General features: G+C 38.9%; 5 protein-coding genes and 3 long non-coding RNA genes across 18 annotated transcripts; 3 read left to right on the forward strand and 5 right to left on the reverse strand.

The window, feature by feature from the left end:
• Window positions 1-9,323: 9,323 nt before the first annotated feature.
• Window positions 9,324-18,130, forward strand: LOC102221449 (actin-related protein 2/3 complex subunit 5-like). Its single transcript, XM_023336059.1, has 4 exons — window positions 9,324-9,601; window positions 10,177-10,249; window positions 10,989-11,165; window positions 17,535-18,130. The coding sequence occupies exons 1-4, from the start codon at window positions 9,462-9,464 to the stop codon at window positions 17,595-17,597; spliced, it is 453 nt and encodes a 150-aa protein (XP_023191827.1). The 5' UTR covers window positions 9,324-9,461; the 3' UTR covers window positions 17,598-18,130.
• A 2,140-nt stretch (window positions 18,131-20,270) lies between these two features.
• On the reverse strand, window positions 20,271-21,185 carry LOC111608970. Its single transcript, XR_002752939.1, has 2 exons — window positions 20,883-21,185; window positions 20,271-20,801 (listed from the first exon to the last, which is right to left on the reverse strand). It is a non-coding gene; the product is annotated as an uncharacterized LOC111608970 (long non-coding RNA).
• A 4,254-nt stretch (window positions 21,186-25,439) lies between these two features.
• On the reverse strand, window positions 25,440-51,085 carry rnf2 (ring finger protein 2). 2 transcript variants are annotated; one of them, XM_005809207.2, is made up of 9 exons: window positions 51,016-51,085; window positions 45,106-45,202; window positions 36,863-37,023; window positions 30,326-30,408; window positions 29,560-29,692; window positions 29,385-29,484; window positions 29,079-29,251; window positions 28,786-28,975; window positions 25,440-28,152 (listed from the first exon to the last, which is right to left on the reverse strand). In XM_005809207.2, the coding sequence occupies exons 2-9, from the start codon at window positions 45,190-45,192 to the stop codon at window positions 28,051-28,053; spliced, it is 1,029 nt and encodes a 342-aa protein (XP_005809264.1). In that variant the 5' UTR covers window positions 45,193-45,202; window positions 51,016-51,085; the 3' UTR covers window positions 25,440-28,050. The 2 variants fall into 2 exon arrangements, with proteins under 2 accessions (XP_005809264.1, XP_023191638.1); XM_023335870.1 differs by lacking the exon at window positions 51,016-51,085 and adding an exon at window positions 50,779-50,938.
• Window positions 51,086-57,342: 6,257 nt separating this feature from the next.
• Window positions 57,343-176,229, reverse strand: agl (amylo-alpha-1, 6-glucosidase, 4-alpha-glucanotransferase). Of its 5 annotated transcripts, none has more exons than XM_023334841.1 (36): window positions 171,397-171,500; window positions 163,476-163,531; window positions 159,907-160,033; window positions 156,547-156,757; window positions 146,369-146,538; window positions 132,357-132,560; window positions 126,406-126,587; window positions 124,689-124,800; window positions 124,294-124,420; window positions 109,790-109,892; window positions 107,385-107,482; window positions 106,072-106,211; window positions 105,787-105,974; window positions 85,613-85,736; window positions 85,136-85,299; window positions 84,878-84,979; window positions 84,010-84,165; window positions 83,792-83,942; window positions 83,547-83,671; window positions 82,978-83,090; window positions 82,732-82,866; window positions 78,621-78,751; window positions 78,382-78,518; window positions 74,523-74,656; window positions 73,998-74,173; window positions 69,937-70,039; window positions 69,724-69,847; window positions 69,189-69,290; window positions 68,922-69,033; window positions 65,040-65,175; window positions 60,746-60,858; window positions 60,452-60,663; window positions 60,269-60,366; window positions 60,014-60,101; window positions 58,811-58,944; window positions 57,343-58,697 (listed from the first exon to the last, which is right to left on the reverse strand). In XM_023334841.1, the coding sequence occupies exons 2-36, from the start codon at window positions 163,488-163,490 to the stop codon at window positions 58,580-58,582; spliced, it is 4,665 nt and encodes a 1,554-aa protein (XP_023190609.1). In that variant the 5' UTR covers window positions 163,491-163,531; window positions 171,397-171,500; the 3' UTR covers window positions 57,343-58,579. The 5 variants fall into 5 exon arrangements, with proteins under 5 accessions (XP_023190609.1, XP_023190606.1, XP_023190608.1 ...); XM_023334838.1 differs by having other exon boundaries at window positions 69,192-69,290; window positions 171,397-171,450; XM_023334840.1 differs by lacking the exons at window positions 163,476-163,531; window positions 171,397-171,500 and adding an exon at window positions 176,085-176,229.
• LOC111608782 lies at window positions 149,376-150,667 on the forward strand. Its single transcript, XR_002752848.1, has 2 exons — window positions 149,376-150,498; window positions 150,570-150,667. It is a non-coding gene; the product is annotated as an uncharacterized LOC111608782 (long non-coding RNA).
• A 2,506-nt stretch (window positions 176,230-178,735) lies between the features above and the next one.
• On the forward strand, window positions 178,736-233,796 carry LOC102226196. Of its 4 annotated transcripts, none has more exons than XM_023334846.1 (7): window positions 178,736-179,151; window positions 189,595-190,689; window positions 192,046-192,260; window positions 224,508-224,717; window positions 224,809-225,371; window positions 225,508-225,599; window positions 230,248-233,796. In XM_023334846.1, exons 2-7 carry the CDS (start codon window positions 189,724-189,726, stop codon window positions 230,338-230,340), a joined length of 2,139 nt encoding a protein of 712 aa, XP_023190614.1. In that variant the 5' UTR covers window positions 178,736-179,151; window positions 189,595-189,723; the 3' UTR covers window positions 230,341-233,796. The 4 variants fall into 4 exon arrangements, with proteins under 4 accessions (XP_023190614.1, XP_023190612.1, XP_023190611.1 ...); XM_023334844.1 differs by lacking the exon at window positions 178,736-179,151 and adding an exon at window positions 185,387-186,345 and having other exon boundaries at window positions 230,218-230,296; XM_023334843.1 differs by lacking the exon at window positions 178,736-179,151 and adding an exon at window positions 185,388-186,345.
• A 10,316-nt stretch (window positions 233,797-244,112) lies between these two features.
• LOC111608847 lies at window positions 244,113-247,558 on the reverse strand. The gene is made up of 3 exons (XR_002752881.1): window positions 245,679-247,558; window positions 244,920-245,368; window positions 244,113-244,734 (listed from the first exon to the last, which is right to left on the reverse strand). It is a non-coding gene; the product is annotated as an uncharacterized LOC111608847 (long non-coding RNA).
• Window positions 247,559-254,368: 6,810 nt separating this feature from the next.
• On the reverse strand, window positions 254,369-265,286 carry tyw3 (tRNA-yW synthesizing protein 3 homolog). 3 transcript variants are annotated; one of them, XM_023335232.1, is made up of 6 exons: window positions 265,002-265,286; window positions 261,858-261,938; window positions 261,315-261,413; window positions 259,857-259,928; window positions 255,003-255,128; window positions 254,369-254,913 (listed from the first exon to the last, which is right to left on the reverse strand). In XM_023335232.1, the coding sequence occupies exons 1-6, from the start codon at window positions 265,167-265,169 to the stop codon at window positions 254,782-254,784; spliced, it is 678 nt and encodes a 225-aa protein (XP_023191000.1). In that variant the 5' UTR covers window positions 265,170-265,286; the 3' UTR covers window positions 254,369-254,781. The 3 variants fall into 3 exon arrangements, with proteins under 3 accessions (XP_023191000.1, XP_005815838.1, XP_023190999.1); XM_005815781.3 differs by having other exon boundaries at window positions 254,995-255,128; XM_023335231.1 differs by lacking the exon at window positions 261,858-261,938 and having other exon boundaries at window positions 254,995-255,128.
• Window positions 265,287-266,146: the final 860 nt, after the last annotated feature.

A 266,146-nucleotide genomic window follows, 5' to 3' on the forward strand; every position in this document is an offset into this window, starting at 1 on the left:
TTCCACGCATGCGGACAACGCTGGAGGGCAAAAAGACCATTCTTTAACATGTCATCCATGGCAGCGCTGCCGCGGTAGAATAATTCTGTTAACTTAATCAAACTTGGAGATGTAGCTATTATTAATTCCGTGCTGTGCTCCACAGCAAAGGGAAAAACCATTAAAGTACAACTAGAAACGAAGGACCCTAACTGACAACAACGCCACAAAAGAAAAAAAACACTAAAATATTTCCCACACAAAGAGCAGAACATTCAGTCTGTTGCAGTAGTGTGGTTTTAGGCGTAATGTTTATTTTGCGACTATATTTATATAGTCGTAAAATATACTGTAAGTGGTTGGACTTGGTGTTCCTTCACCGGGACGCGGGTCACCGGGACCCCACTCTGGAGCCAGGCCTGGAGGTGGGGCACAATGGCGAGCGCCTGGTGGCTGGGCTTTTACCCATGGAGCCCAGCCGAGCTCAGCCCAAAGAGGAGACATGGGTCCCCCCTCCCATGGGACAACCACCTGTGGGCCAAAGGGATCAGGTGCAGAGTGGGATGGGTGGTGGCTGAGGGAGGGTGCCCTGGCGGTCCGATCCTTGGTTGCAGAAGCTGGCTCTTGGGACGTGGAATGTCACCTCTCTGGTGGGGAACATACATGTAATGAAATATTATATTTTTAAATAAACATTTTATGTGATTAAAGTAAACAATTATATAATCAGACATTTTGCAGTAAACATTTAATGTAACAATCAAACCAGATGAAAGAGCCCATCTTTAAATGTTTAATGTGTAATTAAACAGTTCAGAGTAAACAATAAAGGTGACACTTTAAGTAAATATTTGTTGTATTTAACATATTTTTGGTAAGAAGTGAACATGTAATGAAATAGATCCTGTCCTAGAATTTTATGTAATTGAACATTGCAGGTAACAAATGTGATGATCATCTGAGGTAATACATTTGATGAAAAATCAATTTTAAACTTTTTTTAAAATATGAAATTAGTTAAAAAATAAAAAAGGGGTCAAAATGTAATAAAGATGAGCGTACTTCATCTACAGTCCAGTAGTACAATTTCACACTGATTTTGGGTTAATGAAGCACACGATTTGGAAACTATTGAAGAAAACATTTAATATTAAAATTATTTAAAGTATTGAATATGACTTCAAATTTTAATAGAGGATAGTGTTCTTGTGTAATAGCATGAATTATCACTTTTTTGTATCAGTTGTATCACCAGGCAAGGCATTTATTTACAGGAGTGTTTGGTTCGGAAATTGACTGTCCCCGAATCTCCGAGAGCTTGAGGAGGGAGCGCTAGAGAACAGCTGGCCGGAATTAGCGTTCATAAATCGGATCAACCTTGAGCTAAACGCCCCTTACTCCGCGGAGCACGAAAATCCAATATCCAACTTGAAATCAACTTTGATGTGGTTGGTAGCACAATGAAAACGCCGGAATAAAGTTTGTTTTGATCCGTGGTCTCAAAAAAGGCGTCGAGCGACTGCGCGAGACTTAAACGTAACACGAAGTGACGTCAGTTCCAAAGTTCTATAGCAGGGGTGTCAAACTCAATTTCACCAAGGGCCACTTCAGCATATTGGCCACCCTTAACGGGCCACATTGACGGTATAAATCAGGAATGCCCAAGTGCAGTCCTCCAGACTGCAACTTTTAGATGCGTCCCTGCTAAAACATACCCCAGACAAAAAGTTGACTTCCCTCATTAGCAGCAACTCAGTTCTGTAGAGGCCTATGAATGAGTCAATGATGCAGGTGTGTTAGAGAAAGAACGCATCTAAAGTTGCAGAGTGATTGGTCTGGAAAACTAGACTTGGGCAACCCTAGCATAAATGTATGAAAATACAATGTTAAAAATAAATTAAACAACACCTTATATTGTTAAATAACTGATTTTATGTGTTCATGTTTTAAATATTACATTTGAGTTTGCATGGATGTAAAATTACAATATTTTTAAACTAAGCAGTTAAAAATATGCTCAGTATTTGTAAACTGCTCAGCTAAACTTTGCTCTTTAGCTTGTTGATGTTTCAGTTTTATTTGCTGGGAAAATTAATCTTTGTCTGCTTTAAAGATAAGCAGACAAAGAATAAAAACACGTTTTGATATTAACTCTCAACTTCATTCACAAAACTTTTTCGTTATTTATTACACAACGAACATGTATTTCACATAAGAACAAAACAATTAGGTGATGTTGCCTGTCCTTGAACACAAAGCTGATCCCTCTTCAGCCTGTCACCAACTCACACACATCCTCATTGTGATGTGTTCTGTAAATAAACACAAAACAAAACACAAGCAAAATCAATAAACTATATACATATTCCAGTATACTGAGTTTTGGTTTTACATTCATTTTATTTAAATTTAGTTTGTTCGTACTTACCAATGTTTTCTGGCCGGATGTCTGGCACCGTTTTCCCCTGGTCAGTTCGTCGATGTTAGTTCTTGCGCTGAGGAAATCCGCAAAACGGCGTGTAGGTTTTCGTCAGTAATGCGCGATCTGTGCTTGGTCTTGTTTAAATTCATTTTTGAAAACATCTGTTCGCACAGATAGGTGCTTACAAACATGGACAAAACACGAGCTGCATGGAGTCGAAGCTGTGGCATCAACTCAGGGGGCAGGAGACGGTAAAAGTCCTCGATTGAAACATCACGGGACTTCGCTCTTTAGCTTGTCGATGTTTCAGTTTTATTCGCTGGGAAAATTAATAATCAGCTTGAGGTGACTCTGCTGCACTCTAGTGGCGAGAAGCCATAATGTTGGCTGGTAACAATCGGAAGGCCTTATGGGAGATGTAGTTTGTAGTCAATTCGTGCTCAAACCCTATTTTAAGTCAATCAATGGGGCTGTAAAACGGTGGTGGGGGAGAGGGCCACATAAAATGACATAGCGGGCCACATGTGGCCCGCGGGCCTTGAGTTTGACACATGTGCTCTATAGGTTTAGTTGAGAGCAGCTCAAACAAACACCGAGACAGTGTCCAGAGCGCTTGCAGCTCCAAAATAATACAATCATGTACCTGAAACAGAAAACCTATTAACTATGAATTCAGTGAAAATGAATTAAAATCTAAATAGCAGGTAGCTTACCCAGGAGTGGAAACACAGCCTACCCAGGCGGGGTGCGGATCAGCAGGTGAGGACTAAGATGGTAGCCGAAACAACCACCAGCAGCAGCCAGTAACGCCAGCAGAGCAATGCTGCAGAAACACACGGCAGGTGTAGCACCCAAGAACCAACGACAAGCCCAGCCACACAACACAAGCCAACATGACACGTAATGGGAAAAACAAAGACACATGCACCTTGCAGTGGCCTGCTCAACTTTAAAGCAATATGCCCTGCCCATCAATCAACGGTGCGCTTATGGCCGCACCTGGTGCGCAGAGTGGTGAGGGTGGAACACCATCCCACCACATATGCATTAATCCTTTTATTAGATTGTCCTAAGTTTTTAAAAAATATTTTAAATAGAGAGGTGTTTGTAAGAATAAAACAGTATCAGACAGGGCAAAAAGGGTTTTATTTCATTAAATTAAACAGACATCTACAAATACGGATCACCGCAACTCTTTTTTGCGTATTAATATGTTGTATGACAGACTTTATCAAATGCAACGCAGCCACAATGTGTCCACCGAACTGCGCAGCTCACTGTCCACCTGAAATGGTAGGATATGCTTAATATACACTAATATTACACTGCTAATACACAACTTCAATCCCACATAGTATCGCTACCAACATCTATTTAGCAAAGTTAACTAAACAAAACAAACAGTATAATTAAACTAAAATATTTTAAAATATAGGGGCGAAATAGCCCACAAAACTGTGCATTTTGTCCTGATTAACAAAATGCAACCACCAACCGCCAAACATTGACTTGTTTAGAGTAGTAACTGTCGTGATTTCAGTTTCTCTGTGTGTTTATTTTGAGTTCCTGTGTCTCTGAGTCTCCGTGTTGTCCTGTCTCCTCTTGATTAGTTCCCAGGTGTGTCTCGTTCCCTGATTACCTCCTGTGTATTTAGTGTCACCTGTGTCTTTGTCGGGTCCTCGTCTCATTTGGCGTCTAGTCTCTGTCATCTGTGTGCCAGTCCGTCGTCTCATCCTTTGTGTTGTCGGTTGCTACCGGCGTCCCCTGGCTTCCGCTCGGGCGTGCTGCCCGGTATTCTGGACATCATTGGACTGTGAAATTCTGGATATTCATTATTAAAACCATCTTACTCGTCTCATCCCGGGCCTGCTGCGTTTCCCTCACCATCTTCCACCACCACATTGTAACGCTTGGGTTGTGTTTAAGGAAGGAGAGGAGGCGGCAGCCTCGCCAGGGCGATCAAAAATGCACAACCACACTGGTACTGGGAATTCCACAGTGTTGTCTTTTAATAAACACACTCTTCACCAACCTTACAAGCCCGGTTGAACGGCTGCTATATTATCAGACATGAAAATTAGCAGTCCAAACAACCCGTAACATTACTAAAGAAAGCGAACACGTCCGTCTAGCACGTTTCCAAGTACGCAGTGGCGCATACATGTGACGTCATTAGCAATACTAGAGTATCTTAAAGAGACACTACACAATTACGGCGGTTACATCATGACAGTAACAACATTTCAGATGACAAACTAAAGCCATTTATAAATATATTTACAAGTAACCTTTCATGTAGTGATGTTACGTGATGTACCGAGGCTTCGAGGCGTGTGTCGAGTAATGGAGGGAGCGTTTCCGTAAAGCTCGTATCGAAGCTTGCTTCATTTAGGGGAGGAGCCGAAAACGATGACGTCGGAAGCCTCGCTGCCCTGCTGTACCACGTGACTGCTTCGGGAAGTGGCTCAGAGTTTGGCGCGGGGTTTGACAGCTTTAGAAACCCCACAGGCTCCATTCAAAATGTGGGTTGTTGTAGGCGAGTTGCGGTCAGTTGAGAGAGTGGATAGAGTTTTGATAGTTTGGATAGCAGAGTTTGGATAGTGGTTATTTACGTACGTACGGACGGACGGACGGACGGACGGACGGACGGACGGATGGACGGATGGATAGATGGATAGATAGATAGATAGATAGATAGATAGATAGATAGATAGATAGATAGGAGATTTAGGAGCGCGAGGACAGGATAGGAGTAGGATGGAGCCGACGAGAAAGAGGAGGATTTCCCTTATGTGGGAACATTTTGATTTGATAAGCCCTAACAAGGTAGATGCAGATGCATTAGGTTTGCTTATGAGGAACTGTATTTTTCACTGTTTCTTAATTTCTGTAAAGGTGAGGTGTTTATTGTGCTCCAAGGAGTTGGGGTACAATAATAACACCTCATCCATGTAGTGTCAAAAAAGAGAAATCGTTTGAAACCAAAAACTGTGGAGAAATTGTTGTTTCTTAATAAAAATGCATGAAATCATCCAAGTTACACAAGCATTAGCCTATTCACTACCCCCTCCCTAGTTCCACAAGCACTTTCACTGTCCTCTGCCTTATTAAGCCCATGTCATTTTTCTAGAGTCACAGAAAAACATTATTACACAACATGTCATATCACATGACACTACTATTTTGGGAATAATTACACACAGAGAATACATTCAAACAATATTTTATTATACACATATGTGTATACATAATTTATGTAGACAAATGATTTCATCCTACACCTTTTGTGAAGTCATTCCCAAGAGCCATAATAGACAAAAATTCAATGCATCACACGTGTTAAGATACAGCTGGCTGTGATTATACACCTGGCCAGTAGGTGGTTTCGTGTACACATGGAGCTTCAAGAAATGAACCCTTTCTCGAACCAGTTGGCTCAAGTGGTTCAATGCCCATGAGGCTTCATCTCACCATCACTACTTTCATGTAAACTGAAAACATTAAGTAATACAGCAGCTTAATGAAAGCCAGGTATGAAATAAATTAAATACATACTTACCAAAAGGGAGCAATCTCATGCCGTGATATGAACTGTAAAGACCCTCAACATGGTATTGAGTTATGTACTCTGTATGAGAATGTTGTGAAATCCCTTCTTATCTCAAGTAAGCCACTGCATAAAACCATCTTGCATAGCACCAAGCCGGGTTGGAACGACTATGTAAAAGAACATCATGCAGAGGCCAGAAGGGCTTTTAAAGCATGGGCCGATGCAGGTAAACAGAGACATGGCCCCTTGTTTGAATACAAAAAACAAGCAAATGCTAATTTTAAACATTTTTTAAGATTCATAAGGAGACGTGAAAATACTATGAGGTCTGACTCTCTTGCTAGAAAGTTAGGAAATAATAATGTTAAGGACTTTTGGAAAGAAATAAAGAAAGTAAATAACTGTAAAACGTCACTTCCATCTACTATTGATGGTGTTACTGGTGTAAAAGAAATCACTCAGTTATGGAAAGAGCACTACAGTGCGCTGTTTAATTGTGTCAAAAGTGACATTTCTGACATAGGAAGCATTCACAGTAATGAGAATGTGATTGTATCCCCACAAGAAATATATCATATAATTATGACACTGAAAGACAATAAGGCCTGTGGGATGGATAACATATCCACTGAGCATTTGAAAAATGCAAGTAAAAAACTCTGTGCATTACTTTCTATGTGTTTCACTGGCTGTCTAGTACATGGTCTGCTACCTAAATCAATGTTATCTGTCATTCTGGTACCCATTATTAAAGACAAAGCGGGTAAGATTAGCTCCTTGGAGAATTACCGACCCATAGCTTTAGCTAGTAGTTTGTCGAAAGTTTTTGAAAGAGTCCTTCTAAATAGGCTGGAAGAGTTTCTTTTGACCTCTGATAATCAATTCGGTTTTAAACCCAAACATGGTACAGACATGTGTATTTTTGTGCTACAGGAGATTTTAGATTTGTATAATTTGCGCAACACCACAGTATTTATGTGTTTTATTGATGCTTCTAAAGCATTTGATCGCGTGAATCATCAAAAATTGTTCTGCAAGTTAGAAAGCAGAGGTGTACCCAAATATCTAATTAGAATAATGGTCTATTGGTATGGTCATCAACTAATGTATGTCAAATGGGGTAACTCATTGTCTGACTCGTTTAATGTTGGTAACGGAGTAAGGCAGGGAAGTATATTGTCCCCTTACCTTTTTAACATCTATATGGATGAACTATCAAAGCGCCTGAATTGTTGTAAAACAGGCTGTGTAGTTGGTGACCGCACAATCAATCACATAATGTATGCGGATGATTTGGTAATCTTATGCCCATATAGTGCTGGCCTTCAACAATTACTAAGGGTCTGCTCCCAATATGGATGTGATTTTGATGTCAAATATAACGCTAAGAAAAGCAATGTCATGAAGTAGAGCAGATAAGCATCTGATAACCCCTGACTTCTCTTTATCTGGCATTGTCCTCAATATATGCAATGAAATTAAATATCTGGGACATTACATAACTGATGATCTATCTGATGATCGTGACATTTGTAGGCAGTATTGCATGATGTATGCACAGGCTAATATTTTGATCAGAAAGTTTGGTATGTGTTCATCCTCTGTGAAGGTAGCTCTTTTTAAAGTTTTTTGTACTTCATTTTACACAGCCCATCTATGGCGAAGATATAAAAAAAAGTAGCCTGCACAAACTTTATGTGGCATACAATGATGGCCTGAGGCTCCTACTCAAAGTGCCTAGATGGAGCAGTGCCAGCCACATGTTTGCACATAACGCTGTTCCCACATGTGCAGCTGCGCTCAGGAATCTCATGTATAAATGTATGTGTAGATTACCCGTGTCAATAATATAATATAATATATAATATATAATAGCAATTTTAGTAAACCCTGTTTTTAGTACAGCGAGATTTTTCTCAAGATTGTGGAAACATTGGCGTCATCATTTATTTGTGGCTCAGTGACTGTCATGTTTCTTTTTTGTTTTTTCTTTTCTTTTTGTTTTACTATGGACCTCTTTTGTGTCTGAAATAAAGATTGATTGATTGATTGATTAAATAAAGCTTACCGTAATCTTCGATTAAATAAAACACATGAAACAAAACTTCCACAGGTAGGTCAGAAGGAAGAGGTCAGAAGGTAGGTCCATAGGAAATCTGCTGAGTAAGCAGTATGTGACGTAGCATCGAGGTGCGCATGCCCATTACCACAAGGTAGGATGGATTCATGGGTAGCACAGATAAACAGAACACCTGTTCTCAAGACGTACTTGCACGCCATCGCCCCCTGCATCACAGAAAACGATGGGTCTCCCGCTCTAGCGGTAGTCCTTCTCTCTCTGTCCTCACTAAAAAACTACTTTCGCCTCTGGTAATAAGCAGGGTTGGTCCAAGCCTCCATGGGGCCCTAAGCCAAATTTGCTTTTGGGGCCCTCTATTTCTGCTAACACTGTGGATTGCTGGAATCAACAGTTAGACGATTAAATCATTCCCACATGCAATAAGTTTATTCCATCAGAGATGCAATAAACTTATTGCATCTCTGATGGTGCTGTTTGCATTATACCCTATGCAACCCCAAAGAAGGGTATAATGATTTCTGGGTTAATTTGGGGGCTGATTATGTGAAGCCCATTTTATCCACTGATCTTATTTTCATCAGCAAAGGTTTAAAAATCAGCCTCTTTCCCCTTCTACTCTGCAGTGAGAGGTTTGACTGACAGACAGGCCCACCTGGTCAGGTCTGCACATTTACAGCTAACAACATTCACCCCACTGTTGCCAACTCAGTGACTTTGTTGCTACATTTAGCAACATTTCAGACCAAAAAATTGTTATCAGCCAAAATCAAGAGCAATTTATTTTTTTTCTTTTTGTCCATAAAATAATGATTTCTACATACATTATCAAATATATTACTGTAAAAACAAATAACTTCATGATGAAATTGTGTGTTTTTGTTATTATAATGACAGAAATCATTTCTAAAAAAAAAATTCAGCTCTACTTAGGGGGCCCCTTGGTGGCCCTGGGGCCCTAAGAGACTGCTTAGTTTGCATATGCCTTGGGCCGGCCCTGGTAATAAGTATGTTCATGAAAGAACATACTAATTTAATTAGAAATTTAAATAAGAATACGAGTAAATTTTTTATTTACTTGTACAAGAATCCCCATTTTTGGGGATCTTTGGGGATTCCAAGATGATCCCCAAAGATCATCTGGGGATATCATTTTTAGGTTTTAGCAGTATTTTTTTATATATATATAAGAACGGGTATTTTATAGTAAATGAAGCATCTGATCCATACTCCAATCTGGAAGGTGGCGGTAATGCACCTTAAGATGTTTGCCAACCGCCATAAAAATAGAAGAAGACAAACAAGGCGGAAGTGTTCTGATGAGGAAGTAGTGTTTTGTACATCAGAAACTGTTTGGGTCCTCTTTGGCCAGAAAGGGTATTTTTTTCCTTCCCTAACATTATATTTGCGCTGCTGCCTCCGTTTCATCCAGAATGTCTAAGAACACCGTTTCTGACCGCTTCAGGAAAGTAGATGTAGATGAATACGACGAAAACAAGTTTGTGGACGAGGAGGACGGCGGCGAGAACCAAGGAGGTCCAGACGAAGCAGAAGTGGAATCCCTTCTTAGACAATATCCTTTGAGGTGATTTAACGACTTTGGTGGGGTTAACTGGGAGTGGTTAAAGCAATGAGGTGTCCCGCAGGAAGAAGCTCGGGTGTCCGTCAGCATGTAACAGTGTTCAGTTTGTTAGACTTTTGTGAGGCGGTGTTTCCGGCTGAAAGGGACAAGAGGGTGTGGTTCCCGCACACTTCTACCACATTCTTTTACTATTTTCTCAGCATGTTGTCCGTTGTTTCCGTTTGATTTAACATTCTCTGTGAAGTTGATAGATAAACTTTAGTTACAGAAAATAATTAAACAAGTTAACCTGTTCCTGCTCGGAATTCAATATACATATATATATATATATAAACAAACCCTTCAGACATTTTAGTCACTTTAAACAGGACGTGACAAAATTATTCAGGTGAGTAAACGGTTCTCATTCTGAGCTGATTGAATTTTGTTTACTGCAGCTTCATGACGTTCAAGAATAAGCTATGATGATCTTTACCATATAAGGTGATCATCCTGTTCTACTTTGTTCCTCTCATGCTCCGGCTGGTGTATTTCTTGTCTCTGTGATTCTTGACTAATCCTTGCAAAGGGAACATGACTGGAGCTCTCCATGCTGTACTGAAGAACCCTCCAATCAATACCAAGAACCAGAATGCTAAGGTATGAACATCTGACATGCCTCTGCTCCCCTTCTGTGATCACTTGTGTTTTGCCCTACAGCTGCCTGAACACGGAGCATGGTAGCACTGGTTAGGTCTTTGCTCTGCAGGATGAAGACACATCAGAGAAGATTTTAACAAACTGAACTCATTTAGCACCTGCTCATAAATCAGAGGTGGCATCTGTGATACTGTGCACTCTGCTGTCTACCAGAGCAGTGATGTATTACAGGTCATCCACCTGACAAATGTGAAGCTCATAAATTTCAAAAAACTCTGAGCTTGATTCTTGTTCAAACAGAACATCTATGCATAACCTTAATGCTAGGTGGAACGCTGAGGAAAATCAGTGCTCTGTGCCATCTGTATCTAGACATCTATGAACAACTGGTATTGACAACTTGAGAAAAACATTATTCTTATGTCCTGGCATGGAATGAAGTCTCATTCATTCCATGTAAGTTATAATCAAAACATGACATTTTTTATTTATTTATTTACATTTTTAATTTAACCCCACCCCCATTTGTAGTTAAATTTGGAATTTCAACTCCAAATGACCTTTAGTGTAAATATTTCAACTTAAGTAGTTTTCACCACATGTGAGCTCAAAATCCAACATGGCTGCTGTGCATATCAAACTTGATAGATGCCGTAAAAACACAGCTTTTAACTGTTATGTAATCTTTTTCTAACTGGCTGGTAATGCCTGCCTACCCCCCTCTCTGTCTGTGTGGCAGGAACGAGCGGAGTTGCTGGTGGTCAAAGTTCTTAGCAGTTTTAAGAGTAGTGACATAGAAAAAGCTGTGGGCTCACTGGACAAAGCAGGAGTAGACCTGCTGATGAAATACATCTACAGAGGCTTTGAGAAACCATCTGACAACAGTAGCGCTGTCCTGCTGCAGTGGCATGAAAAGGTAAGGTGTGTGTATGTGTGTATATATCTCAACACAGATTAGTATGGGAACTCGTAGATTCATTACATTAGAAGTCTATGGTATTCTGGAAGCCCAGGCATACAGTGCCTTGCGAAAGTATTCAGCCCCCTTGAACTTTTGCCGCTTTTCAAACATAAAGATCTAAAAGTTTTATTGTGAAAAATCAACAATAAGTGGGACACAATTGTGAGGTGGAAAGAAATTTATTGGATATTTAAGTGTTTTTTAGCAAGCTGTAATCGCAGCAAAAGGTGGCGCTACAAAGTATTAACACAAGGGGCTGAATAATATTGCACGCCCCCCCTTCGGCAAGGGGCCAAATATTATTCAGCCCCCTTGCGTTAGTACTCTGTAGCGCCACCTTTTGCTGTGATTACCGCTGCATGTCGCTTGGGGTATGTCTCTATTAGTTTTGCACATTGAAAGACTGAAATTTTTGCCCATTCTTCCTTGCAAAACAGCTGGAGCTCTGTGAGGTTGGAAGGAGAGCCCTTGTGAACAGCAGTTTTCAGCTCTTTCCACAGATTTTCGATTGCATTCAGGTCTGGACTTTGACTTGGCCATTCTAACACCAGGATTTGTTTATTGGTGAACCATTCCATTGTAGATTTTGCTTTATGTTTGGGATCATTGTCTTGTTGGAAGGTAAATCTCCATCCTAGTCAACAAGTTAATACTCACATTTCTTACATAAAAATTACAAGTTGGAATGTGAGAGGTCTTCGGAATCAAACTAAACTGAAACCGGTTATAAACAGGATTAAGCAACTTAAATCGAAGATAATTTTTCTTCAAGAAACACATTTAACAAATTGTGAGATAAAGTCTGTTAAAAATAGATGGCCGGTCCAGGTGATATATGCATCATATGATAATTATGCAAGAGGCGTAATTATTTTGATCCATAAAAGCATACCATTCCAAATTGTAAGAACAATAAAAGATTCAGCTGGTAGGTATGTAATTGTCCAGGGTAATATTTTCTCATTTACTTTAAATTTAGTGAGTTTATATGGTCCAAATGAAAATAAGCCAACATTTTTTGAAGACCTGTTTCTTACTATATCTACTCTTAAAGGACTGTATGTAATTGGAGGAGATTTTAACTGCACTTTATACCCAAATATTGATCGATCAATTGGCCCAGATGCTTATAAAAAGCAAACTAGAAAATTAATAAGTCAATATATATTGGATATCAACTTGGTGGAAGTGTGGAGAGAACAAAATTCTGATAAAATAGAATTCTCTTGTCACTCGAGTATACACAAGTCCTGCTCACGTATAGACTATTTCCTTGTTTCAAGAGAACTTTTATCAATGATCAAACAATGTCAGTATGACAGCATAGTGATCAGTGATCATGCACCTATCTCACTGAATATTCACATAGAAAACTTGGTGCATAATTCACCTTGTTGGCGGTTTCAAGCAAAATGGCTACAAGATCAAAATTTTGTCAGATTGATAGGGGAGAAGATAGATACTTATTTTGAATTAAATACGGGTCAGACTTCCGCCTCAGTGAGATGGGAAGGATTCAAAGCATATATTCAAGGTGAAATTCTTAGCTATACAAGTACAAAAAACAAACAAAAGAAGCGAATGGAAATTTTGAATAAACAAATAAAATTCTTGGAATTAGACTTAAATACCAATGATGACCAAACAAAGCAGAGTAAATTGTTACATTTGAGAACTGAATATAATAAATTATCTTATGAAGCAGCAGCAAAAAGTTTAATGTGGTTAAAAGAATCTTATTATGACCAAGGCGAGAAAGCTGGGAAATTATTGGCGTGGAGAATTAAGAAAATACAAAGTGAAAGAGCAATTAATAGTATAAAGACCCCTTCTGGTAGGGTAACAGTAGATCCAGCTGAAATTAACGATAGCTTTAGGCAATTTTATGTAAATCTATATAAATCGGAGTGCCACCACGCTTCGGAAGAACAAGATATGTTCTTAGATCAACTTCAGTTTCAGACACTTACAGAAGAGACAAAAAAGGAATTGGATACAAATTTAACGATTGAAGAAATATCACAGGCCATACAAAGTATCAGCAGTGGTAAAGCTCCTGGGCCAGACTGTTTCCCTATTGAATTCTACAAAACCTTTAAAGAAAAACTTATAACCCCGCTCTTTAATATGTATGAAGAAGCATTTAGAAGTGAAGTTTTCCCACCTACTTTGAGACATGCAATGATCACACTGATGTTAAAGGCTGGTAAACCCCCTGAGGAGTGCTCCTCATTTAGACCAATCAGTCTGATGGGGGTGGGCACTAAAATACTTTGCAAAGTTTTAGCAAACAGACTGGACCCCTTTATCTCGTATTTAGTTCATAATGATCAAAATGGCTTTATACCAAAATGTCAAGGGTTTCACAATATAAGAAGAGTCCTAAATATAATTCATGAGAAATTTGACGCTAAAGATACTGCTTTATTATCACTTGATGCCCATCAGCATAGAATAGAATTGATAGAATTGAATGGTCATATCTATTTAACGTTCTTCCGAGGTATGGATTTGGTTGCAATTTCCTCAAATGGGTATAGTTTTTTTTGACAAGCTTGTCCATTAGCATCCCAAATTTAATGCAACAAATAGAGTTGTTTGGTCAGTTTTCTGGCTACAAAATAAATGATTCAAAGTCCTCTATTCTATTTTTGAACAGGGATGAAAGACTGAACCCGGTTATACAAATCCCCTTTATCAATGCAAGAGAGGGATTTGTGTACCTTGGTGTTAAGATCACCTCAGACATTAAAACAATTGTATCAGCAAACTATGATCCTCTGGTCAGTGAAGTAAACGAGTCACTGAATAATAGGATGATGATGCCCATATCAATGATTGGGCGAATAAATGTGATTAAAATGAATATATTGCCAAAGTTTTTGTATCTTTTTCAGACAATTCCTTTGCCTCTTCCAAAACAATTTTTTGATGGTTTAAATGGTATTTTCAGTAGATTTATTTGGAATAATAAAAAACCTAGATTAAGACTTCGCCTGTTGTACCTGCCATATGAGAGAGGGGGGTTGCAACTTCCTAACCTTAAATTGTATTATTGGTCCGCCCAGCTACGTTCAGCTATGTTTTACTTCTCAACCGAATCACCCCCAGCATGGATAAAAATTGAACAATTAATAACAAACCTTAGATTAAATCTGTATTTGTATTCCGCAAGACCAAAGCAACTGATAAAAATGACAAAAAATCCCTTTCTGAAAAACACAATTGATGTTTGGTATAGGACCCATGAATATATTGGAGATACCCCTTCCATTTCCTCTTTCTCACCCATCTGGGGGAACAGATATTTTAAGACAGGGACAGCTGATGGAGGTTTCAAAATCTGGGCAAATAAAGGTGTACAGAAACTGGCAGATCTTTATAAGGATGACAGGCTTCTTACATTTGAGCAGTTATGCCAAATATATAGCATTCCAAAGAAACACTTTTATAAGTATTTACAAATTAAACATTTTATTATGTCAAAACATAAAACGATTGAATCCAAACCACCACTATCATACCTAGAGAATATTGTGCTAGGAAATTTAGAGAGGAGAGGTCATATTTCTTTATTTTACATAGGTTTACTAAGGCACAATGAGGAATCCACTGCAGATAAATTGGATGCATGGAGAGCTGACATCCGAGAGGAGATACAAGTAGCGGACTGGAATACTGCATGCGTAAAGGCCCAAAAGCAATCAATCAATACCAGCATGAAACTCCTTCAGTACAAGTGGTTGGTGAGAATTTACATAACTCCAGTCACATTGAACCACTGGGCACCTAACATCCCAGATATCTGCTGTAAATGTTTGGTTGGAAGGGGTACTCTCTTTCACTGTGTATGGGAGTGTCCAAAGTTACAACAATATTGGAACTTGGTTACGCAAACTTTGTCAGAGATCGTTGGAGTGAATGTACCTGCTGAGGCCAAAATGTGTGTTTTGGGTATTTATTCAGAGAACTGTGTTTTTAACTCCAGACAGTTAAAATTGGTCTTCATGATGCTCTCTGCGCTTTGAACACAACCCTGAGACTGTCACAGAGCAGGTGCATTTGTATAGGGACTTGATTACACACAGGTGCATTCTATTTATCATAATCAGTCATTTATGACAACATTGGATCATTCAGAGATCCTCACTGAACTTCTGGAGTGAGTTTGCTGCACTGAAAGTAAAGGTGCACTTTGCTGTTTTTTATTTGTTAAAAAAGTTTAAAATATCCAATAAATTTTGTTGCATCTCACAATTGTGTCCCACTTGTTGATTCTTCACAAAATAATAAAAATTTTAGATCTTTATGTTTGAAGCCTGAAAAGTGGTAAAAGATTGAAAAGTTCAAGGGGGCTGAATACTTTCGCAAGGCACCATAGGTGCCCTCAGCTTGTCTGCATTGTAAAAGTCTGGTGTTTTAATCACTTTACATTTAATCACTTCAAAATGATCCCACACGGGAAAAGACTTCCTCTAACTTGGACTAAGAGGACTATGATCCGGATCATGGATCCGGATCATAGTATTCATCCGGTATGATTCATGCCGGTATTCAAAGGACAAAAAGTATCTCCATCAACAAAACCCACATACAGTATGTGTCTACATTTTCTCCCTCATAAATACAATTTGGCACATTCACAACCAAACGAAACAAGAACTGTATCAGTCATGTGGTTTTCCTTAAAGTGATACGTGAACCTACACCAGGGGTCTCAAACTCGCGGCCCGCAGGCCAACTGCGGCCCTCGGGACGATAGTTTGTGGCCCCCGCCTTAATATGAAAGTTTAAAGTTAGTGCGAGTTTGATATAATTGGCACTTTTCAGAGTTGTGTGCGGAGCTGAACGAACTTACCAGTCACGGTGGAGTATATTGCTCTCGGGGGCGGGACATCAGCCGGGCCTATTTGCATTTTCTATTTGTCATTATTTGCATGCGGTACATGCGCAATTTCCGCGGCTGCTCCCGCTTCACGTGCTTCGGCATCCAGTCTAGACCCGGAAGTTGCTGATCAGTGTAACATAATTAATGTTAGGCGCTGTAACGCTTGGGTTGTGTTTAAGGGAGGAGAGGAGGCAGCAGATTCGTCAGGACGGTCAAAAACTCACAACCACACTGGTACTGGGAATTCCACAGTGTTGTCCTTTAATAAATACGCTCTTCACCAACCTTACAAAGCCCGGTTGAACGGCTGCTATATTATCAGACATGAAAATTGAGCAGCGTCCAAACAACCCGTAACATTACTAAAAAGTTAGGGAGCTAACATGTCCGTCTAGCACGTTTCTCCCACGCTCTCTACCGAGAAGCCGTGGCGCATACTTCTGACATCATTAGCAATACTAGAGTATTTTAAAGAGACACTACACAATTACGGCTGTTACAGCGCCTGACTATGGCCAAATATGGTAATAGGCAATCAGAAAGGTTCGGCTGAGGAGACCGTGTGTGTGAATGCGGCCCAGCCTCACCCAGACTCTACCTCCAGCGGCCCCTGGGTAAATTGACTTTGAGACCCCTGACCTACACAGTGTGTCATCTTGTTTGCTTGGTGCATGTGCCAAGGTTGCTGTCGTCTGGGTTAGGGTTAGGGTCCCCAGGAGAAGGGTGGGAATGGGCTTAAATGCCATCAAATCAATTTGTCTTAGAAGCTATGCATGGTAGTTTCAACATCACAAGCCCAAATTCATTGGTGAGTCAATTTCTTGGCCTCATTCAAGACACCAACATGATATCCTGACTGATCCCATGTTCACAAATTCTTTTATTTATTTTTTATTTCATTTTCTAAACCACCAAGAAATGTCAGTGCTAGACGTGTGCCGATAAATCAGCCCCGATTCCCAGATTTCACTGAACCATTTTGTAGAGAGGAATGTAAATGGAATTAAATTTTACCTCAACTGTTACAATATTTGAGGTAAAAATGGATCATACCACTCATTGGGTGGTAGGCTGATGTGATGAACGAAACCTTGATTTTATTGGTGCATTACCATCTTTTTAAGATGGTCAGCTTAATACGGCAGAACACTATGTATTGCTTTGCTTCAGGGTATTTACGGTACTGTAAATTAAACTAATTTAACTAGAGGCAATTGTGTGTTTACTGTTTATGAGTACAGAATAAAACCTGTACTCCAAACCAATACTCAATGTAGGTTTGGACTCTCAAATGCTATCAGCATTGGGAGGACCAGTTTTTAGAAAACTTGGAATTAAATTGTTGTTCCAGTGAAAACTGCTTAAAACATTTTGGTTATTTGTGCCTACGACAGAATGCTGACCCGTTTCTGTTCTCCTTTTGACTGTTTCCTCAGGCTCTGGCAGTGGGGGGGGTTGGCTCCATCGTCCGAGTCCTGACTGCAAGGAAGACTGTCTGATCCCCATAATCTGCAGCGTTTGTCCAAGTCATCAGGGCTGGTGTCCTTTTAAGAAACTGGAGCTGTGTGTCTTTCTGATGCATCACTTTGCTTTTTATCTGTTTTCACTCTTCGATTCAGAAGGTGCTGGCACCTCAAACTGTACTCTGCCAGCAGTACAGAATTTCACTTTTCTTAAACACAAAACGGCACCTTGCTCTGTCATCTGATCAGCTACATCACTGAGTCATTCTAACTCACCCCCAGCTATTCCTGTCCTCAACTCTACTCTTCTGTGGGTCTGACTCTTTAAGATGAGAGGAATGGAAAAGGTGGACGGATTCTCATTGACACCTTTCCCCTGCCTTTTGCCCAGTGCATGCTGGGACTGAACTTCATTTTACCTCAGATTAGAATGTTTGAGGTAAACTTTGAACAACTTTCAGTCCTTTATATTCTACTTCTCTCTTCACAAAAACCACTTCCATGTGGCACTATTGTGTAAATGCTTTTTTATATTTGTAATAAACAAAATAAAGAGCTACATTTGAATACTGATTGGTCATTTATTGGTCATTAATCCCAATGACTTATAGGGTGGAGCTTTGAGTTTTGACACAAATGAGAAAAGAAATAGAACCTTTCCTTCATTGAATCTGTCACAAGAAAACCAAATCAGTACATAGTTGTGCAGAGGATGTTTTAACGTTTTATGTTGGACAGATGGATAGTTTCTAATTAGCCCTGAGCAGCGAAAGCAATTCTAACAGCAATTGCCTAACAGCAATACAGCAAAGAATTTGTAGCTGTAGTGATGCTGGTACATTCACAAGGTCAATTGGTGACAGCACCTTAGTCCCACACCCTTTAAGCAGGAAGTCACATTTTGGTGCTGGGAATCATCATTCATACAGATGATTCTGTCTGATGACATACAACATGATGTTGAATTCTACTCTCAACACAGACTAGTGCCTGCAGCATGTGGGCATGGCAGAAGCCGAATTCTATGGAGTGAAAATAGTGTCAAAAAGATTTGTGTGTGCGTAAAATGATTTGTGCGTGCGTAACAGGATTTGTGCGTGTGTAAAAAGATTTGTGCGTGCGTAACAGCATTTGTGCGTGTGTAAAAAGATTTGTGCGTGTGTAAAAAGATTTGTGCGTGTGTAAAAAGATTTGTGCGTGCGTAACAGGATTTGTAAACCTTAAAAATAAAATACATGTTGAAAAAGTACACACTAATCACCTGGTACGCACACACAAAACTGCAGTTACACACAAATCCGGTTACGAGTGCACAACTATTTTTGAGACTCATTTCACGCCTCGGTGGAAGCTCCAAGATTTGTGTGTAGATGGTGCGTTTACATGCTAGTAAAAGCTGGGACATCTGAGTTTTCTTCGGAACTGTTTCTTTTTTCCATAGTTCAATACGTATTTCTCTCTTTACTTGTCTCGTGGCTTAGACATATTTTTGTGAGAGAAAAATACATACGTCATTACACCCACGTCTACTTTTTAATACTATAAGATTGTTTATATATGAATCCGCATTTGGGACCTATACAACTGTAATTACTTGGGTAAAAAATTCGACCACTAGGTGGTGGAAGTTTATTCCGCTCTGACTGGGAAAAGCCTTCATTCAAACTGAGAGAAGAAACAAGAGAATGGCGGGTCAGCCCAGTGATCGTGTTCGTGGTCTACCGTCCGAAGTGGATGTGGTTATTCCGTCAGTTTGTCGAAGAAGGTAATGTGTCTGCATGAGCATTTTGACAGTATTTATATGTTATTTTGAAAATGACAAAAGACATGTGCATTACATACCAGCATATTTCTGCTAATCATGTCTTACAACACAGCACAGATAAATTAGGTACATTAGCAGTATTCATATAAAGTAATTATTTGCATTTGGTGGAAAAAGGATGCAAAGCCCTTATTAGGTTTCCAAACAGTTTTGTATACCAGTTACAAAAAGACTATGTGGCTATAGAACAGACTTAAAGTAAAATGAGAAGTTGTCTGGTGTTTACGCTGCACCAAAAATACGATTCAGTTGTATTTGAGAAGGAATGCAATTCACAAAACACATCTTTGAGGACCTTCAACGAATAAATCACATTATTATATAGATGCCACAGGAAACATGGTGTTTCTCTTAGTCTATGCTTTGACAGGAGGTCAATCAGTTAACAAGGTAAAAGGTATTCAAATGATTTTGATTTTTTAATGATATCACATTTATATGGATCTGTTGCTTATATTTAAAATACTTTTGCCTAAATATCTCAAACGCGACTTTATGAATGATTCAGTTATACAGAAAATTCCACATGTATCTAAAACAAATTAATTTATACTTTTCATAGCGTCTTTAGACAAACTGCGTGAGCTCCTGAGGTTTTGGGTTGGCTGGGAGGTCCCTTGCCAAGAGCTGAAGCTTGAAGTTGTCCTGTCAACTGGACCTAACCATATGCCGACGTCTTCAACCTGTAGTGAGCGATTACGGCTACCAAGTCACTACACCACCTACCAGGCCCTGTCAGCCGACATGAATGTGTGTCTGAAATCAGTAGAGACAGGCTTTGGTCTTATTTGATAAATATGTATTGATGTTTCATTTGTTGAAAAATTGCAGTTCGACATGGCAAGTCAGTTAAAATAGAAAGTAATTTTATTATTAGCCTTGCATTTTTTTTTTTTTTTTTACAAATAATGTCCATCAACACAGTCTTGACATGAAGTTGTGTTCCTGAGGTGACTACTAAATGTTTGTCAGGCATCCCTGTTCATCATGTGGTTTTTTGCTGAAATATTCCACAAATGTTTGGCATTCAAACATAAAATAATTTTCATGTTTCTGGTGTACATTAAACTTTATAAAGTTAACATTTTTGCCAGCTGGTTCTTTCTCTAGCTTGTACTTGCTTGTATATTTGTACATGTTTGATGGATTTTTTAAATAAATGGTATTGAAAATGCTGTTCATTACAAACATTTAAATTTAAGTGACATCTAATTTGTCACAAGTAAAGTTTCCAAATATTGCAGAGTATCCATGTAAATGTCCATGCCACTAGACTCTGAAGGTTGTAGGGGGTCAATGTTTTCACGGAGAAGCTCCATCTGATCTTCTGTAAGTGGGCTGTCCAACTCTGGTACTCGCAATTCAGCATGTGGATCAGGAACAAGCCCACTTTCCTCCCAGTTTATATGGGGAATCTGCAAAACATACATAGCATTATAGCTGGTGGAAAACATTTGTTGTTTCATTTGAAATAACAAAAAAAGACATTCAAGTACCTCTGGGTCAACCACTGAATGGCCGATCTGTCCCAGTTCCCACAACTGATTTGGAGTGAGGTTTTGTTCAGTTCTCATTGGGTGATTGTCCCATCCTTGTTTAAATATGTCAAGATTCACTTTCAAGCGAGGCAAGAAAACATAATGACAGCAAAACAAGCGAAGAGGATTGCTAAGATCCAAGAGGTTTTCCTCCTCCAGTTGGTGTAGAACATTGTAGAAAACACATGTGACTCCCATCCACAGATCACGCCACAACCTCTCTATCCTGTGTGAAAGCATATAAAATGTTACTTCTACACACACAGTTGTGGAAAAAGTGTTTCACCCCATTCTTATTTTGTAGTTTTACATAAGGTTCTTACACTCCAGTGTTAAATAATATCAAAGTAATTTAAAGATTAAAAAGCAAAAACACCCCCCAAAAAATCAGTTCTTAACTGAAGTTGTTGGTTAAAGATGCAAGACAAAAATCCCATTTTATATGTAAAAAAATTGCATGATGTGGGTGCACTCTCCCCTGCACCCACATCATGCAGAGATCAGCGCCCCCAGTCACAACTGAGACGAGGTTGTTCACCTAGGAACACAGCCTCACACATAGGCTAGGATTGCATCTGTGTGACTGTCCCATTTCATCCGATGTCATAGTAACACTGAATTTCATAAGAAGAACCAACAAAGCCTCACAATTATTGCGACTTGAAAAATAAGACCATGGCACTATCAAGCGAAAAATATTTATTTTCAAATTGTTCATATTGTTTAATTACTGTTTAGCAACATACCCACTGATCTTGTTGATCTCTCTCCATTTTCTTAAATGGAGAGAGCAAGTCCTTCAAAACAGATAAAAATGAATTAAAGAACAGTTTGTTAAAGTTGACCATTACACTGTCAATACAGTAATTTATCATAAGTTTGACATTATTAGCACTTTTTGGGGACAATAGAAATATAATTTCACTAGATGGCTACAATTACAATTTAGTTAATGTGAAGCACAACTTAACATATTATCTGTCCAAAAATGTAAGTCATCACATGGAAGTAATGAGAAATGTGGTTTGCTCATAATGAAGTAACAGAAATATTAATATTTTAAAGATTCAGCCGAGTTACTACACTTATATTCAGCTGCTTACAAGTGGTTCAGTGTTGGATGAGGTTATATTTTCAAAATTTGAAATATTGATGATCTGCATGAAACTAATATAAAAAACGGTGCAGATGTATATGTATGGCATAGAATACATTTGTACATTTGTTAAGAGATGTTCTACGTATTTATTTCTGGTACGAAAGCAATGACCATCATATTCCAGGAAGAAATGTAGAGAAGAGTAAATCTTAAGTGATTACAGTAAGATATAAAATATATAGGTGATAGACGAAACATAAGTCTGTAGCAGAACAAAAAAAAAATTTAAATCAAAAACTACAATTAGTGAGGAGAACTGGGATGAATCCTTCAAATAATAAAAGACGTCACCTAAGCCTACATTATTGTCGGCATCATAAAAATAGCTGAGCATGGTGATAAACGTAGACATAGCTGTAATGGGCCAGGAAGATACTGTTTTAAACTGGACCGATGCTAATCGAGGACTAATAGTAGCTTAGCTAACGTAGACATGAGCTATTGCTAACATAGAAGGGCGAGAACTTTGGGTCGAACTACTTGAAACGTAAAACGTAATCTGAAACAATCTAAAAAATACGCATTACAACGGTCAGTAAAACGTGCAAATTTTAACATCCACTTACTTCGGACGGTAGACCACGAACACGATCACTGGGCTGACCCGCCATTCTCTTGTTTCTTCTCTCAGTTTGAATGAAGGCTTTTCCCAGTCAGAGCGGAATAAACTTCCACCACCTAGTGGTCGAATTTTTTACCCAAGTAATTACAGTTGTATAGGTCCCAAATGCGGATTCATATATAAACAATCTTATAGTATTAAAAAGTAGACGTGGGTGTAATGACGTTTGTATTTTTCTCTCACAAAAATATGTCTAAGCCACGAGACAAGTAAAGAGAGAAATACGTATTGAACTATGGAAAAAAGAAACAGTTCCGAAGAAAACTCAGATGTCCCAGCTTTTACTAGCATGTAAACGCACCATCTACACACAAATCTTGGAGCTTCCACCGAGGCGTGAAATGAGTCTCAAAAATAGTTGTGCACTCGTAACCGGATTTGTGTGTAACTGCAGTTTTGTGTGTGCGTACCAGGTGATTAGTGTGTACTTTTTCAACATGTATTTTATTTTTAAGGTTTACAAATCCTGTTACACACGCACAAATCCTGTTACGCATGCACAAATCTTTTTACACATGCACAAATCTTTTTACACACGCACAAATCCTGTTACGCACACACAAATCTTTTTGACACTATTTTCACTCCATAGAATTCTATGCCGTTTGCATACGGTTGGTTTAATTTGGAAGATGCTAGTGTTATTTAAAGCCAAACTGGATATACATAATTAACTTCTAAAAATTTCAATATTGGAATTTGACTTCAGAACGCTGGAGAAGAGCGAATATTATTTAATTCAATTCAGAAGATACTGTTTTCTCAAGACAGTCTCATGAAAAAGGTGGTCAGGATTGTCCATAACGTTCTTGATTTTATGAAAAATTAGACAATGGACCTTACCAGAGGGGCCGATTTTCATTGGCCCATTCTACATGGTCACGTGCGTGGCCGTCTCCCGTTAGCCAAGTACAGCATAATGGCAGTACTGATACAACTGATACACCTTGAAGCCTGTCTGCAATACAGTCTTATGTTAGCTAAACAGATCAATATGCAATGTGTACTGTATCTGATATACACTAAAGATTTTATTTTAGCAGAAAAGGCTTTGGACTAAACTGTTACTCATGTTAGCCACTCTAGCACCAAGCGATCAACCATCGCTGTGTTCAGAGAAGAGCTGATTAATAATCGAGAAATAAATATCAAGCCTGGAAACTTGACATCGTAACGGACTGAATGTTATGTCTTTAACGTAATCTTTGCTCGTCTTGCGGGGCGCAGGCTTAAACTACATAGAGAGAGTAAAAAGGTACGAGTGGCACCTTGCTCTGTCACCTGTTCGGTTGATCACCTGTTCGGGTTATTTTACCTTTGCTGTGGCGCATTACAGCCACTGTAGTTTCTAAATGTTGGACTAATTACCTCGATCGTTTGTGAGTATACGTCATTCACAACAAACATCAAATAGAACAAATATATTTCATAAAATTTTAACAAACAAATGGCTTCTACCGCGATAATTATGTGAAATTAAATTAATTATATCCCAACTTCAGAAGATTTGCCTTTACCTTTATAGAGCTCTTTGGTTCCTCCTATCAGTCTGTAGCTTCTCATATTGAGGTCATCAAACCAAATTTCAGATCTACCATAACTGACTGACACCTGCTGGCCTCAGGTTTGCAACCAGCTTGTGACTGAGAAACCAGTAACCTCCTCCCAGATGATGACATGAACTTGTTAGTTCCTCTGTCCATTGTAGTAGCTGATGTATTGTGAAAATCCGGTGGAAATGATGCACTAATCAAGTCATGTTTACATAGAAACAACGCACCGCGAGGCTTTGTTTGTGAGACTTGCGGTCACGTGGGTCGGTTGTGGGCGGAGCTTGGTAAGGTCCATGTAAGCCACGCCCACTCAAGATTATTACGTGACTCCTCCCTGCATATGATCTAAGCGTTACATTGTATCCACTAACCCCAAATAACCACACATGGCGTGAGACTAAAGGAAGTCCTCACCAATCATCTCACCAGAAAGTGAACGTTACTCCATTACATAACTCATCCCACTGTTGTGGAAGCTGCTTTAATGTCTTCAACCATCTAATTCTACACAAAACACACCTTCCCCCTTGATGTCAATGTATCAGACTACTGCTGTTTTCCATTAGCACATTATTTTTTTCTGTAGTTTAATTTATTCAAAACCTGATAATTTTCAAGCGATATCCCATTGTAATCCTCCTCAGACTAATCAGAAATATTTCAAATTTGAATAATTGCTTATTTCAAATAATTTTTAATCCACTTAGTCAGATCATTACTAGTTTTAAATTAGAGAGTATTTAAAACTAGATTGTTATTAACAACAATCTAAATATATTAAGATTTCCCAGTCGCTATAGATGCTTCCATAGAGAACCATGGAAGACAGTTCTCCATGGCAGAGGAATGGAAGGACCCACTTCCATTCTTCTGCCATTCATTCAGAAGAATGGATGGCAGAAATGATGCCACACTCTAAAAGATACACAGCAGCAACTTGGAACAACCTTTAATGAATGAAATGAGCAGAAATGTTGTGAGGCTGTTCAAACTTTAAACTGGTATTGAATCAAACATTTCTCTAACTAGTTAGGGAAAAGTTAAGATGACAAAGCCATCTTAACTTGGAATATAGTTAAGATGGCTTTAAGCCTTAATCAGAAAATGAGTCAACATGTGGAATATCTCAGATTTGTATCTATCTACCAGTCTCTGCCTTCTCTTAGACAGTAAGCATTAAGTTTTATGTTAAACATACAGATGAGATTTTATTGTTCAACCAGAAAAGAACCAGTACAGATGCACACACAGACACACTGGTACAAATCTAACAAGAATGAAGCACATTTTCTCTTTCATAAAGCACAACAGACAGTTTTCATGAGGGCGGTAACCCTCACGGGTTCACAGTTGGCACAATAATGGATGAAAATAAAATCTCCACAGTAAGGATCCACTTTCAAGTAGTTTTTCCAGCAGAGAAAAAAAAATCTTCCTTTTTAGTCTTCAGTCTGAAAGCTCAAAAACAGAATATTACATATTTTCTGTTCCGCAAATATATTTCTGATATCTGTTCTGATATCAGAAACTCACTGTCGCATCACACTTTGTGTCTTAACAGACCAGCACTCATAAATATCGGGAGATGTTCGTAAATATCTCCTGATATTTGTGAAAAGGAAAAGCCACCCAGATACATTTTTTGCAAGAAACAGGCTATGTTGATTTTAAAATTCTACAGTGAAGGGAACTGTTGGGTTACGTACAAAATTCAGGTGTCCTTTAATGTGAAAGGTATAGCAAAGAGGGCTTCATTTATCCAAGCCCAACTAACTCAAAAATAAAAAGTTCTATGCTCGTAAATGTTGCCTAAAAAAGTTTTCCTAGATTGACAAGTCAAAATTAGTATTAGTAATAAAAATACAATCTAGCAACATCTTGTTGCTTTATTTATGAAACTGCATTGTTTTAAGTGTATAACTTGAAATGTATGTGCCTTCATTGTGCTCAGATAATTTTAGCATCAGCGCTGAGATTCTTCAAAATTACCTTCCAATGTGCTGAAAAAGTGTTTCCCCAAAACTGCAGTGCTTCCCTGCTCATGGTTCTGGAAGGAACTGCCATTTCACAATTTGCCATTTCACTAATTTGTTCTTTCATTTAAGTTCCTTCACTTCCATTTTATGGACTTTTGTACCGTGCATTATTGTAACCTATTAATTCCATGAATTATGGTACAATCATTGAAATGATCAACTCTCAACTTGCCAGACATTTTGAAAGCATTGTGGCGCATCCTGTTGCAATTGATTGTGGTTCAGATTCCTATATGGACCAGCAGACTTGGACCCCCTGCTGGATCTTATTTATTGAAGTCATAACCAGATTTCCTTCTTTGAGCAAATAAAGAAAATAACTTTAGATCGTTCTTAGATAAGTGGAGAAGTCCCTGTGTCCCTTGCTTTCTGACAAACTAGAATTCTTCTAAATTCTCTTTTTCAAGAACTTCCTCGAAAAAGGAAATCCTTTATTTCACACAGAATGTTGCTCTGTGAGAACCTTCTGTGTAACTGCTGAACAAACAACAAAAGTTGTGGAAATTTCTGTGGACAATGAATACTGTAGTGGTCTAACAAAAATACTCCCCAAACCATCCCACCCCTTGAATAATACACACAGCTTCCTCTCTGTTACAAAACATTTATAAAAAGGATGAGCCGCCACAAAATTTAAAAGACAGTTTGTTTCTATGGCAACAGATCAGCAAAACAGAAAGGAGGACACTCAAACAAGTCAGCCTTTCCAGATGATAAATATCAAGTCAGACCTCACACATTTGGAATTTCTCAAACTTTACAGTAACATGTAACAAAAGAGGCAAACCAAAATCAATGGAGCTCCAAATCATTGCTTCAGCAGACCTTGTTTGAATTTTTTTTAGTGTCTTTTAAATTTCCCTCTAGAAAAGTCAAACTCAAGCAAAAATCAAATCCTAAATTTCACATCCCAATTATTAAAATTGAGGAACAACTTGTTTTCATGGGTTCTAACTAATCCCATTTCAGATTCTAAATTTTACTCTGAACATTTTAATCATAATATGGTTATGGAATAATCTCCTGAGACAGATTCTCCCTAAGAATCTTTTGTCAAGCAGGTCTTTAAGAGGGGACTTCAAGTAGCATATATTCAGAATTCTTTTTCCAAAGAAAAAAAAATACAGACACTGCAGAAGTAATGTCTGTACTTCTTTTCAAAGTATAGACATTAAATACAGCTAACATGCATCTTGCATGCACATATACAATTTGGAAACAGAGTATTTGGATAATTGAGCAGAATTTGTCTCTTCACCAGTTTTTTCTTCCTTTTCCAGGCATGGATCTTAACTGCAGTTTCATAATGAGATATGCTCTACCTTCTGGACAAATATGTTTATAGACATGAAAAAATTACCAACACTGCCATGTGTGTCACTGAAAACAAAGTTCACAATATAAGGGGGAAAGATTTGCAGTAATTTTTTCCCTTTAACATTTAAATCTCCCAATTCAACCAATGCATGAAGCCCATTTTTGGGAAAGCTCTACACTTGCTGTTTGAGGTGTGATATGCTGTACTGATCTGCTGCTGTCTAACAGGAGACAAAGATTCACAAAATATAAAACAACAATGTTTTTTTCTATTCATAGGAGAGTCCATTTGAAATTTTCCCCAAACCCCCTGGTCTCTGTCAGACACACATTCTTCTGCTTGTGTTTGTGTACAGCTGTTTCCATGTCCATCTGTTCACCTCCAACAAGTGTGTATGTTTATGCAAAAATGGATGGAGTTATGTATTCTTATGTATGTTTACTTGTGTTCTTTAGTGGGGGCAAAGTAGAGCTCCATGGGTTTGTTGACCTTCCAGTACTTTTCACTGACCAGCTCCAGGGAGAAGGAACCATTCAGAACCTATGAACAGAGTTGAACAGTTAGACATATGATGCACCAGCTCTACCACCCGAGACCCCGAACAATACCACATGTCCATTCATGCAGCAACAGTTTCTGAAGAAAGAGCAACCATAACTGGTCCTTGTTGCAGAGAACAAACAAAAATTTTTCTAGACTCAAAACAACCAATCCAAACACACTGAGCAAAATTTGAATGGTTTTCCTTTAGGCAGATCACTTTTCATGAAAAGTTTACTATCTTGTTACTTTTATTACAGGGGAGGATTTGGTAAGATCACAGGCTTCATGTTCACTGGATACAAAGGAATAAGACCAGGACTGACCTGATGCATGATCAGTTGAAAGATCCTAACATAGAATGGGAGGTTGAGGTTGACCATTTTTGTAGTTGATGAAAAATGTCTGTGCTGTGGTCACTAAAGATCACAACAGAGAAATGCATGTTCTTTTAAAGGGAACATGCATTTCTCTGTTGTGGTCTTTATGTTGTTGTGTGCCATGTATGCCCAACCTAAACCTATTCTGTGTTAGGATCAGGACAACGAAAGAATATAGCAATATTTAGAATTTGATCTTAAAGAGGTTTCAAACTGTTTTGTTAGAGATGATCCTGAGCATAAGAGTACTCACAGTAAACTGGTTTCCAGCAGTAGGTATGTAGATAGTGTACTGTTTCTCTGATGCTGCTTCAACGTTAACAGGACTGGCCTCAGCATTTCTTCTCAGTTCCTCCAGAGCCAGCCGGACTGCCAGGTATTTAGACAGGTGATCCACAGTGGCGTTACCCGAGGTCTTAATGTAGCGAGGAACAAACTCCACACTGTAAAGACACAGTCAGATCACAATTACCAATCAGATGTAAATGTGTTCAGAAGCTTCACCAACTTCAGAAGCTTCAAGCTTCTGTTTTGTGCTGAACACACCTGTTATGACCATCATCCTTCTCCATCAGGGTGGGGTGTGGCCTAAACACCAGCTCTATTTCACTGGCTCCTCCATCAATCACAGAGTCTCCTCCCCCATTCTCAGCAGCATTGTCCATGTCCAAACCGCTGTCATCACTAGTCTTGGTGCGCTTAATGCTCGGTCCTGCCTCCTGGGGAACCAATACGAGTTATACCAATACACAAAACACAGCATGTGACTGGAGAACATACTGCAACCATTATGCCACAACACATGCCATACATTTAATTCATACGCATTTATTGTTGTACGCCAGGACATACCTGATTACTGTGGACAGACGCATTGCTACAGTGAGAGGAGTCTCCGTTGTCCTCAGCTCCGCTACCGTTTTCCACTGTGTGCCTCTTGCCACGCTGTAGCCTGACAAGGAGACAAACACCTAGTACCCACCATGTAGCATCTCTGTGCTCTGTTTGTCTCAGGGATTGTGTTTACCTGGTCATTGCCTGTATCTTCAGCCCCTCTTCTATGCTGTGGGACAAAGCCTGCTGATTGTTGTGTTTGCTAATGCGAGCCAAAACTCTCTCCTGGTGGGCTTCATACTCATCTCGGCTGGGATAAATCTTACCTAAAATTAAACAAGAACCTGTTTAATGTGCTACACTTGGGTGTAGCACCTGTGGAGTTTTGTGCAGCTAATCAGCTGAACTAACACATTTCTCCAGTGTTCCTTATGTAAATATACACTATAATTCTAACAAGTGTTTGACAATGTGGCAGGTATATAAGGGTATTAGAAAGTTATTTTTTCTCATAAAGTCAGGATTTTAAATAGAAGTATTAATGGTCATTAATCAAGCTGCTGCACCTTGGGTATCCAGAAACAACTTGGGCTCTTTTGTGAGTTTATTTCCAACTTTTTAAAGTACATGAGCCTTTGAAGGGTTGATTTACTGAGATTTACTGGTACAATTCAAGTTTACATAACTTGCCTTGTGCATTCAACTTGCAGGATTTGAGAAAAACAAAGTTCTCTGTTTTAAATGAATAATAGATGTATATTGCAGGCATAATAAATCAATGCATTAAATACAAAATACATATAAAAGGACAAGCTGTTTAGAAAGAAAAAAAATCTAACAGGAATGTCAAAAAATAAATGGTTAAATCATTTTATAAACACCTTTAGTTCTACTCAATTAAGATGTGTTATTCAAATAAAATTAAAGATACAAAGTTGTTTTTCTGTGTGGTTACTTACTAATCAGAGCATCAAAATTGGGGTCAGGACGGAGTGACCTCTTAGAAACAAGCTTCTTACGGCAGGTAGGGCACTCTTTATTCCTGCAAGGAGATAAGGCCATGCTTCACATCAGAAGTTGGTTGGTCCCAGATGGAGTGGCAATTATCAATCATAGCAATTATTGATAATGGTTATGTAATTGTGTAATTTATGTGATCACACCCCACATAAATGATTGATTGATCATTGTGAAAAATCAATTAATCAAGTTTATTTGCAAAGCATATTTCAGCAACAAGACAGGTCAAAGTGCCTTACATCATAAAAACACAAGAATACAAAGTCATTTAAGTCAACAATTGAGAAAATGAGTAAGCATTACATTTTGCTAAGTGCCATCATTACACATCAAAATGGTAATTGTTTCATTTATTATGGATCAAAAGCAACTCTAAGCAGTCTAGATTTGAAGAAATTCTGTGTTTCAGCTGTTTTGTTAAAAAAACCCCAAAAAGCTCAACTCCTGACATATTTAAAGGAGGTGAGAAGCACCCAGGTGCATATCAGACCTTTGAAACCTATATGCACTTTCATATCAGCACAAACAGACCTGCTGTGTTTAATTGTTGCCTCAATTAAAATGAAGATTGTGTCTGGTAGGAAGAAATCTCCATGGAGAAATCCACAAACAGTTAGATCTGCAAGACAGCTCTGCCGTAGAGCAGAACGAAAATGGAGTAATACTCAACTTCACGTTCATTATGACATCTAGGCCTGTCACGATAGCAAATTTTGCTCAACGATTAATTGTCTCAAAAATTATTGCGATAAACGATAATATTGTTAGAAGACCTTTTTACACTGATTTAATGGAAATGACGTAATAATGCATGCGATTTCTTGCCAAAGATAGATACACTTTATTTTCAAAAGAACACTTAACACTTGAGCTGATAAACAAAATAAACAAAACAACCAAAAACAAAAATTAAATGAATTCTCAGTCTCCATTAACAAAAACTCACTTGAAAAAAAACTTTTGTCTGTACTCAATACAGACCTTCTCATTGAATTCAATGAGAAGGTGCGTCCAAACTTTTGGTCTGTACTGTATGTACCGCCAGAGAGCGACAGGACTTTCTTAAAAACGTTCTTTGACACCATTATCTCATTTAGTGAAGGAGTTCTTGTTTGCGCTGGAGATTGGAACACAATCCTTAATTATGCTCTAGATACAACAAGCTATAAGAAACAAAAAACTGGTAGGTCAAAAGATTTAAATATCCTGATCCGGGAGATGGGCTTGTTTGATGTCTGGAGGGATCTCCATAATAAAGAAAGAGAATTTACTCATTACTCTCCTGCACACAAAGTCCACTCCAGGATCGATCTGTTTCTGATGAACACCATTGATAGATCTAAAGTGAAGGAATGCTTAATTGGAACATCTGATATTTCAGACCACAACATTATCTATTCATCCATCAGTTTGTCTAATAGGCCTAAAACAACATTATGGCGCTTAATATATAGGTATCCTTAATAATGAAACCACAACAAAGGAGATTAGAAAAGAAATAACGGAATGTGTAAAAGACAATAATAATGGGCAGGTAAATCCCACCTTAGTCTGGGACACGGTCAAAGCAGTAATGAGAGGGAGACTAATTTCTAGAACTGCTTATATTAAAAAAATAAAAAGATTAAAATACAATGAATTGGAAAAAACATTGAGGGAATTAGAATTAAAACAGCAAATGACTAACAATGGAGAATTTTCAGAACTAATAACAGAAACTAAAAACAATATAAATGATATGATACTCGAGGAACTTGAGGAAAAATTACGATTCTCCAAACAAACATTTTATGAATCAGGCCAAAAAGCTACACGAATCTTAGCTAGGCAACTTCGTAAACACCAATTGAAGCATTCGATTACCAAAATTAGAGAATCCTCAACTGGTAACTTAACCTATGACATGGATAAAATACATAAGACCTTTGAAAATTATTTTTAAAACATTATACTCTACCCCAGAACCAGTTAAAATAACTGCTATTGACAATTATTTGGCAGCTTTGGACCTACCTTCGCTTGGATTAATCCAAAACGAAGCTTTATCTGCTCCCATTACCCATAAAGAATTAGATACAGTTATTGAACATTTGAAAAGTAATAAGTGCCCAGGTAGTGATGGGTTTCCAAATGAATGGTACAAGATGTTCAGGAAGGAGCTTTCCCCTGTCCTGCTTGAGTCTTTGAACTGGACATTGAGCAGAGCTGAGATCCCACCATCTTGGAGAGAGGCTATAATATCTGTCCTCACTAACTAAAGAAGGAACAAATGTTGAATACTGTGAATCATATCGCCCAATCTCAATTCTGAATGTCGATTATAAAATCTTTACATCAATAATTTCTCGGAGATTGGAGTATTACTTGTTAGATCTAATACACGAAGACCAGACGGGATTCATCAAAGGCCGACAAACTCAGGACAGCATAAGACGAACATTACATATATTAGATCAAGCCAAAAAGCAGGGCCTCAGCGTAGCATTAGTTAGCCTAGATGCAGAAAAAGCCTTTGATCGGGTCAACTGGACTTTTTTATATAGTGTACTAGAGCGTCTGGGCTTTAATAATCAGTTTATTAGTTGTTTGAGGTCACTTTATGATGAACCACGGGCCAGGGTAAAAATCAATGGGCACCTTACAAATAGCTTCCAATTACACAGAGGAACCCGCCATGGATGTTGTCCAAGTCCATCGCTTTTTGCAATATTCATTGAACCCTTGGCACAGGCCATTAGAGAGGATGATGGGATAAAAGGTGTCAGCTTTGCAAATATAGAACACAAAATTGGCCTTCTTGCAGATGATATAATCACATACCTCCAAAACCCAAATACAACTCTCCTCAAAGTTATGTCAGCGCTAACTGAGTTCGGTCAACTGTCAGGCTATAGTCTAAACATCACAAAAACACAAGTTCTGACAATTAACTATTCCCCTAGTAAATCTATAAGAAAAACCTATGGACTTAAGTGGGATGCCAAAAAGCTAAAATACCTAGGAGTACTTATTTCCCGAGATTTGGATGAGTTATTTAGTTTGAACTTTGGTAATCTTACTGAAACCATAAAAAAAAGACTTGACAGCTTGGGCAAGGTTACTGCTGGATTTCACGGCTAGGATGGAAATAGTGAGGATGAATCTGCCTCCTCGTTTTTTATATCTTTTCAAGTCATTGCCTATTAGAATATCTAGCGCACAGTTTCATGTCTGGGACAGGTTGATCTCAAGATTTATTTGGGCTGGGATAAGACCAAGGATAAAATTTTAAACACTCCAAATTAATAGGGACCAAGGGGATCTGGCCCTTCCAAATTTGAGGGAATACTACACTGCCTGACCAAAAAAAAAGTCGCCACCAAAAAATGGTCACACTCTCTAATATTTTGTTGGACCGCCTTTAGCTTTGATTACAGCCCGCATTCGCTGTGGCATTGTTTCAATAAGCTTCTGCAGTGTCACAAGATTTATTTCCATCCAGTGTTGCATTAATCTTTCACCAAGATCTTGTATTGATGATGGGAGAGTCTGACCACTGCGCAAAGCCTTCTCCAGCACATCCCAAAGATTCTCAATGGGGTTAAGGTCTGGACTCTGTGGTGACCAATCCATGTGTGAAAAAGATGTCTCATGCTCCCTGAACCACTCTTTCACAATGTGAGCCCGATGAATCCTGGCATTGTCATCTTGGAATATGCCCGTTCCATTTGGGAAGACAAAATCCATTGATGGAATAACCTGGTCATTCAGTATATTCAGGTAGTCAGCTGACCTCATTCTTTGGGCACACAATGTTGCTGAACCTAGACCTGACCAACTGCAGCAACCCCAGATCATAGCACTGCCCCCACAGGCTTGTACAGTAGGCACTAGGCATGATGGGTGCATCACTTCACCTGCCTCTCTTCTTACCCTGATGCACCCATCACTCTGGAACAGGGTAAATCTGGACTCATCAGACCACATGACCCTCTTCCATTCCTCCAGAGTCCAATCTTTATGCTCCCTAGGAAACTGAAGCCTTTTTTTCTGGTTAGCCTTACTGATTAGACGTTTTCTTACGGCTACACAGCTGTTCAATCCCAACCCCTTGAGTTCCCTTCGCATTGTGCGTGTGGAAATGCTTTTGAGTTCACAATTAAACATACTCCTGAGTTCTGCTGTTGTTTTTCTTCGATTTGATTTGACGAAACGTTTAAGTAATCGCCGATCACGATCATTCAGGATTTTTTTCCAACCACATTTCTTCCTGGAAGACGATGGTTTCCCACCATCCTTCCAGTTTTTAATGATGCGTTGGACAGTTCTTAACCCAATTCTAGTAGTTTCTGCAATCTCCTTAGATGTTTTCTCTGCTTGATGCATGCCAATGATTTGACCCTTCTTAAACAGACTAACGTCTTTTCCACGACCACAGGATGTGTCTTTTGCCATGGTTGTTTAAGAAATGAGGAGCTACTCATTGCATCAGCTGGGGTTAAATAACTTGTTGCCAGCTGAAAGATAATCGCCTATGCAGTACTTATCCAATAGGAGGCTTGTACCTATTTGCTTAGTTAAATCCAGGTGGCGACTTTTCTTTTTGGCCAGGCAGTGTATTACGCATCTCAGATGAGAATTATGGTCTGCTGGTGCTCCTCAGAAATGAAGACTGGATGGAGACAGATTGAACTTAGGCAAGGTGGGGTCCAACACCAAACACGACTGAGAGATAAAATAGTTACAGACAAAAATGGGAATGGTATAGTTGAAGACACGTTGTTAATCTGGAAAGAGGTACAAATTGGCAGATGTCAATGGACTCCTGATGTGGCCCTTCTGTAACTCAAACTTTCGGCCAGGAGAATGAGATTTCTCTTTTTTAGGCTGGAAAGATAGAGGACTTGTGGCTTTGTGCCAGTTTGTTGAAGGGAACACCTTTAAAACATTTGAGCAAATGAAAAGGGGTTATAATCTTGAGAACAGAGATTTATTTAAATATTTTCAGGTAAGACATTTTTACAATACTAAAATAAAAAAAAGTGTTCCTCCAGAAGGTAATACTATTTTAACATTTTTTACAAATGCTTATACTCACCCCCATGTAAAACTGTTTCTAAACTATATAAAGGGTTGCAGAAAGATAATGGAAATAACACCTTGAATATTAAGTCTAAATGGGAAAGTGAATTGGGAGTAAAAGTTACAGAGGGTGATTGGCTTTCAATCAACAGACATCTACAACAACAGACATCTACCAGTTCTAAAAGATGGAAGGAATTTGGATGGAAGTGCTTAATTAGATACTTTATTACACCTCAAATTACTAGTAGACATAGAGGAGAAGAACAGCAATGTTGGAGACAATGTGGCCATCAGAACGTCAATCACTCTCATGTATTTTGGTCCTGCCCAAAGTTGGCACCTTACTGGGATGGAATCTGTCAGACTACCGGGATAATTTTGGGGTATGTCATCCCCAAAGACCCCAAAATTTTTCTGCTGGGGCTGATATCTGGAGAAGTATTTCAAAAAGAAGATGAGTATCTTTTTAAAGTTCTATCAATTGCAAGCAAAAAAGCTATTACACGCTCTTGGCTAAAGAAACTCCCTCCCCAGCTAGACCATTGGCGGGAAGTCGTGGAGGAGATTCACTCAATGGAAAAACTGACATATCTTTTACATATAAAAGGACACTCTTACAACAAACGCTGGTCAAATGGCTGTCATACAAGAACAAGGAAGCATAAATAGATGTAACATCTTGTAATTTTTTTGTTTTTAAATTTATATATGTATCAGTGCCCCAAGTTCTGTGTGTGTTTTATGTTTCATTGTAATGAAAAATGTTAAATAAAGAGTATACTTTTTTTTTTTTTTTTTAAATCGGCTGATCACCAATTTCTCAAAATTAAGGAAATTGGCACCGATAAATCGGCTGGCCGATATATCGGTGTACCCCCAGTTCTGAGTGATGTTCTCTGATGAAAGTCAATTCACACTGAGCTGAAATGATGGCCGCCAATGATGTTGGAGACGTCAAGGAGAATGATGTGCATCAGCCACCCTTGGTGGGCAGGTGAGTCTAGTCAATACAGACCTGACTTGCACTCTGAATAGCACAATGCCTCAGTGTTCTAGTCCCTGACCCTCAGTTAGTATGGTAAATATTAAAAGTTAGTATGACAGTGACAGAAAAAGACTGAAAGTAGGTCTGACTTATTGGGAATGGTAGCCAGGGAACAGACATTTCTCTCTATAAATAACATGGAGGTGGTGTTTGTGAACATCAAAGACATCTTAAAAAGCACAATAAACACAAGACAAGCCATTAGAAGATAAAGAAGATGGGCCTACTTCAGTATTAAAGAACAAGCAGGAGGCTCAGATAAGAACTGCTGTATCTATATTTCAAAAGTAGAAATGTAGATACAGTAGTTTAAACCAGGACATGAACGTAGCCGCCCTAAAAAAAACAAAACAAAAAAAAAACTTACCCAGATCTCAAAGCTGTGATGATACAATCAGCGCAGAAGCGGTGCAGACATTCTTTGGTTGTCATCGTGTTTTTCAACATGTCCAGACAGATAGGACACATAAGTTCACTGTGTAAGGACCTGGGTGACACAGCTATCTCCAGTCCGTCTGTTATTGCCTCCTGAGACAGACAAAAATTCAGAGGTAGGTTAGAGCACACTAATGTTTTCTGAGTGAATGCATTCTCTCAGGATACAACATCCTCCTTCCACTTTTCAAAAACAGGATTGTTACTTTAACTGGTCCCTTTAAAGTGACCTATAGATTTGTGTGTGCTTTGTATTTGATACATTGTCAGAACCATTTTTCTAACATATACTACATTGTGTGGACCGCCTGCTCCTTATGTTGCCAAAAGGCTACAAAAAGAAGTATTTTTGCTTGTGGTAGGTTTAGGACATAGGAGTATGTGTGTGTGATTGCATAGTTGTTTATTTTGTATCTATGATGGCCTGGCAACCTGACCAGGTGTACCCTGCCTTTCACCCACTAACTACTGTTAGTGGGTGAAAGTTAGTGGGTGCCTTTCACCCACTAACAGGGGGATGCTGAGATTACTTTCTGGGCCGTTTGGTCGAAAGTAAACTTTACACGTTAAATGAACAACAATACCAGTTTAGACTTTGAGCTACTTGCTAAAACTGTATTGTGTAACATTAAAACATGCTGCAAGTGTATCGATGGCAGCTCTTCGTCTTCTCTTCAGTGTTTTTATTAGCTTCTTGGCGCAGCTCCCGCTCCTGCTAATGGTAGCTTCACCGCATCAGTTCAGCGTTAACACCGGCTGATGACGTTGCTGTGATTCACTTGTCTGATGTCTGTCAAATATTTTATGTTTTATTGAGGATTTTTGTACATATGTTTTGGCAGTGCTGTGAACATGTCAAAGCAAAAAGTGTTTTATTGGCTGTCTGGATGCTGTCCGCTTCAATGGAAGGACAATGGACATGTAATTACATGTATATAAACATGTAATTACTAAAATCACAATACTCTCACTGTGTATCCCTCAGAAAAATGAACCAATTTAAATAAAGAAATCCCTCTATGGGTGATACCACAATAGAGAGCGTTTACTTTATAGCGTTAACATCGGTGTTGTAAATGATCCGGTATGAAACGGTAGTAACACAGCAATTTTGAATTTTAATCATCAGAATACCGGGATTTTTTCAGTTGTTTTAAAAGGTTTACGTAAGTCTGCTTTTCTCCATCAATATGCTTCCCGACCACTCCGCACCAGAAGGGGGTAAAAAAAAAACCACGACACGCACGTTGAGCAAACCTCTGAAACAGGAGTATCGTGACATAGAATGGAGCAACAAACTAGATGTGAATCAGGATCAGAGAATTCGGCGCCGAACAGTGAAAAGTCAATCATATTGACACATGTGAAACACATGATGATTAAGCGGCGCAGCAGGTGACGAGTGAAGATTACTGGTGGTGAACGTCAATATCGATAAAATAAACCTAGCAACAAGAAAGAAACTAAAGAAGACATAATAAACCAAGAGAGGATAATACTAATCCTGCCGTGTTTCTAAAACTAAATGGAAATTAATGAAGAACAAAATGCAAGAATAAACTAAGAAACTAAAGTAAATACAGAGGAATAAACTGGTATGGCAAGACCTTTCAAGCAATAATTAATACAGGGGACTACATGGCAAGAACAGACTCTGTTTTAAGATAAAAGGTAAGATAATATTGTTGAAGTGCCATGGGTTTGTTGAGAGCACATCTAGTAATAAGAAGAAATATATTTTACAGACGATAACAGTAAAGACCATATCATTTATTTATGTTTTTAATTAGATTAGATTTTTTTTTCTTCAGTATTATTTTTCATGTCAGTGTTAATGCCATGAGGCTGATGACTCCATGATACTTTTAACTCATGCTTGACTAAGAACAAGCATTGTTCTTTGTAATTTCTGTCCAGTAAAAGTATTAATCTATAAATCAATAGACAGGTAAAGATATAATCAGTGTTTCTGTCTCATATTTGTGTGGCATTAAAAGGATCTGGAACTTTTGTTTTTCCACTGAAAGCACTGGTTTGCTCAGTAAATGCCATGTGGGTGAAATTTTATAGATTATACTCTGATGTCCCATTCTCCTGAAGGCAGCACAGAGCTGCTCCACCAGAAACTCACAGAAACATTAAAGAGAAGAAGAGTTCTGATTGATATAGTTGCAGTTCTATCCGTGTTTTAATTTTACAGAGCACTGTCTTTTGCAAATAGTTCAAAGTTAAAACTGGGATTGTTGTACATCTTTTATCTGGTCATTTTGTGCAATATTTAACAACTAACATAAGAAAATGGCTCAGAACAAGAATATTTTTTCCACTTTGGCTACTGACAGGCCTACCAATTTTAAGTTGAATGTTCATTGCATTTTTCGTAGATGCCTATAAAAATAATTTCTATTCACATGGCTTTTTTCTTCCCTGGATAATTATTTTTGATGATAAATATAGAAACAACCATAAAAATCTAAACATCAACAATAGAATAGAATAGAATTCAACCTTATTGTCATTGCACTGTCACAAGTACCAGCAACGAGATGTAGTTTGGATCTATCCAGAAGTGCTCTACGAGATATAAATATTTATTTACAGATGTACAAGACTATGTATGTATGGACTACAAGGGGTTATAGCAAAGAGATATAGATATTGTGTATAAATATAAATATGGGATCTATATGCACAGATTATACAGAATAAACAAGAATGTTAGGGAATGGATTATATATGTATATAATATAATACAAGATAAATAATGGCTAGGCCTGTCACGATAGCAAATTTTGCTGAGCGATTAATTGTCTCAAAAAATTATTGCGATAAACGATAATATTGTCTGAAGACCTTTTTACACTGATTTAATAGAAATGACGTAATAATGCATGTGATTTCCTGCCAAAGATAGATACACTTTATTTTCAAAAGAATATTTAACACTGGAGCTGATAAACTAAATAAACAAAACAACCAAAAACAAAATGGATTCTCAGTCTCCATTAACAAAAAATGTACTTGATAAAAACTAAACAACATAAAGCCAAAGTGGAAATAAATACTGCATTCAACCAAAAGAGTGCAGATTATGAAGTCTGTATATTATGTTGCCCTTCAGTAATAATTAGATTTAAATAGAGAAGATGGGCACATCGACTACCTGATGCAATAATTCACACTACATGACTTTTGCTCCTATTTTTCCCCATACAACAATCTTAGACCTTTGGTCTTTCTAAGATTGTGTGGTGTGTTATGGTAGATCCTCGTTGCCGCTCTGATCTAAATCAGGGGTTTTTCCCCACTGGGAGCTTTAACTCAGCCTGTTGAATGTGACAGGTAGCCAATCAGAAAGCGCGGATTCTCCTCTGTGTTTTCTGAGGGGAAATTATGTCGGGGAATCCCAAACAGGTGACACGGCGCAACCTGAAGTCCAGCTGACGTGGAAACAACATTAATGTTTATTCAACATGCAAAGAATATAGAAATGACAAGAGGAGGAGTTGGAGCGAAATTGCTACCGCAGTTGATAAACCCGGTAACTTTTCAGCTGTTCTTCGTTAACGTGACGTAAATAGGTTCTAATGATTTTCATTCAGTCAGGACTTTACGCTGACACTAGCCACATGCATTGCAGGTAGATTGTAGTAATGCATTGATTAATACCTGGTTTTAAAATTAGTTCACTGGACTTGTAGCCATTATTTTGTGCCCATTGTTGGACACCACACGGCAGGAACAAACCCGATCAAACCCTTATATCTAGGATTTCTGTCGGCTAATGTGTGGTCTGTCAGGTTTTGAAAATGGGCCGACAATCGGCTGACAGCTCTAAGATCGTGTTGTCTGCGCTGGGCTTTACACTAAGGAAATGAGGAAGGAGGGTCAGTGGAGAGCACCGGAGTTGAGCCTTTTTTCATTCGGTGTCATCAACAGAAAGAGAAAAAGGTCGGAAGAGACGATAATGCCGATAATTGAAATGACGTCGATAGTTTTAATTTATCGTACGATTAATCGATTTATCGTTTATCGCGACAGGCCTAATAATGGCAGATAAAATTTACAGATTGTATGTGTGTATAAAGAAAATAGTGATAGTAATATTAATAATAAAATAATATTCAGTGCAAAGTAGGGGTTGAACCAATTAGTCGACTAGTCGACTAGTCGACTCTAGGACGTCTCGCGAGTTTTTACATTTCATGTCGACTAGTCGCAGTCATGTGATTGCCGGTGGTGACAGCCTGTGCTGATCTGACAGCACAGTATACGTCACAAGACAGAAGAAAAATAAGTTAATACATTAGTTTAAATGATATGTAGATGGATGCATATTTGTGGTTTTACAGTGTTTTTAAAAGGAGATGGAGTTGCAGCTGCAGTCCACTACAAAACACGAGGCGTCTAAAACTCGCCCCCTTCCCGCTAAGGATGTCACTTAGCCGGCTCGCGAGTGTCTTTGTCACGACGATCTAACTAATACATTATGATGTTATGTTGCTGATTAAATAAAGATCTGTGGTAATGACAGCTGCTGATTAAATAAAAGCCTGTAGTTGGTAATGACAGTGTATACTTGTCTGACATATATATAGCCGTGAGTTCGTGCTAAGAATGACACTTCGTGCTTAGAAGTGTCATCAGATCAGCTGTCAGAAGTGTATGACACTCTGACAGCTGATCTGACAGAACACTGGCTAAAAAATGGCGTCTTCAAAACAGATCGAGGACAAAACCCGCATCTTGTCAAACAGGTAGAAATTACTGGGTCCTTGTATGACAATGTGCTCTTAGCGAACTCTTAGCGAAGAGAATATTGACAGCGAGTGAACTTTATTTACCCCCCCCCCCCCCCCCCCCCCCCCCCCCCCCCCCCGGCCCCCGTGCCACCTCTTTTTATTGTTTTTACATGCCATCTAAAAGATGTGCGTTTCCTTTTGAATGTTGGTTTCCCAGCAACTTATTATTTATCATAAACTATCCCGATGTTTTGTTGTTTCACTTGTTGCTGTTCTGTGTAAATGCCGTATTTTTCCGTGAAAACGGGTAATAAAGCCTGTACGTTACTCCAAAGCTTTGCGTCTTGCGTTGCCATGACGTCACAACGACTAGTCAACTCGACATCGACTCGACTTTTATCATGTTGACGTTGACTAGAAAATATTTTAAATCGTTCAATCTGCTGAGTCAGCAGAGCTTCCTGCCGCGCATCGGGCGGAGGAGAAGCAGGTGGTTTCGTTGAATTCAGCTGTAACCAAACGGGATCCGTTCATAACAAGTTCGGCTTGTGATGTTCCAAAAGCACCATGTAGTCAGTGTGATAATTTGACTCCTATAGTAACTATCCAGAGATCATCAGCATCAGCCGGTGTTTAGAAAAAAAAAGTCAGACCCGACTTTGTGCAACAAACTTTTCCCCGCTGCTCACGAAGAATCTCCATAATAGACTTAGTAAAAGCAGGAGAAGGGGAGAGTGTGTGTGTATGTGTGTGTGTGTGGGGGGGGGGCAATATTTGCCGTGAAAATAGCTAATAAAGCCTCCAAGTAGTTGTGAAGGGTTTTTGCGCTTACGTCACTATGACGTCACCGCGACTAGTCGACATCGACTCGACTATTATCATGATGTAGTCGACCTTAAAAAATATGTAGTCGTTCAACCCCTAGTGCAAAGTAGCCTACATCTTCTTTGATAGGAGTGGTGAGGGACCTGGATAATGAATAGGGGGGCACTGGCCCAAAAGAGGTTGAGAAACACTGCATTAACTGCTGGAGATGGGCACCAATGTCCATAACTGCCTGGATTAACAATAACAAAATGAAACATTAAATGGTGCATAAACCAAAATCCTTATACAAGCAATAAAAGTCATGTCAAATATTGCAGATATGCAACATATAATTCTCTCCTTTTAAAATGGCAGATAGTTTCTCAAGTCTTCAGAGGATCACCACCATCAGGGTGTTTTTATTCAAACCTGGTTGTGCAGACATTAGACCCACCAATTACCAGGGGCCTGAAAACTGCATACGACACTTTCCATGTAAAGGTTCTGATTTATAAAACACAAACTTGACGTGAAAATGTGTGGTCCCTTAAGCCAACCTAATATATGCAGAACATACAAGCTTGTTTCGGAAATAGGACAAAAATGGCGACACAGATTGTGAGGTCGGGAATTGAAGCCTCACTGCATCATGATTCCTTCAGATCTTTAACTACATATTAAACGTTAACCATAGATAAACTTTATCATAAGCATTTAAAAATACAGTGTGGTATATGCTTGCACTGGTGAGTCACAGCTATAAATGAGGACTGTCAAATAAACAAAAAAGGTCTGTAAGGCAGCCTCAGCCTAAATCCTAAACCAATGTCTGCACAACATTTAAATGTTTCATTTAACGTCTTACTATCACAATCCTCTCCCTGATGATCACCACTATGAGAGGTACCATAGTTTTATTTTATTTTTTATCACTGATTAAGCAAAATTATGACAAGATGTGACGCATTCAAAGTGATTCTTCAAAACATCTAAATACAGTGAACCCTCGCTATAACGCGATTCACCTTTCACGGTCTTGCTTCTTCACGAATTTGCATCGTGCATTGTGTTCTGCATTCTGATTGGCTAAACAGTCTCTCCGCTTCTTCTCTACCTGTGTGTCGATAACGTTGCGGTTAAATATGTACACGTATGTAAAACAGCGTGCCAAATTTAAGTTTGCAAATTCTCTTGCAATTTCAAGTTTCTCTAAAACCCATAATGTCAACAAAACGTTCTGCACCGACACAGGCACTTGCGGTCGGGCCCAAAAGGCAGAGAAAGATGCTAAAAAGAGCGACAACAACTACCGATAACTATGTTCTTCTCTCGAAAAAACACACCTGCACCGCAATCTTTAGAAGAAAAAAAACGCTATAGAACGGAGTCAGGATGCAGCGGCTCAGTCAGAAGAGCAGTGAAATACACGCGAGTCACAATTTGTCCTACTGTACTTTGCATTTTTTTTCATAATCATTTTTCATTTTCTCCCGTTCTAATCCAATGACTCGGGTCGCGGTGTTGATCTCCGCAATTTAAAGCCTTCAGTTCGTATTGATGATTAAAATTATTATTTTACGGGCGTGCCGTGGTGGCGTAGTGGTTAGCGCGACCCATATTTGGAGGTCTTCAGTCCTCAACGCGGCCGTCGCGGGTTCGACTCCCGGACCCGACGATATTTGCCGCATGTCTTCCTCCCTCTCTTTCCCATTTTCCTGTCAGCCTACTGTCATATAAGGGACACTAGAGCCCACAAAAGACCCCCTGGAGGGGTAAAAAAAATTTTTAAATATTATTTTACAGTACAGTAGTCATTTGTAAAAAAACATCAACAAAAAACCGTTTATACAGTTCTTTTATTTGTTAAACAAATGCTTGGCCCTGTAAAAAGGTTTTGTTCTTTGGTATTTCATTGTATAATAATTGTAAAAAAACAAAACAAAGGTTACTACTTCACGGATATCGCAGGTTCTTTTTGGAACGTAACCCCCGCGAAAAACGAGGGTTCACTGTACCGCTGTGACATCCGCATGTAAAGCATCAGTGCTGATGGAAGAACCAGGAGGGAACTTGTTCAGGGTTCATCGAGCTCTTCTGCCTCATAATGACTGGCTAATAAGACTATTTAGATTCCCTAAAGTTTTACTCTTGGATATCTGTGCTGGACTGGGCCCAGTATTGAAGAGATCGACCCACCAGAACCACGCCATTCCTGTACAATTACAGGTGGTGTGGGGTTCCTAGCAATCGGCTCCTACCTGCACAAATTAGCAGGAAGGTATGTGTTTGACTTAGGCATGGGCAGTATAAATTTATGACAGTATAATAACCTTAGACAAAAATATCACGGTTTTGTGGTGTCACAGTATTGTCATTACAGCTCTAAAATGTGTCATTTTGTATTTTTTTTAGCGTGTCTTCATATGAAGGCATAGTCACGTTGCTCCTTAATTGATAGTCCTTTATAAGCAAAGTCTAGAATATGCCACACCCCTTAACTGGGGTGGCATAAGATTGCAGTGCTGTTTGGGGAGATGATCACCTTTTTGCATTTATGATACGTTTCAATAAAAAAAAACAAAAAAAACTGACAGATATATGCAAAGTGATCTTGGTGAGAGTTTACCTGTGGTGTTCTCTGTAGTTCATAGAGACTTAGTTCCCAAGTCTTGCTGAGGGACTGGACCCCATTCGTCTGCAGTGTCTGAGTCATGGCTGCAACACTGAAACACAAAAACAAATGCACACTAAACGGACTAAAATAGAGGAGGCTTCTGTTTTATCTTACAGGAGCATTACTCATGCCTCATCCCAGGAAAATTAGACCTTCCAATGAGAGAACTGCTCTCCAGGTTCTCCCTCAGCTAACTTTTTCAGCCACCTAATTTTTGAGCAAATAAATGACAGAGTGGCTAACCTTGTAATGCAACGTTGTACAATCATGATGGCAGTGGCATGATCATCTGAAGCTGATGTGGACAAGATAAGCCAGGTTTGGTCTTTCTCAAAGAATGGATCCTAGTTTACTTACAAATGGAAAAATAAAATGGCCCAGACTGAATTCAAAACACAAGCATGTCAGATCTTCCTCATCAATATTATGTGGTTTTTGAGGTTTATAGAAATAAAGAAAGGCCGATGACCCAATTGAATGTCTCTAAACATCAGAGTAGAAATCAACAATACATTGAGGAGGAACTGTAGGTTCTACCTGAAAACAGTCTTCAGCACTGAGAGACATCATACATGAGTTAATGACTGGGTCACATACAGGGGCGCTGTCAGGAAACTTGGGCCCCATGACAAAAAATTAAATTGGGCCCCCTGCTGTTACAATTTCTTGAGTCTATTTGACCCATAAAAAGCGACACAATTTTAAAGGCATGTAACTGCCTTGCTTTCTTGTCATGACAGTTTGTTATGAGACAGATAATCTGTGAAAAAATTAATCTCCTCCAGCTTCCTCTCTGACCTACAATTGACAGCTAAGGATTGTGATTTAGAGCACTACCTCCTGCCTCTGATTGGTTGTTTCTAGAGAGCACTGGTAGAAGGCAGAGGAATTAAATTATTCTCAGATAATATTTCAACATATTGAGAGTCTTAACAAATATGTGTTTTTTGTTAATAAAAGTTACATACTGCAGCTTTAATTTCACTTATGAGGGGACAGGTCAGAAGGGACGTGGCAACAGATATCTGTAATTTAAATGCAAGCTAAGACAGGATTATCTGGACTGACAAGAGGCTGTTTTTTATTATAATCTTATAAAGATTGTTTGAATTTCTGTCACAAATATATTGTTTTATTGTGTAATTGTAAAAAGAGCAGTGAGAGGAAAAATCTACAGACTCCCTGGAATGATGCTAACCAGCTCGTCACTGAACACAGTGTTCCTCACCTTTTTCACTGGGACAGAGGGAGGGATTATTCTGATACGGGGTTAGAGCTGCTGCTGACTGACTCATCTGTTAAGTGTGGTAAAAGGTACAGGTGCAACTTAAATATATGAATATGTTGGTAGATTTTTTTCCCTTCGTTCTTTAAATGCTAGTGAAATGGCGGGCAAACAGTCTGTAGCTAAGCTAACTATCCTAAAATGGTTGATATTCTCAGTCTACTCACCTCTTGAAGAAAGACTGGGTTACAAATTGACACTCTTGTTTTTTCTCTTTCTCTTTTTGAAAACCTGACTATTATTTTTCTTAGCAGCATAGTAACTGCCACAGTCATTCTTGTCTTCTACTGACTGCTGTTGAACATCATCACCGTCAAGTGCGCCAAGCAGGAACGAACCATTCCATGCAGATCCAGGGGATGTTCAGTGTAAATATGCATGTGTGCGCTTTAGTTTTTGAGTGGTAACATTTATTTTTTACTGATAAAAACAATTTTAAAAACAATATAATTAATTTTGTAATTGACAGGCCCCAATGTGTTTTCTATTTCTTTGAAGAAAAAAAAATATATAAATATATATATATATATTTATATATTCTTCCAGTAACATATACCCCTATATATATATAGGGGTAGGGAACCCTGTCGGTCAGGGGCCCTTGGAATTGTCCTAACTTTTCCCCCCTTTACAGCGCGCCTGGTCATATATTCCTAGAAGAGCGCTTCCTTCTCATACTGCAGGTTTGTAGCATTTCTAAAAGTACAATGGGAGGCAGATCCTTCAGGGTCCTCTCCTGTGGATCCAGTTTCCAGTTCTAGTCCATGAGAAAGAGACACTCTGAATAAGATTTTAAGACTTAAGACATACGATTTTTTTATCCGTCATTATGTTTCTAGAACATAACAAAATTGGAGTGGTACCCTCAGTGATAAATAGATAGATAAATAAATAAAGTCTTAATCTTTAAAAGTTTGTATCTCTTAAGACAAGAATTAAAACTTTCCTTTTTGATAAAGTTAATAGTTAGACTAGCTTAGGATATCTTGAACTATTTCTGTAGTTATGCTGCTATAGACTAATCAGGGTTTCCCCCGGAAAACTTGCTAAGCCCAGTGGTTGGGGCACCAAGGTGGTCAACCGTGTTTTTGTGTTAAAAGATGTTAAGTTGACAGAAAATGTAAAATATTATTGGGTAATTATGTTACTGGAAGACATTGCCAATAATACTTAAACTCACAACTATAGAATCTTACCAATAACAAATAAAAAATACAATTAAAATACATAATTATTTGCACTTAAATCTAAATTAAATCATTAGTTAGTGGATCTAAAAACACGATGTAAAGCTGATCACATTTAGAACCGGCCCAAGGCATAAATGAACTAAGAGAATACATCAATGCTGTTAAATTTGATTTCATGGTTTCAGCATGTATAAATTAAAAGATTTTAAATTGTTCTAACATTTAAATTTAAGATTTTAAGGAGCTGGCAATTTTACTTTGTAAAAGAGACACTCTGATTAAGAGTGTCTCTTTTTCAGAACAACCTATGAAGAACCTTCATAGATTGTTTTGTTTACCCTTTAGCTATTTGTTCACAAATTCATGGTGAAATGCTGTTAGTGCTGCAGATATTCTCAACAGGAAGAGGGGCCCCTAAATCAAATTCTGCTCAATGCCTCATTCAACATTGGACCGGCCCTGCAGGATGAGCTAGGACTGCTGCACTGCGCATCTCTGCTGCGCCGATGAAGAGGTACAAACCGAAGATTTAATTTATGTGGTTTTAGTAGCTCTTCTATTTCGTGTCTATTGAGTTTTTAATAAGCGTCACAGGCACTGCTTTGGTTGCCTGAGCTTTATGGAACGAATTTTTCTGATCTTCGCGCAGCAACTGTGCCTTCAAGTATACAAAGCATTTGATATGAATTGTGTTGCTGCAAAAAAATAAAATATAATAAAAACAAACCAGCATGCTGCGCTAGTCATGAGGTGAGAGTGAAAGATCCTCCACGGGTTGAACTACTGGTCCATAACGCACCGGCTAACTGGGAACTCGTACGTTATAAAACGCAGACAGAGTCAGCTTGTGGAAACATAAACGCACATGCCGCATATAATGTTTTGTTCACAAAGAAGTATCCTTCTCACAGCATGCTCAACGCACAGATCAGTGGATAAGATTGGCTTTACATGTAAGTATCAGCCAATCACAGATCTCCCAAAATTAAGGAAATTGGCGCAAATTGGCCAATAAATGTATCCTATATTATACAAGCATATAGAATATTATGTAAACATCACTGTCAGAGATGCAAAAAGTTTATACTAGGTGTGTGAATGATCTAATGATCAGACTGTTGATTGCATCCAGTCCACATCATTAGCAGAAATAAAGGGCCCCAAAACCAAATTTTGCTTATGGTCCCAGGAGGCGTGGGCGGGCCCTGATAAGTATTTTAAGCCTGGCGGGCCACCAGGCTTTATTTGGGCCCCCACCAGTCTAAGGATTGCTTATTTATTTGAGTTTTTAAAAAAATGTTTGCATTTTGTCAGACATTATAGTCGGTATTCAAGCATTAATCTTCCAATAACACATAATTATCACGTAATATTTTCAAATTTCCTGTCAACTTTAAAGCACTGGGAAAAGGAAGAGGAGGCTAAAGTTTTTCACAGATTGTCTGTCTCATGACTGTTATGACAGAGACAGTTTTAACAAATATGTAAAAAATATATAGATATTTTCATAAAAGTCACAATGCAGCTTTAATAACCTCACAATGTTTGGGAAAGTATTTTTAGCCTGCTGTAATTACTCTATTGCATTCTGCTTAGACAGGTTGATACCCATTTAATAATAGTGATATGGCAGATAACTAACATTTACAGATGTCATTCATTCTGAATACATCTGTATACACATGCACTTTTATTCCTACACTTTAGATGCAATGTAAATGTGACCGCAATATCTTCATTGCTTCTCTGCTTCAGTTACACCACATAATCCTGTGCTGCATCACTATCACTATAATATGAGTGAACACTGGCCAATGCTGATATATTGTGCATCCTTAATAATTGTTATGGATAAAATGATTCTGTCTTTCCTCTGTCTCTTTTCTCTGCTAACATGCACATTGCTGCATGCTTACATAACCATATCACTATTATATCAGTATTATATACTGGAGACAGTCACACTTAAAAAATTTAACTTATTAACAAAATGAAACTGATTAACACTAGCCTTTAGAGAGGGCAGAAAATGAGGAGAAGATAAAAGCAGAACTCGCTCTACAATTTTTGCTTTGCTTGCTGTCATCCTTAAGGTGTGCTGAATGGAGCCCAGCACTGGTCAGTGAATGTAACTCTGTATCTGGTCCATTTGTATGACTTGTAACATTGGATCATTTTCCGCATTAAAGCCTGTTTTACACTTAATCAAATCTCATTATTTCTCAAAGTAATGACACAGAGGTTTTGGTCGGTCCCGAGACTGGTAAACAAACCTGGGTGGTGCACAGAGGAAAAAATGGGTGCACTACAACATATTAAATACCCATTGTGATACATAGAATTAAATGTTTGATAATGATACAATAATGATACTGTTATTTATTGTAATTGAATTGGTGCAAATTAAGAGACATTTCTGAAATATTTACGAGTTTTCCAAAGTTGAAACTGTTGTCAGATGTGGGAGAGTGGATTGTTAGGGTTGTTGTTTGCACAGGGTGCCAAACCTGCTAGGACAAAATGCTTCCCATCATTTTATTCCCATCTAGTTATGAATTTATGAACTTTGAAAATAATTGACCTAAGATCCACTAAAAGTAGCTATTTCATATCGTTTATCGGACGCCGTACACCAACCTGAATGTGGGTGAATAAGATCTGTGCAGACTAGTGGAGATGTGTGACCATGCTGCCACACATGTGACAGACTGAAGAACAAAGTCTTGGTAGTAGTTTTCAACACCTCACGAATCTGACAGATTTGTAAGTTAGACAAAAGGAGAGATATAAATGATGCTTTCTCTCTCATTTTATCTGTCGATGTCAACAATTAAAATCCCAGGAGCTCTAATCGCTGGTTGAAATATAAGGATATGCAGACGTCGGCCTGTTGATATCTTAATCCAAAAAACAACATAAATCCAGTTTATATGGCGCATTCATTCTGATTTTTTTAAAAGAGATAGTCCAAGCGCACAAATTTCAGGAGAGGCTTTAGAGTTCGGCTAAAGCTAACTAGCATCCAGCTCCAGATGATGCTGTGGCTGTTCTTCGGAACGTTAAAACTGAATGGGAACAAAACAAGCCTGAGATGGGGAAAAGCGCAAATGTTCTGTTTTAACTCAGTCTAAAGAGCGCAAGAAGATGTACCTTGAATTGAGGTCCTTGGTGTAAGGAAGAAGTCGTGGGTGTAATGTGACAGAAAGAAAACAACAGAGAAAAGAGGCTCTCGATGATACCCCGCATGTCTGCACTGCGGGTTTCAAACGTCATTTTAGAGTTTTATACAGATAAGAACTCGTTCCAGAAGCGTGGTTCATCTGAGAATTCGGATACTAAATAAAGATTCCTCCAAACTGTATAAAATATTATTGTTCATGTACTTACATGTTCAGTTGTAAGAACGGCCTGATGTAGCCAAACGCGTTAAGGTGAAAGCAATATGGCTGAAAGGATACAAGCGATGCACTCTGGGAAATGAAGGCCATGAATATCCACCGATAGCACAGCTAAAGATATATATATATATATATATATATATATATATATATATATATATATATATATATATATATATATATATATATATATATATATATATATATATATATATATATATCTCCTGATTTCAGGATCAGAACCCATATTTTAAATTGCTTTATTCCTATCTTTTTCTGTTTTTAACCTTCCGAAGGATCTACTGATGTCTCAAAATGATATATATATATATATATATATATAGATATATATATATATATAAATATATATATACTGTATATATATATATATGTGTGTGTGTGTGTGTGTGTGTGTGTGTGTGTGTGTGTGTGTGTGTGTGTGTGTGTGTGTGTGTGTGTCATGCATAGCCGCGCTGCCGTAGAATAATTCCGTTAACTCAATCAAACGTGGACATGTAGATATTAATTTCGTGCTGTGCTCCACAAAAAATGGAGAAACCGTTAAAGTACAACTCAAAACCACTTCTTTCTAGCGCTCTGTATCAGCGCAGCTGCGCGCAGGCTCGTTGCCATAGCAACCAAAAACGCTACAAAAAAACCCCTCAAATATTTCTCACACAAAGAGCAGAACATTCAGTCTGTTGCTGTAGTATGGTTTTAGGCTTGATGCTTATTTTGCGATTATTAATAAGTGATTGCTGTGGTAAGAGGAGAAAACTATAAATATATCGCTGCACTTGACTATATGGCTAGCTCGATGTTACTGTCTCTTACTCTGCAGTTGTGGAGTCACAATGTCTGGGATCATGAGCGCCCCCTGCCATGAGGCAAGAAAACTGCCTTCCTCACCTCTAATCTGTTCTCTGCCGTTTATGATCGCTCCTCAGCACAGGAAACACGTTACACACAGTTTGTGACAAAAAACACTGTACATTATATACATAAGCTAAATTATGGAAAATCAGTTCATATATTAAATGTTTTTTAGTCATTTTATTGGCGACCTACAGACAGGAGGAACATGCTCCCATAGAGTGGCAGCCTTACAGTTAGCGAGAGGTTGCGCAATCCCAGGAGAGGATCAGCTCGCTGCTGCCTCACCAGCTGCGCTTCCGAGACTTTGAATGGGAAAATGGGAAAATTCAGCGATTTTGAAGAAAAAATAATCAGAATTGGTTAAGCTAAATGAAAAATAGGTACTTTATGGTACAAACCACAGGGTGAAAATAGCAAGATACATTTTTTTATCATTGTATGTAATTTTTCCATGATGACATGTATATACATGTATATATATATATATATATATATATATATATATATATATATATATATATATATATATATATATACTGTATGTATACATATACACATACATACACACACACACACACACACACACACACACACACACACACACACACACGCCTACACATGCATACATACATGGTCATCGTTGGTCATCCAAAGAAGATGAGTGCACGTGTTCAGCGTCACATTGAAATGCTGTCTTTGAAAGACAGGTGCAGGAGTGCTATCAGCATTGCTGCAGAGATTGAAGAGGTGGGAGGTCAGCATGTCAGTGCTCAGACCATACGCTGCACATTACATCAGACAGGTCTGCATGGCTGTCACCCCAGAAGGAAGCTTCTTCTGAAGTCTGCACACAAGAAATCCCGCAAACAGTTTGCTGAAGACATGTCAACAAAGGACATGGATTACTGGAATCATGTCCTGTGGTCTGATGAGACCAAGATTAATTAGTTTGGATCAGATGGTCTCGAGCATGTGTGGCTGCAATCAGGTGAGGAGTACAAAGATAAGTGTTTGATGCCTACAATCAAACATGGTGGTGGGAATGCCATGGTCTGGGACTGCAGGAGTGCAGCAAGTGTTGGGGAGTAACATTTCATGAATTCCAATATGTACCGTGAACTACTGAAGCAGAGCATAATCCCCTCCCTCTCAAAACTGAATCACAGGACAGTGTTCCAGCACGATAACGACCTCAAACACACTTCTAAGACGAGCACTGCTTTATTAAAGAGGCTGCAGGTAAAGGTGACGGACTGGCCAAGCATGTCAGCAGACCTAAACCCAATAGAACATCTTTGGAGCATCCTCAAGCGGAAGGTGGAGGAGCGCAAAGTCTTGAATAGCTGCCAGCTCCTTGATGTCGTCATCAAGAGTGGATAAGCATTTCAATGGCAACCTGTGAAGCTGTGGTGAACTCCTTGCCCAGGAGAGTTAAGGTAGTACTGATAAGTAATGATGGCCACACAAAATATTGACACTTAAGGAGCTTTCACTAACGGGTGTATTCACTTTTGTTGCTGGCGGTTTAGACTTATATTTTTTATTGATGTCCCAAGTGCGTTTTTGCGCTCTGCTTCACCTTAACCCACATGTGTCAAACTCAAGGCCCGCGGGCCACATGTGGCCCGCTATGTCATTTTATGCGGCCCTCTCCCCCACCACCGTTTTACAGCCCCGTTGATTGACTTAAAATAGGGTTTGAGCACGAATTGACTACAAACTACATCTCCCATAATGCCTTCCGATTGTTACCAGCCAACATTACGGCTTCTCGCCACTAGAGTGCAGCAGAGTCACCTCAAGCTGATTATTAATTTTCCCAGCGAATAAAACTGAAACATCGACAAGCTAAAGAGCGAAGTCCCGTGATGTTTCAATCGAGGACTTTTACCGTCTCCTGCCCCCTGAGTTGATGCCACAGCTTCGACTCCATGCAGCTCGTGTTTTGTCCATGTTTGTAAGCACCTATCTGTGCGAACAGATGTTTTCAAAAATGAATTTAAACAAGACCAAGCACAGATCGCGCATTACTGACGAAGACCTACACGCCGTTTTGCGGATTTCCTCAGCACAAGAACTAACATCAGCTGACGAACTGACCAGGGGAAAACGGTGCCAGACATCCGGCCAGAAAACATTGGTAAGTACGAACAAACTAAATTTAAATAAAATGAATGTAAAACCAAAACTCAGTATACTGGAATATGTATATAGTTTATTGATTTTGCTTGTGTTTTGTTTTGTGTTTATTTACAGAACACATCACAATGAGGATGTGTGTGAGTTGGTGACAGGCTGAAGAGGGATCAGCTTTGTGTTCAAGGACAGGCAACATCACCTAATTGTTTTGTTCTTATGTGAAATACATGTTCGTTGTGTAATAAATAACGAAAAAGTTTTGTGAATGAAGTTGAGAGTTAATATCAAAACGTGTTTTTATTCTTTGTCTGCTTATCTTTAAAGCAGACAAAGATTAATTTTCCCAGCAAATAAAACTGAAACATCAACAAACTAAAGAGCAAAGTTTAGCTGAGCAGTTTACAAATACTGAGCATATTTTTAACTGCTTAGTTTAAAAATATTGTAATTTTACATCCATGCAAACTCAAATGTAATATTTAAAACTTGAACACATAAAATCAGTTATTTAACAATATAAGGTGTTGTTTAATTTATTTTTAACATTGTATTTTCATACATTTATGCTAGGGTTGCCCAAGTCTAGTTTTCCAGACCAATCACTCTGCAACTTTAGATGCGTTCTTTCTCTAACACACCTGTATCATTGACTAATTCATAGGCCTCTACAGAACTGAGTTGCTGCTAATGAGGGAAGTCAACTTTTTGTCTGGGGTATGTTTTAGCAGGGACGCATCTAAAAGTTGCAGTCTGGAGGACTGCACTTGGGCATTCCTGATTTATACCGTCAATGTGGCCCGTTAAGGGTGGCCAATATGCTGAAGTGGCCCTTGGTGAAATTGAGTTTGACACCCCTGCCTTAACCTAACATTGCTACCAGGCGGGTTCGCACCGCAGCCTACAGGATACGATGGAGGTGAGCATCCAGCAGGAAGATGTGCAGCGGAGCAGCTCTAGCTCTTCATACAGGGCCGGTCTAAGGTAACATGGGGCAGAATCTGATTTTAGGCGCCCTTCCTACTAAGAACATCATCATCACTAATAGTGTTTAAATATAGATTTAGAGGGGACCAAGGTTAATTGGCTGAGCTTAAAATAAATCACTGATTATTGGCTAATTTTTGCTGTGATGTATTTGTGAACAAACCTAGCTCAAACACAAAGATTACAGATAACACCATATTGTAGCCATGGTAACAAAACAATCAAACTATCAAGATGATTCTTTGCACTTTTTTTTTCCTTTTTACCTTTGTGGGCTCTAGTGTCCCTTATACGACAGTAGGCTGACAGGAAACTGGGAAGGAGAGGGGGGAAGACATGCGGCAAATATCGTCGGGTCCGGGAGTCGAACCCGCGACGGCCGCGTCGAGGACTGAAGACCTCCAAATATGGGTCGCGCTAACCACTATGCCACCACGGCACGCCCGATTCTTTGCACTTTTACAAAGTAAACTTCCTAATTAAATCCTAAATGTACAATCAATTTTTTTTCTCTGCTAAACATGTACGATTTAATAGCATTGTCATTCTCAATAAATTAATGCTAAATTTTTAGATCTATGGTCTATGTTACAAAATGTCTGGAGGCGCCTGCCAGCAGCTACTGAGTGTTCTTTGCCTTGATATCGTTCAGTCTTCCCAATACTCGCACTTTACAGCCTTATATTTTGATTACTATGGGTTGTTGCCACGTTGTATGATGTTTTAACATCTTGTTCAATGTGCTCCTTTTTAACTTTGAGCCCCTGCCCCTCCAAAGACCTCTGCACAACCCTGGTCTTTAGCCCAACGTCACTTATTCTTCTTTAAATGTTTTGTCATTTTTTAAAGAAAGCGGTCAGAATTTCTCCTGTGGGCACCCCACAGTGATAGTGCAAACCATGCATGGAGAACTCAGTACTTCACATGGCTGTCAATTGATGAGACATTTGAAGCCAGCTTCGAGGCATGTACCAAGTAAAAAAAAAAAGGGTGGAGGGGGTGTAAAGTCCCGCTTCGACGATTGTGTCGTGGCAACAAACGCTGCCTCACATTGTATGGGTCACGTGATTGCTTAATTTTGCTTGTCGGTTTTCAAAATAAAAACGTAACAAGCTTCATGGGTTATAGCAGGGTTGGGCAACTCCAGGCCTCAAGGGCCACTGTCCTGCAACCTTTAGATGTTTCTCCACTTCAACACTTCTGAGTCAAATAATGAGGTTATTAGCAGGACTCTAAAGAACTTGACTGCACTTAGGAGGTGATTCGATTGAAGCCTGATGGCCCAGGGAGACATAAGAGTTGCAGCACACCGGCGAGGACCTGGATTGCCCACCTCTGGGTTATTGTATTTGTTCGCCCATCAGAGGAGAGTATTTGTTTTCGGCAGTGACTGAAATAAAAGGAATATTGACCAACATATTTGATGTGTATTAATGATTTTGATGATGGCACTCATCAAAACGTAATGTTTGATACTGGTTTTCTCAATTGTTGATTATGGTGTATTTGATGACTTTATATTTTTGTGTTTTTCTAATGTTTTTATAACTTTGTTGCTGAAATGTTGTGCACAAATAAGCTTGATTGAAATGGAGGCAGCAATAAAAAAATCTCTGAAATCTGGGAATACTTTGAGATGATCATTCACAAGATTCTTAAATAAAAATAATTAACCCCTTTCACCTAAAAAATTCTCACCTTCTGGAAATGTCCACTATTATTTTGAGCAGCAAAGATATATCAGTCTTGCACAGCAGAAACAGACTTAAAGCTGTTTGAAGAGTAAAATCCTGTCCTGGTGAGTAAAAATGTAAGGGATAAGATCAGAGAGAAAACTAGAAATAAAAAAAGAGGAGTTTTGAAGAATTCCAGTTTTTCAGGAGGCAAATCAAAACTCAAAGAATACTGACCGCCCCAACAAGCACCGCATTCCCAATACACTAAAACAAATGTCTTTATTGCCAAATCTGTTTGTGACATGAAAGAAAACAGCCACCGACAGTCAAGATATACAGTACCAGGATTAGTTTGGCTACAAATCATTTTAATAACTAAACAAGATTACAGTTAAATAGGATTTAATTCACAATATTGCGTTTACTAATTTTTTGAAGTATGTCTATTTGAGTGACAAGGCTGCCACAGTTTCAGCAGCATATGTCACTAGTGAGGAATGAATGAACCACCGAGTAATGAGCCTTTGATCAAAGCAATGGGCTGGAAGCTTCATTGCTTCACAAGACTTCATTTGACCTTTGCCTTTTCTTTCAACAGCTCAGATATTTAAAAACGCCAACTGTAATTATCAATACACACATTTTAGTCTTATAACAGTTTATTCAGCATGTTTCTATCTAGTTTACAGTTAACAACACTGAGCATCCAGATGTATGCAACAGCAGTATACATCTACAGCATCCAGCAGTTCTCCATAGAAACCCTTGAATATAGTCTATGATTACGTGTGGTTTAAATGTGTCACTGTTAGAGAAAAGTTACAGTACATGCACTGCACAACTTCATGAAATAGACACTGTATGTGGTCACACAACAGCAGAAGAGTGTATAAATTTTCTGAAATGTTAACACCATAACGGTTTAGCCTTTTAAAACGTCTCAGTGTGGAAGAACATAGAGAGAACATTAGCTAAGCTCTCCATAGGGACATTCAACAATAGAATCACAGTTTTCATAAAACATGAAGGCTGATAACAACAGATAATAATAATAACAACAGACATCGATTTTTTATACTACTCAGGCTATTTACGTTTTAATTTAACTCAATTTGTTAAAATTATTTTCCTAAAATACACAAGAAATTAGACAAAAAAGTACAGCTTCCATCACCAGGTTAGAAGACTTAAGATAACAATTCTAGATCCTTTATTAGCAGATGGTACCCAGTTCCACAGTGTTTAGTTAGCAGAGCTATCTTGCGCTTTAACATCGCAAACACCTGACCTGATCTGATGGAGGTCTCAGGTTAGTACCATCATGATTCAATTAAACATCCTGAACATATAGCAAAAGTAAGAATTCAGGAGTAAACAGCATTCACTGAAGCTAGGAGCACTAGGAACACTGTTCCTTTTGAGGAACATGTACAGTTCCTAAAAAGGAACCAAAATTGTTTTTAGCTGTTGGGTCCTGAGTTCTCATTAAATTAAGCCTTTACTATAGTAATAATCAGCTGGTCTAGTGTGTGTTGGTCTGAACGGTACGTGTTCAACACAGCCCAGGTGCTTTCCAGTGTTACCTCTGTCTAAATTTTTATTAACGTGGCAACCAGTGAAAACCTTTTTACATTTTGAGATCAACTGGATCAAAATGGCATTTTGTTGATTCCTTAAACAGGGCCAGAGAGAGGGAAAAAAAGGCGTTAACCTTAAAATGCTTTGATACAATAACCTGGTTACCTTACAATACTTGTTTTGGAAAACTTGGCTGACGATGTCATTGATCCTTGGATTCTTTGGGGATACTACAAGAAAGTTTTGTGATGACAGAAAATGAGTCAGAGGAGGGGAGTGGCTCACAGGTTCATGGGATCTCTACAGATCATGGAGCACCTCCAGCACAGTAGCCAGAGACCAGGCCTGGGTCTCACAGCTGAAGGGACAATGCTGGCCATTCTCATTGGTCAGCTCTGGTAAGCCTTTCCATAGAGACCTGAGGCAGCACAGGATGAAACAACTAATAATGTAAACCACATACAATATGATGAGGGGTGAATAATATTGGACTAGAATAAAAACCTGAAGATGGAAATTGAAAACTATTACCTCTCCAAGTGGGTATAATGTCGTGACAGAACATTTTTCACTAGAATGACGGTCTTGGAGTAGGCCTCCTCCCCTAACTTCTTGGCAAAGTAGAGCTTAGCACGGAGAAAATAGCCAACAGGCCACAGCCACTCCTGTCAACAAAGATCCAGTTCTAAGTGCTGCTGCTGTTGGACTGCTTTTGTCTGTCGTCTCTTTTAAATACTCTCCATCATCTGCCTTTAAATACTTCAAATTAAATAAATCAAAAAAGAAACACTCTATAGCGAGAAAATAAGCACATTTTCAATTAAAAAAAGCTTTCTGCTGCTAAACTATTGAATAAATTGACAAATGAGCACAACAACAAATACATTTGTTGTTTTAAATGTTATTTAGGTTATTCAACCATCAGATTGGCACAAAGTGTGTTTATACCCAGAATTCAGATAGCTATAAAAGTGTGTTTATAGCTATCTTTATAAAAACCACATGTAAGTATCGGCCAATCACAGATCTCCCAAAATTGATAAATCGGCTGGTTGATAAATTGGTGCACCCCTAAATACAAATGTTCTGCCTAGAACCTTTGTATTCTTTTGTGTAAATGCAACTAATTGCGTTAAAATTTTCAACACATTAAAATCAATATAATTTAATAAAAATTAACGTGTTAAAATCCCGGTGTTAGATATTATATTGATTTGCTTGGATAACAGTAGAATTTTTGTTGGTATCACAAAAAAACTAAACCATGATTTGATCCTTTTCTTTCTTATCTCTTACTTGCATCAGCCCAACAGATAAACATTTTAAAATTTCTTCAATTTGGCAACATGGATTGATATTTGTATTTTCAATTGATGTAACTGGATCATTAATCATTTAATGAACATAACAATGTAGATTGATATATTGTTACATTATTACAGTAATTCATGCAAGTACTACAGAGTGTATTTACACCATATAGGACATTGACATATTTTTCAGCAAGCTTCCGTTTCTAAATTCAAATCCTATTGCTCTCAAGTAATATTCTTCGTTTGTGAGAAAACTAATCATTGTTGATTATTTGTAAATTAGATTCTGCAAAATGAACTGAAAGAAACAAGGTAATTTTGTTTCTTTCTGTGAGTTTATTGAAACTTTTCAATTGAGTTCCTGTAATGAACTTTTCAATGTGTGGGTACAAACACTGCAGTAGAGGGTTCGCTTACTTACAGGTCCTTGGTGGTAGTTAAAGCCCTTGGCCAGGTTGTAGTTGTCGCTGTCCAGTGCATTATTGTAAACACCACAGTAGACCATGTCACTATGGAAACACAGACACTGTCAAACACCATACCCAACAGAATCAGACAAAAAAAAGAAGCAATTTTTATGCCGGCTTCCATAACTTAATCTAAAAATTAACATGAATCCAGTGGCTATACAATGAAATAAATGTTTGAGGTCTTTGAATAGAAAAAGAAGCCTTACTCTGGGTCAAGAGTTTTCATTCCCAGTGGTCCCAAGAGTTTCTTCTGAGCTATTTCCAAAGCCTTCCATGCTCTTTCTAACGTGAACAGCTCTGGAGCCTGTCACACAAACACAGTAGGTCTTCACTAACTGATGATACTTTTACAAACCAAAAAGTGGAAGATGAACACTGCTTTTGCATACCACCACCATTGCGATGGTGAAGTTGGGCCTCAGCTGGTAGTCACACCAGGGATTGGAAGCTCCATAACTATCTTTATAAATTCCCTTTTTATGCACCAAATCAGGGTGCTTCTCATTGGGGTCCTGTGAGTCCCCAGACACCCAGAATTCAACTTCAAAGGACTGCTGAAGCTGCTTGTTCCACTCAGTGTACAAGATGAACACATCTGTTCCTGTGACAGAACAAAGAATTTTACCTAGGTGATTAGTAGGAACAAGCAGAGCATTTGATATGTGGAGACATTATTTCCTTACCATCTCTAAGCACCTTAACTCCATCATAGGGGAACAGTTCTTTAGACTGCAGCTCCACAAGCCAACGTACTGCTGATTTACTCAGACCAACGATCTCCACCGCCGCGCCGTCTCTGCGAAAACAATAAAACACACCAAGTCAACAAGGGAGCAAGTATCCTGGTTTTTATTCTTGAGTACAATTACAATTAATTACAAAGCTGTTCGTTTTATGCTTCAGTTTATTCAATAAGCTGGCTGTTAAATTGATTATTAAAAAAAATCCACCAACATTTCCAAACAAACAAGGAAGATGCATTTACTGCATTCTAAAACAAATGTTTTACGGTCAAGAAGTGTCATATTTGATAATTGTATATTACATATTGTAAATTGTATTGCTTTATGAAAAATTAATTGCTAAATGGTCTTGGTTATGAATTAGTTGTTTATTAAATGAACCTCAGAATTTTTCTAAAACCAGATGAACTCCGTGGATGGATCAGTATAAAATAGGTTCCCTCACTGCTAGTTCAATGTAAGCAACAAGAAAGGGCAGGAGAACCTGGAAAAATAAATGCATAATTGTGAACAAGTTTTCATTGTGTTTTAACTTAAAAATTTTTAAAAACTACATCATGATAGGCTTATATTTCCACTATTTTGGAGTTTCTTCGGTCTCTCCTTGATAAGGGCAACTCTCCTTCGACGCTTAAGGTATATGTGGCGGCTATATCATCTAGTCATGCTGACATTGATGGATGTACACTGGGAAGCCACAATCTGGTTTCCTTTTTTGCATGGTGCTTGTAGACTGCACCTGCCAATGGTTACGCGAGCACCAGTTTGGGACCTGTCTTTGGTCGTCGGTACTCTGTGCCACCCTCCATTTGATCCTTTGGTTCAGCCAGACCTCAAATGGTTGTCATGCAAGACTGCTTTTTTGTTGGCTATTGTCTCAGCTAAGAGGGTCAGTGAGCTACATGCTCTTTCTGTCAGCCCATCATGTCTCAGATGGAGTTCAGATGGCTCTGGAGTTACCTTGTGGTCAAACCCGGCGTTTGTCCCTAGAGTGTTTTCTCATTCTCATTGAAACTGAGATTGGCGCGTTTTCAGCCTACGCCAGGGGAAGCTGGTGATAGTTCTGAGTCACTGTGCCCAGTGAGGGTACTGGAGGCACATATTGCAGCCACTGCTGCTATAAGACGCTCAGACCAGCTGTTGTGTTATGGGGGCCCTAGATTAGGTTGTCCTCTGTCCAAACAGCGTCTCTCCCATTGGATTGTGGATGTCATCTGCCACGCCTACCCTGCAGGGCGCTGCCCCCAGCCAGTCGGTGTGAAGGCACACTCTACCAGGAGCGTTTCCACTTCCAGGTCAGCCTTGAGAGGAGTTCCACTGGAAGCTCTATGTGCTGCTGCATCATGGGCTTCTCTGGGCACGTTCACTAGATTTTACAATGTGAATGTGGCCTCCTCCCATCCTCTGGACCAGGTCCTTTTACAAGGGTCCTCTGGGCCTTCTCAGTGAGGTATGTGCTCGGGATTCCTTGTGACATCACTGGTATTAGTCATTCAGTGCTTTCAGCACCGCTCTCTGGCGGTCAGTAGGGATGAAATAGAAGGAAAGTTACGTATGTAACTACGGTTCTATGAAAACATTGTGCTTGGTCCCAGTACCAAAAAAGATACTTCCAAAAACACTGAACAACTATATACCCATAGCTCTGACCTCTCACATTATGAAGGTTATGGAGAGGCTGGTTCTAGTACATCTGAGGTCACAGGTGGATGCAGCCCAAAACCCTCTCTAGTTTGCATACCAATAATGGTATGCAAACTGCAGCAATTACAGTATACACCTGTTGCAGAGGGCATATTTCCCCCTTGACAGACCTGACACCATTGTCCACATCCTTTTCTTTGCCTTTCCATCAGCCTTCAACACCATCCAGCAAGGATAATTGAGCAATAAGTTGGCTAAAATGGACATAGATGCATCACTCATCACCTGGATCATTGACTATCTGACAACCAGACTTCAGTATGCAAGATTACAGAGATGCAAGTCAGACCGCGGGTTTGCGCTGTTGATATGTAACATTGGAGCAGGGAACTGTGCTGTCTCCCTTTCTATTCACCACCTACACTGCGGACTTTAAGTACCCTTCCAAACTGTACCATCGGCCAAAGTACTGAGACGACAAGGCTATCATGGGTTGTGTGGAAGGGGGACAGGAGGTGCAGCACAGGACATTTCTGGACAATTTTGTGACGAGGTCCAGAGAGAACCAACTCCTGCTTAATGTAAACAAGACCAAGGAAATTGTTGGAAAAATTATTATCTAAGTTCATTTACTTATGAGTTTATTTTAAAGGTTATGTTTTCATATTATTATTCTGTGTGTTGTTTACTTGGCTAGTTTCTTTTGTGGTACATTATTAACTGTTTTGGATGTTTGCTTGGGGGTTAGAAACGTTTACACATTCCTGTGTTATCAGCTGCCTCTGAAGCTGATTTATAACTGTCAGCCTTGTGCCCTTGTAAGGGCATGCCCACAGAAGGTTCCAGAACATCCTGTGGTAGAGGTCTTTGATCAACTGTTACAATGTGAATGTGACACATTCACATTGTGCCACATTCACACATTGTGTGACTGTGTGAAAAAGCCCAACCTCTTTCCTTGTATTCATAATAAAAGGCTGTTGGGGACTGAGAGCCGGCGAAGTTGACCCCAGACAGTGTTTGACAGCGGTTCTCCGCGTCTGGCTCTGCTCCCCTCTTCTGCAGAAAAGCAATTTATGTCTCTGGTCGATTTCTTGCAGGTTGGGAACCAAAATAGACCCAACAGAAATGGTTGTCAGTTTCTGCAATAAGAAATCACATTTGCTCCCAATCTCCATCTCAGGGGCAGATGTGGAGCAGCCTCAATCTTACAAGTACCTTGGTGTTACCTTAGACTGGAAGATGCAGTGAACTACAAACACTCATGTGCTGTACAAAAAGGCCATGAGCAGAAGCTCAGGGTTTTTTAACATCTACAGTAGGATGCTCTTCATGTTCTATCAATCATCAGTGGCTAGTTCCATCTTCAATGCAGTGGTGTACTGAGCAATATGTGTGTGTCTTAGGACTATTACGGCTAATTGTTATTTATTATTGTTGTTTGTTTATTCTTATTACTTTCTTTATTTATTTTGATTTGTATTGTGTACGACATACTGACATACTCTGCCTCTCGTCCCAAATATTCGCTGGAGATAGGCACCAGAATCCCCCCCGACCCTACTAGGGACAAGGGTTTACAGAAAATGGATGAATGGATGGATGGATGTATTGTGTACTATGCTGGGACAAACAAAATTTCCCCCCTTAGGGGTTCAATAAAGCATTATTATTATTGTTATTATTATTATTATTCTTACATGGTGTCAGAATGACTCAGACAGCTACATCACCTTGTGAAAAGAAGCAACAGTATGGCAAAGTTTAAACTGCCGGAGAACTTTTCCTTTGAAGCTGACAAAATAAACTGATTGGAAACGGAGGTTTGAATGCTACAGAATAGCCACCAAACTGGATAAAGATGATGGACCAGTGCATTTGAGCTGCCTGATTTATGCTATGGGCAACAAAGCAGAGATTTATCACTCTTTCACTTCGCTCAAGAGGAGGACCGTGATGATTTTCTTATCGTTATGGGAAAGTTTAAGAAATATTTCTTCCCCTGGAGAAATATAATCCATGAAAGAGTCTGTTTTCAGGAGAAAAGGGAGGAGAACATCCAAGACCTCATTGTTGTCAGGACACAGGATAAAGAACTCTCCCGCCAGCAGCAGTTGATGGCGAGTCTGTCTTTGGCTCAAACGATATAGACCGTCAGACAATGTAAAGAGGTGGCTGTTCAGGTGAGCCAACGGGGCGACACGGTGAGATCAGTGGAGGAGGTAAACCATAGATACATGCATTGGAAACCACAACACAGTAAGCAGCAAGGAGATAAAAAAAAAAGAAATGAAAACAAATGTGCAAATCTGGAAAACTACAGCATTCTAGAAATATGTGCCCTGCAAAAGAAACTGTGTGTCACAGTGCCATAAAATGAGACGCTGGGCCAGGGTATGTCGGAACAGAAAATCAGTAAATGAGGTAACAGAGACTAAAGACAACACAGGTGAACACTGTTATTTGAATCACCAGCTTTTTGTTGATAATTGCAAAGGCTCTTAGGTTCAAAATCTGCCATCAATGGAAGTTATCAGACATCAGACAAATGACCTCTCTGTGACTCAATACATGCGTCTGGGTGAAGTACCTTGGAGTTGCAGGCATCCCCTTGTTCCTCGCTCTGTCACTCTCCCCCATTTTATCCATCCAAGTGCCACAGTTGAAGCGGTTTCCTCCGGTAACAAAACCTGTTGCTGGGTCCACTTTAGCAACCACATTGAACCCTTAAAAGGACAGAAAGCTGCAGTTCATTTCTGTCAAATTACAACAGATCTTCAACAGATTTCAAGGCACTCAACAGTCCAATTCATATGCAGGTTACTGCAATCTAACAAATACAATATTAAATCAATTAACTTCTAACCAATTCACTTATGTAGGCATACAAGTGAAAGTTGATAGTAAGTATAATACATAAAAATTATCACATACATAGTGCTAGTTAATAAGTTTGCAGTAGTGGGCACACTTCGCTAATGTGCTTGGGCGAGAATAGTGGAGCTAATTATTTCGTTTACCCAAACTTGTCATTTTATTGTATAACTTAATAATGGAGGTTACAGTGGCGCTCGATAGCAGCCGTCAACATTATGAATGGCAGTCCTCAGTGTAATGACGGATTTGCAGAAAGCACTTTTTACAAGGTAACAAGATTAATGTTCATATACTTTATAAGTAAATGTGATTAGAAAGATATCAAATATTGCATTATGGAGAAAGTACACGTCTAACCATTGCTAACCATGAACACAATTCTGCATCATCATGTAGCCAAACATGTATGGAAAAAAAATAGTTTGCATTTCATCTTTTGTAAGTTTAAGTGCTTCTCCTGTGAAAGGGAAAACACTGTTTATGCTATAGTTAAATAAATCATGTGGTGTGAATTTAGGTAAACTCAGCAATTTGATCAACACATCAGGAGGCAGAGGTATGGTTTGGTTTCTAAGCTAGGCATTTCAAATCTTTGTAAATCCCCCTATCTATGAGCCCCAACCAGGTGTGTCACATTCACAGACAAATTAGCTCAACTCGAACAAATAGACGCCAGTTTGCCATGGCTAAACTGGCAAAAACAACTTGTGAAAACAATTTCAGTCGCTCTGTTCAATACTCCTGTCCCTCACTTGTCCATCATGGTGCTTCGAATGATTAAGTGAAGTATAGTGATGGGTCCGGCAACACCATGAGTCGGCGCATGTGTCAATCTCATAGACCAAAACCCACGTCGGTGCGCGTATTGTTTTCAGCAAGTCACGTGACTGATACAGGAACTGTTTCGAAATGACACTGGTGCGCCAAACTGTGTACAGTATATATAGAAGCGAATCTGTCAACGGGATGCATTTGCCAAAATAATTCTTGATCTTTTACGGTACAGCGTCAACTATGGAGCCTCAAGGCAAACGAAAGGTTTCGTAGTGTGGGACCATTTTAATCTTACGTCAGAAAATAAAGTATTGGTTGTCACTTAGTAGTTGTTTCATCCGGTTCTTTTCAGTTTCTACTCGATCTATCTGAATCCAAATTCAGCTGAAATTGACTCTTAGTTTACTTTCATATTATGTTCTGCAGGTTAAGTTTTGCATATGTTTCTTATGGAAGCCCGTTACTATGGAAGCCCGTTTCCGCCATTCTGTTAAAAAAAAATTATCCTCATTATAATGAGATAATTTTTTTTTAACAGAGTGGCGGAAACAGGCTTCCGTAGTTTCTCCTTTGAAATTATACATTTCATAATTTTATTCTTAAATTACCCTCCATAAATAAAAATCTTTAGGCAGAAAAAAGGAAAATAAAGACAATCCCGCTATAAATAAATACAAAAAAGACATTTCCAGCAAAACACATCGATAAAGATCAGCGTACAAAATATAAAAGAAAAAATTTAAGTTATGTGAACAATATACAGTGTCACTAAAATCTGTTTTATTTAAATAAATTCACCTACTCAATGTTGAGGCATAGGGCATCAGAATGAAGTCGCAGATACACCTGGATAAACTCAGGTATACAGCCATTCTACAAATTACTCAGTTGCTTTTTATGAATTATTTCATATAAATGTATTGTTTACTTCTTTTCTGTTTTACAGCGGGAGAAGTTGTGGAAAAAAAAAAAAACAGTCCACAAGCATCCTCATTCCAAACACGTTCACTTTCATTTTCATCACTTGGTACATGTTCACATTATTTATTGACTGTATCGAAGAATATCAAATATATTTTGATTTTAACTGAAGATATGACATAATACAATATATAATATACAATAAAATAAAATGACAAATCTTATTGTGTAGACTTTGCCTGTATGGATTTTTAATGTCCAGCAGGTGTCAGTATTCAGTGACACAGCATTGACGCAGTATCAATACAGTTTTGCTATGGGTCGAATGACGCCTCATTTACCCATCACTAGAGAAGTAGTTGGAAAGGGTAGATTCTCTTTTTTTTAAAAAGAATCTTTATTGAGCAAAAGGCAAGTATACAGCAAACAAATGAACGAGGTACACATTACCATGCAGCCCTATTTATTCTGTAAATAGGTTGTGGCAGTGGTGGGCCGTCAGGGCCTGCAAAGCCTTCTCTGCTGGCGTAAAAATATCTGAATCACAGACTGATGTTAATTATATTTTGTCCATGAGTACATATTAAATAATTCCAAATGGTCTGTCCGCTTCCTTTCATTGCTAGCCCCCTGGTTGCGCTGCTTCCAGACGTGTATTTTCATATTTAAGCATTTAACCAATCACATTTCAGCCATTATTTGTTGCCAGGGTCAAAGAAATCTGCCTGGAGGCCTTCACAATCAGTTCTGCGGGCCCTGTAGCATAAAATAAATGTCGATCAAACTGTTGCTTCAACCAATCAGAGGCCAACCAAGGCCATCTAGCAGGCGTACGGAAACGTCAGCGTATTCACACGCTTTGATTGGATAGTCAAAGAGTGTACTAGCCAGAGCTAGCAAACTGCATCTGTAGTGAGCTGCACAAGCAAAGATATTGTTGTGTTGATTTAATAGCTGTTTTGTCAACCCACAATGGGTGAAGAAGGAGAAGAAATTGATTTGGTTGGAGATTTACTGTCAAAGGCATTTTCAAGATGGACTTTTCAAAAAAAAGCTGGACATTGTTAAGCAAGGTCGGGCAACTCCGAAGCTAGCAAGCCTGTCACAACCGGGAAAAGGATTTGTCCGCCACTTTCAGTCTACTAACTACGATCGGTACTCCTGGCTCACAGGCTCCAAGGAACGCTGCAAATTGTATTTCTGGGAGTGCTTGTTATTTGCTACTGATCTCCTTGACTTCCTTCAGCAGAAAAATCTGAATGAGAGCATGAGGCAGCTATACACATTTGTGTGTTTGGCGGTGACCATCCCCGTGTCTACTGCTTCTGTTGAATGGACATTCTCAGCACTTAAGCGAATTAAAACTTATGCCAGAAATACGACAGAGCAGGCTCGACTTATTAGCTTCGATGGCGATAGAAAAGGACTTGTTCATGGAACTGAAACGCACGGATAATCTGCACAACAGAGTAATTGAAATCTTCTTGAGGAAAAAAAGGAGGATGTATTTTGTGTACAAATAATCAGGATTTTTGATGAGTAAAATGTTGCTATATTCCTAAATAATATTGCAATTTTAGCAGGTTATTTTTGATGCTTTTTTTATGTGTGTCGCAGCTGTACCTGCAGTAGCAGTTTTATAGCCATAAAATAGTTATTGAGGGTTGGATTGATTCAGAGGGAGCACTACTGAAGGCTTAGGTGTGAAATGCACGGCCCGCCACTGGGTTGTGGTCACATTTAAAGTAAACAATGTTATGTGACAGTGATGTCAAATGAACAGTCCACAACAGTCATTTACTGATGAAGCAATATTTCATATAATCCATCACGCAAACAAACATACAAAACTGCTTTAATGTAGTAAATGATCTCTTTAGTCTTACTGCTCTTACGTTACCTTCATCTCTCATGTTCCTGTCTATCTTGGGTCCAGCATTCCTCTCTCTGAAGGAAATACCCTCCAGATGGCGCTGCAGTGCCTCCTGGATGACATCATACAATGGCTGTTCCTGCACAGAGGCAAACTCAAATACATGATTCTTCATACTTGAATCTAAACATCATGTGCGACTGTAATGTATAAAACCACTAGTGGAGGTACAACAATAGCAGCCACCAAGAAGACCAGAATTAAAACAAAGAATTTTTCACTGTGTGCACGTACAACCTCCCCTGGTTTGCAAGGCTCACAGTCGTCTGTGGGGTACATGCGGGTGACAGGGCAATGCAGAATTTCATGTCCCTCAGGAACGAGATTGGTATAGTCCTTCAGAGAAAAACAGAAACCCCCAACTATTATTGATCATTCACTTTATTAACACTCAAATCAAATTTATTTACCACATTTACTCAAAGGGTATAGAAACCCTATGAAAGTGTGTTTAAGAGTTTTTTGTTTCAATATTTACTGACAAAAACCTTCTGTTATAAATGACGTCTGAAGCAATTGTTTCACAGCATCATCACTTTTTTACTTCTTCCTACTCCTTTTTGAGCATTTTAAGATAATTGTGGTACAAAAATATGTCTTTTGCATTTCTTGTTCATGTCTGTTATTTTATACTGCTATCATGTTCGAAATAAATAAATTAATCACCTTTGTTTCTTGGTTTAAAAAGACAGAAGCACAGTCCTTTGAACATTTCGGATTAAAAATGTTTGAGAGGTTCAGTAAGTTTTTATCATCACATTTCGTGTACCTGAATGCACTGCAGCCACCACCACACAGCATCCCTGCAGTTGTATCTGGCATTGTGACCTTCTCCCAGCAAGTTGGGGATTAAACCGTGACGCAGGGTTCCAGCAAAAGCCAGGATGATGTTGCTATGGATACCAAGACAGAATAGTTTGCAATAAAGTTCAGTTGAATGACTCCTATTTAAATTAGGTGTTAGTCCAAATCACACACATACCGTGCCTCAGTGTGTCTCCCTGTTATAAGCATAAGTCCTCTGAGAGCGATGAAAGTATCTCTACCCCAACAACGGAAAATCCCAGCAGAAAAATGAGGAAGACCTAAAGACATACCAGGTATGTAAAACTGAAAAAACATTACATTATTTTATTGTTTTAATTATACACTACGACTATAAAATTGGAATACAGCCAAAACAAAGACATAAAATAATTCCTTCTGACCATAAATATGCTTTTTATCCAGCCCTGGTTCCAGAGGCGTTTAGCCGGGGGGCATTGGCTTATCTTTGGGCGGGGGGTGGTGGCAGGGGGCAGAGTAAACAAGGTTTTACTTTAATATAAATACATTCACTCACTGGCCACTTTATTAGGTACACCAGTCCAGCTGCTCATTAACACAAATGTTGAATCAGTCAATCACTTGACAGCAACTCAATTCATTCAGGTATGTAGACATGCCCAAGATGATCTGCTGCAGTTCAAACCGAGCATCAGAATGGGGAAGAAAGGTGATTTAAGTAACTTTGAACGTGGCATGGTTGTTTGTGCCAGACGGGCTGATCTGAGTATTTCAGAAACAGCTGATCTACTGGGATTTTCACGCACAAACATCTCTAGGGTTTACAGTGAAAGGTCACAAAAAGAGAAAATATCCAGTGAGCGGCAGTTCTGTGGGTGCAAATGCCTTGTTGTTGTCAGAGGTCAGAGGAGAATGGCCAGACTGGTTCAAGCTGATAGATCGGCAACGGTAACTCAAATTATTATTATTCAAATCTTTTTATTTGTTTTAGACATATAAGAATAACAATGAAACAGACAAAAGCAAATGACAACAGGTGTGGACATCGCACATTTAGTAAGAGGAAAAGGGGGAGGGAGGAAGGGCTGTATACTCAGGAGAACTCTGTCTCAAAGTACAAAAAATGGCTGCCAGGTGATATTGTATTGTTGAACGGAGTCGCTGACTGTATGTTTCAGATGTACAAAATTCAGATGGAACATGACATCTTCTACCCACTGCTTATGAGAAGAAGGAGCTTAGAAATAAGTCCACCATCCTCTTTCTGTCTCTCTAACTATTCCTTTCTAATCCTCGGGATATTTTTATTCCAGATGAACACAAATATATGTTTGCTTAATTCTTTGAAGAACTTCTTAGGAAAAGACTGGTACGGTTTGAAACAGATATAAGAACCTAGGAATGATTGTCATCTTGACTGAGTTTATTCTTCCTACAAGAGACAGAGGGAGTTTTGACTACTTCTCCATGTCTAATTTAGCCTTATTCAGTGCCTTAGTGAAATTTTTGTTAAACAAACAATTGTAGTCATATGTTACACAGACGCCCAAATAATCAAAACTATTTTTACTGACTGTAAAGAGGAAACGATGGAAGGTCATTTGACACGCTTTTTTCTTTATTGGGAATTTAACACTTTTTGATAGATTTAATCTATACCCAGATACCTGCCCAAATTTTTCAATTAGATTTAGAGCAATAGGTATTGTGGTACTGAATTTAGACAGAAAAAGAAGGATCTCATCAGCATAAAGGGACAATTTGTTTACATGCCCACCTCTCTGAACACCAGTTAAATTACCTGAGTTCCTTATCATAATTGCCAAAGGTTCAATGGCAATATCAAAGAAAAGGGGCCTCAGGGGACACCCTTGTCGAGAACATGAAAGATGAAAGAAGCTAGAAGTGACCTTATTTGTTCATACTGACAGATATGGTGCTGTGTACAAAATGGTGATCCAAGAACAGAAAACTGGGCCGAATCCAGAGGTCGAAATAGACTTTTTTGTTCTCCATCATTTTGACCGACAGTATTAAAAAAAAAAATCGGTCATGTTCTATTTTTACCTGTCAAATTATAGTCATATTAACGTAGACTATTTAGCCCAATTTTTATGCGGTTTAGATAATATTCACCTAGTTGAAACGTGAATCCAGATCCCATCACACAGAAAGAAGTTGAACGCATCTAACTTTTTCTCCATAGTGACAAATACCACTTACTGTGGCCCCAATAACTTATAATAACTGAAATTAAACAAGTGCATTTTATTTATGAGAACTTAACCTGCTGGGGTTTGAACGCACAGCACCTCACAAATTCCTCCTGGTCCGCATCTGCGGAGAAATCTGAGCTAGTACATCAGTCAGGTGGATCGGTCTGATCAAACTGATCAATTGAACTCCACGAGCTTTTTACCCTGTATGCGGTCTGGGCGTGCACTTTTACACACGCTCAGACTGCGAGCGTAAATTGTTTTTGTGTGGTTTCGCTTCTCCTAAACGGACAGATGTACGTCTGCCACGTCCGCATTAGCTGTGCAGCAACTGCGCATGTTACGGTGTAATTAACTTCTGCACCTTTATTTATTTTCTCAAGATAAACTGCCAGCTCCTCTGTTTAGACTATAAATGGATTAGCACAACATTGCATTCTCTTTAGTTTTCTCTGTTCTGTATGTATTGGAGACTGGAATTAAATGTGCCATTTCAACCAAAGATTTGGAAAGTGTGTCTGGTTACTCTAATTTATTTAAATAAGAAAAAAGAAAACTGCTTGGATGATGGATATTTGAATCTCCAAGGGGTCCACCATTCCGAATGTTTCAAGAAACATATTAATACAATGGGCTGAGTTACTAAGCGTGACAACTTTTGGGCTGGAACGATCCAATGTTGGGTTCAAAGTGCAATTCAGGTCCCCAGCTAGTATTAAATTGTGTGACTCAAGATCCTGTAAGAGGGAAAAAAAGATTGCTAAAAAAATCCACATTATCCCAGTTAGGGGCATAAATATTAGCGAGAACAACAGTCCTACTAAAAAAATTGCCTTGTGTGATGACATACCTGCCATTTTTGTCCCTAACCCTTTTAGACACTTCATCTTTATGTATTAAGATAGCTGCTCCTCTGCTCTTATTGTTGAAATCAGAGTGAAAATATTGTATAAAGCCTCCTCTGCTAAGTGTACCCTGACATTAATTTAGCAAATTGGTTTCTTGTAAATAAACAATGCGACTTTGCAACTTATTAAGACGAGAGACTAATTTGTTGAGCTTGACAGGATGGTTTAATCCCCTGACATTCCAGCACACCAAAGTGGTATTGGTTAGTGCCTTATCATTTGCAGAATACATAAACAGAACTCGGCAAATGTGGAATCCAACATGTAGCCTATAAAGGGAATAGGGAAGAGAAAAAAAGGGGGGAGTGTGATGAACACAAAATTAACAAAGCACCAATAATAGAACAGAAAGACAAAAAGAAAAGAAAAAAATGGCCTCAAAAGGAGACCGCTATCCTTCCATTTCTCACAGTGAATCTCCTCACTATCCATATCAATGCTAAAGTTGGTTTCCAATTGCAGCTTCCAAATTGGGAAATAGCTAAAGGGTGATTCCACCTAATTTTTCACTCCCCTTCAGAGTCTTTAATCTATTCTAATAAAAAAAAAACTAGACACCTAGACTCTTCAAACCTGGATTGGATTATTCTAATCTAATAGCAGAATATTTAAAACAAACTTGGTGATTTGTGATATCTCTATGTGATTTGTGAGACTTCAGCAAAGGGCGATTTCAGCCCTTTTTTGCATCTGGACCACACTAGAATTGCTCCAATTCAAAAACTACAACACCAAAACTTTTCAAACCTGAACTAGACTATCCTGCTCAAATACCATGTTTGTGATTTGTGAAACTGTTATGTGCTTTGGGCACATTATAATTACTTTTGTTTATTTTTTTCTTTCTAGATTGTTTTGTATTGACTTTAGTTAAATTACTTTTTGTTTAATATACTTTGGAGTTTGGATAATTCCTTTTTGTAATTAACTTTGTCTCGTTAATTTGTGGCGCTGTTGGACCGTCTATAAATAGGCTGGGTTTTGACATGTTTGGGATCGGCCCTACCGCCGATGAGGTAAAAATGAAAGAAATAGCTTCCAGTCGAGGGGGGCATGGCTGACTCTGGCAATGTCCAAAATGCCCACCCGTGTTGCCAGGCTTGTTTTTATCTATGAACAAAGTGCTATGATACCTGCTGCCAGTGAGACACAACACTGCTCCTTTTCCCCAGTGATAGGACTGATGCGGCATGGGACATCCTGCACTTTTGTTGAAATGGGAGGCAGAGCCGGAAAACGTCCAACTCCACACATCTGAACCGAGCCGAGAGCCAGGTGACGGACAAACGTGGAACCTCGCTCAATGAAGCTGTTTAAATATAACATGTTCACTTAAAGTATCACTTTGTAGCTTAAGATTCCATCATTTATCAACAGGCCTATCCATAGAAACTTTAAAACACTATAATAGGGGTCCTCAAAATGAGGCCTTGAGGGCTACTGTCCTGCAACTTTTAAATGTGTTCCTGGTTCAACACGCTTCAACCAAATGGCTGAATTACATCCTCAGTGCAGTCAAGTTCTTCAGAGTCTTGCTAATGACCTCATTATTTGGGTGTGTTGAAGTAGAGACTCATCTAAAACAATGTAGGACACTGGCCCTCAAAGACCGGATTTAAGGATTCCTGCAAAATAGATAGAACACAAATAGATTTTACCTCGACATGAGTTTGAACGTGGCATCCAGAGCTGTTGTGTAGGTTGACACCAAGATGGCGTCAAAGTAACAGGGGATGAGATATCGAGGAAAGTGCCTCAGGTAGTCAAAAATGGCACCCAACCACTGACCCACCTGCAGAAACAATGATGCAAAGGGTAATCTGCTACAGAGGCTCTTAGGTCCATATACTTTATTGATAACATTTAGTAAAGTTACATACTATTACATCTCAACAAATTTGAAAATTGCATAAAAGTGCAGTACCTATTGACAATCATTTCAGAAAGTGAAACGGTAATTTTATAAAAATACATTACACATAGAACCAAATATTTCAAGTTTTTGGTTTTTGTGATTTTAATTCAGCAGTGTTTGAGAAAAATTAGAGTATCACATTAGACCAATCAAAAGCAGATGTTTAAAACACAAACATCAGGAAAAGTTTGAACATTTCTTTGCACTCAATACTTGGTTGGGCCTCCCCTTACAAGAATTACTTCATCAATGCATCTATTATGCACAGGCTGATTGCCTCTATGCCACAGTGCATAATAGACTTAGAAATATAAGTAAAGACAACAACCAGAGGCTAAAAGGGGCTGCTGTTCCTCTGGGGTTAACCGGACTCGGCCTAACTGCATGGGTTCGAGTAGGTTCTGGACGGGAGGACTGGATGAGTCTGGGCTGGGACAACCCCTTCTAATGGAGAACTGAGACAACCGGGGATTTGCGGATTGGGATCTAGTTCTAAGTCTATTAGAACTATGATAGCTGCTTTCAGGTCATCTGCCTGGTTGAGTCTGGAGTCTCTAATTTACCTCTCGAAAACAATTTAATTCAGTTTATTTATATAGCGCCAATTCACAACAGATGTTGTTACAAGGCATTTAAAAAAATAAAATAAAATTCAATCACAAATACATTCCAATCAATTCTAGTTATTAAACAGTAAGCCCAATTAATTTTTCAGAGCAGTTAAAGTTTCTTTCTACACTGACAAAAATGAACTTAGGGGGTTATTACATTAACAAAAGATTATCATGTACTTTTAACTAAATAATTTAATGTTTCACGCAAGATCATGAGAAATCACGGGATATCACACGAGACCATGTGAGACAATTGATTTTTTGTCTCAACTTGAATAAAATGTATTCAAGTTGAGATAACGTGATTCAATTTAGTCAGATTGATCTCCCGCCGAAAAAAATGAACTTCAAGGGTTATTACATTAACAAAAGAATATCATGTACTTTTAACACAATAATTTGATGTTTGAAACGAAAACGTGATAAAATCATGTTGGATAAACAAGAAATTCAACAACTTGACGTTTATTAAATTTAATCATGTTGAGATAACATAATTCATTATAGTCAGACTGATCTTGTGCTGAAGACGACGAGTGAGATCAAGGAACATCACGCGAGTTCATGCAAGATCATGGGAAATCACGGAATATCACACAAGACCACGCGAGACAATCATTTTTTGATTACGTGATTCAATTTAGTGAGATTCTCCCTCCGAAGAGGGTCTAGCCAGGGGATCAGGCGAGATTATGGAAGTTCACGCAACATAACTGTTTTGCACCTGGGAAAACTTCAAAGCGGTTCTAGTTACACATTAAACTATAGATATTTGTTTTCTCTGCAGGGCACTATTGGCATTTAAGAACTGCAGTGTAACAAATGGCTGTAAAAACTACAGCATGAAAATACAGTAAGGTGGCTGGGTTTTGAAAATACAGTTCTGTTGTACCTTTTCTAATTGTTGAGTGTTCTTTCTACCCTTTCACCCTGTCCTGTCTTAAAACATTTAATGTGATCTAACTTAAAAAAATGTCTTTGAATTAACATAATTAAATCATAGAAAGGATTTCCACACAATTAAATAGCTTTCTTTCAGCATGAAGCATGTTTGTTGAGCTAACTTAATTTTCATAAGTTGGATCAACTTAATCAAGTAGTGTGAAGGTACCACTGTAACATAAATTGGCTTCTCAGGCGTGCTGTGGCGCAGGGGGTTAGCACGCCCCACGTTTGGAGGCCTTAGTCCTCGACGCGGAGGTCGCTGGTTCGACTCCCGGTCCCGGCGACCTTTGCCGCATATCCTCTTGCCCTCTTTCCTGTCTGCCTACTGTCGCAAAAAAATACGAGCCACTAGCGCCGCAAAAACTCTTCGGAGAAAAAAAAGTTGGTTTCAACTAATGCAATTTTCTAAATTTGCATTAATCTTAATTGGTCCAATTAATTTGCAATATATTTGGTCCAAGATATTGCAAATTAGTTGGGCTGGCTCTTTTAAATTACATTGGGTCCAACTATAGTAAATGAATTAAATCAACCTTAATAAATCACATTGAACCAACACATTTGCTTTAAATTGGAATAACCATAATAAATTAAGTTGAGCCAACTCATTTTATTTAAATTAGAATAACCATAATATATTAAGTTGAGCCAACACGTTTCATTTAGAATCACCCATAGAATAACCATAATAACATGAGTTGAGCCAACACAATTGCTTTACATCGGAATAACCTTAATATATTAAGTTGACCTAACACATTTGCTTTAAATAGGAGTAACAGAATCACATGGTGCTGAAATAAAGCAAAGTAATCCGGTGGAAATCCTTTCCATAATTTTTTTATGTTCATCCAAAGAGTTATTTTTTTCAGTGTAAGGAAAGTAACTTTCCTTAGGAGTGAGTTACTTTCAGCATTCACTCCTACTGCACGAACACAGTGACATGTGACAATCACTTGCATTGTGTCACTGACTTTACAACAATCTTAAGAGCAGAAAGGGTGTCTCCCTCATAGACTAAAACTGGGAACGGGTTCCACAGGAGAGGAGGCTGATAACTAAAGGGTCTTTCTTCCATTCTACTTTTAGAAATTCTAGGAACCATGAGCAGATCTGCAATCTGAGAGCGAAGTGCTCTGTTGGGAGCGTAAGGTGCGGTGAGATGCAAAGCTGGTGAGGCATTGACTTAATCATGATCAGATATACAAATGTAGATCACCTGCATGTTATTGTTTACATAAGAAATTTTCGTGCATGTGGACAACGCTGGACGGCAAAAAGACAATTCTTTTACATACCATCCATAGCCGCGCTGCCGCGGTAGAATAATTCCGTTAACTCAATCAAACTTGGAAATGTAGGTATTACTAATTTCGTGCTATGCTCTACAGCAAAGGGAAAAAACGTTGAAGTACAACTCAAAACCACATCTTTCTTGGTCTCAGTATTGACCAGGCTACACATACGCACAGTTAGTAAGATAATCCTTCTGCTGCAGTTAGGTTTCTGTGAGACAGAACAAATCAGTATTATTTGATTTGACTGCAGACTCAGTATTAGGGCAGTACTGAGACTGCCCTCTGCTTAGGGCACACTTACAGAGGCAAGGCTCTGATTCCTCTCCCCCCGCAGCTTTTTTAAGAATTCCCAAGGGTTAAATACTTTGAATAATTATTTGAGAGAAATGTAATATTTGATAAATAGGATCAATAGAAATGTATGTGCGATTGAATTTTAATTATTTTTGTAAAGTGCCTTGAGATAACATTTGTTGTTAATAGGTGCTATATAAATAGGATTGAACTGAAATACATCTGGAAGAGCTGCAGAGACAGTGATTCCCCTATGCACTGTTCAGATGAGGAAATCTGCTAACAGGACAGTTATTAGTTTTCAATTAGTCACACACTCTGCAGATCAGACATCTAGGGAAGTGTGGAAAGAATAAACCCATTGCAAACATATAGTACAAATCGAACTTTTGTGTATAGAGAGGTCTACTGTAGTGCTTATAGCATGATGAACTCCTCATTCAAAGCTCACCTGTGCCAGAGGTCCATCTCTGTGCTTCAGCCTATTGGAGACAAAGTCTATGAGCCAGTCTCCTTCTCTGAGGTTAGCACACAGGGGATGGCCAAGGTCATTAGTGGGACGGATATCCGCCAATACAGACATCAGACCTGCAAGGGACGTAACACTCATGGTACAACGTTTTTGGAACATTGTGTACACCTGTTGAACTTGACTCAGTAAGAAAAGAATGGTGTCTGTTTAACATGAACCTTGTAGTCCTGCATACTTCAGGCACTCCCAGCCTGGGATACTGTAACAGCCTCCACCGTCCTCTTGTTCTTCTGCTTCGCAGCGAAACAGCAAGATGTTCATGTCGGCTAGCGTCAGTTTAGACATTAACCTGTGAAACACAACTTTTGCATCAAATAGTCGATGTCTGCAGCTTTAAATAATTATAATATAACACCATATCTGTCACAAGATGACAGGGAAGTCTCAGATCCTGTATTATTATGAAAATATGCCAAAGTGATGAAAAGACAGGAAGAAATCTATATTGCAACTCTATCGAAGTCAAAGAGATTATTTTTCTCCATATTAAGACTTACTGACATAAACCACTGTGATGTCATGAGAAGAAACTGTTATATGACAAGATGGTGCCAATGTGTGCAGCAAGCTGTAAGTCACAGTCCCACAGACTTGCTGTAGGCCACAAGAGTCAAACTTCAGTCCTCAAGGGCCAGTGTCCTGCAACCTTTAGATGTGCCTCTGCTGCACCACACCTGAACAGAATAATCATGTTATTAGCAAGGTTCTTGGGAACTTACCTACACAAGAAGGAGGTTATTAAGCTATTCCATTCCATTGTTTTGTACCTGTGGCATATCTAAAAACTGAAGGACAATGGCCCTTGAGGACTGGAGTTTGACACCCCTGCTGTAGGCTATTCCATTGTATTTTTGCTTTGCTTCAGTGGTCAAGATTTTGTATCTCCATTACGTTTATAAGTTTTCAGCCAATGAGTTGTTAAGCTAAACACCAGGTCACTCCATCATACGTATACAATCAAGTAACACAAACTCTTTATTATTCCCTACAAAAATTGGAAAAGTACGGTTATGTTTTTTTTTAGATTCAGGAGTTATTGGACTACCAAGTACCTGATTGATCCATGTCTCTCACTTTAAATGAACACAGTTATATATACGTATATATAGTGGAAAGTCACAACATATGTGTGTGTTGTGTGCAGTAGTCTATTAATCACATCAGTTTATTTGGGTTTTACTTTGAAGGACTTCACTGTCACTCAAACATTGGACAGCTTTTAAAAAAAAAGTCCTAAATACCAAGACAGGCAACAAGATTCTATTAAAGAGTGTCATTGCTTTTAAATTGTTTTCTATTGTTTTACACTTGTGCATATGTATTCATTAGTTTTATTTTGTAACCAGGTTGCTGTGTATTGTAGACTTCTGCCCAGGTCCCTCTTGAAAATGAGATCCAGATCTCAATGGGGTTTACCTGGTTAAATAAAGGAAATAAAAAAAAGACAAACACTGCAGCTTGGAACCTAAACTTTAACCACTTCAGAAAATTCTAAAAATAATAAGTATTAGTAATTATCGCTGGAGATAGTAATGCAAAGAAGGAATTTACATAAAATCAAAAAAATTATGGACAACCATGACCATTCTCTTTACATATCGTCGTGGGAACCAATGCTGAAGGAAGGATCAAAGCAGTAAAAACAAAGTTGGTGTGTTTGCCACAAAATTCTGCCCTGAGTTAACGCCTGGCTTACTGGCAGATTATCTGAAAGAAAAACTGCATCGAGTTAATGCAACTCATTCAAAATATCTGCTGAGTGCAATGAGGTGACAGACTTGTGTGACCCGCAGCTCTGGCCTGAAGGGATTTTCGTAAGGTGCTTTTATGAGAACCTCGGAGCAAGGTTCTCAGCAGGGTTGGAAGAAATTTCAGGCAACATTTAGCTCAGTTTTGTCTAAACAATAACAGGGTTTTATCTACTAAATAGAAGCTGCTAGCTGACAGCCATACAGATATTAGTGAAGCAAGGCATACAACATCATGGCTTGATCACTTTATATGTACTGCTGACATACATGAATGCATAACTAAGGTGGAGATTTTGTATTCCTTGGCAACAACTGATCACATTCCTGTTTATCTGGAATTAAACTGTGAAAGTGCCAGAGTTGCTCAGTTATGAGAATAGCATATGTAGTAGGAAGCTGATTTGGAGTACAGTGTCTGACAAGGATATTTGTACTTGCTGCTATATAAAAGTCCGAGCAATATTACTATTATTATACATAGGGAAACTTTGTTGTGTGGCAATACTAACTGTGAACATATGGAGTATAAAAGTGTGTTATGTTTCAGATTATTGATTGCATTAATAATGACAGCAGGTGCCTTCCCCACAAAAGGTAAACAAATTATGCGTCAGTACCAGGCTGGACAGAGTAGGCCTCTGCATTTCATGCTGAGTCTGGAGCAGCCTATAACGATTGGGTTGCTACAAGGAAGCCAAGATCTGTAATGATTTTAGAGCTTAAGAAAATTGCAAATGCTAAATTTAAGAAAGCTGTCTGCATCCTAAAAAGGAATCGGAGGATCATTTGCAAATAAACTCCAGTATAATAATATGTCTGAGGTTTGGGAGGAGATAAAGTTCATTAATGGCAGTAAGCTTCTGCTGCCACCAAATATTTAAGAGGTTACTGGAAATAAGAAAATTGTGCAAATATGGAGGAAGCATTACTGTAGGTAAATAGTCAGAGGTTCAGTGTTAGAAATATCGACTACATACAATCTTACTGACAATGGTATGATGACGTATGACCAGATGAAGTATGTGTTGCTATTGAGAAAATGCCATTAAATAAAACATGCGGTCTTGACCAATTATCTGCAGAGCACCTGAGGTACTCTAATCAAAGAGTTCATGTGTTACTTTCACTGTGCTTTACAGGTTTCCTAAGACATGGCATTTTACCCGACTCCATGTTATCAGTATGTACTTTTAGTGCCAGTAGTAAAAGAAAAAAACTGGGAAATATCAAGTATTGACAATTACAGACAATCACCTTCAAGAATTCATAACAACAACTGATAATCAGTTTGGTTTTAAACGTAAGCTTAGTACTGATTTATGCACTTACTCATTGAAGGAATCTGAAAGGAAATTTAAGAGACAGAAGACTTCTGTTTTTATGTGTTTTTTTTAGATGTATCTAAAGCTTTTGACAGAATTAACAACCATAAGTTATTTATTAAGCTGCAAAGTAGAGGAATCCCTGCGTATTTAATCAGGATATTACATTATTGTTATTCATCAGTCTATGCAAGTTAAGTGGAGCTCGGAGGTTTCTGAACCCTTTTCTATAGCTATTGGAGTCCTGTTCTTTTTAACTTGTATCTTGATGCTTTGTCTGTTGAACTAAGTGATTATAAGACTGGCTGTATGGTGGGTAATCATATTGTAAATAATTTAATGTACATAGACATTAAATGAGTTAATGTCTGCGTACTGCTGCATGCAGTGCTGGATATATGACAGATATGGTCTCTAGTTTGATATAATGTTTAATTGTAAAAAGATTGTTATGATTGTTACAACTAAAGAGGATCAGAAGATGAATTTCCCTTCCTTTTATTTAGCAAATTAAGTGTTGAGTTTGGTTAATAATGTATAATATCTTGGTCATATTCTGAGGAGTGATCTCTGTGATGATGATGATATGAAGTGACAATCTTGTAAGTTGTACATACATGCAAGCCAATACGCTGACACGAAAATTTTGCATGTGTATAGATGAGGTTAAAGTGTCTCCTTGTTGAACTTATTGCACCTCGTTTTATACGGCACCTGTGGTGTAACTACAGTAAGGCTATGATGAAGAAACAGCAAGTAGCCTATCAGGACCCTTTTAGAATTCTCCTCAGAATTCCACGTTGGACATCTGCAAGTCAAATGTTTGTCATGAATAACGTACCAACTTCTCATGCCTTGTTGAGGAATTTCAAGTATAACTTTAAGTGCCGCTTGGATTTATCAATCAACTCAACTCTGCAGTTGTCAGACCTCCGACAACTGCAACACATAGTGATTCTAGTTTTCTGCAGTTGATCTCAACTGCAAAATCCTTGTCTTTTTAAAATATATATTTTTTAAAAACTAGCCCTCCCACTCTCTTACTATATTTATATATTAAATATTTTTACTTGATTCATTTTATTTTTATTCTTTTATATATAATATGGAATACTTTTTTCTCTGAAATAAAGATATACTATTTAATTCAGTTTATTTAGATACCATAATGAATATGAGAAAAAGGAGATCCTCACTGCGTAAGGGGTTTCTGCAGCACTTCTGGTGGGTTCTCATCAGGTACACTGCCCCTCCTGTACTTTGGACTGAACTGGGACAGATAAAACCTCAACACGCCCACCAGCTTCTGTGCCTTGGGATCCAAACTGACTCTGTACAGAGTATAAAAAGTCAATTTTTAGTAATTACCAATAAAGGTTGAATTAACAAGCAGTAATAATGCACAGGAAATTGAAGGAGTTCAGAAACTGTGGGAGATGTACCTGAAGGCAATGATGCTACCAGGGGTCAATTTCTGGAACTGAATTTCTTGAACAAACTCTGAGCGGCCTTTAGATGTCACTCCAGCATGTTTCACCACTGCACTCTCCTCCATCTGTACACATAGCAGAATTATTTTACTATGAAACATATGTCTGTTTCACAGGCCTATTATAATAATTATGGTTGCTTGCTGCATGCAATAAAGATAAGTCTACAGCAATAAAGATAATCAATATATTTTTTTAAACAACTGAATACTACAGATAAGAAAATAAAACATGTTGAAGATTGTTTTTCTTCCACATTTCTTCAGCCAAGGCATCAGGTTAGAGGTAGAAACGGAAAACATCAAGGAAATCATCAGCAGGGGGCGACGATGGCTTTAGTCCTCCATGCGACTGTCACAGGCCCTACTCCGGGTCCGTTGACCTTTGGCACATGCCCTCCCCCTCTCTTAATGCACTTTCCTATCTGACTAGTCTTGAATAAAGGCCACTACAGTTGGGTAAAAAACTTAAAAACAATAACAAAAAACGACAACATCTTCAGTGTACACAACAGTTTTTACCGGTATATGCTCTTTTATTTCCACTGTGTATTCTGGCATGCCGTTTATGTATTTCTCATCCTTCTTGTAACTCCTAGCCTCTCTCTCCACTGTCCTTGCCTCCAGTACAATTTCTTCAATCTTGCCTGAGGAAGGAAGAATAAATAAAACATGTTTCACAAACAAACATTTGTACATAAATTGAACTGGCACAAAAACACCTGCACATACATATTTGATATCTAACAAACATGACAGAATCCTACCAGGTATGAACATAGGTGGGACATTGTTGCTGTACTGATGAGTTTTGGGGTTCTTGAAGGCTGTCCTGCTCACTGTTACCACAGACTGGTGTGTGCTGGGGCAGTGACGAGTAACTGCAACAATATCTGCATCGACCTGGTCCACATACACCTGAAAAATTGAGAAAGTTAGACATGATGCTGGGAACAGGCAGCATGGTGTCACTACAAGCTCAGACCTGTGAAAAGCCCTGGGCAGCCAGCTCCTGGTGCAGCTTGTTGAGAGCCAGCTTCCCAGTGATGATGCCGCTCTTAAAGCCAACTTCACCAGTAGAGGTGGGAGCTGAAGAGGGATTCCACTTGGGATAAAAACGCTCCTCCTTCACCACAGATATCTGTTCTCACACAGACACAGATATGAAAGTAAATTCTGTTATTAATTCATGTATTTATATCTTAGGTTTAAAGCTACAGGAGGGTGTTTCACACCTTACAACTCCCTCCCCCCTTTCGGTTCCAGCCATGAACGTGAAAAACTGACAATTCTCCTGTAACTGTAGGTTGTTTCCCCATTAGCACAGCTGTAGCACACTAACAATACTGAGATTAAACATGCTACATGGAATGTGTAAGCACTGCATACACAATGAATGACACTGCTAAGACATTTTTCTTGGCTCTGATTGGTTGTTTTGACTGGGAGCGGTGCATTTCTGAAGATGGCAGTAGGAACAGTAGGAGCAGCCATTAGAGCTTGATTGAACTTATCTGTCTCATACTGTACTGTTAAGAGATAATGACAGTTTAAAAAACACATTTATTCTGTATGAACTGGTTCTGCTTACGGATGCTCTCTTCTGGGGGCAGCCAAACTACAACACAAAAAGGATGTCTAACCTGATGTTGTTAGTTATTTGAATGGAACCAATTTTAATCTAAATCTAAACCATTAAATTGACAATTAACAATAAGCTGATCAATTGTTTGCATCCCTAATTGAGACATTCTCACATTCAGCTTTCCAACTACTGACTATAGGCTAAAATAAAAATAATAAGTAAAGAGTAGTTAGTAAAAAGTGCATCTGAGCATGTGATCTAAAATAACCTGATGTGGGACCAGCTCATCATATCCTCTGGTGGAGCCAGTAGCACAGCAGGCCATGGAGACGATGGCAGAACTGGGCAACGAGTCGAGAGCTGACCGCAGCTGGAAACACAATCAGACCAACAAAATAAAGCTGACATGACATCTGCTTTATGGTCAAAAACAGTCAAATTAAAGCACAGGGGAATTTAAGCCAAGATTCGTGAGGCCCCACAGTAAGTAGAGACTTATATGAAGCAGACAAGAGCACAGACCCACCTCAATGGGACACTCGTTGTCATGGGTCACATCCAAGAACATGGCGTGAGCAATAGAAGGCATGAGAGGACGCAGGCTGGGCTGAACAAAGGCTCCGACCGGCTCTCCACCGTAACGGTAGACCAGCCGGCCCTCTTCATGGCTGTCTCTGGCGGACATGGCCTCTGGCAGCAGGACCAGAGAGGATCAGAAGGGTTAGCTAAAACAGGATGTGCTATCAGAACTCATGCACAAATAGTACTTCTTTATAGCTACATAGACAACTTTACGATTAGCAAATATATTTCAAAGTAAAAAGTCAGTATAAACACTAAAACACACATTTTCCTTCCGCAAACCAGTTTGATTTATTTTTATTATTAGGACTTATTAGTCTGATGGGGTGCATAAATATCTGCTAAACTGAAGTAATGAAGTACACATCAAAGGTTTGCCTATACATTAAGCTGCATATATTGAGCATGCATAGTAATGTACCTCGTATGAGGGATGTAATCCCTAGTCTGGTAACAAAGATGTTATCCAGCTCCTCGCTGCCAGTGAACAGTTCAGCCACCACGTACAGGTTAGGACACTGGCTTCTGGCTACATCCAACATGAACTAGAAACAGCAAGGCAAAGCAAAGCAGCAGGACGAATGCAGAGCCAGAGTGCAGGAAGTACAAGTAGGAAGAAATGGGAAAGAGAGAGGGAGGATGTTGTGCAGGTATTGTGGGGGACAAACAGCCAATTTGATATAACAGATGCCATAAGAGGTAATACATGCAGCAGAATAGTTAATGAAACAAAACAATGGAAAACACCAAGGGCATGGAGAGGTCACATGCAAAAGGATGCAGTGATGAGAAAAAGACAAACAAAAGGACAAGTTAATTTATATATGCATGTACCTCTTATGAGGCTGTTGATTCCCAGTCGGTTAACAAACAGATTGTCTATGAGTTCACTGCCTGTAAAGAGCTCAGCTATTACATACAGGTTGGGTCTGACCTCTCTGGCGGCATCTAACATGAACTAAATGAGACAACATGACAGCATCACAGAGAGAGAGAGAACAGGCTGCTGTTATCGCAGAATCATCTGGATGAAAATCAAGTTGGGTTAAATACGTCAGAAAATCCTCACAACACAATTGTCTCCAAACTAAACAAGATTTTCTTCTATTTTTCACCCTTGGCTGTATTAATTTGTCTAAAAAAAATCTTAAAACTGAAATGCCTAGAAAAAGTCATCTTATAACAAACAGATTTATCAAGTTATAAATAAACTCATCTATTTTACTGGGTTTGGGGTTACTTAGGCTTTAGTTAGACTCAATGTAGAGTTTCTGTGGACATCTTTTGTCATCATAATCCTTCCATGGAATCATGATTAAAGATAGATCAGACCATTCCAGCACATATGACTTGATCCAAGTCCTTCCTGTTCCAGGCCTGGTTGTACATTTTAGAGTAGTTGTCCCAGTAGAAAGTGAACCTCCACCACAGTCTTCTGCCTACTGGAACCTCTAATAGCTTTTCTTTTTCAGCTCTTCATTTAGCTCCACGTATCTTCCCATCAACTCTGATCAGCTTCCCTGGCTCTTGCTAAAAAATAATTCTCACAACACGATGCTACCACCACCATGTTTCAGTGTGAAGCTTGTCTCTTCATCAACATTGAGTTGAATGTAAACATCACAGAAAATGGAGAAAAATAAGGTAAAGTACAAATCCAGCTATCTGCAGCATTCAACCAGTCCAAAACGTTTCACAACATATGAGATGGTTTCCTACTGTGATGGAAAAATTACATTAAGGTCACATCTGCTAGTCATGTTATATGAATGATTGTGAACTCTCACCAAAAGAACTATTTGGGTTACATGTAGAAGGTTGGAAGTTGTTTTCTACAGCTGCATCAGAACCAGACTGTCTCGCCCCTTGTTGTTAATTCTTTATCTTTGGTATAAAACTCATGTGTTGTCTCTGCCTGACAGAGCTTTTCATCCAGACCTGCTTCATTACTGATTGTCCTACAAGCTCTCTGTATTGTGCACAAACCTGATTGAGTGATTTCACCTGAACAGTGCTTGGAAATAGTATTTTTTCCACGACACTACCTTCTTTGAAGATTACAAGTAATTCTCCTACAACACATTTTTAAATTTTGTAACAACTCCAAAGTAATAGAAACCTTTCATATTCTCAAATGACTCCACAGGATTATTTAAAAAGTTAATGAAAAACAACAACATTGACCACTTTAAAGTGGTTTTATTGCTGTATAATTCATCCATCATATCACATCCCCATTATTCTAATTTATGTTCCTCAACCATGTAAAAACCCACTAAAATACTTTAAAGTTTTCAGTTGCAGTGTGATAAAATTCCAATAAAGTTCAAATTTGTGAATGATTTGGAAGGTATTATAAATCTACAATGAAACTGAAAAATGTAAAATGCAAACAGGTTACAGTTGTGGTCAAAAGTTTACATACACTTGTGAAAAACATAATGTCATGGCTGTCTTGAGTTTCCAATAAGTTCTACAACTCTTATTTTTCTGTGATAGAGTGATCGGAACACATACCTGTTTGTCACAAAAAACAGTCATAAAGTTTGGTTCTTTCATAAATTTATTATGGGTCTGCTGAAAATCTCACCAAATCTGCTGGGTCAAAAATATACATACAGCAACATTAGTATTTGGTTGCATGTCCCTTGGCCATTTTCACGGCAACTAGGTGCTTTTGGTAGCCATCCACAAGCTCCTGGCAAGCTTCAGGTCAAATGTTTGACCACTCTTCTTGACAGAAATGGTGCAGTTCAGCTAAATGTGATGGTTTTCTTGCATGAACCTGTTTCTTTAGCACTGTCCACATGTTCTCAATGGGGTTTAAGTCAGGACTTTGGGAAGGCCATTCTAAAACCTTAATTCTAGCCTGGTTTAGCCATTCCTTTACCACTTTTGATGTGTGTTTTGGGTCATTGTCCTGTTGGAACACCCAACTGCGCCCAAGACCCAACCTTCGGGCTGATGGTTTTAAGTTTTCCTGCAGAATTTGGAGGTAATCCTCCTTCTTCATTATCCCATTTACTTTCTGCAAAGAACCAGTTCCACTGGCAGCAAAACAGCCCCAGAGCATAATACTACCACCACCATGCTTGACAGTAGGCATGGTGTTCCTGGGATTAAAGGCCTCACCTTTTCTCCTCCAAACATATTGCTGGGTGTTGTGGCCAAACAGCTCAATTTTTGTTTCGTCTGACCACAGAACTTTCCTCCAGAAGGTTTTATCTTTGTCCATGTGATCAGCAGCAAACTTCAGCCGAGTCTTAAGGTGCCTTTTCTGTAGCAAGGGCTTCTTTCTTGCATGGCAGCCTCTCAGTCCATGGCGATGTAAAACACGCTTGACTGTGGAGACTGACACCTGTGTTCCATCAGCTTCCAAATCCTTGCAGACCTGCTTTTTGGTGATTCTTGGTTGACTCTTGACCATCCTGACCAATCTCCTCTCGGCAGCATGTGATAGCTTGCGTTTTCTTCCTGATCGTGGCAGTGACACAACTGTTCCATGCACTTTATACTTGCGAATAATTGTCTGCACAGTTGCTCTTGGGACCTGTAGCTGCTTTGAAATGGCTCCAAGTGACTTCCCTGACTTGTTCAAGTCAATAATTCGCTTTTTCCGATCCAGACTGAGTTCCTTTGACTTTCCCATTGTAGCTTTTGTGGCTGAGTCTAATGAGCCCTATTTAAATGGGCTCATGAGAAGTCAACAGCTGTAGTCAATCAGAATCACTTACAAGAAGTGAAGAGGCCATGACATGAAGCTAATTTGATTGACACAACTCTCTACATCACCAAAATTGACAATTTATGTTGCTGTATGTATATTTTTGACCCAGCAGATTTGGTGACATTTTCAGCAGACCCATAATAAATTTATGAAAGAACCAAACTTTATGACTGTTTTTTGTGACAAACAGGTATGTGTTCCGATCACTCTATCACAGAAAAATAAGAGTTGTAGAACTTATTGGAAATTCAAGACAGCCATGACATTATGTTTTTTACAAGTGTATGTAGACCTTTGACCACAACTGTATATAATAGAATAATAAAGAAGGCACAATCCATTTTTGTTCTATTTATTCACCCAGCTAAGGCTAAATTAGAATTTCTACCGACATAAATGACCCATTTCTTTCAAGTTCTAAACAATAGCTTGATTTAATAACAGTGTCATCATCAAGAATTCAGAAGTTAAATCCTCACTAAGAAAACAAAATTATCACAATTAGGAATGATCACATGATTGGAAGTCACATGGTTTCAGACTCGATAGGAATCAGACGTTCCATTCTGATAAGGAATCAAATATATACATACAGGCCCATGTCCCTTTTTCCTTGATGCCCCAAGTGCCCTTTTTTGAGTTTTTTTCTTTTAATATTTTTATCTGTGCATTACGAGGCCTGCTTGTGCCCTCATCTGGCTGTCCTCAGTCTAATAATGACTGGATAGATTCTCAGTGCCTCTGCCTCCATGTTGTTAAGACACCAAGCCCACGGTAAGGAGGAGGGGGCAGAACTGCGCTCTTTATCAATCAGCTTATGTGCAAGATTTTTAAATATTTTTTCAACATACCCTTGTTTGTGAATAAATACGTAGGTTTGATGTTGACATTAGAAAAACTGTCTACTTATTTTTGTAATTGTCCTCACAATAGCAGCAAAACCCCTCCTCGCTCCTAAACACAGAAATGGTTTGGCCGCAGAGAAAACTTCTGACTTTAACTTTATCATGCTGCCCCAGTGCCAGACTAAATGCCCTGTTCTATACAGGCAGCCTGAGTTGGTCCCACCATTTTGCATCAGAATCAGATATCCTGATTTAAAAAAAAAAACAGTCCCGTGACTGTCACCGCAACGTACCTGTACATCTGGTACCACCGGTACCACCTGCTCACTGTTCGCTCTCTGCTTCACCTTAACCTAACGTTGCCACCAGACAGGTTCGTACAGCTGCTGACAGGACATGAGGTGAGCATCCAGCAGAAACATGCGCAGCAGAGTGGCTCTAGGTCGTTATAGAGGGCCAGTCTATGGTAAGATGGGGCCTTAGGCAGAATGTGATTTAGGGCACCCTTCCTACTAAGAACATCATCATCACTAATAGTGTTTAAATTAGATGCTCCGATCAGGTTTTTTGCTGCCTATTCCAATACCGATCATCCATGAGGCCAATCTCTGCCGATCGCTTGGAATGGCTGTTAATTTTTCGCTTTAGGTATAAATGATACTATGTTATGTGGCAAAATGGAAAAATTATCTGGCAATAAATTCACCCTATATAGATAGACATACTAGACATATTTTAATACATATCTAAAATCTTTTTTTTTAAGTTACATGCTGCAGCTTTAAGCATATGTTCAGTGTGAGAGTTCACTGTATAGTGGAGTTTGAACGGCGCTATGTCTGTGAAATATTACTACCAGTAGCGTGTAGTGGCAGTCCAAGAACGAGAGCAGATCCCAGTGTCTAACATCGCCAGATCGAAGACTTTTTTTTCTGCAGTGAGCCTCGACAAACTCCGTCAAGTGTTTGTTTTTTAAATGCCATATTAGATTTGTTGTGTTGATGCATTTTGACATGCTTCACCCCCGTGGTAATTTTCCGGTGCAACACGCAAACTTCCCCATTTACGCTGACCGATAAAGTTTCACAGGACGGGATTTGTTGCCGCGCGCTTGCGCGGTGTGAAGGAAAGAGGAGATCAGCTGCACAGGCAGTCTGCAAAGTGAGATAAATATGATTGGTTTTGGTGATCGGCAACAAGAGATCACTGATCATACACTGATGATCAGTTGATCGATCGGCACACCTCTAGTATAAAGGCATAAGCAAACTAAGCAGCCGCTTAGGGCACCAGGGCCACCAAGGAGCCCCCTCAGTGGAGCTGATTTTTTTATTTTTTTTTAGTAACGATTTCTATGTCATTAAAGTAACAAAAACACACAATTTCATCATCAAGTGATTTATTTTTACAATAACATATATTTGATAATCTATGTAGAAATCCTTATTTTATGGACAAAGGGAAAACAAATAAATTGCTCTTGGGGGCCCCATGGTGGCCCGGTAGGTACCGCACGTTTCACCGGTAACGTGCTGCCGTGCAACGTACAGAACGCATCCAAAGGTCCAAAGTTCCGGTCGAAGATAAGTTAGCAAAACAATGTCTCAAAAAAAGACTTATCCTTCAGGGAGGGAGAAAAGAGGAAGAATAGAAAAAAAAGCCAAGATAAAGGTTTGCTTTGATATTGTTAACGGGCCCGCGGATGGATTGTAAAGGTGCAGGATAATAACCACTCCAGGAGGGAATAATGTTAATCCTTCTTTAATGATGATAACCAAACAGGAGTACTGCTGGGTGGTTCAGGTGCTCTAACGCCGATGCAGACGAATTTTATACGTCCACACCAGAGTCAGCGAGCATCCAACAGCAAAACAGTCCCACCACCAAAACATTCCCCTGGAACACTATTAAGGAAGAAATATGGTTTAACATTAACTTTGGACAAAAAGTTTGGCTCCTTCTTCCTTAAAGTCCCGGAATCTTTAGCAGGCGGACAGCGGCTAGAGATAATGAAACCACAACACTGCGCGTTGACGTCACAGATCACAGAGTTTAATTCCACACAAAACAACGCATGAATCAATTAACAAAGCTGCAGAGGTACAGAGATATATATTCATTACCTGTAACAGGAAAAATAGAAAAAGAAACACAAAGAAAAACAAGGGGGTTGGGGGGCAAAGACGCGTCTTTGGAGAAAGCTTTATGCTCAAAAGCAAAACAGTGGTAGCATTCTGAATTTCTGAGGCTTGCATGAAATTTTATACTCAGTGGGTGTTTCTCCAATTTAATATATTCAATTAAGGCGTTCCGCTCTTTAACCAATTAGAAACTCCCGTAAGGACTAAGGAAACTTGAGAAGTCTCCTAATTTTACAACAAAGTTCCAAAGGCGTCTGGTTTCTGTCAAGAGACAAGGGCGGACCAGTTAATCTTAGAGGATACCAGGTACGAATGTCCCCGGCGCCGAGAGTCTTAAGATAAGATTTCGCAGACACCCTCGGAATCTGACGTCTCTTCCATTATCTCTCCTAACGTTCTCGAAGAGACTTCAAGAAATGTTATCTTTGCAAACCCCTTTTTTGCTTTTGCACAATCAGCCCCCCAAAAGATTGAGTTCTGCCAAAATAATACATAAAATCCACAGGACAAAATAAAGTATAATTCCTGAGCCATTTTCTAATAGTAAAGAAAACATTTTCATTCAAACAATTTCCATTTGCTTCTAAAATCGTCACAGATAATACAGTTTTCAGATACCTTCATCATTTGGTAGTTTTAAAATGAGATAATACAATCTTCAGTAAAAACATGGTATTAATACTTAGAAATTAAATGTTAAGGGGTTTCAATCTTCTATTTTGCATTAGTTTTACACCATCGCAGATGCTGGCCTCCTGCAGGTCTCCCCCCAACTGCCTGCAAGAATGCGAATTTATGGCTCTATGTTCTAGCTGGGCTGCAAAAGGCCCCATTTAGTGATCTGCATTCTAACCCCTGTCTGTCCGGTTCCAAACAAAAGTATCAAACCTAACCTTTTTACACATGCGTAAAATTAACTGCATTAAGCACCAAAATAATCATTTTCCTTAACAACACACACCCACTGCATGCAGAGTTCCATTAACGAGATAAATGCACAAACTCAGCACCTAAACTCACCTAACGCACCTAAACTCAGATCGACCTAGCAAGCATGGAAAATATTGCTGGCATAAGCAGAAACATACAAGTACTACACTACCCCCCTTTTCAAAGAACATCAAACTACTATGGCATGCTAAGTTTACAACCAGATGCACATATGCAACATTACTAGTGCAAACATTAGAACTTTAACATAACTCATCTCTTAATGCAGGATAATTATTCAGTCCAGTCATTTTGATAGCGGGCGGGGGCCCTATTTCTCGACCCCTAAGAGTCTTTTGAATACAGGGTTCTTGTTTATCTCCTTCAGATCCAGAGGTATGTGGTTCATCTTGCTGCCGATGTTGCACAGCCAACCTTCTTCTACGGGCTGCAACCTGACGCTTGCCCTTTTTCCTCAGCAGTTTCGGAGACCCAACCAGAGCTTTCTTTTCGCTGTCACTTCCAGGCTCATCTGCTGCTGGTGTAGGGGAAGTGGTCATGTGTTTGGGTAATGGGACTACATCTTGGCACTGAGGGAGGACCACATATCCAAGAAAGAGAACTTTGTCTCTTAGCAGTTGACATTTTTTTGTTTTCAACTTTAGACCGTAGCTATAAAGGTGTTCAAAAACATCAGCCAAATGTTGCAGGTTTTGTTCTACACCTCTGCCCAGTACAATAATGTCGTCCAAGTAGATAAACAGGATCTTCCACTGAAACCCTTGCAAAACAAGCCCCATAGCTCTCTGAAAGGTGCCAGGTGCGTTACATAGGCCAAAGGGCATCCTGGTATATTCATAGAGGCCATAGCGGGTGATAAATGCTGTTTTACAGCGATCATTTGGGTCTACAGAGATCTGTCAGTACCCACACTGAAGATTGAGGGTAGAGAAGATGGTAGCCACTCCCAGCACATCAAGACACTCTTCCATCTTCGGCAGTGGATAAGCATCCTTCAGAGTGAGGTCATTTAGGCATTGATAATCCACACACCAGCGCACCCCCCCATCTTTTTTACGAACGAGTATCACTGGTGAAGCCCACTCAGAAGATGATGGTACCGCTACTCCAGCTTCTAACATGTCCTTGAGATGCCTTTCATCTCCACCTTGAAATCCTAATGGTGTCCGTCTGACTGGCTGCCGTACAGGTCTTGCGTCTCCAGTGTTTATCTTGTGAGTAACAGCAGAGAGCTGGCCAAGATCTGTATCATTGGCCTCAAAGAGAGACTGGTACTTTAAGAGCAGCTCAATTAGTCTCACCTGCTGATCTTCATTGAGCGCCTCACTGGATGTTGTATAGAGGGCTTGAAGGTGTTCTGGTAGATCTAGAGCATTTTTCTCAACTCTTCCAACCTTTGGGCTATCTGTGTGGCTGTTCTCTTCCACTGCCATGGTTGGTAGTTGTTTATCATCCAAATCCAGCATTATAAGGGGGTCATCCGGGAAGGTTTCAACTAGAGTGCCCACACACACTCCACAGGGCAGTGATGCGTTGGTATTTGAGAAATTACAAAGTCGAACTGGAACTCTGGGGTCCATGTAAATGGCAACACTTCCTGATGAGACAGCTTCTGTTATGTTAAGTGGTTGCAGGACAGCTGGAAGCCCAGGTTTGGGTTTATCAACTTTTCCCCAGACAATGCATTCACTTTCTGGTGGTAGTGTGACATTGTCCTCCAGGAGCACACGGGCCACAGAGTAGTCACCCTCACTTCCTCCAATGACACAAGCTGGGAGTGGCTCTTTACCCACAAATACTTGGCGACCAGCAAAGACGGTCATCTTGGCTGCCTGCATTGCATCAAGGCCTAGGAGCAGGGCATCGTGAATCTGCCCAACAAAGACCATCCAGTTGAACTTGTGTTTCCCGATTCCTAATGTCACCTCCAACTCACCCAGGGCAGGCATATTGCTTCCCACTCCCGCATTACGGAGAGATGTTTTCTTGAGCGGCTTCTTCGCTTCCTGTGGCAGCATGTTATAAACTTCTTCTGAAATTACTGTGGCTTCTGCGCCAGTGTCAACAACCGCTTTAACAGGTAGGCCATTGACAGTCATTTCAACTTGTAAGCTAGGACCCCTTTTACTTGTACGTCCGAGTTGTGGTGCGAAGTGCTGAGCCTCCTTACTTTCGACGCCCCTGTGAGATTCAGAGGTAGACTCCCTGGGATTGTTTCTGCGCTGAATTGGAATCGGTGATCTTGAACACTCCCTCATCATATGCCCAGCTTCACCACAACGAAAACAGATGGGCTTGTTCATTTGGCTTGGGCTTGGTGACCGGGCTCGGGAATTTTGAGCAGGTAGCTGCCGTGATGCCATCTGGTCACTTTCTTGTTCTTGTTTTCTGTTGGTATAGACTGACGTAGCAGTTCCACAATCAGCTGACACGGTCTGAAGGCATTCTAACTTTAAATTTAGCTGCTTCACTTTGTCCATAAGCATTTTAAACTGATCCTCTGTTACATACTTTGGGCTCTGGAGGCGTCTGGAGGTGGGGCAAAAGTTATCAGGAACATTTTCGCCCTCATCAGCCCAGGAAATACACCGGGCCCTCCCCGCTCTCATCTCAGCCTCACGACCCAGAGTTGCTTTAAAATTGTGTTCGTGGGCCTCAGCGAGCTTTTGTGCCTCAGCCAATGACGGAGGGTCACGATTCATTACTTCATAAGCTACTTTTTAGTTCCTTAGGTCTTTCAGGAAGACATCAGTTGCCAGCTGATCCTGGAGTAATAAATCTGTTCCTGGATATGCCAAACTCACCAGGCGTCGCACTTCCTCTGCAAACTCTGCTGGTGATTCTTTGCACTGACGCAGCTCTCCCAACTTCCTGCGAACAGTGGTGGGGGGGTCTTTTACTCCAAATCTTTGAGTAAGCTGCTCTTTGAGGAGAGTGTAGTCTTCACGGATGTGTTCAGGTAAGGAGCAGACGTAACGTATTGCAATTCCACGGAGACATTCATGAAGCTTATCTACTCTCTCTGCCCCTCTCCATCCACATTTACGAGCCCGACGTTCAAAGGGAAGCAAAAATGAGTCCCAGTCTTCTCTGCCGTCATATGCTGCCAGCTTAACTTTGGCTGCTTCATGTAGGGGTTGCCTTGTCACCTCATGCCGACTCTCAGTCTGGCCAAATCCTCCATATGCATCCTGTGAAATAGGATGTGCCGCAGATGAGCGCTGATGTATGTCTCCTACTCTACGCCTAACAGTTGAATCATGGATGGCTGAAGTGTTGAATGGGCCTGCATTACGCAACCTTTGCCGAATTACTTCCAATTCTGCAGTAAACGGTGTGTGTGGTTCAACACTGGGTGCTTCTGGGGTTTCCTGTAACATTAAGGGAGGAAGGGCAGCCCCAGGGTTTGGGATTTGGCTGCTTGTTGTTGATTGCACTATTCTAGATGTCTCTCTTTGCTCTGCTGTAACATGCTGTAGAACTGGTGTTAGCAGCTGCTTTAAATACAAAGACCCAAATAGACAGAGGGTATTTTGTTTGAAATTGAGCATCAACAAAGTGTAAAATGCGTTTTGTTACATGCAGAAATAAAATTTTGTGTTCTCTGCAGCAGTTCGTTGATTTCATAAACGCGACATAGGATCGATTTTTGTACATAGCATATAGGTTTTATATATATGACGTCAAAATGGGTTGTGGCTCCGAGTGCTTTTTTTTTTATAGGGAGGCGGTCCCAAATGGCTCTTTGAGTAGAAAAGGTTGCCGACCCCTGGTATAGGCCAATCACAATCCCCCAAAATGAAGGAAATCGGCGCCCAGAAATTGACTGGCCGATAAATGTAAAATATATTATACATGCATAGGATATAATGTAAACAGCACTATCAGAGATACAATAAGTTTAAAGTAGGTGTCTGAATGACCTAATCATCTGACTGTTGACTCCAGCAAATTGTTAAATTGTTAGCAGAACTAGAGGGCCTCAAAACCAAATCTCACTTAGGGCCCTATGGAGGCTTGGGCAGGCCCTGATATATTTGATTATGTATGTAGAAATTATTATTTTATGGACAAAGAGAAAAAAATAAATTGCTCTTAGGGGCCCTCTGGTGGCCGCGGTAGGTCACGCAAGCTTCGCTGGTATTTTGAGCTGCCGTGCAATGTGCATCCAAACGTCCAAAGCTCTGGTAGAAGATAAGTTAGCAAAACAACGTCTCAAAAAAGGACTTATTCTTCAGCAAGAAAGAAAAGATGAAGAATAGAAAAATGCCAAGATAAAAGTTTGTCTTAACATGTCTTTGTTATATAATGTTTATAAAGAAGATTTGTGAGGCTGCTAATAGAAAATTAGCTTTATAGCGACATTGAACGGTTCAGTTCAACAGCCAAACATTTATGCTTGCGTCTATGGGTGAAACTCAGTTCTAACTTGAAATGAGTTGATTCTCCTGCTTGGCTCTGTATATTTCTGAGGTTTTTTTGGCTTTCAAAGCGACGTGTTTGACAACATTTGATAACAATAATTAAAACATCTCAATGTTTGATATTGTCTAGCAAAATGTTTTCCATCAAGCTACATGGCTGCTGCATTAACCCTCTGATGCGTGAGTGACTGAATATCCAGTCTTCCGTGATTGGGTCTTTTTTGACCCGGGTTACAATCATTGTGTTTTAATGCTACTTTTGTCATTTTGATTCAAAATAATGCTTTGTAATGTTTTGTATAAATCTACTGTGTTTTATTTCACACAAGAATTATTTCATGTTTGAAATATTTTCATTTTTCACTTTTTAAAACGTTTTTAAAACAATTTGTAGAACATTTTTAAAACAAAATGACAGCAATTTTACAACAGCAATGATGAAATGTCAATAACGGACAATGTCAACATCCATTATGTGTGTGTGAGTGTGAGCATAGGGAAGGGGGTGCGAAAGAGCACATTTCTTGAAACTAGCTAGCTAACCAAGCTAACATTACTGTCTGTATTCTATTATGCTATGTACAGTATACCATGCATGTGAGTGTATATTGTCAAGAAAATCCGAGCTCAACCCACTTCCCCATGCTGGAGATTTAAGTTTAACAGTAATAATAAATAAAGTTATCTTTAAAATGAATCACTCAAGTGACATCTAGGTCCAACAGTAGACTTAAATGTCAATAAAATCAATCTGGTTGTGTGTGTTGTTTTTGTCTCCTGCAAACTTTGCTTTAATTCTACTTCTTTTTCTTTTTAATCATAAGAAATAATAGTCAGACAGAGAGTCATGAAACACGAAGAGCAGATTTCATGAAAAAAGAGGAAGTAAGTTTCCAGCCTGCAGATTTATAAAAATAGCTGAGACTATTCCTTATTTTAAAGCATGAAAGTTTTAAAGAATGAAATCTAAACATTTTGAGTAATTGGATAAGATTCAAAGTAAAATACTTACATTAATATTGGTTTACTTATAATAATACTTACACTTACACTTGTGGGTACACTTACAAGAAAAACAAGTAACTGTAACTTTGGTATCAAATCATAAGAATCATGGATTATTCTTGGTTTCTTTTCAGAAAACATCTGTAATAACTCACATTAAGATTATAATAAGAGTAATTAATAAGTTATGGTTATAAAATTATAAATGAATGCTAAATCAGAGAAGCTAAAGAAATTATAAATTATTTTGACATTGAACTTGAAATGATGTAAAAGGTGTAACTGCAATTAAAGATCACTGATATGTTGGAGGTAGATGGTAGGTGAAAGGTTAGGGGAAAAGGGAAACTAACAGGAGAGCAGAAATGATCAACACCTTATTTGGAAGTAGATTAAATGTTTCAAAGAAAAGGTTGTGCAGGCCATGGTCATAGGAGGACCATTGGGCAATTCTGAGACATTAGCACAGACATCAACACTGTCTGTAAGACAGTGATGGATATGAGATCATCTAAGCAGACAGCCAATGAAACAAGCACAACATCGGGGCTAGCCAATGCAAACGCAACAAAAGGCTGGATAAACCCTATAAAAGGTGGGTGCAAAAGAGGAATTTTTGGTTGGATCCTCCAGGCAGCTTCGAGCCAAGATCGAGATGGACAAAGAACTCTGCAGCTGAAGAAGAGCTGGGGCCACATAGCCGAAGACTGTCCTGCGCATGGGGACCAACCGGTCAGCCCTGCAACATGTGGCTTCACATCGCACTTCTCTCATCAGCTGGGTTCAGACCCTAAAGATGAAGATAAAGGCAAAGGCAAAGAAGAAGAACTGGTGCTTTCCTTCCTGCCAGCACCCAAGTCCTGTGTGACCTCACCATCCATGCAGAGAAGAAGCTCATCAGACCTACAGAGATCCCGGCCTTCATCGATCAACTTCCTCCTACTGCTGCAACACCTTCTTCATCATCAGGCCAGGTCTGGGGTTCGAAACACCATACTCTGTCCGTCGCTCTCAAAGGTTCCCTTTTTAGTTCTCAGTGTCAGCATTAGGGAAAGATAGACTAGATGATTGATTTTACTTATTTGATTATTTCTGCTACTGAATTAAGCTGTACTGACCCTTGCAAAAATGCCTTACTAATAACATATTTAGCCTAAAGAAAATCTAAAAGATGTTGTGGACATTCAATTAATGAGTCACCTTAAAGTTCTATGATGGTTATAAAATAGCTATGATGTTTGATTCTGGAGAGGAAAAGGTGGAAAATGTTTTATAGGTTGCTGGTAGCCCATATGTAAAACAACATCCTTGGGACTTGCCCGAGTCACTAAAACCAACCTGGTTCAATAACAAGTGCACGTTGTAATATAGAGAAGGAGCGACCGTTAGTTGGCTGCACGCTGCTCAGTCTGGCTAATTCACAGGGGGAAGTAGGGTGGGACACCTGGATGTAGGTCGTCAGGAACCAGGCGAATCTTTTCTCGAAACCAGCTTAAACAGAGTTTACTTCAGTTCTGGACAGGGTAAATCCCAGCAGATTTAGGAAACTCAATTCACCGGTTAGATGGAGAGCTGGTAGCACATCTCCCCTCTCAGAAGAGGAAGTAGAGGGTGAGAGAATAGAGAGAGAGAAGGAGGGGGGAGTGTTGTGCAACAACAATATCCAACCATCCACCCACCATCCATCCACTGCTTATCTGGGCTAGGGTTGTGGGATAGCAGCCTAAGTAAGGAGGTCCAGACTTCGCTCTCCTCAACTCCTCCGGTGGAATCTCCAGGCCACCTGGGAAACATAGTCCCTCCAGCGTGTCCTGGGTCTTTCCTGGGGCCTCTGCCGGAACACCTCACCAGGGAGGCGTCCAGGAGGCATCCTAACCAGATGCCCGAGCCACCTCAACTGGCTCCTCTCAACGTGAAGGTGCAGCGGCTCTACTCTGAGTCCCTCTGAGATGACCGAGCTTCTCACCCTATCTCTTAGGGGAGCCCAGACACCCTATGGAGAAAACAAATTTTGGCTGCTTGTATCCGTGACCTCGTTCTTTCGGTCATGACCCAAAGCTCATGACCATAGATGAGGGTTGGAACGTAGATTGACCGGTAAATCAAGAGCTTAACTTTTTGGCTCAGCTCTTTCTTCACCATGACAAACCGGTACAGCCCCCTCTTCACTGCAGACGCTGCATCAATCCGCCTGTCGATCTCCTGCTCCATTTTTTCCTCATTCATGAACAAGATCCCGAGATACTTGGGATCCACTTGGGGATACTGCCCCACTTGGGGCAGGACATCCTCCCCGACCTGGAGAAGGCACTCTATTCTTTTCCAGATCATTTATATGTGCATTTAGTTATATAGCTATGAATTTTTATTTTATTAATTGAGATGATAAAAGAAAGAACCTTGAGCACAATGATCAACATGTTTTTTCATGCCATTCAACACATTCTCTCTCTTGGTTTTCTTATCCAGGATGTCAGACACGCACACAGACACACAAATAATACACATGCACAATAAAGTATAGGCAGTAATGTTAGCTAGTTGGTTAGACAACTAGTGTTAGCTAACTTTGAAGAAGGCTAATATGTTGATTCATGACAACTCTGTCACAGTACTCATGATTGACACGCGCACACACATTTGTGAGGTAAAAAATAAAGATAATACTTATATGTAAGAGTTCTTGCTGTGTAAAATATTATTACTCAGGGGTGACACTTAGGACTCAATGTGTATGGTTCACAAAAATATGTTTTCCTGACAGTCAGAGTTGGTAAGAAACAAAGATTCCCATTAAATTTCATAGGAAATGAATGCAGGTCATTTTTGACCCACTCACGGAAGAAAGGGGTAGTAATATAAGACATGCTATTTCTTAAAATGTATAAAAGGTAAATTAAAAATTTGAATTGCATGACATCAGTAACATATTTTCTGAGGAATACCTGGAATATGAAGTGATGAAAACTTGTCATTACAAAGATATTGCAAAAAGATGAACTCACTGGGTCAAAAAGGACCCACTTGCGCATCAGAGGGTTAATATATCAATGAGCTGCTCTAATCTGTAGTTGGTGTTTGCTGCTGATCATTTATGTGGCTAAAACAAACAATATTTTTACATCAACTTCTAAGTTATGTGAAACTTCTGTTAAAATCATTTCAAGGCTCAGAATCAACTCGGTACCGGTACCGGTCCACATTCTCAGGGGAGAAAAACTCACCTGGTGTAAATTAAATTTTTAGTTATGCTTAAGAGAAATTAATTTAATCATAGAATGTCATGAATATGTGTGTAGGACTGCACCGATTGCAGTTTTCTGTCCGGTTACCAATCTTTAAAGAGCCTGACCTGCCGATTTTGATTTAGGCCAATAATTTTTTTGTCTGAAATGTTGCTAAATGTAGCAAGAAAGTTACTGAGTTGGCAACAGTGGGGTGAATGTTGTTAGCTGTAAATGTGCAGACCTGACCTGGTGGGCCGGACTGTCAGTCAAACCTCTCACTGCAGAGCAGAAGGGGACAGAGGCTGATTTTTAAACCTTTGCTGACGAAAATAAGGTCAGTGGATGGGCTTCACATTAAGTATCAGCCGATCACGATCCCCCAAAATTAACCCAGAAACCCAAACAGCACCATCAGAGATGCAATAAGTTTATAGCAGGTGTACGAATGATCTAATCGTCTAACTGTTGATTCCAGCAATCCACATTTTTAGCAGAAATAGAGGGTCCCAAAACCAAATTTTGCTTAGGGCCCTATGGAGGTTTGGGCTGACCCTGCTTGATATTGCTCAGTCTTACAATTCCAGGGCCCGGTTCCATTACTCGCACTTCCACACTTGTTCCGCTCTTGTGTCCCTCAAATGCATGTTCATGTCGAAGGGTTTGGGTGCGCCCCTTTTGGGTCCTATTTCCGCTCTTACGATAAGGCCGCATTTATGTGGACTTTGGCAAAGTGTATTACCCACAATTCCTTGCTGCATATGATGTTTTCAGTTAAAAGCCAGAATTGTGGCAATGGTTTATTTTTTTTCTTCAAAGAAAATATTATGACAAGGCACACTTTAGTAACAAAAAAGCTTGATATGATAAACTGAACCGAAAAAAGAATAAAAAAAGAATAGTCACAAACTAATTGTGAGGAAAGTAAAACAAAATGTTACAATGCAAGAGGAATTTTCAATATTAAAATAAGCTACAGTATTAACATATAGGTATAAAAATTGGGCTTTTGTGATGTTGCAACATTTAAGGACTCTCAAATAAAATTATTTCACTTTAAAAATGGAGGTGATGTTTAGAAAGCAGTATTTGTGAGTAAATTGTTAATATATTTTAACTCTTCATCCCCTGTTAGAACACCAAATTTTGTTATATTACAACATAAAGATGGAATAGATTTCTTGTACTTCACTTTTGAAAATCTTTCTAAAAACATTAATGACGTTGCAGCTGAAAAAAGGTGTATTGTCTCAAAATCTCAGTCACAAAACCCACAGGAATTGATAGTTACTTCTTTTGCAGAAAGTCATTAGAGAGAAAGTTTCCAACATAATTATGAAATAAATAATGTTTTTTTTGTGGGGGGGGACTAGAAAGCTATTTGGTTATTATTTTCTTTACAGATATCTTGAGACAAAACATTTTTAAACAAATGTTTTCTTCTCAAGGCAGAGAGGACACAAACTGATGTCAGAGTGTTCCTTGTAACAATTTCTTCTGCAGAATTTCTTGTGACAATTTTGGTCTATGAAGTAACATTCATAGTTTCATTGTACTTCCATTAGTCTTTTTATTTTTCACAATAAAAAGACTAATTAAATCCTAAATTTAATTAGTCCCATCAGGTCTTATTTCCTATTCTTTCTATATATGCCATATGTTTGTCCTTAACTTGATTTTTCTTATAGCACATTAGCTCCACCTTACCAAACTAACTTTTAGCCAGATAAAAGAGATGGTTTCCTGAGTAACAGCTCAATATGTAATCGTGTCTATAGTTAGTCAAATTGCAAACTGTTAAATTAAATATTAGTACATTTTAATGTGTATTTTTTGTCACCTTGGAAATATGGCACTGTTCACAGTTTTTTTTTCTGTCGCAAAAAAAAAGGAAAAAGAAAATATGTTTTCAAAAGTAAAGTATTGAAATAATTTTTGTTTCATTCTGACCAGTCCTGCCATTTTGGATGTTGAAGTTACGACACAGGGGCGTACTGTCTCATTGGTATTGGGACGAGGCCTAGATCTCTCAGAGGTTCTAACATAAATTATGTAAAGTTAAACTTTGTGAGGTCTTTTTTAAAATCTTTAAAGCAGTTTGCAGCCAACTTGCTTTGACGGTTAAACAGTGAGATATTATTAGAGTTTATTCAGTAAAATCACAGCAAATTTGCTTATTTCATAATACTTCATAACCAGTGACCTTCTTTGCTATGGTCTGGTTAAAAACTACAGTCTCAGATCAATACAGCTTGCGGTGGGAGGACTGTTGCTAACTTAATGACATTGCTATATTTGTATTTAGTGACAAATATAGAAACTTTATCTGGTTTACTGAAGATTTTGGTGACAAAATCAGAAGGCACCAATAGTCCTACAGCTACAGCGAGCGGTGAGAGCTGCCGATTGTCCCTCCCACCTCGGAACCACTTGATCTGACTGACAGCAGGCTGGTTGTGAGGCATACTGCTGTAGAGAGAAGACCCACTTCATTGTGTTTGCACATTGCAACAAGATCATGCATGTGCAAAGCTGCCGGTGATTACGCTCTGCATGTAATATAACATAAATATAGTTTTTCATGTGGCCCATTGTTTTTTTTCACTGAAACTGTTGCACCTAAAAGAAAAACCTGCATTTTATTTATGTCATTTATATACTGCCTGGCCAAAAAAAAAAGTCACCACCAAAAAATGGTCACACTCTCTAATATTTTGTTGGACCGCCTTTAGCTTTGATTACAGCCCGCATTCGCTGTGGCATTGTTTCAATAAGCTTCTGCAGTGTCACAAGATTTATTTCCATCCAGTGTTGCGTTAATCTTTCACCAAGATCTTGTATTGATGATGGGAGAGTCTGACCACTGCGCAAAGCCTTCTCCAGCACATCCCAAAGATTCTCAATGGGGTTAAGGTCTGGACTCTGTGGTGGCCAATCCATGTGTGAAAAAGATGTCTCATGCTCCCTGAACCACACTTTCACAATGTGAGCCCGATGAATCCTGGCATTGTCATCTTGGAATATGCCCGTTCCATTTGGGAAGACAAAATCCATTGATGGAATAACCTGGTCATTCATTATATTCAGGTAGTCAGCTGACCTCATTCTTTGGGCACACAATGTTGCTGAACCTAGACCTGACCAACTGCAGCAACCCCAGATCATAGCACTGCCCCCACAGGCTTGTACAGTAGGCACTGGGCATGATGGGTGCATCACTTCACCTGCCTCTCTTCTTACCCTGATGCGCCCATCACTCTGGAACAGGGTAAATCTGGACTCATCAGACCACATGACCCTCTTCCATTCCTCCAGAGTCCAATCTTTATGCTCCCTAGCAAACTGAAGCCTTTTTTTCTGGTTAGCCTTACTGATTAGAGGTTTTCTTATGGCTACACAGCTGTTCAATCCCAACCCCTTGAGTTCCCTTTGCATTGTGCGTGTGGAAATGCTATTGCGTTCACAATTAAACATACTCCTGAGTTCTGCTGTTGTTTTTCTTCAATTTGATTTGACCAAACGTTTAAGTAATCGCAGATCACGATCATTCAGGAATTTTTTCCAACCACATTTCTTCTTGGAAGACGATGGTTCCCCACCATCCTTCCAGTTTTTAATGATGAGTTCTCAAACACCACAGGACAGTTCTTAACCCAATTCTAGTAGTTTCTGCAATCTCCTTAGATGTTTTCTCTGCTTGATGCATGCCAATGATTTGACCCTTCTTAAACAGACTAACGTCTTTTCCACAACCACAGGATGTGTCTTTTGCCATGGTTGTTTAAGAAATGAGGAGTTACTCATTGCATCAGCTGGGGTTAAATAACTTGTTGCCAGCTGAAAGATAATCGCCTATGCAGTACTTATCCAATAGGAGACTTGTACCTATTTGCTTAGTTAAATCCAGGTGGCGACTTTTTTTTGGCCAGGCAGTGTATGTCCAATTGAAATCTCAAAGGCACATTCACAAGCTGATGATGGTAAGCTACTGGATTGTAGCTGCAGCTGGCTTGGGGCAGAATGACAAAAGCGCCATCGGCTGATGGCACTCAATGAAAAATGAGGTGGATAAAATAAAAAAAATAAGGGATCTGTTTCTTTGCTCTTCACTTTTTAAATGTATTTTTGAAGTATCGAATCGGGACTCGGCTGATGTCCAAAATTAAAATACTCTGACTTGGGACATCCCCAATTACAATATTGTCTTACTGAACTGTAACACAGTATAAGTTTAGGATGAAGTATTTCTGTAATAATATGATCAACAGTTGACAGTACCTCAGCAACATGCAAGGGCGTAGAGTGGCAGTTGTCCAATCGGACTCCGTGGAAATATTTGGCAGTAATTTCAGTGTATTTCTGCATGTGCGCCCACAGGTAGGGGCAATCCTCAGGTCCTTTCCCATAGCGGAGTTTGACACTGTCCCCCCAGCAGATCAGCTCCCGACGCAGGTACACATTGGATCCTACACAGAAAATAGAAATATCAACAGCCCTAAAATACTGCTCACTATTTGACCAAAAACAACCTCTATTTTCTAGGTTGCTGTTTGTGACTTCTACCTGGTTCAGCAAAGTTGCGCAATGGATCATCACCCATCACCCAGCCGTTGTGAGCCAAGAAGTGGCACATCTTATCTGGTTGGTTTAAAAACTCCATCTCCTGCTCTAAAGTCATTTCCTCAAAGGGGAAGGTGAAATACCTGGAACAGAGGTATGACGATCCACATATCTTGGTTACATAAAGCTTTTACCAATCAGTGACATGTGGTCAGGTGAGGCAGATGAGGCAGTGCCTCACTTGTGATCCCGTTAAGTAAAAATAAGCACATGAGAAGTAAAATAGATGCCAACAACAATGAGAGAAAATCAATTTGTCCACTTGAATTTTCTATAAATTGCTTTTTTTGTTGGTAATTTCAAAATTTACATGGTCAAAATTGCAAAATTTATGCATTGCCTGTTGAAATACATGAATAAAAACTGGGGTGAGGCAATGCAGTGCCCCACCCCTGTGATACCGCTGTACTTGTTACTGGTACTTGTTTCATTACACATTTTCTATTTTTTTTATGTCAGAGTCTTTTTGATATATCTATGTGTGTGATCTATTTAGTCTCTCTCATCACTATGCAGTGAAAATGTGGCGTGTGCGGGAGAAAGTACCTGTGCCTCACTAATAAAGGGCACTGCTATGGCCCATAGGCACAACGAGCAACAGGTGCTCTTCTTCTACACATTGAAAAGACTCAAAACATTTAGGGGAAAAAGATACAGCAGAACTGTTCAAGGTTACTCTCTGACTGACCAATTTTTGAAAATGAAAGGAAAGTAGAAACAAAGACATTTTTTTTACAACAGAATGAGAGATATTTGTGGAAAAGGATAGCTACATGGACTTTGGACGTCATATAAAATAAAGGTAAGATCATACACGATTTTCAATTTAGAAAAGAGAGATCAGCCAAAGAAAACCTTCAAATAATTTAAAAAATATGACCTTATTAAATATTTTTTTAATCTTTCTTGCCATTGTATTGTTAGGCGCTTTAATTAGTTATGGTCAAAATTAAAATATAGCTTCTATATTGGATTTTGTATTTGTACATCTGACGCTGGTGGAATCTGTGCCTCACCAGCCATGAACCTCACCACACATCACTGTTACCAATACAGTAACACAGTAATGCATACAAGATGATTAGCTTTTAATCTTAAAAGTTTTAAAAGTAAAATAGCATTAGTTTCTAGCATAATGATGTACACATTAATGGTAATGCAAAACTGTCTCCAACAGACAAAAATGTCCATTCTACTTTTCCAATGCTTCCTGCTTTGCTTACCATGTACTCTGTTCCTTCCCCATCAGTCATTACCTGGTGACAAGAGGCTCTTTCCTGGTAACTGGACCCAGTTTAGGACCGTGGTCAGCTAGACGTTCATACACTATGTTCTCCACAATGCAGTTGACTGCCTAGCAAAAGGAATCACAAGACAGAAAGTCATGGGAATTCCCAATAAGACACAGCAGTGTGTCTAGCATTTTCATTTTGACCATTTAAAAAGCCATAAGTGTCCATTTCAAACTTTACAGCGGCCTAGGCCGGTGCATTGCAATCACACAGACATTCAAATCCAATAAAGGCCACAGTTTTTCTCATGTTTTTTTTCATCCAAATATAACCATAAAACCCATGTTCCTATGAACAGCTGGGGCCTCATGCATAAAGCGTGCGTGCACACAAAAAATGTTCGATACCATATTTTCCACACAAGTCGGCATGTATAAAAATTAACTTTGCGTAAATACACGCACACTTTTTTGTTGGCATGAAAATGTTCGGCAGCCACGCAAACTTTTTCTGTGGACAATATCAAACCACAAAGTGTCAAAACTCACCTAAATACTCTGAAATCTGACTACATTCGGTGTTATTTAGACCAAGAAGCATCAAACCCGATGTTTTTCATGATTTTAATATTTTATTGTTTAAATGTAAACGATGAAACTGAACCACATTTATCCTCAGACAATAAGCTAACACGCACACAATATAAAGAAAATAAAAGTATGTGAAAACCTCGTTCGAATGTAAATAGTACTTTTTCTCAGTTTTTGTCTCAAAGATGTAACACATTGGTCCGTGCGCCGAAGTACATCTATGGGGTAATTTAATTCTCTCGTAAAAAAGAAAACAGGGTTGGATCAGCAGATTAACTCCAACCTGCTGATTAAAAATAATCCACAGGTTTGATTATTTTTAAGGTGATCAAGGTGTGTATGCAATACACAGATACGCAGCTACACGTATATACTGTAAGTAGCTGCGTAAAGGTGAGCTGCGTAATTGTGGAGCACTTTGGCTCTGATGGAGAACATCGCCAATGGAAGGATTCAGAGGGAGCGTTTGTTCAGAGATCATATTGATCTGCTGGGAAATGTTGATGACGGTTTATGAGCATTTAGATTGCTCAGACTGATCATCCAGGAGCTCTGAGCGAAAGATCCGTGAGGTACAGCTGCAGTCAACCTTCAGTTGAGCCGCCCACTATGTGAATGCGCCTTACGTACATAAAGCATTCTAGTATTTAGAACAGGGGTCTCAAACGCAATTTACCCAGGGGCCGCTGGAGGTAGAGTCTGGGTGAGGCTGGGCCGCATTCACACACACGGTCTCCTCAGCCGAACCTTTCTGATTGCCTATTACCATATTTGGCCATAGTCAGGCGCTGTAACAGCCGTAATTGTGTAGTGTCTCTCTAAGATACTCTAGTATTGCTAATGATGTCAGAACTATGCGCCACGGCTTCTCTGTAGAGAGAACATTACTAATTTTTTAGTAATGTTACGGATTGTTTGGACGCTGCTCAATTTTCATGTCTGATAATATAGCAGCCGTTCAACCGGGCTTTGTAAGGTCGGTGAAGAGCGTATTTATTAAAGGACAACATTGTGGAATTCCCAGTACCAGTGTGGTTGTGAGTTTTTGACCGTCCTGACGAATCTGCCGCCTCCTCTCCTTCCTTAAACACAACCCAAGCGTTACAGCGCCTAACCTTAATTACGTTACACTGATCAGCAACTTCCGGGTCTAGACTGGATGCTGAAGCACGTGAAGCGGGAGCGGCCGCGGAAATTGCGCATGTACCGCATGCAAATAATGACAAATAGAAAATGCAAATAGGCCCGGCCGATGTCCCGCCCCCGAGAGCAATATACTCCACCGTGATTGGTAAGTTCGTTCAGGTCCGCACACAACACTGAAAAGTGCCAATTATATCAAACTCGCGGGCCGCACTAACATTAAACTTTCATATTAAGGCGGGGACCACAAACTATCGTCCCAAGGGCCACAGTTGGCGTGTGCCAGTTTGAGACCCCTGATTTAGAATAAACGTCCACATTCCCCACTCAAAGGACTCTCTGACACGCTGTCTGTCTTTAAATCCCAACTGAACACGCTACTATTCAAACAGGCATTTGCAGGATCTCTTTTGCACGGCCACGTGGGTGCGCACGACTTTATGCATCCGATTTTTTTTGTGCGCCGCACTTTTCTAAATTTTTCTGTACGCTAAGTTTTAGTGTGAAAACTGCGCACTCTTTTATGCATGAGGCCCCAGAACTTTTGGGGGTTTTCTTACAGAGAGAAGCAACCCAATGTACAAGTGTTATGATGTGCTTTTCATATTTAAATTAATCAAACAAATTAAGATATATAGAAATCCAATCAGTCAGATAAATTCTTCTGTGTGTAAGCTGTCCTGCCTTTAACCTTACCTGTTCCTGATGCTGGTGTATGATGTGGTACTGTTCTTCATTCATCTCAGTCAACTTCTGTTTCAGCCAACCACAGCACTCTTCAATGTGCTGTGGAGAGGAGCTGGAGAGAGATGGAACAAGAGGATAGGAATGAAGCAACAATATCAGACAAAAATGTGTACATGCCAATATGGATTGGATTACAAAGAATAATTCTCAAAGTTTCTTAAAACAACCACACTGCCACACTGCATAGCATTTGCTCTATACTTTTGTAATTATTAAGACATCTAAGATCTGTGTGACTGTTTGAGGGTGTGGACAGGTGTCTCCTATACCGATAAGTTCAAACAGGTGCCATTATGAGTGGAGGGCAGAGGAGCCTCTTAAAGAAGAAGAAGCTACAGGTCTGTGAGAGCCAGAGATCTTGCTTATTTCTTATTAACCAAATACTTATTTTCCATCATAATTTGAAAATAAATCCTTAAAAAAAATCAATGTGATTTTCTAGATATGTTTTCTCATTTTGTCTCTCATACTAGAGGTCTACCTATGATGACAATTACAGGCCTCTCATCTTTTTAAGTGGGAGAGCTTGCACAATTGGTGACTGACTAAATACTTTTCCCCAACTGTAGCAAGATTTTAGACCACAGTGTTTTTTGTATTAAAAAATGCTACTTTGACAGGAAGTGTAAAAATATTGCTGGGTAATTACATTATTGGAAGGCTTTGTTAACAATTCTTAAACACACAACCATAGTCTCAAAAACAGCAAACAAAATAAATATCAATTTTTGCATTTTGTTGAATGCCAATTAAGTAATCAGCCAGTGGATATCAAAACATTATGTAATGCTGGTCATATTTAGAAACAAAACCAAGGCATAGATTAAATCGGGGGCAGCTTTTGGCCTACCAGACCTTCAGGGGCTCCATAAATGCTAATATTTTAACGAAGAGCACATATGGAATTTTAACATTTGTTTATTGAGACTCTCAATGCTGTTAAATTTGATTGAACCCTACCTTAACCCTAACCCTAAATTAAAAGATTTTAAATTGTTTAACATATAAATTTAAGATTTTAAGGAGCTGGCAAGTTTACGTTGTAAAAATCATAGTTAGATTGTTTCATTACCATAGTTACAATCTGATGCTTACGAGTTCAATCTTTGTGTTTGAGCTTGGTTGGTGCAACAAATACCTCTCAGCAAATTACAATGATCACCGGTTGCTTTGAAGTGTGGTCAGTTAAATTAGAGCCCCTCTCCCAGATTTGACTAAATCTTTGTTGAAATGCTGTTTGTGGTGCTGATGTTCTTCATAGAAACCCTTGTGGAAAAATATATTTAAGTATATTTTAAATATGCTGTATTTTTCTGAAATACATTTTTAGTATGTTATCAAGTGGATATACTTAAGATTATATTAATGTAAAATAAATATATATATATTTTTAAATATGTTTATTAGATATTTCAAAAATGTATACAGAAAAGAAAAAAGAGCAACAACAGGACAAAACTTATACAGCACAGATACAGAAAACAAAAACAAAAAACAGGAGGCATGTACATAAGTTACAGCAATTATATGAGAAAAGTAACCAATTTATATATAAACTGAAAGATATACATCATTCGGGTTCACATTACTGGTCTTTTCATTTTTACATATTCAAGAATACATTTCCATCTCTTTTTAAACGCGTAGAATTTCCCATTAAGACAGTATCTCAATCTTTCTAATACAATAACTTAAGAAATTAAGTTTTTCCATAGCTGGATCAAAGGAGCATTGCAACCAACCCATTTAAGCATTATCAACTTTCTGGCCAACATCAGAAAATCGATGTTGGCACAGTCTCTTTGTGAGTATCCAGGTCACTGGTTATGAGCCCAACGAGACACAGGACTGGGCTAGGGAGAAGTGTTTGTCCTATAGCAGTGCTAATTTCTCGACATACTGCTCGCCAGAATGCCTCTATAATTTTACACTCCCATAAACAGTGAATTCTAGTCCCTGTGGTTACTTTACATTTGGGACAATTTGAAGAACTTCCTGGTGTCTACCTGCTATATATATGGAGATATGTATACATTGTGTAAAATATTATATTGCATTTCTTTATATCAGTTACATACTGAGATTCTGGAAGGCAGAGTCAAAATGTCTTCCCATGCTTCCGAATCAATTGTGCTTTTCAGAGTTATGTTCCAGGTTGATCTTAAATTCTCCATACTATCTTTCTTTAGGGCTTGTAATTCAGCATAGAATCTTGACACAAGTTTCCTATGTTTATGACAATCAAGAATAGTTTTTTCAAGTATATCATAGTCCCCTGGGAACTCTAGTGAGTCGATTTTTGCCTTAACTTAATGCCTTAGCTGAAGATAGTTATAAAAGTCCCTGGAGACAATGTCATATTGTATTCTTAAGTCCTCAAATGTCTTGAAGTTTCCATTATGCCATAGATCATGTATCCTAGTAATACCAGCATCTTGCCAAGACCTAAGATCAGGACCAGCGCCCTCTACTGTCAAATCCAGGTTGTCTACCAATACTGTCAAAGATGAAAATTTTTTATTCTGTCCAAACATTTTCCTCAGAATGCCCCATGCCTTAATAGTATTAGTAATTAGAAAATTATCTTTGACAATGACTGGGAGTTCCCAGTTTTGTTTAAAAGATTTATAGGGTGATAGCGTTTAAAAAACACTTTCCTCAATCTCAAGCCACGGATGAGCATGCCTTTGGGTAGCCCACAGTGAAATAATTGTTGCATGTGAAGACAGTACATAGTTCTAAACCTTGGGCAGGCCCCATTCACCCAAGGTTTTGGGAAGTTGTAAGACTTCAGTTTTAATTTTAGGTTTTCTGCCTGCCCAAATAAATTCTGATATTGCTTTATGAAGCTATTCTTTACTTGCACAATATTACCTTAAAAGTAGAGAGCACCTCGGAAATAGTGAATAGTTTTGGTAAATTCAAGCTGGTGAACTCATAGTCCAATTTTAGATAACACAGCAGGACAAGAACTGGATGGAAATAAAATGTCCAAAAGGACAAGGCTTGCTAAAGTGTTGCTGGCTGGTGGCAAGTTTGCTTAAAAATGCTTGTTGGAGCTATTTATGCTTTATTTCTTTATCAACTACGATTTTGTTAGTTTATTCTTAGTTTACTTGATTTATTTATTTATTTTTTTGCATTATTTACAGAGTTTATTTGTAGGTTAACCCTTTGGAGTCTTGGGTCTAAATGGCCGTTTTGGTCTAATTTTGAATTTACCCTTATATTTTCACCATAAAAACTATTTACCTTACCTTGTTTGGTATCATTATTTTCAGAACATCCTAAACTTTGTGATTTTACAGTGTTTGTTTCATTTTGACAAAATTTATTATCACATTGGAGCAAAAAACACACACAGAAACATGACGTCATGCCCGCCACAGGGCGGGCGTCGACCTTAAAAGGTTAATAATTGTTTTTATTTATTTTTTGTTTAATTATTTTTGTTATTTATTTTCTAAGTAAGACAGGAAGTACTGTAGGTCAATTTTTTTTCTGCAAGTATAGGGACTGGTATAGGACCAGCATGCACTGGGTTTGGGGCCTATCACCAGAAAAAAAGTGGGATTTTCGACAGTTATTGGCACCTAGTGCTGCAGTGTGCTTAGAGATTGAGGGCTATGAGCAAGACTTTTTTGTCAGAATGGGAAATTGTAGGGAACTGCGAAGAATCGTCAAAAACTGTATGTGTCCGTGTTGCCCTATCCACCCCCTCCCCTTGGGCCTAGGTGAGGCTTTCATATTTAAAAGAAGTTGCTGGGAGCCATGCAAATGCAAATATTGAACACCAGCCTTTCTGACTGTCGATCGTACAACAGGAGCAACACCCATTTTCCCTTCTGTGCACCACCCAGGTCTGTTTACTAGTTCCAGGACCCGACCAAAACCCCTCAGTGTTATTACCTTGAGAAATAATGAGATTCGGTTAAGTATAAAACAGGCATTAATACCGAAAATGTTCTAATGTTACAAGTCATAAAAATGGAACAAATACAGAGTGACATTAACCAGCGCTCGGCCACACTTAGCTCACCTTAGGGATGTAACCAAGTGTGCATCCCTAAGTTAGAACACATCAACCAACCAATCACATGTCAGTGATGAATTGTGATGTCATTGTTTTTCAACCAATGGCTGAGAATCCACGTTGGTCTGCTGACGTGCCATTGCATATGCTAGGCTATTCATAGCCTAGCATACCTCCCGCCAGCACTTCCACCCCCCCCCGGAGTTTGCCAAAAAACATAAAAGAGTCTCAGACAGAGAAATAAGATTCTTTGGTCTGATGAGATGAAGATTGAACATTTTGGTGTTAATTCTAAGTGGTATGTGTGGAAAAAACCAGACACTGCTCAAAACCTGCCCAATACAATCCCAACAGTGAAACATGGTGGTGGCAGCATCATGCTTTGGAAGTGTTTTTCAGCTGCCGGAATACTGGTTGCACCTAAATGAAAGATGAATGTGGCCAAGTGCAGAGAGATCCTGAAGAAAACCTCTTCCAGAGTGCTCAGGACCTCAGATTGGGCAGAAGATTCAACCTTCCGACAAGACAATGACACGAAGAACACAGCTGAAATAACAAATAAATGGCTTTGGAACAACTCTGTGACCCTTCCTGACCTGACCAGAGCCCTGACCTAAACCCAGTTGAGCATCTCTGAAAATGGCTCCCCCAAAGTTCAAGATCCAAACTGATGGAACTGGAGAGGATCTGCAGGAAGAGGCAGAGGATCCTAAAATCCAGGTGTGAAACCCTTGAGGGAACATTCCCAAGAAGACTCATGGCTGTGCTAGCTCAAAAGGGTGTGTCTACTTAATACTGAGCAAAGGCTCTGGGGCCTCATGCATAAAAGAGTGTGGAGTTTTCACACTAAAACTTGGCGTATGGAAAAATTTAGAAAAGTGTGGCGCACAAAAAAATCGGATGTATAAAGCCGTGTACACGCACATGGCTGCACACCTTTCCTTTATAAATCCTAATTTAAGGAAAATAGAGCCCAGCTGCTGGTCCGCCTTGTTGCCACCCTTAAATACTTATGTAAATTAGTATAAATACCCGGAAGTCGGGGTGCTGTGGTGGCGCAGGGGCAAAGCATGACCCACGTTGAGGCCTTAGTCCTTGTAGCGGTGGTCGTAGGTTCGATTCCCAGCCTGGCGGCATTTGCCGCATGTCTTCCCCTCTCTGATTGCCCTGTTTCTGGGCAATCAGAGAGGCCACTATAAAGGCCACTAGAGCCAACAAAACCTTTAAAAAAATAAAATAAATAAATAAATACCCGGAAGTCTGCCACCACGTGAAGTAGTAACCATGGCAACGTCCTTGTTTGTAGCAGTATGAATAGTTATAATAATAATAATTCTATATCTTATGTAAAATGTGCTTTCAGGGCACAAGGTCACCTCACAGAAACAAAAATAATACATTTTAAAGAAAAATAAATCCAAACTAGAAAAATTGGAGCACAACAGAGAAATACATTGAAGGAATAGGAGAAGGTGTGACATGTTTGTACTCCAGAAGAAAACTGTAAGACCAGTAGCAATGATAGCAATAGTTCCTTAAAGTAAACATTCGTGGTTACGTTTAATGCATAAATTATGCCTGTACAGTTAAATGTGTATGAACAGCATCGTTTTGTTTGTCAAAAACCATGAAAAGTTCAAAAATCGTCAGTTATTAGTGTACACTCTAACAACTGACAACAGTTAGAGAATTCCACCATGGGATTACATTGTAAACCTGAAAACAATCAAAAATTTGAATAAAACTTAAATCGCAAGTGTGGAAAAACTGTAAGAGACATTTGAATATAGTTTAAAGTCTTGTGACTTGTTTAAAAGTTGAATGGAATTTCTAGGTTGAAGTAGGCAGAAGTAGTAAGCTGTGAAAAAGCAAAAGATTTTAGCACAATTTTGTAGAATTTCAATGTATTTCAATGGGGCTGAAATTTGCACTAAGCACAAATATTTCAAAAAGTACAATAGTGAAGTTTAGCAAAAGACATAGCAATAATGTCCAGAAAAAGCAGAACGTTTTGATATATAAATTAGCACAATTAGTTGAAGTTAGTAGAAGTAGTTAAGGACCGAAAAATGTGAGGAAGATCTTAATAATAGATCTTTGCATCCACTCAGTAAGTTAGAATATGATCGCCAGCGTCTGCTGGAATTACGATCATATAAAAAACAAACAAAGAGCTTGTGCAAATGCCTTTTAGAACAGTAGCGCATCCAGCAGGGATTTAAAGAATGACAGCGTGTCAGAGAGTCCTTTGAGTGGGAATGTGGACATTTATTCTAAATAGTAGTCATGTGCAGAAGTTGTACATTTACAGAATAATGATGCTTTCTGTCCACAAAGGCGCATTCACAAAGCGGGCGGCTACAGTTGTAGTGGTACTGCACGGCTCCTTTTTTAAGTTTTGCTTGGAGCTCCAGAATGATCAGTCCAGGCCATCTAAAAGCTAATAAACCATCATCAACATTTCCCGGCAGATCAATATGATCTCTGATCAATCGCTCCCTCCATTGGCGATGTTCTCCACCAGAGCCAAAGCACTCCACAATTAGGTTGTGCAGTGTAATTGTGGCAAAGCGCAAAGGTGTGCCCCTTTGCGCAGCTACTTATGTACATGTGATTGTATACACACCTTCATCACCTTAAAATAATCAAACCCGTTTGGAGTTAATCTGCTGATCCAACATTGTTTTCATTTTTTTGTGAGAATTAAATTACCCCATAGATGCATTTCATGCGCTTCGGCGCACAGATCAATGTGTTACATCTTTATGAGACAAAAACTGAGGAAAAGTACTATTTACATTTGAGTGAAGTTTTCATGTCCTTTTATTTTTATTTTCTTTATTTTGTCTGCATGTTATGTTAGGATAAATGTGGTTCAGTTTAATCGTTTAAGTTTAAACAATTAAATATTAAAACCATGAAAAAAACATCGGGTTTGATGCTTCTTGGTCTAAATAACTGAATGTCGTCAGATTTCAGTGTATTTACAATGACATACGGTCAGGGGAGGCAGGTGAGTCAGAGCAATATAAAATAATTTATATTGCTAAAACTGAAAATGGCGGCGCCCTGTATGGCTGCGGCTGCATGGGCTCTCGACAACTTGCGAGTATTTGAGCAAAATACGCCGCCTAAAACGCTACAAACTTTGCATCCAGTCAGTAAGTTAGCATATGATCGCCAGCGTCTGCTGGAATTACGATCATCAAGTGATTTTGGACTCATAAATACGACTACTCTGGAGTGTTTACGTGACCTCGGAGTGCTACGGAGGCAAGACCCAGCGGCCCACAGCGCAGCGGACTCGCAAAGCAGCACTAGTTGGAGGAGGAGCAAGCGAAGGCGGTGCGACCGGCAGCGGAAGCGCGGCTGTCGAAGTGGACTAACAGCTAAGCTAAACACTAACCCCCACAGATCGCCGCTTCCGTCCATCTTCCTCTCCAACGTCCGCTCTCTGGACAACAAAATAGACCATCTGCAACTGGAACTGTCTTCAAAGAGAGAGCTGAGGAACTGCTGTGCTCTCATTCTGACGGAGACATGGCTCAACTCGTCCATACCGGACAACGTTGTTAGCCTGGAGGGGCTCGCTACATTCCGCGCAGACAGGAGCAGCGCTCTCAGCGGTAAAACCCGAGGAGGGGGGCTGTGTATTTACATCAACAACAACTGGTGTAAAAATGCCATGACTGTCGCCAGTTACTGCTCCCCGGACATCGAGCTTCTGACTGTTAACTGCAGACCATTCTACCTGCCCAGGGAGTTTACTGTTGTTAGCATCACTGCTGTGTATGTGCCCCCCAGTGCTAACACTAAAGAGGCTATGAGTGTTCTCTACCGGACCATCAGTGAGTTGCAATCCTCACACACAGAGGGCATTTTCATCATTGCTGGGGATTTTAACCAGGCCAACATGGAGACTGTTCTCCCTCACTTCAACCAGTATGTGGATTTTCCAACCAGGGGAATGAATACTCTAGACTTGGCCTACACCAACATCATAGAAGCATTCAGAGCAGCCCCCCACCCCCACCATGGCTCTTCAGACCACCTATCTGTCATGCTAATTCCTGCATACAAGCCCCTGCTGATCAGAACAAAATCTACAGTGAAGCAGGTGAGGGTGTGGACTGAGGGGGCCGTGGAGGCACTTCAGGACTGTTTTGAGTGCTCTGACTGGGAGATGTTCAAGGCAGCAGCCACTTACAATGACCAGATCAACATCAATGAGTACGCCATGACTGTGTCAGCCTACACCAACAAGTGCACAGAGGACGTCAGCATCACTAAGAACATTATCACCCGGGCCAACCAAAAACCCTGGATGACTAAGGAGGTACGGGAAATGCTAAAAGCATGGAACTCAGCCTTCAAGTCTGGCGACAAGGAGGCACTGAGGACAGCGAGAGCCAACTTGAACCGTGGTAGCAGGTTAGCAAAGCGAACCCACAGTCAGAAAATACAGGAGTTCTTCCATGACACCAGCAACACCAGGAGTATGTGGCAAGGCATAAAGGCAATCACAGATTACAATCCATCCTCCCCCCCAGTGGGTGAAGTTGATGCTGACCTTCTAAATGGACTCAATAACTTCTTTGGGAGGTTCGAGGCACTGAACAGTACTCCGGCAAAGAAAACTGTTCCCCACCAGGAAGAGGAGGCACTCTGCCTGGACACAGCCAATGTGTTGAAGACTCTGAAAAGAGTCAACCCACGGAAGGCCCCAGGCCCTGACAACATACCTGGGCGGGTGTTCAGGGAATGCGCAGGTCAGCTGGCTGGTGTCCTAACAGACATTTTTAACACCTCACTGGACCAAGCCACAGTGCCAGCCTGTCTAAAAACTGCCTCCATCATTCCGGTGCCAAAGAAACCTCAAGTCACCTCTTTCAACGATTACCGGCCTGTGGCACTGACTCCCATCATGATGAAGTGCTTTGAAAGGCTGGTAAAAGAACACATCGTCTCCAGACTCCCCTCCACATTTGACCCGTTCCACAGGATCATCATTTCGTTCTGTATACACCCTGTGCATGCAAAATGATAATAAAGTCAGTCTAAGTCTAAGTCTATTTTCACCCTGTGGTTTGTACTATAAAGTACCTATTTTTCATTTAGCTTAACCAATTCTGATTATTTTTTCTTCAAAATCGCTGAATTTTCGCATTTTCCCATTCAAATTCTTGGAAGCGCAGCTCATGAGGCATCAGCAAGCTGAACCTCACCTGGGATTGTGCAACCTCTGGCTAACTGAGCTGGCTGCCATTCTTTGAGAGCATGTTGCTCCTGTCTGTACGTCGCCAATTAAATGGCTAAAAAACATTTAATGTATGAACTGATTTTCCATAATTTAGCTTATGTATATAATGTGCAGTGTTTTTTGTCACCAACTGTGTGTAACGTGTTTCGTGTGCTGAGGAGCGATCATAAAAGGCAGAGAACAGATTAGAGGTGAGGCAGGCAGTTTTCTTGCCTCATGGCAGGGGGCGCTCATGATCCCAGACATTGTGACTCCACAACTGCAGAGTAAGAGACAGTAATAGGGAGCTAGCCATACAGTCAAGAACAGCGATATATTCATAGTTTTCTCCTCTTACCACAGCAATGGTTTATTAATAACTGCAAAATAAACATTAAGCCTAAAACCATACCACTGCAACAGACTGGATGTTCTGCTCTTTGTGTGGTAAATATTTGAGTGTGGGGTTTTTTGTGCCATTGTTGTCAGTTGCTATGGCGAATGTCTGCGCAATTGCGCTGATACAGAGAGCGAGAAAGCAGTTTATATAAAAAACATATATATAAAATCCAAATTTTCTGGCAAAAAGCCTCTATTTTATCTGTTTTTATCTGAATTACAACACTGTGCAGTAACTATACAGCCCTCTACCAATCCCAAAGCTGTAAAGACTCTTGAAGCCCTAAAATTCTTTAATTGTATTCCCTGAAACACTGTCTTATCACTGTTTGTGATCCTTGTATTATACTTTATATTGTTTTTATTTCTAGAAACCCCAGGCCTTTTTTCCCCCGTTTTCCCCCATTCTATACACTGTATTGACATTTTGATGCAATAAAAAAAAGAAAAAAGAAGTGGTTTTGAGTTGTACTTTAACGGTTTTTCCCTTTGATGTGGAGCATAGCACGAAATTAATAATATTTACATGTCCAGGTTTGATTGAGTTAATCGAGTTATTCTACGGCGGCAGCATGGCTATGCATGACATAAAAGAATTGTCCTTTTGCCCTCCAGCATTGTCCGCATGCGCTACATTTCCTTATGTAAACAATAAAATGCAGGGGATCTATATTTGTAAATTTGATTATGATTAAGTCAGTGCCTCACCAGCTATAAACCTCTCCGCATGTCACTGGTATTTAGGATAATTTTGACGCTTTGTAGTTTGATATTGTCCACAGAAAAAGTTTGCGTAGCTGCCAAACATTTTCACCCCAGGGAAAAAGTGTGCGTATATTTACTCAAACTTTGACGCAAAGTTAATTTTTATACATGCCGACTTGTGCGTAAAATATGTCGCCGCACAATTTTTGTGCGCACGCACGCTTTATGCATGAGGCCCCTGAATACTTATGACCATGTGATGTTTCTGTGGGAGGTGACCTTATAAATTTGTTAAATTTCTGGGGAGTTTTCTATCAAAATGGGTGCTGAGTGTACATTCCAGATAAATATTAACTTTTTTGCGTTTAGAAAATGGCTGCAATGAAACAGTGAAAATTTAAAGGGGTCTAATTACTTTACATACTCACTACATACATATGTACAATGTAGTTTTCTACATAAACGTAACCTGGTTCTAAGCTCTGTATGCCAAAGAGACTTTGATATTATGAGGATGCTTTTGTAAGAATTGTTTTCATCTTGAACATATTTTTTGCAGTCTAAGTAAATCAAAATAAAAGATGAAGCCAGGGACCAGGAATAACAAAACCTAAGGACTTCTCTGTGTCAGAAGAGGCCCTAAGACAGGGCCTGTTTTTTTCCTGGCTACATCTTTAACAGCAAAAACTGGTTTGTTTCCATCACTACAAAGTGCTTATTAAAGATGTTTTTATTTGAAGATAATTGGACAGAAATTATTCCCCTTTTTAATTTGTCATTTCTCTTTCATACATTTTGTTCATTGTTAGCTTTCAGGGCACTGTGATGGACTGGTGACCTGTACAGATGAAGCCCGCTTCTTATCTGATGACTGCTGGAGATGGGCACCAGCCCCCCTTACCACCCTGCAAGGATAAGTGTGTTAGATAATGGATGGATAGCTTTTAAGGTAGTTTATCACCCTTAAGTCCACACTTAAACCACTCTTCATAGTTAATGCCAGCATCAACTGATTTCATGATATTACTGTTTTTCTACTTCTAACATACAGGGCAAAGAAGGCACCCAGAAATGTTTTTTCACTCCAGGCATCCAGTCCCAATCATCATCACACTAGTTCTGATGACACCACATACATCCCTAGTCCACAACATCGTAAAATTGTCTATACTCTTTAAAATACAAGTACTTTCTCTGAAGGGGTGCTCAAGTCCAGTCCTTGAGAGCTACTGTCCTGCAACTTCTAGATGCATCTTTACTCCAACAGACTGGGATCAAATGGCTGAAGTCCCTCAACAGCATGAATTCAGCTCTGACCAGGCCTGGTAACGAGCCATTCATTTGATTCAGGTGTGTTGGAGCAGGATGCATCTGAAAGTTGCATGAGGGTAGCTTTTAAGGACTGGACTTGAGCACGCCTGCTCTATTGTTCTTTTTTGTAGGTTTCTGTAAAGTTCAGTGGTGCAGTGAATGGGAATGTTCTGTCGTTGATCCTCACTGTTCTTAGGAAGAAGAAATGTCAGTTTGTCTTGAGAAATACTGGAATGTTGTGACACTGAATTAACAATATTCTGTCATTGGTGAAATATTTTACACAATTCCTCTAAAGTGTAATTTTTTTTTAATTTTTTACAAGTACTGTCTTGTACAACTGAATACACATTGTAATTTGTTTCAATTGGAAAGTGTGTTGTAATTGATCCTTCTGTATGCTGGTAGCCTGTAGAGTGTATGAAGCATGTAATGTCCAAAGTGAACAAGCAGAATAACAAAAGGCATTGATAAGTAACGAGAAAGTGTACTTCATTAGCAGTTATAATTAACCAAAAGTTTAATGCTTTTATATTTGGAAGACTTTCTAAATATGTTTTAGATTTAATGCACAAAAATGGTACACACATACACATAAAAAATATATATATTCAAAGCATTCTTTGAAGGTTATTGTAAAATCTTTTGTGACCTCTTGGATCATTCATTGCTGAGAGCTTGGGCTAATTTTGGATAGCTAAAATTAGCTATCCAAAAGCTTCTTAGTATTCTAAGAAGCTTCACAACTGTTCTATGTTTTCTCCATGTGTGAATAATGGTTCTCACTGTGGTTCACTGAAGTCCCAAAGCTTTAGAAATGGCTTTATAAGCCTTCCCAGCCTTACAGACTTCAATTACTTTCCCATTTGTTCCTGAATTTCTTTGGGTCTCAGCATAATGTCTAGCTTTTGACGATCATTAGTTGTACTTCACTTTATCCAGCAGGTCCTGTTTAAATGATGTGTTGATTGAGCAGTAATCAGCTAACGCTGTGTGGTTAGAGAGGACATGGCAATCCCTTTTTCCACACAGATTCATATAGGTTTGGATTTTTAGTATAAAAACACAATGAGGTTTGTGGCCATAACTAGACAAAATATGAATAAGTTCAAAATGTTTGAATACTTTGGCAGAACATAGCAAGACTCTACACAAATATACACTGCTCAAAAAAATAAAGGGAACACTTAAACAACACAATATAACTCCAAGTAAATCAAACTTCTGTAAAATCAAACTGTCCACTTAGGAAGCAGCACTGATTGACAATCAATTTCACCTGCTGTTGTGCAAATGGAATAGACAACAGGTGGAAATGATTGGCAATTAGCAAGACACACTCAATAAAGGAGTAGTTCTGCAGTTGGGACAACAGACCACTTCTCAGTACCTATGCTGTCTGGCTGATGTTTTGAATGTTGGTGGTGCTTTCACACTCGTGGTAGCATGAGACGGACTCCACAACCCACACAAGTGGCTCAGGTAGTGCAGCTCATCCAGGATGGCACATCAATGCGAGCTGTGGCAAGAAGGTTTGCTGTGTCTGTCAGCGTAGTGTCCAGAGGCTGGAGGTGCTACCAGGAGACAGGCCAGTACACCAGGAGACGTGGAGGAAGCCGTAGGAGGGCAACAACCCAGCAGCAGGACCTCTACCTCCGCCTTTGTGCAAGAAGGAACAGCAGGAGCACTGCCAGAGCCCTGCAAAATGACCTCCAGCAGGCCACAAATGTGCATGTGTCTGCACAAACGGTTAGAAACCGACTCCATGAGGATGGTATGAGGGCCTGACGTCCACAGATGGGGGTTGTGCTCACAGCCCAACACCGTGCAGGACGCTTGGCATTTGCCAGAGAACACCAGGATTGGCAAATTCACCACTGGCGCCTTGTGCTCTTCACAGATGAAAGCAGGTTCACACTGAGCACATGTGACAGAGTCTGGAGACGCCGTGGAGAGCGGTCTGCTGCCTGCAACATCCTTCAGCATGACCGGTTTGGCAGTGGGTCAGTAATGGTGTGGGGTGGTATTTCTTTGGAGGGCCGCACAGCCCTCCATGTGCTCACCAGAGGTAGCCTGACTGCCATTAGGTACCGAGATGAGATCCTCAGACCCCTTGTGAGACCATATGCTGGTGCGGTTGGCCCTGGGTTCCTCCTAATGCAGGACAATGCTAGACCTCGTGGCTGGAGTGTGTCAGCAGTTCCTGCAAGATGAAGGCATTGAAGCTATGGACTGGCCAGCCCGTTCCCCAGACCTGAATCCGATTGAGCACATCTGGGACATCATGTCTCGCTCCATCCACCAATGTCACGTTGCACCACAGACTGTCCAGGAGTTAGCGGATGCTTTAGTCCAGGTCTGGGAGGAGATCCCTCAGGAGACCATCCGCCACCTCGTCAGGAGCATGCCCAGGCGTTGTAGGGAGGTCATACAGGCACGTGGAGGCCACACACAATACTGAGCCTCATTTTGACTTGTTTTAAGGACATTACATTAAAGTTGGATCAGCGTTTAGTGTTATTTCACTTTAATTTTGTGTGTGGCTCCAAATCCAGGCCTCCATTGGTTAATAAATTTGATTTCCATTGATGATTTTGTTGGCAGCACATTCAACTTTGTACAGAACAAAGTATTCAATGAGAATATTTCTTTCATTCAGATCTAGGATGTGTTAATTGAGTGTTCCCTTTATTTTTTTTGAGCAGTGTATTAGTGCTTTAAAGATACCAAATGAAACACTTGGAAGGTGTGATGTCAGGGTCTCACCTGTGAGGTACAAATGTCTCCAAAGCTGAGTCCATGTTTACTCTGTTGCCATAGCGACAGCACTGGAGGTCTTGAATGATCTCTAATCCTTTATTTCCTTCAGTCTTGCTGTGATCTGGCTTTGTGCCTAAAATTTACACCACATAATTATTGTCTTAATTTGCCCAAACTTAGGTCTTGGACAGTGAAATTAATGAATATTTCATTATGAATAATGGGAAAAATCCTAACAATGCTATACAGTTTATTTCTTTTGTAGACTAGAATATATAGTATCTTGTTGACAGTTGAAAATTTATGTAATTCTACAATATATGACTCTTTCACTTAAAAGAAAGGCTATTAGATTTTCATTATTGAAGAGCAATACTTTCAGTCTTCAAAGATATACACACCATTTTGCAACAGGATTCTGAACTGCTCCACAGCATTTTCCACGTTGACCTGGTAGAACTCCCAAAGTTTGATTTGAGGAAACATGTCCTCCCAAAACACCCTGCGGAGAGCCTAACAGAGGCAGCAAAACATAATCATCATTGTAACACCACTTAATCTTTTCATATTAATCAAAAACCTTTATCAAACATCTCAGAAAGTATTGATTAATTTCAGTCATAAATGAGAAGAGAACTGTGACTTTTGTGAAACTGTGAAGCTTGGACTTCAGTTCACATTACCTCCAGCAACAGGTGTAAATGACCTTACTAGTATTTTGTGTTTCCTCATGTGAATGAGGAGTATTTGTTGACATGACAGTCGAGGCTTTTATTTTGAAAGGGCTTGGAACGGAAAGGTGTCAAACTGTAGACTGCTTGGTCATCGCGGGGAGAGAGAGAGAGAGAGCGCCCACGGGTCGGAGCAAAAGGGAGATAATTAATGAATAGTTCAAATTAAGGTGTAGACAATCAGTTAATTGGTGCTTGGTTGATGAGGGAACAAGGTGAGTGTTTTGTTGTGTAAATGTATGTTTAGTTTTCCTGCGGAACGTGTAGTTCGCTATTGAGTGTGACGGTTATGTTTTGCCATTAGATGGTGCTAATATTCTTTGGTCAACAGTTGAAATACGTTGTCTTATTTCATGACACAGGGATGTTAGAGTTTAATAAATAAGTGTATTGTAAAACATAATTATAGCATAAGAAATTACATAAGGTATGTTATTCATATGTTAAGGTAAAAGATTCATATGTTAAGGTAAAAGGTTAGAACAACACTGTTTGAGTTACTAATGGTATTTTATTTGTATATTTTGTAGCTCTTACAGTGTGTTCACATACAAAGGCTGTACAATAAAGGACTGTGAACCATCAGTTTGAGAGACCATCCTTTCAACCGGGACGCTACAACAGGATCTAACAGTTCAGCTGTTAGATTAGTTCATGAGCTCTATCCAGTTATGAATGTGGGTTAATCTCTCCATCAAAAATTACTACAATCACATCATTGCTATGAAGGCAATGATGTGATGACAGAAAATCATTACAGTTTTACATCTCTGTGACCTGGGGAATTAAGTGTTTCAAAGATTTCTTTCTTTTCTATTAAGCTACCTAAGAGGTTCCTGTTGGGTTAAATTTTCTAAATATGACTAAGTTTAATAATGTGAGCAACATGTTTTTATTCAGTCAGTATTTAATACAACATATTTTTTCGTAAATATAATTATTCAATTCTTTTTAAAAATGTAATTCATTTCAAAAATAGTACTTCATGTTATACATTAAAAAGAAAACAAATTATTAAGAAAATGGCCACTTATTAATTGTTAGTTTTAGTTAGGATGGTACTTTCAAAAAGATGGGGAAATTTGTTTATAAGGGAGAATAATGAGAATCTCCACTAAAGAGGTAATATTCTAGGAGTACTGGGTTGCTATAGAAATCATGAGCCATGTGTATTTAACATAGACAAATCTTTAATTTAAATTGGAATTTTTTTCTCCACTGAATAAACTGACTTAAATAAAAGTTTGATTTAATTTCTAAATATACTAGTGTGAAATTATGCCACTTGAATGCAAAATTCTGTTTCATTTAAGGATTTTTACACAATTTTATCATGGTTTCCAATAAATTTGTCTGTCTAAATATACAAGGTGTATTCTGCACTCACATTTAGGTGGCACTCGTTGGTAATGTCAGAAGGAAGTCCCTTCTCTTTGTAGCGTCCATCTGCTACCCTAGTGGTTAAATGCCAGATAGCTCTGTCCAAGACCCAGGCAGGACGCAGATGAGGAGAGTTCATCAGGTTGTAGCCACACTCTGGATGTTCCTTTATCCACACACTGTTTGCAGCTAAACACAAGCAGATAGGCTGGATTATTGACAGGAATTGGTTGATCATAAAACAAATTTTCAGATATTAAGATTATGAATTATTAATATTTTTACTTTTCAAACTTTGTGCTTGGGAATGGCGATGAAACTATTCAACTAAAATTGCAAAAAGTAAAATAAAAAAGAATCAGTAGCAAAGAACAAGTAATTGTTGAGTGTCTCACTGAACTGTGATTATTACAGACTTTGTAAAGTCCCAGTGGAATTTTGAAAGACAGTAAATCAACCTCTATATTTAACCTTTCAGGCTGTCTCATTTCACGTTGATCTATTCTTGGAGTAAAAGGAAGTAGCAGTGAGAAGGTTAGAGAGCGATTCAGTAGGCACACGTACAGTGCTAATTTAGGACAGCACAATAAGTACATAGATGCAGAGGTTGCTACACACTTACTGCTGAAACATAAAGGACCCAAAAAGAAACTAAGGAGCCAGGGACATTAGAACAAGGGATAATTCTGCAACGGGCATCAGAAAAACAAGGGAAACTAACAATACTGACTTGAGCTACTTGGTCATTTGCAGTAGACAGTTTAACAAGAGGGAAATTTCTAACAAAACTTCCTTTTAGATTTAGGTTACTTTATGTAACCTAAACCTAAGGTATACATACAGCTTAGTCAGTCCCTCCAACCATCCATTTTCTTCTGCTTAATCCAGGGTCGGGTCTTGGGGTAGCAGCTCACAGAGAGGAGACTCAGACTACCCTCTCCCCAGCCATTTAGGCCTGCTCCTCCAGGGGAATGTCAAGGTATTTCCAGGCCAGCTGAGAAACCTAGTCCCTCCAGTGTGACCTGGGTCTTCCTCTGGGTCTCCCCCTTGTGGGACGAGCCTGGACCACCTCACTAGGGGGGCATCCTAACCAGATGCCTGAGGCACCTCAACTGATTCCTCTCGACATGGAGAAGCAGCGGCTCTACTCCGAGTCCTTCCTGGATGATTAAGCTTCTCACCCTATCTCTAAGAGAAATCCCAGACACCCAGAAGAGGAGTCTTGTTTTGGCAGACTGTATCTATTATCTTGTACTTTATTGTCTAATATGCAGTTTAATTCCCCTGCAATAATACACACACGGACAAAATAGTTGGTACCCCTCAGTTAATGAAAGAAAAACCCAAAATGATCACAGAAATAACCTGAATCTGACAAAGGTAATAACAAATAAATATTCTATGAAAGTGAACAAGTGAAAGTCAAACATTGCTTTTCAAATGTGCTTCAGCACAATTATTTAAAAACATAAACTCATGAAACAGGCCTGGACAAAAAGGATGGTACCCCTGAAAATAATGTGACCAAAGGGACATGTTAAATCAAAGAGTGCCGACTAATTAGCATCATAGGTGTCTACATTCTTGTAATCAGTTAGTGGGCCTATATAAAGGGCTACAAGTAACCACTGTGCTGTTTGATGACATGATCGCACTATCCAACATTAAGTCCACTTTGTTTGAACCAAAGTGGACTTAATGGGAGATGACAAAGGAGTACACCATTGTTGAAAACAAATCCATGGGACTGTGGGACATCACTAGCTGTAACTGACTTAATAGAAGAAATTACCAATACAACAACTGTAAGAAATTAGCTTTAGGGGTATTCACAGATCTAAAGACAGCTTTTGATACAGTAAATCATAATATTTTAATTAAAAAATTAGAACGTTATGGAATTCGGGGAGTAGTTTTGAACTGGATGAGGAGCTATTTAAAAAGCAGAAAACAATTTGTGAAGATGGGCGATATTGACCTTGACTGGAGATTGTGAACGGGGTACCTCAAGGGTCAGTACCGGGACCAGTTTTATTTAATTTGTATATAAACGACATAAGCAAAGTGTCTAATGTATTAAACTTTGTGTTATTTGCTAACAACATTCTAGTCTGGTGAAAACATACAGCAATTTATTTCCATAGTCGCATCAGAAATCAGTAAATTAAAGAAATGGTTTGACAATAATAAATGATCACTAAATTTGGACAAGATTAAAGTCATGTTTTGTGGAAACTGTTCCAAATTGCTCAAATTCAAGTTCAGATAGATGGTGTAACTCTAGAAAGGGTATACATTAATTTTCTCAATGTAATAATACATGACAAAATTAGTTGGTAACCTCATATTAAACATTTACAGAATAAAATAAATAGAAGCCTATCAGTCCAGGCTAAAGCTAGACATATTCTAAATAATAAATCACTTTATATTTTACATAACTCTCTGATTTTGCCATATTTAACATATTGTTCAGAAGTGTGGGGAATTAATTACAAAAGCTCTTTACAACCACTGAGTATTGTACAGAAACAAGCCATTACAATCATCCATAATGTCAGTTTTTGTGAGCACACAAACCCATTATTCTTAAAATTAGGGATGCTCTGATCAGGTTTATTGCAGCCGATTCCAATCACCCATGAGGGCCAATCACTGCCGATCACTGATGATAACCGATCACTACCGAGCACTTGGATTTCCTGCTAATTTTTTGCTTTAGGTATAAATGCTACAATGTGATCTGGCAAAATGGAAAAATGATCTGGCAATAAATTCACTTAATTTAGACATAAAACATGCCAAATATTTGCAGGCAAAATACAGCAGCTATTCATTCAAAAGGACAACTGAAAAACCTGCAATAAGTAAAACAATATTTAACAGTAAGGTTCCCAGTACCTTAAATTATACATGAGTCGAATAAATCTCACAACACTGCCTATATCAAATAATGTCAAGTAAAAAAGGAAACCTTCATTCAAAGTCAAATGCAGTTTGCATCAAAATAAACAATACTGTGTTACTGAATCAAAAACTTGCTGAGAACATGGTATTGTTTTGTGCTGGCTCTGATCTTTTGACTGAGCAGAGTAATTCTGCAGAACACATGGAGGAGGCAGAGGAGCTCCATTTTTTTCCCCAGAGATTATGTGTCTTATGTTAGGACATAGCGAAAGGTTTAATACATATGTAAAATACTTAGTCTGTTTAAGTTACATGCTGCAGCTTTTAGCAGACTTTCGGTGTGACAGTACACGGGTGGAGCAGAAAGCAGCGTCTGTGAAATATTACTACCAGTAGCGAGTAGCGGCAGTGTTCTGTCAGATCAATAATGCTCTGAAAGTGAATGGGGAAGTTTGCGTGTTCATCATATGCTGTCAGAATAGCATACATGCAGTAATACATGCTAATCGCTAAGTGGGGATGTCATACAGCTGTTAATAACAAAGTGTATGACCATCTAACTTCTACGTCATAATTAAATAAAACCATATGGTAATGACAGGGTATGGCATGACAGATAGGAATCAGTTCATACGCTGTGATTGTCAGCCAGAACCACAAACCACTGAGGCCGCTGGGCCGAGGCACAGGCACACACACAGCAGAGCCAGCTCCTGTGTGACTTTCAGGCTCGAGGGAGGGCATCCAGTCTCTCAAAATAAAATAATGGAGGGGCCCAAGTTTTATAAAATTTTTGGATCGAATCTCTAACACAAAATTTGATCTTCTCTAACCTAAGGAACAGGGTCAGATCTTTCAACCAAAGAGAAACCTTGGGTGCGTGTTCTGATTTCCACGCTAATAGTATTCTTCTTTGGGGAAGGAGAGTTGAAAAAGCCAGTACATTTTTATAATCATGTGTTAATGATATACCCTCCCCTGAAACTTCAAATATTGCCAATTCAGCACTGGGTTGGATACCTATTTCAAAAGCTTCAGATAGGATCTGAAAAATTATAGACCAGAAGTTGCACAGTTTGTTACAGGACCAGAACATGTGAGTTAGATTTACCTTAGCTATATGGCAACGAGCACAGGTTTCACTGACTTTAGAATAAATCATTGAGAGTCTGCCTCTACTGTAATGAACCCTATGAAGGACCTTGAACTGAATTAGTCCAAGTCGAGCGCATGATGTTGACCCCTTTACTCTATGTACTACGTGATTCCAAGTCTCATCAGAGATGTGTATTCCAAGTTCTTCTTACCTTTCTGCTCTGATCTCATTGAGCTTTACTGTACTGAGTGATGAGATGCCATTATAAATTTTGGAGATGAGACCTCTACATTGTGTAGGAGTGCGCAAAATGATGTCTATTCCTCCCCTTGGGGATAAATTGGGAAAGCAAGGACTACTGTTAAGAACAAAGTCACGAATCTGGAGATATCAAAATAGGGAGGAACCCTGTAAACTAAATTTAGAGGAAATAGCATCAAAGATAGCGAAAACAGCATCAATATAAAGGTCACTAAATTTACTCTCTCTGCCATTGGGCAAAGACAGGATCTAATATGGATGGCAGAAAACATGGTTATAACACATGGGACTGTAGAAAGTTTGGCATATTGAAGTGTTGTCTAAATTGTGACCTTTTTAGGGTGGAGATTACAACTGGGCATGAAGAATGTTGCGTAGGAGAGAGAGGAAGCTTTGAGATAACTAATGCAGGGAATGATAATGGCTTACATGCATTCAGTTCTAATTGGCACCAGTCAATATCTGGTTGTTGGAGCAAACAGACTACTTTTTGTAGGTTTGCTGCCCATACCCTTCTCTTCGTTGTCTCTGAAGAAAATGCCTATTGATTCTGGGATCAATAGATCTTGGCAAGATGTTCATTTTAATACATGCTACTTTGCCAGCTAGGGATAAATTTAGGACACTCCACTTCTGGAGGTCGCGTTTAAGATTATTAAGCAGAGGGGTGAAATTTTTTTTTCAAACAGAACAGAAAAAGAAAGTGTCACGTTGATTCCCAAATATTTGAATCCTGTTCTAGAGAGAGGGAAGGGCAAGTCAGTTTCAAGTCAGATTCAAAGTCAGTCCCTATATATCTCTGACAATGGCTTTGGGTGAAAAACAAAGAGGCACTTTATGGAGACTTAATGCCAGCCTTCTAAATGATACACAAATTAAAAAGAAAACATCGGAAGAAATATCAAGATACATTAATGAGAATGATAATGATGAAATCTCTCCACCTATCCTTTGGGATGCAGCTAAGGCTGTACTACGGGAAAAATTATAGCCATAGCATCAGCTAAAAAGAAACAAAGACTGCAAGAGTTGCAGGAAGGATTAAAAGACCTTGAAAATAGACATGCCCAAAATAAAAGCCAACAAACATTACAAGAGATTAGAAAGATAAGAAATGACATTAATGATTTGACTACCCAAGAAACAATAAAACAGATGCTTTTCACAAAACATAGGTATTATAGGACTTCCGGCCGGAACACTGTAAAGATGGCTGCTCAGTAGATATACTCCCCAGACAACCGGAGAAATTACTGAAATACTCCCATTCAGCTGAGTAATATTGCCTTGTGAAAGCCATTTAGAGGGGGCAAGACGACAACGAAGCCCCAACGACAATAAAATTAGAAGAGGGAGGACGAAAAACTTCATGAACAGCTAACGTATCGTAGCTTTAAGCTAATAGGACGGAATGGCTAGCCTAGAAATTTTATTAGAAGAACTGAGAGGGTTCCGCCAGGAAACCAACCAAAACTCTCGACTATTAAGCCTTGTTGCTCTTTTAGTTACTGTTTATGTAACTTGTTGTACATATTATTGCAAATTTAAAAAAAAAAGAATATGCTGTCTTATGAAGAACAATAAAAATTGTTTCTTCAGGACAGTTTATTAATTGTTTTATTGCTTGGCAGAGGTGCAAACCAAAAGTTTACTAACAGGAATAAAAAATGTCTACAGCAACTAGATCCACTCACCAGTGTGATTATACACCACATCAGTGATTGATACCATATTCCATTCCATCCTCAGTTTTTCCACCAGTCTTCCCACATCTTCCCAGGTGCAACTCTTGCCATCTGGGCTGAACTCCAGGCTAAAGGTCAGCTGGTCAGCTAAGGAGTAACAGGACCTAGACTCTCCCAAAGTCTGCAGAGGAGTGAAGTGGATCATGTTGTAACCTGAAGGAAAGACAAAGTACAAGATCTCATGTGGTTCATGCACATATGTCCAGAGTCTGAAACAATTACATAAAATAAGTTGCACCTAAAGTGATAGATTTCAAGTGTTTATCAACAGGGGTGACAGAAGAAAAATCTATTTAAGAGTTGATGGAGATTCACAAGGCATGGATTTCAGCTGAAATCAGAGTCCCATATACACTGTCGAATCTCTCAAGTTAAATAGGGCATATTATGTAAAAATTCCGTTTTTGAGCTTTACATCATATTCTAATGTTATTCCCTCATCAAAAACTTACATGCAGTTGTTTTGATTCTTTAATGGATATTTGAGAAATTCTTGAATCTCCCATAACAATCATTGACGGTGAATGAACGTTTGTTTCGCTAAGTTCCACCTTCCTACAAAAGGTTTCCCCCAGAAAACATGTCAAGCCACTTTAAAGAGAAAGGGGATTCACTGCACCCAGGACTCTACAGGAAAACATGGTTAGGGCTGGATATAACATGACAGAAGGATATGTGTTTTTGCTAAAAATGCTTATCATACATCAAATCACAATATTCTATTCTGTTAACCCCACTGACAATATATAGAATATATACGTACTGAGCCATGTATCAATCCAATTCAGAATGCTTAAAAAAAAGTGTCCTTACACATGTAGCTGATAGCTTTGTGAAGAAGATTTAGAAAGAAGATTATCAAAAAAGCATGAAAATAGGCTGAGTATTCAGCAAATTACTATAGATTAAATTCACTTATACTTCATTGGCAAACAAATAAAACTGAGATGTGATGTGGAAAATATCCTGCATCGTTCTGGTGCCAAAGATGCCAGAGTAGCAGCTTTAATTGTGCTTGAGCTGGGTGTTTTCACAAAGTCATTTCAGCAAAATAATAATAACCAATTATCACTCATTGCTTTTTTTTTTTTTAACTTTATGTTTATTGATTGTGTTTCATTTATCAATCACATACAGAACACAGAGCGGAACAACTGTCGACAAGAAGAAGTACTTACATTCTGACAAAGATGAACAGATACAGTACAGGATGAAAAACAGCATGCACATTTACATCCCAATCTTTGGGTTTTTGGAGCAGCATTTAAAGTGACAGTATAAGTGACCTGATTCAGCTATTGTTTTCTCTTTTTGTAAAGGTCCGTTTGCAGTCTCAGCATGAACGTTAACTTTTCCATTTTGTGGGTTTCGTCCACCAGTACCAGCCAGTTCTTTAGCGTTGGTGGGTCAGGTTGAAGCCAATTCCGAGTGATCAATTTTTTGGCTGTAGCACTGAAGATTTTTAATAAATATTTGTCACTCATGCTCAAACTATCAGGAACATCTCCGAACAGCAATAACATGGTAGGTTGTTGAAGTTTAAGATCCAAAATTGTTTCAAACTTCTCCAAAACGTCTTTCCAATAAGACTTGATCTTTATGCAGAACCAGAAAATATGGGAGTGATTTGCCTCCACATCCTCTCTAACATTTAGAAGCATTTGGGTTTCTATAAAACTGATGCTTTGGTGTTCTAAAAAGACGTAACAAGTTTTTCCAACTAAACTCACGCCAATAGTTTGAGGAGGAGGTTGAAGCAGCGGATTCACACATATTGTCCCATTGTTCTTGTGGTATTTCAGCATTCAACTCTTCCTCCCATCTTTTCCTAACATAATCTGTTGACACTCCTTTGGTTCTCAACAATCCCTGATAAAGTTTGGAGATGGTGATCTTACCAGGTGTGGAGTAAGCCTGTGAAACCAATTGAATTATCTCGTTAGACTCTGAGTTGTAGTCTTTTAATGTTTGAAAAAAGATATTGTCTAAATTGCAAATATCTAAAGAAGTCCCCTTTTTCTAAATCATATTTTTGTTGTAGTGTGTGGAAACCTGGTAGTGTATTTTTGTCCAGTATCCTGCAATAAGCAGTTATTCCTTTCTGTGACCAATTTTTAAAACTGGAATCTAATTTGTTAGGGGTGAAATCTAAGTCAAAGGCGGCCCATCTTAGAATTTGTATTTGGTTATCCAAGTTTAATTCCTTAACCACTTCAAACCAGGCCAAAAGGGTAAATGACACTAGGGGATCTAATTTTTTTTGGCATGCTGCTGCATGCCAAAACCCCCCCCCCCACTGCCCACCACTGATCGGTGGGCAGTGGTACTCTGCCCACCGATCGGCCCCCCCGATCTGAACTCGAATAGTGTTCTGTTGTTGGACTTCTGTGCTCATCAATCGTCCATATCGAACACCATGTTCAGGCATAAGGGTGTTCATATGTGCACTTGGCACCAGGACACCCTAGGCCGCAGTTCGATGATCGACTTTGTCGTCGTTTCATCGGATCTGCGGCCGTATGTCTTGGACACTCGGGTGAAGAGAGGTGCGGCGCTGTCCACTGACCACTACCTGGTGGTGAGTTGGCTCCGGTGGTGGGGGAGAAAGCCGGTCAGACCTGGCAGGCCCAAACGTGTTGTGAGGGTCTGCTGGGAACGTCTGGCGGAATCCCCTGTGAGACGGAGCTTTAACTCCCATCTCCGGCAAAACTTTGAACACGTCCCGGGGGAGGCGGGGGACATGGAGTCTGAGTGGGCTGTGTTCCGTGCCTCCATTGTCGAGGCGGCCGGTCGGAGCTGTGGCCGCAACGTTGTCGGTGCCTGTCGCGGCGGCAACCCTCGTACCCGTTGGTGGACACCTTCGGTGAGGGATGCCGTCAGGCTGAAGAAAGAGTCCTACCGGGCCTTTTTGGCCTGTGGGACTCCGGAAGCAGCTGATGGGTACCGGCAGGCGAAGCGGCATGCGGCTCGGGTGGTTGCTGAGGCAAAAACTCGGGCGTGGGAGGAGTTTGGAGAGGCCATGGAGAAAGACTTCCGTACGGCTTCGAAGCGATTCTGGTCCACCATCCGGCGTCTCAGGGGGGGGAAGCAGTATGGCACCAACACTGTTTATAGTGGGGATGGTGTGCTGCTGACCTCGACTCGGGACGTTGTGGGCCGGTGGGCAGAGTACTTCGAAGACCTCCTCAATCCCACCAACATGCCTTCTATGGAAGAAGCTGAGCCTGGGGACTCTGGGTTGGGCTCTCCAATCTCTGGGGACGAGGTCGCCGAGGTGGTTAAAAAGCTCCTCGGTGGCAAGGCTCCGGGGGTGGATGAGATCCGCCCGGAGTTTCTTAAGGCTCTGGATGTTGTAGGGTTGTGTTGGCTGACGCGACTCTGCAATATCGCATTGACATCGGGGGCAGTTCCCCTGGACTGGCAGACCGGGGTGGTGGTCCCCCTGTTCAAAAAGGGGGACCGGAGGGTGTGCTCCAATTATAGAGGGGCCACACTCTTAAGCCTCCCTGGCAAGGTCTACTCAGGGGTCCTGGAGAGGAGGGTCCGTCGGATAGTCGAACCTCGGATCCAGGAAGAGCAGTGTGGTTTTCGTCCTGGTCGTGGAACACTGGACCAGCTCTACACCCTCGGCAGGGTCCTGGAGGGTGCATGGGAGTTCGCCCAACCAGTCTACATGTGTTTTGTGGACTTGGAGAAGGCGTTCGACCGTGTCCCTCGGGGAGCCCTGTGGGGGGTTCTCCGGGAGTATGGGGTACCGGGCCCTTTGATACGGGCTGTCAGGTCCCTGTATGACCGGTGTCAGAGTCTGGTCCGCATTGCCGGCAGTAAGTCGGGCTCGTTTCCGGTGAGAGTTGGACTCCGCCAGGGCTGCCCTTTGTCACTGATTCTGTTCATTACTTTCATGGACAGAATTTCTAGGCGCAGCCAAGGTGTTGAGGGGATCCGATTTGGTGGCCTTAGGATCTCATCTCTGCTTTTTGCAGATGATGTGGTCCTTTTGGCTTCATCAGATCGTGATCTGCAGCTCTCGCTGGAGCGGTTCGCAGCCGAGTGTGAAGCGGCCAGGATGGGGATCAGTGCCTCCAAATCCGAGGCCATGGTCTTGAGCCGGAAAAGGGTAGAGTGCCTTCTCCGGGTCAAGGGGGGTGTCCTGCCCCAGGTGGAGGAGTTCAAGTATCTCGGGATCTTGTTCACGAATGAGGGAAGAAGGGAGCGGGAGATCGACAGGCGGATTGGCGCAGCATCTGCTGTCAAGCGGGCGCTGTACCGGTCCGTCGTGGTGAAGAGAGAGCTGAGCCAAAAAGCGAAGCTCTCGATTTACCGGTCGATCTACGTTCCCACCCTCATCTATGGTCATGAGCTTTGGGTCATGACCGAAAGAACGAGATCGTGGATACAAGCGGCCAAAATGGGTTTTCTCCGTAGGGTGGCTGGGCTCTCCCTTAGAGATAGGGTGAGAAGCTCAGTCATCCGGGAGGGACTCAGAGTAGAGCCGCTGCTCCTTCACATCGAGAGGAGCCAGTTGAGGTGGCTCGGGCATCTGGCCAGGATGCCTCCTGGAGGCCTCCCTGGTGAGGTGTTCCGGGCACGTCCCACCGGGAGGAGGCCCCGGGGAAGACCCAGGACACGCTGGAGGGACTATGTCTCTCGGCTGGCCTGGGAACGCCTTGGGATTCCCCCGGAAGAGCTAGAAGAAGTGGCTGGGGAGAGGGAAGTCTGGGCCTCCCTTCTGAAGTTGCTACCCCCGCGACCTGACCTCGGATAAGCGGAAGAAGATGGATGGATGGATGGATGGATGCTGCTGCAAGTTTCCGATCTCCAATCAGAGCTTGTATTGGAATGTTTCCACAGTTGGTTTCTAATTCTTTCCATCTAGCCTCATAAGTATGGTCACACCACTGTACTACTGTTTTGAGTTGAGCTGCAAGGTAATAATCATGATGATTTAGGAATGACAACCCCCTTTTTTCTTTCCTTATTGTAAGAGTACTGTATCTAATTCTGGGTTTCTGTCCCTTTCAAATAAAACGAGATATCAATTTGTCCCACTCACAAAACTGAGAATGAGGGATTTTAATAGGCAAAGAAATAAATAGGTATAATAACCTAGGTAATACTGACATCTTAATTACCTCAATTCTTGAATTAAAGTCAATTATAGATCCCAACCACTGTGTGAGGTCTTGTTTAATTCTCATATTTACAGTTTCAAAGGTTTTTTTGTACAAGTCGTTCAGAAGGTAAGTCAACCATATACCCAAGTATTTGATTGTTTTCTTAGACCAGTCAATAGGGATTTTATCTTTAAGCTCAACCGATGGGTAATAGTTAAAACACATAATCTGTGTTTTATCCAAATTAAGTCTGTATCCTGAGTAGGTGCCAAATATGTCTAGTAACTTTAAAACGGCCAGGATGGATTGCTCCGGGATCAAGAGATATAGAAGGATGTCATCAGCATATAGTGCTATTTTATGTTCTCTTGAATTCATTAATATACCATGAATATCACTGTTCTCCCTAATTGCCTGGGCGAGAGGCTCTATATAAAGTGCAAAAAGAGTTGGGGAGAGCGGGCAGCCTTGTCGAGTGGATCTCTCTGTCATGTTCCGAGTTTTTCCGTGTATTTATTTAGAGTTTTCTGTGTCTCTAAGTCTCCGTGCTGTGCTGTCCTGTCCTCCCCTTGATTGTTCCCTGGTGTGTCTCGTTTCCTTGATTACCCTCTGTGTATTTAACTCCACCTGTGTTCCTTGTTCGTCGTCGGGTCCTTGTCTAATGTGCGCTCAGTCCTTCGTGTTGTCCATTCGTTTAATCAGTTGCTACCGGCGTTGAGCCCTGGTTTCCGCTCAGTCATGCCGCCTGGTTTTGTGGATTATGTTGGACTATTTTCATCATTAAAATATCATTTTCGTGCTATACCTGGTTCCATCGCGTCTGCCTCACCACCTCACACCACCAACTTATGACACTCTCCAGCTTTATTGTGTCTGTCAAGTGGCCATTTATCTTGATCCTAGCTGTGGGTGATGCGTATAATGTTGATGTGGTATGTGAAAAACCAAATTGTTCCAAAACTAGAAATAAGTACTCCCAACTGACAGAGGATCAAAAGCCATTTCCACATCTAAGCTCACCATTACTGATGTATGATTGTTTGTCTGAATATTCTGAATTATGTGAAGTGAGCGTCTTATATTATTCTGAGTTTGTCAGCCAGAGACAAACCTGGTTTGGTCCCCGTCAATCAGATCTGAGACAAACGCGTTCAACCTTTTGGACAAGATAGACGCATATAGCTTATAATCTTGGTTAAGGACCGAGATCGGTCTATATGAACTGCATAATATTTTGTTTTTTCCTTCTTTTGGTATTACCATTATAATTGCTTTGGACCATGATGGCGGTGTTGTTATTTTCCCTAATGTCCAATTTAATGATTTTAATAATACAGGGGATAGTTCTTCTTCAAATATCTTATACCATTCGCCTGGAAGACCATCAGTACCTGGTGATTTATTATTTTAAATATTTTTTATCGCCATTATCAGTTCCTTTTCAGTGATGTGCTCAGTTAAACTTTTGTTCTGACATTCTCCAATCGTTGGCAAGTCCAATGAATTGAGAAATGTTTTAACATCTTCTATTTTGCTTTGTTCTTGTTGTGCGTATAATTCTTTATAATATGTTTGAAAAGCTTTGTCAATACCATCCAAACTGTTTTCTACTATTCCTGTCTGTGGGTCAATTATGGAACAAATTGAGTGCATTATTTGTTTTTTGTGAATTCTTCTTGCAAGTACTTTTGTTGGCTTTGGCCCAGCATCGTAAAATGATTGTTTTAGGAATTTATATTTCTTTTCTTCCTCTCTTTTACGTATATCCAAAATTTTACTCCTTGTCTCTTGGATTTGTGAATTGGTATAATCAAGTTGATTTTTGATTTGCAAGCTCTCCAATTCTTTTAATTTGGTCTCCCAATTTATTTAGTTCTTTTTCCTTCTCTTTCTTAATAGCAGTACTTAGTGATATAAACTTGCCTCTTATAATTGCCTTCAATGTGTCCCATAAAATATTAGGGTTGACCTCCCCGTTGTCATTCAATTCTAGGAAATTTTTTATTTCTGTTTTTATTTCTTTTATAACATTTTTATTATTTAGCAAGCTTGTATTTAGTCTCCATATGTTTTTTTTTGGTCTTGTATCCAGGTTAAGTGTTTAGTATACTGGCGAGTGATCTGACAAATTTCTAGTACCGATATCACAGCTTTTTAGTCTATGTCGATCATTCTTAAAAACAAAGAAAATATCTATTCTTGAAAATACTGGGAGAAAAATAGGTAAAATCCATTTCCGTTAGGCTATTCTATACTTGCTCTCGCTGAAATTCTCGGAGCGACTCTCGCACACGTTTGGAAAGCGAGGTGGCCGCTTTATTCCAGTGTGCGTCCTGGATAGTTGCTGGTTCTTCATTTGCAGTGGCAGATCGCGGCATGTCAACCCGGTATCCAATCTTCCTCATGTCGTCCACTGCTTCTGAAGCACTCGCGTACAGGTGTGGTCCGTCGTCCCAGTGAATCCTCATCTTAGCCGGGTAAGGTGTTTGGAACCGTATTTTCCCCTCTTTGAGACTCTTCTTGATGTTCTTGTATTCCTTAAGCTTATTATTTATCTCGGTCGGTAGATCGTGCGCAAATGAGGTCAGTTTGCCATCATAAAATATCTTCTTTCCCCACGCTGCTTTAAGGATTTTCTCTTTTATGTCGTATCTGTGAAAGTTGACGAGTATGGATCTTGAAATTGATGCGTCTCGAGGTCTTGGTCCCAGTGAACGATGTGCTCGTTGAATCTGCAAATCTTGGTTGATGGAGAGCTGCTCTTTCAGAAGGTTTTCAATGAACGTCTGCATGGCGTTGCCTTCAGCTTCTTCTTTAAAGCCGTAAATGCGGATATTATTGCGTAGGGATCTTCCTTCTAAATCAGTAACTTTGTCCAGGAGAGTTTTCTGCTGTTTGAGGCAGTAAGACAAAGAATCTCTCAAGTCCATATTCACCATCTCCAGCTCGTTCACCCATTGTTCCGCTTCAGTTAGCCTAGCAGCTTGATTTCGAATGTCCGAGCTGACCTCTTCCAATTTCTTGTTCATTTCACTCTTAAAGCTGTTCGGGTCTTGTTTGATGTCGTTTTTCATAGCGATGATGTCATTTTGCATTTCTTTGATATTGTTGCATAGATTCTGGATAGCCTTAGCAGTCGTTAGCTCGTTCTCCTTGCTAGGGTCCAAGGCCTGCATCATGTTAGCCTTGCTTTCAACGCTTGTTAGTTCAGTCCCTGCCCAGCCGTGATCTTCAGCACCCCCCGGTCTCTTTTTCGATCCAACTCCTCGCATTATATATCATTTTGAAGAAGAACTGAATCTTTTTAATCGAGTTTATGGAGTTTTCCTTGTCGCTGATCAGGACAGGTTACAGATTTAACCCGCCATCTTGGAAATGCTCCCCGGAAGTCATCACTCATTGCTTTTAAACTTGTGCCCCTCTCCCAGAATTTCCACCAAATTCTGTTCAAGGCCCCATAAAATCTTGGGCAAGACTTGGTCAGATTTAAAAATAAAATAAATAACAGAAAAAATGAATAAAATGGACAATGACAAGTATTTGTATGCTAACCTAAATATTCTTTAGGTACAAAATTCAAATATTTCTTGTATTACATTTTCTCTGTTGAGTAATGTCTAGTTTGGTACAATATTTTGATCTGCTGGTTGCAATTAGTTGTCATTTATCCAAGCTAATGCAGTATTTGAAAGAAATAGTCTTGAAAGACAAGACCTGTCTGTGATTCACTGGTGGCGTTTCATTTACATTACCTTTATCAAGTTGCAGAGCCAAGCACGTGCCAGAATACGTACTGGGCAAGTATATAAAATGTATGCCACACATAACTTTTTTTTTCACAATATTGCTTGTAGAGGTAAACTTGCTCTGTAAGAACATGTGCAGATCAGGTTTGCAGGTGCATAAAAAACCTATTTAAAATAAAACAAGCTTACTCTGAAGGAGGGACAAGTAGCACCTGGTGGCCAACCATGCTTATAATACAGGAAACCCTGTCCCCGGTGGAGCTGCAGTTCCCAAGCCGAGCTTCCGACTCTCAGAGTACCCCTCCCCCACATCTCCCAAACTCAGCTCTTTCAGACTAGCGGTAGCAGAAATGAGCTAAAACCTGAAACGCTTCTCGCTGTGCTACAGCTGATTCGCCACAATGGAGCCTGTGTTAAGAAAAATGATTATTTTTTGGTGCTTAATACAGTTAATCTACGACATGTGTAACAGTTATATACAATACTCTTATTTGGAACAGGTCTCGTCTGAGATGCGGGAAGCAGACAGAGCAGGGCTCTTTTTCCTCCCCCGCTGACACCACAGCAATAAAATTTAAATTCCAATGGGAGAGGGGACTTCGGAGGTGTCTGTGAAATCTCATCTTAGGACGTTTGGCGCCAGGGATCTTCCGTATCAGGCAGCGATGGGCACGAAGTGGTCCGCCCTCTTACTTAGATAAAAACCAGACACCTTTGCCATAATGAAGGGAGTTTCCGGGGTTCTTTGGGGGGCCGAACAGGTCTCTAATTGGTCAAAGAACGGAACGCCTTGACTGCATACATTAAATAGGGAAACACCTATTTGGTATAAAATTACGTACACGGAGCACGCCGGGAGAGAGATAGAGCGGCCGCTATTTTTTGCCTTTTTGTATTTGTTTTGTGTTTGTCTGTCTTCCCCTTGTGTGTGTCTTTATTTTTTATGAGAAAATGCATATCTCTGTTCCTCTGCAGCTTTGTTGTTCATTGCTTGGTATGGAATTAAACTCTGTGATCTGTGACGTCAACACGCTTTGTTGTTGTTTCGTTTTAGCAGCACGCGGTCGCTGCACGTCGTCCACGGAGAACGTCACTCGTCGATCCCGGGCAAAATTAAAAGAGGAAGAAGGAGCCAAACGTTTTGTCCAAAGCTAGCATTAAATGATCCTCTTTTTTAATACCTGCCAGGAATGTTCTGGCTAGTTGGCACGACCAATGATGGCCGGCGTTAAGTTGTTTCTCCACCATTAGCACACTGAGCAGCAGATACACAAGCATGACGACAATGCTAAGACCTTCCTCCTGACTCTGATTAGTTGTTCTTGGTCGGAAGTGGTGCATTTCTTCAGATGGCAATAGTAACTCAAAAAGGAAGTGGAGGAGCTCGATCTTCTTACAGATTATCTGTCTCATATTATCCTGTCACAATATAGTGACAATTTCAACAAATATGCAAAAAACACTTTTGTAAAAGTTACATACTGCAGCTTTAAATTGTGAATTCAAATTTCATTTAAGTCATGTTTGATATAAACAGCAATATCATAAAGACTGAAAGGATCATAGTTATTTGATTGTGCCATAAAATACATAATGATGGCCTTCTCTGTTTCAAGCCAGTTCTGAACCAGAGAAGGCTTCAGAAATCTTATTGGAGCTAGGAAGAAAAAAATTTGATTGTTGCTTAATGGACAAAAGTCCTCTTTTCAGATACAAGTAAAATTTACATTTACTTTGGAAATTAAATGGCCTACAGTCATCTGATATTCCTTATCAGAAGTTCTGATAACACACATACAATTTTATCCATCATTATTTTTGTTACTGCGACAGACTAGCGACCTGTCCAGGGTGTACCCCGCCTCTCGCCCGAAACGTTCGCTGGAGATAGGCACCAGCCAGCACCCCTCCAGACCCCACTAGGGACAAGGATGTAAATATTATTATTATTTTTGTTATCTGCCCTTGAATTGATGGAACAAACCCTGCAGCCATGGATTTTCACACCTCCACACGGGTCATTCCAGTAACGTTCCACTCTGCCAGTGCCAGTGTCAGAGACTCCGATCACTGGAGGTGTGCAAACAACTGGCTGGATCTCTGTGTAATCTATACTATAGGTAGATTTGTCTTGCAAGCAACATGAATAGCATACATTTAAACACGAAAAATGAAATCAATATTCATACAAAAACACCTGGAAAACATTAACATAAAATACTAACATAAAACTCAAAAACAAATGTGTAACCCCCATATATGTGTGTAATATTATTGTTAGTAGTATTTTACATGTTTTGTTTCTATTGGATTTTGTCTTGTAATTTTATGCACTAGTAAATCGGTTTCTATTTTAATTTGGGGTTTCTTTTGCTACCAGAAACCGCCAGTAGGTGGCTTGTGAGTTTACACTCTGGTTTAGACAGCAGGAAAAGTAGGGGAAGAAGAAGGAACCATAGCTGGCTGCAGCACGTTGTGCTGACGTATTACACTCTGAGATAAAAGAAAACGCGTTATATGATAAATTCTGATGAATATTAGTGACGGCTTACAGTAGAGAAGATAAGTGACCTGATCCTTGCAGTTAAATCCCTTTCTGCTGTGATTTTCTCCGGTGAGTGTTAGGGGTTGAACCAATTAGTCGACTAGTCGACTCTAGGACGTCTCGCGAGTTTTTACATTTCATGTCGACTAGTCGCAGTCATGTGATTGCCGGTGGTGACAGCCTGTGCTGATCTGACAGCACAGTATACGTCACAAGACAGAAGAAAAATAAGTTAATACATTAGTTTAAATGATATGTAGATGGATGCATATTTGTGGTTTTACAGTGTTTTTAAAAGGAGATGGAGTTGCAGCTGCAGTCCACTACAAAACACAAGCCGTCTAAAACTCGCCCCCTTCCCGCTAAGGATGTCACTTAGCCGGCTCGCGAGTGTCTTTGTCACGACGATCTAACTAATACATTATGATGTTATGTTGCTGATTAAATAAAAGCCTGTAGTTGGTAATGACAGTGTATACTTGTCTGACATATATATAGCCGTGAGTTCGTGCTAAGAATGACACTTCGTGCTTAGAAGTGTCATCAGATCAGCTGTCAGAAGTGTATGACACTCTGACAGCAGATCTGACAGAACACTGGCTACAAAATGGCGTCTTCAAAACAGATCGAGGACAAAACCCGCATCTTGTCAAACAGGTAGAAATTACTGGGTCCTTGTATGACAATGTGCTCTTAGCGAACTCTTAGCGAAGAGAATATTGACAGCGAGTGAACTTTATTTACCCCCCGCCCCCGCGCCACCTCTTTTTATTGTTTTTACATGCCATCTAAAAGATGTGCGTTTCCTTTTGAATGTTGGTTTCCCAGCAACTTATTATTTATCATAAACTATCCCGATGTTTTGTTGTTTCACTTGTTGCTGTTCTGTGTAAATGCCGTATTTTTCCGTGAAAACGGGTAATAAAGCCTGTACGTTACTCCAAAGCTTTGCGTCTTGCGTTGCCATGACGTCACAACGACTAGTCAACTCGACATCGACTCGACTTTTATCATGTTGACGTTGACTAGAAAATATCTTAAATCGTTCAATCTGCTGAGTCAGCAGAGCTTCCTGCCGCGCATCGGGCGGAGGAGAAGCAGGTGGTTTCGTTGAATTCAGCTGTAACCAAACGGGATCCGTTCATAACAAGTTCGGCTTGTGATGTTCCAAAAGCTCCATGTAGTCAGTGTGATAATTTGACTCCTATAGTAACTATCCAGAGATCATCAGCATCAGCCGGTGTTTAGAAAAAAAAAGTCAGACCCGACTTTGTGCAACAAACTTTTCCCCGCTGCTCACGAAGAATCTCCATAATAGACTTAGTAAAAGCAGGAGAAGGGGAGAGTGTGTGTGTGTGTGTGTGTGTGGGGGGGGGGGCAATATGTGCCGTGAAAATAGCTAATAAAGCCTCCAAGTAGTTGTGAAGGGTTTTTGCGCTTACGTCACTATGACGTCACCGCGACTAGTCGACATCGACTCGACTATTATCATGATGTAGTCGACCTTAAAAAATATGTAGTCGTTCAACCCCTAGTGAGTGTTGAGATGTATTTTTGCAACCTGAAATGAAGCTAATGCTAAATGGCGTCACAGGCATTACTGCTCATATGTTTCGACAAGAAAATAAAAGAAACATAAAACCAATCGGAGAAATGTGTAACATTGGAATATTAGAGTGATTTTCACTGTATAGCATTTTTGTTATATACAAACCTATAATGGTTTGCATACAGTGATATTTGAACATTGTCCAGCTGCACACCACCGCAGGCCTGGATTGGATGTGCTGAGCGCCAGGTTTCAACCCAAAACCTGGGACTGCTGGATCCGCTGCCTGCGTTGCACTGGATTAAGATAAGATTTTGGATCCAAAGAAATACATGGCCATTGAATTTGACAAAGACTTGACTGACTGACTTAAATTTCAAATACTGAACTAAAGAAAGGAACTAAACAATAAGAAATCTGGACTAAAAGAGAATACCTGATATAATAAGGATGGACACTTTCTGTTGGAAAAAAAATGTTACCACAATGTTCTGTTTAATTTTGTATTAAACAGTCTGTTCATTTTTCTTGACTATATGGTTGTTTGTGCTTATTATCCTCCTTTTTTGAACTTAGCAAGAAGACTAATTGTAACTACAACACTTGAAATCAAAATTTCTCGACTATCTGGTTGTAAGTTACACAAATTGGTTACAAATGCATCACATGCTCATAGTTAGGATTTCCATCCACAGTACTATGATTAGAAACAGAAATATAGACTAACTATTTATTTTTAAGAAGTAAACTGAAATAGCCAAATTGATATGGTTTTAATGGAGATACTTCTATTTTGACAGTCAGATATGTGTTTTATAATAGTTTTAGCTGCAGGGACTGCTGTTTTACTCCACAAAGAGATGTGGCTAAACTTGAATCATTGCAGCTATATTTTTACAACATGTTAGCCTTTATATTTTAAATATGTCAAGGCAAAAAACAAATGATCTATAAAACCTCTATGGGATGTTTACATGTTTGCATTTGGATCTGAAGACCACACCTACCTGACTCCTTGGCTACTCTCAGTCTGTCTGGCCAGTCATCAAGGCGTCCCAGACATTTGGACAAGTACGTCTGGATGGTGACACAGTCCAGCAGAAGGACATGGTTGTCTGCTCCAACATGAAGAATAGGATCAACGACGATGTAGCCTCCTCCTAACCTCTCCACACCTCTGTGAGAACAGCATTACATTCAGCACAAACACTGACATATGTCATTCTAAACATGTCGCTTCCATGTCTTATCTTAGAGCAAAGGTCTTAAGTCTGTCAGAGATCCTGAGACAATTTCATATGCAAGAATTCTAAGCTAGAAATCATGTTCACGCCTACAAAACCACTGCACCCTTCCAAAGGCTGAAATTAAAATATTTTTAAAATTTTTTGTTGAAGCTATAAACAGTAAATTCATGTTCACATCGGCTGAACATATTTTTCAGCTGATCTGAAAAACAGATCAGCCATTGAAGATATGATTTGAGGTCAACCATGCTGGGATTTAACCTAGTTTCAAATGTTACCCTAAATGTGTCAGGAAACCTAACTCTGCACTCTTCCTGCCAGGTCTGGCTCATCTTCAATCATCTAGATACTGAATCTGCACCAGACGAAGTAAAATGCTCCCATTAGTATTTCTTGACATTGATGAGAACTGCATCAAGAACTGCATTGACACTGTGGCTGTGGATAAACGCATCCGGGTCTTCCCAAACCAGAAGCCCTGGATGACTCAGGAGGTCCAGCGACTGCTAAAGACCAGGAATACCGCCTTCAGGTCTGGGGACAGGACCGTCTACAGTACAGCCCGAGCTAACTTGAAGAGCGGCATCAGAATGGCTAAGTCTGACTACAGGAGGAGCATAGAGGGCTACCTTGACAGCAACAACAGCAGGCAGGTGTGGCAGGGAATCCAGCATCTCACCAACTACAGGACCAACCTCGCAGCTGCGGAAGGCGACGCCACGCTGGCAGAGGAGCTGAACCTCTTCTTTGCCCGCTTTGAGGTGAAGCCAACAGAGGCAGCCACACTACACCAAGCGACCCACAACACCACACCCCTCGTTGTAGAGGAGCACGAGGTGAAGCGCACACTGCGGGCTGTCAACCCAAGGAAGGCTGCTGGACCTGATGGCGTCCCTGGACATGTCCTGAAAGACTGCGCCGATCAGCTGGCTACAGTCTTCACCAGGATCTTCAACCAGTCCCTAGCCCTGTCTACAGTCCCATCCTGCCTGAAATCTTCCACCATAGTCCCCATAACCAAGAAACCTCACATCTCCTGCCTCAACGACTACCGGCCAGTAGCACTAACCCCTGTGGTGACGAAGTGTTTTGAAAAACTGGTCCGGGGCCACATCACAGCACTTCTCTCTCCTGGCTTTGACCACCACCAGTTCGCCTACAGAGCCAACAGATCCACAGAGGACGCTGTAATCACGGCCCTCCATGCTGCTCTGTCACATCTGGAGCAGCAGGGGAGCTATGTGCGGATGGTCTTTGTAGACTACAGCTCTGCTTTTAATACCATCCTCCCTCACAGACTGGTGGACAAATTGGGGGACCTGGGCCTCCCTCACTCCACCTGCATGTGGATTCTGAGCTTCCTGACCAACCGACAGCAGAGAGTTAGGGTGGGAAAACATACATCCACTGCCCTCAGCCTTAGTACTGGCTCTCCACAGGACTGTGTGCTGAGCCCCCTGCTCTATTGTCTGTACACATACGACTGCACCTCTGCCCACCACAGCAACACCATCATTAAGTTTGTTGATGACACCACAGTGGTGGGGCTCATCTCAGGAGGCGACAAGTCCGCCTACAGGGGAGAGGTGGAGCGGCTGTTGCAGTGGTGCAGGGAGAACAATCTGCTCCTCAACAACTCAAAGACAAAAAAACTCATAATAGATTACAGGAGGAATAAAACGGACATTACACCACTAACCATTGGGGGGAAATGTGTGGAGAGGGTAGCTGATTTCCATTTCCTGGGGGTCCACATTGAGCAGGGCCTCACATGGAACATGAACACCTTCGAGCTGATAAAAAAGGCCCAGCAAAGACTGTACTTCCTGAGGGTTCTCAGGAGGAACAACATCAAGGAGAAGCTGCTGGTGTCCTTCTACAAGTGCTCCATAGAGAGCATACTGACCTACTGTATCTGCATATGGTATAACAGCAGCACTAGGGCTCAAAGGAAAGCTCTCCAAAGGGTTGTGAATACAGCCCAAAAAATCATTGGCTGCCCTCTCCCCTCACTGGAGGACCTGCACAGTGACCGCTGTCTAAGAAAAGCACAACACATCACAAAGGACACTTCTCACCCCGGACATTATCTGTTCACACTGCTGCCTTCAGGCAGAAGATACAGAGCAACCAGAACAAGAACCAACCGTCTCAGAGACAGTTTCTACCCGATAGCAATAACAAAACTAAATGCAATCAAAAACAACCATTAATCATCATAAATGATGTGTGAGAATGTGGCTGTTCTTTTTTTTTTTTGCCAGTTGTTTGTTGATTCTTGCGTTGTGTGTGAATTGTGAGAGTTATTTTTTGTTTTTGGGCATGTGTACCGACTGATGGCACCTTTTGAATTTCGTTGTCCTTGTGATAATGACAATAAAGATTTATCTTATCTTATGAATTTGAAATGTAGTAGATTTATCAAGAACTAAAACCTGAAGGGTTGTTTTTCTTACAAATCCAGGTCAACCAAAGTATAACAGACATGTTGCCTTTTCTAAAACTTGCATGGCCAAGAGAGACAACCTTCATTAGCTTTGAGCACTCTATAATGTTGACTGCACAAGTTGAAAAGCAAATCAGAAAAGATAAAAATGAGGCAAAATAATGATTAATTCTTCCATAGTCTGTTGGATTCCAAACAAACACGTCTTTTTTTCCTTAAATTAAAATCAATGATGGTCAAGAAGAAAATCACAAAAAAATCTTTAATATCAAAGTGTAACAAATTTCTACAAAATAATGACAAATAAACTACGTTGTCAAATAAGTGAAATATTCACCCCTTTAAAGGAATTGCTCTAATTAAACAAAAGTCCAGCCAACTGGTGACAGTCATCTCACAATGAGCGGAATGGAGATCAGCTACAATCTTTATCTTTATACTACAATCTCAAATGATTGTAGTATAAAGATACATGTGTCTGGAGGCTCCATTTATTTGTTATTCCTGGCTACCATTATGGCATAAACACTATAGGACACTCCAAGCAAATCAGCAAAAAGGTTGTTGAAAAGTATCAGAGGATGGATACAACAAGGCCCTAAACGTCCCCTGGCGTTCAGCTCCAACATCAAGAAATGGAATTAATGTGGTTGTGTATATCTGCCTAGATCATGCCATCCTACTGCACCGAGTGACCGTGCAGGAAAGAGAACAGAGAGGACACCAAGAGCCTCATATAAATGAGTGCACAGCTTTCACTCTAAAAGTTGGTGTAGTGACAAATTTTAAAAAGTGCAGCACACAAAAAATTCAGACATATAAAACCATGCGCACGCAGATGATTTCTGCAACTTTTCTTTAGAATAGAATAGAATAGAATTACTTTATTCATCCCAGCAGGGAAATTATTTCGCAGTTACAGCAGCATAGAGACAAGACACACAACAACCCAATTTGCGTGAAATGGAACACAACTGCTGGTGCCACATGAACCACCCTAAGCCTACCCTGTTGGGTTCTGCAGGGGAGTGGTTTCTCTACATTTACAGGGTGGCAGGCTGACAGGATCCAGCTGGTGCTCATCAAGACCAATCAGCGAAGGCCTTAAATAGGAGCGGCTTCCCTGAGGCAGACGCCAGATGATTTTGCTTCAGTAGTGGTACACTCTGGCTCTCTGTTACTGTGTTTAACTGTTCTGATTCCTCTCTCATCTATTCCCTCCTCAGAGAACCAGCTCTGATCACCCCCTGGTGCTCAGACTACCTAATTACCCGATCCTCGCTGCTCCGCTAAACCTAGCTCCAGGATACCTCCACGACCACCAGCCAGCTGCTGCCTGTCCACCCTCAGTCTCATGCTGGAACTCCTCCACCTGGAAATCCCACACTGCACCGACTGCTGGAAAACCCAGGTACCCACCTCTGCTCATCCTAACCCTCAGACAGTAAGCCATCACCAGGTTACACCATCATTCCCTTCAATTGCTTCCCTGTTTAACCACTCACCTTTCCTCAGTTCCTCCTCTGGCCCGGTTCCTCCCTGCTGCTGCAGATCAACGCCTCTCTATTCTCTCCCCATTTGCACTCATTATTCAATAAATCTGTTAAACTGCGCTTGGTGTCCATAGTTGTTGCTTGCCTTAGAGTCCTGGTAACCTCTCACCATGACACACCCACTCTCAGGACTTCTTCCTTCAGACTGTGCTTATTTTAACTCCCCACATAAGACTGGTAAAGGCAGAGGCCTAGTGACATATTTAGATCTAGCTTTCACTGTCAACAGATTTCTGCAAATCCGTACTTTGCATGTTTAATTTAATTTGAAATTAAACAAACTCCTTCATTGCTGTGTGGAGTGGTTTACCACCCTGCTAAGTTTGATAAGGACTTAATCTCTGAATTTTCGGATTTCTTGACTGGGATTACCATGATCAGATACTAATTATTGGAGATTTCAACATACATGTATGTTGTGATGGTAAAGCACTTCCTGGACTTGATTGATTCCTTTAATTTTATTCAATTAAAAGTTGGTTGGTTGGCCCAATTCACCAAAAAGGCCATACTTTGGACCTTGTATCATCTCATGGCTTTTGTTTAAATATCAATGAAGTCTGTCAAACTTGCATTTCCAATCAACTTTTCTGTTCACTATCGCCATTTCAACCACTGTGGTTAAAAAATGTACAAGATCTACTACTTCTCGTAGGATTACCTCGTCAACCACCTCTCAGTTCTCTGCAGCCATTGGTGATACGTTATCACCTGTGTCACACATCAACAGCAATTTTGATGTCAATGAACAAATAGATTTTCTGAGTCGTAGTTCAATGAAACTACCTGTGCTCTCAGGCGAAACAGAAGGCAAGCCGAGAGGCAGTGAAAAAAGATTAAGTTGCAGGTTTCTTTTGACATTCTGAAAATTGTTTACTTAATTACCAGAATAATTCAGTAAAATCTGAAAAATCAAAATACTTGGTTGCTCTGGTTTCCTAAAACAAAAATAGGCCTCAAGTTCTTAAAGTTTCAGATAAAGTTATTAACCCTCCGAATGCACCTGCTTATACAGCTTCTGTTGATCTTTGTAACAAATTCTTAAAATTTTTCACTGACAAAATGTCAGCCCTTAGGGCAGGGGTGCTCAAAGTGGTAGCAACAACCTTTTCAGCATATCAATGTTCTTCTTAGGCCATCTAATGAGCCATCATTTGATCCAGGTGCATTAAACCAGGAAGAGAACTGAAACATGCAGAATGCCGGACCTCGAGGACCAACTTTGGGCACCACTGTCTTAGGGGCTTTACTATTTTGCCTGTGTTGGAAACATCTCTAGGTGGTGCCAGCTATAAACAGTTTGAGCCAGTTTTTTGTCCCACTTGTCCACTGTAGTTAATCATCTGCGGCCAACAAATTGTCCCTTGGGCTGTCTCCCTTCTCGCTTATGTCCTTCCTGTCATTGGGTCATATATCCTTACCTTGATAAATATCTCTCTTTATCGGACATGTCCCGGCTGCTATCAAACATGCCATGGTATACTCATTATTAAAAAAAAACTGAACTTAGACCACGGTAATCTTGCTAATTTTAGACCTATTTCTATTACTATCTTTATCAAAAGTTTTAGAAAAGATTGGTTTTACTCGGCTCCAGTCTTTTCTAACAGACCATGATATATCTGAGAAATTCCAATCTGGTCTTAAATGTGGACACAGTATAGAAACCGCCTTTCTTAGCGTATTTAATGATCTCCTAACAGTTGATTCAGGGGACATTGCGGTTTTATGTTATTAGATTTAAGTGCAGCGTTTGATACCATTGACCACAACATCCTTTTATTTCGATTGAAGCACTGTGTTGGTCTTAAGGATACAGTTTTAGGCTGTGTTCACACTGCAGCCTGAAGTGACCCAATTCTGATTTTTTGTTAAATCGGATTTTTTTGCCGGGGCCGTTCACACTGCCACACATATGGGACCTGTATGTGTTCTGCAGTCTGAACAGGAAAACGACCTGTGCTGTTCAGACTATCATGAAAAGATCAAATACAGGTCGCATTACGTCAAAAAATTAGAATTGGGTCACTTCAGGCTGCAGTGTGAACGCAGCCCAAGATTGGTTCTCATCGTATTTGAAAGACAGAAGTCTTTCTGTTCATCTTGATCACTGTTCACAGTGGCAGCACCCCTAAATTACAGAGTACCTCAATGTTCAATTTTAGGCCCCATTTTATTTATTTTGTATTTGCTGCCTCTTGGAAATATTTTTAAGAAATTTAATATCTGTTTTCAATGCTTTGCTGATGATGAGCAGATATACATGCCCCTCAAGAAACTACATCAGGATGATTCCCTACAGTCTTTAACAGATTGCTTAACAGACCTTAGCCAGTGGATGAACCAAAACTTTCTTCACTTAAATCAAAATAAAACTCAAATTATTCTGTTTGGACAAAAGAGCCTTATTAGTATCAAAATTATTTGTTTCCTTGCTCCTTTTTATCAGTCTTCTGTTAGGAATCTTGGTGTTATTTTTGACAGTTGTCTTAAATTGGATAAGCAGGTGAGCTATGTCGTGAAATCGAGCTTTTTTTCCATCTGTGCCTTCTTGCAAAGGTTAAATCTAGGTTCTGTCTTAAAGACTTTGAGAAACATATCCATGCCTTCATCATTACATGTTTAGACTATTGCAACTCATTATACAAAAATATGGACCAATCTTCTCTACAGCGTTGTAACATAACCACTATGTAAATTGTTTTCTGAATATATTAAAAAGTAAATGTATCAAACTGTCTTGTAGAACAGTTGCAGTGATTTCATTGTTAAAAAGCATTCCAAATTCCCACTGTTTATAACTGATTTGGGTGAAACATCATGCGGTTTTCAGTTGTGTGTGAAATTGGTGATTGAAAAAGGGGCGGGTGCGTCGGCGCGCCACCGGAGAGGAAGATGCTCACTGTTAGATCTGTGCAGCGGGATTTTGTCTTTATCGATTGTTTAAAACTAGTAAAAATCAAAGAAAAGACATAACACAGCGATCAAAGTTCGCCCTAGTGCCGCAGATCATATAATAGGAACTGGATCGGAGTTTGCACCCAGGAAAGGCCGACCGGTGCAAGAGGACGCCGCCAGCGCGAGAAGACGCCACCGAGGGGAAAGAAAGACTCTCCTGGTGAGATCTGGACTTTACTTTTCTTTTTTCTTATCATTTTTGGGGGGTTTTGACGTTTGGGATTTTCATTTTGGATCAGGACTTTGGATTACAACGGGGAAATATTTCCAGGCCTTTGGTTTTTTCGAGGATATGGCACTCCTTTGTGGGCATAAATCTTTTTGAAAAAAGAACAGGCAAATTTTGGACATTTAATTATTTAGGTTTTTTGGCTGATACAAACTGAGTGATTTAAGTCTAACAATTATTTTTTGAGGGATTTCTGGGTTATTGATCTATTTATCAAGATAACTATCATCATTTCTTAGTATTGTAATTCTTTTTGAATAAATAATTGATGCTAAAAATCAACAAATTTCTTATTTAGTGGTTGGGTATTTATTTATTTATTTTTCTATCAAATTAATGGTGTAACATATTTTACCTGATTTCCTGGTACCGATCCCCCTTGAGTGTATTGTGAGTTCTGCCTTAAGTCAAGCTGAATTTTACAGCATCTCCAAATGATTCAAACTGCCGCAACTAGACTTTTAACTGGAACCTGGAAATGAGAGCACATAACACCAGTATTGGCTTCTCTGCACTGGCTGCCAGTTTCTTATCGGCTTGATATTAAAATTCTTTTATTGGTTTTTAAAGCTTTACATGGCCTAGCTCCAGCTTACCTTCAAGACCTTCTTCATAGCCATTCCGTCTCTAGTACATTTCGGTCAAATAATACATTTCTTTTACATATTCCTAGAACCAGACTGAAAAACAGTCTGGTTCTGCTTTTCAGTCTGCATTTGCTCTCACTGCTCCTGATCTGTGGAACAACGTACCTTTTAACATTAGATCTGCCCACAGTCTGGAACACTTTGAATCACTTCTTAAAACTAATTTTTATTCTTTAGCTTTTCTGACATTGTAATTTACTTGCCCTGTCTGTTTTAATTTATGTTTTATTCTTATGCATTTCATCTGTGTTTTATGAATATTGTACAGCACTTTGGTGCAGTTAATATCTGTTTTTAAAGTGCTTTATAAATAAAATTGACACTGACTCACAAATACATAAGATAGTATAAATACCTGGAAGGCTGCCACCACATGTCCAAATATCCATGGCAACAGTCCCTGCTTACAATAGCAAAAGTAGTTTTAATAATATTATATTGTCATAATACTATTAGTTTATATTGTGCTTGTGTGCATGAATGAAAATGAAAGATTTTATGTAAAGCGCTGTCTGATGTAATTTCATTACAGTAGTTTGAAATGTTTACAGATTGCATGGAGTCACTGCCTTGCAGCATTCACTCTTCGTGGAACTTTTCATACCACATTCATTTTTAAACATGTCATCTTGTGTGTACATACATGAGGCCCCACGACACGTCCGACTACACTGAAGCTTCAGCAGCTGAGATGGAGAGTCTCTGCATGGAACAACTGCTGTCTGGGTGCTCAATGTTGACAAAAACTCAGATCAAGGCTGGACTAAAGATTACAATACTTTTGTATGGCTTATGTCTCATATTTTTTTATTTAAATGAGTTATGATTTTTCATAAGCCTGGTTTTTTGGTATCCCTCTGGCAACTTGGTGCCATACATGTATTGTGGGCAGAACAATGGCACTGGAACTATGTCCTCAGAGAACATTTATTTTCCAGCAAGGCAACGACCCGAAGAATCCATCTAGAGCTACACAAAGATGACAACAAGGTGTAGGTTCTGGAGTGGCCCAGTCAAAGCCCAGACTTTTTAATCCCATAGAGAATTTGTGGAAGGACTTGAATGGGGCTGTTCACAGCTGATTTCCCCCAACTTGACAGGGCTGGAACAGTTTAACAGGAAGAATGGAGAAAAACTGCAGCTGCAAATGAGCAGCTGACTGAAAGGGATCCACTCTGACTTTCTGCTGGGACAGCAGTCAGAAAAAAACATCCACTAAATACTGAGTTGAAAGGGGTAAGTATTTATACAATCACTGATGTTAAATATTTTTTACTTAAATGTCATTATTTTGTAGAAATCAGTTTTCACTTTAACAGTAAAATAATTTTTGTCAAAAATCCAAATTTTGTTGATCATGATTAATTTCTAAAAGTAATAAAAGGGGGTGAGTACTTTTTACAGATACCATAGAGCTCAGACTACATGGCCCTAAAATCCTCTAAGACTTTTGAAATAGCACAGCATGTGTTATACTTTAGCCATGAGACTCCATGAGACATTAGCTGTGTTTCCATTGCAAATGTGCACAAAACTTTGTCAATATTCCACTAGTGTACAAAAAAACACAATTGTTGTGTTTCCATTAAATAAGAAATGTAATTAAAAATCACATGTGAATAAGTTTGTTCACACAATGTGTCAATAAAAACCATGGTGCAACATCATCCTGCTACTACTTCCTGCTTTCTTCATAGTTTGTGCCAGTGGAAACATCTGCTTGTTGATCATGTGATTCATATGATGCAAAAAAAGGTGTTTCCACTGCAGTTTTGTGAAATGGACCAATTTTGATATGGCCAAAACACACCTTGTCCTGGCCCCAAAACGTTTTAATCAAAAAACAAGAGTTTTTATTCAACATTACTGTACTTTCATTCAGTAAATTTAATTTTGAAATAGCTGCGCAATTATATGGTAAATGGAGACGTAGCTACAGTAACTGTGTTCAGGTTTTGTTACAACTCAAAATTGATTTAGTAATTTTTTCCCCCCAATTTTTTCTCTGTCGACAACTAAAAAAAGTCCATGTACCAAAGCAATGTTAATTGTACCACAATTTTACAATTATGGATTTTAACAATTGCAATATGAGTCACTCTTACGCATATCCAAAGTAGTACTGGTAGGATCCAGCAATCTTGAGCTCTAGGGAGCAGTACTTATCAGAGTCATCCTCCCTTCCTGTTGGGTAGTTCCAGGCTAAAACACGGAAGTTGTTTCGAATGAACTTCTGTCCATCAAGTGGGTAGTTGGTGTGAACTATGACTCTCCTTCCTTGAAGGCTTGGACCCAGGCGGAACTGGAGCTCAAAACCTGAGGAGACACATCAGCTTTCCATTTATTACGCAGCATTGTGGGAAGCTAAACCTAAGAAAGAACCAGCACAGAACTTTTGTAGATCTTGTCTTAGTCTTTATCTTTCTGTTTTAACCATGGCATGAAGTTTGGACAAAATGTATTATTTAAATCTGTGCAAAAAATTCCACAATCATACTTAGCACACACTTAGAACACACAACTTTTCCTGTCAAATTTTGCTTACCTTCTTGCATCAGAACTACAAGTGAAAAAACAAAAAACAATACACGAGTACTGCATTCCCTCCCTAAAATAGAAGCCTGTTTAATCTCACTCCTGGTATGAAGAGATACGAGAGAATCTCACAGCTCTGAAACAAGCACACACTGGATATCTGCAGCCATTTTGGCCCTTCATAGTTTAGTCTATATATAGTTGAGATTTACAGCCAGCTCACAAATCCCTGCCAGTTTCAGATAGCTGTAAATGTCAAGAGGCACACTTTTCTGGTCAGTTAACTGCAGCCAGCATGCAGCACATCTTTTTTCACTGAATAAAGACGTGCCTGAATATATTCCATAGATTCAGGGTACAACTGGGGTACAGCACACTGCCTCATGAAAGTGGTCTTTTTCTGTCTTATAAACTTGGTTATATTTTATTATTTAGTCTTCCGTGTTCTGGCAGGGTTATTACTTGCGTTGCGCAGCACTCTCACTTCCGCCTGAGTTGTTAATGAAAGCTAAGTGTCAGCAGCATAACGTCCAGTTTTCAAGTTCGGCCTGGGAGGATTTTATTGATTCATGATAATGTCCAGGTCTTTGTCGTTTTTCGGGGGACCAATAAGCATCCTTAAAATGACTGGTGCAATGCATGGAGTACGTCAGCTTTTCTCCTCCCGGAGCTGCTACTTGGTAGCAGGTTCAGAGCGAAAGGCGAAGAAGAGCGCTGCAGGTGTATTTATGCAGGTGAGCAGATAGACTGAACATGGCGGGTGAGCGTTATTTGATTAGCGTAAATGTAGCTTTACGGACGAACCGGAAAATTTATTTCTTATCATCCAGGTCTCAACAAATTGATGGCAGAGCTCATTGTGACGTTACATACCTGGTAGATGTTTCTGTATGTGACGAACAAAGGTGTCAAATCTCGTCGCTAAAATGAACACAAAAGCTATAAATGTCTGGGCAAGGTGAGAGTTCTATTAAATTGAATGAAGATGAATACATAAACGAAAAACTGGAGTATTGAATGTTTTTTTATACAAGTGTATTTGTGAGCCTGCCTCTTCATTATTAAATTGAATATAATTTCAGTTTTTTGCAAAACCTTTCTTAGAAAGTGAGCTATTATTGTTAAAGGTTAATTTTCTAAACTACAGAAAAGTTATTGTTAGGGAATCTCAAATGTGAAACATTGGACTGATGATGATGTGCGATAGTACTACTGCTTTTATGTTAGACTTACCAATGTTTTATTTTATCTTTTTTTTTTATCCGATTACTCGGTCAATCTATCAAAAATTGATAAGATTACTCGATTACTAAAATATTAGTTTACAACGGCCCTACACACAACACCTTTATGCTTCCATTGTCATGGTAAAACATAAAGGAATTACCAACGGAATGTATGTATGCCCCTGCTCCATCAGAAAGGGTTTTAATAGCAGGACTTGAGATGAATAGGAAAAATAGATAGATTCATTTTTCAACATATTTAAAATAGATAATAGTCCTGAACCGTAAAGCAGCTGCTATTATTTGCTTGTTAAAATGAACAATTTTCAGAAATAATTATGCATTAAATAAGTAAATTGGTTAAGTGACTGTGTAAAATTAATTTATTATTACATTTTAATACAATACAAATTCTATTAATGCCAATAACTGCTTTTAACACTTCTTGGAAACTACATGTAAGATACATACAAACTACCAAGAAATATTTTATTTATGACCAAGGGAAAGCATGTTCAGTTCAAATGCTCTACAGCTCACTCATCACAACATACCTGGATATTGAGCAGGTTTGGAGGGAGTTTGTACAAAACAGCACTATAGAGAAAAATTTAGATGCAATTATCTGCTTTATGTGTGATTGGTTCTGGATTCACAGTTCAACTAGGTGAATATTAACTAAACAGCATGAAAATGCAGCTAAGACGCCTATGCTAATATGATTATAAATTGACAGGTAAAAATGGTACATGACCGATTTTTTTTAATGATGTCGGTCAAGATGATGGATAATGAAAATGTCTAGCGCAACCTCTGGCACTGAAACAATTTCATAGAGTAAAAAAGAGATTAATAAGGACACTAAAAAATTATGCAGTTCTATGGTTCTGCAGATTACTTTATAACATAATTCAAACAATCTAAACTTAGTGAATCTGGTTGAATGCAAAACAGCACAACTAATACTAGATATTTACAATCACAGAATAAAAATAAAATTTTTTCTCACTGTCTGAAGTTAAACTAGAGCAATCTTTTCTTGTTTTATCTAGTTAGAATTAGTTATTAGCTAAATGTCAGAAAACTTGGCAATAACATTTTTTAGATTTTTTTTTTGCAACATTCTTTGAATTCAGAAGTTTACATAAATTTAGTCAGTATCAACGGTAGCTGTCTTTATGACTTTTTGGGTTTCCTTCTACAAACATGTAGTGACTGATATTTTTGCACTGATCTTCTTTGCAAAACTGCTCAGGTTCCGTCAGATTAGATGGAGAGAGTTTGTGAACAGTTTTCAGATCCACATATTCTCAATAGGGTTAAGGTCTGGACTTTGACTGGGCCATTCCAACACATAAATATGTTTTATGGGATTTCACTTAAGCTCATATGTGAGTCAAGGCAGTTGAGCGAATACCTTTGGCAATATAGTGTATGTGTCACTGAGTGTCGATGTGTGGAGTTTTGCGAGAGCTTCTCTTTCTGTGTAAACACAAAAAGCAGGTGCAGATCAGTTTTAATGGCAGAGAATGTGGGTACAGAATAGGATACATAGGTCAGTCATAACATCCCACATAAAATACTGTTCAACAACATGCAACATGTAAAATCTCAGTAACACTTTATTTGACGAAAGTGTCACCAAAATCTCTAAAAAAAGATGTCCATAATTTTAAGATAAATATGAAGCAGGAGAATAATTACCTTGTTCAAGTCTGAACAAAGTTCTCTCTAAATTCTCCTTTCCGTTAAGCATGAGGACTCTGATTTGCTTGAGGTGCTGAGGCAGCATCATGGGAGTTCTCCTGAACTTGGAGGGAACCCTGGTCTCCTGTGAGGGAAGAAAAACAACAAGTTACTTTATTAATGTACTCACTGGACTCCAACACAGCATATCTCTGAATAAACCATACACAGATGCTTCCTTTGACATCAGATATTTTCCACTGAAGTGGAGAAATTTACTGGCATTGGATTTAATGAAAGGGATTGCACCACACAAGTAGGCCTGTCACGATAACAAATTTTGCTGAGCGATTGTCTCAAAAATTATTGTAATAAATGATAATATTGTTTGAGGACATTTTTACACTGATTTAATGGAAATGACGTGATAATGCATGCGATTTCCTGCAAAAGATAGATACACTTTATTTTCAAAAGAACACTTAACACTGGAACTGATAAACAAAATAAACAAAACCAAAAGCAAAAATAAAATGGATTCTCAGTCTCCAATAACAAAAAATGTGCTTGAATACGGTAGATCATCGTTGCTGCTCCGATCTAAATCAGGGGTTTTTCCCAACTGCATTAAGGCAGACCTGTTGAATGTGACAGGTAGCCAATAAGAAAGCGTGAATTCCCCTCTGTATTTTTTGGGGGGAGGGGCACGGAGGGGAATCCCAAACAACTAACAGGCTCAACCCGAAGTCCAGCGGACATTGGAGATGATCAGGTTCGGCCCACGCCTCCATGGGGCCCTAAGCAAAATTTGGTTTTGGGGCCCTCTATTTCTGCTAACAATGTGGATTGCTGGAATCAACATTATTGCCCTTCAGTGTGCGAATGATTTAGTCATTCGCACACCTGCTATGCACTTATTGCATCTCTGATGGTGCTGTTTGCATTATACCTTATGCATGTATAATATAAGATACATTTATCAGCCAGTCGATTTCTGGGTTAATTTTGGGGGATCGTGATCGGCTGATACTTACATGTGAAGCCCATCTTATCCACTGATCTTATTTTCGTCAGCAAAGGTTTAAAAATCAGCCTCTATCCCCTTCTGCTCTGCAGTGAGAGGTTTGACTGATAGACCGGCCCACCAGGTCAGGTCTGCACATTTACAGCTAACAACATTCACCCCACTGTTGCCAACTCAGTGACTTTCTTTCTACATTTAGTGACATTTCAGACAAAAAAATCGTTATCAGCCAAAATCAAATTCGGTAGGTCAGGCTTTTTAAAGATCGGTAACCGGACAGAAAACTGCAATCGGTGCAGCCCTATACACCTATTCATGACATTCTATGAGTAAATTAATTTCTCTTAAGCGTTACTCCAATAGCTAAAAATTTCATTTGCACCAGGTGAGTTTTTCTCCCCTGAGAATGTGGACCGGTACCGGGTTGATTCCGAGCCTTGAAATGATTTTAACAGAAGTTTCCCATAACTTAGAAGTTGATGTAAAAATACTGTTTGTTTTAGCCACTTAAATGATCAGCAGCAAACAACATATCACCAACTACAGCTTAGAGCAGCTCATTGATATATTAATGCAGCAGCCATGTAGCCTGATGGAAAACATTTTGCTAGACAATATCAAACATTGAGAAGTTTTAATTATTGTTATCAAAGGTTATCAAATACACCGTTTTGAAGCCAAAAATACCTCAGAAATATACAGAGCCAAGCAGGAGAATCAACTCATTTCAAGTTAAAACTGAGCTTCACTCATAGACTCCAACATAAATGTTTGGCTGTTGAACTGAACCGTTTAAGGTCGCTATAAAGCGTCGCTATAAAGTTTTGCTAACTGTCTTCGACCGGAGTTTTGGAAGTTTGGATGCGCTCTGCTCATTGCACGGCAGCTAATAATAACAGCGAAGCTTGCGTGACTTACCGCGGCCACTAGGGGGCCCCCCAAGAGCAATTTCTTTTTGTCCATAAACTAATGATTTCTACGTACATTATCAAATATATTACTGTAAAAACAAATTACTTCATGATGAAATTTTGTGTTTTTGTTATTATAATGACACAGAAATCATTACAAAAAAAAGAAAAGAAAATCTGTTCTACTGAGGGGGTCCCTTGGTGGTCCTGGGGCCCTGAGCAGTTGCTTAGTTTACTTATGCCTTGGGCCGGCTCTGGAGATGATATATGGAAACAACATTAAGGTTTATTCAACATTTCGTGCAAAGAATATGGAAATGACAAGAGGAGGAGTTGGAGCAAAATTGCTACCGCAGTTGATAAACCCGGTAACTTTTCAGCTGTTCTTCGTTAACGTGATATAAATACAGTTAGCTTATAATGATATTCATTCAGTCAGAACTGACACTGGTCAAATGCATTGCAGATAGATTGTAATAAAGCATTGATTAATGCCTGGTTTTAAAATTAGTTAACTGGACTTGTAGAAATTATTTTGTGCCCATTGTTGGACACCACAAGGCACGATCGAACCATTATAACTAGGATTTCTGTCGGCATCCTAGGTATACCTAGGATACCTAGGTTTTGAAAATGGGCCGACAATCGGGTGACAGCTCTAGGATTGTATAGTATGCGCTGGGCATTACACTAAGGAAATGAGGAACGAAGAGGTAAGTGGAGAGCACCGGAGTTGAGCCTTTCTTCATTCAGTATCATCAACAGAAAGAGAAAAAGGCCAGAAGAAACGATAAAGTCGATAATTAAAATGAGGTTGATATTTTAATTTATCTTGCGATTAATTGATTTATTGTTTATCGCAAAAGGCATGTCTAACTGTGTGAGAGGTAGGTTAAACCCAGGACAGGTTACCAATCTATAACAGGACAAACAAATATGCACGACACACACACACACACATCTAAGCTCATTCTCCTGTGGGATACTAACCAAACATGCATATTGTTGATATACAATGCAGGGAATAAGCTGAATATATACCCACACAGACACCGCACATGCACAGGGAGAAAATGCAAACTCCATGCAGAAAGACTCCAAGCTGACATCCCAAACCCAGGACCTTCCTTCTGCAGCCATGGAAACTCTCATTAAATGAATCAATTTGGATTTATTCATTAGCTGTAAACCTGAATCCTTCAAATAAACAGAAATAAACATTCTGCATCACTCTACATGATAAAATGAAATGAGCTTGACTTTCAGAAGTTAATTACTGAAATAATTTAGCAATATGTCAACCTTCTGAAATTATTGTTATAACATTCTACCTGAAATGCACTTGTATATTTGTTTTAAAAAGTAATGTGAAAAGTTTTAATGTGACATCAGTATAACTTTTTGAAATTAACAATGTTGCCTGTTGATGTTACTGATCAACAGGCAACTAACATGTGATACAATGTATGAGACAAGATCTGCTCAGCTGCAACAACAAAGCTAGGGATATCACAGCAGGACAAATAGAGCAGCCTATACACTGAAGCAACATGTTACAAAACAATGAGGTTTGACTGAGCAACAGACAACTCTTGAAGAGAGGAAGCCTCAGCAAATCAACATAAAACATCCCAGTTGCAAAATTAACTTACCAAAGAGACAGGCATTAGACAGATTACAATGAGGAGTCTCAAACTGAAGAAGAAACCTAAAAGCACATAGTCTACTGGTAAGATATTGGGCCACAACGTTTGAGCTTCTACGTTCAGCCAAGTATCGGACTGATTATCAGTACCGGTTCGTTGCTAGTTTTACATTACTTGAATTGATATTGGGAATAAGCTAATGATAATAATAATGAGCAGTGTGCAAGAAAATGATTCAGGAAGTTATAAAAGAAATCAAATAAAAACCAAGATGTTTTATTTTTATTTTACTTATTTATTATTACTCATTTTTCATATTATTATTTTTTTCTCTTTTCATCAACTTATTCTATTGTGCTATTGTTTTTGTATACTTTGCTGCAGTATTAAACCAGTTTTTAAAAGTGCTATATAAATACATTTGGCCTTGACATTGACAATAATAATAATAATGAGCAATGTGCAAGTAAACGCTTCAGGAAGTAAAAAAAAAAAATACAATTAAAACTAAGGGAATTTAAACTCCTCAGAGGAAAATACCGGCCAGCTCCATCTTAGTATGTAAATGGGTTTCTGAAGGCAACTCAGCTTAACTATTAATACAGGTAAAATTTCAATTTAACATCTCTCTGTCTACAGCCAATGAGATGTTATATGCTATGATCCATAATCTATAAAGATATCTAATTTTTCAGTGGTTTTTAAGTATAAATTTGGATTGTATCTTTAGATGTATCTGTACAAAAATGTAGTAATCCAGCTCTGTTTCAGTAATGTCACATTAAGAGCTTTCCCACTAGATTGCCTCTAACCGGTTCGGTCTCGGTCCACCCCGGCCAGATTAATTTTCCATTGAGCCATCTGGTGTGACTCAGCCCGGTTGTTCTCAGATTTTTATACCTACTTCAGGGGTAGTACTAGCAGGACTCAGCCAGGTACAGCGCTGAAACCATTTGATTGACAGCTGGAAAAATGCCTATTGATAATGTGATGCACCATAAAGTTGGAGATTTTAATCATCACTTGTTTATATAGTCAAGAAAATCTGTTTAAGAGTATAGGCCACCACATAAATTATTGGTATTGCAATGCATTATACATGTTCTTTAAGACTGAAATTAACTAAAATACCAATCAAATCAAAAAGGAAAAAAAGAACCAAAATGTAGACAGCGTTTCACCAGGAGGCCTAGAGTGAGGAGCCCTGCCCCCTCGCTCCCCACCACATAAATTATTAGTTTTGCAATGCATTATATATGTGTTTTTTTAGAGTGAAATTGACCAAAATACCATGTCAAATCAAAAAGGAAAAAAAAGGAACCAAAATGTAGACAGCGTTTCACCAGGAGGCCTAGAGTGAGGAGCCCCACCCCCTCGCTCCTCAGACAGAGTTTGGGGAAGAAGACGGCGGTCGTTCCTTCATTTACTGAAGCTATTCATGTTTACAGGTTAGTAATGTGAAGCTGGTGAAAACTGTCCCCCCTAAAATGTAAAGTGACAAGTTAATTCGGTACTGATTTCGCAATCACATGCTTAGAAGTTAAAAAAAAAAGAAGAGTGATTTCTGTTATAATTGCAGTTAGCGAGATTTTTGTTATAACAGTCATATAACAGCCATATTAGAGATGGCTACATGTATCTATATGCTCCGTTCCACTCCCCGACCCAACTTTATTAAGGTTACGGTGGTATCCTGACATGTGTTGTGTTATCTGTTAAAAGGAAGAGTGCTTGATATGTAGAAGTGCTAAGGTTACTCCCAGCTACATGTAATCAGTTTTCATCAGCGTTTCAAATATTTATTATAGATGTTACAACTTTTCTCTACTGTGTAATCGATACCACTGTACATTCAGTCATATAGTTCTTCAAAGCTTATGAGAGCTTTAAGTAGATTTGGTCATCTAAATATGTCCATTTTAAATTATATAACTAATAACATGATTAAGTCTTTCAGAATTATTACAATTCAAAGAAATTAGTAGCCTTAAAAGTTTGCTGCACTTGAGAAATTTATGTTCTTTTTATGTAAATTTGTGAGATTTAAATTTATGGTTGAGCTGTTTTGATTTGGCCCTTTGATGCTGTCACAGCTGGTGGGAGCTGATGCTGTTTACTGAAGTGGATGGTATATGGTTGTTTTAAAACAACGGAAGGACACTTGGACATGACTGCACAAAGGAATGTTCATTGTATAATTTAATGATTTCATGATTTCGAGAATTTGTAATAAAAAGACAGAGTATGGGGAAGAAGACGGCGGTCGTTCCTTCATTCACTGAAGCTATTTATGTTTACAGGCTTTCCACTCAAAAGAAAAGAGAAGCGGAGACATCAATAAACATAATTTGTTACAATTGTTTCAACCCAGGTGAGACGTGTAACAATAACGACCCATTTCCCCAGAGAAGAGTGAGCACATGTCAGCGGAATGCGAAATGACCCTGCGAGTTACTGCAGAGGCCAGGTCCAGGGTCCAGACTTTTGGCTCAATATATATCCAGCATGTGAACAAACACTGTTTACTGACATTGAGATAAGAAAAGTTCAGTTAAATGGTGATTGAGACATACAGCTTGTGCAAAGTTTTCTATGACAATATGAGGAAGTAGGTCTTACACTTCACATAACCACCACACAACCTTTGAAAAACACTACATAAAGCTTCAAACTGATTTGACATGTTCCAGTCAAATCCATGTTACTAGGTCAAAGGTCCTGACTGTGACGTTCAAATTGTCTGCCTGCACCAGACAATATGAACTTATATTGCCTGCGAGTTTAATCACTTATATTGTCTGTTAGTGTGGTGAACACTCTGCTAGATTGTCTGGTGCAGACAGACAATATGAACTTCAATGTATCTAACTGATTGTTAGACATCTAGCATGACTTCAGTAGACTGTTAAAACAGTAAAAAGGAAAACTCCATTTCACTCACCTCCAACCCAAACTACTAAGTTGAAACTAAGGAGGGCCTGGTCAAGATATACTTTTTTAAAACAATTCCCACTTATGCCCTATTTACACAGGATTAGATTTACCTAGGGGAGTAGGGACCACATACTATTCAGAGTTTCCCCCAGTGTAGTGTGGGCCTGGCGGCTGCCATGCTTTATAGAATTTATCAAGATAGGAGTCCATTTTAAATCCACAGCGTTTGCTCTGCTCGCACAGCTCAGTGTGAACTGCAAATGTTCACATTGTCGTTTATTCTACCTGAGATCCCCAGATATTGCTTATTCCATGCGAACAGGGCAGTATGTTCTTACAATTTTTTTATGCTAGATTAACTGCTAAAGTTATACAGCATTGCCAAAGTTGCACCCATTTTTGCTACTACCTCTCAGCTGGCTGAAGGAAAGCTACTACACCTTTTCTCTAGCTTTCAAGAAGGTAAAATCTGACTGTTCAGAAATATTTTCTGCTGTAAAAAACACAGACACTCATGCTGAGGAATCTAAAGAAGCAGCACTCGTTACTTTTATAAGACTAACTCTGTTTTAAAACTGTAGATGGTGAGCAACACGTTTGTTAACCAGCCAACTGCAGATTCTAGTAAACCAGATGTTATATAGTAGTGATGCACAATACAACAGCATCAACATCTGTATAAAAATGATAAACGATGTTTATTATTTTATTTAACATATCAAGATTGGTCCATTAAAAAAAACTACACAGATACTAACAATTGATGTTTATTTCTATCTTGTTTCCTTTAGTGTTTGTGTTTCAGGAGAAGGGACTGGAGATTTGGCATTTGCCAAGTTATGTGACAGAGATAATGATGCAACACAGGATTATGGAGTGTTTAACTGAAAGAGAGATGCAGTGTGGTTGCGTTTAGACAGCATCAAAAGTTTAGGGAAAATATTTTTATAATGCTTGGAATTATAATTTATCATTCAAAATAGCAGTATTAATATTTTAATATCAATATTGGCCCAAATTTTCATATTGGTGCTATAATTTTGTTATACCTCCACAATTCCTCTAGGAAGAAAAAGGTGTATTGTTCTGCACAACAAGCACTTAAACTGAGTATTTAAAAATTTGCCCATTATTATTTACTCATTATTTATTGAGTGTACCTCAATAAATAATGCACATATTGTATTTTGTAATTGTATTTTAGAAGAAGTAGCAGCAATTGTTGCTTTTCCCCAATTGAACAGTGTGTAACATGTTTGGAGTTCATAGAGTGACTACAAAGGAATATGGGTACTTTGAATTTGTGTAATCATAGTGTGTAAGCCTAATTAAACATTATTCCAGCAATATGCTCTGCTGTTTGATGCTTCATTTTTAAACCAGGTCTGAACTCCAGTCCCTGAGATCAGTGGCATTCCTACTCTAACCCACAACTTCAGCAGGATCTGGTGAGAGACTTCTGGGAAATTTTCTGCCATAATTTGAGAGCACATATTTTCAGTCTGAAAGCAGGATTTCATGTCTTTTGTTCTCAAAACTTAATACTTGTGCTTACATTTTAATTTTGAAAGCAGTGCTTCATGTATTTCTTCTCAAAACTTCTCCTCGCGTTCTGCTCAGACTCTCTGGTCGCTTACAAAACATTTTCTGCTTGCTTCTGGAACAAAAATGCACCATCACTTGGCAACCTCTCGGCCAACAGAATCAAATGTACTTGGTGCATTTGTTTCATTCTAGCAGGTTTGCCTGTATGGCTCCTATTATTTATTGTAGCAACCTGCGCCACCCGCTGGATGTAGGGAGAAACAACGACCTCAGCTTTTTGCTCCGTGGTACACTGAACATCTATATTTAGACATACATCTAAATATAGATCTATATTTAGATCAGTGATGTGTGGTCAGGGGAGGCAGGTGAGGTAGAGCCTCATCTGTCATCATGGAAAAATAATATATAATGATAAAAATAATTTACATTGCTATATTCACTCTGTGGTTTGTACTATGAAGTGTTTATTTTTCATTAGCTTAACCAATTTTGATTATTTTTCTCCAAAATTGCTTAATTTTCGCAATTTCCCATTCAAATGCTCGGAAGCACAGGTGAGACAGCAGCGAGCTGAGGATTGATCAACCTCTCGCTAACTGCGCTGGCTGCCATTTGATGGGAGAATGTTCCTCCTGTCTTTACGACGCCAATAAAATGGTTTAAAAACATTTAATATATGAACAAATTTTCCATCATTTAGGGTTCTTTGTCACCAACTGTGTGTGTAACTTGTTTTGTGTGCTGAGAAGCGATCATAAACGGGAGAGGTAAGGCAGGCAGGTTTCTTGCCTCATGGCAGGGGGCGCCTCGTTATCACAGACATTGGTTTTGTGACTCCACAACTGCAGAGAAAGTGATAGTGAGCTAGCCATACAGTAAAATAAATAAAGCAGTACAGCGATATATTTATTGTTTTCTCCTCTTCTCCAACGTCAACATGGATGACTACATTTCTACACTTAAACAGTTTTATAAAGTGGATTTTTCAATTGAAGCAGGAAATAACTAAAGGAAGACCAACACCAGAGCTGAAAGGTTTTCTTTGAGACAGACTGATGATACTCAAACTGAGTGGTATACAAGAAAAGACTTGGCTTTGGATGAACGGATATTATCAATAAGCAAAGGCAATAACATTCTTTTGTTTAGTTTTTTATGAAGTGTGCATGTTGTGAGCTGCAGTTTATATGTGTAAAGAATTCAATAAAGAAACAATCCACAATCTACTGTTAGATTAGCTAATAGCAGTGGTAGCTAATCTACCACAGGAATCACTTATTAATAAAATATTAAGCCTAAAAACATATTGAAGCAACAGGCTGAATGTTCTGTTCTTTATGCAAAATATTTTTTGGTGTTAAATCCTAAAACATAAAGTGGCATTGTTGTCAGTTGCTATGGCAACGAGTCTGTATCTTGGCTGACACAAAGAGCAAAAATGAAGTCGTTTCAAGTTGTACTTCGGTTTTTCCCTTTGCTGTGGAGCATAGTACGGAATTAATAATACCTATATTTCCAAGTTCCATTGAGTTAACGTGGCTGAGGATGACAGTCTTTGTGCCTTCCAGCATTGTACGCAAGCGCAAAATTTCTGTATGTAAATAATGACATGCAAGTTGTGTATATTTATAATTCTATGTTTATAAATCTATATAAGTTTTGAGTACAAGCATTACAAGTTTTGAGAAGAAAGACCTGAAGCCCTGCTTTCAAAATAAAAATATAAGCACAAGTATTAAAATTTTTGATAACAAAGGACATGAAATCCTGCTTTCAGACTGAAAATGCATGCTCTTGGATTATGGCAGAAAAATAATCCTCAAGCGAGCAAGTGAAGATTTGCTCCAAGCACAGACTATTTCTGAGCATGAGGAGAAGTTTTGAGTATGAGAATTACAAGTTTTGAAACGAAAGACATGAAGTCCTGCTTTCAAAATAAAAATGTAAGCACAAGTATTAAAAGTTTTGAGAACAAAAGACATCAAATCCTGCTTTCAGACTGAAAATATGTGCTCTCGAATTTTGGCAGAAAAATTTCCCACAGTCTGGGTACAGTTGTGTAACGATCAAGGCAGGTTAATGCATCCTGAGTCACTGAACCCAGCTGGAGCCTCCACTTAACCCCCCACTCGGAGCCTGCTGTGATCAGGAGAAGGTCAAGAACTCTGGTCTTATCTATTTATAAAGCTCTCATCACTATTCAGGTCTTTAAGCACATACCAGGTTCATGCCGATATAAAGTGACCAGCATACCGATGTTACCGCAATCCTGTAAATAATGTCAACGTCTTAAACGTATAATGTTTAAAACGTTAAAAACGTTCAGAGTTCTACCATCTCTTCACTACAAGCTGGGTGTATTTCTAACAATTTTTAACCCTCAAATAGCTAAAATCACATTATTTACAGGCCTGTGCAGTCAGGTCACAGGCCTGTAAATTATTCTGCCCATCACAATTTCTGATCAGTGTGATTTTAGCTACCAGAAAACTACCAGAGCTCTTAGAATAATTTCTTAATCGTTTATCGATTTATTAAACGGCCGCAGTTGGCTTACATATTTTATCGACAACACATAATCATTCAATGCGATTGTCGGTCAAACTGTGTTCAGCCTCAAATACAAAATAATACATTATATTTTCTCCGATAATGTAATTGTAATTAAGGAGCCCTGAAGCTTACAATCCCAGCTGTATCAATATTTATGCAGTTTAAGTAAATATTCTTCAAAAACGCTGATCTTCAAGACGTACTTGCACGCTATCGCCCCTTGCTGTCAGAGAAAATTATGGGTCACAGATTTTCCTGTAACACCTGTTTCAACATGAATGCCCCTTTATGGCTGCACTCCGAACTCCATGTAAATGTAGTCAGAAACATTTTAAAACATAGTTTCAATTCTTCAATTAATTTGATCCGTCTACCGAATGATTCGAAACAAGTGGGCTCAACTGCACCTTACTTATTTAAAAGAAGCTCAATTAACGCGAGGTTAGTTTGTGTTTTGTTGTCGTTAGTCATGCATCATCAGCAGTGGGTGGTGCTGTTCGTTTAGATTTTCACCAAAAGGTACAGAAAGATGAAGCTAAATTCTGTGCTGGCGTTTGACAGGTAGCACTGGGCATTTCCGCAAACTAGCAACATAACACTAATAAGTAACTTTGTAGGGCGAAAATGGTAATAGTTTTGATATGCTGAATCGAAGTACCAACCTCAACCTGTCTGCCCTTATAAGGTGTTACCGAGCTCTACGTTGAAAGAGTCATGTTACAGTCAAGGTTGCAAGAGGAAGTTTAACCTATGTCCGGTGGCTAATATAGCTGCTGATACCACTACCGAGCTAGCAGCTATTAGCATGGGTAGTCACTCCTAACAGTGAGCTATAACAGGTGAATCCTGCAACGCAGTGCAAAAGCTTGTTCTAATGTCCATCTGTGTATACCTGTCAGATGTGTCGTTGGTTCGTCACAGCCACAGGAGAACAGTCTGCAGAGTAACCTTTCCACCTTGGATGAACAGCTGCTGTATTGAGGGGGAGGGGACAAGATCGGTGGGTTGCACCATTACCGTAGTACCCTGTGCAACACGCACGGAAGCAGACAGTCGGTGTGTGTGTGTGTGTGTGTGTGCGTGCGCGTGTGTGAGTACGTGTGTGGGCGTGAGCGTGTGTAAAATTACTTTTCCTACAGGTTTTAACTCAGAAAATCCATTCATTTCCCTTTTTCACGAAAGGAATTCTAACTGAAGGACAGGGGAAAACTCCGGTTTGTTAACGTGGAGTCAGGGCTGGCCCAAGGAATAAGCAAACTAAGCAGCCGCTTAGGGCCCCAAGGCCACTAAGGGGAGATTTTTAAAAAAAGATTTTTTTAGTAATAATTTCTGTCATTATAATATGAAAAACACACAATTTCATTATGAAGTGATTTGTATTTTCAATAATATATATTTAATAATGTATGTAGAAATTATAATTTTATTGGTAAGAAGAAAAGAAAATGCTCTTGGGGCCCCTGGTGGCTGCGGTAGGTACCGCACGCTTCGCCTGTAACATGAGCTGCTATGCAATGAGCAGAGCACATCCAAAGGTCCAAAGCTCCGGTCAGAAGTTAAGTAAGCAAAACATTGTCTCAAAAAATGACTTCTTCTTCAGGGAGGAAGAAAAGAAAGAGGAAGAATAGAAAAAAACCAAGATAATAGTTTGTTTGAATATGTATTGGTAATGTAATGTAAACAATTTGTAAAGCTGCTAATAGAAAATTAGCTTGATAGCGACCTTGAACGGACCAGTCAACAGCCAAACATTTATGCTATGGTCATTGTGTGAAGCTGCGTTTAAACTTTAAATGAGTTGATTCTAATGGTTGGCTCTGTCTATTTCTGAGGTATTTTTGGCCTCAAAAAGCAGTGTTTGATAAATTTTGATAACAATAATTAAAACTTCTCAGTGTTTGACATTATCTAGCAAAATGTTTTTATGTCAGGCTACATAGCTGCTACATCGATGAGCTACTCTATGCTGTAGTTGGGGATATGTTGTTTGCTGCTGAGCATAATTATTTTATGGCTAAAACAAACATTATTTTTACATCAACTAATAAGTTATGTGAAACTTCTGTTAAAATCATTTGAAGGCTCAGAATCAGTCCAGTACCGGCACTAGTCCACATTCTCAGGATTTGAATTGTTTTAATTTTGTCTACTAAATTTCTTGCTATATTTCTTCCTAAATATAACAAGAAAGTCACTGAATTGGCAACAGTGGGGTGAATATTGTTAACTGTAAACGTTCAGACTTGACATGGTGGGCCGGTCTGTCAGTCAAACCTCTCACTGAAGAGCAGAAGAGGACAGAGACTGATTTTTTTTTTTTTTTTTTACCCCTCCAGGGGGTCTTTTTGTGGGCTCTAGTGTCCCTTATATGATAGTAGGCTGACAGGAAACGGGGAAGGAGAAGAGGGAAGACATGCGGCACACGTCGTCGGGTCCGGGAGTCGAACCCGCGACGGCCACGTCGAGGACTCAAGGCCTCCAAATACGGGTCGCGCCAACCACTATGCCACCACGGCACGCCCCCGAGACTGATTTTTAAACCTTTGCTGAAGAAGATCAGATTAGGAGATAAGATGGGCTTCACATGTAAGTATCAGCAGATCACGATCCCCCAACATTAAGGAAATTGGAGCCCAGAAATCAACTGGTCGATAAATCCATTGGCCAATAAATGTATCCCATTATTATACATGTCTATAATGTAAACAGCACTGCTAGAGATGCAATAAGTTTATAGCAAGTGTGTGAATGATCTATTGATCGGACTGCTGATTGTAGTCCACATTGTTAGCAGGACTAAAGGTCCCCAAAACCAAATTTCTCTTAGGGCCCCATGGAGGCTTGGGCCGGCCCTGCTTCTTAGTATTGTTTCTCTTGTATAAGAGCTGTTATTGCAGTTGTGTAACTCAAATTGTTAATTTAGAAACTGTCTGAAGTCTCCTGCTGCTACTGGTTGTAATTTCTAGTGATGGCCAAATGAAGCCTCGTGAAGCAATGAAGCTTCCCGCCCATTGCTTTGCCCAAAGGTTCGTTATTCGGTGGTTCATTCATTTCTCACTTACATCTGCTGTTGAAACTGTGGCAGCCTTGTCACTCAGATAGACATACTTCAAAAAATTAGTAAATGCAATATTGTCACAGTGTTTTTGTCAAACTCATGTTTAGAGAGTCAATTAAATCCTATTTAACTAATCTTTTTTAGTTATTAAAATTATTTGTAGTCAATCCTGGTATATGTTGACTGTCAGTGGCTCTTTTCTTTTGTCATCGACTGATTTGATAATAGACATTTGTTTTAGTGTATTCGGAGTGCGGTGCTTGTTGGGGCGGTTAGTATTCTTTGATTTTTGATTTGCCTCTTGAAAAACTAAAATTCTTCAAAAATTCTCTTTTTCTTGGATTTCTAGTTGGATCTGATCCCTTACATTTGCACTCATCAGGCCATAATTTTATTCTTCCAACAGCTTTAACTCTGTTTCTGCTGTGTAAGACTGATATATTTTTGCAGAACAAAGAAATAGTGGAAAATTCAAGAAGGTGAGAATTTTGGAGGTGAAGGGGTTAATTATTTTTATTTAAGAATCTTGTGAGCGATCATCTCGAAGTCTTCCCAGATGTCAGATTTTTTCTTCTTGCTGGCTCCATTTCAATCAAGTTTATTTGTGTAGCACATTTCAACAACAATGCAGTTTCAAAGTGATTTACATAATAAAAACACACATACACATATAAAGTCATATACCATAATCAACAATTGAGAAAATTGTTGTTCCTTCATGTATAAAAGGAAACTTTTATACCTTTTATACATGAAGTATAAAAGGTTCCTTTTATTTCGGCCACTGCTGAAGACAAATATTCCTCTGATGCGCGATCAAATAGAATAACCCATGCCATGAAGCAGCACGGCTCATCACGCTTTTATTTTGAAAACCGACACAAGTGAAGCAGAGACCCATGCAATGGACCTTACCAAGCTCCGCCCACAACCAACCCAAGTCTCACAAACAAAGCCTCGCGGTGCGTTGTTTCTATGTAAACATGACTTGATTAGTGCATCATTTCTACCGGATTTTCACAATACATCAGCTACTACAATGGACAGAGGAACTAGCAAGTTCATGTCATCATCTGGGAGGAGGTTACTGGTTTCTCAGTCACAAGCTGGTTGTAAACCTGAGGCCAGCAGGTGTCAGTCAGTTATGGTAGATCTGAAATTTGGTTTGATGACCTCAATATGAGAAACTACAGACTGATAGGAGGAACCAAAGAGCTCTATAAAGGTAAAGGCAAATCTTCTGAAGTTGGGATATAATTAATTTAATTTCACATAATTACCACGGTAGAAGCCATTTGTTTGTTAAAATTTTATGAAATATATTTGTTCTATTTGATGTTTTTTGTGAATGACGCATACTCACAAACGAACGAGGTAATTAGTCCAACATTTAGAAACTACAGCGGCTGTAATGCGCCACAACAAAGGTAAACAAAGGTAAAATAACCCGAACAGGTGATCAACTCAAAACCACTCGTACCTGTTTACTCTCTCTCTCTCTTTGTAGTTTAAGCACACCTGTTACCGTGGCAATCGCCTGCGCCCCGCAAGACGAGCAAAGATTACGTTAAAAACATAACATTCAGTCCATTACAATATCAAGTTTCCAGGCTTGATATTTATTTCTCGATTATTAATCAGCTCTTCTCTGAACACAGCAATGGTTGATTGACTAGCTGTACTTGGTGCTAGAGTGGCTAGCATGAGTAACAGTTTAGTCCAAAGCCTTTTCTGCTAAAATAAAATCTTTAGTGTATATCAGATACAGTACACATTGGATATTGATCTGTTTAGCTAATGTAAGACTGTGTAGCAGACAGGCTTCAAGGTGTAGAAGTTGTATCAGTGCTGCCATTATGCTGTTCTTATCTAACGGGAAGCGTGTGTTTGTGAGACGGCCACGCACGTGACCACGTAGAATGGGCATCAGCCAATGAAAAGCAGCCCCTGTGGTAAGGTGTTACCAGTCACGTGGTTCTCAGGAAGACGACACAAGCAACGAAGCGGGGCTTCATCTGACACGCCCCCTTTTTACTCGGCACACGCCTCGAAGCCTGGCTTCAGATAGCCCATCTGTAGTAATTTCATCTCCCCAATCAATCTTGGCAACATAAAACCGGTATGTACTTTTTATTGCATCCATGCACTTCAATAGTAAAAAAACATGACAATAGTTCATATGTAGAAAATACTGGCAAGCTGATCCTGCTGTTGGGCATGAAGGGACTCTGCTTGGGGTGGAGTCATCTAGCTCTTGTAGGTGAAAATGGCTTCCTCCTCTACATTCTACCGTTTTCCGAAACTACTACACTTGTTTACTTTGGGTTATATTCTATTGTTTGGGGATTGTTCTGTGTGGCCTCTGGCATTGCTGCTGGTAGCAGTGTTTGGCTTTTACATCACTCAATTAAAGCCTTGTTTTGTTTTTTTTAAATTTTAAAATTTTTTAAATAGATATATGTCTGAAGTTGAGATGACTTCATTTTAGTACTTGTCCATGTCTATATTGTAGTAGTACTTACTTGCTTTGTTTAATCCCACCCTAATTTGTTTGTGTCCAGGCTGAGGTGAAGGTGGTGGCGGTTCTCCAGGGGTGTTAAACGTCTCAGCTGTATTGAAACAGTTGTAACAATTGATGTTTGTTTTGTTTTGTCTCTGCTTCTCCTTTCTTCTGAGTTGGAAGCCTGTAAACAAGAACAGCTTTAGTGAACGAAAGAACGACCGCCGTCTTCTTCCCCAAACTCTGTCTCTTTATTAGAAATTGTCAAAATCATGAAATCATGCAATCATACATTGAACATTCCTTTGTGCATTCATGTCCATGTGTCCTTCCGTTGCTCCAAAACAACCATATTCCATCTACTTCAATAAACAACATCAGCCCCTACCAGCTGTGACAGCATCCAAGGGCCAAATCAAAACAATTCAACAATCAATTTAAATCTTACAGATTTACATAAAAAGAAAACCTATTTCTCAAGTGCAGTGAAATTTTAAGGCTACTAATTTCTTTGAATTGTAATAACTCTGAAAATGTAATCATATTATTAGTTCTATAATTTAATATGGGCATATTTAGATGACTAGATCTAGCTTAAGCTAGTACAGTAGAATCAATTACAAGGTAGTAGGGGAAAAGTGGTAACGTCTATAATAAATGTTTGAAACTCATGAGAACTGATTTCCGGTACATGTAACAGAGAGTAACTTTAACACTTCCTATCAAAAGATAACACAACACGTCAGGATACCACCGTAACCTTAATAAGATTGGGTCGGGGAGTGGATCGAAGTTTAGATACATGTAGCAAACTCTCTATAACGGCTGTTTTACAACCGTTATAGCTAAAAACCGTAATCATGAAACAAAATCACTCTTTTTCCCTTGAACGTCTAAGCACGTCTAGCATGTAATTACAAAATCAGCACCAAATGAACTTGTAAATTTACATTTTAGCGGGGACAGTTTCCACCAGCTTCACACTACTAACCTGACCAGCTTTAGCGAATGAAAGAACGACCGCCATCTTCTTCCCCAAACTCTGTCTGAGGCGCGAGGGGACGGGGCTCCTCACTCTAGGTCTCCTGGTGAAACGCTGTCTATAATTTGGTTCTTTTTTCTTCTTTAATTTGACGTGGTATTTTGGTCAATTTCACTCTAAAAAAACATATATAATGCATCGTAATACTAATAATTTATGTGGTGTCTTATACCCTTAAATTTTCTTGACTATATAAACAAATGATTATTACAATCTCCCACTTTATGGTGTATCACAGGGGCACTGGTCCTTTGTGCTGTGCGACTGAGCGGTGTTGGGGTTTCTTCATGGTCGAGTGCATGTTCACAAGTGGTTGGGGTAGTTTTTTTGGGGTTTTATTTTTCCATTTGTTTATTTTTCAGGAACCAGTTTCCCACACTTGGACTGCCCTCGCCCTGCTGGTAGGTCTCAGTGCTGCTCATTTCCCTTTCCCGTCCTATTGTAGCTTATTTAAATTTTAAATGTCTTTTAAACAAAACATGGAGCAATAAAATGTAACATTTTGTGGAATAAACTCTTGTTCTCATTGGTTTTCAAACTTTGAGTGCCTTACTGGTACTCATTTCTTTGGGTGCAATTCCCAAGGTGGCACTGACACCTTGTTAACCTAAGAGGTGCATTTTAAGGGGCAGGAGTATCAAGTTATTTCATACCTTTGTGTTGCCACATTAACTAAAACTTGCTTATTTGAAAGTGAATAACCAAATGGCAAAACCATGAGAAAACTAAGCAAATGGCAGCTCACTCCTACAAACTCTAAGAACTTTTACAAAGGTGTATAGCAAAGAAACGGTGTGCACAGTTAAGATAAGCTGAAGATGCATAGCAGGAAGTCTATGTCAGTTTTTAAAAAAAAATCAATTACCTCCAGCAGTCCACCAATCAGACATCTCCACGGTCTTCTGGGAGCCAACCAGAAGACCGTTCATTTCAGACAGCTGCACACATGTTTGCATAATTAACCTTACAATGTCAGGATATGTTGGAATGTCTATGGTTGCACTGAGTGACATTAGTGTTCTATAGGTCAGCTAAATTATATTTGAAGAAAAGCAGAAAAATGTTACGGAAAAAATATTGTTTTATAAAAGGCCTAGATTGTTATATCTTTTATATCCTACTTAATATTTACGTGGTTTTGTGGCAGAGCCATGTGTTCGCTATGGCTTTGATCATTGCTTTGATCATTGTTTGGCCAAACAATGATGTTTGGCCAAAGGCTGTTTTGTTCTTCATCCGTCCCTCATCCACAAATCCTGATCACACTTTGCAAGCACTTTGAAATGCCTTGCTGCTGAAATCTGCTATACAAATAAAATTTGATTTTTGATTTGATCACACTGAGGATGTTGAATGAGGAAGATCATTTTAAGGGTCCGCTTCATTATTGTAAATGAAGACTTCTAACAAAACATGGAAAAATATGAATGTGGCAGTTTTGTAGGGGGAAATATCAGCACTCTGATTTCATCTGTGCCAGATAAATGTGTTCATCCAAACCTTGCATAACATTCTTAATTCAGACACCCTCGTATGTAAATTATGACATGCAGTAGAAGCTTGCAGGCAATATAAAGCACAAGAAAAAGGGAAAAACTGGCAATATTTTAGTGAGAACCTTGGTGCAAAAAAGGAAAAGAAATACTAATCCTTTGGTTAGATAAAATGGTCACAAATGACAGCTGTACTTGACTTGTGTGACAGCATCTGTGGCTGTGTGTATTAATGAGAGAGAGAGAGTAGCTGGGTGGAGACAATATTATGTGTGCCTGTATCCATCCCATAATAGTTTCCATGTGATCAAGTCAGGCTAAACGTGTGTGTGGCGCATGTTACCAAAGCTGCCGTTTCCTGATTGGATGCTGCCTACACATATTCAGTATGTACCCGCTGGCTCTGAGATTTGTGTATGACGGGGAAAGAGAGAGGGATAGTGGGATATATAAAAGGGGGAGGAGAGAATGACATTGGAAGATGAAATGCACAAACAAAGAGCAAATCTATTCTGAGCCAGGTGAGATCATACATTCTACAGCTGGAAGAGCAGGTAAGAGTCTATCAGTGTTCCATTTGTTTTTTGACTTAAAAGTTGTTTTTCTCTCTTTAAGCATGCTAGCTTGATCACTGAATGTTTTCTGTGACAGAGATTTATATATTTAGTTTCATTTACACATTTAAGACAAAAATATTGGTGAGAATGATGCAGGAAAAAGTATTCTAGTTTACATCTGTCAGTCATTCACCACTAAGATGACCAAAAGCTTAGTGTGTCTTAGTTGTGTTTTTTTTCAAATGTTATTTCTTTTATTGTTTATTTAATTCATTTCCAGTTGTTCTGCATCTTGGGGTGTAATCTGTGTATCTTCTGTGACTTAGCTTCTCCAGGTTCAAGATTTGAGAAGGAGGATATGATTTGAGGGGTAATTTAAATTTTAAAGTATTACCAGCACATGCAACAAGAACCTTTTGTGTGTCCATATGTGGAGTTTGGCTCTGGAATAGTTTAAAGGCTGAACTGAAATGGTGTGTAAGCCTAAAGCAGTTTAAAATAATATATAACGGGATGGTTTTTGATCAACATAGGAATGATGACACAAATTGATTATTAAATTTAAAATATTGTATACATTTATTTAATTTGCAATATAATTCATAGGTCATTTATTGTTTTAACTGGCATTTTGTTTGAGCAGAGTAGATGTTAACAGGCATAAGGGGTGGAAGTGTTTACTTATATCCACTAATTTTCAAACAAGAAACTGTTGAATAATGGAAATTATATTTTGATATTTTAAATATAAATGAGACAAATCAGCAGTTTCGTGGTGGTACACTGTGTAGGTTGTTTGTGTTGTGGTCCTCTGTGATAGACTGACAACCTGTACATGGTTCAAATCATTTTCAATTCAGTTTTACATAGCTACGCCAATTCACACCAAATATCGTCTCAAGGCACTTTACAAAGAAAAAGGGGAAAAAAATATTTTCAATTCAATCACGCATACATTCCAAGTGGTCCTAGTAATTAAACAGTAAAGTATGCTCAATGAATTATTCAAAGTAGTTCAAAAAGTTTTAAAGCAAATGGACATGGTGTGGCCTCATTTAACTGAAAGAGTGCTGGAGATAGTTATCCTGTCCAGTTAATTGACGACGATGGATGAATTCAAGTTGTTTCAGAAAAATGTGAGGTTATTCCTACACCTCTGAACTGGTCTTGCGTTAGTGATGAAGAAAGAACAAATGGAAGACAATGGAAATAGAGTTTAAACATAAAGAAGTACTGCAAATCAGGGAAACCAAAATATCACCTGCCCAATTTAATATAACCTGAGTAAAACCAAGAAAAAGATTAGTACACGCATTGAAATTGAATTTGAACAATCATTAAGAACATAAAAATAAAAAAGATAGCTTATGGATACAAAAAATCAGCTCATAAATTGATGTGTCCAGGGATCGAGTAGAGTGTAAGACCCCCTGCCCTCAACCTCCATCGACTACTGAAGACAGCTACCAGCCACCCTCCATGAACTCACACAGCATTAAGCTGGCTCAGGAGATGGACAGATGGATGGTCAGACTTAAAGTTACAGATATCTATCACTTGATTCCATTTTAACCTGGATGGGTCTAATAACATGTTCATGAGATGTATCAAAAATGTTCTTTTGATACATAAATCCATTGAATGCATTGCATTCAATGGATTTTGCCAACAGGGTGAATCAATCTGTTCTTTTGTTTTCCTGTTATGAAAGAGACCTGTTAGCAAGGTCACTGTGTGCGCATGGCTTCTAATGGGCTCTTTGCACGTTAGCTTCCGCGTACGGGGATAAGCGGCTCGGTCGCTAAGGGTCTATTGAAAATGGAATTTTACATTAGGTGTTTGCAGGGCGTGGCCATGGTAACAATAATGTACATCTATCAGAAGCCCCAACAAGTAAGCTGGAGAAAGGTTTTAAGATGTACTCCTCGTTATACATTCACAGATATGAAGTTGAGTTTTACTTTCTTTGAACTTTGTGGCTAACATTAACTATAGCTTATGCTAGTAGGAAATATTCTTGGACATTTTCATTTAAAAAAAATGTGCTATTTAAGTATCTAAACATTTTAATCCATTCTAACGGACAATGTTTTTACTTTATTTTATATTTATTTTCAAGTATATTATGTGTGTTTTATTGTCGTTGGTGTCAAACAGAGACCAAGTAACAGGGATACGGTTGGGGCTTTTGCTTCAGTTGGGGCTTGTGCTTCTTCAGCATGAAGAAGCCCAAAAAGCCCAATGGCTTCGCAGTAGGGCAGAACTGGTGTCAGAGTTCGAGTTCAGCTGACTGTTCAAGTTCAAAGTAGAAAAATATGGCCGTGTTCCTTAAGGTCTCCGTGTTATTTCGTTTAATTACTTTTGCATGCTTCTTGTGAAGAGCTCAAATAGAATGGTGTTTACAGCAGTGTGTACAGGCGGATCACTTGCTCGGCTGTCTGGCTCTAGTTGGTTCACTTGTTCCCATAAACTCACTCTCCCCGGTAGTTGTAGGCTGAAAAAGCTGATCCGGAGTGAAGTGAAGGCTGCAAACTTTGCTGTGCCGCTTTTAAATATTGTCAAGACGAATATTTAAAAGCCACAGTCTTCTTAATTCAGGGTCATTTGTAAATCCAAGAAAAATTAAAAGCCCATTATATATTAAAGACAACATTGTTCATGGTATTGCTTTATTTGCTTCTGAAATCCGACCTTGTCTTTTCTAGCCGTCATGGTAACTGAAAACGGAAGAAAGAAAGCTGCATTTCGCTCATACAGATATGACGTCAGCGCCTTACGTGCAAAGAGCCCATTCTTTCACACATGCACATACACAAAGCGCACACACCGACTTCTGCAGCTCGTGTTAGACCACCACTACCAGTTGACAAATTTCACATACAGTACATGCATCAATGAAGTCATGAGACAGATTGATGTATCTATTTTATCCCTACGGTATTTTACCGTATTTTAGTAAATAAGGTAAAATACTGGCAGTTTTGGTTGCCAGAATCCTCCTGAGACCCGGCCCATTCATTTGTGTCCTTTATAGTGGACATTTTGTTCACCTGTATTTTCTTTTACTATTTTGAGTTACCCTATCAAGCCCCGCAGTACTCTTTAGAGGACATCCTGGGCTTTCCAGTGATGTGTCATGTGATAGGTTTGCATGCTGGGAACTCACTTTCTTTTCAATCAAAATGGCTGGCATACCAACAACCACATTTTATGGAAAGAGGAAAGGTAAGCAAATTATTCTTTATCTATTACTATTTTTACCATGATAATTATATATAGTCTTGTTTATTAACATGTCAATGATAATATTTTTATCTCAGAAAACAGTTTAATTATTTCTGTTTTGAAATAACAGTCCTTTTATGAATGTCAATTTTAGTGGAAACCAGGACCATTTTAATGTATTTAATGAGTCAACATTGTTGTAGGAGAAAGAAGTGAAGCAGAGAGGATTTTATACTGAATAGTAGAGGGAGATTCAGATTTGGGGCTGTCAGATGAGGATGAGGATGAGTATCAGCCTGGGACAGGAGAAGACGGTGAAGAAGAAGTAGGTGAAGAAGGAGAGGAAGAAGATGCAGGAGTATCTGATGAGGAGACAGACTCAGAGCCAGAAAGGGAGCAGGAAAGTCGTCGTGCTTTGTGGGCCAGGACTACCTTGTATGTTTTATTTAGTTCTAGGCTAATGTATCCAATTCTATTATCATATTAGATTATTGCTGTATTAGTATTTAGTATTTTAGTACTTATTTGTGTTTTTTTCCCATCCATCATAATAGATTCACACCTGTGCTACCTGGGCTTCCTGTCTGTCAAGATGACCCTAAAATCCGAGAACACTGGAGTCCAATCCAATACTTTTCGCAGTACATCGACGACAAAATCTTTGAAGATTTAGCAGCTTTTACAAATCAAAAACAGCTGCAAACTACAGGAATGTCATTAAATACTACTGCTCAAGAAACCAAGATTTTCTTTGGCATATCAGTACACATGGCCTGCCTTGGCTATCCCAGAGTTAAAATGTTTTGGGCTAAAAAAACTAAAGTGCCAGTTATTAGCAGGAAAATGACAAGGGATAGGTTCTACAAGCTGAGAAGCTCACTCAAGATTGTTGATGATCTGGATGTAACAGAAGAGACAAAGGAGTCAGACATTCTTTGGAGAGTCAGACCATTGCTTGACCGTGTGAGGCAAGGCTGTCTCAGACTTCCAAGGTATAACAAGGTCTGCATTGATGAGCAAATCATCCCTTTCACAGGCCGCTGTCCAGTCAGGCAATATGTCCCAGGCAAGCCAAACCCTACTGGCCTAAAGGTCTTTGTCCTTGCCTCTCCAAATGGTCTGGTGCTGGATTTTGAGGTGTATCAAGGGAAGAATACGTTCAGGGGCCAAAGGTTGGGAGTTGGAGCTGCAGCAGTCTTGCGATTGGTTGAATCTCTTCCCACAGGAACCTGTGTATTCTTTGATCGATACTTCACAACAATCGATCTCATGGATGCTTTGCTTGCAAAGGGTCTTCCAGCAACTGGAACAATAATGAGGAACCGAGTACCAAAGCCATGCCAGCTACCAGGAGATAAGCAGTTGCGAAAAGAAGGGAGAGGAGCATCAGTGATTGCCAGCCTGATCCAATCACTAAATGGTTTGACAATAAACCAGTGTTGATGGCTTCCACTGTGTATGGGAAAGATCCAGAAGATATCTGTAGCAGATGGTCCAACAAAGAAAAGGCTCATGTCCAGGTGCGACGACCAGCAGTGATCCGAGAATACAATGACAACATGGGTGGCGTAGACCTGTGTGACCGAATGCTGAGCTTTTATCGCATGTCAACCAGGACCAAGAAATGGGCATCACGTGTGATCGCTCATTTCTTTGATGTTGCCATTACAAACGCTTGGATCCAATACAAGTCTGACAGTAAAGCTATTAATCGATGATCTAAGAACACCCAACAGTATCTGGACTTCAAATTGCACCTGGCTGAAGAGCTGTTGGATAGTCCTTCATTTGATGACAGCAGTGAAGACAGCAACCAAAACAAGGATCCCTCAACCAGAGCCCTCTGTACGCAGACTAGGGGCCAGGCACATGCCAGAGATGGTGGATATCAAGCATGCAGAAAGATGCAGGAACAAGGGCTGCAATGGCAAGACATACATGTGGTGTACCAAATGCAAGATGTTTCTCTGCATCACCAAAAGGAAAACGTGCTTCCAGGATTATCACCGCTAAAATATCCAAAAGAAGAACTGTAGAACTGCTTATGTTCAATGTTAAACTAAATACACAGGCAACTATTGTCCTTGCAAGCAATAAGCAACAGAAAACAACCAAGAGTGATAAAGAATTTAGTTTTTTGATCAAATTAAATTTATTCTTTTGTTAATATCACTCTAAAGCCATAATCTGCTCATTTTCTAAATTCAGTTGTATTTTCACACTAAAAGCATCCTGTTGTCCACTACAGTGGACATGCTGTGAAATTAAAAATAAAAATATGTTTAAAAAATGTTTAATTGTAAGGAGTTTTTTTAGGCCCAAATAGATAGGAAATCGCACAAAAAAAGAAATTGGAACACACTTTTTTTCTTCGGTTCCCAGTAATGTTCTGGCAACCACAGCTGCCAGTATTGTATCATAAAATAGAGCCTTTGTTTTTTTACAGTGTGGCAACCACAAAATACCGTATTTTTTTTTACTAAATAGGGTATTTCTGTATTTTATTAAATATGGTAAAATACCGGGAGTTGTGGTTGCCAGGACTTTACCATATTTATACAGTAAAATTCTGACATCCACAGCTGCCGGTAGAGACAATTAGCGACCGGTTTCTTTTATTATTTTTTTAACAGTGTGGAGATGAAATCATAGAAATATAACATGGAAACAGAAAGAGGCCAGAGAAATGAGTAGGTTAAAAATACTGAGGAAAATGAAAAAAGTTATCTGTAAATAAATTACTTTTAGAAAAATGTATTTATTTACACAAAGAATGAATAGAAAGGTAAGTAAATGTTACTGATGGACTTCTGCGTTTTGTGTATTACGTGGTGAGCGGACAAACCACAAGACACCAAGTCTGGGTTTGGAGGCGGTCTCCGTTTATTTAATCTGTCAATCAGGAGATATTAGCAGTAGCACATAGCATGTGCTCCAGTTCTCCAACCCAATCTATACAAAATAATGTTAGCATGCATAAAATGTTATGAAGGCGTAATAGCAACTCAAATAAAAATATCCAAACATCTATCATTAATACAGAAGGAAAAATAAACATTTGGACAATATAAATGAAAGGATTATAAAACTTGCCTCTCCTCAGTGAAATGAATAACAAAAGGGAAGAGGAAATTAATAACTTAATATTTATAATAGTCCTGGAGAATACTGAACAAAAGAAGAAAGTAAGGTGGAGCTGGAGGACCAAACCTCTTATAGTAGACACAGAAGAACACAAGAACAGTCAAGTATAAGCGGAAAATACATTAAAGAACACATTTTGTGTAAATATACAACTATTAATATTGACCCAGTTGCATAAGGGAGCGACTAAAGTATCGGGAAAAAGTGAAGTGGACAAAAGGAAGTTGAAAGAATCCAACAAAAATTTGTAGCAAATATAATTACTAAACTTTGATCTCATAAGTTCTTTATGCCAACAAATCTAATTTTAATTTTGTATTTGTTGGTGTATTGCTTTGATAATACCATTTTTTTAAAGCAAAATTTATATTTCTGTTTTTCTTGACTTTGGCAGTTCCTACAGCCTTCTATGTAACATAAATCATAGTTGAGGGAGGGCTAAAATATTTTATTTCTACATCCTACTTGTCGAAAAAGGTTAATTGGAGGGTGGTAATGCGGAATGTAGTGCGTCAGTGAGAGAAAAAACGAGGACAGAAAGAGATACAATAGCCTGTCAATAGAGATTTATCTTTTCTGCTCTAATTCACCTGCAGCGGAATAGCATACGTCGATACATCCTCTCTCTCTCTGTTCTCTTTCTACCTATCTCCGTCTCATACAAACACGCGCCGTGGCCGTGAGTTTCATATGCGTTCCACCTCGCGCCAGCGAGTGGCCGCCTGGCTACTCGCGCTGCCGTTGGGAAGAGGGAGAGACGAATGCGCGCGCCGTGGCCGTCTGGAAATGATTTCGTTTTGGCTGCTTTGCTGGAAGCTGCTGGTAGGTAGATACAGAAACCCACGAAACACATGAAGTTGGTGAGGACAAAGCGTGGTAATGACTTCTGTGCCTTTTTGTGTGCGGGGACAGAATTAGAGACGCTTGGTGGTATTTTGAGAATGATGCGCGAGGAAGGTTCTTACCTTACGGCACAATCAAAAGCATGGTTTTCTGGGCTTGTGTACTCGTGTCATGAGCTGGTCCCGAATTTCCGACACGCTCTTATGTAATACCCTTGGTGGACCCCTGGTGGCTACAGTAGGTCACGCTTCATCGGTAATTTGAGCTGCCATACAATGTGCCGTGCTCATCCAAACCTCCAAAGCTACGGTGGAAGATAAATTAGCAAAACAATGTTGCAAAAAAAACTTATCCTTCAGGGAAAGATAAAATAAAAAGAAAAGAAAAAAAGCCAAGATAAATGTATATTCGCATTTTCATTCGTAATTTAATGTTTATCGAAAAGATTTGTGAAGCTGCTAATAGAAAATTAGCTTGATAGCGATATTGAAAAATTCACTTCCACAGCCAAACATTTATGCAACATACCGTCTTTGTATTTTGTGAAACTGAAACCTTTTAATGTTTACTTTTAATTTTCACTCACAAATACATTTGGCGCATTTCTTAGAAGGGATTTTTGAAAATGTTTTTTTTTCTGTTGAGTTTTTGTAATTATTGTAGGGAAATGATAAAAAAATACCTCCTTCATGGAAAACAAGGAGCACCTCTGAAATCTAAATATATGTAATTAAAATATATTTTTTATTTGGAGTAATTAAATAAATAACCAGGTGTTGGTTAAATTCCCAAAATAAATCTGAAAAACACACAGTTAATTTCAGCAGTAGAGAAGATCTCTACCAAGTCATGAAGGAGAGGAATAGAAGGAGAGAGTATGTATTTGTGAATTTTGCTTTGCCCCAAATTCCAACTTTAAATAGAGACAATTTCTTCATCTAATCAGATCAGACGCTGTTGTTCAAATGGCTGCTAGAAATTACATTCTAAGAAAATAGTTTCGAAGCCATGTAAGATTAGAGTTATAGGGTGTATTCCTTTGCCAGTTCAGTTTAAATAATGCATCACACTGCTTTAAGCTTAAAGAAAAGTTGCTTAATCATAGATTTTGTGTTGCACCTCTGATGTATTTTTCTGGCAATGTTTGGGACACTTTCATGCAGCCATGTTTCTAATTTTAGATGAGAAACACCTTCTTGCACTTAAAGAACATCATTCAGGATGTCAGCTCATTTACTTTAGAAGTGAATGGGTAGGATTCAGTTCAGAATAATAGTGTTACATGTGAGTAGTTAGATTTTTCTCCTCATAGTTGTGACCTCACTAAGAGGAAAATTACTTTAGCAGCTTGTCCTCTTCTGCATTTATACTTAGTGTTACCATAGAAACTTGTTCCATCTGTCACCAGCACATGGCTGGAAACACAGACTATAATAATCTGGATACCCACTCACTGCCGATGTGGCGCTGCCATGGCAACAATAGAAAGGCTTTAGTTTATAGGTCATGAAGGCTATTTTAATCTGCTCTCTGTATTGACATGTTTATGTGCTGTTATCTGTAAGTGAATGTTTCTATGTGAACATGGCCCATTGTGCAGCATCATTAAGAAAGTAGAGTGTATCCAGAAAGATTTTTTTTTTAAATGTACTGTTACTGCCCAAGGCCTTTCCTAACCTCTCCGTTTCAGAGCTCCTAATTGATGCTGTTTGGAAATGGCGGCAGCTGGCCAGTATCTCCAGAAGAACTTGAGATTCAGCTTAAAGATGCACCACTTGCTCTCATTCTGCTAAAACCTTTTTTTAAATAACTTTATTTGTTGAGCTCTATTTGGTCTTGAAGAAATAGAACTATAATGGAACTGGATTTTATCAACTAGGGCAGTGTTTCTCAACCTTTTTTTGACCAGCGCCCCCCTACCCAGACCCCTTCAAAGAAGATGGAGGATACTTGCACTGAATATTATTTTATGATTAAAATGCTATCATTATTGTTGCTGTTTTGATTTTTATTGCTGTTTATGTATTTATCCTCAAAAATCCTTAAAAGAAAAATACATTACTAAATTATTAATTTCCCAAAGAATAAAAAAGCCACGTGAACAGAAATTACAAGTGTCTAAGAAAAATGCAACAGACATTCAACTTAAAATCAGCAGGCCTATCAGTAGCCATTCAGAGTGGATTATTTTTCTGTGCCTTTTTTACTTTAGTTGCTAAATCTTGCACAAACTGGACAGATAAAAGTTTTACCACAACTCTTCTCTTCAGTGTTTCTGTCAGGTTCTAGTGCAGCTTTGTGCTGCCTTCAGGAGAATGGGACATCAGAGTATCATCCATAAAATTTCACCCACATGACATTTACTGTGCAAACCAGTGCTTTTAGTGGAAAAACAAAACTTCCAGATCCTTTTATTGCCATACAAATGGGACAGAAATATGGATAAAAAAATTTCAATAGACATGTCTATTGATTTATAGATTAATACAGTATGTAGTATAGTTAATTTAATACCAGGGGTGACATAGTTACTTTGAAAAAGTAAATTGGTCACTCAATGACAAATCCATCAACTAGAAAATGTGCATCTCTGTTCACTCCATTGTTTACATTTGTGTTGCTGTTGTTACACATGAGACACAACTCCCCAACAAAAAAGAGGAAAGCAACAATATACAGTATGTGTTTACTAACCAAAATTAGACTTAGACTTATTTTATTGTCATTGCACAAAGACACATTAGTGAAATTGGCAATGAAATATCATTGCTTGGCCACCAGAGTACACACAAAGACACAAGTGTGCCTGTAATATAAGAAGACAAATTATAAAATTACAAATATAGTAACACAGTATCTTAGATACATAACTTTAATCTGATTACTGGATTTTAAATAGTAATATGTTTGACTACTCGTTAGAAGGGATCAGATTATTGTTTATGACATTTCTGCTCAAGCTATTTACGGATCTGTCAGATTTCTGATATGCGCCACCCCCAATCATAAACTCGTTCCTACTCATTTGGGGATTATATATTTATTATTTTTAAAACAAGCTCTAATCATGGACCCTCTAGTTGGTAAGAAGTACTGTGATCTTTAATTTATTCCTAAATGAATACTGTTGTTGAATATTATTATTCAAGTGTAGATGTGTGCAATATAAGCTGATCATTTTTGGCATTTCAAAAAATACTAATGATTTTTTAATGTTTATTTCCGCAGAGAGCTACAGCTGGGTTTAAAAGAACGATACCTGAACTGACGGACAGAAACCACGACAACAGCCCCTCCTCCAACAACAATCTTGCCTGTGACTTTTCTACGCTTGCATACCCACGGAATCTGGTTGCCATGGAGATTAGTCCCTCATGTACAGCAACAGACCTAGAGACAGATAATTTCTTTAACTGTGGCAATCAGGAGTTACAGGTACTCCCAGATCCAAAAGTTCCAAAAGTGGAAGCAGTGGTAGAAAACAGAAATGAGAAAAGAGATGAATGTGACTACCTTTATTTTATAACCGAAGAGGAGAAGGAAGTACAGGATGACAGTGAACAAGAGGAGGAAGAAGATGGTGGGAGAGTAAAAACTGAAGGGGAAGATGAAAGAAGATGGGAAGTGGAAGGACAGGATGGTCTAAGAATAGACCTAGAAGGAGATATTCAACAAGGAAGAAACATAGTTGAGCACAGAGGGAGAGTAGAGGGGGAAGATACACAAAAAGAGGAATCAGAAAATTATATTCTGGGGAAAAGAGAAATAGAAGGGGTGGATGAAGGTAGAGAAGGCACAGATAAAGTAAATATATGGATAACAGGAATTCTGGGAGAAATTAAGCGAGATGCTTCATCAGATCAGATTTTCGTTAATGAAAATTCACAAAGTTTGTTGTCTGAACCCTCAGTTATCGCTTCAGATCCAACAGAATCCACACTACAGGAGGCCTGGAGACATGACTTAGACAACAGAGATGATCTCAGTGACCGCCTCAAAGCAGAGCTGGCTGTTGTGTACTCAGACAGTGATGTTGGGGAGGACCAATGGCTAGCCTTAGCTCATCGTGATGAGACTGACCATTCAAAAGAAAACAGAGATTATGCTGATGACACATGCATTGCACAGAGCATGAAGGATGGTGAAGTGGAAGAAGTACAAACTGATGTGTTGAAGTTGGAAGAAGGAGAGGTGAATAAGCAAAATGAGAAGAAGATTAAAGTCATGGAGGACAGTGAAGAACAGATGAAGTCAAGAAGAGATCTTTTCCTGCACTCTCCTTCGGTGAGCTCCACAGCCAGCTCAACCGACCCTGATAGGAGGGTATGTTTCACATCATTCATATATTTTCTACCTGCCTTGTCCCCTGCTGTTCAGTGTCCCAGAGAGCTGGAAGCTAAAGTTGAGACCAGAGATTGGCAAAGATGAAAGCAAAAGAAACACAAACTAAAATTTCTGCTGCACATTTTTGCTGGTTGATTGACACCAAATTTGTTTGATTTTGTACATGTGAGTGGGGGGTTTGTTGGCCTCTGATGACATCTGGAAACTTTTTTATTAGTATCTTTAAAATGATAGTGGCACAAATAAAAAAATTTGCTGCACGAACATTTGACATCAATTTTGTTAAATTTGAAGAAGGTGGTGAGAGGGGGCAGCTTCACTCAGGTTGCACTGATCCACGCTGCACTGCTAAGTGGAAATGAGCCGTTAGCTCCGTACTAAGTGCTTCCAGACAAGCGTGATTGAATGCAGTGATCTTGTTTAGTTTAGCAGTGTATTTACACTATCAAATTCTATTCAATACAGTTTATCTATATAGCACTAATTTACAACATATCTCATAGACACTTTGCCAAAAAAGGTCAAATAGTAATTAACTCATTTAATCATCCAAATTAGTTTAAAAAGTGTCTGACTAAGGAAACCCAGCAGACTGCATTAACTTCTGGCATTCACAAATTTAAATGTCAAAACAAAAGTAGAAAAAGAGTGTAATAATCGTTTCAGTGTTTGGGGTTTGCCCTCATTGTTAATTAAACTTTACTGATGTTACCACCAAATAACAATTCTTATAACAATAAAGAAAATTCTACTGCCCATCACTATAGAACAGCTCTTTAACTATTTGAAGAGTCTGTTGATCACAAACTAAGAGTGCTGTGCAGTCTTCTAGGAAAAATCTCTTCAGTTTTAAATCAAACAGCAGTGTACAAACTTCAAAGCTCCTCACAGATTGTCAGTGGGACTAAAACATGCAGAAAGTTTATTCTTTATTTTGCAGGCTGAAAACAATTGACTAACCTTTAAATCTTAAAGCATTGATGAAAATAATATTTATTGTGCTTTGGTTGAGCAATTTTTGCTGTAACATAAAATAATCACACTTAATCTGATGAAACACATATTAACATATTATTTAAGGTTACAGTTGTCTGACTTGTGTGATTTTGTGTTACCCGGTGATGGACTGGCAACCTGTCCAAGGTGTACACTGCCTCTGATTCTATGACTGCTGGAGATAGGTACCAGTGATTTAAACCTTCACCATCTTCTTTAACTTGGTTAAGAACACATTTTCTTAGTTACTTTGCAAACTCTTGATAACTTATCAGTAATATCAGCTTTGTTTTAAAATCTTGAAATCTTCATTTACGTTTTTCTTTTTTTATTTATCAGATTCCTTTAGATTTCTATGTGCAACAGGAGACCCTCAGTGAGAATGTCTCTACTGAGCATGTGGACTTTTTGGTTGCTCGCCAGCAGTGGAAGAAGATGGAGAAGGAGGTCAAAGGTCTGCCCATCCCCAAACCAGGACTTGGAGCTAAGGGGAGCTTCCAAGGCACCCATTCTTCTTTGTACCCCCCAACTCGAAGCCCCCGTCTCAAACACAGGTTGGACATTGTTTCATGGTATTGTTTGGAGAAAAGCAAATGTCATATTAGCACAAACTTCAACCAACCTTAAAGCAGCAGTACATAGAATTTATAAAAAAAATAGTTTTTTTTTTTTACATAATACCATCACTATGTCATGACAGTGTAAAATGAGACAGGTAATGTGTGAAACAATCAAGCTCTTCTGCCTTCTCCCTATAGTCCTGCTGTCAAGTGAAGAACAAACAGAAACAGTCAGAGTCTGGAGGATGGTCTTAGTGCTTTTAATAAACCTTGTGTACACGCTACTCACAACTTTCCCATTTCTCTCTGGTACGTTACGGCACTACAGGGCATTTTATAAAAAAATAAAAATAAAAAAATTACTTTATGGTAAATTACTGGTATCTGATGTTGCCATAAACCATTTTACCATAAAAATTACAGTACAACACACGAGGAAATGTAGTTAGTCAGCATTTCAATATGGAAAGAAATTAAGTCCAAATTAAGGTGCAAAAAATGGATTGAAAATCGATTTATTCACTGCATTTTTATGTCTGTGTAAGGTGAAGACAGAACTGCACATGAAAACGGCCCTTTAAGGCATTCAGGCTACCAACACAAAAGAGAGACACAATCAAAACTGTTAGATGACTTATTACCCCACGATAATAACTCAGAAATATTCAAGTATACTTTTATTTCTTTCCTACTTATGGAAAGTTTCTGTTTATATCATAGATTTGTGGTGCATTTCTATCCTAAAGAAAAAGATATAACACTTCAGATATTTCATGAGATGTAACATACATAGAAAAACCTTACATAACCTTATTTTAAAGCAGAAAGTACGACGGCCACCGTAAGAAAAGGCTTACAGTATTCAACTAGAAAAACAAAATTTCTGAAGAAATTTAGCCGGGGCCTGCCAAGGCGCGCCCGTCTGGTTTGTGCCCGGCGTCGTCACGCTACAAATTGGCATCCGCAACGTAATCAAGTTCAGATTTCTTTAGCCGAAATCTCTTTGCTTCCTTGTCTTTCGTTAGGCGATGAAATACGTTCATGTTTGGTTCGGTTCAGTTCTACTCTAGTGGGCAGACTGTACCGCAGCTGCTGCGCTACAGATATTTCTCCGCTGATTTTCAGTAAAACTCTACAACGGAGAACCTGGAGGTTCTGGTTCGGATGAACAAAATAAACCCAGATATTTTATGTTTTATTATTTGAAATTATTGATAGGCCAAACATAATGAAAAAAACTCAGATCATGAAGTTATTTTATGTAATTCAAACAAAAATTATAATTTACATCATACCAAGCTAATATTATGTAGTTCTGCTGTTTTTCACTGTCGGCACAAGACGGCAGCTGAGAGTATCTGTATCCGAAGCAACTGAGTCAGTGAAGTAGCTTAATATGCTAGTTCCGGTTATTTGTGACAATTTCTGCAAGTCACAATAGCTCTAGGTTGAGGTAAAACAAAATTGCCTTATTTCAGCTGATCAGATTGATGTTAACAGCGATTTTATAGCCTAACAGGTTTCACGAAAGCCAGTTAGCAAAGTGCTAACATGTGAACAAATTGCGGTTCCATCAAGCTAGCAGCTACGCTATCAGAGCCACAACAAAATATCCCACAGCAGTCAAACTTTTAAAATCGATCACATTTCTTAAAGAACACATTACATTTAACAACTGTAAGCAGTTCTAATAATATAGTAATGAAATTAAATAGTATATTTTATGGACAGAACACAAACACTTCTTACCTTAACCAAGGAGAGTCGGAAGGAGAAAGCTCTTCTTCTTCTTTTTGTTTTTAATGGCGGTTGGCAAGCAACTTAATGGTGTGCATTACCACCACCTACTGGTATGGAGTGTGGATCAGGGCGTGCATTACCGCCACCTACTGGTATGGAGTGTGGATCAGGGCGCAACTTAAAAAAAAAAAAAACACTAAATCCTTTCTATCAGTTTAGTTTTCTTAAGAAATTTTATGAAATAACATAAATATTCAGAGGAAGAGGAATATCCCAAAATATCTGGAATTTTTAACTGTAACTTATTCTTTAGAAGCCTATTATTATTATGCTTCATTTTAAAGTTCCAAACTAATTCCATGTGTAACAGTTACTCAGTTAACCGCTCCCCAATCTAAAGTCTTACATATAATCCTGTTACCTTCCAAAATGTAATAACCGCTTTATTTATTTTGTGTTTAATTAATATCTTATTAAGTTTAAATGTCTCTATATCATGTTTCCTTTGATGTTGCTCTTAATAATTCATTATATTTTTTCCAGACTTACAATACTTTATTTCCATAATTCTACTTTGTTTTAAGGACACCTTAGGTAAATGATCTTCCATTTCATTTCCTGCTATATCTTTATGAGCTGGTATCCACATAAACCTAATCTCTATTTTAGAGATGCTGGGTTAGACAATTCTCTTTTTGAGCCAGCTGGGGGAGACAATTCTCCGTTTTAGCCAGTAGGGTATTAGGGTGTAGGATTTGTACCATTGAATTATAATGGGGTTTTTTTCGTAGTTTTTTGCGAATTATGTCGCCATGTTAATCCCGAATCCCACCAAAAGTAATAGCTGGAATGGCGTGAATTTTCTGCACGTTTTGATACCTCTTTTGTAGGTGTGCACGCAGCGGTATGAGCCGCATTAACGGTTACGGATGAAAAATAAAGAATAATAATAATAATACTAACTAGAAAAACAAAATTTCTGAAGAAATTTAGCCGGGGCCTGCCAAGGCGCGCCCGTCTGGTTTGTGCCCGGCGTCGTCACGCTACAAATTGGCATCGACGCTAAAGGATGCTGCAATGTAATCAAGTTCAGATTTCTTTAGCCGAAATTTCTTTGCTTCCTTGTCTTTCGTTAGGCGATGAAATACGTTCATGTTTGGTTCGGTTCAGTTCTACTCTAGTGGGCAGACTGTACCGCAGCTGCTGCGCTACAGATATTTCTCCGCTGATTTTCAGTAAAACTCTACAACGGAGAACCTGGAGGTTCTGGTTCGGATGAACAAAATAAACCCAGATATTTTATGTTTTATTATTTGAAATTATTGATAGGCCAAGCATAACGAAAAAAAACTCAGATCATGAAGTTATTTTATGTAATTCAAACAAAAATTATAATTTACATCATACCAAGCTAATATTATGTAGTTCTGCTGTTTTTCACTGTCGGCACAAGACGGCAGCTGAGAGTATCTGTATCCGAAGCAACTGATTCAGTGAAGTAGCTTAATATGCTAGTTCCGGTTATTTGTGGCAATTTCTGCAAGTCACAATAGCTCTAGGTTGAGGTAAAACAAAATTGCCTTATTTCAGCTGATCAGATTGATGTTAACAGAGATTTTGTAGCCTAACAGGTTTCACGAAAGCCAGTTAGCAAAGTGCTAACATGTGAACAAATTGTGGTTCCATCAAGCTAGCAGCTACGCTATCAGAGCCACAACAAAATATCCCACAGCAGTCAAACTTTTAAAATCGATCACATTTCTTAAAGAACACATTACATTTAACAACTGTAAGCAGTTCTAATAATATAGTAATGAAATTAAATAGTATATTTTATGGACAGAACACAAACACTTCTTACCTTAACCAAGCAGTCGGAAGCAGAAAGCTCTTCTTCTTCTTTTTGTTTTTAATGGCGGTTGGCAAGCAACTTAATGGTGTGCATTACCGCCACCTACTGGTATGGAGTGTGGATCAGGGCGCAACTTAAAAAAAAAAAACACTAAATCCTTTCTATCAGTTTAGTTTTCTTAAGAAATTTTATGAAATAACATAAATATTCATGGGGCGTGCTGTGGTGGCGCAGGGGGTTAGCACGCCCCACGTTTCAGTTAACCGCTCCCCAATCTAAAGTCTTACATATAATCCTGTTACCTTCAAACATGTAATAACCGCTTTATTTATTTTGTGTTTAATTAATATCTTATTAAGTTTAAATGTCTCTATATCATATTTCCTAATTTATTGTACTTGCTTTATATTTTCCACAATTAATTATTACATGTTCTACTGTTTCCATATCCATACCACACTCACATCTACCTGTTGGATGTTTACCAATCAAATTTAAAGTTTTGTTTAATCCAGTATATCCAAGGCACAATCTTTTTTTTTTCATACTTGCTCTTTTCGCTTTTCAGACTTACAATACTTCATTTGAGCCAGCTGGGGGAGACAATTCTCTGTTTTAGCCAGTAGGGTATTAGGGTTTTCAATGGATTTTCCCCATTGACTTATAATGGGGTTTTTTTCGTAGTTTTTTGCGAATTATGTCGCCATGTTCATCCCGAATCCCACCAAAAGTAATAGCTGGAATGGCGTGAATTTTCTGCAGGTTTTGATACCTCTTTTGTAGGTGTGCACGCAGCGGTATGAGCCGCATTAACGGTTACGGATGAAAAATAAAGAATTATAATAATAACTAGAAAATTTCGGAAGAAATTTAGCCGGGGCCTGCCAAGGCGCGCCCGTCGGGCATGGGCCCGGCGTCGTCACGCCACAAATCGGCGTCGACGCTAAAGAATGCTGCGACGTGATCAGTGGCACGCGGAGAACCGCAAGAACGTTAAGCGAGGCGGACGTGCACCGTTCGGTACGATTTAAAATGTTGTCAAGGCTTTTATTTTGGAAGTTTCAGTATGCTTCATTTCAAAGGGCCAAACTAATCCCATGCGTAATAGTCCTTGGGTTAAAATAGTTATATAATGCTCAAAACACAAGTAGCTGATGTAAAAATATTCAAGGCTTTTATTTTGGAATTTTCAGTATGCTTCATTTCAAAGGGCCAAACTAATCCCATGTGTAACAGTGCTTTGGATGAAAAAGTCAAATAAAGCCAAAAAGAGCAATTACGTCATGTAAAAATATTCAAGGCTTTTATTTTGAAATTTTTGTTAAGCTTCATTTCAAAGGGCCAAACTAATACCATGTGTAACAGTGCTTTCAATGAAAAAGTCAAATAAAGCCAAAAAGAGCAATTACATGATGTAAAAATATTCAAGGCTTTTATTTTGAAATTTTCAGTATGCTTCATTTCAAAGGGCCAAACTAATACCATGTGTAACAGTGCTTTGGATGAAAAAGTCATACAAAGTCAAAAACAGCAAATACCTGATGTAACAACATTCAAGGCTTTTATTTTGAAATTATTATTATGCTCCATTTTAAAGTTCCGAACTAATTCCATGTGTAACAGTGCTTTGGATGAAAAAGTCAAATAAAGCCAAAAAGAGCAATTACGTCATGTAAAAATATTCAAGGCTTTTATTTTGAAATTTTTGTTAAGCTTCATTTCAAAGGGCCAAACTAATACCATGTGTAACAGTGCTTTCAATGAAAAAGTCAAATAAAGCCAAAAAGAGCAATTACATGATGTAAAAATATTCAAGGCTTTTATTTTGAAATTTTCAGTATGCTTCATTTCAAAGGGCCAAACTAATACCATGTGTAACAGTGCTTTGGATGAAAAAGTCATACAAAGTCAAAAACAGCAATTGCATGATGTAAAAATATTCAAGGCTTTTATTTTGAAATTTTCAGTATGCTTCATTTTAAAGTTCTGAACTAATACCATGTGTAACAGTTACTGAGTTAAATCAGTTATATACAGCCCATGGCAGCAAGTAGTTGTAAAGGCCAGTTCTCAGTCCTGATCTGTTTCAACTGAGGATAGATAGAACTACAGTGATGCGTATTCGTAGTCCAAATCAGCAGCCAATAGCCTCTTGAGATCCGTTGCTATGGCAAATAATGGTCTCAGCAGGTGTGAGCTCTGAGCTCTGAGCTCTCAAACACACAAGTGTGTTTGAGCAAACACACTTTACTGAAAAAAAGCATTGGAAACAAATCCTTCTTGTTCGGGAACCGTAATACATATTCGAAAAGCGTTTTAAGCGTATGACAGTTCAATGTGTCTTCTGCGATAGTCCCGAGATTCATATCTGTACCTCACTCAGAGCATTTACAGTGATGAGAGAAAGAAATGTTGTGCCCAGATATGAACCGAGATGGGCTGTCACTCTAATTTGAAGAAAAATGAGAAACTTTGGGTCGCTTAGAGGCAAATTGTGGACAAACCGTAACTGGTATCGACGAGCCGTCTTCACTTTCGAAGAGATCACAGACGTATCTACAAAATGAAATTTGAATGGCATTTCTAGGTGAATTTGTGACGACACAGCAAATCCTCAAAAATAGGGTATTTCTAGGATTTTTCCCATTGAGTTATAATGGGGTTTTTTTCGTAGTTTTTTGCGAATTATGTCGCCACGTTAAGCCCAAATCCCACCACAAGTAATAGCTCCAATGGCGTGAATTTTCTGCACGTTTTGATACCTCATTTGTAGGTGTGCACCCAGCGGTATGAGCCGCATTAACGGTTACGGAAGAAAAATAAAGTTCTATAATAATAATAATAATAATATTAAAGAGACGCTTCTCTCCGACAATAGTAATAGGTTCCTGCCATTGCTTTGCATGGCAGGCCCCAACTAGAAAAACAAAATTTCTGAAGAAATTTAGCCGGGGCCTGCCAAGGCGCGCCCGTCTGGTTTGTGCCCGGCGTCGTCACGCTACAAATTGGCATCCGCAACGTAATCAAGTTCAGATTTCTTTAGCCGAAATCTCTTTGCTTCCTTGTCTTTCGTTAGGCGATGAAATACGTTCATGTTTGGTTCGGTTCAGTTCTACTCTAGTGGGCAGACTGTACCGCAGCTGCTGCGCTACAGATATTTCTCCGCTGATTTTCAGTAAAACTCTACAACGGAGAACCTGGAGGTTCTGGTTCGGATGAACAAAATAAACCCAGATATTTTATGTTTTATTATTTGAAATTATTGATAGGCCAAACATAATGAAAAAAACTCAGATCATGAAGTTATTTTATGTAATTCAAACAAAAATTATAATTTACATCATACCAAGCTAATATTATGTAGTTCTGCTGTTTTTCACTGTCGGCACAAGACGGCAGCTGAGAGTATCTGTATCCGAAGCAACTGAGTCAGTGAAGTAGCTTAATATGCTAGTTCCGGTTATTTGTGACAATTTCTGCAAGTCACAATAGCTCTAGGTTGAGGTAAAACAAAATTGCCTTATTTCAGCTGATCAGATTGATGTTAACAGCGATTTTATAGCCTAACAGGTTTCACGAAAGCCAGTTAGCAAAGTGCTAACATGTGAACAAATTGCGGTTCCATCAAGCTAGCAGCTACGCTATCAGAGCCACAACAAAATATCCCACAGCAGTCAAACTTTTAAAATCGATCACATTTCTTAAAGAACACATTACATTTAACAACTGTAAGCAGTTCTAATAATATAGTAATGAAATTAAATAGTATATTTTATGGACAGAACACAAACACTTCTTACCTTAACCAAGGAGAGTCGGAAGGAGAAAGCTCTTCTTCTTCTTTTTGTTTTTAATGGCGGTTGGCAAGCAACTTAATGGTGTGCATTACCACCACCTACTGGTATGGAGTGTGGATCAGGGCGTGCATTACCGCCACCTACTGGTATGGAGTGTGGATCAGGGCGCAACTTAAAAAAAAAAAAAAAACACTAAATCCTTTCTATCAGTTTAGTTTTCTTAAGAAATTTTATGAAATAACATAAATATTCAGAGGAAGAGGAATATCCCAAAATATCTGGAATTTTTAACTGTAACTTATTCTTTAGAAGCCTATTATTATTATGCTTCATTTTAAAGTTCCAAACTAATTCCATGTGTAACAGTTACTCAGTTAACCGCTCCCCAATCTAAAGTCTTACATATAATCCTGTTACCTTCCAAAATGTAATAACCGCTTTATTTATTTTGTGTTTAATTAATATCTTATTAAGTTTAAATGTCTCTATATCATGTTTCCTTTGATGTTGCTCTTAATAATTCATTATATTTTTTCCAGACTTACAATACTTTATTTCCATAATTCTACTTTGTTTTAAGGACACCTTAGGTAAATGATCTTCCATTTCATTTCCTGCTATATCTTTATGAGCTGGTATCCACATAAACCTAATCTCTATTTTAGAGATGCTGGGTTAGACAATTCTCTTTTTGAGCCAGCTGGGGGAGACAATTCTCCGTTTTAGCCAGTAGGGTATTAGGGTGTAGGATTTGTACCATTGAATTATAATGGGGTTTTTTTCGTAGTTTTTTGCGAATTATGTCGCCATGTTAATCCCGAATCCCACCAAAAGTAATAGCTGGAATGGCGTGAATTTTCTGCACGTTTTGATACCTCTTTTGTAGGTGTGCACGCAGCGGTATGAGCCGCATTAACGGTTACGGATGAAAAATAAAGAATAACTAGAAAATTTCGGAAGAAATTTAGCCGGGGCCTGCCAAGGCGCGGCCGTGGGGTTTGGGCCCGGTGTCGTCACGCCACAAATCGTCGTCGACGCTAAAGAACGCCGTGACGTAATCAGTGGCACGCGGAGAACCGCAAGAACGTTAAGTGAGGCGGACGTGCACCATTCGGTACGATTTAAAATGTTGTCAAGGCTTTTATTTTGGAAGTTTTGTTAAACTTCATTTCAAAGGGCCAAACTAATCCCATGCGTAATAGTCCTTGGGTTAAAATAGTTATATAATGCTCAAAACACAAGTAGCTGATGTAAAAAAATGCAAGGCTTTTATTTTGAAATTTTCAGTATGCTTCATTTTTAAGCTCCGAACTAATACCACGTGTAAGAGTGCTTTGGATGAAAAAGTCAAAAAAAGCCAAAAAGAGCTATTACCTCATGTAAAAATATTCAAGGCTTTTATTTTGAAATTATTATTATGCTCCATTTTAAAGTTCCAAACTAATCCCATGTGTAACAGTGCTTTGGATGAAAAAGTCATATACGGCCAAAAAAAGCAATTACATGATGTAAAAATATTCAAGGCTTTTATTTTGAAATTTTCAGTATGCTTCATTTCAGAGGGCCAAACTAATACCACGTGTAACAGTGCTTTGGATGAAAAAGTCATATACGGCCAAAAAGAGCAATTACGTCATGTAAAATATTCAAGGCTTTTATTTTGAAATTTTCAGTATGCTTAATTTTAAAGTTCCAAACTAATCCCATGTGTAACAGTGCTTTGGATGGAAAAGTCAGATAAAGCCAAAAAGAGCAAATACATGATGTAAAAATATTCAGGGCTTTTATTTTGAAATTATTATTATGCTCCATTTTAAAGTTCCAAACTAATCCCATGTGTAACAGTGCTTTGGATGAAAAAGTCATATACGGCCAAAAACAGCAATTACCTGATGTAAAAATATTCAAGGCTTTTATTTTGAAATTATTATTATGCTCCATTTTAAAGTTCCGAACTAATCCCATGTGTAACATTGCTTTGGATGAAAAAGTCATATACGGCCAAAAAGAGCAATTACGTCATGTAAAATATTCAAGGCTTTTATTTTGAAATTTTCAGTATGCTTAATTTCAAAGTTCCAAACTAATCCCATGTGTAACATTGCTTTGGATGAAAAAGTCACATAAAGCCAAAAACCGCAATTACATGATGTAAAAATATTCAAGGCTTTTATTTTGAAATTTTCAGTATGCTTAATTTCAAAGTTCCAAACTAATCCCATGTGTAACATTGCTTTGGATGAAAAAGTCACATAAAGCCAAAAACAGCAATTACCTGATGTAAAAATATTCAAGGCTTTTATTTTGAAATTATTATTATGCTCCATTTTAAATTCCGAACTAATCCCATGTGTAACAGTGCTTTGGATAAAAAAGTCACATAAAGCCAAAAACAGCAATTACATGATGTAAAAATATTCAAGGCTTTTATTTTGAAATTATTATTCTCCATTTTAAAGTTCCAAACTAATCCCATGTGTAACAGTGCTTTGGATGAAAACGTCAAATAAAGCCAAAAACAGCAATTACCTGATGTAAAACTATTCAAGGCTTTTATTTTGAAATTATTATTATGCTCCATTTTAAAGTTCCAAACTAATCCCATGTGTAACAGTTACTGAGTTAAATCAGTTATATACAGCCCATAGCAGCAGTAGTTCTAAAGGCCAGTTCTCAGTCCTGATCTGTTTCAACTGAGGATAGATAGAACTACAGTGATGCGTATTCGTAGTCCAAATCAGCAGCCAATAGCCTCTTGAGTTCCGTTGCTATGGTAAATAATGGTCTCAGCAGGTGTGAGCTCTGAGCTGTGAGCTCTCAAACACACAAGTGTGTTTGAGCAAACACACTTTACTGAAAAAAAGCATTGGAAACAAATCCTTCTTGTTCGGGAACCGTAATACATATTCGAAAAGCGTTTCGAGCGTATGACAGTTCAATGTGTCTTCTGCGATAGTCCCGAGATTCATATCTGTACCTCACTCAGAGCATTTACAGTGATGAGAGAAAGAAATGTTGTGCCCAGATATGAACCGAGATGGGCTGTCACTGTAATTTCAGCAAAAATGAGAAAGTTTGGGTCGCTTAGAGGCAAATTGTGGACAAACCGTAACTGGTATCGACGAGCCGTCTTCACTTTCGAAGAGATCACAGACGTATCTACAAAATGAAATTTGAATGGCATTTCTACGTGAATTTGTGACGACACAGCAAATCCTCAAAAATAGGGTATTTCTAGGATTTTTCCCATTGAGTTATAATGGGGTTTTTTTCGTAGTTTTTTGCGAATTATGTCGCCACGTTAAGCCCAAATCCCACCACAAGTAATAGCTCCAATGGCGTGAATTTTCTGCACGTTTTGATACCTCATTTGTAGGTGTGCACCCAGCGGTATGAGCCGCATTAACGGTTACGGAAGAATAAAGAATATTAAAGAGACGCTTCTCTCCGACAATAGTAATAGGTTCCTGCCATTGCTTTGCATGGCAGGCCCCAATAATAATAATAATAAAGAAACTTTTCTTGGGAGAATAGCAATAGGTTCCTGCCATTGCTTTGCATGGCAGGCCCCAACTAGAAAATTTCGGAAGAAATTTAGCCGGGGCCTGCCGAGGCGCGGCCGTGGGGTTTGGGCCCGGCGTCGTCACGCCACAAATCGGCGTCGACGCTAAAGAACGCCGTGACGTAATCAGTGGCACGCGGAGAACCGCAAGAACGTTAAGCGAGGCGGACGTGCACCGTTCGGTACGATTTAAAATGTTGTCAAGGCTTTTATTTTGGAAGTTTTGTTAAACTTCATTTCAAAGGGCCAAACTAATCCCATGCGTAATAGTCCTTGGGTTAAAATAGTTATATAATGCTCAAAACACAAGTAGCTGATGTAAAAAAATGCAAGGCTTTTATTTTGAAATTTTCAGTATGCTTCATTTTTAAGTTCCGAACTAATACCACGTGTAAGAGTGCTTTGGATGAAAAAGTCAAAAAAAGCCAAAAAGAGCTATTACCTCATGTAAAAATATTCAAGGCTTTTATTTTGAAATTATTATTATGCTCCATTTTAAAGTTCCAAACTAATCCCATGTGTAACAGTGCTTTGGATGAAAAAGTCATATACGGCCAAAAAAAGCAATTACATGATGTAAAAATATTCAAGGCTTTTATTTTGAAATTTTCAGTATGCTTAATTTTAAAGTTCCAAACTAATCCCATGTGTAACAGTGCTTTGGATGGAAAAGTCAGATAAAGCCAAAAAGAGCAATTACATGATGTAAAAATATTCAGGGCTTTTATTTTGAAATTATTATTATGCTCCATTTTAAAGTTCCAAACTAATCCCATGTGTAACAGTGCTTTGGATGAAAAAGTCATATACGGCCAAAAAGAGCAATTACGTCATGTAAAAATATTGAGGGCTTTTATTTTGAAATTATTATTATGCTTAATTTTAAAGTTCCGAACTAATCCCATGTGTAACAGTGCTTTGGATGAAAAAGTCAGATAAAGCCAAAAACAGCAATTGCATGATGTAAAAATATTCAAGGCTTTTATTTTGAAATTATTATTATGCTCCATTTTAAAGTTCCGAACTAATACCATGTGTAACAGTGCTTTGGATGAAAAAGTCATATACGGCCAAAAAGAGCAATTACATGATGTAAAAATATTCAAGGCTTTTATTTTGAAATTATTATTACGCTCCATTTTAAAGTTCCAAAGTAATCCCATGTGTAACAGTGCTTTGGATGGAAAAGTCAAATAAAGCCAAAAAGAGCAATTACGTCATGTAAAAATATTCAGGGCTTTTATTTTGAAATTTTCAATATGCTTAATTTTAAAGTTCCAAACTAATCCCATGTGTAACAGTTACTGAGTTAAATCAGTTATATACAGCCCATAGCAGCAGGTAGTTCTAAAGGCCAGTTCTCAGTCCTGATCTGTTTCAACTGAGGATAGATAGAACTACAGTGATGCGTATTCGTAGTCCTAACCAGCAGCCAATAGCCTCTTGAGTTCCGTTGCTATGGCAAATAATGGTCTCAGCAGGTGTGAGCTGTGAGCTCTGAGCTCTCAAACACACAAGTGTGTTTGAGCAAACACACTTTACTGAAAAAAAGCATTGGAAACAAATCCTTCTTGTTCGGGAACCGTAATACATATTCGAAAAGCGTTTTAAGCGTATGACAGTTCAATGTGTCTTCTGCGATAGTCCCGAGATTCATATCTGTACCTCACTCAGAGCATTTACAGTGATGAGAGAAAGAAATGTTGTGCCCAGATATGAACCGAGATGGGCTGTCACTGTAATTTGAAGAAAAATGAGAAACTTTGGGTCGCTTAGAGGCAAATTGTGGACAAACCGTAACTGGTATCGACGAGCCGTCTTCACTTTCGAAGAGATCACAGACGTATCTACAAAATGAAATTTGAATGGCATTTCTAGGTGAATTTGTGACGACACAGCAAATCCTCAAAAATAGGGTATTTCTAGGATTTTTCCCATTGAGTTATAATGGGGTTTTTTTCGTAGTTTTTTGCGAATTATGTCGCCACGTTAAGCCCAAATCCCACCAGAAGTAATAGCTCCAATGGCGTGAATTTTCTGCACGTTTTGATACCTCATTTGTAGGTGTGCACCCAGCGGTACGAGCCGCATTAACGGTTACGGAAGAAAAATAAAGTTCTATAACTAGAAAAACAAAATTTCTGAAGAAATTTAGCCGGGGCCTGCCAAGGCGCGCCCGTCGGGCTTGGGCCCGGCGTCGTCCCGCCACAAATTGGCGTCGACGCTAAAGAACGCCGCGACGTGATCAGTGGCACGCGGAGAACCGCAAGAACGTTAAGCGAGGCGGACGTGCACCATTCGGTACGATTTAAAATGTTGTCAAGGCTTTTATTTTGGAAGTTTGGTTAAACTTCATTTCAAAGGCCCAAACTAATAACATGCGTAATAGTCCTTGGGTTAAAATAGTTATATAATGCTCAAAACACAAGTAGCTGATGTAAAAATATTCAAGGCTTTTATTTTGAAATTTTCAGTATGCTTCATTTCAAAGTTCCGAACTAATACCATGTGTAACAGTGCTTTGGATGAAAAAGTCATATACGGCCAAAAAAAAGCAATTACGTCATGTAAAATATTCAAGGCTTTTATTTTGAAATTTTCAGTATGCTTAATTTTAAAGTTCCAAACTAATCCCATGTATAACAGTGCTTTGGATGAAAAAGTCACATAAAGCCACAAACAGCAATTACGTCATGTAAAAATATTCAAGGCTTTTATTTTAAAATTTTCAGTATGCTTCATTTCAAAGGGCCAAACTAATCCCATGTGTAACAGTGCTTTGGATGAAAAAGTCAAATAAAGCCAAAAACAGCAATTACATGATGTAAAAATATTCAAGGCTTTTATTTTGAAATTATTATTATGCTCCATTTTAAAGTTCCAAACTAATACCATGTGTAACAGTGCTTTGGATGAAAAAGTCAAATAAAGCCAAAAAGAGCAATTACATGATGTAAAAATATTCAAGGCTTTTATTTTGAAATTTTCAGTATGCTTCATTTTAAAGTTCTGAACTAATACCACGTGTAAGAGTGCTTTGGATGAAAAAGTCAAATAAAGCCAAAAAGAGCAATTACGTCATGTAAAAATATTCAAGGCTTTTATTTTGAAACTTTTGTTAAGCTTCATTTCAAAGGGCCAAACTAATACCACGTGTAACAGTGCTTTGGATGAAAAAGTCAAATAAAGCCAAAAAGAGCAATTACATGATGTAAAAATATTCAAGGCTTTTATTTAGAAATTTTTGTTAATATTCATTTCAAAGGGCCAAACTAATACCATGTGTAACAGTGCTTTGGATGAAAAAGTCAAATAAAGCCAAAAAGAGCAATTACGTCATGTAAAAATATTCAAGGCTTTTATTTTGAAATTTGCAGGATGCTTCATTTCAAAGGGCCAAACTAATCCCATGCGTAATAGTCCTTCGGTTAAAATAGTTATATAATGCTCAAAACACAAGTAGCTGATGTAAAAATATTCAAGGCTTTTATTTAGAAATTTTTGTTAAGCTTCATTTTAAAGGGCCAAACTAATACCATGTGTAACAGTGCTTTGGATGAAAAAGTCAAATAAAGCCAAAAAAGAGCAATTACGTCATGTAAAAATATTCAGGGCTTTTATTGTGAAATTTTCAATATGCTTAATTTTAAAGTGTAAAACTAATCCCATGTGTAACAGTTACTGAGTTAAATCAGTTATATACAGCCCAAAGCAGCAAGTAGTTGTAAAGGCCAGTTCTCAGTCCTGATCTGTTTCAACTGAGGATAGATAGAACTACAGTGATGCGTATTCGTAGTCCTAACCAGCAGCCAATAGCCTCTTGAGTTCCGTTGCTATGGTAAATAATGGTCTCAGCAGGTGTGAGCTGTGAGCTCTGAGCTCTCAAACACACAAGTGTGTTTGAGCAAACACACTTTACTGAAAAAAAGCATTGGAAACAAATCCTTCTTGTTCGGGAACCGTAATACATATTCGAAAAGCGTTTTAAGCGTATGACAGTTCAATGTGTCTTCTGCGATAGTCCCGAGATTCATATCTGTACCTCACTCAGAGCATTTACAGTGATGAGAGAAAGAAATGTTGTGCCCATATCTGATCCGAGGTCGGCTGTCACTCTAATTTGAGCAAAAATGAGAAACTTTGGGTCGCTTAGAGGCAAATTGTGGACAAACCGTAACTGGTATCGACGAGCCGTCTTCACTTTCGAAGAGATCACAGACGTATCTACAAAATGAAATTTGAATGGCATTTCTAGGTGAATTTGTGACGACACAGCAAATCCTCAAAAATAGGGTATTTCTAGGATTTTTCCCATTGAGTTATAATGGGGTTTTTTTCGTAGTTTTTTGCGAATTATGTCGCCACGTTAAGCCCAAATCCCACCAAAAGTAATAGCTGGAATGGCGTGAATTTTCTGCACGTTTTGATACCTCATTTGTAGGTGTGCACCCAGCGGTATGAGCCGCATTAACGGTTACGGAAGAAAAATAAAGTTCTATACTAGAAAATTTCGGAAGAAATTTAGCCGGGGCCTGCCGAGGCGCGGCCGTGGGGTTCGGGCCCGGCGTCGTCGCGCCACAAATCGGCGTCGACGCCAAAGAACGCCGCGACGTAAGCAGTGGCACGCGGAGAACCGCAAGAACGTTAAGCGAGGCGGACGTGCACCGTTCGGTACGATTTAAAATGTTGTCGAGGCTTTTATTTTGGAAGTTTTGTTAAACTTCATTTCAAAGGGCCAAACTAATCCCATGCGTAATAGTCCTTGGGTTAAAATAGTTATATAATGCTCAAAACACAAGTAGCTGATGTAAAAATATTCAAGGCTTTTATTTTGAAATTTTCAGTATGCTTCATTTCAAAGGGCCAAACTAATACCACGTGTAACAGTGCTTTGGATGAAAAAGTCAAATAAAGCCAAAAAGAGCAATTACGTCATGTAAAAATATTCAAGGCTTTTATTTTGAAATTTTCAGTATGCTTCATTTCAAAGGGCCAAACTAATACCATGTGTAACAGTGCTTTGGATGAAAAAGTCAAATAAAGCCAAAAAGAGCAATTACATGATGTAAAAATATTCAAGGCTTTTATTTTGAAATTTTCAGTATGCTTCATTTTAAAGTTCTGAACTAATACCACGTGTAAGAGTGCTTTGGATGAAAAAGTCAAATAAAGCCAAAAAGAGCAATTACGTCATGTAAAAATATTCAAGGCTTTTATTTTGAAATTTTCAGTATGCTTCATTTTAAAGTTCTGAACTAATACCACGTGTAAGAGTGGTTTGGATGAAAAAGTCAAATAAAGCCAAAAAGAGCAATTACCTGATGTAAAAATATTCAAGGCTTTTATTTTGAAATTTTCAGTATGCTTAATTTTAAAGTTCCAAAATAATCCCATGTGTAACAGTTACTGAGTTAAATCAGTTATATACAGCCCATAGCAGCGGGTAGTTCTAAAGGCCAGTTCTCAGTCCTGATCTGTTTCAACTGAGGATAGATAGAACTACAGCGATGCGAATTTGTAGTCCAAATCAGCAGCCAACAGCCTCTTGAGTTCCGTTGCCATGGTAAATAATGGTCTCAGCAGGTGTGAGCTGTGAGTCATACATGCTCAAACACACAATTGTGTGTTTGAGCCAACACGGTTTACTGAAAAAAAGCATTGGAAACAAATCCTTCTTGTTCGGGAACCGTAATACATATTCGAAAAGCGTTTCGAGCGTATGAGAGGCCTATGTGTCGTCTGCGATAGTCCCGAGATTCATATCTGTACCTCACTCAGAGCATTTACAGCGATGAGAGAAAGAAATGTTGTGCCCAGATCTGAAATTCTATTCAAATACATGGGAGAGAGCCTCAGACAGCCTCAGAAAATCCTGTCGCATGACTTTGCTCTGAAGCACCGTGACAGAAAACCGTACGGTCTAGATAAATTTCGAAAACATTTTACCGGAGCAGACAGGCGTATCAATGTCAGGACCGATTTTGATACTAATCGTGCGATATTTGTGGGCGTGATGGCGATTTCAAAAATGATTTGGGCTGAAAAAGTTGTCTTCATCTCTCACTCTAAGCAGCCAGAGACGCACTCTAACTTTAGGAAAAATGAGAAACTTTGGGTCGCTTAGAGGCAAATTGTGGACAAACCGTAACTGGTATCGACGAGCCGTCTTCACTTTCGAAGAGATCACAGACGTATCTACAAAATGAAATTTGAATGGCATTTCTAGGTGAATTTGTGACGACACAGCAAATCCTCAAAAATAGGGTATTTCTAGGATTTTTCCCATTGAGTTATAATGGGGTTTTTTTCGTAGTTTTTTGCGAATTATGTCGCCACGTTAAGGCCAAATCCCACCAGAAGTAATAGCTGGAATGGCGTGAATTTTCTGCAGGTTTTGATACCTCATTTGTAGGTGTGCACCAAGCGGTATGAGCCGCATTAACGGTTACGGAAGAAAAATAAAGAAGAACTAGAAAATTTCGGAAGAAATTTAGCCGGGGCCTGCCAAGGCGCGGCCGTGGGGTTCGGGCCCGGCGTCGTCGCGCCACAAATCGGCGTCGACGCCAAAGAACGCCGCGACGTAAGCAGTGGCACGCGGAGAACCGCAAGAACGTTAAGCGAGGCGGACGTGCACCGTTCGGTACGATTTAAAATGTTGTCGAGGCTTTTATTTTGGAAGTTTTGTTAAACTTCATTTCAAAGGGCCAAACTAATCCCATGCGTAATAGTCCTTGGGTTAAAATAGTTATATAATGCTCAAAACACAAGTAGCTGATGTAAAAATATTCAAGGCTTTTATTTTGAAATTTTCAGTATGCTTCATTTCAAAGGGCCAAACTAATCCCATGTGTAACAGTGCTTTGGATGAAAAAGTCATATAAAGCCAAAAACAGCAATTACCTGATGTAAAAATATTCAAGGCTTTTATTTTGAAATTATTATTATTCTCCATTTTAAAGTTCCAAAGTAATCCCATGTGTAACAGTGCTTTGGATGAAAACGTCAAATAAAGCCAAAAACAGCAATTACCTGATGTAAAAATATTCAAGGCTTTTATTTTGAAATTATTATTCTCCATTTTAAAGTTCCAAACTAATCCCATGTGTAACATTGCTTTGGATGAAAAAGTCATATACGGCCAAAAAAAGCAATTACCTGATGTAAAAATATTCAAGGCTTTTATTTTGAAATTATTATTATTCTCCATTTAAAAGTTCCAAAGTAATCCCATGTGTAACAGTGATTTGGATGAAAACGTCAAATAAAGCCAAAAACAGCAATTACCTGATGTAAAAATATTCAAGGCTTTTATTTTGAAATTATTATTCTCCATTTTAAAGTTCCAAACTAATCCCATGTGTAACATTGCTTTGGATGAAAAAGTCATTTACGGCCAAAAAAAGCAATTACCTGATGTGAAAATATTCAAGGCTTTTATTTTGAAATTATTATTCTCCATTTTAAAGTTCCGAACTAATCCCATGTGTAACAGTGCTTTGGATGAAAAAGTCATACAAAGCCAAAAACAGCAATTGCATGATGTAAAAATATTCAAGGCTTTTATTTTGAAATTTTCAGTATGCTCCATTTTAAAGTTCTGAACGAATCCCATGTGTAACAGTGCTTTGGATAAAAAAGTCACATAAAGCCAAAAAGAGCAATTACCTGATGTAAAAATATGCAAGGCTTTTATTTTGAAATTATTATTATGCTCCATTTTAAAGTTCCGAACTAATCCCATGTGTAACAGTGCTTTGGATGAAAAAGTCACATAAAGCCAAAAAGCGCAATTACCTGATGTAAAAATATTCAAGGCTTTTATTTTGAAATTATTATTATGCTCCATTTTAAAGTTCCGAACAAATCCCATGTGTAACAGTGCTTTGGATGAAAAAGTCATATACGGCCAAAAAGAGCAATTACATGACGTAAAAATATTCAAGGCTTTTATTTTGAAATTTTCAGTATGCTTCATTTCAGAGGGCCAAACTATTCCATTGTGTAACAGTGCTTTGGATAAAAAAGTCACATAAAGCCAAAAAGCGCAATTACCTGATGTAAAAATATTCAAGGCTTTTATTTTGAAATTATTATTATGCTCCATTTTAAAGTTCCGAACTAATCCCATGTGTAACATTGCTTTGGATGAAAAAGTCATATACGGCCAATAAGAGCAATTACGTCATGTAAAATATTCAAGGCTTTTATTTTGAAATTATTATTATGCTCCATTTTAAAGTTCCAAACTAATCCCATGTGTAACATTGCTTTGGATGAAAAAGTCATATACGGCCAAAAAGAGCAATTACGTCATGTAAAATATTCAAGGCTTTTATTTTGAAATTTTCAGTATGCTTAATTTTAAAGTTCCAAACTAATCCCATGTGTAACAGTTACTGAGTTCAATCAGTTATATACAGCCCATAGCAGCAGGTAGTTCTAAAGGCCAGTTCTCAGTCCTGATCTGTTTCAACTGAGGATAGATAGAACTACAGCGATGCGTATCTGTAGTCCAAATCAGCAGCCAATAGCCTCTTGAGGTCCGTTGCTATGGTAAATAATGGTCTCAGCAGGTGTGAGCTCTGAGCGCTGAGCTCTCAAACACACAATTGTGTGTTTGAGCAAACACATTTTACTGACAAAAAAGCATTGGAAACAAATCCTTCTTGTTCGGGAACCGTAATACATATTCGAAAAGCGTTTGCAGCGTATGACAGTTCAATGTGTCTTCTGCGATAGTCCCGAGATTCATATCTGTACCTCACTCAGAACATTTACAGCGATGAGAGAAAGAAATGTTGTGCCCAGATCTGAAATTCTATTCAAATACATGGGAGAGAGCCTCAGACAGCCTCAGAAAATCCTGTCGCATGACTTTGCTCTGAAGCACCGTGACAGAAAACCGTACGGTCTAGATAAATTTCGAAAACATTTTACCGGAGCAGACAGGCGTATCAATGTCAGGACCGATTGTGATACTAATCGTGCGATATTTGTGGGCGTGATGGCGATTTCAAAAATGATTTGGGTTGAAAAAGTTGTCTTCATCTCTCACTCTAAGCAGCCAGAAACGCACTCTAACTTGAGCAAAAATGAGAAACTTTGGGTCGCTTAGAGGCAAATTGTGGACAAACCGTAACTGGTATCGACGAGCCGTCTTCACTTTCGAAGAGATCACAGACGTATCTACAAAATGAAATTTGAATGGCATTTCTAGGTGAATTTGTGACGACACAGCAAATCCTCAAAAATAGGGTATTTCTAGGATTTTTCCCATTGAGTTATAATGGGGTTTTTTTCGCAGTTTTTTGCGAATTATGTCGCCACGTTAAGCCCAAATCCCACCAAAAATAATAGCTCCAATGGCGTGAATTTTCTGCACGTTTTGATACCTCATTTGTAGGTGTGCACCCAGCGGTACGAGCCGCATTAACGGTTACGGAAGAAAAATAAAGAATTATAATAATATTAAAGAGACGCTTGTTGGGTGTAGAGTAATAGGTTCCTGCCATTGCTTTGCATGGCAGGCCCCAATAAAGAAACACTTTCTCCGACAATAACAATAGGTTCCTGCCATTGCTTTGCATGGCAGGCCCCAATAATAATATTAAAGAGACGCTTCTCTCCGACAATAGTAATAGGTTCCTGCCATTGCTTTGCATGGCAGGCCCCAATAATAAAGAAACTTTTCTTGGGAGAATAGCAATAGGTTCCTGCCATTGCTTTGCATGGCAGGCCCCAATTATGCCGCATGAACTGATCAGTACATTATTGCGAGAGAACGCAAAACCTTTTGCAAGGTAGCACAAACGTTTTGTGAGGTAACGCAAAAGAAAAAAGAATTCCCCATGTCATCTAGGGAGCTCTGTATTACACGCCTATTGCCTGCGCTTTATGGGACGAGTTATTTTAATCTTTGTGCAACCTGTGCACAACCTGGGCAACTCTGGTTGCCCAGGTGAAAAATAAATATACTAAGTATGTTAAATTTTAGCATACTTGAAGTCAGACTAGTCATCAATATATTTGAAGTATGTTATTTTGAAACAGCTAATTTTGTACTTAGTGTATTTTAATAGTAATTAAATTGTAGAAAATTACAATTTAAAGTATATTAAGTGTACTACGACATGCTTTTTTGGACCACTAATGTTATACTTTGTATACTTTAAGTATATGACTTTCTATGTAACATAAACGTGATTGATCAGTATATCTTAAGTGTACTATTTTTGTGATTGACTTAAAATATATTTAGAATGTCTGCTAAGTATATACGTATTACATATTTTATGTTAGTAGTGTGATTACAGTATGCCTCAATTACACTTTTGGTTTACTATAATTGCTAATGAAGTACACTTTTTAGTTACTTATCAATGTCTTTTATTCTTCTTCTTTGCCGCTTCGTACATTACATGCTTCATACACACTACAATATTGCAAACATATACAGTATACAGAAGGATCAATTACGACACACTTTCCGATTGAAAAAAAATACTTTGTCTATTCAGTATACTCACATTTTTCAAGACTACATTGACAATATACTATCACAGAATTGTACAAATTGTCAAAATATTAACAATCCACAGACAACATGCTTATAAAAATTAGGACAATAAAACAATAGTTACACTTTAGAGGAAATGTGAAAAATATTTCACCAAGGACAGAGTACTGTTTTAATTCAATGTCACAGTATTCCAGTATTACTCCGGACAAACACATTTTTCCTTGCTAAGAATAGTGAAGATCAACAAAACATTCACTGCACCACTGCACTTAACAGAAACCTACAAAAAGAACAATAGAGCAATTAAACAGAGAAACTACTTGTGTTTTAAAGAGTACAGAAATTGGCAAAGAAAAAATTTTGACTTACAATTTTAAGACTTTGTGGACTCACTATGTATGTGGCACCTAGGGTCGCCACCTTTCAGAAATCAAAATAAGGGATCCTCACCATGGCACGTCGCCCTACTCTCATGGGGTGGGACATCCGCTGCAGAGATAGACATTATTTTATGGCAGTGTTTTTTGTCTTTAAAAAGTGATCCATAGAGCAATCATTCATGCATAGAGGTTGGTTAGAGTACCAAAAATTGTACTCCAATCAGAGTAGCATACCTTGAACACGTTTAATTAGGCAAGTGTAAAAAGTATTTAGTAAACTACTCAGGTACAGAGTAACTGATCATAACACCTGATTTAATATTCAAAATGTACCCTCAGACAGCCAAAAGTATAAAAGTTATGTGAACATTCTGGTATTTTACAGAGTATTACCAAAATAGTTATACAAATAAGGAGTTGGATTTGGAGGCTGGTTTTTCCATGGCAACACTTAAAAAAGAATGGAAAACAAAACAAACAAACAAAAAAACTGAGCAATATTTCATCATTTGATATAAGTGAGCCAAAGAGCCACTTGTGTCTCCAGAGATCCAGGCTGCAGATCCCTGGCAGATGGAAGGTGTGATCCTATACAGCAGCTAAAAATGCAGCACTATAATTTTAATTCATTTTTAAACTAAAATTGTGAAGGTTAAAAAAATCCACCACTGAGTGGATTTTTATTTAGTATAACTTCTTTGGTACCCCGTTGGTCCCCATCTAGACCCACCTCTGGGCTGCAGGTCTATGTCTGGTGCATAAATGACCACTGAACAATGAATTCATAAAATATATCAACATTTCAAAATAAAACATACAGAAAGCACTAACAAACCTTTTAAAGTAGGAAATATTTATGTATTTACTGTTAATCTATTTGTATTATTTGTTCTTCAAATGACCATTTGTATTATTTTGGCTGATATTATTACACATTAAATAAGCAAATAATCAAACCAATATCATTGTTATAACGCTGCTATACGTCTGGGGTTTGGAATGAAAATTGTGATCGCAGAATGTGCACCAATTAGATGCCCAAATGACCCCGAGCCAATAATGAAGCCAGGTGATGGTTTGACTCTTTAATCAGCCGGTGACAACTGGTTTACAGGCAGGATGTGCGTGGATGTGCGTGGATGTGCGTGTACAGGATGTGCGTGGATTGAAGTTTGTATGCGTGTGTGTGTGGTTCTACAAAGAAATTAATAAATACAAATTACAATCCACTATGAACGCAGATACTCATTTACAAACATATTTTAATCATATTATTTGTCTGTTTCATTAATATTAAAGTTAAATAAAGCAAAAGAAAGCAACTAAACATAATAAACATTTTAGCACAGAAATTAGCTTAGCCTAGCCTTCGCTTATTCTAAAAGAAAATGTAACAACAGAAAATGTTCTAAGTACTAAAATGCACATATAATGCCACTCAAATATAAATACACTGCAACCTACCATTCATATGGACACACACTCAAACGAAATCACAAAACCACCTTCAAACACCACGTCCGCTGACCTGCAAGGCTTCTCAAACAATGTTTTGGTATGAAAAAGAAATACTACTCACAAACGGCCGCGCCACCTGGTGACAAAGCTAGGAACTACAACATGGCCTTCAGAACAGCCGCCCCCAAACTTACAACCACAAGTTTGCAGTTTAAAGCTCACTGTCCATCTGATTCCGGTACTGCAGGTAGCCGGATAAGGCAGCTCACTGGTCGTATGTACATGCGGTCTTTCACCTTGACCTCTGCGGACCAAATCAAGCCATCAGCTCCAGGGAATATTCTGCTGATCTCTCCAATTGGCCATGAGGCTCTTGGGAGTTGGGGATCCACTATCATCACCACAGTACATAACTGGATAGGAGAAGTGTCCCTTTGCCACTTCGACCGAGTCTGTAGTGTGGGCAGGTAGTGGCGTATGAACTGTGTCCAGAAGCGATCGGATAACACTTGACAGGTCCTCCAATGTCGCTGTCCAATGAGTTCTGAATCGTGGTATAACACTTGGGGTAGGGAAGGGTCTAGCCACCCCATCAGCAACAAATTTGGGGTAATGGGGTCTGGGTCAGCTAGATCTGAAGATACGTACCCCAAAGGTTTGAGTTGAGAACTCCCTCAATCTCCATCAGCACTGTTTGCAGGATTTCCTCTTGTACAACCTGCGAGCCTATTGTGGATTTCAGGGCTGTTTTTATGGATCTGATTTACCGCTCCCAGGATCCTCCAAAGTGAGGAGCACTGGGAGGATTAAATCGAAACGTGATTTGATGTGCTGCTAATTGGGATTGTAAGGAGGCGTGTAGAGCATTAAAGGATTCCTGCAGCTCTTTCTCTCCTCCTCGAAAATTAGTTCCTTGGTCACAGAGTATCTCAGTTGGTTTACCACGACGAGAGACAAATCTTCTTAATGCCATGAGAAATGAGTCACAAGTGAGGCTAGACAATACCTCAATATGAATGGCACGAGTTGTCAAGCATTTGAAGAGCAGGCCCCAGTGTTTTCCAATTCGTCGACCAACCTTCACTTGCATTGGACCGAAACAGCCGATTCCTGTTGAAAAGAAGGCTGGCTGATTCAATCGAAGGCGTGCAATGGGAAGGTCTGCCATCTTTGGATTGACAAGTTGAGTTCTCCATTTCTGGCACTCAGGGCAACAGCGCTGTTAACTCCTTATGGCTTCACGACCCCTAAGAATCCAGTGTTTCCTTCTCAACTCTGCAAACAATCTCTCTGCTCCTGGGTGCTTTAAATCTTTGTTAGCCTGTTGAATGAGTAGTTTAGTGACAGGATGTTTTGGGTCCAAGACTACCGGATGAGTCATAGCAGGTTCCAAATCATTACAACGTCTAAGTCTGCCACCTACTCTGAGGAGTTGGAGTGATTTGTCATATTCCGGTGCCAGGGTGATTAAACGACTGGACGAATGAACTGGTTCCCCTGTGGTCAACCACTGGATCTCATCTGGGAAACTGTCTCTTTGAGCAGATTTCAGGAGAGTAAGCTCAGCCTCTTTGTAGTTGTCTGCTGTGAAATTGTCACCAGTTGACCCCTGAAGACATTTGGCAGTTTTTTTTAAGAGGTCATTAAAACTGGCAAATTTCTGTGCATCTGGGAGCAGACAGGGTTCAGAGGTTACAACCAAGCAAGTTACTGATCTACGCTGCTCCTTAGCGAAGTTGGTGCATGGTGTAATTGGATGCTCTGGCCACTGGCCCTGCGGTAGCTGCAGAAATGATGGTCCACATTCCCACCGGGACTGACATGTGAGGTCTCATAGTCTTTTGCCCCTAGTTAGATCATCTGCGGGGTTGTCAGATGTTGTCACATACGGCCAAGTCCAGCTATCTGTCAGTTCTTGGATTTCAGCTATTTGAGTTCCTACGAATACCTTGGAGTGGCAGGAATCTGACTGAATCCATGTTAGGACGGTGGTGGAATCTGTCCACAATACCACTTTGGATAATGGTAGGGTGAGCTCTTTGGTCAACAGGCTGGCGAGTTGAGCTCCTGTCAAGGCTGCACATAGTTCCAGACGTGGCATGGACAACTGGCATTTAGGAGCCACTCTGGAACGTGCGGTTAGGAAGGCAACTTCTACCTTTCCAGCACCATCTTCTGTCCGTAGATATGCAACACTTCCGTATGCTTGTTGCGATGCATCACAAAAGATGTGAACCTCATGCTGACTGTCAGATTTGTCCAGCTCAGGGCTTACATAACAACGTTGCAAACTGATATTGTCCAGATGTTGCAGTTCCTCTTCCCATTCTCTCCATGCAGAAAGCAAATCACCCGGTAACAGCGGATCATCCCACTCGCACTTTCTGTCCCATAACCGCTGGACTAGTACTTTAGCCCTTGTCGTGAAGGGGACCAAGAAGCCTAGTGGGTCATACTGACTTGCCAGAACCTGATAGATGTTCCTCATAGTAGGAGGATTACTGTTTAAGGGCCTACACTTATACTGCAGAGTGTCAGAGTAACACATCCACCGCAAGCCTAAAACTGGTTCTTGAGGGTCCATATCAGTTTGATTCAGCCACTGTTCACTGTTCTCTGACCTTAACTCCTTTGGTAGATGGGCAATGAGATCTGGGGTGTTGCTGGCCCATTGCCCGAGCTCAAATCCTGCTTCTGATAATAGTGACCGTAATTTCTCCACCACGTCTTTAGCCACATCTGGAGAAGAAAATCTTTGCAACCAATTATCAACGTAGAAGTTCTTCTCAATGGCGTCACAAATATCCTCTCCCTGGTGGCTGTGATTGTGGACATGTCTCTGGAGTGCATAGATGGCACAGCAAGGGGAGCATGTTGTTCCAAACGGGAGCACTTGCCATTCATACACTTTGGGAGGGGTGTCTCTTTGCAGATCATGCCAGATAAAATGCAGCAGTGGTTGATCTTCCGGCAGTATGTTGATGTCGCTGCTAACTGCAATGGAGTGTTCTCTGAAGTGTAATAGCACACAAAGGAGAGAGGCCCCCAGGTTTGGGCCTGGCAACAGCAGCTCGTTGAGGTTCTGTTCTCTGTAAGTGAATGAGCAATTAAACACCACACGGTTCTTACCGTTATGTGTCACCATGTGGTGGGGGATGAACCACAATTCTCTTGAGGCTCTCATCTTCTCTTCACTTACTTCTCTCACATAGCCGGCTGCTATTAACTTGGTGATCTCTGCTTGATAAGCTTTAGCCTTCACTGGATCTCGATTGAGGCGCTTCTCTGTGCCACTTAGACTGGGGAGTACTGCTGCGGGTGGTACTTGGAGCATAGGCATATCACTGACACGCAGAAGGGGAGTTGCGTATCGGTGTACACCTTCAATATCCAATCTGGTCGTTTTTGCCTCCCGGAGCTTCATAGCTTGCTCTTCCCTCCGAGACCATGTCACTAGCTTCTCACTTCTGTACGGCATAATGTCAAGTTCCCAGAGTCTTTCTACTTGACTAAACAGGTCTGATTGAGGTGAGGCAGCTGAAAGGAAGAGGCATTGTTGTGGTTGTGCAGAGTGTCGAGGGGAGGGGACTGGTCCTTGTAATATCCAACCAAGCCTAGTTTTGACTGCAGTTGGACCGCCAGGTGGCCCCAGCCGCACAGGTTGGATGGGGGTCACTAGGTGGGGACAGTCTGATCCAATCAGAATGAGCGGCTGGGCATTGGTAAATGACTGCAAAGGAAGCTTTCTCAAATGTCTATACTTCTGCTGAAGTGCTTTCACTGGATATGAATATGGAGTCAAACCTAGATCATCTGCTGTGAAGGTTCTCTCAATGGTAAATGTTTTGGATGGTTGACTGGCAGAGGAGACTTTGACCGTCACTGATTCACCATGCAGTGTTCTCAGTCCTTGCCTTACTGTACGTAAAGTAAGACTCTCTGCAGTGCCCTGAAGCTGGAGCTTCTGAATGTCCTCTGGGAGAAGAATTGTCCTCTCCGAACCATCATCTAGTATGCCAAACATCTCCAGGGTGTGTTTCCCATTTCGCAGCAAAACTTTGCTTATCTTCAGAAGCACTTGTCTGCACCCTGAACGACGGTCCAGATAGAGCACATCAGTAGATGGTTTACTGCCCAGTTCACTGACATGTTCCATTGGTGGTGTAGGTAAAGTAGCTGCTCTGATATTCACTTCATGCAGGGCTTCTAGATGTTTTCCCTTGCATGTGCTACACTGTACTTTAAAGTCAGGGTACTTTAATATGTGGTGGTAACTTCAATATCTTATTAAACACCAAATTTGATTCTTCTAATGGGAAAGGTGATTTATGAAATATTGATAAGAGGATGGGACACCTCATGGGCATTTTAGGATTAATTGATGTATGGAGAGAACACCACCCAACTAATAGAGAATACACCCACTTCTCGTACCCAAATAACATATATTCTAGGTTAGATTACATTCTTATGTTCAAGAATGATTTGTTTAAAATCAAAACTTTGTGAAATTGGTCCCTGTACAATTTCTGATCATAATCTAGTTTATGCTGTTATTTGTCTGAAAAGGAAAAATAGATCTACCTTATGGAGGTTGAACACAAATATTCTGAACTACCCAAATATTTAAGAGAATTTGAAAAAAGAAATAGAGAATTACTTAGCATGAGTTCATACTGCAGCCTGAAGTGACCCAATTCCGATTTTTTTGAAAGGAAGAAAAACAACAACAATATGAGGATTAAGTTGCTAATATACTGCTCCAGTCGGACAACAAGCTATGCTCCACCATTAACATCCATATTTACTTCCGCAAACACTGAGCACTTCTTCTTTTTATGGCAGTTGGCAGATCACTGAGAATACTAACGCTATTGCGCCCTCTACTGCGCATGCAGGACACTGTCAGGTTGTTGCCCCGTTCAGACTGCAGAACACATACAGGTCGCATATGTGTGGCAATGTGAACGGCCCTGGCAAAAAAATCTGATTCGACAAAAATTGGAATTGGGTAACTTCAGGCTGCAGTGTGAACGCAGCCTTAGTTCAAAATGATAATGAGGAGGTGTCACCAGAAATATTAAGGGATGCACTGAAGGCGGTGAGTAGAGGGAAAATAATTAGTATTTCCACCCACCTTAAAAGAGAAAATTGGCAAAAACATAAATTCTTGGAATATAAATTGCTAAAGCTGCAACACCAACACTCCTTGACTCTGAACAGTGACATTAGATCTGATATTGTAAAATTTAAAAAAGAATTAGATGACCTAAACATGATTGATGTACAGAAAAAAAAATATTTTTAACAAGCAGCAGCACTGTGAAGTAGGGGAAAAATCACTAAAATGTCTTTTGTATAAACTCAGAAAGCAGCAAGCGGAGAGGACTATACACAAAATAAGAAATCCTTGAGCCAGACAAAAAATAGAGACTTTAGTGTTAAGTTTAGATGCCGAAAAGGCATTTGATTCTGTGAGGTGGTCCTTTTTATATCAGGTATTTGGGAAATTTGGTTTTGAGAAATCTATAATAAATACTATTTCTGGGTTGTATAATAAACCAACAGCCAATATCAAAATTAATGGCGACCTTACTGAATCATTCATACTCAAGCGAGGTACTCGACAGGGTTGCTGCATGTCACCACTCCTCTTTGCCATGTTTGTTGTCAAACAGTTTTATTGAGGAATCAGACATAAGAATTGAAACATCAACAATACACAATTGTCCTCTTTTTGATGTGAACATAAAACATAAAAACAATACAAAATCAAAACAAAACAAAAGTGACATAAATAAACAAGGACATTCTCAAGACCATGTTTATAGAACCATTGAGCCAGTGGATCAGAAAGAGACAGGATATAATTGGAGTAAGGACAGCAGGAGGGGAGTAAAAATTAGCACTATTTGCTGATGACTCGCTACTTGTTATATCTCATCCTACGCAGGTTCTCCCCAAAATAATGAAAATATTATCAGGATTCGGTTTGTTCTCAGGGTACAAGGTTAATGTAAACAAATCGCAGGTAGTAACGGTAAATTATGATCCACCAGTTGAAATTAAGAATTGCTATAAATGGAAATGGGATGCAGATGGTGTTAGGTATCTGGGAGTGGTGATACATTGTGACCCCTCTAAAGTGTTTGAGGGGTCCCGCTGAAATGTTTCAGGGGGACCCCTATAAAGTAGAATATACAAAGATAGAATGCCATATCTTTTTTCGATCTACACTCCAAGATTCAGTCAGTTAGATTACACATCCTTTGCTGAATGTTGTATTTATTTAAATCCCTGCCAGTTCCCATGCCCTCAAAACAATTTGTGGAATGGGACAAGATGCTTTCAAAATACATCTGGAAAGAGAAAAAAGCCATAGTCGAATACAAAACATTACAATTAAAGAAAGAAAAAGGAGTTGCGGGCTTCCTTGGTTTGAAGAATATTATTGTGCAGCTCAATTGAGACCTTTGATATGCTTGTGCTGTTCGGATTTCACTGAGGGATAGAAAGATGTGGAAGAGGAAACAATCAAAACAATACCGATTAAAGCCATAAAAGCTGGCACAAAATTGCAGAGCAAAATTCGTTTGGCAGATGAACCAATATCACAAGTAATGATATTTGCCTGGAACGTATATATATATATATATATATATATATATATATATATATATATATATATATATATATATACTGTATGTTAATATACTGTATGTTAATCCAACAGAAATGTACTTGTTACAGACCTTTATTCAGCCCAATGCTTATGTTCATTATTTTACCTTACTGAATATGATTTTTATCATTAAATTCTGAAATATTTCAAAAATGAGTCATAACTAAATAAACACTAAAGGATAAAATCAGTTCATTTTTGGTATACATGGTGTGGAATATATACTGTATATTTGATACGCCACATTTTTTTTTCTTTTTTAAGTTTCCTCACTTCTGAAGAATAGAAAGGTTTGTCATTTATAGCAGGTACAAATGTTTTATTTTTTTGGAATAAAAAAATCCAGAATTATTGTATGATTTTTATGGGTTTTTTTTTTTCTTTACTGCCTAAAAGAAATATTTGAATACGACATACCATTTAGTTATTTGTTAAAAAGTCCTACACTACATGTATTAATTGCAACTGTTTAACTTAAACAGGTGCAATTGGTGTCAAATTATTTGTTGAAACCATTAACAAAAGTTTTACAAGCGTCAAGCTGTGTAGTACCAACTAAAAAGCTGTATTTGCTGCACCACCAGTAGTTATTCTAAATCCAGTGTTTGGAGCAAAAACATCACCTCAGACTCACTGACAAGAATATGGATGGCTGAAAGTGTCATGATCTGGGATTGTTTGGGTTTTGTTTGCTTCTGTGGTTCTTAGTTCATCTGTAATTTACGTCAGCCAGCTTTCTTTTTCATCAATGTTTTAAGATTTAAAAATGGAGGTGATTTTTAGAAAGCGGTATTTATGAATAAAAATTTAGATAGAGGATTAAGTTGTTTATATCATAATTTAACTCTTCATCCCCTGTTTGTCATGAGATGCGGTATTGAGGGGTGGTGAGGCAGACGCAGCAGACCCAGGATGCAGTGAGAAATTATGGTTTTAATAAGGAATGAAGTCAAAACAGTCCAAAAACACAGGCAGCACAACTGAGCGGAAGCCAGGGCTTAACGCCGGTAGCAACTGGTTTTACGAAAGGACAACACGAAGGACTGAGAGCACATTAGACAAGGACCCAACAGAGACACAGAGACACAGGTAACACTAAATACACACGGGGTAATTAGGGAACGAGACACACCTGGGAGTAATCGAGGGGAGAACAGGACAACAAGGAGACACAGAGACACAAAACTCGAAATAAACACACAGAAAAACACGGAACATGACACTGTTAGGAGACAAACGGGGGACCACATCTGTAAGATACCATGAACAACAACATAATAATAAAATTTTATTATATTTAAACATAAAGATGGAATAGATTTCTTGAACAATATTCACTTTTGAAAATCTTTCTAAAAACATTAATGAAGTTGCAGCTGAAAAAACCAAAACACACAGGATATTTATTTTGAATTTCTTTAGCAGAAAGTCACTACAGAGAAAACGTCATACATAATTATGAAATTAATATCTATTTTTGTGGGAGTGGAGTAGAAAGCTATTTGGTTGTCATTTTCCTAGAGATATCATCTCTAGGAAAATAACAAGGACCCCAGATTCCCAACATCATCATGATTTTTAAACAAATATTTTCAGGCTAAAGGGGATGAAAGTTGTTGTCAGAGTGTGCCTCATAAATTTCTTATAACATTTTTGGTCTCTGAAGTCACAACCATTCAGTTTCTTTTTCTTATATTAACATTTTTATTGAGAAAGCACATTACATTACAATATATATATATACTGTATATACACTATATACTGTATATCTATATTGTAAAAAGTAAGAATGTCCATCAAACATTATTTGGAAATGTTTCCTGGAAATTTTATATTTTTAAGTGATTATGAATCTGCCAGGATAAATAACAAAACCTTAAAAACTAAAGGATCATACTTTCTCCAACTACGAAGAATATAGCACAACTGACCAGTCCATCCAACCAGGCGAAATTGAATTAGTTTAAACATCATAAGTTTAAAGCCTTAAGATTTTAGCTTAGTTTTTACTTTCAGTTGAACCTTTTGTGTTCTTATTTTAGTTTATATTCCCATTATAAACCAGGAGTGGATCAGATAATTTGTCATTGTGTTGTTAGAAATGAAACTTGCCTTCCTTATTTCATAACTGGTGAGTTATCCAGTTTATCGCTGTATCATATCTCTGGCATCAAGATATGAAATATTTGTCGTCTTTAGTGTGGCGAACCTCTTCCTAACCTGAGTGGGGTTTCCTCCTGTCCTGTATAAGGGAAATTCAACCCCCCATGTCCAAAGAACCTCCTCTGTCCTTCACCCTGTCCCCCGGTTCTGAGGACTCAGGCTTGGATGACTCTTCATTTCGCAGCGTTCTGGAGGAACCAGAAAATTCTGTGGAGAGGGAGATCCGACTGACATTACAAAGAGAAGAACAGCACCAAAGGGAGAGGGGAGTGATTGCTCAGGGCCTGACGATACCTAGGTAAGGTAAATAGGTTAAGATTATGTGGGCTCACCAAGCCTGTGCATTGACTGTTCAGATTTCTCAAATTTGTTCTTTTTTCTGTGTTCAGTCTATACACCCTAGGAACAGAAGGATCTGTGCCAAGACCTCCAGTCTTTCGTACCCCTACTCTGTCCATCTCTCCATCCCCCCCCTGCTCCTCCTCTCTCCCCCGATCAATGTATCATGAAATGACAGCCAAAAACGTCATCATTCTTGAACCCGACTCCTCTGGCTCCAGCTCCAGGAACAACCTACTCTCCTCTGCTATCAGTGGCCTCTCTGATTGGTCTCCCAGTCTTGATGTGGCACCCTCAGAAAATGTCATTGTGGTGGAGACCTCCAATTTGATCATTCGCAGTGCTTCTGAGTTTTGCCTGAGTTCTGGGCCTCCGCCTGTAGAGACACAGGAGAGTACTTTCTCTTCTAATCCATTTTTCAAGTTGCGTTCCATCAGCAGTCAGTCTCTAGTGGAGCAAGAGATCAAGATGGTGAGGCAGAGAGAAGAGGAGTGGAGGAGGCAAAGGGAGGAACTGTGGCGAAGAAAACAAGAGGAAGAGTGGAGGACAGGGAGAGAGCGGTATGACACTGTCCTGGTGTCACCAAGCCTAAACGAAAACATCACTTTCAGTGGTATGTAGTGTCTATGTAAAATATATGAATGAAGCAACAGTTTCTTTATATAATGTAGAACCCACATATTGTTTTCAGATATATTTGTTGTTTTCTTTTATTCTTATTTGTATGCTAATTTAATTCCTGATTCTAGTGCCAGTGGTTCCAGACAGATCTGTTTCCTCCCCATCATCGCCTTCCAGACCACGGAAAATGGAACGCTCTAGTTTGTCTTGTGACCACAAGGTTGGCAGACATGCACACACATACAAACATAAATGTTAGAGCTTGTATTTATGCTGACCCAACATAGAAGTAAAAAGTAAAACAAAAAAAATATTTAATGTACATCTGTTACATCTGATGCAAGATATACAATTTGATCACCACTCTCCAGGGCCATGTAGAGACCTTTGGAGAGGCAGGGGCTCAAAGTTAAGAAGAAGCACATTGAACAAGATACAGTATTAAAACATGGTACAACAACATAGCAACAACCTATATTAATCAACATCTAATATTTAATTGGATCATACTGCATTGTTGTCATCATGTGGGGACAAATGTCGTCTAATGTTTCCCTCGATAGGTATACATTGCTGTTGTGGGGTTTATGCTGCTGACAGTGTTTGAGGACTGCAGTCTGGCTATCTGCTCTGATCTGTTTTTAAACAAACCATAGGAGAGAAGGCCACTGGTTATGAAGTATGTGATGAAATAAGCAAATTTCCTGATATTTTACTCAATAAATTATAATAATATCTGACTGTTTACCCTCCAAAGCAACCTGGATGCAGACTGCTTTAAAGACCAAAAACACTCAAGGGGTTTAACTCTACATAACGTTTTGATGTTATCACTTCTGAGAGATGTAGAATTGTAAGACTGAGTAATATCAAAGCAAAGAAGACTCAGTAGACTTCCTCTCCCTGAATGTCTGGTTGATATGTGATGTGACATATGTGACATATCAACCATTATATAAATGGTTGATATGTAACACAATCCATAGATCTAAAACTTTAGCATTTGTCTATTGAGAATGACAATACTATTCAATTTTATTTAATCCATTCACCAGAGATAAAATAAAAAAAGTGCCACTATTACGAGGATAATTACAAAAATAAATACAACAATTTTTCTAACGTCAACATTAGATCTACGTTTTTATTCACAAACCAGTGTATATTGGAAAAACTATATTTTCTTGCCCATAATCTGATAGTTAGAGGGTGTGGTTCTGCCCTCTCATCCTTATCATGGGCCTGGTGTCTTAACCGTATATCAGGGCCACTTTGGGGCACTGATATACGTTATGAATTGTAATCTCCAGGGGTCTCCTTCATAAAACATTGCGTAGGATCTATATGAAAAGTGTACATTTGCCCCAAAACTGAGGTTTGATTGTCTCAGACTTGAGCCCACATCAAATGGTTATCTTCCAGGGAGAGGAAGGTAATAGTGAGAAAACTTTACTGAGATGTTGTGTGGACTTTGATTTAAGATTTAATTAGGTTTGATGGCCATTTTTTTTATTTGAATGGTCTTTATGTACAGCAATGGCTCACCAGTGGTAGAATAAGTAACACTGCTGTACTGCTTAGAATAAAGTTGATCTGTAATAAAGGTTTGACTGTGGAATTAACTTAAATGTCTGAGATTAATCATGATACAGTGTGGCTTCAATTTCCCACCTTAATGTCTGTCACCAGTTTAACCACCGTCTCCAAAACCAATGCCTGTAAAGTTTTTTTTATAGATCACAAGCTTTGTGTGGAAAATGACCTACGCCAGTGTCAGACCCAATTTCTGTGTAGACATGTTTATAAACAAGACCCCTGATGATTGAGTATGATCAATATTAAAATAAAATGTGATTGTGATGTCACAGCAAATTCAGCATATCCTGTTCTGTTGCAGAAGAACACTGTGGATTTACAACCTTCACCTTAACTATAAAAATTAGAGAAAAGTCAGAAATAGCAAACATACTTGGATGTGGCATGACTTTGTGTTGTGAAAATGTTTATGGTTAAAAATTATAATATATTTTATTTATATAACCCTTCTCAACTAATCAAACACACTTTACAGGAATCAAGTAAAATTACAAACAGAGCACTTAAGTACAACAAACAAAATAAATTTAAATAAAGTAACACTTAAATACATAGCATTGTTTTACTCTTTCCTAGAAGGGTAAAAACAGGACACTATTCATACATCAGAAGCAGTTGATTGTGTTTTGAGAAAAGATTTGAATGTGGATAGATGTGTTCAGTCACAAATGTTTTAGGGCAGAGAGTTCCCAAAGGTGGGCACAGCAAGAGAGAAGGAAAACTATCACCCTTGGTCCGGTTCTTGGTCCTATGTGATGGAGACAGGCAGTTGAACATCAAAAATCATCATACATCAGTTCATCTGTTTCTTGTGCATTCTGCTCTGCCTTATCAAACCCCCAGTCGGTGTTGGCAGATCTCTGCTTGAAGTGAGACAGTGTCTACATGAATGTTTTTCCTGTTTAAAGGGACTTTTTCCTCTCCACTGTTGCATACATGCTTGGTAGGAGGGATTGCTGTGAAGTCAATGACAATGCTAATGATTGTCACTACGTGCTCATCCAGGAGGAGTGAATGTTGCAAGTCAATGACTTGATGCAATGTCCTGGGTTTTCTTAGATTCTAAGTTTCTTTCTAAGACTTAGAAAGAAACTTTTTTGTCTACTTTGTTCAAGCATCCATCCTTTAATTGAGCATACTGTACTGTTTGATAAATAGGATTAATGGGAATGTATGTCTGATTGAATTAAAATTATATTTTTGTAAAATGTCTTGAGATGACATTTATTGTGAATTGCCATCTCACTATGACAATTCAATTTAAATTGAATTGAATTGGTTGGCATCAGAGGAGTGGAGGCTGCAGGAAGAAGTGTGACGGTGGAGCATGTTGGTGATGTTTATGAATAAGATATCTGGATATGCTGAGGGACAGGGAGCTTCTGGATGATGTGGTCCTGGAAGCGTGTGTGGGTGAGCAGGTGAGCAGCAGAATATTTTTGAGTTTATTGAAGACTTGATAGTGAACCATAGATTACTTGTTACAGTAATCAAGTCTGGAGATGATGCAGGCATGGATGAGAATTTCAGCAGCTGAGAAGGGGAGTGATGGGCAGAGGCAAGCAACATTTTTCTAATGAGAAAAGGTGGTTCTTGTGATGTGGTTGACATAGAGTTCAAGGGAGAGGTTGATATCGAAAGTGACTCCAAGGTTGCAGATGTGAGTTGAGGGAGACAAAGTGGTGCTCTCAGTGGTGAGACTGTAAGGGATTGGAGACCAATGATGTTGATGTCTGACTCGTCACAGTTGAATTTGAAGAACTTTGAGTGCAACCATAATTTTATCTCAGTAAGACAGATGGTCAGGATGGAGTGAGATGCAGTTTGAGGGTTTTACACAGACCAGCCAGAGAAACACTGAATGGATTCCAAAAACTATACATTTTTATTAATAATTAATTAATTAATTAAAAAGTCCAAAAATAATTCAAAAATGATTAATTGGGCCCAAAACTGAGGTCAACATAAACTACAACTCAGGTAGTATCACAAAGAACTCAAGCACAAACTGACCAAAAAAACAAGACATGAGGGGAACTTAAATAGTGACAGATGAGACCACTGCTGACACACAAGGGGGTAATTAAACATACAAGAACTTATACAAATACTGGTCAACACAATACTAAATCTTTAAATTAAATAAATACTGTTAGAACTGAACTAACTGCCAAAAAGAAGAAACATTAAAGAAATAGTAAAATTAAACTAAAGAAAACCAAATTTCCCCTTCCCCTGGCAAACAAATGGAATGACCACTGAAGAGGTTTGCCAGCCATATAAGGACAACAATCAGCTGGAACTCTTCTATGTGCCACTCCAGCAGAAGCTCCAAAAGAAACTGGTAACTCAAAACAAGAAGAATTAAGTTACTATTCACATCTCGGTGTGATGGTAGAGTCAGCTGTCACATGCAGTTTGATGAATTTGGTGGAGATGTAGAGCTGGACATTGTCAGCATAGCAGTGGATGTGGAGGCCATGGCAGCGGATGATGGAACTTAGAGCTATCTTTTACAGAATCAAGAGTAGAGGGCCAAGCACCAAACCCTGGGGAACACCTTGTGATAGAAGGGTAGTGGAGGAGATGCAAATATTGATGCCGATGAATTGTGCCTGTTTGTGAGATATGACTGTAACCAGGAGAGGCTTGCATTTCCTACCTCCTCAGCATGTCAGTGTTCTGCAGTGTCCTCTAATGTTCCATCATTTGATCCAGGTGTGTTGCAGCGTAGACATATTTAAAAGATGCTGGACACTCACTCTTGAGGACTGGAGTTGAAGTCCCCTGCACTAGGGTCACATTCATCCATTCCCACTCACAAACACATTGGAGAGACAGACAACCACATAATCCAACATCAAAAATAATCATAATCTATTTTTGAGAGTCTTCTTCAAACTAACAAGAGTTAATTTGATTTATTGTATAACTTGACTCATTATTTGTTGTAAGATTTTAATGTTACGTTACAGTTTTTTTCCTCTCATTCATTTATTCACTTGTTGCACTGTATTGTGAACGTTCTGATTTGTTAATCAGTTGGACTGATTATCAGTTTGTTCATGGTTTTTCTCATTTTCTACCTGTTACACCTTCATTCTTTATTCAATCATACTTGTTCCACCCATGCTTGTGTGCATCTGTCCATCCATCTGTCCGTCCGTCCGTCCATCCATCCATACATCCATCCATCCGTCCGTCTATCCATTAATGCATTAATCCATGGCTCTTTGCTCCAGTGGTTTAGCTGAATTTCCCCCTCCTTCCAGTTTCCCCTTTCCCTGTCTTCAGTTCCACGTCGTCAGAAAGTCATGGCACGGCGGTGGGAGGCCTCGCTCTTATCCAATCAGAAGAAGGAGTAAATGGAAAGAGTTTTTAACTGTTGGCTTTTTTTAAAGCCATGATTGCTTTTCTTTGTTGCACCCATTAGGGCAAAATGAACTTGTCTGCCAACGGCAAATTTGGATTTCAGTATTTGTCAAATGTCAATATTTATTAAAACCCAATGTCTGTTTGTTGTTTGTAAAATGTCTGTTTGTTGCTAAAAAGCACAAAGGCAGAGGAATGTATGGTGGCTTCCAGTAAGATTTGTTAAAAAAAATATGGAAATGTACCTGTTTTTGCTTTCCCTAAAGACTGTTTAGAAAGTGCTTGTAACATTGTTTTACTGGATGATGTATGACATACTGTTCAGTTCTTTTTCTTTTTGACATTCTGGCCTGTTCAAATCTCAAAGATCTCCACAGAGCCGGCCTAAGGTTGTATGATGCACCAAATAAATTTTAATTTGGCTACTCTTTGGTTACCGCCTAGAAATTTGTAAAAAATAAATAAATCACAGCAATTATGAAAACTTTGCAGAATTTCTGCTAATGTGTAGATTTTTGAAAAAACATTAATGTCAAAACAAATTAAAGTTATTTAACGGAACACTGAAATAATTTGAAAATGTACTCAATCATATATGTAGCTTAAAAATAAAATAGTGTTTTAAAACTGAATTTCTGGAGTCATGTATGTCCATCAGTTTATGTTTAAAAAAATTACTAAAAAGTCACTAACTAAATAAAAAAAAGTTTAATATATTTACTTATTTTTACATATGGGCTTATAAGTTGTTTTAAAATTGTCTGACTTTTTAGTTTTTAATTTTTTCCTTTATTTAGTTAAAAGGTCATACTGATCAGTTCAGAATATGACATGTTAAAAAATAAAAAGAGGGCAGAAAATACAGAAACTTCAAAAAGGCATCCAGGTTGCAATCTTTGTCCAATACAACAAGGTTATTAAATTCTTAAAAACTGCAACCTGGTTTTGATCAAATATGAACTACATGCTGATAAAGCTTGTGTCTGTTTTACAAGCCACATAACAGAAGATGTTGGAAAACATTATCTAACAAGCTATTTGGTTGATTAAAAAAATCATCTCTTGTTAAAGCAAACACAGTTTGATCATTATATTTTAACAATAACCCCAAATTTCTTTAACATGCATGAAAAAAACAAAACAAAAAGTGTGTGTTGTGTGAATCAGTCACTCCATATGATTTATAATGTGATAGCACTTGTGCATGGTTAACAGATTTAAGATTTTTGAAGGTTTTAAAAGGAATTCTAATTCTGAGAGCTAAATACTCACTGAGAAGAGAACAGGAATGATGTAAAAGAAAACTTCTTCTTAGGAAAAGTAAGTAATTATTACTTACCTCCAAAACTGTGTTCTGAGATGGATCGATCTAGAGTGGAGGGCCTAGTCAGCTACTTAATTTGCTTCTTCATGTGGCCGGCTCTGTATTCCTCTACTAGCATTGGCTATAAACTTGTATAACTTCAAATATTCTACATTATGCTACCTTGTGTTTTTCTTCTATTTAATTGTCACAAACCCTTAAGTAGCCTATGTTATGGATTATAAAACCTGTCCATCATGTATTTCTTCAGTTTATTGAACATAATTTACTGTAATACAATTTTTAGTTGTTACTGTAGTACCAATGTACTGTACATTTTTTCATTTAAAGTACATTTTCTGTGTAGAAACTTTGCAGAAACTTGATTAGCAGAAAGAAACGTAATTTTTGAAAACCATTGCATTTCAAGTATAAGGCTTTGAAAATCACTGTCTGAATGAAGTACTCACATGCTAGAGTCAGCGATTAATGGTTTTTTTCCTCATTTCAATTCTAGCCACTCAGATACCTCTTTCCTGAGACCTCACCAAAAGCATGTCCAGATTTTAGGACTGGTTTTGTTTCATAGCAGTGTTTTCTCATGAGCATAATTAGAATAACAATGTGTTCAGTTGTAAGCTAACAAGGCTCTTTAAATGTTTGTCAAAATTGATGCTTCACGTTCAGGATGCTAGCGTCAGCAGAAGCAAATAAAAGGAAGTTAAAAAACAAATGCTGATGATAGTTGAGTTAATCCCGCAAAAAAAGTTGCAGCCTGTAAAACTGTGCCCATCTGTGGCTCTACAAAGTGAGCAAGTGTTTAAAGAAACCAGTATTCTAACAAATAGGTCTACTGAAGATTTGTACAGTTTTTTTTTTTATCTCCTACTGTGTTCCTGTAAAAGAGAATTGATGTATTTTTGATGCATATATTTATTAACTGAACAATACTTATAAATGCTGAAGACCTTTTCAGTTATAAAAGTTTTATTCTGACCTTAGCAATGAGGTTTAACAATGTGAAGTCCTGTTTATTTTTAGGAAACTCTAATGTGTGGTGTGTACATGTTTCCATCTGGTCACTATCTTACTTTAGTTTAGTTTCTGCATTAAATCTCCACAAGCTTATCCGCTAGTTTCTGCAATGATCTCAAGTTAGTCTGAAGTTTAAAGTTGTAACGAGATCAATAGTGATCACCAGGATGTAATGAAATAGTGATGGGTTGATCAGTGCAGCTGTTTTTAGTCCAGCATTCATGCTCTCGCCATTACTACGTTAAATAGCAGGTTTTAATTACAAACGATTAACACACATCCCATATAATATTTTCAAACTCAGACAGAACAGACATTGTAAATTAGAACAGATTAAAACATCTATCTAATACGCTCAAGATTTTCTGATTAGTTTTCTGCTTATGTTGGCTAGAATGAACTTGAAACTTTTTAAAATGAGTATATGTGACCTACACACTTTTAGGAACTTGGTCTAATATGAAAAACTCTACTGATTAGACTAATTTTGATTAAATCGTCAATATTACATCTAACTTAAAATGCTCCACTGATTAGGCTGTACGTTGACTAAATCATGAGTGCAAAATTAACCAGATTGAGGCCTACTGAAACCAAACATAATCAATCTAATATTGCACCCCTTATATAACAGAGTTCCTTGCAAAACATTCATACCAACTGGGCAATTCCACTTTTGCCCAGTTGGGCAAAATAAGTACTTAATAAGTATGCTCTTCTTCATACTTATTAAGTATGAAGAAGAACATGGAAGAAAGTGCTCTTGTCAGATTACATCCTCACTGAACTTTTTGGCCTACAGGCAAAATGCTGTGTGGCAGACAACTAACACTGTCACACATGTTAGGGTGGTAAATACACCACCCTCACTAAGAAAATGATGGTAGCAGCATTGAACTGTGGGAGGCTTTTCCTCAGCTAAGGCCAATCCTGAGGAAAAAAATCCTCTCCTCCCAATTTGACTGAGCTTGATAGTTTGCAAAGCAGAACAGAGAAATATCCCCAAAAACTTTGAGCTGTAATTGCAACACGTGGTGAATACAAATGCACACATTTTTATGTTGTTAGCATAAAAAAATTGTTATAATTTTTTTTTCTTCCTCTTATTAACTATGTATAACTTAAAAATATTTCCAACATCAATCTCAGAAGTCTGATTTTTTTTATTTTTTTGAGAAAACTAGGATTAAGTCAGATATCTTTTTTTTTCAGTGGCTCTTCTATAACCAGGCTGTTGCCTGCTGCATTAAATCATTGCTAAAAGTACTGAAGTCTGTGTCTGTGCACATTCATGAAATGGTCATTACTCTATCTTCTGTTTTGGCAACTTTATTTACCCCACGCTGTACATATATATATATATAATATATATATGTATATTTTGGAATTGTTCTCGCTACAGCAGCCCGACATGGTCTAGTATGGTAGAGTTTCTTCTTCTGCTACTTCTTCTGATGCTACTTCCGTTACCAACTGTGAAGTAATATGCAGCTCAAATTCTGTAGAACTACTGCGCCTGAACAAAAATAACTTGACACAATGTTTTAAACAATAAAATTGATTAGATAAATAAAATATGTTAAATGAATTAAATGCTCTCTGTTTTATCCATAACTTAAAAAAATGGTAATGATCTATAGAAAATACTTTCAGGGTGTAACATGACAAAATGACTGTCAATGTGCATGAAAGGCCCTGTATTTCTTTCTTTTTGCTGTTTATTTTTTATTCAAGTTATTTTTTAAATAGGTTTTTTAGACACGTAAATGTAAAATACAGCAAACAACTCAGAACATCACTATAAGAAACTATTTGTTCCCATCTAAACCAAGTGCTTTGTTGTAGATCTTATGGTACTGTCGCATTTGTGACAGATTTCACTTCTTACATAATTTTCTGAAGAGCAAATTGCCCTTGTAGCAACATAGTCTGACCCACACAACACTGCTGTTGCATCAGACAGGAAATGGGACTAAACTGTTACATGCTTCTGCAGCACAGAGATAATTGGAAGTTCTCCATGAGTACCAACAGCTTTGTTTCTTTGATTTCACTTGGACATGTACCCAAAGAAAAAAATCTACTCCAATGATTCTGCTATTCATTGTTGCTTCGAACAATTCAAATTCAAAAATACTTTATTAATTCCAAATGGAAATAAAGTGCAAAAACATGAGCATCTTATTTGATAGCATGAATTACACACTAGTCTACTTAGACTGATGCCATATAATTTCATACCAATGGACAAATTATATATATTCATTCAATAAAGTTTGTAATTTTATAATTTCTGACACCAATTTTAATCTTTTAAATTTCCTTTGTTATGGAATTACAATATCAGATGTTCAGTGGGGAAGAAACCTGACTGACTGTGAAAGGCCACTGTTTGGATATATACTATGGACCCATATTCATTGCTCTTTTCCTCAGTGATATTATTTATTAAGTGTACTAGAACAACTTGCCTTGAGTGTCAGTTATTTATTATTGCCAAATGAAAAAATGTTTGTCTGATGATAACATGTTCAATAAAGTGTGCATCATCTGAGAGTTGCTGTGTCTGTATCTGTACCAAAGGTGTCAAACTCATTTTCAATTTGGTCCAAATCAAGATCATGAATGTCCTCAAAGGGCGAGTTGTGGCAAAAGCCTATCATCATGGGTGAATTAGGGAAAATGTTGTGATTGACTGCATAAAGTCTAACCTCAGGTCCAATAAGACCAGTGTTGATGGTTTGTGATGATTTATTTTACACGCAAGATTATTTAAATCTATAGAGACTCACACAGAGAAAAAGCAGCAGTTAGAAAGTTGTATTGGCCCAAAGTTCTTTGGCGCTTGGACACTGGCAGAAGACGATGGCTTGGAACCTCTCCCTTAGCAGATTGTCTTCCTCCATAACTGGTTCAGGTGCTGCTGAAAGACAGAGACAAATGGGTCAAAGACAAGACAGAACCGTTAAGTTTATATACAGAGAACAACAGATCTAAACTTCCTTAGATGTGGAAGTTGACTTTATACATTTTACTGTAACATAACAAGGTTTAATCCCAAACATTTCTTTATTTCATTATTAACTGAACAATCCTAAGATTAATGATGAGTTCTGAAAAGGAATTACACAGACAATAATAATGAAGAATTTCAATGCTTTTGATATTTAAGTAGCCAGATGCATGTGGCATGAAAAAACAAGAAACAAGTTCGGACTTTATGCTGTAATAATTAAATGCATAATATTAGCCCAATATGCCACAAAGTAGGATCACATATATTCTTTATCAATCAAATAGAACATGGATTCTCATAAAGGTAAAGTTAATTTTATTTATATAGCACATTTTCAGCAACAAGGCAATACAAAGTTCTTTACAGGATTTTAAAGGAAATACAAACAAAATAACAAACCAATAAGAGCAAAAGTAGAAAAAGCTAATAATGTTGATCCAAAGTAAATAAACTAGATCCTCCTATTTGGGGTTGCTAGATAAGTATAAGTAAGTATCCTCTGGTCTAATTCCTTTTCTGGTTTGGAAGAATAGGAGTCTAAAAGGTAGTTGCTAAGGTAGTTTTTCTGGATTCCAAGTTCTAATCCCTATTCTGGGTTGCTAAATAAGTGTAAGTAAGCTAGTATCCTCTGGACTTCTGGGTTGCTAGATAAGTATAAGTATTCTCTGGACTTTCTAAGTGTGCTCTAAATTTGTAAAAGTAATGAGTACTCCACAGTTTCTAAGTAATAATAAAAACTGAATGTTCCTGTTCTGGAAGAATTATTTCTGGATTCTAAGTTCGTTCCAATTCCTTTTCTGGGTTGCAGTAACAGGAGTCTCTGCATAATAATCTAAAAAATAATCTTGGAAGTGCTCAGCTCCACAGCTGCATGGATAACAGGTAACAGATAACAGACTGAGTACAAGTCTACAATTACATCTACTGCAGCAGCATTGTTATTATTAGTAGAAAGAATCTACCAGTAATACCTGGACTAGCCTTCGCATCAGCCACATGATGGGGCTTTCCTGTGGATTTTTCTTCAACCACCATGGGGCTCTTTAGCAGGAAGTGAATCATCGGAAGTCAAAATTGGAAATCAAAGAAGAAATGACTAGTTTTCATTTGGAACAAACACATTCTAGCAGCAGGCATGACAGAAAGATTTCTTCAAACTCATACCCCCTCATTGGCTCATTGTGTGGTTTCCATGATGAAAACCACACAAAGAAGTTCATATAATGCCACTTTTAATTTGAAGGCTATCGATTTGACAGAACTGGAGGAAAATTGAGCCGCTGCACCAAAGCTCGGAGTGAGCGAATCCATAGTTTGGCATTGGAGACAGACGGCTGCGACCTTAATAAATCCAGCAGATTTATGGCAGTTTTGTGGAAAACTGAGAGAGGCGGAGATCAGTAGCTTATAGACCAATGCGGCTTATATATGTGAGTTTCCAGTTTTTAAGAAAAAACTTTGTAGGTGGGGCTTATAGTGAGATGTGCTCTGTACCCCGGAAAATATGGTAAGTTAAACCTTGTTAGAGAAAAAGAAATAAAAGATATTGGAAGTTTTGGTTGGATTGTGTCCTCTCCATGGGCTGCCACCTTATCATGGTGGAGGGGTTTGAGTGTCCCAGTGATCCTAAGAGCTATGCTGTCTGGAGCTTTATGTCCCTGGTGGGGTTACCAAAGGCAGACAGGTCCTAGGTGAGGAACTAGACAAAGCGCAGCCCGAAGACCCTTTGTGATGAATAAAACCTTTGGAATCAATGTTCCCTTGCCCGGACGCGGGTCACCAGGGCCCCACTCTGGAGCCAGGCCTGGAGGTGGGGCATGTTGGCGATCCTCGTTTGCAGAAGCTGGCTCTTGGAACGCGGAATGTCACCTCTCTGGTGGGGAAGGAGCCTGAGCTAGTGTGTGAGAGATTTCGGCTAGAAATAGTCGGCCTTACCTCAATGCATGGCTCTGGTTCTGGAACCAGTCTCCGTGAGAGGGGTTGGACATACTTCCACTCTGGAGCTGCTCGCGGTAAGAGGTGCTGGGCAGGAGTGGGAATACTTGTTGCCCCCATATTGGTGCCTGTACATTGGGGTTTACCCCGGTGAACGAGAGGGTAGCGTCCCTCCGCTTATGAGTGGGGGGACGGGTTCTGACTGTTTGTGTTTATGCACCAAATAACAGTTCGGGTTGTCCCCTCCAAGGACTTTTAGGAGTCCTTAGAGGGGGTACTGGAGAGTGCCCCTCCTGGGGACGCCCTTGTTCTGCTGGGAGACTTTAATGCTCACGTGGGCAAAAAGAGTGAGACCTGGAGGGGGGTGGTTGGGAGGAACAGCCCCCTGATCTGAACTTGCTGGACTTCTGCCCTCCTCATGGATTTTCCATAATGAACACCATGTTCAAGCATAAGGGTGTCCATATGTGTACTTGGCACCAGGACACCCTAGGCCGCAGTTTGATGATTGACATTATTGTTTCATCAGATCTGCGACCACATGTCTTGGACACTCTGGTGAAGAGAGCTGCGGAACTGTCCACCGACCACTAGCTGGTGGTCAGTTGGCTCCAGTGGTGGGGGAGACCTGACAGGCCCGAATGTATCATGAGGATTTGCTGGGAACGTCTGGCAGAGTCTCCTGTGAGACGGAGCTTCAACTCCCATCTCCGGGAGAACTTTGAATACGTTCCAGGGGACAAGGGGGCCATTTGCCCCTTTTCCACCGGCTCTACTTCAGCAACCTGGTTCAGCTCTATTTTGAGTGACCATGTTTCCATTTGCCTGGCTCGGCTTTGTAGCAGGGTGACACCTCCTCGCTGTACGGGGTATAGGCGCCATATACTCTGCTTCGTTACTATGCGACCCAACATGAGTTGTTGTTTTTTCTGAGACAAAAAAGAAGAGAGAGAGCAGAGCTATTGTTTTATAGCCTGATTGTTATTTTTCTGAGACTTCAAGAAAATGCTCAGTTGGAGAAATGCTGTGATGGTGGGGAGGACGACAGCTGATCTCCACCTTGCAGTGGGAGGAAAACAGGTGGCTGAGACGTTGCAGGGTAAGCTAACAATGATTTTGTTTATATTAGGCGACTATAAAACTTAATACAGTGCCAAATATACATGTGCTAATTTTAGCCAGGGTGTTGCAAATAACTTAAAAGTGTCAGAATTGTGTGTTGGTGCCACACATTCATAATACACTGCCTGGCCAAAAAAAAAGTCGCCACCTGGATTTAACTAAGCAAATAGGTACAAGCCTCCTATTGGATAAGTACTGCATAGGCGATTATCTTTCAGCTGGCAACAAGTTATTTAACCCCAGCTGATGCAATGAGTAACTCCTCATTTCTTAAACAACCATGGCAAAAGACACATCCTGTGGTTGTGGAAAAGACGTTAGTCTGTTTAAGAAGGGTCAAATCATTGGCATGCATCAAGCAGAGAAAACATCTAAGGAGATTGCAGAAACTACTAGAATTGGGTTAAGAACTGTCCAACGCATCATTAAAAACTGGAAGGATGGTGGGGAACCATTGTCTTCAAGGAAGAAATGTGGTCAGAAAAAAATCCTGAATGATCATGATCGGCGATTACTTAAATGTTTGGTCAAATCAAATCGAAGAAAAACAACAGCAGAACTCAGAAGTACGTTTAATTGTGAACGCAAAAGCATTTCCACACGCACAATGCGAAGGGAACTCAAGGGGTTGGGATTAAACAGCTGTGTAGCCGTAAGAAAACCTCTAATCAGTAAGGCTAACCAGAAAAAAAGGCTTCAGTTTGCTAGGGAGCATAAAGATTGGACTCTGGAGGAATGGAAGAGGGTCATGTGGTCTGATGAGTCCAGATTTACCCTGTTCCAGAGTGATGGGCGCATCAGGGTAAGAAGAGAGGCAGGTGAAGTGATGCACCCATCATGCCTAGTGCCTACTGTACAAGCCTGTGGGGGCAGTGCTATGATCTGGGGTTGCTGCAGTTGTTCAGGTCTAGGTTCAGCAACATTGTGTGCCCAAAGAATGAGGTCAGCTGACTACCTGAATATACTGAATGACCAGGTTATTCCATCAATGGATTTTGTCTTCCCAAATGGAACAGGTACATTCCAAGATGACAATGCCAGGGTTCATCGGGCTCACATTGTGAAAGAGTGGTTCAGGGAGCATGAGACATCTATTTCACACATGGATTGGCCACCACAGAGTCCAGAGCTTAACCCCATTGAGAATCTTTGGGATGTGCTGGAGAAGGCTTTGCGCAGTGGTCAGACTCTCCCATCATCAATACAAGATCTTGGTGAAAGATGAATGCAACACTGGATGGAAATAAATCTTGTGACACTGCAGAAGCTTATTGAAACAATGCCACAGCGAATGCGGGCTGTAATCAAAGCTAAAGGCGGTCCAACAAAATATTAGAGTGTGACCATTTTTTGGTGGCGACTTTTTTTTTGGCCAGGCAGTGTATATTCCAATGTGTTTTCAGATATTGGTAAACTGTCGCTGCAGACCATCAGTGTGGATATTCCTGCAGCCTCTGAGTTATAGGTTGTCTCATCAGTGTCCATCTTCCTGACTGCTAGTCGGTGTTTACCTTAAGGATGTCCAGAGACCTTCACCTTTCTGGAGCAGGGATCACATGTGCTCAATGTGCTGATGAAACATTTATAATTAAAATAAATGTGGCTGATGTTAACTTCTCAATATGTTTAGTTATGATTCATCTGATGACGTTGTACAGAAAACAAATAAAGCTGTAACATGAGGTAACAACATGAACTACCTCTTATTCGAACTCGTTTCGGTGGGTCCTTTTCTAGTGCTCCCCCAGTGGTCAGGAAGTGTAACTACTGTTACTCTAGATGTACAACAGAAACTAATCTCGCGACATCTCCCTTCTTCTAAAGTTAAAGATTGCAAGATCGCAAAATCTGCAAGTTATTTCAATGTCTTAAAGGATAGTAAATAGTACATTCTCTAATACAATTAATTACTCCAATTAACTCAATCTTTAACTGTCACATTTCTTTCAACAAAGGCTTCTTGTTTTTAGAACTTTTTTTTTCAATAACAGCCTTAACAAATTCCATACAAAACAATACAGGACATCACAGGGGTAGACTGCCCTCAGCCCTGATAGGGATTATTATGCCCTTTTAAACCTTCTAGTCTCTGAATCTCAGAGGCAGCTTTATTTCGCGTCCCCTGGAAGTTGTCCTCACAGGAGTAGATGGTGGGAAGGAAGATTCTGAAGGAGGGCTTGCTACTGGCTGATTTGATGGCTGTTCAGATGAAATGGCCGCCTCTGTAGTTGGGGATCTGCAGTTCTGTTGTGGCACTGCAGACTCAGCCAAATGCTGTGCTACAGGAATATCGGTCGCAGGAACCTCCTGAAGGTGACGTCTGTTGCGACGGGTCACACTCCCGTTGGCCATTTCTACAAGATAGGATCTTGGCTCTTTGGACTTGCTGATGACTTTGGCAGACGTTGTCCACCCTTTTTCCCCATCAAGTTTCACTCTCACATTTTGACCAGGGAGAAGGTCGGGAAGAGGGCGACCTGAATATCTGCAGTTGTAGAAGGATCTGTAAGAATCTTTAGCCTTGGCATCCTTTAAGTAAACTAGGTCTGGGTTGACTGAGCTTGGCATCAATGTTTTTTCCAAGACAGGAACAGTGGTGCGGATCTGTCGGCCAGTCATAAGTTGCGCTGGACTGGAACCTGTTGCCGCTACCGGTGTGGAGCGGTAACTCATAAGGGCTAAGCAGGGGTCAGGTTGTTTAAGCATGTGCTTAGCGGTCTGAACAGCCCTTTCTGCAGCTCCGTTAGATTGCAGATAATGGGGGCTTGAGGTTATGTGGTTTTCAAGGCAGCAGGTTGAATTTTATTTTCAAGTTAGGCCACCTTCAAATGTTTTACAGTGCAGTGACATTATTGACGCTCCCATTGCTAACTCCTGAAGTATGTCGAGGCTGTGTTTACTTTATCTTCTTGTAGCATTAATATTGGAACTAGTCTAATATTCTTTAGTGTAGGGGAGGGGAACACTCAATCGTAGAAGGAGACATGCAAATTATGCTGCCCTGACTCCTTCCATCAAGAGACATACCCTGTCAATCTGCGAGAGGGATTTAATCCAACCAGACTCCCACTTAGGTCTGAATTCATTCAATCATTCCAACATGGTAGAGTCACATGAAAATATCTTTACAAAACTGGCCATATTCTCTCCTAGAAAATAAACAGTGGGAGATTTACAGCAGTCCATCAGTTGATCAGGTAACCAGTGAATAGAAAAGTGGAAAACCAAGCTAATCTGCTCTTAGGCAGGTAATCTCTTTAAACAATCTGCTTGCTAAACACCACGTGGGATGATCAGTAAAACCACCATGTGCTCAGTCTGCCTACCTGATAAACCTACAATGTGCACTCATCTTTTTTTTTTTAACACCATAGTTAGTGTTTATATTTGAGCACAAGCCTGTTGGGGGGAAAATGTGAAAAAGATATACAAGGAATGTTTCCTCCATAAAAAAACATTAGATTAATCTAATTAGAAACAGCAAACCTGGAAAGACCATTACGACACATCTACTTCTAAATGTATGCTTCAAATACAGTTATCGCAAGTTAATATCAGGTGGGATAAAATTGCTAAAGTTATGAATTATTTCAAGTTTATATTGTAGCTATATACTGCAGGCTCCAAATGATCACCAGTTAAGAGAAACTGAAGCTTAAGCTGAATTAAGGAATTATCATCTTCCCCTGTGTTTTCTTTGCTGTACTATTATACTAACAGCTCAGAAGAATGGGAGAAACGTTTCTGCAACATAGATAAGTTAGGAGTAGCTTTATGACTCAACATATAGTTTTTATAAGGCCCTAATAGCTAAAACAGGCACAACCAATTCCATATAGCTAATCAATAAATGAAGACAAGAACTCCATTCTGTGTGAAAAAGCAGATCACTCAGCCTACCTGCTGCTGCTGGACCCTCTGTGTCAGATGGATGGAGTCCTGCAAGAAGCTCTAGACCACAGGTTGTGGCTAATGAAGGGCAGGGCTCCGTGTGACTGACAGCTTCCAAGCCTCTAATTAGCCAACAGCAATGTGGAGTTTGATGTCAACATGTGTGCATAGAAACAGTGACCTGAAGAGGAAAATCTGGAGTGGATTTTAAAGGTTTGGTTTATGGATCTGACTTGAAGCTGCCTGTAGGTCCACTAAATTGTCCTTGTGGAGATTTTTTCTTCTGCAGCTCTCAATGTAGGAGGTTCCAGAAGAGTCATCAGTCCAATTTATTAAGGCCTAATTACAGTGCTGGTCTATCACCACCACGCTTCCTTAAAGGGATCCAAGATTAGTTGGACATGTTTCCTTTTAACTAAAAAATTGCTGTTTGTGATTCACCAAAACTCATAATTGCTTCAAAAATTTACATCTTTTGTTATATTTGTTCCCTATGGAGGTCGACACTTATTCACCCAATGGGTTGACGACACGTTTTGGTCCATTCTAGAATCTACAGAGTGAACACAGAAAGGCCAATTTCACTAGTGTATTGCACTTGACTGGTGTAATTTTAGATAATCCCACACCATGCCACTGTTGGCTGGAATTTAAAAAAAACAAACAAACAAAAAAAACTGTGAGGTGAGTCTGGATAATTTCTCCCATGAAAAAAGAAGAGTGCAGTAAGAAAGAGCCTAACAACTTCGAAAACACTACCGGTACATTTGTACCCTCAACTTCTCTCCAGAAGACTGAGTCATTTAAATGAGCAAAATTGTCAAAAGCAATCGTTGCATGTACAAGCTAAAAACAAATGTTGTGCAGGTAGTTTTTATCCACAAAGCGCCTAAACCCTGCTGCCACCAGCTAGGGAGCAGAAAACACTGGGAGAAACATCAGGTACACTGAAAAAACTCATCTATAGAATTTACCTAATAAATCTGAGGTAACAATTTGCATTGACTCTTTTGGGGTAAATTCAATTCCATATATTGAGTATAAAGTAACTGAACAAAAAATATATGAAATACTTAAAGAATTTGGGTAAACTTTACCTCATATTTGTGTATATATTCAACAGCTACTTACGCAGTTAAATTAGGTAAAACTATGTCTTGTTTGCTAGTAGGTAATACCTGATAATTACAAATCAAAGTTAATTAAAATCAGTTAATAACCATTACTTATTCAGAGAAGGTAAGATGTACCCCAAAAAAAGACATTCAGATCGTACACCTTCTCAATGTTTTTAATCCATAAAGTCATCAAAAACAAAAACACAGAACAAACCGCAGCACAACAGTGTCACACATTTCAAATAATGAACCTGCGTTATAACCTAACAACTTCAACTGTTGTTTCAGTAATGTTGGACAATAAAACATATCCCTGCTTTAGAACATCCAGACTGCTCAATAAGAAAGGAGTTGATCAGAGAAAAGGAGAAGTGAGGTGATCAGAGCAGAGGTGCAAGGGATGTCCAATCATATGAAGATTTTCTTGTATCTAAACTCTTACTTGTGTTTCTTCGGCCTCACACAACAGTGACTGAGCAAATCTGAAATCTGCAGGTGTATTTATACACAACAAAAAACTGAGAGAGGCTGCAACATACTTATGTATCCATCTGTACATATATTTCTGTGTGTGGAGCAGAGGAGGGAAGAGAACAAAAATATAAAACTATACTCCATCAAAACTCTCTGTCCAGACAAAAGATCCTCTTGGAATAAGAGGGGAAATGTATGTCTATTGCATGAGCTTGTTTTTGAGGCTGTGGATCTTCTTCAGTAGTTTTGCCCCATCAAGTTCCAAAAATTTTTTTTGAAAAGCTTCAAATGTGTTCTTGAGCTGCTTTGGATAGTCATGGTTGAGGGCATATATCAGTCCCATCAGCAGTACACACGCCTTTGTTCGGCTTCCACATCCTTCCATCACTTGGTTTCTCTCAATCACAATCGACACATCTGATGGATCCTCCTCAGCCATGATGTTGTGCATCACGATCACCTTCATTGTTTTGTCTGTGTAGTCCTCACATTCCTACATGTTAAAAAGAAAGAAACAAAAAAGATACACATTTTTAATTTTATTGAATATGCTGTTTCAATACATTTCAACTTATCTAAAGGAGAGCAGAGGGGAGTGATCAAAAGGGGAGAGAGGGAAAAGGAATGGAGAGGAGAGGATCCCTTGAGTTAATCAATCGTGTGTTATCAATGACATACCTGGCAGTCATGGAAAAGATCTTCTTGTCTTTCACCAAGGTAGTTAATGAGGCAGCAGACAACTGCATCCCTATTTTTCTCAATGCTCTGTCTGTAGGGATATACAATTTAGTGAAAAGACTGTTAGTGGAGAGTGGGGAGAGAATTACATACACTAACACCGAATTGCTTAAAAACCAAAGGGTAGTTTAAGTTGGTAAGGAGCTCAACTTTGTGCACAACAAAGCAATTCTTTACAAATTAATTCACTTTTAATTCACGTATATCAATAATGACATATTTGTGGAAAAAAAGTTAAATAAAGTGTCCAACAGAGGGTGCATCTTAGAACCAGCAGCCCCTCCTTTAGCACGCATAAGCTGCATAAGACTTGGTGTGTACTCATCAAGCTTTAGCATGAATGTCTCCTCCAAGGAAACTGTCGTGATACGTCTGAACTCTTCCTTGATCTAGGAAATAAAAGGACACAAATAAAATTTTAAATGACAGACTGAGAATGATGCCTTGATAAATGTGTCTTTAATGCACCCCATGTCTTGACGGTGCAAGGACAATTTGCATAGAGGCAGGGTATGGAGTGGACTCGACCAAAATGCCCATGCATTAGCCTGCTGTGTTTCAGCAGGTCTAATCTTTTTGATGTTGTGAAGTTGCACAACTTGCATTTCCAGTTCATTTTCCCCATAACTGAGGTCTTTGGTTAAGGTAACTACACCTTTAAGGTCAATGTTATTTATTTTATTTAGCAAACTTGCATACCTGTACAGGATACACTGGGTGTGAGGACGTGGGAGAGTGTGTCAGCCCCAAAACTGGAAGCAGAGTGGTCTATCAGTGAGTCCCTGCTTGTGGAGGACAGACAAGAGGAACTGAAGAGAGGGCAAATACTAAGTGTCCACATACAAAGACTCTGGCTGCAACAGAAATAAGAGAAAAAGAAATGATCAGACATGTACCTGGGAGAAGAAATATATAAGGGCTAATGTATAGTTCAGAGGTTATTATCTTCATGTTAACCTCATGAACAACCTCATAAACAAGAGATTATGCTTTACGGGGCCCAGAATTGTGATGCCGCAGAGACGAGAGCTGTGACACCGGGTCCAAGGTTCTGATCATGCAGGTTTGGTTTTAAACCATGATGTGGAATTGAGCCTCCACTCTCCCTTTAACAACCAACAAGTTACAAGTCATTTATCTAACGTCACAATTAGTCTGAGGCTCTTTAATGAAGGTAGAAACTAAACATAAGGTAAATATTTTTGCAGTTTCTCTGTGCTCCTCTGATCAAAGCGGTCTGTCTGTCTGACAAGGGTCTGTTGTGCAGAAATAACTGTACTTACCTCATTAAAATAAAGGCAATGCAATTGCATAGATTAATATTCATTCTTCATAGAATTAGCTTCATAGATCATATTCATAGATATAATATGCTTCATAAACAATATTACAAGATTCTGAAAATATTTATTAAGCACTGACGTTTTAACAATACCCAATATAATATAAAATCAATTCTAAAATGTTTTACTTGAACACACAATTCCTTTAAAAAAATTAGGTGCAGCAACAGTGGGTGTTTACACACATAAGGTTGGATACAGTGGTACTTTGTTTTCATTTTACAACATGTTTGTTTCCACTCTGGTCCACATCAGCACGCTAGATGAGCGTCCTGTTTCCATGACGACTGACCGGAAAAGACGTGCGACACGTCGAATTTACATGAGTCTTCAGAGTCCCGATTGTAAAAATAAAACTCTGAGAAGTAACGCTAAACTTTAACAACAGAGACACACGTACGCAGGCATGCAGGTAATCTGGAGATCGGATCATTTTGTTTTTAAACAAACCGCGGCAGAGACCGACTCTAGCAGCCATGTTAAGGGAGCTAACGGAGCTAACAGGCAAACAACAGAAAACACGTCAGTCATTTCATATGTTGGCGACATGTTAGTATAGTAGTATTTGAAGACGGGACTTCTCATGTGCGGCGAAAATACACAAATGAATTGTTCCTCAATGACAGCAGTGTATTTACTGCCTGTGTCTTGGTGCAGCGTGATGTGGGAGCAGAGACCTGCAGATACTTACTGACCATTATACCTGTTAGGAAATATGATTATTTTAATGCTTAATACAGTTAATCTTAAAAGGTATATGGAACACTCTTATTTTGAACAGGGTTGTGTTAGGCATTTAAAATTAAACCAGATGGGTAAGCATTCAGAGACACAGGAACCAAATGCTGATTAAGGGAGATCTCTCAATGGGACTCCCACTGTGAGGCCAGGCGACAGACACAGCAATAAAATTTACATTCCGATAGAGCAGGAGACTCTTTGGCGCCTCTCCCCGTACCTGGCACGGCCTAAGACGAAGTGGTCCCCCCCCCTTTTTGCCTAGACAAAAACCAGACATCGGGGCTGTAATGAGGGGAGTTTCCGGGGTTCTCTGGGGGGCCGAAACAGGTCCCTGATTGGTCAAACAGAACGCCTTCTTTGCATATATTAAATAGGGAAACGCCTCTTTAGTTAAAATTCCAGGCCAGCACCGGAGAGTCGCTGAGTTTTTTTCCATCTTTTCTCCACGTGGGCGCCTTTGTCTGTCTTATGTGTTTCGTGTGTGTCTGTTTCCCCTTGTGTGTTTTTTATTTTTTATGAGAAAAATGCATATCTCTGTTCCTCTGCAGCTTTGTTGTTCATTGTTTTGTATGAGATTAAACTCTGTGATCTGTGACGTCAACACGCTTTGTTGTTGTTTCGTTTTAGCAGCACGCCGTCGCTGCACGTGGCCCACGGAGAACGTCACTCGTCGATCCCGGGCAAAATTAAAAGAGGAAGAAGGAGCCAAACGTTTTGTCCAAAGCTAGCATTAAATGATCCTCTTTTTTAATATACCTTAACCACTCGGCAAAAGCTGAACTATCCCCTTTACAGTCTATGTGTTAACTAAACAGCCGCCCATTCAATATATTAGAAAAAGCTGGCGTTGACTAGTTTCTAACCTTAAAACCAGCGGTCAGACACAGTCATGCATGCTGGCTAATCTTGTAAAAAGCACACCGCGAACATTTCATTGCAACTTACCTGCAGTTGCCATGGTGGCGCCAGGGACAGATTCAAACTTTGATTTCGAGTAATGGCATGTTACACAGATGCACATCGAATATAAGTGAAGTGTAACATCTCATCATTTCAAATATTACAATTTGCCTTCGCGCTATTATTCACAGCACCCTTATGTAAATAGCTTACCTTCAGCTCACGGTTCAATGGCAGAGAGGATGCAGACTTCCCAGTCCCGCTCGTTCAAAAACGCGGTCTGACGCATGCGCAACTTTGGAGCACCGTACTTAAGATTCGGGGGTATATTTTACTGTATTTTCCTATGTAATGGTTTTTAATGTTAACGAATGGGTAGCATGTGTATAATTTACCCATTATTTTATAATTCCTTGGCTGACTGAAAAAATTAATTAAATTTTACATGATTTGTATAGATCATATTTACCACTCTCCAAAATCACTTTTTTCAGTGTAGGCAAGCTCTTTGAAGTGCTAACAGAACTAATTGCCATTGCTGCCGGTATTGAATATGAAACCACCGATCCCCACTGGACCAAGACTGGACCCTAAAAAGTCGTTTCCGCACCAGCCAGAGTTACTTACTGGATCACAAGGGTACCTGTCAATCATTGTTTAATTTATGAAGCTAAATGTGGCAGCAGCATCAAAACACCAGCTCCAACTCCGACCTCTTTTTCTGTTTGGTCTTCCTCATCTTCATTATCTCTTGTGATTTCTACATTCCAACTGATTTCAATGCGCTTTGGTTCAATTTGAAAAAGCTTAAAGACGTTACTCATCGCTGTTTTGGCTGGATGGAGCTAGTGGACCTAAAGACGTCATTTACCCAGAGTGCATTGCACCATGAACAACATGGCGAGGTTCATGAAACTGGAGCCAGGCAGTTTCTGGTTCCTTTTCTAGGCTTCTGTCTACACTATGTCCTAAAGAGAGCATTTCTTTATGTAGTCATTTCCTTTCCCTTATGTTTGTATATGTAGCATTAGTGGCATCTGCTATTTAAATTATAAAATACTGTATTATGACCAACAACACCACCTGGGATTATAGCCCCAGGATTATTCAGCTTCCAATACTTACAAAAAGGCTAGGCCAGGCCAGGTCAAACAAAGAGAGGTGGATTATTATGTTTTCAAATTATGATTTATTTTTTCTAAAGTTCAAAATAGGCCTACAACAACATATGCATAAAAAACTTACAAACTTCACTGAATACACAACATATATATTGCACATCATCCAGAGCTGGCCCAAGGCGTAAGCAAACTAAGCAACTGCTTAGGGACCCAGGGCCACTAAGGGGCCCCCTCAGGGGAGCTGAATATTTTTTAGTAATCATTTCTATGTCATTATAATATAAAAAAAATATACAATTTAATCATGAATAATTTGTTTTACAATAATATATATTTGGTAATGTATGTAGAAATCATTATTTTATGGATTAAAAAAAAGAAAAAGAAATTGCTCTTGGGGGCCCCTGGTGGCCGCAGTAGGTACCGCACTCTTCGCCGGTAACATGAGCTGCTGTGCAATGAACAGAGCACATCCAAAGGTCCAAAGCTCTGGTCATAAGTTATATAAGTCAATGTCTCAAAAAATGACTTCTCTTTCGGGGAGGGAGAAAAGAAAGACCAAGAATAGAAAAAAGCCAAAGCATAAAGGTTTGTTTTAATATGCCTTGGTAAATGTAATGTAATGTAAAAGATTAGTAAAGCTGCTAATAGAAAATTAGCTTGATAGTGACCTGGACTGGTCTAATTCAACAGCTAGGGTCTTTGTGTTTGTGTGAAACTGAGTTTTAACTTTAAATGTGTTGATTCTTATGGTTGGCTCTGTATATTTCTGAGGTATTTTGGCTTCAAAACGCCGTGTTTGTCATTATCTAGCAAAATATTTTTACGTCAGGCTACATGGCTGCTACATTGATGAGCTACTCTATGCTGTACTTGGGATTATGTTGTTTGCTGTTGAGCATAATTATTTTGTGGCCTCTGCTCGGACTCTGCTCGCTTTCGAAAACTTATAGAATCTCTCATATGACAGTTTGGCTTTCTTGTCACTCTCTCTCACTGCTTCAATGTCAGGACTCTGAGATTTCAGTACTTTATACAACACTGGTTAAATAGTTGTTTTGCTATGATTCAGTTACCAATCAACACCAAGGTATTAAATGTAAAATGGGCCAAACATCATGGAAATATGTATCGTGCAGATTTAGTTGTTTGAAAAGAAGTTTTTTGTGAAATGCCAGTTTTCCATAAGATCTACAATGTTGTTGTGAAAGATGAGAGGTTACTGTTTGTTACATTTGCTCTGCAAACAGTGTGTCTGAATGAGCATTTCAGTGCTTTTCAAGTTTTGTATACAAGAGACGGACCTCATGTTATTTATGTAGAAGAGCTTTACTGTTACAGAGCTTTTGATTTACAGGTGTCATACAGTCATGAAGATGCAAATGTTTATATTGTTCCATACTGTTTCCTGTGAACAATAAAAATGGCTGTTCAAATACTGATTTCTGGTCTTTGCATTGTACTCTTACAAACTCAGCTGTGTATTATAGCTATAAAACAATTGCTTAGTGAGTGAAATAAAGTTACATTTGGCACTGTTTTAGAATTTAATTAAATGTTTAACTGCACAATATGGAATAAAATTAAATTAAATTAGGAGTAAAATTTTATACTATTAAGAGCACAATTTTACACTATATGGAATAAAATGTTATTCTATTTTGTGTAAAATTTCTTTTTAGTTAGACTAAAATTTTTCTCTACTTAGAATAGAATGCAATTCTCTTTAGAGTAAATTATATTCCACTTGGAGTTAAAATACGGTAGAGTACTTTTTCTTTTAAACAACTTGGAGTAAATTCTCTTGGCATTGATTAAAATTTTTGCACTAAATGGTGTTGATTTTAATCTGTAATTTCAACTCTTCCATGAGAGTAAATTTTACTCTATTTAGACTGGGACCAAATGTTGTCTTTTAGAGTAAAATCTTTTTCAAATTGAGTACATTTTAATCTGGAAATTTTACTGTGTATGGGGTAATTTCATTCTCACTAGAAAAAGAAAACAGGGTTGGATCAGCAGATTAACTCAAACCTGCTGATTAAAAATAATCAACAGGTTTGATTATTTTTAAGATGATCAAGGTGTGTATACAATCACACCTACATAAGTAGCTGCATATAGGTGAGCCACGCAATTGTGTAGCGCTTTGGCTCTGATGGAGAACATTGCCAATGGAAGGATTCAGACGGAGCGATTGAAAAGAGATCATATCGTTCTGCTGGAAAATGTTGATGATGGTTTATTGGTGTTTAAATTTTCCAGACTGATCATCCTGGAGCTCTGAGCAAAACTTAAAGAAGGAGCTATGCGGTACCGGTACCGGGCCAGCTGCAGTCATCCTTCAGTCGAGCAGCCCGCTTTGTGAATGCACCTTTATGGACAGAAAGCATCTCTATTCTGTAAATGTGCAACTTCTGCACATGATTCCTCTATTTAGAATAGACGATAACATTCCCCACTCCAAGGACTGGGACTGGTCAGTCAAAACCAGTACATCGAATGATTTCAATACACACCGAGACAGAATTATTGGAAGATGTTGAAAAAAGAAACATCTCTGAAACTCAACAAAAGATGGATCATCAGGTGGAGAAAAAGCCATCTAAGAAATCGAAGCGAAAGAACAAGATGAAATCTGTCTCAGAGCAAAGGTTTCTACAGAAAAGGCAGAACAACAAGAAGGTTCAATCCTGGATCTAGTCAAGGATCACAAAGTCAACTTCAAAAAGGACACTAATACAAATGAAACGGTGACCTCTAAACCACAGCAGGTGAGGGAAGAAGTAATGGTCTCTGAAACACAACAAAATGAAGATCATCAAGAGGAGAAAGAGGCATCTAAGAAATCTAAACCGAAAGGGAAATGTGACAATGAAAGATGTTTCTGAGCTGGAAACACTCAATTACTGATTAGAAAGCTTCTGAAGAAAACTCTGAACAAGTTTCAATAACAGAAACAGCTGAGAATCAAACAGTCATTGTCAAAAATGAGATTAACCCAAATGAAGCTTTGCTCTCTAAACTTCAAGTTACTGAAGAAGAGAAGATATCTGGAAAGCAACAAAATGAGGATCAGCAAGTGGAGAAAGAGCTACCTAGGAAAACAGAATATGAGAAAAGAAGAAAATCAGCACTGAAAGCTGTGGCTGAACTGGAAGTTTTCATAAACCAAGCCAAGATGGACACTTCTGAAACTCAAAACTCTGGCAAAAAAGCCAAGACTCTAGCACCACAAACTGTTTTAGAAATAAAAACAGAGTGTTTGAACAAAAGAAGACTCAACTTGAATTATCTCCTTGTGATTTTACTACCACTATCCTGAAGTAGCAAACAAACAGGTTGCTATTCACCTGAGAACTGAATTTGGCCATGAACTACCCTCTAGTGGTCACTATGCCTCCAGGGCTGTCAAGTTGTGCTCCTCTGACTGGCTTGAGTTTGTTTTTTTTCTTTAAGCCATCATATGTAATCTCTGTGATCAATGAAGTATGTCTGCCTCTCAGTCTATTTTAAATGTGACTGGGGTGTTCCCAATGTTCAATGTGGTGTGCCAAAGTGGCTCATCTTATGTGTTGACCTCATCTAATGTTTTATCTTCAGTAAGTGAGCCCAGAAAGAATAGTTCATCATTTTTATTATTGCATTCCTTAACTGTCAGCTCTCACACACTCTTTGCTGCTGTAAAATGTCTCTTTTTCTTGCACTTCTTGCATTTTTTCCTTTTGCTGGGTATTCTACAGCATGACTGTGTTCTCTGTTGCACCATCCATCCATCCATCCATCCATCTTCCTCCGCTTATCCGAGGTCGGGTCGCGGGGGTAGCAGCTTCAGAAGGGAGGCCCAGACTTCCCTCTCCCCGGCCACTTCTTCCAGCTCTTCCGGGGGAATCCCGAGGCGTTCCCAGGCCAGCCGAGAGACATAGTCTCTCCAGCGTGTCCTGGGTCTTCCCCGGGGCCTCCTCCCGGTGGGACGTGCCCGGAACACCTCACCAGGGAGGCGTCCAGGAGGCATCCTGACCAGATGCCCAAGCCACCTCAACTGGCTCCTCTCGATGTGAAGGAGCAGCGGCTCTACTCTGAGTCCCTCCCGGATGACTGAGCTTCTCACCCTATCTCTAAGGGAGAGCCCAGCCACCCTACGGAGAAAACCCATTTCGGCCACTTGTATCCGCGATCTCGTTCTTTCGGTCATGACCCAAAGCTCATGACCATAGATGAGGGTGGGAACGTAGATCGACCGGTAAATCGAGAGCTGCACCTTCCACATTTTCTTATGTTTTAATTTCTGTGTGTTTTTAATGCACTGGTGTCATATTCCTTCTTTCCTTTCCATTTAAAGGTTTTGACTTCATCCACAGTGCGAGTTTGCATTTAGTTCTGCTCTTTAATTAATTCGAAATATCTTTCTATTTCAGTTGCAATGTTAAGTCATCTTTCATCTATAAGCCTCATATTTTTATAGAATGCTAGTACATGTTTGCAGCTTGCAGGGAACAGATAATTCACTCCCAGCATCATTTCTACATGTTGAGCACATTGCTGGACGATGCGTAGTAAACACATCCACTGTTCTGTATGTTTAAGCAGGGCAGTTGTTATCCCACTCTGCACAGTGGTGGAAATCTGGGAGATTGAGATACTGTATCAGGCTGTCAATCTAGACATGAGGAAATGATTTACTTTAATTATCCACACTAATTACAGTATATCTCCTTGCAAATATCTCAATGTTTTAACAATGACAATGTAGTTTTAACAGTAATGACATGTTGTAGTATGTCATTATCTAAGAAACCCTAAAGGCTCTTGATTTTAATCAGTTTTGGATAACTGACCAGGATGACATAACCTTCCCAAATGTATCAATAGTTTTAATTTTATAATACATTAAAATTGCATAATTCATTATATATATTAGATTGTTTTCTTGTGAATGTACTATTGCTTTAATGTTTCCCCTGTATTATAATTTGTGTATAATTCCATTTAAATGGAAAAAGGCAAAAAAAATTACAAAGAATGTGAATCTCTGATTATATAAATCAAAAGAAAATAAAATTGCAACTTTGGTTACAACTTTTGCAGTCATATCATGTGTAAACAAATCATTGTTAAGATGTAAGCATAAGGAGAGGTAGTCAGGAAGGCCAGTGCTGAGTAGCTGATTTGAATTTCTATGGTTTCCAGCAACTTCCTTTAAATATGAAAGCCTCTCCTAGACCTAAGGGCGAGAAAGTTAATGGTGTAACACCGACACACAAAGTACACCTCAGTTCTCCACAGTTCTAAACAGTTTTCTATTACAACAACAAAAAAAACAACTTCTGCTGACCTGTCCTCAATCTCAAGCAAGCAGCAACATTATGTGTCAATAGCTGCTGGAAATCTCTCTTTTCATGCAGTGTAAGTGTCTCAGTTATGTCCAACTGAAGCTGATTTACAGATGGGACACAACCTTTATTATCAGCAACTCTGCAGCCACCTCCAGAAAGTTGATCCAACTCAACAATTTAAACCTGATCCTGGATAGCCGAGTACACAGTTGCTCAGCCCTGAACTTTTCTAAACAGAGAATCTGTTTATGTAAACAGGTCCAGACAGTCATTCAGCTCTGGCAGGCTGCTGTCCCCATAATCATGACAACCAACAGTCTCGTGCTGATGTCTTCGTTTGTTCACATTTAGTTGGTTCTGTTTATTTGTTCCCTGTTCTCCCCTCCTTCCTTTCTTGTGTGTGTGTTGGGAAACTTGATGTTCCTGGGTGCCAGGGCTGTCTGGGATATGCTGTCTCTCTGCTGACACGGCTGACTGGAAGTTCTGGAAGAACCTGGAGCAGACACATTGAAAGAGTCTGACATGAGCTCACATTAGATGGTGTTGGTTCTCTTGCAGCGACCAAAAGGCTAACCTCTGTACCCGTCTGAGGTTCTCCTCCATCTTCTGATTGGCTATTTGTGTCAGGAACTGGATGTAGTCTTCATCAACTAAAAGTTTTCCATGACGGCTCAGAGGAACCTCCAGGCCGTGGGTGCTGCGAACCGCCTGCAGGGCGCATCATTGCAAACATATAAGCAACATCCCAATGACAAGTACAATACAAGCAATGCAAAGGGCATCTTTCCATTGGAAAGCGAAGATGAGCAAGAGCAACACAGAGACAGAGAGAAGAAACAACCATGCACACACACACTCACACCTAAGGAAAATTGACCTAACAGTCATGTTTTTGGACTGTGGGAGAAAGCTGATTTTAAAATCTATTAAAAATGACAGATACAACAAAAGTGTATAAATAAATCAAATCATGCAATGTTTTGTTAAGAAACATTGCATGATTGCAATCTTCTAAATCTTCTAAAAATATGCTAAAAATGGACAAGAGTCATGGGTGTCATATTTGCTTAGAAAAGTTATGCCGAGAAGAGAAAAAAATCATTTAATTTAATCTAGTTATCTAAATTATACAGATTTTAACTATCTACTCAGCTGTTTTTTAAGTGACATTAAAAGTAACGATTTTCATATTTAGCCATTTAGTTGAGTTTATAGCGCAATGGACAGTTTCAAGACTGAGTTAAGGTCAAGCTTCAGGTGTCGGACAGAGAGTAGACAGTCACTCACTCATGACAGTGCATGACTGAAAGCAGGTTCATATCATCAGCCCTCGTACCAGGTTCGGTGGCTTCAAAAAAGCCAAAAGCACCAGTTCTCCTTCACCATGCTGCACAGCTGCTTGGGTTGATATGCTGTGTCTAATTTTCTCCACACCTTGTATTGTGCATTATTGCCAATCATCTCTACTTTGGTCTCATTTGTCCAAATGCCATGGTTCCAAAAATCTTGTGCTTAACTGCGTTACAGCTTAGCAGATCTTAATCATGCTGCTGTGATTTCAGAAAGAAGAGGGCTTTTCTTTTGGCAAGTCATCCAATAATGATTCTGTGTCCTTCTTCTGACTCTAATCTTACATGCACACTGCTGCACGCTCACATAACCACATAAGATTGGCAACATTCACTCAAACAAAAACTGATTAAGGCTGGCCGACAACCCTTAGAGTGCAGAAGAGTACAAGATAAAAGCAGGACTCTCACTCTACAATCTTTGCTTCGCTTGGTGACACCCATAAGGTATATATATATATATATATATATCAGTGATGTGCAGTCAGGGGAGGCAAGTGAAGCAGAACACCACCTGTCACAATGGAAAAATATGATCAAATAATTTATATTGCTATGTTCACCCTGTGGTTTGTACTATAAAGTATTTATTTTTTATTTCACTTAACCAATTTTGATTATTTTTTCTTCAAAATTGCTGTATTTTCGCATTTTACCATTCAAATCCTCGGAAGCACAGCTGGTGAGGCAGCAGCGAGCTGATCCTCACTTGGGATTGCGCAACCTCTCGCTAACTGCCATTCTATGAGAGCATCAGGGGCGGAGAGTCAGGGCGGGGGGCCCGGGCTAGAGGGGGCCCGGATGGGAGACAGAATATGACTCCCCTTTATTTATCATGTCTGATGAAAGCTGGAGAAGGCGGGCAGTCTCCTGTTGAGTATGATGTATGTAGGATTATATAGTAGGCTGCCCCAGTCATGGTTGCTAAAAACTTTACAAGACCGACTGATTTTAGTGACATAGTGGGTGTAAAATATTAAATAAAATGTTATGCTACATGACTGGCTTTATTTACATTTAACTTTATGACATACAAAATTACAAGTGGATCATCCATATTGTCTCCAAGTGTATTCTGGGTAAAGCTTGTCACCAGCCGTCTACCAACGGCATCAGTCACTTGGCAACAGGTGGCAAACTAGCTAGAGCATTTTTAAGGACTAAGTTAACATGAGTGGAGCACCATGGAGCGGCAAAGTGAAAAGGGTGGAAAAAATAGAGCAAGGAAAAGCCAAAAACTGGACATATATTTTGTTCCTCGTCTTTGAAATGAACTGGACTTTTTTGTTGGCAGCGATTCAGACCCGCCAAAACTGCCAGCCCAGCGAAGGAGCCGGACTAGTTATAGGTAGTAACTCTGACATTATTCACAAAGTGTGAGTTAACTGTAGACTGATTTTAAATTGTATCAGCCCAGCCGCCTGGTTTACATACCCCATTCTCTCTGTCGGTGGTATAGCGGTGATGTCAGGGACTGAAGGCTGAGTTATAGTCACTCTCAACAGTTTGGGTTGAGCGTGTTTTTGAGCCAAGACAGCAGTATGGCGTTTATAGTTAAGGTTTACATTGGACCCGCCAGGAAGGGCATCTTCCAGATCGTCTAGTTTGTGTGAACAGAGGTGCGCACGATCCGCGCCGAGTTACAAACATCCAGAGGTGCACGAGGTGCTGCGACACGCTGCGCATGCCTCTGCTTACCTGCTTCAACACGCTGCTGCGTGCTCGGTTCAACGCGTCAACAATAAACGTAGCTTCAGCAGTTGCTAACTGCTCCAGGTACTGAGTTGAAATTGATAAAGTGTCAAAATGATCCGAACCCATCTGTGGTTCTGAACTGCTTTGAATTTGTGTTGTTTCATCATTAGTGACCAGTAGCCTGATGTTTCTGTTGTTCTCTTGGTTCTCCAGAAGTTCAGTGACGATCTCTATAAGGGGAAGTTTGTCTCATGAGCAAGATAAGATAAGATAAGATTTATTTGTCATTGTCATCAACAGATTACGAGATTGAGATTTGCTCGACTCGAGTTAAGATGCAGGTTATGTGTATATACATAATATACAAAGATAAAGAAATATAAGAAGACATAAAAAGAATACGTGTACTGTGAAAGCTCGCTCTCAGCCTCTTGGAGCCTTCAGGAATCCATTTTCAGTTTCTTCAATAAAATACAATGGCAAAAAATGCATCTTCTGTCAAGATTATTGATTCTGTCATTAACTGAAATTGTGTCTTATCTTTGAATAGGAAAATCTCCATGACACAGCACTACCTGGCTCCGATTGGTTGTTTCTAGTTAGCACTGGGAGCTGGGAGAGGAGCTCTATTTTTTCACAGATTATTTGTCTCATAACTTACTGTCATGATATAGAGACAGTTTCAACAAATATGTAAAAAAGATGTTCTTTTTATAAAAGTTACGTACTGCAGCTTTTCTACCTCAAATCAGAGCTTATTGGAAGTGCTGAGGTCTAGATATAAGCACTGGGGCAATCAAGTTCCTAGACTCTCAAATAAAATCCTGGCTGAAATAAGTGGACCTCTGACCTGGGTCTCTTCAAGTCAAGATTGAAGACATGTATGTTCAACATGGCTTGATGTTGATTAAGTGTAACATGTTTTATCATCTTTTTATACTTTATTCTGCTGTCTCTTGTGTTATATCTACATTTTCTAGATACATTTCTAACATATCTAGATTCTAGATATGTTAACTTAGTGGTTATTGTAAAGAGCTACCCCTTGCAGCGTGACATCTCCCCCCATCTTCCTGATGAAGAGTAAAAAGCTGCTGGCTGATGATAACTACCATAAGTTTTAGTTCCTGTTCTCAATATAATGTGCTAAATCTTAAATGTACACATGATATATACGGTGTGTGTGTATGTATATATATATATACACATATTCTCATATACATTCTCATATATGTATTCTCGTATATGTATTCTCATATATTCTCATATATATATATATATATATATATATATATATATATATATATATATATATATATATATATATATATATATATATATATATGAGAAAAAGGGACGTATAGCTTTGCTGCATTATGACAACCAGATAACAAGGTCAGAAAAAAGTTTTAAGAAAACAAACAATAGCGAGGGAAAGGCAAGTAGTTCAGTTATTCTTGCTTGACTTTGACAACCATAACATGAAAATGTGATTCTGAATTCAATGTGTTTCGGTTCAGTTGCAAAATAAAACAGGCGACCTAAACACGACCTGGTTGATTTAAATTATTAATCAACCACAATTATATAATTAACCACTGCTGTTAGAATAGCTAATAGCAGAGGTAGCTAATCTACCACAGTGATCACTTATTAATAATCGCAAAATAAACGTCAAGCCTAAAAGCAGAATACTGTAACGAAGTGAATATTCTGGTTTTTCTTTGAGAAATGTTTGAATGTTTTTTAGTGATGAATCCTGTAAAACAGATGTGGTGTTGTTGTCAGTAGGTATGGCAATGAGTCTATGTGTAGCGTAGCCAACACAGAAAGCAAGAAAACAAGTGTTTGAGTTGTTCTTCAACAATTTTTCTGTGCTTTTTTCTTTGCTGTGGCGCATAGTATCGAATTAATAAAACCTACATATCCAAGGTTTATTTTGATAATAAAATTGTTCCACCCAGGCAGCGCAGCTATCGATAGTATGTAAAAGAATAGGCTTTTTGGTCTCCAGCGATGTGAGCATACATGGAATTTCCCGATATAAACAATAACATGGAGGGTGTCCATACAAGTCAATTTATTAAATTTTTTTTTCATCCAATAGTTCTGCATTTTGGATAAGATCACTCTGTGTAATGTTAAGAAATGCTAAAAGGTTAATGATTTATTTTGTGTCCAGATATAGAACACTAGAACATTGTAACACACAGAAAATCTTAGTAATGACATTAATGCACCAGAACTACATTCAATCTCAGCGTTTCTTCATATCTTATGTTTGTAAGATGAACTTAAAAATTAAAAGTCTTGTGAAATGCATAAAAAAGCTACTAATCCTGGTTTAACTTAAAATTACGTCTTATCTGCATCACCACCTCTCTCTGCTTACCGATACAATCTTCCCTGTCTTGCCAACAGTGAGCCCAGAGTTCCTGAAGCCTGAGTTGACAGCCACTGAATGCTGAAAGAAAAGCTGCATGTTAAACCTACAAATGAAAAAAAATCACTTTGCTGTTCTTTACATTAAAAATACATTAAATAGAGTCATCAACCAAAAGCTCTGACCCAACCTTCAACACTTTTTATTTACTTTTAATAAGCAAATAAAAGCAATCTCTCCTTTGATCTTTAAGGGATTTTAAGACTTTTGGTAACCTATTACTATGGAAACAAGCTAATTTCTTCATTTATTTTAACACCACCGATACATATTAACACTTAACAACAGTCATTGTTAGAGCTTTTGAGGACGTCATAATAATTCTATAAACATCATTAATAGTCCTGCAGCGACCGAGGAGCCATTGCTAACATTCTGTTGCCTGTGCACTGGAAGTGGTCTATGTGGCTAAAGAATGTTTAAGTGCTAAAAGGAAGTCCGTGGCATATAGGCAATTCAACAAATAATTCTGGCTACTGCTGGTCATCTTCTAACAGACAGTCAAAAGCTTCAGGAAACCTCCATAACTCTTTCAAAATATGATATAGGCTAACATCAAGCTCATTCTCAAGTCGGATAAAGAACCCACCAGGTCTGAATGTTATTAGAAATTCTTGCAATAGCGATAATATTGGTAAATATTGTAATGACGAGATTAAGTGCAATATACACCTCTTTTCTTATTTCCTCTCTTTCTAATTTGTGCTTCCTACTCTGTGTGACCTTTGGGCAATGTTATGTGTGTCTGATATGAGATTTTGCTGTAGTGAGACTGTCCTACTGGCTAAATATTACATTAGCATAAATATATAACACTTCAGAACGTGTAGATATTATATATCAACAATTATTGATCTCCAAACAGAGATTTTGGAAAGCAAACATTTCTCTTCTGCGGCAGAAATGTTTGAACATGAATATGAATGTTTTCAACACTGATATTGCGGTGACAACATATTTACGATTTATTGTGCAACCCTATTCCAATTAGCTACCTCCGAATGTCTCTTATAAATTAATGCAGATTATAAAATCATTGATCATTGCTTGATAATATAACCCATTAGATTATACACCCTGGGCAGACTGGAGTTATTAAAAATTCTTATGTTATAAATAACAGAATTTCTAGAATATCTAGAAAAAGAAATCCCTCTCTTACACAGGCAAGTCAAGTTAAAAACCCATGGCAGAAAACTCTTAAAACCACTTCAGTTTATATTTTACTTATGTAACATTCTTACTTTCTTGGGGTCTGAATTTTTGATTTACCACAGAAATTCTCCTTAAAGTATGTCACTGTTAAGTAATTCACTTTTATATTTTTAATGGAATTTGATAAGAACCATTGTGCAGCTCGTGCTTCTTCCCCAGAACAAATGTTAATCCTATGAGTGCTATCCTCACCAGCAGCTGTGCATCCTCTAGCCTGCGGCACTGAACGTGGAGAACAAAGGGTTCAAACTTCAACACGGCATCTCCACAGGCTCTGCTCAGACCTGACATCTGGAAAACACAAATACACACTCTTCAGACTGCATCAGAGTATGATGCAGACTGATGAATCACAAGCAGTCTGCATCACTGACTGAATGTGATGCAGAAAACATAAAATTATTTGTCATATTTCCACGTGACAAATACTGTCATGTGAAAAGACACATGACAATATTTTCACATATGAAATACTGTCATGTGTGATCAGGGCAGTGTTTCACAATTCCGGTCCTCCCAATCCCCTGCCCTGAATATTTTAGGTGTTTCCCCTCTGTCACACACCCGGATAGAATATTTTGCTGATTAACAGGCTTCTGCAGTACTTGATGGTTATGCAATCATTTGAGTCAGCTGTTCTGGAATAGAAGCACATCTAAAACATGCAGAGCAGGGGGGGCTGAGGACTGGAATTGAGAAGCACTGGATCAGGGTCACAAGCCTGCTGTATCTCACCAGGTCATCACAGGTGCACTTCTGGTGTGAGACAAACAGCCAGACACAGTTCTGTTTGTGGGGATCACTGCTGCCTGCCGCCTACAGAGGAACAAGTAGTTTCATGCTCAGCTTAATCTGAACTTCTAAGCTATGCAGAAGACTTTAAGCCTCTCATTTCAATTTGCTAACTAAATGTGAACAAGGATATGGAGCTAGAACAGTTTCAATATTGCACCAAACGATTCACAAATGCCAGGACTATTCACATGTGCACAGGACGAGTCACATATGCACAAGATGACTCGTGTGTACAAAGCAATATGCACAGAAGGATTCACACATGCACAGAACATGATTCATACTTGTATATTTTATGCAAATAGGCCTGTCGCAATAAACAATAAATCAATTAATCGCATGATAAACAAAAATGATCGACCTCATTTTAATTTTTCGGCTTTATCGTTTCTTCCTGCGTATTTTTCTTTCTATTGATGACACTGGATGAAAAAGGCTCAACTCCTGTGCTCTCCACTGACCCCTCCCTTCCTCATTTCCTTAGCATAAGGTACGAGTGAACTACTGCATCAGGTAGTTGGATAGAACTATCTTCTCTATCTAAATCTAATGATTATTGAAGGGCAATATAGTATACAGACTTCATAAACTGTACTCTTTTAGTTGAATGTAGTTTTTATTTCCACTTTCATTTTATGTTGTGTTTAGTTTTTATTCAAGTGCATTTTTTGTTAACGGAGACTGAGAGTCCATTTTATTTTTGTTTTTGGTTGTTTTGTTTATTTTGTTTACCAGTTCCAGTGTTAAGTTTTCTTTTGAAAAGGACGAGTATTCATTTTTGGCAAGATGTTGCATGCATTATTATGTCATTACCATTACATCAGTTTAAAACGGTCTTCAAACAATATTATCATTTATCGCAATAATTTTTGAGACAATTAATCGCTCAGCAAAATTTGTTACTGTGAGAGGCCTATATGCAAACACAAATATATATGATTTACAAGCTGTTTCTGGCCTCTGGGCTTCGCTGCATTTGTGTGTGAATTTTGAGACTCCCCTGATGTGGCTCAATCCACAAATGTCAATCAGATATCTACCTTGTTTCAGCCAACCATATGAAGGGTCCCCACGTTAGGGTATTTTTTTAACAACTTTATTTACAAATAAAAAATGTACAATTGCTGACAGTAGTAGTATGCTTGAGGTGCCGGTGAAACAAATCCCTAGGCGTCCATGAGAAAAAAATAAAAGGTTACAAATCAAATTCATCACTTATGGCTATGATAAGTTTCACAGCTTTAGAGTTGGTGCACAAAGTTAAGAGTCCAAAAAGCATCTCAAATAGGCTCTGAAAACAGTGAGGGTAGGCTTGTGTTTGGCAAATTTGCAGGCATGTATGTGTATTACCAATAAATAACTCTTGAAATCTAGAATATTTAACATGAGCTCTATCCCCAGTAGATATGAAATTTTAAACCTGCTGGAATAGCACTGAAAACAACAGCAAATTCTTTAAGAGTCACATGGAAGTTATATTTACAAAGAAATTCAGCATTATTAAACATTTGTCCATCCTTATTAAACAATTGTTTTACAAATGTCCCTCTTGAAAATGTCCCTCCAGGTCTCCCCTGAAAATGAGATCTAGATATCAATATGGTTGTACTTAGTTAAATAAAGAAAATAATAATAATAATAATAATAATAAAATCATTATCAATCCAGTTAAGGATCCTTGAAGCAAACATCTTGGTTATTCCAAAAAAGGCAGTTATGAGGGGAAAAGTTATGTTTATAAACCAATGTCCAGGTCCAGGATAAAAGTAGTTGTTTATAGAAGCTAGATAAGTTAATAGGGAGTTTTCCTATTTTGTAGTTACATCTTAATAAAAAGTGTAGACTACCCAAGGATTTAAAAACTTGTACAGGGTTCCAATGCCACATTGAATTTGGATTTTTCAGATATCTTTTGATCCACTTAACTTTCAAAGTTAAGTGGATCAAAACTTTCAACATTGAAACTTTCTGCATTGAAAGTAGAATGTGAGGTATTAAAGTCTAGAATGTTGAAACAACCTGAACTTAGTCTATTGATCATAACATACTTTTTGATGAAATGGGGCTTTTTTCCAAATAAGATAAAAAACTATTTGATCAATTTTGGTGCATAGGCAGTTTGGGAAATCAAGGGCTGAACTGGCACAGACAACATAAGAAAGACCTTCAGTTTTGGCCAGCAGGACTCGACCAGTGACAGTCAGTACTCTCTGTAGCCATAGATTAAATCTTTGTTGAAAAGAGAGTATAAATTGATCAAAATTTCTGTTTGTTCTTGCTATTTGATCTTTAAGTATAGTTACCCCAAGATATTTAACTTCAGACTTCACAGAAATTTCGGACAAAGATAATTTATTACAACTACTGGCTGGAAGAAGCTCACATTTAGGTAAATTCAGTTTAAGACCACAAGCTGAGAATGCATTTAAGCGGAACATCAATTTGAGACTTATAAAACAGAGTTGTAACATCAACTAGTTGACAGTTTTTTTCCTGCAACTGAAATGCCGTTAATATCACTTTTTTAAATAAAAGTAGCTAAGATTTGCATAAGGAGAAGAAATGAAAAAGGGTGCTACAGGGCATCCCTGACGTACAGAAGAGGATTAGGGCCACTGAAAAAAAAAGAATTCTGACATTTTCAGAGAAAAAAGTCAGAATTCCTTTTCATTAGATTTAAGTGACTTTTAAGAGGAGTCCCCAAAGCTTCCATTGCACTAATGGAAGAACAAAAGGTGAGTAAATCAAATGAGATAGTTTGGTGTCTAAAGCCGGTTATGGCTAGTTGTTAGCATGTTTGTTAGCTTACGCGGTTATAGGAATAACAGTGATTTACAATGTTAAATCACACAGATGAATAAAGGATGTAACAGCTGTTGATTGCTGGAATTGTCCTGTAAGTGTTTGGTGCGTTTATTTTATTGTTCTTCTGTTTGAATGTTTTACAATGAAACTAAGGTTAGCTGAATGTCAGCCACCTTCTAAATAAGATGTCTGCTGTGTTAAACTGTGTAACCTTTAGTTCAGTGGAAGACCTGGGTGATTCTAACAAAGAGTGAGTAGAACTTTAAAAGCCTGTCTGACCCCATCGATGAGGATGATCCTGCCGGAACATGAGCTGGTGGTGAAGAACTGCTCACAGCTGTTGAGCAGAGACACCACATGTTCAATGTCTTCGTCCACGCTGCCTTTCTTACTCAGGTCCAGCCTATTCAGACTCTGTGTCTTAATCCGACTGAACGTTCTGTCCATAGCTTAACGATATACTTCACTGCTGCTTTCGAAGCGGTACAGTGACTCACACACCCAGTCAGTTCAGTTTCCCGATTACGTCTAAATAACAGCAGTCTTCTTCCGCTTCCCTCCTTCTTCTTCTTAAGTTTTACTGGCGATTGGCAAAACCGTTAGGTAAGCATTACCGCCACCAGCCGGCAAGGAGTGTGGACCACATGACATAAAGAAATACAAAAAATCAAATACGGCCTGATATCATCTGCTTTCTGAACTTTTCTGCAATAAATCAACAATGTCCAATTTCATTTTCGGGCCTAACTGCTAAGGTTCTAACTAACTTGTTTCCCTGGATCCAGTAATTCCTGCAGTGATCTAACGTCTCATCTCCTCCTGTCAAAATACTTGAGATTCGACATGTTCCCCCACTCTCCCCTAAATTAAAAGAATTAAAAGTAAGGTAATACATTCATGCAGTGAATGAATATCCACCTGTTTTTTTTGTGTCCATTAACAAAGACTTTGTTACTTAAATGATATTTTGATTGCATGAGATGCATTGTATGAGATGTATTAATGGACATAAAATAGTCTCAAAATACCTGTGCATGTGTAATACTGGATTTGTAATTTGTGTAAGCATCTTTGTGTGTAACTTTGGATAGTTGTATCTGTTGGATAGTTGTATCTGTGAAACACGATTTTTAAACCAATTTTAAAAAAACGTGTGTGTAACTTTGGATACTTTTAAATATGTGGTCATATGCATACAGAAATATTAAGAAAATACAAATGCAATACAAATATACAAATATAATACAATACAATACAAATTTATTAAATACATATACTATATCAGAGAAAAGGTAAAGGTAATTTTTTTATATAGCACATTTTCAGCAACAAGGCAAATCAAAGTGCTTTACATGATTTAAAAGGACATACAAACAAAATAACAAACCAAAGGAAAGAGCAAAAGAAGAAAAAAACTACTAATG

Source organism: Xiphophorus maculatus, chromosome 6 (assembly GCF_002775205.1).
Source record: "Xiphophorus maculatus strain JP 163 A chromosome 6, X_maculatus-5.0-male, whole genome shotgun sequence".
NCBI classification, from domain to species: Eukaryota; Metazoa; Chordata; class Actinopteri; order Cyprinodontiformes; family Poeciliidae; genus Xiphophorus; species Xiphophorus maculatus.

Bases quoted from the DNA above. Each gene is read 5' to 3' on its own strand.
- LOC102221449 (XM_023336059.1), top strand. From the start codon at position 9,462: ATGTCTAAGAACACCGTTTCTGACCGCTTCAGGAAAGTAGATGTAGAT. The intron at 10,250-10,988 runs GTATGAACATCT...TCTGTGTGGCAG, and splicing joins CCAAGAACCAGAATGCTAAG to GAACGAGCGGAGTTGCTGGT. The intron at 11,166-17,534 runs GTAAGGTGTGTG...CTGTTTCCTCAG, and splicing joins TGCTGCAGTGGCATGAAAAG to GCTCTGGCAGTGGGGGGGGT.
- rnf2 (XM_005809207.2), bottom strand. From the start codon at position 45,192: ATGACTCAGACACTGCAGACGAATGGGGTCCAGTCCCTCAGCAAGACT. The intron at 29,485-29,559 runs GTAAACACAATC...TCTCCTTGTCAG, and splicing joins AAGATACAGGCAATGACCAG to GCTACAGCGTGGCAAGAGGC. The intron at 28,153-28,785 runs GTGAGTACTCTT...CTCTGTTCATAG, and splicing joins CTGCTGGAAACCAGTTTACT to GTTCTGAATGGTTCCTTCTC.
- agl (XM_023334841.1), bottom strand. The intron at 82,867-82,977 runs GTACATCTCCCA...TACTCTGTACAG, and splicing joins GGTAGCATCATTGCCTTCAG to AGTCAGTTTGGATCCCAAGG. The intron at 60,102-60,268 runs GTAAGGCTTCTT...GTGTTTCCATAG, and splicing joins ATGAAAACTCTTGACCCAGA to TGACATGGTCTACTGTGGTG.
- LOC102226196 (XM_023334843.1), top strand. From the start codon at position 186,214: ATGCGTTCCACCTCGCGCCAGCGAGTGGCCGCCTGGCTACTCGCGCTG. The intron at 186,346-189,594 runs GTAGGTAGATAC...TTATTTCCGCAG, and splicing joins TGCTTTGCTGGAAGCTGCTG to AGAGCTACAGCTGGGTTTAA. The intron at 224,718-224,808 runs GTAAGGTAAATA...TTCTGTGTTCAG, and splicing joins CAGGGCCTGACGATACCTAG to TCTATACACCCTAGGAACAG.
- tyw3 (XM_005815781.3), bottom strand. From the start codon at position 265,169: ATGGACAGAACGTTCAGTCGGATTAAGACACAGAGTCTGAATAGGCTG. The intron at 261,414-261,857 runs GTGAGATACAGC...TGTGTTTTCCAG, and splicing joins AGTGCACCTGTGATGACCTG to ATGTCAGGTCTGAGCAGAGC. The intron at 255,129-259,856 runs GTAAGCAGAGAG...TGCGCCCTGCAG, and splicing joins AGACAGGGAAGATTGTATCG to GCGGTTCGCAGCACCCACGG.